We start from the raw sequence: 224,094 nt of genomic DNA on the forward strand, positions 1-224,094 counted from the left end.
TTAAAGTGTTGAGTTCAGTTTGGCCTAGTCTTGACTTCCCAACAAGGAAGCTTCATTTTATATTGGTATCAAATCATTGCTCTTTCATTGGCATTTCTAAGCCTTTCACTCTACAAGGGGCAAAGGCACAAGGGCAGAAATGAGCAGCCTGAGACTGGGGATTCTCAGAAACCTTCATCCCACACAATCCTGCCAGGACATGTATCTTCTCCTGCCCAGGACTCCAGGTAAAGCTTTCACCTTCCTGCCTTAATTTCTTCCACCTTTAAGTCTCTTCCTGAACATCCTCCATCCATCTTCCTTTCCCAGAGTCCTGTTTTGGGCAGTGTTGTGGTTTAACCCCAGCTGGCACCTTTGCCCTACACAGCTGCTCACTGACTCCCCCTCAGCTGGATGGGGAGGAGGATTGGGAGGGTAAAAGTGGGAAAACTCATGGGTTGAGATAAAGACAGTTTAATAGGTAAAGATAAAGCCATGTACACAAGCAATGCAAACAAGGAATTCATTAACATCCCATGGGCAGGCAGGTGTTCAGCCATCTCCAGGAGAACAGGGCCCCACCACGTGTAACAGTGACTTGGGAAAACAAACACCATCGCTCCGAACATCCCACTCCTCCTTCCTTCTTCCCCAGCTTTTATTGCTGAGGATGACCAATGGTTTGGGATATTACAGAATCACAGAGTAGTCTGAGTTGGAAGGGACCTTGCCATATTCAAGTCAAAAAAGCACAAATCCAAAACGTACCCCCAAAGCTACTGTAAAGAAAATTACCACAACCAAAACCAGCACAGGGGACCCCAGAGGGAGATGCCAGGTGCTCCCCCCAGCCTGGGTAGCATTTCTGGCCATTGCTGCAGCTGCTGTTTTATTCCCACACAGGGAATTTCCTTTTCCATTACAGTAGGAGGTCACAGCATGCCAAGGGGTGCTTTATAAACACATCAGCACCTGCAGTTGACCCCCTCATGGTTTAAGGAGCGTTGTTATCTCCTCAGACCAAGAAGCATGGAACCATTCAGCCTCTTTGGCCTCCCTGAACCACTCACACCAAGTCCTTAATACCAAAAGGCATTTTGCCACACAGCGTCATGTTACATGTATCTGTACCTAAATGTTCAATTTTGACATACTTTGCTTTTTAAGTCCTCTCATAACCCCAATGATAGTCCCTGTGATCTCAGTGCTGGGGCAGGAATTTAAATCAGCACTAATTTTGATTGATTGGTATAGTTATTCATTATTGTTTGTGACACATTTGGAGACAGCCACTGCACGTGCTAAGAGCAAGGGGACACAAATGGAGCATCTGCAACAGAAACAGGATGCCAGAGGTTTTGGCACTGTCAGCCCCATTAGAGAGAGGGTGAGTAGAAACAGTCCAGGTTGAGAAGCACAGCTCCAAATCTCTTCTCCAGCCCAGACTCGGCTATCACCATACTTTAACCACAACTCAGCAAACAGCAGGCAAAGAGTTCTTGTGATGGGGTGAGGTTTGACCCAGCATGGCCCAGGTGAAGAGTCCAGAGCCAGGAGTGCAAGCCAAGACCTATCCCTGCATCTGATGGCTGGCATGCTCTAAGGCTCCCTTATTAGGGATTTAAACAAAAGGAATTTTAATCTTTTTTTTTTTTTTCTTTTTTAATGCCAGCATTTGAATAGGGAGGGGGAATGGAAATTTTAACACAAAGCACAAACACTGAAGGTCATGGGAAGGCAAGGAAGACATTGTCTCCATTAATATTAAAAGGAAGACCAACCCTGCTGTATCAGAGTAAAAAGAATGAATACTTCTTTTGATTGGGAAGAAAGTTTCTCCATGCCTGGTTGCAGTGCAGCATTGCACATCGGAGACTGCTGAGGCTGAGAGCAAGGAGAATTAATTACTTTGCTTTTTGAAGCATGGATTGCTCTGCTCTGCTGTGCCAGCTTCAAGAACGATAAGCACTTATCCAAAGAGTGCAGTTTTGTCCTCCAGCGTGGGAGTTTTGCCCATCTAAATCACAGGAGGCTGCTGAAGCTTTGTTTTGTTTTCTTCATACTTGGCCTGCACTCGAACCTGGACATCACCACTCTCTTTTCAGACTCACATTGAGCAATTTTGTGCCATCCAAGGGAGGGACACGGGACTGAGCACTGTGCTGGCCACAAAGTGCCCTGGTGTCACTGTGCTCAGCACTGTCCTAGAGTGGGGCTGCTGCCACCATGCACAGCACAGCCCCAGAGCCCAGACAAGGCTTTGCCAAACATGAACTTATCTCCAAATCACCTCCTCTCAGAGGATTTGGCTTTCGTAGAATCATAGAATACACCAAGTTGGAAGGGACCCATCAGGATCATGAAGTCCAATTCCTAGCCCTGCATGGGATACCCAAGAATCATACCCTGTGGCTGAGTTTCAAGGGCATTTCAGCATCTAAACAAAAGTGAAGTACACTTCTCCCTGAGGGAGCAGGTGATGGCTCTGAACAATGTCTTCAGCACTTTATCCTCAACTAGGCAGCAGCAGAACAGGCTTATTGATAATGTGCTTGGCCTTTTGGCCTATTTTGTTGAGTCTCTTATACCTCCCATTCCTACTTATTCATTTAGAAGGTGATGTTTTTGGTTTTTTTTTTATACAAGTGACTTGGGAACTGAAGTCATACAGGTTGATGGAACTTCCCTGCTTTACTTACAAATAACTTCCAGGGGGCCCTTAGCAGGAGAGAAATGTTTTTGCTCAGTCAAAGCACAACCCACTAATTCAGGGCATCTGCAGATGCTGCTGCACTGACCTTCATCAGGCAAAATTACACTGTTTAAATTTTCACTGTAGTGTTGACACCCCTTCTGAAAAAGAGCAGTTCCCACCTCTCCCAAAGCCACTGTTTGTGGCCATCTGCAACTTCAGCTTGCCAGAGTCATAACTCTTAGTGCTCCTCCCCATCCCAGCTTTTTGGCAAAAGCTGTTGATTTACCTAAGCAGTTGCAGAAGAACCTAAGGACCCAGCCATGGGGCAGTTTTTAAATGAAGAGCTCCTGCTGGCCTGTTTTAAACAGACTCTTCCAGCAATACTCAGTAAACCTCATCCCAGTTCTCTGCAGAGCCGAAACTGGTATCTCCTCTGCATTCTGCACACTGAAGTTCTTAGCTCATCTTCACAGCCACGGCATTAATAATTTCTAAAAAGAATCCAACATGCCAAACATAAGACTACATAAAAAAGCTGCTTGGAGCTTATCAGGTTTTATCATCCATTTCTTGGTGCCAGCTAGAACTGCCTTATTTCCATGCCTTGCATAACTTGTATTAGTTTGATACCACTGAAACACAGTCACCAGCACCTAAGCAAGTCAAGGATCAAGCTGACAGACAAGAAAAATCAGCACTTCTTTTCAATCATGTTCTCCTGAATTATCTCATGCAGGTAACCATTTCTTAATTGACACTCGTGCTTGTTCAATACTAGATCAGTCCTTCAAATACGACCCCAGGCTAAGAGCTTCTTAAACCCATCACCATTCAGGTTGCAAGACAGATGTAAAAGGGTGGGGGAAAAAATAGTTGTGCCCAAATGGTCTCTGTTCCAACTGCTATTCAAAAAGAGGGACTGCAGGTCTAAGGCACCAATACAATTTTTCTTACAAGTCTCTTCCCACCCTTATTCCCCTGCTCTTTACCAGGGCTGCAGTGCCAGTCAGTGGCTGTTCTTCTGGCAAACACACAGCAAAGCTGAAGCCTGACACACAGTGGCATACTCAGAAAAAATGCAAGTCTACAAAATTGCCCTCGTTTATTGGCTTTACAATTGCTCCCTGCCCAGAAGCACCTAAGAGCAAGCTCACCTTTTGGCATATACTTAACAAAGCTTGCAATTTTAAGACACTACTCTGAAAGGGAAAATGATTAAATTTTCAGTCAAAGAGTGAATGATTAATTGGCCCATAGATTAATTTACACTTCAGGTCAAAAGAAAGCAAAGTGATACAGCAAGGCACGTATCCAGCATAAATGATCTTGGCAGTGACAACACTGCTGAGTTACAGAACACCAAATGTGAGGGAGATGCCGTGTGCTGTCCTGCCCCTCTCCTGGCTGATGGGGACATGCATCCCTGCCCCACTGTCCCACACCCTGCTGCCCAAATGGCACTTCCAGGGCAGGGTGTTCCACCAAAGTCCCCTGAGAGAGAGCAGGAACGAGCCCTTCCCTATGCATTAAAAACCAGATCAACCCATGGAGTGTGACTGAATTCCCTCTGGCTTTGCAGCCATGAGGGCATTAGGACTAAACTAGTCTTAGACAGCCCTCCCGAGGGTCAGAGTGCTGCCTTCATGGTCACAGAGGAACAATCAATCACTTTTCTGCTTCCTACTCTTTTCCCTGGATTCCTCCTGCTTTCCCTCCCCTTCAGTAACATGCCCATGCATCCTCTTCAGCAGGGCTTTTCCTCTCAACAATGCAGCCAGGGGTCACGACTAATGACAGTTTTCCATACTCCATTTCCCTGCTCATTGTCCCAGCACTTGTTAGCTGGTCTTATCATGACTCAATTACACACTAACAGAAACTCTCCTTACTCAGCAGGATTTCTTTGTGGCTTCACAGGGCAGCTCTGTGGAATGAGCCACCCCACTAGAGCCAGCCTTGGAAGTCATTGATCTCATTCAAGATGCACAAGGGGACACAGAAAGGTCTAGGAGAACTTTGAGGAACTGGAAGAGCAGATTTAGATAACAAAGACTTTCTATAGGGGGGCAGATGCATTAGCTTATGTTGTTTGTATTAAGTTAAACAGTAAATATTTGGGCCTGATGAGCTGTGCCCTAATAGCAGCTACAGAGCTGTCTGAGATCCTCCAGCACAGAAACTGCACCCAGCTAAAACATCCCCCTGCCCACTGAGCTACTTAACCAGATAATTCTGCCCCAGGGCCTGTTGTTATCTGTCTGCTTTCAAGAAATTAGACTGATGCAGTTCCTTGAGATTTACCAGACCTTCAAGGTGCAGTATCACCACACCTACACCTCCAATACAGGATTTTCTCCTTTAATTCTATCATCTTGCCCAGGAAAGTTAAATGACATCAACTTATATCAATGGCTCTTACTATTTCTTCTTTTCTTGAAAGATACATTACACAGAGGAATTTGCTATTTGAAAATGACAATAATGGGTGCAAGGGGGGGGAAATGCTTTGTTAGAGATAAGTAATGGTTGGATGTTGGATGTGTGTACCCCACAAATCCACCTACTGTGAAGGCAATGGTTCATCCAAGAACTTACAGCCTGGTGAGACCTCCCAGTGTCAGACAGTCCAGGTGAGAAGCAAGCAGAGCTCACCATTTGGGTAATCACAGCTTCCCTTCTGCTTGGGAAGAGTGACATGTCTGCAGTGACACTGCAATGACTGCACCTCCCCTCTGCTCCCAAAACAGTCCATGCACATCCCCATGGAGTGGCTCTGAAGTACAGAAACAAAGAGAAGGTTTGGAGAAAGCATTAGATGCTCAGTTACAACAGCTAGAAAAGGATTAGGTAAGACAGCACAAAAACTCTTCTTCTGAAGTAGCAACTCAAAAAGCTTGAGTGGCATTTAAGGACAAGAATTCTTGAGTTAAAACGGTTACATTCATCAGGTCATCTGAGAGAACAAGTAGCTGATATCTGGAAAACAGAGATGGATACAAGCAAGGGAAGAGGTATTAGACTGGTTATCACCTAAAGGAGTGGAAAAAAATAGAGATTGGTAATTTCCTGCCTTCATGACAGACAGCAGAAGAGGCAAGATTATAAACTGCTACAAAACCAGTATTGCTACTGGGCACATGATTTTAAGTAGCAAGGCTCAACTTCTGAAAATGGCTTGGAGTTCTTTAAATACGATGGCAGTCACAGCAGGTGATGGGTGAAGATCCCTGTTACAGCCTGCCCAGGCTCTCTAAACTAATGAGAATTTACATTCTGCAGGTGCATCTGATGCCCCTGTAAGGCCTGTCTGCCTCTGCAAAATGCAGGCAGTGGGTGTGGGTCCAGTGCAGTACAGCTGAGAATATCCCTCCTCTTCCTCCTGTACTATTGTGAACCATTAAAATTGGCCCTAGTGTTTGAGTGCAGTTTCAGATGAAAAAGAAGGAATATAGACTTAAATGAAATAATACTGCTCTAACTAAAACATACAGGAAAGCAAAGAATCAGGTTGTAACTACCCCAATGAGAGCAACAGACATGCTAGGAAGCTTTCACCATGAATACAGAAACTGCCCAGAAGCTCCAGGTTCTTAAACCCCTTCAGGTACTCCCTGCTCAGGGAGCAAAGGAGACAGAAACTCGCTGACCCAATGGTTCAAGTGAGGCCTTTTTTCCAACATACAAGTCTCATCTCAGACAAGAGCACTATTTTTTTAAATTTTATTGCAGTGAAAAGCCACCATCATCATAACAGTTCTGGAAACAAAGGCTGCAGAAATGTTTTGCCCCAATCAAAAAAGCTAGCTCTGATTTCAGCTTTTAAGGGTTGACTTGAACTTTAAAAGCAGAACAGAAAACCCATTGTACCTCCTAAGATAACTGAAATGTCATTTTAGAAATAAAAACCTGAAGCATTTAATCCTCATTTCATCCTCATCAGTATCACCCAAATAAAATACTCTCATGTTGCAACCCCACCTCCCCCCACACACAATTTCTTTGCAATCCTGTTCCAGTGAAGCCTGTACATATTGCAGACACACACAGGTCTGATCTCCAGCTAAGAACCTCCCTTCCACACACAGTGCTGCTTTGCCCCTTTATTTTCACATTAGGAGCCTTCCCTTCTACAGCCTTCAGGAACAGCAGTTTTTATCTCAAGAGGCTTTCCTGACATACTCTGGGAAAGGCTGTACCCAAGAGGTGCCAAACCAGGACCTCCTCAAAATGATATGGCCATTTCCTCATCCTTGTCTGTCCTATTCCCTCCGGGGTTGTACAGCCCCACCAGCTCAACCCAGCCAACTAAGGGAAGTCAAATAAATCAAGCTCACTGTCAGGTCACACCTCCCACTCTTCCCCTTCCTCTTAGCCCCCGTGGATATTTTTGGCATGCTGAGGTGTCCCGGTCTCCCAGGGGAGCCCCTGCCCGGGCTGTGCTCATCTTGTACTACCAAAGCCAAAGCAGATGTTGATAGAGCTAGATTGGAATGTCTGCCCCTGTGAACAAGCAAGGGCTGCACTTCAGTTTGAATACTGCTAAGACAGAGACGTAGAGTAGAAAAAAACCCAAATATTGCTGTGCTGGATGAACCAGAACACTTCTAATTACAGCAGAAGTTTGAACTTTTATAAAACTTTTGCACTCTTGCTTGTAGATCCCAGCCAGGTTCTTCTAAGAACATCAATCCCTAAAGATGTAGTCTGGTTTCTGAATTTACACAACACAAGAGCCAAAAGAACAATAAAAGCTCTTTATGTTGCATAAAGCTTTGGGGTCTTCAAGCTTCTTGAAGCTGCCTCAGAATCTTTGCTTTCCTTTTCCAACATTAATTGGATTTTGATCTTACATACCTTGGGGAAGAAAAGCGAGACAGAACAGAAAACATGACAAGATTAACTTTCCTAGACATTTATACATTCAAAACCCCAAACCCTCCAGCAGCTGAGCCTTGAATCAGAGTTTAAGAAAATTATTCTGTATGTAAAAGCTCCAGAGTGAAAATACCAAAACATTAACATTAGTTAAAGCTAACTCCTTAGCTTAAACACCTAAAACAAGTAAGGCCAATGCCCAAGGCACACACATGCCATTTTCTTTTTGCAGTTGCTTAAATTCTTAACAGCAGCAAGCACAGGCAGCTCAGAGTCAATGGACAACTGCTAAAGAGGACAAGTAAAGGGGTGTAACAGGCACACAATCAAGGCTTCCTTCCAGCCAAAGGCACATCCCTGGCACCAGCTGGGGACACTGAGCAGTGTGTGTCCCTTTGCCTCCCTCCTTCTTTAGGGTTAAGGATTCAGTAGAGGAGGACAGAGACAGGTGTTGCTTTTCTTTGAAGTCTGAATGGAGACTGCCACTTTCTGAGCCCATAATGCAGATAAAAAAGCACTTTGAAAAGCATTCTTTGATCAATGAGTTCAATCCCTAATTAATGTTTTTCTTTCCCATTTTCAAGTCCAGTTAAAACACAACTTCTCAGCAACTTTAGATCTCTTCCTGACTGATTAAAATATTTTTTCACCTAAAAAACGGTACCTTAGGCTTCTCTACCTCATTCATACACCAACACCACACTGCTTTCCCAAAAAATGAAAAGAAGCCACCACATAACCCAAACTGCATTTCTCCATCACAGTACCTGTTCCCCACAGCCTGGGGCTATGAGCACACCTGCACAAGCACCAGGAGCTGAAGCAGTTTGGATTGCATTGATCCAAGATCCTCTGATCTATAGGAACCGTGCAGGAGGAGCACTTTACAGACTGCAGGAGGAGGCAGCAGCCCCTGCAGCCTAACCCTTCATGTGCCCCCTGTGAACTGCACACCCCATGGCCCAGGGCAGGCACAGCACCAACCCTGAGCAGTGCCAGGCCAGCCAGTCTTAAGGAAGACAAGTGCTTAAAAAAGCCATTTCAGTTGGAGTAGGTGAGGGAGCTCTGATTTTAAAAGACACTGAGGGGTCTGTTAGGGTTACCTACAAACTAGCCTGGGTTCATTAGGGAGGGCTAACTGATACACTAACTTGAAAACAAAGAGAAACAAACTCCGAAGAAACTTCCTCCATTTAACTAAATGCTCAAGGTGACCTGAACTCTGCAGTGTGAAGAGGCCAAGCAGCTTGACAAGCCCAAGGGTTGGCACAGGCATCCTCACACCTCCAGGGGCAAAGACAAGTCAATGAAACCATTAATAGACAGATCCACCTACTGTCCTTTAATCCACGCCCAGTCCAAGGACTAAATACACACATCCTCTTAAGAAATACTTGTAAATATGCAGATGCAAGAGGACTACTTCCAGTGGTTTTGATGTTGAACACTACCTCCAGTGGCCATGATCCTCATTACAAAGGGTTAGGATTGGTCTGGCAGTCAGAGAAACTTGGCCTTAAAATCTGATTTGATTTTAATGGCATTTTGGAAGTGCTCTGTCCTGTGGAGAAGGAGCAAAATTTAAAAATATGAAGCACCAGAATTAAGGTTTCATCATCACTTTCCCCATCCCCCCCACCCAACATCAACAAGATTCTGCACAGGCCTTGCCAGCATCCCACAGCTACAGCTCTTTCATGCACTTGTGCTCCCAAGTAGTGTAATCACTCCTAGATCCTGTTCCAGATGATGAAAGGGTGAGCCACGGCTGCAAATGGAATTCCTTTCATCACCTGAACAGTGTGCTTGAAAAACACAAGCAGCTGAAGTGTTCTCATCTTTTCAATTCTAGAGAACAGCACATCATCACCTTTTAGATGTAAGTACTTCTGCTTAATATGCACATATTACAGCATTTAGCTTAATTAATCAAATCATGACAACAGACTCAATTCTGAACTTCACGCTGTTACTATCATCCACGGCAAAATAAGCATCTAGGGATGCTTAGAACAAGAAAATCCATTTACTAGTGCAGGCAATAGCAATGCTAAGAACATCTTCACCAAAATTAGTGCTCTGTCATGCTATGGCAAGTACAGATGGATCCATCATCCTAAGTCTAGCACAGAACAAGGGAGAGTATGAATCATCTTAATTTATGGATGCAGAACAGGATAACAAAGTCATTACAAAGTGACTTGTATCAGAAGCTTCTCACTGTAAACTGCAGTGTATCTCTCCAGCTCCCAACCTGAACCACCAAGGCAAGGCAATCTCCCTCCCTGGTAAGGTACACAGTGATACATAAACACAGAAAGAATCTTCTGTTGCAGTGCAAACAATATGCTCCCCTGAAAATGAAAGACTCCCAGCTTTCCTAGTGCAACCATTGGATGACAACAGATTATTTCTTATTAAGCCACTGGAACACCACATCACTGAGCTGTGCTGAGAGAGGAGCTGTTGCCAAGATGAAGTGACAGGAATGACAGATGAAGCATTTGATTTCACATTCTTGGCTCTTCGGCCGACTCTTTATGCAGCAGCAGCAAAATCAAAAGGCACACACTTGCCATGCTCTTCTACTTAGTATGGACCCAGCCTGTCCAGTACAAGGAGCACAACTCATTCATACAGTCCTTCATGTACCGAGTCCATGATTGTCTTTGGTGCCACTATGGTAACAAACAGGAAAAGCGCAGTTAGATGAACGCTGAGGGCTGGAAGAGTCAGAGGATGCCCAATGTGTCCATCACCAAATCAGCTACAGTAAGAGCCTCAAAAGGAATTCTGGCAGCTGTGCACATCAGTCTGGACAGAGAGAGTATTGCAGAATTCCAAGCTCACCTCTGGAAAAGTGAGTGATCTGTATCAATGCCACAAAGTTTGAGGGTAGGAAGAAGGATGCTTTCTTCCAGATGACAAAGAATTTATAATCAAGTATATGAAAAACAGCTGTAAAATGGTAATAACCCAGAAGGACACAGTCTGTCAAAACTCATGGTGTAAACAGAGACAAAGAAAATGCCTTTATGACTTTGCAAATGATCAGAGAAGACAAGACTCCCACCTAAAAGCAGGTTATTTCTGTGAGTAGTTTTATCAACAGCAGTAGATGGTGTCACAGTGCAGCTCTCAGACAATACCCACGGACCTGCAGATCACAAGGCTTGTCTTAAGCTGAAATATGATTTAGCAAAACAAAGACAGTAACAGAGATTAAAATTTTAATTTAAAACTTTGCCAACAAAAATTGATTTACAAAAAGGGAAATTATCTGTACAAAATAAGAAAGGAGGTACTCATTTTAACAAGAGACTGCCATTATTAATGTATGTGGGAGGACAAACAGCAGTTCAGGTCAAGTGACAAACTGAGAAACAAACAAACTGAGCTTGTAATACGGAATTCTGAAGTGAATTTTCCATAAACAAAGTAAATTGACCTGAAGCAGCTCAGAAGCTAATCAAGGTTTATCAGAAGTTACTTTCTTTGCAAACCTTTTCCTCTTAATTTAGAGAGGGAGGACATACTAGAAAGCAAGACCCCATGCAGTGCAGTGGGCCAGTACAATGCCTTTTGCTGTGCTTTCTCTCACTGAAGCCTTCCTTTGGGCCCTCCACACAGAGATATTCTGCAGTTTGAGTGTGCCATGGGTTTAAGTGAGTCACAAACTATTGCGTCTTCACTTAAAAGTTGGGTCCTGACTCAAAATGAAGACATGCTTTGGAGGCTGTGAAATTCCTATGACTAAGAAGACTCCTATCAAAATGATGATTCTCAGACTATTCAAGTCCACATCAAATAACAGCTGTTGGTCAAGAATAAATCTGTATTTACAACACTGCACTCCTCTTTTCTACCTACCATTTTTACACAAAGGAAAAGACAAGAGCATCTTTAAAACTCATCACCAAACAGACAAAAATGGCAGGTGATTTCTAAGCTCCAAGTTCCTGTAAAACTTAAGCACAAAGTATAATCATTACCAGTTTTCTACATTTCTCCACGAGCCAAATCAACATAACTGAGTTGCAGTGAAGACATGGAACAGGCTTTTTTTTTTTTAAATTGCCAGTCTAACTGCTTATTTTCCACTCAGCTTTTCATTACTTAGTATTTACAAGTTTTTACACCTTCAGAACCCAAATTTAGTGAAGAAACAAAGTAGTAATACAAATGTATCAGCCCAGATTCACTTCACCTACTTAAAGTTACCTGAGATACCTAAGTTAGGGCAGAACAGCTTTCTGTGCCCCACCTACCCAGTAAAAAAAAAGAGACAAATGCTAAAGGGCAATTCAATCAGACTTGAAATTTATCCTAGTGACAACGCTCTTCCTCCTCTGACTACAAAACAAAAAGTGAGCAACTACATTCTTAGTCTTTGTTAAGCTTAGAGTAAGCGTGTTCCTAGCTGAAGTGTTGGATTTATGTAAACCTAAGCCTTACTTGCTCACTAGCAGCTCCCACCTCGGGAGCTCAGGGACAGCTGTCTTGTAAGAATGCTGTGAGACATGCAGGAGTCTTCCTTACAGCTGGGAAAACTGAGATAAGTAAGAAGTTTGCTCAAGAGCATGCAGTGAGTCAGTAACAAGCTGGCATTACGGCTTCCTGCACCTTAGCCACATGCTCTGCCCATGGGAACCCAGTGCAAGGAAAACTACTCTACAGAATCATTCCCTTTTCCATGTCAAAAAATTTTACCAAAAATAGTACAGATGCTAATAAACAGTGTATGCAATTTCTTATTTGACAACGAAAGAGTCCTGCAGTAACCTGTTAAATTGTATCTTCACCCTGCAAAAGATTATTTCCAGCTTTGATTCTTAGACGTCTTAAAGCTTTTAAGATAAAGCTGAAGATTCAGTTAAACAATGCTGCAGTCAGTACCCTTACCCACAACGATGTTACATTTTCTAGTTTAAGCGCTATTTATGCTACCCAATTTGGCAATCAAAAGAGAAACCTTGAAGCCAAGAATTCACAGATCTGGGGCGGGGGGAAACATGCCAGGCTTCAGTTTCACCAGAACAAGCTTTGTAACATGCCATGAAGAGTTCAGAGATTTCAATTCTGTGAGTATCTGTTATTGCCATTTCAAACCAAAAGCCCTCTAATCCTTAGCCTTGCCCAGCCCAAGAGGTAGCAGGTAGGACAAATGCTGCATGGCAAGAAACAGCTCTGCTCAAAACACAGCTTAATAACAGAAATGAAACATTTGCAATTTGCTTTATGAATGCATCAGAGAGATATCACTTAAATAATGTTTCCAAAGACCCTGGGACTTAAGCACAGCTATGGAAAAAAGTCAGCTTCCTAAACCTGGGGGCTCGTTTGAGACATTTGCCTCACACTAGATTCTCACTTTACTGTGGTCAACAAAGCTTTTAACATACCAGGCAAGTAGAATACCACTAGCTTGTTCCATCACATCAGTGGAACAGGATAGCCAATGGATCCTGTTGTGACAGACAATACTGTATAAAGAAGGCTTATTTTTAATGGCAGAATCACACTGGACACTACTGGCTAACCTGGAGCAAGATCTACATTTTTTCCTTCTGGAGTTTTTAATTTGCTCTTGAACCAGAAACATTCTTTCTTTCTAATCAGTTAAATCCAAGAGTACTGCAGAGAGCTCAGTTCTTAAGCATGCTCTGCACCAGGAACGGTCGGTTCTACGTCTGAAGAGTTGCTGTTTTCCAAGGGCAGGAATTCTTCACTGGTCCCCTAGCCGGAAACCTTGGCCCCAGTTGTGTCTTCCACCACCCTGCTGATCTTCTGCAGCCCTTCTCATGCTGGCAGGAGGGACACCAAAGCCCGACACTCCTCCTCTCCTGTTTGGCAGCCAGCGGTAACTAGGACAAACCAGAGGAGGAGGAGTTAGAGAAACAGCTGGACCTTGCAGGTAAATGCCAAGGCTGTGCTTTCTACTTTTCCACGCTCTTCCTCTTAGCTGATACACTTTGCAATAAAACTGGCTTTTCCCAGTAGAATTTCAGAGAATTCTTTCCCAATCTAAGCCCTCAGCACACTGACAAATGGAAATACTGGGAAACTTCCATCTCTGGGATGTGTATGGTAACAAGAGAATTGCACAGAACCAACAATATTGAGGATAGTTTCAGAGCTGTTACCACCTTGAAAAACATTTTTAAAAACAAGCTTGTCTTCTAATCTTTAGGGAAAATTAAGTTTACCAGATGGGCTTGCAAGCACAGAATTAGAATATAAAGCTTCCCTATTCATTGACGTTTGTACAGAAAGTATAACCGTAATTCAAGACTTAATATCACAAAAAGGGTTAACTGAGTTGCTAACTGAAGTTTGACAGAGGAGGAATATTTGCAGCCAAAAACTATATGGACAAGGGCAACTGAACTCCAAACTTTGGCTTCTGATCATAGTATTTCAATGCCAAAACAATGAACATATCTCAAGAAAAAGCACTTAAAAAACCAAGACTTGCAGTCCCAGTGAGGACTGGTACAGATTGCGAAGCAGAATCATTTACAGCCCTGCACAGGTCTACAACTGACTATTATTGTTAAACACTGCTGAACTGGTAGCTACTATAACAATACATGGGGATACAGAAACAGATCATTACAGGATAAAACTTCTTTTATATACCATCTGATAACTGTTAGGGACTTCTCTTTACTGCAGCTCAATTCAACAGCAGAACTGTGACATTTACCCACTCCTAAGAGTGAGAGTAAAGGCGTAAGTCATCCCAAGGGGCAACAAAGAACTCTTACATGGGCCATTTACAAGTAACTCAACATTTTTTATGACTCACCAGCTCAGTCAGTATGAGAGTCTGTAGAAGGTTGGCTTGGCAAAGTATTTTACACTTTATGGTCCCACCATATACAAGTCTGATTAACCATACAAAAAATTGGGCTAAACAAATAGTGAGGTAAAGAATCAAGTCAGCTTACAGGAACTGAGGTGTGGACAGAAAATTCCTTCCTCCCAAATCCATTGGATATTTAAACATTAAGAAGAAATACAGGTGTCCAACCAGATTTCCTATCAGCTCATTGATGACTCTGTAAAGCAAAAGAAAGAATGGTTTCACATGCTGTCTTCTCTGAAAATAACTGAGTGACAATCTTCTGTTCACCTGCCACCAGGCTTTGCCAGGGTTGTGACACACAGAAAATTTCCCCTCCCTCAGCATTCTGCAGCCACTTCTTTAGAAGGGCAAACCTCCTGTGCCAACACATCAATAGTCTGTTCCACCCTCCCTTCCAAGCCTCCTCTACATTCTGTACAGAAAACACAATTAAATACTTGTTTGCATTGGGGAATGAAACCGTATAGTGATTAGTGCCCAAAATAATCATCTGCAGAGCTAGAGAAGTTACTGCTGTTTTCACTGGACACCCTGTCTCCTGCTGTACTGAACTGTTTTGTTCCCAGTTTTGTAAAAGCACTGCTGTCTGGAGGCCCTTGAATATCTTCTGTCATGCATAGAAACAGCAGGTATCTAAGAGCAGGCAGTTTTCTCAAGTGACAGATGAGTCAGTAGGAGGCACAGCCAGAAAAAGGGGATTTGGTTATGCTGTACTAACTCCTCCTTTTATAACTCAACCACAAACTTGCTGTAGTCACTAATTATGCTACAGCGGCACCAAGAGGCCCCAGTCAATGCAGGGCCCCAATGAGGGGGCCCACACTGTGCACAGAGGGGATTTCTGCACCAAGGGGTTTAGTCAAAAAAATTAAAAAAAAAAAAAAAGAAAAAAAAAAGCAAACCCCAAGAGAGACCAAAAAATTCAACAAGTGCTAATATGTCACACTGTGGGCTTGTTGCCATTTTACCCTGTTTAACAAACTGAAAAAAAAAAGGATCAGGTTGGACAAGTCTGTGTGGGAAAGAAGTAACAGCACTATCAGAGTCAAGCTAAACTTGTTTCTAAAACCAGTAATGACGGCTGGTTCCAGGGGATGACAACTTTCTTTAGTGTGTGTTACTTTCTTAGTATGGAGAAGGCCTAATGCATGGAGTTATTAGAAAGCACACCAAACTCTCATTGCTCTCCCTCACCTACATTCTATTCTCTCACATGCACATTTCCTCTTTGTTTTTATGTTAAATGACCACCATGTGATACTGAGCATTATCAGTCAGATTATACAGTTTTAAGCTTCTTATTTTAATATTACTCCTAAATTCAGCAGCAAGTTAAATAGCTGTAAAAGCTTTTATAACTTCAAATTGACCATATAAGTAAATACATACGATCCACCAATGATGTAATTGAATCCCAGAATAACCCATGGAAGGTAACAGGCCTGAAAAAGAAGGCAGTGGAGAGAGTAAGTACAAGTTAAGGATGTAAACCTGCTCTCAACTTCCCATTGCACTAATAAGCATGATCATAATCTCAATGCTTTAGGCATTACACAGGTCCTGATCTATTAACTTAAGCAGATTCAACCTAAAAACGTTACTCCAAACTGAGCAACCACTAACATTTTTAGACAAAACATACTCATTCAACCATTATAAGCAAATGTGCCTTTTGAACCCTATGTTCCATAACAAGTTTGCATCTGGAACAAAGTCCTAAAGTTTTTGATTTTGAAAAGGTCTAGAAATTATCAAAAGAATCTTCTCTACAAGATCTGACAGAAACAACCAGGGTCTTACAGAAAAAAAACAATTTAAAATACCAACATTTTGTCACTACATTCAGCTTTTATCCAGGCTAAAGTTTATCAGGATTTTTTTTTCTTTTTTTCAGAACAATGAATTGTCAGGACATCTTTTCAGTAGAGACACACTGAGTGATACTACGTGGAAGACTGTGAACTTTGTCTTTCCTGCATCTCAAGGAGTATTGTATTCTCTGTGAGAGTACAAGACACTTTCTATAAGAGAAAATATTTCTATTTTGCCCCTCACCCACTACACATGCACCTTATGGGCAGAAATCTTCCCAATAAACTGTCTGACATACCTTAAATCTTGTTCCAAACCAAAATGATACAATCATGTCTCTGTTCAGCTGGGCCCATACATAAAGTACTGACATGATGAGTGGAATCATCAGCAACTGCAATGTTTAAAAAAGACAAAGTTACCATTACTTTCACAGAAACACAACAAACTCAGGCAGGAGGAGCTTATGTTTCAGAAGTGGTTTGTAAGCATGGTGCATCACTAAAGTCCTTTCAGATTGCCCCGGAATCTTTTCCAATATGTGCCCTGGATCTGTTCAAGAACTATTGAGAAAGCGAAGGGGGAGAACCTACATGGGCATCCTCCTTTGCGTGAGCATGCCAAAGCAAAGGCTCCAACCTGTGCCAAGCGAAAGAGCAGCTGCAGGGAACTCTGCTGGTACCCACACCTCCAGCAGTGAGCCCTGTGCCACAATCATGTCAGGGCACTAAGCCAAACACCCTCACCTGGGGCCAGGCTAGGCTAATATGTTATCATGATGAAGTGTTATCCAACCAACTGCCACCTCTGTCCCCATCCTCCTAAGAGCACACAGGGGAGGGTGCTCCGCTCAATCCCCATTGCAGGGTGTCACAGCAGCCCTGGGAGAGCTGGCAGTGAACCTGTGCTCCACGCCAGGAGCTGAGGTTGCTCCAAACACTTTTTACATTGACTCTGCATTAGCTGATTGGACTATTTCTAGTGAAAGAAACACAAAGCACTGCTTTAGCCATCTGCTGATTTCTGAACTGAGGGCAGGCTGCACCAGCAACATTTCCATGAACGGGCTGAATGCTGTAACCAGCTCCTGTGTTTGGAAAAGAGGTTAAAACTCATCCCTTCAGGGGTGCTGCTACTGCACAGATTCCACATTAAAGTTGGCATCCTAACATCAATCCAGCCTTTCACAAGCCCCATGGTGCACTCTGACTCCCCAAACAAGAACTTTATTTAAAGGTTTTATTAAAACCCTTTTTATTTTACTTAAAAGAAAGCAATATCTAATATCTGAATGCATTGGACTTAGGAATAGAGGCCTAGCTATCCTACTCTATCTTCTGAATTTCAACAAAAGCCACTCAAAACAAGTAAAAACCCTCTTATTTTTAAGAAAAACCACACTTCTATATCAAAAACCTGATTCTTCTTTAATCAATAATTTGTATGCAGATAAAAAAATTAAGTACCTCTTTAAAAATAGACAAATCAACACAATCAGTCTAAAATTTGTATAATGTGTGGGTAACTCCAGCATGCTTTTCAAAAGTTTGTGGTTATTTTCCCCACAGAAAGGTGTAAGTATAAAGTTATGGACAGGCCTTGACATGATTCACTCCAGACCAGAGATGCATGATCACTGGTTCTGTCTACCAGGGAGCCAGAACAGTGATCTAATAAATGCTAATAATAATTCTGTATGGAATACTACAGATATTGGTACAGTCTTTGGGTGCTGGAGACAGATGCAGATGAGAACAGCAGAGGCAGACTGAAGACATGCAGTTATCTGACACTCTGTTGTGTCCAAAACATACTTTCCAATCTTCACCCTTAGTATTTGGGGAGATAAGAATTATTTCACTGAAGCCAGTTCTTAAGACCACTTAATCATTCCTATGAGGATTTTGTATTTCACAGTTCTGGTCTCAAACTGAAGCTGTATTTTTCACCAAAAAAAAATCTTCTGTTTGCAAGTAAAAGGCATACTGAACTAAATTTGAGAAGAATAATAAACCCAAGAATCATTTTTAAACAGAAAAATTAGAAAGCATATCCACATTCATTAAAAGAAATAGTGCATAGGTGACATCTTGTGTCCATTTTAGTAGAAGTCTAAGCACTTCCTGACTACACAAAGACACCATTTTTACTTCTTGGCTCCCTAACTAAGTTAGGTATGCAGTCAGATCCAAGCTTGTGCCTTCAGCTGAGGTTACCCAATCTGAAAAATTAACAACACACACACAGCAGTCCATTCTGATATAATCTGAACAGCCTGGCTTAACTATGTTCTGCAGTTAAGTCAATAATGCTCTCTATAAAGTCATCAAGCAGTCATAAAGTTCTGTAAAATTATTACCTAAGAAACTGCACCACACTTACCTGCATGTCCATTACCAAGCCAGTTATCTGTCATTGCACCATGAAGGAAAATGCAGAAAAACCTGACAGACTACAACAATAAAAAGCTGAGACACACAGAACACACAGGCAAAGATCTTTAATATTCAGAATTAATACTACACTGTTTTAGGTTAAAATTTCCAGTGATCTAGAGATGTACAAACTTTGTTTCAGTAACTACTTTTTGGCAGCCTTTCAGGTGCCCACCTCAAGTCATTACTCCAAGGGCTGATGGGTGCACTGGCTTTTCCTCCCCAGTGAAACTGGCTAGCTACAGACTCAATCAGTCCTTGCATAAAGGCACATTAAAGTTTAACAACTGGGTTTGTTCATTAGTTTAACACTGACATTTTGGTTTTCTTACTAAAGAAATACCAGATCATTAAAAATTACCAATATATTGCCAATGAGTCATAGAAAATAAGCAATTTCTTAAAGTGCATCAATGCAGGCTTTTAATACTCCTCTCCCACCTCGGAGCTCAAAGAAACTGTTGTAGTAACTGCTGAGCAGAAATAATCACTGAATGATCTTAATATGATCAGGATGCCTTTAACAGATCATAAATACAAATAAAATTACACCCAGCATTTTCCCACATCATGCATCCAGGCTGGTCCTTACATCACACAGGGAACAAGCAACCAGAAGCTTTTAAATGACCAGTTTGAAAGTCAGGTCACAATTACATTAATTGAACGCACACAGCCAAGAGCCTGCAATCATAAAGAAAACCTTCATCTTCCTAACAATGTAACGAAATGCACCTTGTTCCAGCTCTGGCTCCACAGGACTGGCAGGAACAGCAATTCCTCCACATAGTGGAATGCAACTAGAGATAGTGTATTGATAAAGCATTTCCACACACCAGCTCCCCTGGCATCTGGTTCACACTGATGTCACCCCTCCCTTTTTTCCACCTGCTATGCCACTGCAAATTGCTCCAAGGAGGCAGCAACAGCACAGACAGAAAGGGAGCATCTCCAAGGAGGGAGGTTCCACGCCCTCTCCTGCCAATCATGCCAGTGCTTCACTGCCCTTACAGTGTGTCTTTCTCATATTTAAATGGAATTTCCTGTGCTTCATTTTGTGGAGTTGGGTGTTCAGCTCCTGACCCCTCAGCACAGAAAATACCTGGACCTGTTGGAGTGGGACCAGAGGAAGCCCACACAAGTTACTGGAGGAATGGAACACCTCTCTTTTAGGGAAAGGCTGAGAGAGTTGGGGAACAAAAATGTTTAGAAGGGCCTTTTCCAATAGGACAAGTGATAATGGTTTAAACTAAAAAAAGGTTGATTCAGACTAGGTGTAACAAATTTTTTACTATGAGGGTGGTGAAACACTGGCCCAGGTTACCTGGAGAGATGTGGATGCTCCACCTCTAGAAACATTCAAGGTCAGGTGGAATGGGGCTCTGAGCAACCTGATTTAGTTGAAGGTGTCCCTGCTCATTGCAGGGGGCTTGATAACTTTTCAAGGTCACTTCCAATTCAAACTACTGTATGATTCTATGACAACCCCCCAAGCTGCACAATCCCAGCTCTCCCAGCTTCTCATGTGACAGATGCTTCGACCCTTTAATCAGCTCCGTGACCCTTCACTGGACTCTCCCCAGTATGTCCATGTCTCCCTTGTACTTGGGAAGCCAGAGCTGGGTGCAGCCCCCACACATCTCTCAAAGGCTGAGCAGAGAGGAGCAATCACCTGCCTCGATCTGCAGGCAAGCCTCTGCCCAGGGCAGCCCAGGGGCTGGTGGCCACTTTGGCCATAATGGCACACTGCTGGTTTGTGGTCAACTCCGTGTTCAGCAGGACACCCAGGGCCTTTTCTGGAAGATGCTTTGCTTTGTCAGTCCCTGGTCTGTCCTGGTGCCTGAGGCTGTTCCTTGCCAAGAGCAGGACTCTGCCCTACCCTTTACTGAGCTTCACTCCTGGTCAGCCCATTTATCCATCCTCTAAAGATCCCTCTGAATGGTGACACAACCACCTGGTCTATCAACAACTCCTCCCAGTTTTGTATTCCAGATCTAAAAGAAAATTCAGCTGGTACACCACAGCCCACAAAAATGTTTCCCAGCATTCCCACACCCACAAGTCCAGCTTCTTCAGGAAGTTGTCTCAGTGAAGATACCACAACACTGCTTTCACAGACTCAGATGACTTGTACCCAGCAGGTAAAGGATCTCTCCTTTTCAGGGAGAGAATTTCAGGGAATGGCAGTGATCAGTCCTTTTTGCACATGGAAGCTTGAACACCCTAAATTCAGACCTAGCCCACACAAGAGCAGCTCAGCAAAGCAACCCAGCCAGCACCAGGGACACTCGCCCAGCACGGGCTCAGCTCTGTGCAGGCAGAGCTCCAGCCCCACTGCACACAGGCGTGAGCACATCATTACGGGTTCTCCCTGCAAGCCACTCCCTATCTTTACAGGAAGGTTACACACTTACAAACTCTACAAACTCGCCGGGGAATATTTGCTACATTTTAAAACTGTTCTTTGATAAAACCTGGTGAACATACTTCAGGTAGAAACAGAAGAACGAAAATATTTCTCAAAGTTTGATGATGAGAAGGATACAACAATGCAGATCCAGTTAAACAGGAGCATGAACATGTAATCTGCTGGCCTTCCATCAAAAGCCCCTGAAAATAAAAAGAGTCATTTTGAATCATCAAAGGCACTAAAATTTTGATTAAAAATTAGGACAACTTTTATTTTTCAGACTCTAAGCTCAGTTAGTAACAGTTGTTTTGCATGCACTCTGTGGTCTATGAGTATTTTTTAAATTTTAAAAAACCTTAGAATAGAACAACCTACAGGTTGAAAAATAAGACATTCAGCCTACTGCATTAGAGCACAAGCAGTGTCTATACTTAAAAAAGAACACCCTGACTCTGGAGATAAGCAGTTTTAACTACATAAGACTTCAAAAATGGAGTTGGACCCCATTGCTCATATGAAACTGCAGGTTAGAAGCACAGAATTAGGAAATACATGTGCACAGCAAAAGCAGAAATACCAAGTTCAATGACTGAGTCATGTGAAAACCAGCCCTTAGGCAAATTGCATCCTCTTTGCATCATCTCATCAGACTCAAGAGATGCAATGGTTTTTATACTCCAGGAAAAATTAGCACACATGACAAGGAGGGTACGCATGTGCAGCACATTCTGTTCCTTCTAAGCTGTACTGCTTGTCTAATTCACCATTCCAAATATGTGTCAATTTTTTTCAGGACACTGGAAACAAAAACAATAGAGTAACATTCCCTGCAGGTCATATAAAATGAAATGATCTTTAGATGCTCAGTTGAGTTTGAGACCTGACGGAGACAAGTACTAAAAAATAACCCTGTAGCAATTCCTTGCAAACATGAAAAGCAGAGGCTCTCACTCTTGCTAACTGTGGCAAAAGGCAGACAGAGAGCTCAGCATCTATGCAAGAATTCCATCAACTTTCACATAAACCCAGGCAGGAAAGGAAAGTCTGAGAATTTTGCTGAAAAAGACCCAAACCAGTGCGGGTGCAACACAGTGACAGTGGGAATGACAATGACACACACACACACAGCACACCAGAGACAACCTGAATTACACGCTCCTAATTAAACATCAAAATGCCTAGAAAGAACGCCACTGCTTAATGTGAGCACTGCTCAGCTTCATAGAAGTATTCTTACAGGGAGAAAATCTACTTTTAAGCATTATAATAGCTTGTGTAAAATAAAATTACTAAAGTACCAATTTTATTGTTTAAGTTCAGCCATGCAAAATGCATGACAGGAAATAAACATATTTTGAAAAATATATCAGAAAGCTTTAATGTTGTAAAACTACAGAAACTGAAGGTTTTTTCCTTACTGTTTCCAGACAACAAACAAAAACAAATAAAGAGAAGAAGCTGACTAAGGCTGTAGAAAGGCCAGTTCAGGAATCCTTCCAAAACTGGAAGAAATCAATGCTGCTATTATTATTCTTTTAAGTTTTTTCACTTCTCATTAGCTACGAGATTGCTAATGAGAGTATTAGATAAACCATTTAAGTTGACTTTTCCATGAACATCTAAGGAAATTGGACTACAAACTGCCAGAGAGCTCAGCACAGGTATGGGGTGAGCTCTACCCCATGGGTCCTTCATGAGGCCCAGGGTACAATCCAGCAATCTGGGAAGAGCTGCAGACCCATAATCTTATCACTCACACAGATGGGGAGTGAACCCTGCATATTCTGCTTACTCTGTTGATGTTTGTTATGTTCTTCTCCAACCAAAGCAAAACAAAAACACATCAATCTCCCTTTCCTTTGGAAGCCACAGATCAGCCTGTTAGGAAAGCTCAAGCACAGCACAAAACCATACAGGTATTTCTGACAACTAAACTCGAAGCTGGCAGGGAGCAGCAGTGTAGGCTCAAAAACCATGCACAATGCTGAAAATAGAAGTTTCGCTTTCTCAGTTTCACAGACAAAAGGAGGCACAGACCAATGCAGACTTCCACCTGTAAACACCATCAGCAACTTATATACCTTCTAACTTACAGAAGGATTCAGGCCTTTTCCAGAGAAAGGGCCGACCTAACCAAGGATTTCATTTATACCCAGAAAAATGACTGTAATATAAAAGAAACACATTGGTTCAAACAGCATGGATGACTTCCCAGTTTCAAAATCCAGATCTGTTGTACAGCAGAAATTTATTCCCTTTCATGAGATTTGTGCCACAGCACAAACAACTAGAGCATTTTCTAAGTGTATCTGCAAGCAGTGAGGCCTCTTAATTTGCATAATTAACCAGGAACTCTTACTACACCTACCTTTGCCCAGTCAGAACTGAGAGCACTCTCACGTGCTAATGAACTACTGCAGAAAGGCTCAAAAGGAAGCAGGAACCATTTCTAGCTATTAAACCAGTATTTAACTTTCACTAAGAAAACAACCAAATACAATCTGGCACCACTCCTCCCTTTCCCTACCACTCTTCTTAAGACTTAAATGTGACTCCACAATATTCTCTGGAGGGCAGGTCTACCAGGGATCTCCTCTCTCGTGGGACTTCCCAACATCACCTTCCAACGCACTCCCCTTTACACCACCAGTTCTAAGACTCCATTAGAATGATACTGAAATTCTTGTTCACAAAAGCTTTCAGGAAGAGTCTGGCTTTGCAAATATTTTAATTATTTATGTAAATTGAACCAATTTTTATCTATGTTTAATGAACTCAGCATTGCAAAAGGAAACCAGTTTTGAAGCTACCTTGTACCAACAATCCCTTTTTTGAGAGAAATTATCTATTATCTGATCTCCTTTTTTTCACTTAATTTTCCCCTTGACTGAAAATCCTCCTGGTCTCTTAACTTTTCCACATATCTGTTAGGCAGAGGGGTAGACTTCCTTTAAAGCAGGTATCTCTCAATTCAACACAGACAACAGAATAACACAAATAAGCATCCCTATTAAAACAAGAAAAAACTGATGCTATTTTCTCCCAGTGGATAAGCTCATTATTACATTATGCTCTATCATCATTCTCTGGTAAAAAACATCAGATACAAAAACACAGAGCTAAACAACATCTTTTAATCTGTCTCACTTCCTTAAATCCAGCAACTAAAAGCACCAGGCCCTCCCACTGAAACAAGTATCAAGTTCAGATCCTAAATAGCCAAAGGGAAAGAGCCAGCCACAGAAAACCAGTTTTCAGAGCAGTTTCACACTGACCAACATAAGCTGGCACAGAGATGAGCCATCTTTTATCAGCTCCAGGCAGGGTTCACCAGGTGCATACAATTTAATGGTCAACATACCTGTTTCTAGTCGTGAAGAATATTGATACAAGAAATACAAATTCACCAAGTAGAGAAATCCCGTTCCAGGTCCCACTGGGAAGAAGAAAGTTGCTGTTATCGGCCGCCAGATCTGTCAGGATCAAAAGAGAAAGCTTTATTTATAAACTGCAGAATGAACTCATGTGCACAGGCTTTTTATTTATATTCATTACTTGATAATGAATGAAAACTTGGAACACAAGAAGAAGAAGATTAAAAATAGCCCAAGTATCGATTGTTCCTGCTTCAGCAGCTTTTCTAGTTGTGGTGTTTTCTTTCAATCTGGTAAGCAAAGCCATTAAGACTACACCAGAAATAACACACAACTTTGCAAACTGCTTTCCATCACGTCTTTGCAGCAGTGAGTCTTTAATGCAGTGCAAACGAGATTCACTGGGCAAGGATGCCACCCTGTTTAAAAAACAGCCATACAAAACCCATTCTTCTCTGTTGAACAGAGGCCAAAGAATCCACAGCCTTTAGTGTACCATTCCAGACAGCACGTGCTGCTCTGAGCATTTGGGATCTGCTCTGGGACACTCTCCCAGCTATGAATATTGGGCACAGCCAAATGCATGGCAGCAGGTAGCAAGGACAGAAAATGTCTGGTCATGCATGAACGAGCTCTTTAAGCAGCAACATTTCCAAACTGGGTATTAGGATCCTGAATATCACAGTTCAAGAAGGAATAACAGAACTAGAGGAAAAAGCAGTCATTTATGCTACTAAATTTTGGGAACAATACATGAATCAAAGTACAGAGAGAGTCATGCCTTTTATTTGCTTTTTCTTTCTTCAGTGAAGATATAATGAGATGATATAACTGAAATTTAAAAATTGAAATCTTTTCTCTTTGTTTTGAGCTCCTCCAATGAGTGCTTTCCCCCAACACTGAACCTGTAACATCACAGTGCAAGGAAAAGTATGTCCAGTTTGAGACCACTTTTGATATTGCTACTGTACCCAGAAACACTGCGTGTCTGACACCTCAAGGCATCAGCTGTCAGGTTACATGGAGCATACCTAGGCACAGAACTTGACAATCCCAAACAGAAGCTTTTTCAAATTCCAAACCAGAAGGTGCAAATGCGCTCCGTTACAGAATCACAGAATATGTCACGTCAAAGGGGACCACAGTGGGTGATCTGAGCCAACCTCCCTGCTCAAGCAGTCATTCTAGAGCCCATGACACAAGTCTGCACTCAGACAGCTCTTGAATAACTCCAGCAAAGGAGATTCCACAGCCTCCCCAGTCATTCTGTTCCAGGGCGTGGTCACCCAGGCCAGGTGGAACTTCCCATGCATCAGTTCCTGCCCGTTTGCATTTGTCCCTCTTCTGACACTTACAGAAACTGCTGAGGTCCCGTCTCAGTCCTCTCCCCTCGAGGCTGAGCAGGCCCAGCTCCCTCAGCCACTCCTCATCAGAGATGCTCCAGCTCCTTGATCACCTTTGTTGCCCCTGCTGTACCCACCCCAGCAGCTCCATGTCTCTCTTGTAGCTCTGCCTCAAAACCTCCTGGGCCAGCTGCGGTCTGGGATGTTTGCACACCCTGTAAGCCCAAAGTTACAGCTCCCAAAGTCACGGCCGCACGATGACACAGAGCTGGGCACGCCACCTGTAGCCACAGCCATAGAGCTCCTTGGCACAACAACCAGTGCCCACCAGCACAGCTCCCACAAAAAATTCCCACACCAGAATGAGGCACAAGACCAACTACAGGGCTGCCAGGGGCATCAGCCCTCCTTCTGTCACCCTGGCAGGGACGCGCAGCCCGTCACCGCGGAGGGAGCCCCTGGGCCTGCGGGCTGGGCCCTGATTTACCCGGTGCTCTGCCCGCAGGCCCTGTACAGGTTGAGCGGGAAGGCGGCTCCCCTCCCGCCGGAGGGGCTCTGGTCACCCCGGTCACCCCTGGGCGCTGTCTCGGTGCGCGGCCGCGGCGCGGGGAGAGCGGCCGGCCCCGGGCGTAGCCCCAGCGAGGCCCCGCAGCTCTGCCGCGCACTACAATTCCCAGAAGGCCGCGCGCGCAGCGAGTCACAGTCAGCTACTGCGCGGGCGCCGCGGGGCACGCCGGGAGTGGTAGTGCGGCCCGTACCTGGAAGCGGTGGATGAAGGCGTCAGGCCAGAGGAAAAGGTTGACGGGGCTGACGAGGCCCAGCTTGCCCACGAGCGGAACCGCGATGGAGCCGGCGAACCAGTAGCGCGTGATCAGAGGGATGCTTCGGAACCAGTCCCCCAGGTCCGACATGTTGCAGCCGCGCCTGGCCGCCGCCCAGGCCTCGCCACGAACCGGCCGCTGAAGAAGAGACGAGACGAGGGCTCAGCCACTCCCGCCGCCCGGGCACGGAGGGGGCCCCGAGCCAGACGTGGCGCCACGGAATTCGGCCGAGCCGCCGCCGCTGCTTCCGGCCCCGCCCCGGCAGCCGGGAGTCCCGCCCCGGGGGCGGAGCGGGGAGCGAGCCGCCGCTGGTGGGCGACGGGGGTGTCGGCTCTGCCCGCGTTCCCTTCCCCGAGAGGCGGCAGCAAGTCCTGTGCCTGCGACAGGCTGCAGAAGCCATGTTCTGAGTGACCTGTTGCACTGCGTTATAAACACACTTGCCTGTGAGGACGCAACGATTCACTCGTTTTTACTTCATTGTAAACGGAGTGCTGGCCGCGCTCCGCTCTCCGTCCCCTCCCAGGTCGCCGCGCGACGCCCGCGAGGGAAACTACAACTCCCAGCAGCCCGCGAGGAGCGGTTCCATTCTCCGACATCTGGGGGGGAGCGCTCGCCACCCTTCCTGCTCTTCCCCATTAGTGAAGCGGGAGCGGGCTGTACCACACGAGCGGCGCCCCCCGGCGCGGAGCGTGGGCGGAGCCCTGAGGGCGGCGCGGGAGCGGCGGCGCCGGGCGGGGATGGAGCGCTGCGATGTGGGCGAGCGGCGGCGCGGGCCCATCTGGACCCGCCGGGCGGGGGCGGCCGCACCGCGGGGGTAACGGGGCCGGGGCGGGGGGAGCGGCTGCCCGAGAGGAGCGGGCGGACGGGGCGGGGCCGGCCCGGGCCCACCTGAGCATGGTGGTTGAAGGGGCAGCCCGGGGATTCTCGGTTAGGTAACGAAAGGAGCACGCTCCCATCGAGTTCCCGAATCGCTGCGGTTGGAAGGGGCCTCTGGAGATCATCCAGTCCTAGGCCGCTGCCAAGGCAGGGTCATCTGGAGCAGGTTACAGAGGAGCGCGTCCAGGTGGGCATGGAATGTCTCCAGAGAGGGACACTCCACGGCCTCCCTGGACAGCCTGGGTGCTCGGCCATCCATCCTCTGCGTGAAGCTCTTCCTCCTGTTGAGGTGAAACTTTCGCGTTTTAGTTTAAGGCCATTGCTCCTCATCCTGTCGCCGGGCACCACCAAAAAGAGTCTGGCACCGATCCTCTTGGCACCCGCCTTTGAGACGCTGACACGGATTAACGAGATGCGCTCTTGAAGGCGGAGCAGGTGCCCAGGGAGGCTGTGAAACCCCCGCGCTCAGGATGCTCAGCTTGGCTGGGCACTCACCCTAGTTTAGGTGTATTGAATAAAATGCCATGGGGGAATTCCAGGAGATCAGTCGCAGTGTGGTATGCTGTGTAAATGCTGCCTGGTCTAAGCTGAAGAGCAGCAGCACAAATGCTGCTTTCTTTGGGGGCCTCTGTCCTGGGGGACTCCAGATGCAGCCCCGTGAACTCCTAACTCTGTTCTCCTGGCTGAGTTTGGTTGCAGGGAAACTTTTGAAAGGCAGAGAGTGATGTTGAAAAGGTCTTGGGAGGTGCTGTAGCTGCAGTGATAGATACTTGTGTTTCAGGGTGGTTTTAGAAAGAGAAGTCATACTTCATTTGTTAGGGTCTTTAATGTCATAATCCCACACAAACATCACTAGATTTCAATTACACTTTAAAATATTTTATCTTTCTAATTTCACTTTTATGGCCCTTATATTGAAAAAAAAGAATGCGCTTAACAGTGAGGTGCAATTAGTTTTATCTCTAGTCTGCACCATAGCTATATGACCACCTTCTGGTGTTTACTCAGACTTTGTAACAAACCCTACAGCTCCGAGAAGGTGCTGGGTAGCATATTCTGTGTCTCAGAGAGCTATCAGCATCTCATATAACCATGGTCAGAGCATTCTGCAACTGCTCTGCAGTCTTTAATCAGCCTGCCAATATCTGGCACAGTTTTTAACTGTGAATTCACATCTAAGTGATAATACAAAATGATTGGCTTGTTCAGTGTTAGGCAATAAATCCAGGAATAGCAGATCTTCCAAATCTCGATGTCCTGCTTCCTGGAAAACCCTTGCTCTTACAGCTTATTCTGCACATTTCTGCATCTAGCTCTGGTTTATGTGGACAGCACTGTACAAGGATAGAAGTGGCAAACTGGAAACTTTTGTTCTACAATAGCTCAGGTGAATAGTAATAAATAAGGCTTTCTTCATAGAATTGTAGAATGGTTTGGAGTGGAAAGGGGCCTCAAAGATCATGTAGTTCCAACCCCCCTGGCAGGGACCTGGACACCTTCCACTGGACCAGGCTGCTCAGGGCACCATCCAACCTGGCCATGAGCACTTCCAGGGATGGAGCATCCAGAACTTCTCTAGTGAGCCTGCTTGTCTCACCACCCTCACAGTAAAGAGTTTTTTTCCTAAAGTCTAGTGTAAAAATACTCCATTTCAGTTTGAAGCCATTCATCCTTGTCCTGTCATTCCAGGCCTTTGTAAAAAGTCTTTCTCCACCTTTCTTGTAGGCTCCTTTCAGGTACTGGAAGGCCACAATTAGGTCACCTCAGAGCCTTCTCTTTTCCAAGCTTTCCCAATACTTTTGAAGACTGTGAAAAGAAGTGATATTAAAACTGATTTCCCTTAGATTTTCCAGATCTAAGCAGACTGGTTTCTTACAGTAATGCACAGCTTCTCAGTTTTCCAGAAGGTTTCTTTGCAGTGGGAATGATGAGCCAGGTTCCTTGCTGAGTGTTTAACTGGGCTTTCAGATACATCAGTATATATTAGTGTTATTCATTAATAATGGAAATCAGGTAACCAGGAACCACACAAAAGGACTGTGAATGGTGAATTTCCCCCATCTGCTTTACATGTCTCCTACCCACCTTCCAACCCAGTGAATTACTTCCTTTGTAGCATACTTTTTATATTAGAAATACACGGGTTTCATGGGAGATTTTTCATGGAACACGGAAAATCAGAATTGTAAAATCATAAGAGAGAAACATTTAAATCCTATGTCTTGCAGTTCTAAATGGTAATAAAATGATTCTAAGCATGGTTGTTTTGCTGGCTTTCTTCACAGAGTTATAGTGAACATCATTCACAGTGTCCAAGGGTACCATTCAAAGACAGTACATTTTCTGAATGTGGCTTTTGACAGTTCTGGGGATTCTCTCCTGGCTGGAGACCGCCAAGGGAATATATATGTTTTTGACTTGAATGGGAACAGGTAAGAATATTTCTATCAAGACTTTTTAATTGTCTGAGACATTTGTAGCATTCAGGGGTGTGGAACTTACCTGGACAGGATCCCACAGGTCAGGTTTTAACTAGATAGTTTTAAATAGGTAATCATTTGCTCAGGGCTGAAACTTCAACCCAGTGTCTCCTGTAGGCTCCCTAAATGTTATTTCATTAGTTTAGCTGCTCAAAAAGATCAGAAGCTTGCAACTGGAAAAAGAACAGCAATGCCATAAAACTTAAGTGCTACCACCAGAAGTTATTCTAGGGCCAATACAGATCAATGAGTGAGCCACGAATTACAGTAGATTAGAACAAGTGTTTTCATTTGCACAAATACATCAACCAGTCTTTCAGCATTTTACAACTGAGTTTTTAAAGTACTAGCACTGATTTTTAGATCTATTATAATTGTATACTATTTCCTTACTCCCTTCTTCTGAGTTTTTTTTCTCTCTGTGAAATATATTAAAACCAATTAAATTATTGTTTCATTTGACATTAAATGAACCAAAGTTTCCTAACACAATGAGAATGTGTATTTTTAAATAGGTTCAACCTTGTTCAGAGAACAATGCAGGCGTGCACTGCTTTGGCATTTAATCTTCGCAGAAAGACAGAGTTCCTTGTGGCTTTGGCAGATTATTCCATTAAGTGCTTTGATACAGGTAAGGAGAAGTTTCAAGGCTTAAATGCTATCTGTATTGGCATGAAAACATATAGAATTTTAGTTTTGATCTTACATTTTTCTATAGTTTGTTTTATGGAAATTATACTATGTATTTCATGCAATTTGTCTAAAAAGAAAAGTTTGGGCCCATGTTGGTTGTAGTCCTTGGGTAAATGAACCTAAATGAACCCTTTGCTTTGCCAAAGCTCTTTATTCTCACTGAGTCACACAGGCATTTGTTTAACTGAACTCCACCACAGGATTGTAGTTAGGTATGTTACCTTTTTTTTTAAGCAGTTTTTTATATGTTTACTTAGAATGAGGTACTGTATTAAAATAAAGCCAAAACCAGTTGACAGTATGTTAGTTTGCAACTGAACAAATTCTTGACTATATTTACAGTAAAATATTTGAACAAAATGATAATTTACACTAAAAGAAATGTCAATACTTCTGAGTATTCAAGTAATTCTATATCCTTATTGAAAAGCAACATTTAAAATAGACATTACAGCTATGTATCTCTGTCTTGATTAGAAGTTAAATGGTGAAGGGCAGTGACAATTCATTCTTCATAAGTTATTCTTTATCTATCAGAAAATGCATTTGTAATGTCTCCATTACATCCAATTATTATCTGGATTTAAATATTTTTAAAACCTGTAGGAATCACTCATCTACAGTTTTAGGGCTTGAGATTATCTGTGAAGATTTTAATGTAGCACAATGTTCCTCAAAATAGAGGAGGAGTCAGAGTTAAGGTCTGAAATCCTCTGCACTTTTTCTCTTCCTTTCAACAACAGCAAGACCAAATTTAGATGTTTGGATGCACTTAGAGAAATCTTTATTACTCCAGAGAGCAGTGCATGTTCATGTGGTGCTGTTTCCAGATATCAAGTCATACTAAAGAATGTTCTAAAATATGAGTGGTACTCACCTAAATTGGTACAGTTCCTTGGGGTATGAGACAGTTCTTACCTGATGGGCTCCATCCCTTCTTTAGAAGACGCTCTCTAATCCCATGTCACCTCTCAGGTGATGATAGCTTTAAGCACTCCATTGTCTGTAAGCACAGCAGAAAGTTTGACTGTTAGTCTTTATGAGCTGCTTTATAGCCATTTCCTATCTTTGATGCCACAGCAGTAGCTGGAACCACTCCATGGGCTGCCAGGCAAACCGCCCAATGTAAACAGTGTAATGGCCACGATGCAGTTTGGCTGCTGAGGGAAGATTAGTGGTCATGCAGTCACAAGTGGGAGACATTGTAGTCAGAGGAGCCATTTCCTTAGAATGCAGTGCACAGCATAAAAATGTTTAAGGTTCTAAAAGAATTAATGAGCTGTTGCTTTCTGACTCTGCCTGTCTGTAGTCATAGCCCGTTGTCATTAAACCTTTTTTCTTTGCACCTGTAAATAGTTGTGTAATCACTCACACATTCTGTCCACAAGTAAAAACAAGTGCAGAATTCTAACTAGAACATTCAGTCTCAGCTTCTGTGGGTGTTCACATCAGATATTCTATGAGGCATGCTGAACTTAACTGATCACATTGTTCATGGCTTTTAAAGATTGATTTTTAGGCTGAATGAATCAAGTCTGTGCAAGTTGGTTTTCTGTGCAGAACTGAGCATAACTTGTAAACTGTTATTTGGAGACGAGGAGAAGGTTGTGACTCTCAGGTATAATACCTATGTGAAGACTGATACCTTTGTTTCTTGTGTTTTGGGCTGTGATGGCAAATGGTTATATACTAGTTATGCTTAAAAGTCTCTCACAGCATAGTGTTGACAATAAAGACTAAAGTAGTAGTTGTTCCACTTTGAATGACTCTCATATCTTTTTCATCAACTTCTGCAGGAACCCAGGAGCTAGTTAGTTGGATGAGAGGCCATGAATCTTCCGTGTCTTCCATCTCTGTCCATGGCTCAGGCAAGTATGCCATCACTACTTCCACTGATACAGCTCAACTGTGGGACTTGGACACCTTTCAAAGAATAAGAAAGCTGAATGTTCGTCAGTCTGTGGGTATACAAAAGGTGAGTAAAGAGCAACTGCTAAAGGGTGAACAAGCACACCACAGTAGGTACAACATCACATACTAAAATCACATTACTTGTAAATACTCTCTAAAATACAGGTGAATCTTTTTTATCATCTTTGGGCATCTCATCTTAACTTTTATCCCATCACATCACCCAGACCACTGAAATAATGGCTCAGTAGTTGCAAAGATCTTCTGGGAACTTTTAAGGAACTTCCATCTTTAGAGATACTCAAAGTTTGCTTGGACATGACCTTGACTAACCCAATTTAACTTGGAAGTTGGAACCATCTTCTAGGTTGACCTTGCATTAGCCTAGAGTGGGCTCAGAGGACCTGTGTAGATTGATTCCAACCTGAGTGGTGGTGGGATTTAAGGGTGTCGTTAAAAAACAGTTTTGGTGTCATAATGGTAAATTCAAACAGTCACCACCACCTGCCTCATTCAGCTTCTTATTCTAAAGCTCTTCTGTCTGTGCATGCAAAGCACTGAATGTGGGAACAAACAAGGCTGAAAAGGAGCACAGCAAAAAAATCACTGCTTCTCAGCCTAGTGGTTTCTTTGGTTCTGTTTGCTGCACAGACACACTGGAACAGCACAGGATGAGAAGGATGACATGTTTGTGTCAGGGAATGGTTTAAGTAGGTCTCCCTTAGCATCACACTATTTTAAACAGGTCTGCCTGCGCCACCAAATGTCACACTTTGGTTTAAGTACTACAGAAAGTCCTGACCCAGTGCCTGAGCATGGTTTGCACACATGCTGCCCTGAAGTGAATAGTCTGACAAACACCACTTCAAACCAAGCTTCTCGTCAGGCTGGCCACTAAAAAGCCGTGCTGCTTTTGCAGAGAACAAGGCTATTCATTTGAGTGTCCTCACCCAGTTCTGGGTCAGGCAGAAATTCTGTCAGCTTAAAATAGTCACCTAGCAATTACTGGGAAAGATCATCCATAAATTTTTGTTTGTTTGTTTTATTAAAACTGTTGTGTAGCACACGTTGCTAAAATAATTATAAGATCTTTCCTCCAAATATGGAGGCATTTCTCTAGTGGAGATTTTTCTAGTGCTCATTAGCTTTCTTTCTTTGTGTAGGTTATGTGTAGGGACTTCTTATTGGTAAGTGGCTCTTGGAATTTGGTAGGATGAGGGTGTTGCAGTATGAAAACAACTTTTAAAGCCAAACAGTAGAGATTATGAGTGAATTAATTGATCACATTTGGGAATCAGGAGCCTGCTCTCTTTGGTGCTACCATTTCCTATAGGACATTATGCAAATAATCTAGATTTCATTTTCCTGTCTTTAGAATAATGGTATTATGGTTCTCATTCCACAGTCTAAGACATACAGGGAAATGCATGCTTTACTGAAGTTCAGATTTATTATTAGACTACGGGTCTGACACTCAGTGTGCAAAGCTGGATTCTTGCTTGCTCTCTGAGCCACTGTAGCAGTGTCACACCCATCTTGTGTGCTTTTTGATGCCTCTTTATCCCAGTTGCACTCCAACATACACCTTCTGTTAGGTTGGTATGGGGCAAAGCTAATTTAAAAAGATAGAGACTGAGGTGCAGAGTGAACAGACAGCAGGTGAGACAGATGAGAATACACCACATCTACAACGATCATTTCCAAAGCATCACTGTTTATTCAACAGCTGCTTGTGACCATCCTGTGGTATTTTTCTATGGCCAAGCAGAAAATTAGCAACTGTTCAGTACTCCAGTTTACCAAAATTCATCTGCTCTCAGTTCTTTGTCTAGTCTTCCTCAGGGATCCTGAAGCAGCACAGACAGCTCAGTCGGTCTGAAGATAAATGATTCTGGTAGCTGAGATGACTCTTTTCCCCACAGGTTACTTTTGCTCACTTTCAAGTGACTCTTTGGCCTGAATGTCCAATTTTCAGTTACTAAGATGAAACCCAGCCCACATATCCATATTTCCAGATTTTCAAGGCCCCAAGAGATCATTCAGACCAAAACTACGAACTTTGTAGTGCTGACTTAATCTCAGCCAGTGATGTCCCCAGCGTTTATATTGCGCCCTCACTGCGCTCATCTGAAACAATAAAGTTTAACAGTCATAAAAACAAGACAGATAAAATTTAACAGTTACTTCAGTGAGTTAACATGGCTTAGCAAAGGGTGCAACACATTTTAACCAGTGCAAGAAGAGCACACCTACTCTTCTCTAGGCTGCCACAGTAATAGCCACACCTGCCATGTTTTATTTTGCCATGCACTTTGGTAATTTAAAATGTACTTCCTTGACAACATCCCATTTTTTTTTTCTTTTCCATATTCTTCCAGGTTTTTTTTCTTCCATTGAGTAACACCATTCTCAGCTGTTTCAAAGATAATTCTGTTTTTGCATGGGAATTCGATACTCTTCACTGTAAATACCAGTTATCAGCTCCTGTAGAAGGTTCTGTATTATTTTATAAGGTGTTTGCTGTTACCAGGTAAATTGCTATTTTAAACATTCTAAAGGCAGACTATAAAAATTATGGTTTTAAACAGGTTCTCTTTCTTTATTTGTAATACTTTGTGGAAGTACTGAGTTATCTACTATGATAAGCTTTTGAACTCTGCAAGGATCAGTAGCAGTTTTTATTATAGTCCCATAACAGTTGAAGTAAGTTAATTTTTAGTGGCCACTAAAATAAAGTTTAAACTTTATTTTCTAATATCCTTTAAGGATAATATCCTACCTTTTACTAAAGCAAATTTTATTATTTAGGAGTTATTTTGTTTTTTCAGGAGAGTATCACAGGAATAATGGCTGATTCAAAAGCGATTTGCGGGCATAGAACAAAATGAACAATCTCTCTTTTTAGCTAACACTAATTTAAATTATAGTATGCTGATGGAAGCTTTCCCTGTGATCCAGGGATGGTCAGACTTTGGCAGCTGGTGGGAAATCAAATCATCTTCACTTATGGTGTTTGGAATTAAAGCGGTTGATAAAAATAATCCAGATGCCAGAGAAAGTGCGAGCTGTCCGTCACCTGGAATTCCTCCCTGACAGTTTTGATGGGGGCTCCAATCAGGTCAGATTTTTCATAAAGCTTAAGACAGGAGTATTTGGGTAGTGGATTCAGCACCTATACTTGGAGGGCTTTTGGGGGGCCCTGGGGGTATAGGGGTATACGATACGAAAGGCAAGTTACTGTGCTGAATCTTTGCTCCTTTAGCTTCATGTAATATCATTGCTGAATTGGGTATTCCAGGTATTCCACTTTGTTTTACATTGGTAGTATTAATGGATGAATCCTTTTAACTTTTAGGTCCTTGGAGTGTTAAGTCAAGATAATATTATGAGATTTATCAATATAGAAACGTGCAAACTTCTTTTTGACATTGGGAGTCCTGAAGAGGGAATTAGTACAGCTGTGATTAGCCCAAATGGACGGTATATTGCCTCAGTAATGGAAAATGGAAGCCTTAACTTATACAGTGTCCAAGCTTTGACTCAAGAGGGAAATAAGGTAGAGTATTTTACATTTCTTAAAACAGCAGTAAGTCCTCTTAAAGATGATATTTGTCTGCATATGTTTTGCATCAGCAGTAGTTTGCAGAGGTGCCATATTTAACAATACAAATGAAGAAAAAGTGATTTGTACAGTTTCCTTCATAGTTCCTCCAGCTTGTCAGGTAACTTGGTGGTTTTAAGGTATATATATCACCATGTTACCAGTGTTGGAAGGGGGAGATGGTATTTCTTTATATAGTAATTTGTGTGCATCCATTTCTTTTTGTAATGGTGTTTTGGAGGAGATGGAAACAGAATAATTGCGCCTCTTCTGTTCCATTTCCTACAGGAAATATTTTGCAACTGATGCTCTCTTAAACTGTGGGCACGAATGGTGTTTTTGTTACTGTGATTTTGTTCTTCTTACTGTGTTATTGGATACCAGCACCCATCATTTATGGCACAATCATACACTCCTAATCCTTCCTAAATAACAAACATTCTAAATACCAGTTCTTATTTTATTACATTAATTTATTAATGGGAGTCAGGTTTCTAAATACAGAATTCCATATATCTTTAATCACCATGTCTTTGAAGTAAACAGTAACCAGCTCTGGATAATGATGGAGCTGGAGCTGAGGAAGGATGTGTAAAGATGTCACACACATTCCATTTGCACTTTTGCTGACGGTTTGACAAGAACTGGGATATCCACTTTGTCACTTGCTTTCACAATCTCCAGCATTGAATTAATTAATACCTGCCTGACACTGAAGACTAATTAAAGTTTGTAAAGGTCTTCTGTATTCTTTTAACTGGTGCTATAGAAATGCAAAATATTTTAATGACATTGAGAAACACACTAAAGTAAATAACCTGAACAGTACATGATACACATCTATAGTATCTCAATTATATTTTTACTGTTTGCTAAGCAAGGAAATAACATGATGTTTGAGTTAGCTTGGAAGCTACATAAACCTTCCCATAGTTAGAGCAGTTTTATTTGTGGACATCCTTTTCCAGGAGTATACAATCTATATCTGTTTATTTATAGTATAAATGTGTTTCTCGTCTTCTTTTTATGGCCATCAAACTCAAAAAATGTGGCATATAAAATAAACAACAGATTATATTTCTGTGTAATCTGTCTTACAAGATTTTAACCAAGGTATTTGCACTTAATACTAGCCTCCACCATTCACGTTCAAAGTTGTCGAAGATGGGCCCAAGTACACATCAGAGGCAAATAAACTGATCACAAAAGTGACTTCAGAAAGGTCAAAGGGACCATGGAAATCCAAACAAAGCAAAATTCAAAGCAGATTGCTAAAACTGCAAGCAAATACATCACTTGAAAATAAAGAGGTAGGAAGAAATTGCAAATATTTTGTCCTTCAGTCTGCAGTGTTTATATTTCATTGCCATTTGCTTTAAAAAAATAAATTCAGGCACTGAAGCACTTGGATACTTGAGCAGAGCAGGGATTAAGGAAATTTTAGTACCATTTTTTCTTCTATTTAGCCTATACTCCTACAGTATATGACACAGCCAGAGCTGCCGCCAGTCGGGGGTACCTCTGCAGTTGTTCAAGCAACTTGTGACACATTTGGTATTTGCTAGATCTGATCTGCTTCCCTGCAGAAAGCCAACTGGCACATCTAAAATGTCTGCCTAGAATCCATTTCCTTTTTTTCTTCATTATTTAGAAGATTAATTACTGTTACATTTATTCCCCTCTGTCATCACAGTGCCATTTTCTCTCTCTGTCTTTATCTTGTGCCTTTTATGTGTGTAAATATATCGATATATATATATATATTCCTGTTTATGTGTCACCATATGATCTATTTGTTATGTATTCTTTATGGTTTGCAATATCCATCATTTAATTGTACATAGTTCAGTCACTTTGGGTCTGAACTGCTTCTGACTGAAATCAATGGCAGCTGTTCTTTGAGTTCAGGAGAGAATAAATGATGATTGAGTTACCTTTTTGTTGTTGTTGAAGTTCCTAGGACTATGTAGCAGACAGCAATATATGTTTGACTTTTTTCTTTGACACTACGTGATAAACTTCAATATTTAGCCACTGTCATTGATTAGAGTGCAAAGAAAGAGAAAATGGTTACATTTATTGTTGATCTCCTGTTTTGTAGAATGAATTGCCAGGTGGATTAAACAAGAAACGTCTGCAGGCCTTATTGAAAGGATTTGGAGAATATCCAGCTAAGTACAGGTGGTTTTTGTGTGCATGTTCATGCTTGCACAAAATAAAATTGCTTGTGTTTACTGGCCTATGAAAAAGAATTTCCTTGACTAAGGCTGCATTTTAATTGCAGGATGTTTGTTTGGCGTTCCTTATTACAACTTCCTGAAAACCACTTGGCATTCAGTAGCCTGATAGATAGGGGAATCCACAGTGCATATTTAAATATTCAGAAAGAGTATCCTATCAAAAGTGGGAAACTACTGAGAGTTCTACAGAGGTAAAATATGTATTTATTTAAAATATTACAGATTTTAATTTTCATATAGTCATCTGAAATGTATCCAATAACTGGAAGCAGCTGTAAGAAAAATTCTAAATGACATAGTAGGGCCCTCATGCAGTTTTGTTTTGGTAACTCTACAATCCTGCATCTGTCTTGAAGTTCACAATACTGAAGTTCATGAAGTTTCTATGTTGTGGTTGTAAAATACATGCTATATTTTTGTTTGGTTTTGGATCAATGTTTCCCACACAACTTTTTTTTTGTTTGCCTCTGTGTACAGGACCTTGTCAGCTCTGGCTCACTGGTCTGCTATCTTTGCTGAGACACCTTACATACCTTTGCTAGCATTCCCATTTGTAAAATTATTCCAGAACAACCAGCTGATCTGCTTTGAAGTTGTTGCTACAGTAGTAGGTAAGCAATGATTTTAAAAACTCAGATATGCTTCGACATGTTTAAGCTTTCCAAAGCAAAAGAGCTTTTCCTGCTGAAATGAATAAGGTATTTCCTTATTTACAGGTCACCATGGTGTTACCAGTAATTAATATAGAGCTTAAAACAAAAACCTCAAAATATGAGACTTCCTTTTGCAGTGTTTCTAGCAAAAAGTTAGCAGTTTTAACAGTGTTTGTAAAGTCTAATTGAAATGTTTCTAGCATTTGCAAACCCAAATGTATCTAGTGTAATTACATCATAATAATTAAGTCTCTGAGACATGGGAAAAGTAGTCGCAGCCACCCACCCCACCTGTCACTGCTCCCAGCCAACAGGGAATGATCTCTTTCAAGGTTTGAATGATCTCTCTCAACTAAACTCTGTTCAGTTGTCTTGAGCATGTGGTAACTCAAAACTAGACATTTGTCTGAACACTGGCTGTGGCAGTCTTCTGAAGAAAGATTCTAAATTAAAGTGCTTTACACTTAAATTAGTTGTTGCAGCTGCTGCTAAGTCTACAGAAGATACGTGCTGCCAAGCATACATACCCACTTTGCAACAACATGCTGTTGGTGAATAAGTATCCAAGTTTACAGAAATTATTCTTAGTACGTTAAAAATTACTTGATCCAGGCTGTAGTTTTGTGAGACAGAAACACTGATTTAAGTATTCCCATCTGTCTCCCATGCCTTAGTCCCACAGCTCACAGATTTTTTTTTTTTTCACTTTGTATTTGAGCCAGATCAGTTCTTCAGTCTGGTTCACAGCGTACTGACACAAAAACTCATGCCAGTGCAGCTGGAGGAGCAGTGTACTGTGGGAATGGTTTGGGAATACTTGGAAAGAGAAGAGATGGGAGTATCTTAAATAGGTTTTGCAGCCCGAAACAACATCTTAAATGCATCAGTTTGATAACCCAACTTCAAGGTTATTAAGAGTCTTTTGCTCTGGATTACAGTGGATTATGTTCAGCTTCTTGTTCTCTTTCAGTTAATTTTTGTCAACACTGGTTTGAGTACTTTCCCAATCCTCCAATTAATGTCCTTGGTATAATGGAAAATGTTTTGGCACATCATGACAAAGAACTACTTCAGCATTTAATAAAATACAATGTGACTTCACAGGTAATAGTCTAGACAGCTTTTGTATACAAAAATATGCTGCAGTGAATGATAATGTGCTGGTCTTTTATTTTGATTTATTTCTGGTTTGGAGGAGTTTTCATTAAATAACAGTGAATTATGTGGGAGTGTAAAGAATATATCATTGATTTCCTGTTTTTCCTTGTCCATGATGATATGTATGCTGCTTTAGTTCTTTAGAAGTTCTTTGCTTTCAAGTCCACATTGCTTAAAAATCTACTCATCAAATTATAAATGTACCTTTTTTTAACATGGACATAAGTGTGATTAATTAATTTTCTAATCCCTGTTTATCATTAGGGATGATTTTAGCTTCACAAATCTAAACAAAACATTTAGACATCCAGTGAAATAAGAAATGTATTTGTAATCACCCCAGATTAACTTTGAATGTTTAGAGTAGGTGGTGAAACTTATCTTGAAATGTTCTGTTTATTTCCTTTTTCATAATAGTAGATCTTGGTTTAAGGCAAGAAAAATCACATTGTTTCTTTAAAGGGAATGGTAAAATTGTACTAATGGATTATTTTGTCAATTTTCCCACATAATTTAGGTTTATGCTTGGCCTCTCCTAGAAACACTGTTATCTGAGGTTCTAACAAGAGAAGAATGGCTGAAAGCCTTCGACAATATTTTCTCCAACCATCCTTCATACTTTCTAATGATCGTCGTTGCCTATGTTATATGTTCCAGAGCTGCCTTGCTCCACTGTAATCAAGCAGCAGATTTTGAGGTAAAAATTTTCATATCTAAGTCAGTCATGTGGAAAAGATGTATAAAACATTGTATCTGTTGTTAGACAGGTTACAAGGAGATCCATTTCCAAATTAATATCTAGTACTTGACAAATACACAATAAATGAGTAAAACATTGAGCAGTTTTATGCAAGGAGAATTTTAAAAGCTTTCATAAGCTTTCTAATGTGCCTAAAGGCCATTTTTAAAATTTCAGTAGTTCATCAAGCACAAAATAATTCTGTCTCTTTTTTGAGGATGTGGTATGGACTTCTGCCTCTGGAGACAATACACAGTAATTCTGTGATGTTGTTTTATTATCCTCTTGTCAGATTTTCAAAATTAGGCAGTATTATTGGATGTTCTCTAAAGCTAAATTAAAACATTTCCTTATGTTTAATGCTCCATGGTGTGCCAAATGTGCTTATGAGCAGTCAGTTTGACTGACATCAAGCAGATAACATTATTGCTATGTTTAATAATGACCATTTAGAGATTTTCTTGGTAGATAAGATCTTTGACAGGAAGAATAGTCCTGCAAGAGGAGAAACTTCTGAGCTTCATGGCTGAACACTGAAAGTCAAGGCAGGTTTATCCAGTGGTAGGAATCACTGTTGGACATTCTAAATTGACACCCAGCTTCCCAAATCCCTTACACAGCTGCCATTTGAAGAGATGGAAAAGAACCACAGTATCCTTTCTCACACTTGAACTTGGAAAAGTTTGGCTCAAGTCACTTGAGCTGGTGATGTTTTATGAATTGGTAGGGAAAACCTTAAAAACTGTTTAAAATTAACTGCTAAAATGTATATCTTGCTATTTTTCATGATAATTCCCAAATATGTGTATTAAAATAAATATATATTTGTGTAAAAATACATAAAAGTGCATAATCTTGTGCAGAATGTAAATGGCAGCGTGTCTCTTACAGTATTTCTTTCATCATCGTAACAACGTGGACATTAATGTTGTGATTAAGGAAGCCTATCATCTTATGGAGGCTACACCTCTGGATATCCATCCACAGCATATGCTTGATGACTTCACACCACTTCCAAAAGGACAGTACCCTGTGTTTAATAAATATCCCGTGTTCATTGTGAATTATCAAGCTCAGAAATGGGAGAAGATCAGAGAGGATGAAATTGAATACTTGCGAGAGAGGTATTAATGAGAAATTGAAGACAGTCTCAGACTGGGAAGGACAGGTGGACATAATTGCCTTTGTATGTTATAATGTATAGTCTTGAGAAGAGAGATAAGAAAATTCAGGGAAAGGACTTGAAATAGCTGCTAAAAGTTGAGAGTTACTTGGTTTGACATGTTTTTACATTAAATCATTAGTCTTATCTTAAATAAAAAATATTTTCTAATTAGCAGAATATATTGGGCTACAAGTCACTGAACTTGGAAGCTCATAGCCAGAGCCTAAACCTCTGTTGACCTTGTGGGGGCCAAGTTTTGAAGGGCCAGTTCTTAGCTTGCTGTTGAAATCAGTGGGTACCATGATGCCAAGACACCCTTAGAAACCAGTTTTTGTTAAGAATGTGAGGAAGAAAATACCTGCACTCATCTGTAATGGCCTGTTGTCTCTAACAGTCAGTATGGTAGCTCTTCCTCATGTACTTTGTCACTGTGAAGGGGATGCCATATTCTTTCACGTCATTTCAGCAGTTCTTTGCTAGCACTGCCATCAATTTCAAAGTAAACAAGTAATTTCTTGATATTTGATTTGAATGATTAACATGTGTCCTCCCTCCATGTAGACAATTAGCACATGAATCAGAAGCCAAAGCACAGGAACGGAAAGCAGAAGATGAAGCCTGGTATCGAAAGCAGAAATTACTTCAAGAAGCTGAAGAACAGAGACAAAAAATCCTACTGGAAGAAGAGAAGTTGGCAGAACAAAGGCAGAGGTATTAGAATATAGGGAGCATTAGGGGTCTGACTACTGTAACCTGCTATTACATTTTTAACCATGAGTAAAGGAGAAATAACCACTAATTTGTATAAATTGTAATGTGGGATAACTGTGGTCTGGTGGGTCATATTTTGGTGTGGGAATTAAGTGATCTGGGTTGTATTACTACCTCAGCTATTACTCCCTGGAGGGAATACAGCAGATTAGAGGTCAAGTCACTTCATATTCTTGTCTCAGCTCCCAGCCATTTTTCTGTTTCCTTCGAATTGGAAAGTCTCTTAAACAGTCAACTGCTGTGTGTCTGCACACTGAGACTTCAGACTTGCCTTGTGGGCAGACCCACACTGCAGATATAAGAGTCGCTTATAGGATCAGTGACTGTGCACAGTCTTGGATTTCCAGTGGACCTAGAAAAACAACTGCTTTGTGTATCATTTTATAAGCAAAGAGTTCTGATCATAATGAAGCTGAACTGTAAGTTTGTATATTTTGCAGTTGTGAAGGTTTAAGAGAATTTCAACATCTCCATAATTTCTTAGATGAGCTAGAGGTAATCATGGAATCATTTAAGTTGGAAATTACCTTTAAGATCATCAAGTCTAACGGTTAACCCAGCACTGCCAAGTTCACCACTAAACCGTGTCCCTAACCACCACATTTTTGAGCACATCTCCTAAACCTCTGTAACCTACAGAGTTGTTGTTTGTTTTCTGTAAGGAGGACAGCAAGCCTTTATTTACAAACTAATCCTTGAGTTTGTGGTTTTGTTCCTTGAAAGTGTTTGATATTTACCAAATAAAGTTGGGACTAATTTTGTGCAGCAAGAGGTCCCAGGACACTGGAAGTTATTCTAAGGAGTAGGTTCCAGTTTTGGATCCTTGCAACATTAAACTAGTACTTATTAAAGTGGCGCAGAAACAGGACACAGGACTTCAAAGCTTAACTGGAGCTATTGCTATTAGAAGATGTGTGTCTGTGAATTTAATTTTGTCTCATAAATGAAAACTGGACATTTTACAGGAAAGAAAGCAGCCATCCTAAGCTTTGTTAAGCTAGAGATGAGCTCATAGTAATTAATGGCTAACTGCATTGTGTTTGTGCTCTTTGGTACTGACCTTTCACATATACAGTATTATTTCTGTTATTTGTTTATTTCTGTTTATTTTGGCCTTGAAGGCTTGCTGTGGTGAAAAGAGAACTGAAAGTAAAGGAACTGCAACTTTTAGATGCTTCAAGAAGGCGTTTTCTGAACTACCAGCAAGATCAGCTTCAAATGGAACTGAAATGTCTCGATGATGAAACTGCAAGAAAGGTTGAGTATTGCTCAAGCAATTCTTTTCTGCAAGGTTTAATAGGGAAAATAAACAAGGGAAAAAGGCATAACTAAAATTTGAGTTAATATACTGTGATTTCTGAGCCCAGAGGTGTATTTAGCATGAGGTGGACTGCTTCAAGTGGTAAATGCATTAACAGTGGCAGTGTTCAAAAATGTAATGAGCTCCTTAAAGGACTAGTGAATTCTCAGCTGTCTGTGGGCTGTATGTCCAGATTGCAAATTAACTCTGCCATTGACTGAGAGGCTCCACAGTGGCCTCTGGCCAGGCCTGGCTCTGCTTCCGAATCACTAACCCAGGCACCATGGCATGCATTGTGCCATGAGACTGGTGCTGCGAATGGAAGGTTTTGCAGCTCATGGGCACATACTGAGCCTTTCAGGGCTATTCCTTGTGTCTCAGCAGCACTCTTTGCAGAGCACAGTGCGGCTGGGTTGCTGTTTCTGCAGTCAGGGCACTGTAACACTCCTTAGCTCCAGCTCAGCACAGGTTCTGCCAGGTGTGAAGCAGCTGCTTTCCCTTCTGCCTCCTGTCCTCCACAGCATTCTGGCTTCAGAGACTCCTTTCTCGATCCAGAGCTGCATGTGCCAGGTTTTTAACATTAGTTCAAGACTGGTATTTCCCTAACATAGTTTGGCTGGATGCAAAACTCTTCTATGCTTCTTCTCCACCTTGCCCTGTGCTTTTGTTATGCAGTATTTTCCATTCTTCATGTGACAGAAAACTAACCCGTACTTAGGGGCATGGGAGTTTGGACATTCTTTTTCATAATGTTTTTTTAAAGCAGAAAAATTTCTTTACTGCATTTTCATGTGTTTCTCTTCTCCATAAGGCATCTATGAGACAGCAGGAAACAAATGCTGTCCAAGATATAGAACCTGAATCACAGAAAAAGCTTCTTGAACAGGTAATTACCAGGGAACTATACTAAATACAAATATTTAATGGTTGTTCATTTGAAGTTCTTGGATTTGATTGTGTTCATGCAACCACACCTTGTGAGGAGAAACGGGGGCCTGGTATTTTTCTATTTTTTCTCTTTAACAATTTTTTTAGAGTAAATCCTGTGTTGATAAAAGTGAATTGTGAACAGTGAATTGTGTTGATAAAAGCATTAACACAATTCACTGTTATCTTGGGGAGTTTGGGGTGAAAATAGTCATATCCTCCCCATTGTATTCTTCTCCTCTGCTGAGGTATCATTTGGTTGCTACAGGGTTTAGTTATGGGCTCAGCTGCTTGATGGAAGTGAGGAACATGTAAATAAGAAATAAGTGTGTGACAATGTGTTCCTCATCCAGAAACTCCTACCTTTTCATCTGTGATATCCAGACATATCTGCATTTTTTGGAGAGAACAGTATAGCAGATTGATGTAGGTGATGAAAAAATGTCTAGTTGCCAGCAACATCATTAAGCAAAAAGGAGTGGATGGTTCATCAGGAATGTGCAGTTCCTTTCTGAAATGACTGATTTATTCAGAAATATGGCTATTCAGTAATAAATGGCTTTAATCAGTAATTCTGTTTGAAGTTAAATTTTGGTTAACTATTATAAATAATTATTATAAATTACTGCAAAGCACGGATGCCAGTGGAAGGCTTTAGAAATGTTAATTTTGATTGAAAATTCTTAGTTAAGTGTTTAGAAATCAAAGCTACATGTACCCATCTTGAGTATGTGTAGATCCAGTAGAATAAAGGAGAAGTAGACATCCAGCTTTCTGACCCTCATTTTGAAACGTATCAGTTTAATTTTTGGGTTTTTTAAAGCTTTTGGTCATAAGCTTGTTATAATCCATACTGAGCATGACTGGGCTAAATTTCTGTTTGCATTTATTAATTCCATACACGGCCAACTGTATTGTGGCCACATTACACAAACCAGGCTAAGCTCATTTGTATTCTAGTACATGTAAAGTCAGCTCTCTAAGGAACTAATTCTACAGTGATCATCCTCTCTAGGCTAGAAAGGTAGCAATTATTTAACTAGCTGAGGATCTCTGTTTGCCCACAAGAGTCTCTGCAGACAGGCTTTCCTTGCACTGTTTCGCTGCTGTCAGCGAGGGTCCCTACTCCAGCTTCAAAGGATGTTGACTTTGCCTCAGTTGCTCAGTAGATTTCTACAGGCCGGGGAAGGGGTTTTAACTTTTGCAGAAGATTGTGTAGATGTGCCCTGGTGAATGTGAAGAAAAGGTGGAAAGCTAAAATCCTGTTTCTAGGTCTGCTGCTGGGTTGTACTACTTCAGCAGATCATCTCTGCGTTCAAGCTGTAGATGTGTTTATTACAAATCCCAGTGCCATGAAACACACTTTATAGTTACTAAACATTTTGGGGTTTTGGCTAAAATTTGCCATAAATTGCAGAATATTTTCATGATGACTCTAGTTCATTTAGGTTGGAATTCCGCTTTTATTCTCCACAGTAATCTGGAGAATGGAATTACACCCCTTGTCATGACTCAGGCCACTGTTATGACTCATGCTTCATCTAATTCCAAGTGAATAAAACAGCAGGGTCTATGACTTTTTTGGACAGTTATGATATGTAGTGGGATGAGATGTGTGGATATATTCAAATACTAGTTAAATGAAATTTTAATAAATGTTAAAGAGATGGAATTACCAATGTGAGCTAGTAGCTTAGCAACAATAGTTTTTGTGTGCTTGGCAGCATCTAATCAAAGACCAAGAGGCAGTTACAAAGGAAATGAAAGAAGAGGTAGAAGCCCATCAAAGAAAGGTGGATCTGGAAGATCAGCGTGTTCGGAGATTGATAGAAATAGATAAAGAAGAAATACAGAAAGCTCATACAGTAAGATTGGATCTTAAATATATGTTCTGGGGAGTCAATATGCTAACCTATACAAGTACTACTGGTTAATAGTATTTTGACTGTAATTAACTAGTTCAAGTTCATATGGAAATATTTTCTAAAGAAATCTAATTTCTAGATACCTATATTAATAGATTAAGATTCTATGTTTAAAGTTTTGAGATTTCCAAAAATCTGACTGAAGTGTCCAAACAGCTGTATAATATTGAAATTCTCTGGACCTGCCAGAAATATTAGCTTTTATTTTTTTACTTCTCAAAACTTAGAAAGCATGTAAGACTCAAAAGTGCTTTTTCAAAACAAGTCATCCTCCTGATAAGGAACATGTTTTGTTTGTAACCATAACAAAATAAAAGATAGCCTCAAAGAAGATTTCAGTTGGTAGTACTTGGCAGGAAATTCAGCTGTAGAAGCTGTCTTCTAGATCGCAGTAATGAATGTGTCTCACTTGACATTAGGAACTGCTCAGATTTTCAAGCTCAGAACTTGTAACTGCACAGTTGGAAAAATAGTTGCAGCTATCCCACTGCCCATATGCTTGGCATCTGCATTTGTGTATTGTCTAGAAATAAACATATGGGTCTGAATTTTTGTAAACAGCATTTGATTTTTGGAAGCAGATGGATGTGGGTGAAAGTATTGGCATTCAGGTATCAATCTTATGTCAGTTGCACCTGTTAGTGCAGCTAGTGGCTCTAGCAGGGACATCTGACAGGGATCCTGGAGAACACCTCAGTTTGTCTGCCTGGTCTGTAGGTAAGGCTGTGCAGTTGGAATAGACTGAATTTCTGGTAAGAAAGGTGTTTCGTTAGGTGGCTGAAGAAAATCTAGCCAGAGCTGAGCAGAAGCACACTGACACCAGCGGGAGGCTGCAGCCGCAGCGGAGACTCAGGCGCAATGACCAGGACCGGGAGAAGCGCTACAGAGAGATTGTCAAGCTCCTGCATGACAACAGGGTGAAAGAAGCTGAACTGCTGAAGGCCATGAGGGAGACAGAAGAAAAAAAGGTATTTGCATAATTTCTTTTTCTAAGTGGACCTGGCAAAAATGTAACCGCCTATAATAGGGGGTGCAGAAAGCTGAAATGTATTAGAGAAATGTTCTGTTAGAATTCTCCTTTTCTGTTTCGACTGGGAGTTTCTGGAAGCACAAGAGTGAATTGGTAAGAATGTTTTAGCCTTAGGAAAGCATATTCCTATTTCTGTAAGTTCCTCTCATTTTTATTTTCTGACCCAAGACTTTTACCTTCCTCCAGATGTTTGAATGAGACATTTTTTAAAATGAAACCTTCACACAGCTGACTACCATATTTTGATTTTAGGGTGAAGTGTAATCTGTAATAATCCAGATGGTTCTGTTTGTTGCTTTTTCCTTGCAACACATCTGTTGAAGACATTTAATATCTCTCTTGCACAGCAGGAAGATGCTGTACAGAATAAAGCCCAACTGGAGGAAGAGCAGAAGGCGGCTGCTGCTGCAGATGGGCACAGGAAGCAGTTCTTTGATGACAAAATGAATGATGAGTTAGAATTGGCTGAGAAGCTGCAGCGGGAAGATGGCTGTTTTGGTGAGCATGTAGATAACACAGTTCTGTGTGGATGTTGGCATGAAGCATTCAACGACCGAATACAAACGAACTGTCCAATACTGGGGATAAACTCCTTTACTAAGCACTCCATAAGTGCTTTTTGGCAATATTCTTTTATGAAACATATGTATCTGTTTTCCAAGGCCAGACTTAGAAAGAAATCTCAGTTTGATACCTATCAAATGCAGCAATATAAATGGCATTTTTGGTCTGAGCACAAGTCCAGATCATCTTAAAACAATTGTAAAATTGCATCCATCAGAAAGTTTCTGTCAAATAATGTTGTCCTGTGACATACAGTATTATACCAATACGTGCTTTTTCCAAGTGTTTCTTAAAAGATAAACAAACAAACAAACCTCAAAACATTTATGTGCTTCCAGAATTGGTCAGTACGTCCTTCTCAAGTGTTGCATTTGTGTGTTTTTGCAGGTATTTCTCCTACCCCCCCCATGCTTCCAAGGCTTACATAAAATAAATTATTAATATTAGGGTTAGGTGATTAGTATTGCTTTGGGCAAACTTTTTCAGCCTTTGTCCTTATTTACCTAATGTCTTAGTATGGAGTATTTTGCAACTGTGCATAATTAAAATGGGTGGCTCCTAAAACTACAAGCATGAGTAGCCATATTCCATATGATCTTAGTGGCCTATTTGTCAGAAGATTAATTATATAGGAAGAAACAGCACGTGTAATTTCTTAAAGAGCTGTAATTTCTTGAAGGGAATTTTAAGAAATTAATGAAATTACAGATCTTTAATTCCTTAAGATGAAATGCTGTGATGCATAGCTTTGACCTGAAGAGTAGAAACATTGACCTCTAATTCTTAGCAAATTGTACTTGCCATTAACTGGAGTGGGTGATTGTTCTAGCTTTGCTTCCTAGAGAAAAACTGTTTTACCTCCAGCTAGAAAAATTCACTCGAAATTTCAATTTTTTTTTAATTTACAAAGAACCCTTCTTTCCATTTCCCACAGAGAGACTGCGCGATTTAAGGGCCAGGTGTACAGAGAGAGGGGTAGAAGTCCAGCAGGTGCCAGGGTCTGGAAACATCTGTCTCAGTGATTTGTCTACATTAGCATCATCACCACACAGTAAGTTTTTAAGTTAGGAGTCTCTTTCACATTTAGTTTCAGAGCATTGCTGTAACACCCAGCTGTGTGATTGAGCCATTAGTTGTGTAGGTGTTTAGTGGGTAGTAAACCAGTTTATTGTTGTGTTCTCTTTCACACCTGCAGAAAATGTCTTTGCTCCCAGGGACGGCGCAGGTAAGAAGTGCCTGAAGTGTGTCACGTTATGAGAGTGGTCCTCGTAAACCTCAGCCTAGTTTAGTTGCATTCTGACCTGGTCATCTTGCCCATGCTTTTCCTGTCTTCATAGCTGTTTATGATTTGGGAATGTTGAGAGGCTGTAGAGCTGTCTTTCATCAAAATCTGACTGGGAGTTACAGTCAAGAATAAGTCAAATTTCCTCTGGCCTGTCCTAGCTACTCTGGCAGTGAAAGCAGTTTAAATTCCAATGCACCTTATGTACAAAAGTCCGCAGGCAATGGGGACCTCTGGACCTGCTGTAGCCCCCATTAGCATCTGACCTGGTAGCCAGCAGAGGCACTGCTTTCCGAGAACTTGCTCTTCAGTCTGAGGGCTGCCTCACATCCAGTGGTACTAAAAACCAGCATTTCTCTGCCAGAGATGTCTGTTTTCCAACAGGTATCTGTAGAGTTTATGGAAAACCACTAGTTGCAGTGTTGAGTTTCTTGCTCTTCGTTGTCTTTAGACAGGAGGCGAGCAGAACTGGCACGCCAGGAGCGCGAGCTGATGGCAGAAGTCCGGCGGCTCCGACGAAGGCTCACCTCACGGGCCCGAGCCAGGCACCCTCCAGCTCATTCCCCAGCCACAACGTGGTCACCTTGAGGTGATTTGCTCTGGACCTTAGCTGCACTTTCAAATTATTAATCAGTGAAAAGCTAAATATGTATAGTGTGATTCAGGATGGATCATAGACTAATTAAAGGCTTTTGGAGATATTTTTATATAAGAATAAAATCCTAGCTAGAAAATATGTCTTATGTTTGTAATCTTCGAGTTATTTTTTACTTCTAAAATAAACTCATTTTTTACCATTAAGTTACTGAATGTGCAGTATTTGTATACTTCATTTTTTTCTGGTGGCTGCCCTGACTTGAAGAAGCAAACCACTGTTAAAATGTTGGTTTTGTCAGCAATGTGGAAGTGGATTTTACAAGTTGCAGCAGGGAAATTTGTAATCAGAGAAAATCCTTTCCACCGAGAGCCAAACATTGAAACCAAGGCCCAGAGAGGGTGTGGAGCACCTGCTGCTGGAGATGCATGTAGTTGTTACACATATTAGCAAGTTCATTTCATGAGAAAGAATGGGAGAGAGGATCTAAACAAATACCTTGCTCTTCATAGTGCTTGTGGTGCTGATGGCTGATGCTTTTGACCCAAGTCAAGAACATTATGTGGTGTTACAGTAAAAAGGAATGGGGCAAAGTAAATTAAAGTAAAGCATCCATAATTGCTACACACAGTGCTGATACCAGGGTAGACTTGGCCCTGTGAAAATACGAGGACTGGGATCTTAATTTGTTCTGCTTCCCCTGGGGTTTTGCTGATGCTCTTTGGGGCAGCAGTATGGGAGCAGAACTGCTCGTGCTGGCCCTGGGGGCTGAGGCACCGGGCAGACACAGGATGATACCTCCAACCAGCAGCTTTTTGTCACCTGGGGCAGGGAACAGCCTCTCTGCTTCTTGTTAAATTACATGAAAACCTAAAAGCACAAAGGCACTTGGTTTATCCTTGCCTTAACATCTCTGCATCTGGAAGTAGAAAGAGTCACATTAGCAGCAACCAGGATCCATAGAAATCTCACTGCAGCCCTCAGCAGAGTGTGGAGAAGAGGCATCATTCCTTTTCAAAGGGAGAAAAATGCAACAAGCCAGGATCATCTCGGAGGCAGAGGGAGTTGATGAGAAAATTTGTCTTTTTCTGATGATTCTCTTGGTGTTTACATAAAATTATTTCTATATTTAAAGGGAAATAATAAACCCACTGAGGTTTTGGCCTGCACCATGGGCTACGTGTGTATGCACTCATGGTTTGTAAAAGCAGTAAAGCTGGAAATGTGCACAAACGCGGGCCCAGTACCGGCAGGCAGAGACAGACCCTTGAGCGGGAACCGCCGCTTCGGACATCACGAGCACGGCTGGGGAGCCAGCGGGCGGCTCGGAGCGCGGCGCCGGGCGGGTTTGTCGCTGCTAAAAGCGTAGGGAAGGCGGCCGAGAGCAAAAGTGCTGCCCGCCTTTGCCCCGTGTGAGGATCGAACTCACGACCTTCAGATTATGAGACTGACGCGCTACCTACTGCGCTAACGAGGCGGCTGGTTAATACTGCTCCGTGACAGGCCTGACTCCTAGCGGCGGCCTCGCTCCCCGCCGGGGCCACGGGAGGACACGGCCCGGCCCGGCCCGGCCCCTCCTCCGCGCACACCGCTCCCACCGGGCGGGTCCGGTGCTGGCCGTGCGGGGCTCCCAGTGATCTTGTGGGACCGCACCGTGACAGCGGGGCTTCGCTCGGGTGACAGTGTGAGGCTCCACAGTATAAGCTGTGAGGAGCCCCGCCGTGCCCATGTGGGGACCAGGGTGACCCTGAGGGACACCGGGGTGACCATGAGAGATCCTGGCCGAGGAGGGGAGGGCCGTCCCTGGCCCCGATCGGCGTTGGCAGGGCACAGTCCTGCATGTCAGGGTAATTAGATGGCATCATTTTCGGCCTAATTGCGCAGAACAGGTCAGGAGATAATTAGTGACTTTAGGCCGCGTCTGGCAGCTGCGGGCGGATGTTGGGGGCGGAGGGAGGGTCGGGGTAGTTTTTAAAATCACCCCAGAAGCTCAGCACGGCCCCGCCACCGCCCCTCCTCGGCCCCACGTGGTCGTTCCAGCATTAATATCCGAGCCATTTCATACATCTTTGTCTCAACTTTAGGTGTGATTTTTTTTCCCCCCCCCCACCCCATAGGACACCTGACGTAGCCCCAGAATCTGTGAAGCTGCCCTGAAGAACTGTCCCTGAAGACACCCGTGTCCCCGAGCCCAGGGCGGGACCCTCTCCTTGCCCACCCACGGCCTCAGCAGCCTCACAGGAGCCCAGGCGGGGACATCCCCTCGATCCCGCGTCCCTCTGGAGCCGCGGCACACCGTGGCACGGACACGGGGCTGCGGGGCTGGGGCAGCCAGCCGCGGAGGGAAGTGTGTCACACGTGGCGCTGCAGCCAGGCACGCACACAGCTACGGGCACCCCGGGCAGCTCCCGCCCCGCCTCTCCTCGGCCAGACCGGCCCGGCTGCCCCCGGGCTCTGGCCCGTCACCCCGCTGCAACCCGCGCCTCCTTCCACCTAATGACACAGCAGAGAGCTGCCACGGGGGCAACGTGACTCCAGAAGCTGCAACCTGGGGAGGAGAAAAAAAAAAAAAAAAAAAAAAAAAAAGAAGAAAAAAAACCCAAAACAAACCACCCCCACAAAAAAAAAAAAAAAAAAAAAAGCCTTAAATGTGCACAATCAAGTGATGAGTGTTTGTATTTCTGATGCTTTGAGGCCAGCTCACAACCCTCCCTCCACGTAATATTCAGGATGTTTGGGAAGGGGTATTTTTCTTTTAATAGGATGGCGTAGTCACAAAGCTTTAAAGAAATAAGTGAGTGAATCGTCTATGGTAATAGCAACATACTCCGGACGGGGCACAGTGACGAAGTTCACATCTATTTTTAAGCCTGCCTGGCAGCATGTAGGTGCAGAACAGAGCCCATGACCCTTTTTGCTGTTCCGAAGCCATGGACATGGCTGCTCTCTCTGTTCCTGTTCACCATCAGAGCTGTTTTTTCTCCCTAACGAATACTATGGGAAGACAGAGAAGCCTCAAGCTGTTTTGAAGATTGTGCAATGATGCTTGGGAGCCTACCTGCTTTTGCTTGAGTGCTTTCCTCACTCATATTTCACAGGATGCGACAGGAAGGGAAATACAATCGAATCCGACGGCCGTGGTAAATTTGACTCGAATTCTTCGTACGCCCTGGGGCTGAGGTGGGGGCCTCTCAGATAAGCAATCTAATCAGCTTTGCATTTGTGTCCCATCTGGAAACAGATTGTTGCCGGAGTACACCAGCACCTGAGAAGCAAGCTTCAGGTTCGTTTTGAAGATAATTGTACAGACAAATTCAGGGAGTGTGAATTTGCCTGTGGTAATAAGATCTCTTTATTTTTATTCATAGTTAATTCGTTCAGCCGAGGCGATTTCATGCCAGAATGCAGTCCTCAAACAAGAAGGACGATTGCACTGCCTGTGGCACGCATATGCATGGTGCCTGCCCGGCAGATCGGCTGCTGCGACAAAGAGCCATGAACCACCCCAGACATATGGGCAAGATAAGGAAGAGGCTGGAGGATATCAAGAACCAGTCCCCGATGTTGACAAAAGTGGACTTCAGCCACAACGAAAGCATAAGATTGGCCACCGACGCCTTCTTGGATGGTGGGACAGACTCCTACCTCGAAACTCTAAGCAGAGAGGGTGAGGTGGATTTCCTCTCCTCGGTGGAAGCTCAGTACATCAAGGATAACGCCCGGGAGTCTTATTATGCACAGGAGTCCCCAGGTGCCGACGGGGCAGCCGCGCCAAAGCAGAACGACGCCGGCTCACTGCCTTCGGGGACCTACTTCCCCACCATTTCTGACAGCAGTGAGCCCGCTCTGCTCCACACATGGATTACTGCAGACAAGCCCTATTTAAAGGAAAAATCCACGGCCACTGTGTATTTCCAAACAGAGAAGAACAGCAACATTAGAGACATCATACGCCGGTACATCCACAAGACCACTCAGGTATGAGGAGAGAATTGTCGTTCCCTCTGCATTCGGTTGTTTCTTGCTCTTACAAACTCAGGTGAACATGGTGTTCAGTCCAAGGCAGCCCTGTGCATTGCAGTGTAGCTTTGCTCTAGAAAGTCCCTTATGAAGAGCTTGTTGTACAACACAAGCAGTGCTTTACTTTTTTTTTCTAACTCACACCAAGATTTTTTTATGTTGGTGGCTTAAAAAAAAGCATTCCCTCTTCTCTCTTGTAACCTCCCATTCACCCAGTGGATTAAATGTGCTGCCGAAGGGGCAGCTTGGCTCTGTCTCTTCTCGTGTACCCCCATCCCAGCAGGATGGTTTTATCTGTTCACACCACTGCACCATTAATGAGAATTGAGCCTAAGTGAGCTCTCAGCCATTAGGAATTGTTCAAGAGGATTTGTGAAAGATGTGGTGAAGGGGAGGCCAAAGAAAGCCAAATATGTCTGGTATGTCAGCAGCCATCCCCAGAGGAAGGAAATTATCCAGAAAATAGACCTTTCATCCCTAATATGTTGCCTGTATCAGTTAAAATGTCATGTGGGCTCCTTACAGAGATTCTGTGGCGTAACTTGGCGTGTGGGAAAGGTGCAGATGCCTCTGACTACATACAGGTGGTGGAGGCCACAAAGGTGCTAGCCACAAGCCAAAGCCAGGCTGCCCACACTCTGGGAAACCAGGAAATGAGCAGCTGGAGATGGGACAGAAAATTGATGTCATGTGTGTTCTAGCAGCTCTCTTTTTTTCCTGAAAAAAAAAAAAAAGATACTTCAGGGGTTTGTTTACCATCATCCAGGAGTTTTGCCCTTATACAAATTCAAAAGAGCAGCAGCAGTTTCATCCAGGAATGGTCAGGAGCCAAGCCAGGTTGCAGTAGTGCTGCCCAGCACAGACTTCAGAGCCCTCTGGATTCCCTCCACTTTGTTATTCCCCTGCAAGGGCAGGTGCTGGCCCTGATAACACAGAGTGTAATGGCAGGGCAGAAGGATCCCCGTTGGCAACTGCTCTCTCAAAGCCTACAAGTGCTTACCACACCAGAGGAATTATAGATCAGTCCTTTGAAGTTGGAGGCATCAGAAAGATGCAGAAACAGAAGAAATATCTCTGGAATAATACGATAGGCATCAGGTAAAATATCAACCCAGACCAACTTTCTGTCCCAAGAAGAGAAAACTTGTAGGAGAAAAATTGGGAAATGTCATATAAACCCATGGTTCACATGACTTTCTTAATAATCTAATTTACATTACGAGAGCGTGCTGAAGCGACACTAACAGTATACATTTGTGAACTGCTTTTTGAGCACAGTTTTCAAATGGCACCAGTTATTAGTTATCATCTGATAAGGGTCCATCCTGGATAATCTAGTATTTGATATATGCATTACAAAATTAAATAACAGAATAAAGACTGTGTTTATGGATTATCTCAAACTGCAAAGGATTAGGAAGGGATGCTACAATTTTAACACATTTGTGAATTGGTGCAAATCACAAAATGAAACTTGGGCAAAAGAAATGAGGAGTACTGCAAGTAAGAGAGTAAAGTCAGATGCAGAAATATAAATTTGGAACAGGTGGTAAAGACCAGTACCAGAGAGAATAGTCTGGAGCCGGGACATTAATAGGAAGTGTGGATGTGACATATTTGACATAATTGTGCTTACCTAGCCATGGCAAAGCTCCTTCTGAAGCACCAGGCTTTGGCAGCAGGAGGAAGGTGTGGGATCCTCACTGCACCACAAATAGTTTGGCAGCCTGAAGAGGACAATGGCTGCACAGGATGTGCATGGTCTTGAAGGATATCCTCATGGTGGCAAGGGGAATAAGCTTGCTTTTGGGTGTGGGCACAGGCTTTGGAGGAAAATTCAGAGCAAGCTGGAAGCAATCAGTAAGAGAGATCCACAGAGTTGCTATGAAGTTTGTTTTGATTAACAGTGATATCCCATGAGCACAGTTATCAAAGGTCCCCTCTCCAGTCAGTGGAGAAACAAGCACCTCCTGAAGACAAGGCAGGTAATAGCTGGGCTGAATTGACCCTTTCCATGGGCAACAGCAGACATCAGGCAAGGCCAGCACTTTCTAGTATGGAACTGGTTTTATGTCACATTTACAGTTCTCTTGATCCACGCTGGCTGCAGGCTGTGCATAGTATTCTGCCAGTTGTGAATTGGGGAGCATGGATGTGTGATGCAATCCTAACTGTTAGTTTATAAATCAGTGTTTTAAAAAATATGGAGCTGTTGGAGTCTATCATCCCACCAACAACAACAGGGTGAGGCTTTTTAAAGCCAGGGCTGTCCAGGTGTAAATCATAAAAGAGAAAGCATCATCCAGGGATTCTTGCTGAATGTGTGTGGCTTATGACACCTAGTGAGCCTTGTGGAAAGGGCTATGGCCTTTTATTTAGCCACATCCTTATCATTCTCTGATAAGCATTTCAATATATTTCCTAGGCTGAAATCTCACCTAGAAATTCATGTGTCATCTTGTCATATGTTGTGTGCTATACTGGCTTTATATGAGCAATAAAACAATGAGGCAATATGTTTGATCAGTTTAATGATTCAGGCACTTGTAGAGAGAAAACCAGAAAAAACATCCACATATAACTAAATATTTGTGTTTACTGGAATATTTTTTAAACAAATAAACTACATCAGTGTCCTCATAGCAACCTTTAGTTATGTAAATTGACTCTGCTAATGCCTCTGCTCTTTTTCTGAAGGTCTTAGCCATTGTGATGGATGTGTTCACAGACACCGAGATTCTCTGTGACCTCCTGGAGGCAGCCAACAAGCGCATGGTCTTTGTCTACCTGCTGCTCGATCACAGCAGTGTAGATCTTTTCTCGGAGATGTGCGACAAGTTGCAGATTTCTGAGGATCTCTTCAAGGTACTGTGGCTCTGTGAAGCTCTTAGGCTGAGAGCTGTCTGCCTAACTGCAGGCACTCTGGGCTAGAAGCATGGTTATGCTAGGGTCAATCCACCTTCTAATTAAAAGGGTGCAAGAGATTTCCTGGGGTAGTGTTAGCACACCCAATTCCTCTTTGAAGGTGCCTGTGTTTTCCCATGGATAATATAGAAAGGTAAGGCATTTCCATTAGGTCCCCAGATGAAAGTAATCTTGGCCCTGAAGTCTTAAAACAGGACTTAGAGTTCCCTGGTAGAGTTATCTAACATAGGCATTAGAGTTGCTTCTGTTTAATAGCTTTGCAGCTGCTGTGGTCTGGCAGCCACAGGGAGAAGGTGCACAAAACTCTTTGGCATAGCCATAGCTTGGTTGCACTGGGTGGCTTCTGATAAAATGTGTTAAAGCTCTTTTAAAATTTTAACACATTTCTGATAAAATACGTTAAAAGCTCTCAAATTTAGGTGGCAGTTGGTTTAATCTGCCTTCATCTCTGTCAGAAGGAGCTGGCTTTAAAAGAACCCCTCCTAGGGATTATTTTCATTGTTGCTTGAGATGCTGTAGAGCTCCTGTGGCATCTCCCTGGGGATGGGTGATACTGCAGAGGCCACAGACCTCTGGAATGGCAGCTGTGGGCACACAGGAGACCTGAGGGCATCTTACACATACACCAGACACCTGGTTTTCAACAGTTGAATTCCATCCCAAATGTATAAAGAAGCTGAAATTAATAATGCATGTTCATAAGTGTTTGCATGCCTGTAAACCCTCGCTCCTAAGGAGAGTGTGTCCTTGCACGTGTGTCCTTGCAGGCCCAGATGGACTGGAGGAGCAGAGGTTTTGCCCTGCTGGGTCATGGCACAGGCAATGTAAATCAAAGGAGTATACAGCTACAGCAGATTGTGCCTGGGGTGTCAGTGGAAGGCAACAGGCTGCTCCCAGCTATGGACACATCCGTGCTCCTTTTGGCTGGGGTAGGGTCAGTTACTGTCACACAGCTCAGCTCTACCTGCATGAGCTTCCTCGCAGGTTTATATCCCCAGTGAAACAAGTAATCCCTGGCAAGTGAGAGACCTTGGCTAGGTTTCTACTGGACAGAAACCTTCAAATATCGCATCAGGGAGTCCATAAAGAAATTTGACTTTGGGGCATTGAAGAGCTAAAGGCAGTGGAGGAAAAGGGCCCTCACTGTCTGATTTTTAATTAAAAAGACATGTAATTCACTAAATTTTATTTTTATTTACAGAATATTTCAGTCCGCAGTGTTACTGGAGAAGTTTACTGTGCCAAATCAGGCAGGAAATTTTCAGGAAAAATTCAAGAAAAATTTCTTATCTCTGACTGGAGATATGTGCTCTCTGGATCTTACAGGTGAGATAAGCCATTGCACTTCATCTCTTTTATGATTTTTAATACTTCTTCCCAAGAAAAGTACCATGGAAATTTTTGTAAGGTAAGAAGCTTTTGTTTAACAAAAAACACCTCATGTCTTCAAATATGTGCCATTTTTCAAAAATCTACTTACCTTGCTTTAAAGCCGCTCTTAGTTCTTTATGGAGTATGGGTTTTAATTTAAATGTTCAGAAACTAATGTAAACAACTTTGCCAGTACAGCCTTGGGGCAAAGCTAGAAATGTGTACAGCTTAATATTATGCTTTCCTCATTGTTAGGGTTCTCAAGTGTTGTGATCATGAGACATGATACATTTCTGTCTCCCTCGGGATCCTTTAATGTAGCATATGTCACTCAGCTTATCTGAGGATTTGTTCTTCATATGACAAATTTAGGTGATTAAAGGTAAAACAGAAATACTTCAGAGACTTACTGTTTCTCCATGTGTTTCATTAACAGGTAGGCAGTATATATCTACATAACTGCTGTACCTTTGTTTTTTCCCTTTTTAAAAATCTTCTCTCTTTGTTTGTTTGTTTTGTTTGTGCTGCTGTAAATGTTTCAGGTAGTGGATATAGCATCTCAACTACTGGATTTTTAAGTAAGATCCTCTGGTCAGGGAATTTCAGGAGACTGAGCTTGCATCAAATAAGTGAAGTTTCTGAGCATCATGGCTACATAGATATGTTTCACAAATGACCAAGTGTATCCTAGAAACCCAGGTACAAAAATACAAGAGGTGATTATTTAATTTAAAGGATGCTATTATTTTTCTTAGTCCCAGTTTATGATTTGGAAGCGTAAATGCCTCTGGTCTGATAAAACTGTGCCATCAGGAAGTTTACAGAACTACAGGAACGAAGGAAAAAGTGAATTTGTGGGGATGGGCTGCAGGAGCTCAGATGTACACTAACACAGGCACCCACTTGTCATTCCATTTCCAAATGAACCACCAGACAAAACTCAGTGGACGCTCAGGGTTGGGGTTTATTGACTGTTCTTTTGTTTTCTTGTTATTTTGAATGTTTTTTAATCCCTGGTCAAAGATGTATTAAAATCCAACAAGAGTTGTATAGAGAAAAAGTGAAGGATGTGTGGGAGAAGGACAAAACAAGATCTATTTTCTTTGACCAAGAAGCTTCCTTTTGGCTTCTCTTTCAATACCAAAAACATTAAAAACACCTGAAGCCCTGTGCAGTCACTTCTGTCTTTCTGTACTGCTCTTGAACATCTTCTAATCTCAAGTCTGTCTGACCTTGTCAAACTATGTAATTCCATATCTAGCACGCAGAGAGGGTGGCGAGGAACAAATGTATTTAAAACTATAAGAAATTATATAACTTCAACACGTTCAACACCAGTTTGCAATTCACATGCGTTATAACTGGCTACCAGTATGTGGCATTTCTTGCTAGCTCTCACTTTATTAACCTGAAAGATTTTTGTTATGCCTAAATCTTATCCACCAACCTCTTCAGGTATAAACAAGAATGCTCTTGAGTGAAACAGACTCAAACTTTTCTGCAGTGCATATGGTGGAAATCACATTGGAGTAGATCTTAAAACTGATTCAAAGGTTTTAAAATACAACACCAGATTTCCCTGAATGCTGAGCTCTGCATGATAGTTGTAATAGTGGTGGGGGGAACAGGCTGAGGAAATAAAATAGCCCTTCAGGACATGCTCTCAGTTTCTATTGCCAGTGTCTGTGGTGACGGGTGAGAATGCAGTATTTCTTTTTGCTGTCTCTGTGTCACTCTACCTCATCCTATGGTAACTGTTATTCCATTTTTTTAATGACTTTGAAATTAGATAGTGCATGAGCTCAGCATTCCTAAAGAAGTCAAAATGGGAACAGCAGAAAGCACAGACCTTGACCCCCAGGGGCAGCTGAGTATCTCCCTGGCTGCCACTCTGAAAGCCACTGGCCTCTTCAGAGTCAGCATCTAACAGCTCACATGGACATGCTTTGCCAGGAGCATCACTTCAGGTGGGGCAGGTTCCTCCCACACAGGTTATCCACCAGCAGCCAACACTAACATCTAGAGTAACCCAAACCTGAGCCCAGCTGAAAACCCCAGCCCGTCCTTCCTTCCGTTTCAGATTCCGTGGGCGTTGTGCTGCACGCTCTGCAGCACTGCGAACACAGGGATGAGAACATCCCCACTGAACTGCAGCTCCAGAGTGCAGAGCACACCCATTCTAAAACAAGTCCCATGCTGAACAGGAGAGGTGGGATTTGATTGAGAACATCATAAATGAGAGGGTATGTAAGAGGACATAGGACAAAGCCCTGGAAAGATGGCTGAGCAGTATCTGTCTGTGACTGAATGTATGATACAGTGTTGGCCCCAAGCCAGGCATCATTTCTTTGTGCTTTCTCCTCACCCAAAAAAAACTGGGAGAAAAGTGATCCCTCTGGGTAGGTGGTGACAATAACAGACTTCTCTGAGCCTGTCTCAAAAGAGCACTCAGAATTGTAAACTAAGGAGCAAAACAAGGCCTAAACCCTAAACAATGCATTTTCTCTCAGAATTAAGCCAATGAAAACCTGTTAAGTCTTTTATGCCAAGTTCTGTTTTGTTCTCCAGCAAAGTACACAGACTGTAAATTGCTGTGACTCACTACACAACAAGTCCACAAGCGTTTGTCTATAATCACAGAGATCTTACCTTGTAACTTTGAGCTGACCCATTTGCCACTGGTTCTTGAAGAATCTCTGGGCTATTCATTTCATCTTTCTCTGTTTACAAGGGTTACAGGTAAAATCAATGACCCACAAACTAGTATCTGTCTGTCAGGTACTCCAGGAAGATACATATGGGAGTAAATTATCAAAATTGGGCAGAATAGTTTTTTTCCTCTGATTCTGTTAGGCTTTTAACAGCCATTTACAAGTGTAATTGATTTTTATTTCTGTCTAAATTTTCTTTTATAGACTAGGTCTATCTCTAGCATATAAACTACAAACATGATACTTTAGACCTCAGCCCTTTCATGAGCTTGCAACCTTCAATATAGATATCCTAGAAAAATTGTATGCATTTTTTAATTTATTCCTGACCTATTGTGTGTTTAACAGTTAGATGAAGGACATGCAAAGGTTTAGAGGGCACTGCTCAATGAATAAAGGCAATGTTGAGCTGGCACAGCAGATGTTACACACCCAGTAGTGAGTTAGCTTGCTCTTTACCTTGGCTCCCAAGGTTTCATCCATATTTAGAATGATCTGAACACAGTGGATGAGAACTACCTGAATTTTGTAACTTACTTTGTGTTTTCATGTCCAATCATAAAATGTACAGTATGAATTGTATGGGTGCCCAGTGGCATTGAACTACTGATTTCTTCACTCCTCCCCCTGCTCCTGAAGCAACAGTATAAAATCACTGTATACCTCAAACCCAACCCTCTTTAGGAATGCTCTGGACAAGCAGATGTAAATTGTCTGTCTTACTGCCTCAGTATCAGCTCAGGCTGTCAGTCCCACTGAGCTTCACAGGAGTTTTATCAAAACATGACAAGATTTTAAGCGCACACACCTACAGCCAAATCTGGCTCTCAGCAGCCCTTGTGCAAATCCAGCGTAGCTAATAAAGTCACGCTGGAATAACCATGACAGAGTTTTGCCAACACAAAATAATCTCAGGCTCAAATCCACCGCTGCTCTGTATCCTCTGCTGCACAGCTCAAGCCCTGGTCAGTTCAGGGAGTAATTACATTTCATTCTCTCAACTATGCTCATTTTATTGGTGCTGCTGCTGCTCAGACACGGCAGCCTGCACAACACAATCAAGCTGGCTTGTGGTTTTATAAAAGCACAAATTTATGTTTGCTGAGTGGATTAGGGAAGCACATAAAAGAAAAATAATTCAAAAGCTGTGGGTTATCCTAAGGTGTGTCTCTGAACTACCAGAATTAAAACTATTGTGGTGTTTCTCCCTTACTTTATAGCAAAGTATTACATTTATTTTTGGAAATGCTGTAGGAAATATTTGTAATTTCATTTTCACTGTAGTGAAGAAACCAAGCATTTGTCAGGTGTGGCGGATTGCTTTGTGGTATGGGACGTGACAGGAAGGTTGGGGTTTTTAAGTGTTTCTCTTGACCAATGCAGAAAGATTATGGAAAAATGGAAACAAAGGATGGTTCTTTTTTCCTAGTCTTTTTGATGTCAGTTGGAGTGGCTGAGAGTTACCAAGTGGAATGGCATGCTGCAAGGTACAAGGTACAATTTATGTGTGTGCAGATAAGATGTGGCAAGATCTTAATTTAAGCATAGTGAATGGAAGAGAGATCCCCAAAAGAGGGGTCTAAACTCCTTTCCCTGGAGCAGACACCCATACCTTGGGTGTCTTGTATCTGACATTTGTATCTGACATTTATCCGTGCAGTGGATCTGGATCACCACTCCCTTCAGCAGGTTGCATAACGTGGCAAGGTTTCTTGAAGGTTTTAGAGGCAGCTGCAATAACAAAGATTGATCCAAGTTAAAGAGCACTGATGTGAACTGACCTGAAATTCAACTCCGACACCATCTTCATCCTGTGTTTAGACAAGAAGCTTCAGCAGTAAAACACATTTGCCTATCGCATCACCCCTGCGGGGGATCTGCAGTTCCCGATGGCCGGCATTAACTCTAACCCTTACCTTGTCTCTTCTTCCAGCTTCACGTGGCTGTGTGGCCAGGTTCACCGCAACCTCCTCTCCAAGTTCACGGGCCAGGTTGTGGAGCTCTTTGACGAGGAGTTCCGGCACCTGTACGCGCTGTCCAAGCCCGTGCGGGGCCCCAAGACCCCGCCGCGCAGCCTCCCCTTCCTGTTCAGCCGGAGCTGGGCCCCGCGCAGCCTCCCCTACAGCGACGAGGGAAGCGCCAACACCCTGTCCGACTTCAGCAGCCTCTCAGCTGGGAGCCCCCACCAGGGCAAGCAGACCCCAGGAGCTCTCATGTTCAACAGCAACTTCAGCCCCCAGTCGCCTCTCCACCGAGTCAATTCCTTCCACAGCTATGTCTCATTCACTCCCCCGCCTCCACAGAAGGCCATCCAGCCTAACTACTATCAGCCACACTACATGGCCGAAAACTCCCCAGTTCCCTATAACAACCTGAACATTTACAGACCTATAAGGCTCAGGCAAGAGGAACCGAACAGGACAGGGTTAAGCTCATCCTGGAGATGCCTCCACAAAGCTAACCTGTTTGCATAATAACCACCTTGTTTGGAAATCCAAGTAAATGTAGCGAGGACCTGTTTAGCAATCACTTGTGTACTGATGAATATTGAAATTCTGTATAATACAAATGAGGATGATTTCAAGCCTCTTGTTTTGTTGCTTATGGATGCTTCATTTCCCTGATTGAAAAGCTGAGGCTGCTAATGTGTGAACCTCAGGTGCATCAGGATCCCAGGAAGAACACATCTGAATAGTGCTGCTCACAGTGCAACACTGCTGCTGCCTGTCACCTGCCCCTGGCGGCATATTTGTGTACCAGAAGGACAGTAACTGTTTCTTATGTCCAGGCAACTGAAAGGGGGTAATGCACAGTTTTACTACTATGCATTTTGTGCACTTGAATAAGGAGACTGAAGGCTGCTATTTCTGTGGCATACAAAGCTGGCAGCAGCAGGATATCTTTGTGTTCTCATCAGACTTTAATCTTGATTTATGGGGGACTGTCTTTGGGCTGGCAGGGAAGCACAGGTCCTGCCATAGCACATAGCGCTCTCTCTGCTTGAGCTGCACGGCAAGGATGGCTGTTCCCAAGGATTCTTAGGAAGGGGCCTGGTACCCTTGACATGGACTGAGACTGACAGTTCCATTTGTGGAAGACACATTCACCCCACGTTCAGTTCCATTCATCAGCAACACGGGTGTGTCCCAGCACACCTGGTTACAAACCTCCAATCCTACCAGCTCAGGGCAACTTTCCTTATGCAGAGCAGCTCTGAAGGTTCAGACTGGAAGATGAAGCTGAGTTAAAGAAGCAAAGTCCTATTAGTAACACACCAGGACTGAGTTCCAATTCTTTTAATTGCACATGGATCTGTGAAATCCTTTCTGTGGTCATCTGATGGAAGGTGAAGTTAGAGATACCGCTGAGTTCTTTGTGGCTTCTAATTTTTAAATTAGAAAACTGGGTGTCTGTAGTCTCCATGGACTGGAGTTACAAAGGGAGTTACAGAGGTTCAGCAGCTTGAACCAAACCAGAAAAACTTTCTGCCAAATAATTAATGAAAACTAAGGAAGCTTCTGTAAGCAAAAGTAAGAAAATTCATGAAACAAAGGATTTCCATCCAAAGTTACCAAGATGCCTTACAGCTGTTGATTTATCAGTAGCTTTTTTTTGTTCCATGCCTGCTTTGTATCATTTTTCATATTCCTCCAACAGAAAACAGAACCCTAAACACATTTGCACTTCTGGCCTGTTTACCCTGACTTCTCACCTGCTCAAAAAGGAATACAATTCAGTTATGTAGACTGTGGATGATGATAACTGTATGCAGGTGAAGAAGGTTTTTCATCCTTGGAAGAGCAATCATTCTGGAAGCATACCTATAAAGTTTAAAGAACATTATGAAAGGAACATTATGAAAGATCCAAAGGATGGACACATCCTGCTTTGTGGATGGTATGGGTGTTTTAACCAGTAATACCAAATTTTGGAGTCCATAATAATAATCACCTATTGCATATAATTGTAAATTCTGTACATAGCAACATTTTTTGGATTCCTCAGGGAGAAGGGAAATTTGATTTTCATGCCTATGATAATTCTACTTAATTATCTGAATATAGCAACCAGTCAAATAAAAGAGAATAGTTTTTTCTTCATATTCTATTGCCCTGTACACCTTATTTTATTCTCTTTCAAAAGCTGAATAAGTCCCATGCAGCCAAAGCCCAGATGAAGAAGAAACAGAAAGAAGAAGAAATCAACAGGAACAGAATTAAGGTGTCCAAAGAGACTAATTAAGATTTTCTTTCTAAATGTGGTTCATTTCACTGATCCTGTTGTGGCCCAGCTGGGGCGGTACAGAGGGGGATGTGGGTAGAAGTTTGTAGACCTTGATTTCCTCAGGTTATGACCTGTGCAGTCCATGAAGGAGCTCTTTTCACCTCTGTGGGGCAAGACAGTTTGCCCACAAAAAAAAGTTTTGGAGAGCATAGCTAATGAAAAGTAGGTGAGGGTCAAGCTAATAATCCAGAAGGATCACTGTGGATTAATTTCAGCTGTGTCAGGAAAACAGCTTGTGTTGGTTCAGACAACATCTGAACTTGAACATCGAGGGAATGATATTTCAGTTTTGGTGGAAAACAGTCCATTTACAATGTCAGCAGTGAGTTATGCTAAAAATCTTAACAGGCCCCCTCAACTTAGTGATAAATAGGCAGCTGCAGAAACTGTCAGGAAGGCCATGGCAGGTGCTGACCTGCCCTGTCCATCTGCAGCGAGGGAAGGGCTCTGATAACTCAGCTACCACACTGTGCACCCTCCTCAAGCCTGAGGATGACAGCAAGCTGAGTGCTGCAGGTGAGTCACTTGAGGGAAGGGATGTTGTCCAGAGGGAGCTGGACAGGCTCCCCATGAAGTTCAACAAGGCCAAGTGCAAGGTCCTGCACCTGGGCTTGGGCAATCCACAGTACCTGTGCAAAGAAGGGGATGAACGGATTGAGAGCAGCCCAGAGAAGAAGCTGGGAATACTGGATGGTTTATTGGACATGAGCTGTCACTGTGTACACACAGCCCAGAAGGCCAAACGTGGCCTGGACAGCATCCAAAGCCCCATGGGCAGCAGGGCCAGGGAGGGGATTCTGCCCCTCTGCTTTGGTCACTCTCCTGCGGGGAGTGACTCAGGATCTCCTCTGGGCTTTGCTGAGGCCCATTGGATTCCCCTGCTGCCCTCCTGTTTTGTCCTGTTTGTCCTGTTTTGAAGGAAGGTGATCTAGTTGGGGCTAAAAAGCTTCAATAAATGTAGCCTATACCAACCTCCAGATTATCTACAGAAGTGAATTTCTAATTAAAAGTGATTTTTTGGGGATGTTTAGACTTTTTTAGAGTGGGAAGACCTGTGGAGAGCAGCAGGGGCCTCCAATGGGTCCCAGCAAAGCCCCGGTGAGGCCTCAGAGCACTCTGGAGGTCAGTTAAGTCCCCAGGTGGGCCCGTGCAGAGCCTAGGAAAAGCCCCAGGGCTTTCTGGAGGGCAGCTCTGCCATGTCAGAGCACCGCTGGTGGTGACAGCCATGAGGACGCTCCTGTCAGGGCTGGCTCTGTGCGTGTCCTCACCACGGGGAGCAGAGAGCAGGCAAGTGCCACTGCCCAAGGGACTGTCATGCACCAGGACAGGAGGTTTTGCAGGGCACCAGGAACCCAAAGCTGCTCCAGCATTCACACCCTGGCACTAAGCTGGATGAATAGGCTGGGCTTGACTAGGGTTTTCCAAAGTGTCCCTGTGTCCCTTCCCCAGCCAGAACTAGCCCTGCAGGTCTTTCAGCTGGTGTCCTGTGAGCAAGTGCTGCCCATTTAGGTGGTTTGGAATGTGCATCCTGGTGTCCGGACACACAACTCCCACCGGATCCCACCGACAATTGCTGCTCACACTGGAGGCACCCAGAGGAGCCTGTGCTCCAGGACATTCCCTGTGCTTGCTGCCTGTGAACCTGGAGCATTTCACTGATTGTTTCTTCCACAGGCTGCTTCCAGTCACCTGGGACTTCACCTGACTTCCATGACTTCAAGTATCATGGAGAATGGCTTGGCAACTACACCAGCCAGTTCCCTCAGGTCTCTAGGACACATCTCTCCAGGTCCCAGACTCAGGTATGTTCAGGTTCCTCAGGGCTCTCGACCCTGATCTTCTCTTACAGTAGGAGGGACTTTGCTTCCCCAATCCCTGCCCAATCCCTGCCTTGAGAGCCATCGACTCAAGAGGCATAAGAGGAGAGGTTGCCAGGGAAAACTGAGGCAGAAAATTCATTGAATACCTCAGCCTTCTCCATGACCATTGTTATCAGTTCGCCAGTTCTTCCATAGACTGCCTTTTTTTTTTTCTTTTTCCTTTGTGACACAAACAGTTTCCTGCTCTTACCCTGTTACTCCTCTTAGAAAACAAAGACCATCCAGGTGGAACTCCTCCCTCAACCATTGCACACCATGCTCCTTCTCCTTTCCAGGACCCTCACTAGGCCTGCCAACTGCACCTCCATTCCTGGGGAGGCAATAGACAACAGATCTTGGAAATTATTTCCAGTTTGTCCTGTGATGGACAAGAAGGTGATGGGGAATAGTGAGCAGGTATGAATAGTGAGCAGGTATGCATCGCATAGGAGGCAGGAAGGTCAGCTGACTCATACCAGAGGAACCTCCCCAGGGCCAGTGCTCCAAGGGTCTCCCCTCCAGCATTCCAGCCACTCATCCTGACACAGAATTACATCCAGCTTGATGGGAGTCCTGAAGTATTGTCCATTTTCTTCCAGTTTTCCAGGATTTCTGTCACTAGGGAACCCCATTTTACCTTACCCACTGAACCCCCATGACTGATTCCATCCCCAGTTTCAGTATCTCCCTGGGGAGTGTGGATCCTGCAAGGACAGGACAATCAGGGGAACTCACCCAGTACTGGCTGGGTCATTTGCCATCGCCTCATTCATCAGGTGGGGAACCCACAGGGTCCCACCTTGGTTCCCAGATTACTGTCAAAATGGGTTTGCTTGCATTTTTCATCCAGCTTGTGTATGTGTACCAGAAAGTAGGCAGGAAAAGTAGGCACTACCTAAAACCCCTCTGTTACTGCCAGCAATAAAACTGCCTCTAAGCTGGGAGCACAAGCAGGACTCCATGTCACAACCCTATTTTTTCTCTATTAAGGTGCCTTTATTGCAACCACAGGCCTTTTTCCTATCCATCTTATTTTCTCCTTCCCTGTGGTGCTGAAGGGGCAGGGGGTGATAGAACATTGGGGCGGGCATCTGGTAGCAGGCCAAGGTCAACCCAGTGACAGGATGACAGGTTTTAATTTGGAAGAGAGTAGATTTAGACTGGATACAAGGAAGAATTTTTTTTTATGATTAGCGTGGTGAGGCACTGGAACAGGTTGCCCAGAGAAGTTATGGATGCCCCATCACTGGCAGTGTTCAAGGTCAGGTTGGATGGGGCTCTGAGCAGCCTGGTTGAGTGGAAAGTTCCCTGCCAACCCCCCAGGCAGGAAGGTTGGAACTGGACAACCTTTGAAGTTCCCTTCCAACCCAAATCATTCAGTGATTCTGTGATGAAAACTGTGTTAACATCACTAATTACAGCGCCAACACGGTCCCTCGCCTCAAAGCCAGCAGCAAACACTCAACAGCAAGACACACAATGGTGTTTGCAGACAGCAATCATTCCAGGAGCACCAGAACCAGCAGCAGAGGGTCCTTCCCAAAGCACCTGTACCACAGGCAAATGTTAAAATTACAAAATCAAACCTCAGTAACTGTTAGTGGATTCTCACTTGCAGTTTGCAAAACTAAAATTTGCTGTTTAAGTCAGAATGGAGTAGCAATGCATGTACTAATACCAACAATAATATAAAAGCCAAACCATGAAGAAATCTATTACAGGCAGATGTAAAATTATGCAGAAGGTAGAGGCAACAATGAAGCATTCAATGCAAAATGGAAATGCAAAGCCCCTCTAGAGACATGATCAGAAACAGAAAACTGGAGTTAGAAGAGGCACAGAAAAGGGAGAGGCAGTCCAAAAAAGGAAGAACTGAAGTAGCTGAGAGATAGCCAGGCAAAAATGGGACAAAGGAACATTTTATAGCCCCAGTGCAATAAACACTGGTTATTTGGAACAGTAACTATGTGACACATTCAGAACAGCATTCATCTTCTTTTCTTTGCAGTAGTTAAAATCAACATTTTTGCTTTATTATTATGTTTTAGAAAATATGGCCTGCTCTTAAGTGCTACCACTTGTCTTAAATTCCTGGAACCAGTGGGGCGTTAACCTTTGTGTTCCCAGCTTAAGTGACAATGTCAAGCCAAACAATCTGGACAGACAACAAAAAGTTTCCAAATCACCTTGGCTATCTGCTGTGTGTTTTGGACATCTCAGTCGCAAAATGACAACGTCTGGCAAGTATTTAATTTGCTGCTAAAACAGTTCCAATGCTATTTGTGAAGCCAAATAATTTGGTGAGTTTCCATTAAATGTCTATACAGACCTGGTCCCATAAAAGCTGTGTTCTGATGTCCTAACAGCTGAGACAAAACAAATTACAGCCTTTTAATGTGGCTACTCATGACCTTCAGTTCAAGAAGAAAGTGGGAGATGTCCATGTTTCATTTTTTTGCTGACATATTTAGCATTAAGCTTTCCACATTTGCTGTCTTTGCTGTAAGATTCTCCTGTTGATGCCAACATTGTAATTAATTTACAACACATTGTGGACAGTGTCTTCTGAAGAATTACAACACCTCTTAGTCTTAAAAGCATCCCCAGCCCTTCAAACGGGCTTCCTGGCCACCTGACTGCAGCGCTGCACAAATGCACACCAAAGTTTCCGCCCAGCAGAGCTCACGCATGACTAAACCCAATCTCTGTGGTACGTGGTGAGAGCAGCAGTGCTCACCCAAGGGTACCTGCCAAGTCATCGTCTTTCGTAACCAGCTGCCCAGGATGTGGTTCGATCGCACTAACTCACCAAACTATCAAAAGTAATTTGACATGGCTGAAGGCAAGATTCCACTTTTCTGGAGAAGTTTCAGTCAACTTAGCAGAGGGCTAAACCACACCAAGGGTTGAATCTCTTCATCAGTCACGCAGATGAAGGGATGGGGTGCACCCTCAGCAAGTTTGCAGATGACACCGAGCTGAGTGGCGCAGCTGACACACCTGGAGGATGGGATGCCACCCAGAGGGCCCTGGACAAGCTCAAGAATCTCATGAGGTTTAACCAGCCCAAGTGCAAGATGCTGCACCTGGGTTGGGGAAACCCCTGGTACCAATCCAGGCTGGGCAGGGAACAGACCGAGAGCAGCCGTGCTGAGACCTGGGGGTGCTGTGGATGAGAGCTGGGCGTGACCCAGCCATGGGCACTGCAGTCCAGAAAGCCAAACCCGTCCTTGGCTGCATCTAAAGCCCCGTGGGCAGCAGGGTGAGGGAGGAGATTCTGCCTCTCTGCTCTGCTCTGCTCTGCTCTGGTGAGACCCCACCTGCAGTGCTGCACCCAGCTCTGGGGTCCCCGGCACAGGAAGGACAGGGCCCTGCTGAAGCGAGTCCAGAGGAGGCCACAAAGATGTTCAGAGGGATGGAGCACCTCTCCTATGAGCCAAGGCTGAGACAAGTGGTGCTCTGCAGCCTGGAGAAGGCTCTGGGGAGATCTCATTGGGGCTCTCTTGTATATACAGGAAGATACAAGAGAGCTGGAGAGGGACTTTCTACAAGGGCCTGTAGTCACAGGGCAAGGGGGAACGGATTCAAACTTAAGGAGGGCAGATGTAGTTTAGATAGGAGAAAGAAATTATTTGCTGTGAGAATAGTGAGACACTAGAACAGGATGACCAGAGAGGTCTAGTGGAAGGTGTTCCTGCCTGTGGCAGTGGGGTTGGAACTAGGTGATCTTTAATGTCCCTTCCAATCCAAACCATTCTATGACTCATGATAGGTTCCCTAATCAGTGTCTTAAAGCTTTAAAATTCATCCAAAAATAGCAGATACAATTCACACATGGTGAATCACCATTCAGTTGTGAATTATTTAAGGTTTTGGCACTCTTTAGTACTCCAGAAAGAAAACACAGGAAGTCATGAAGAAAAGGGACAGCAAAGCATGTCTAAGAGACTCCTAGTTTTAAACTACATTCATTATAAAACACTTCTACAGAAAGCTACAGAAAAATTAAGTTTAAGAGAAGTTTAAAAGAAGATAGAGGAAGAGCACACCATGTATGTCTGAAATGTAAACTATTTCAAGTGAAAGAAACTACAGGGGGATCTTTGCCCTCTTCTAGATGCCCAAAGCACACAGCACCAGTGCTTGAGAAAGCAAAGCAAAGTGTTGTCACTGACAACTGAAAGCACAACAGACGGAGCTGGATGAGGCAGAAACAACACTGCCAGTTTTCACAGCAAAGATCTTCCTTGCAGGCTTTTACAAAGGATACGATCTGACTAAATACTCTTCAGTACATACAAACAACCTTGTCAGTTTTTCTCCTTCTCGTCTAAGCTCACTGAACACTATGGCTTGTTCAATGCCTGCAACAAACACTTGGCTTCAAAAGGAGAAAATCTCCTAGTTTTAAGTTAAATATTTATGACTTAGATTTCTTTCCTAAAATATATGGAATTATTGTTATCGACAATTTCTCATCATAAATGTATTTGAGATTTCTAGCTATCTCTGAACAGGAAATCACTATAACATTAATCAAGAAATATTAAAATAATTACTTAAGAAAATGTCTAACTCCATGGCTCTAAATGCAACAACATCAAATTTGATACCAAGAAACTTTCAAATGGGACATCAGAAAGGAAGCTTCCATCCCACCAGCATTGCAGGCCTCCAAACAATCACACACACTTCAAGCACAAATTGGTGAGGATTATGAAAGCTACCTCTGAAAGCTGAAACTTGATTTTACAATGTGTTCCTTTTAATTTTAAATACAAACAAATCAGTGAACAAAGAAAAGGATGCAAGGTTAAGAGCTTAAATATGGAGATTTATATCTACTCTTAAAAGAAATACAATAAGAACTCTTAAAAATGTAAAATGAACTTTATTGCATGTATCATGCTGTAATCATTTGGAGATACAAGAATAAATACAACAAAATGTCTATGTTACTGAAGGTGGGAGATAAATGTCTGAATAAAATTGTCCATCAAAGTGACACAAATCATCTTGGAGATTACCAAACCATTTGATTTCAAATTCCATGACTGAAGCAGTTACCAGTGATGACAGTGCTGAAGGGCCTATGCATTTTACCTCACCCTGAAACTCCTCTTTTAGTTTTTCTGGTAGAAGATCCTGCCCCATAGCCTGCAAAAAGAGTAAGAAAGAAGGGAATCAAGAAAATAACTTGCAGAGAAAAACCCATCAAACATGGCATTAATAACAGATCTTTACAGGCAAAGCCCTTGTCACATGAACCACACCCCATCCTGGAGAAGTTTCCAAGCCATGATGAAGTTGCCTGCCTCGGCAATCTGCGTCCAGGGAGAGCTGAGACCAAAGCTCAGCGTTGCACAACCCCTCCAGCTTCAGGCTGCACTTGTACCGGGGGGTTTCACTCTCAATAGCAGCAGAAATCTCAATGCCAGCTCTGCATTCAGTGCTCACCTTACATCAGCATCAACACTGAGCTGCTCCTGGGGCATGTCCGAGCAAGGGAAGCAAGGAGAGAAGTTTCTTTTTCCAGCCTTTCCCAGCCCTGAGGTAGCCTGTGTGCTACTGCCCTCTCATGGATGCCATCCCTCTGACTGCCTGCAGCCCAGCGGTGGCTTGGCTGTCACTAGTTTAAAGCTGTAATGCTGACAGCAAAGTTAGAATCTAGCTGGCTTTATTTTGATCCTTACGATAAAAGTCAGAAGCTCTTTAAATAGCACTAAAAATGTTAAATCTCTGCGAAGAGATTAAATGCAATATTGCTCTCCTCTGTTATTTTTTTAAAACTCGTACATTAAACAAAACAAAGAAATGCAAAAGAAAGTCTCTGGCTTTTTCTGGAAATACTTAGTACTTTTTATGCAAGTGTTTAATACTGCTGTGGCCATCAAAGTAATTTGCACTTCCAAACTAGTGATTCACTTCGGGGCATCTAAAACTCCTGAGATAAAATGTAAATGCCAGGAAATGCACAGTGCTGATGCACCTGCAAATACAAGTCCAGTGAGAAACTTAGCCACACTGCACATTCCTGAAAGGAGAATCTCAGCAGATCAGAGATCCACCTGTGTGACGCAGGCCAGGGCTCGACGGGCACCTCTGTCAGTTCCAGGTAACACCCTGCCAGCAGCTGCCCCAGCTAATTCCCTGTGCTTCCTGGCACACTTAATGAGCTCAGGGGAGTGTCATGCTTTGAGCACAACCAGTCCACACAGAGAACTCAGACCCTGCACACAATGAAACATCCTCTTACTTTGGTCATCAACAGCAAGGAGTTTTCATCGAAACCAAGTAGAGCCACTTTGTCATCAATTTCTTTCTGGCATTTTCTGTTATTCTCTAGCACAAAGGACAACTGTTGTGACTGGGTAAGCTGAAGTAAAAGCCTGGAATGAGAAAGACAGTTAAAAATTGGCACAGCTGGAAAAAGAGTAAGTCAGCAGACCTAAAAACAATCAAAATGGTTACTGCTTTAATTAACACTTTAAAACAGCTCTTCCTGACTTTTGCCTACTGCAAAGAAGTCAATAGATGTGTATCAATGTACCATGGATATTGTATATCTGTGCTATAGAACTACTGAGAAGCATTTTTGAAAAACAAGATGCCAATAGCTCTGGCTGCTCTGTGCAGACATTTCTGTCCCCATATATTCATCACACCATTCAAAAGTGAGGCTGGGACCTGTGAGTCATCATGTCCTTACTATGGCCTAGCAAGACAGCAGCACTTTTGTGCCTGTGGAACCCGAAAAGCTACAAATGTGAGGGTTTGGGCAAATACCAAACATCCTCCCACCCAGGCCAATCCTGGATTATTTTCTAAAGGCATTCACCAGTTTTATGTTCCAGGCAGTGCCCCAGAAGCCCATGCCCACCACGACCTGCTGAAGGTTACACACTCTGCTCACAACAGGGGTTTGTGTCATGCAGGGCCCCATCACCAACTGCTCCACCAGCAAGAACAGCGGCAGTGCCAGAGTCCTGCTCATACTGGGACTGCAAAACAGGTCAGCAGAGGAAATATCCAGGTATCAATGCATTTGTCTCAAATCCACTGTCAGACAGATTAAAGGTATTATGCTTATTTTACACTTCTAGGAACTTAGTGCAATATGTCTCTATCTCCTGTGAACGCACTGAAATTCACAACAGGCATTATTGTAGAGTTATTCCAGTTTTAGAGAATTTATGATGGTCTAGAGAAGGGCCACAAAGGTGATCAAAGGCCTGGGAAGCTTGCCATTTGGGAACAGGCTGAGAGAACTGGGTTTGTCCAGTTTGTTCTCTTTTCTTTGAGAAAAGAAGGCTTAGGGAAGACCTCCTCACCATGTTTCAGTATTTAAAGGGCAGCTACAAAAAAAAGATGGAGACTCCCTTTATACAGGAAACCACATGGAAAAGATGAAGGAGAGTAGGTAAAATGTTAATTCTGGGGAGATTCCAACTGGACACAAGAGGAAAGTATTTTACAATGAGATCAGTCATTGGAATAATCTCCTCACGAAAGTTGTGGATTTCCCAGTGTTGGACATTTTTAAGATTCAGCAAGACTGGGTGCTTGGCCATCCTGCCTAGATCATGCTTTTGCCAAGAAAGGATGACTCTTGAGGTCCCTTCCAACCTGGAATTCTATCATTCTACAATATTTAACCAAGGGACCATTAGAACTTACCAGTGTTGTTGCTGAACATGTGTTTAATTCAAGCTTTATGCAAAAAATAAAAACAACAAACTTTTTATCCCATTTACTGAAGTTAAGTGAAGCTGATGTTATAATAATGGTGTGCATTTTTAAGGAAAAGACTCAAGAGCTGAGATGAAAACTTTCATTTGAAGACTATAAACATCAAAACTTACAAATGTGATTTTCTCAGTTAAAACTTCACTGAATTCACAGATGCTGTGTTGGTTCCAAACAAAAAATGACATTATTTTTAATTTATAAAGTATTTTTGTTTCAAAATTTGCATCAACATAGTGGGAAAAAATAGCTTCAATGAAAATTAAACAAAAAAAATACTCCAATTTTTATTCAAAATTATGAGAGTCAATTATTCATGATGCATCAACAGAGAACCTTATTTCCTACAAAAAGCAGTGCTAACATCCCTTTTCCAGGTGCAATTTATCCTGGACATACATTTAAACAACATATAGATCCCTCTTAAAATCCAACAGACCTGAAAATATTAGACAACGTGCATAAGCCTAGGGCAGGGGAGAAGCTTACCCTGCACAAGTGTATCTGCAGATATAAACCACAGTATCACTCTGTGAAACTGTGCAGCCAAGCAAGGAAAAGACACCATTTATGACTGTCTCAGTTCTGAACCACACACACTGAAACAAGCAACACAAATTACTAATATAACTGTACCTTCAATATTCAATATCAATACTAAATGGACTATATCAATATCAATGTCCAATATCAATGGACTTCTTCTGAGTAGCAATTAAAGCCTTCATCTCTCAGTCTGGAGTACAGTTAAAAGCTACTATTTGGGCTGTTTTCATTTCTTAAATCTTGCCCCAGCAGGGCAGTTATAAAGTGTTCTCTGTAAACATTTCTGGGCATTCATAAGATGCCTTTAAAAACATTCAATGACTGATTCATTACTGTGAGGCAAGAGGGGGAAAAAACATCCAAGATTATTTTAACAAAACCAGTTCCTAATTATCTCTTTGAAAGATTATGTTTTGGGGATTTTTGCTGTACGCAAGAGTTTTAGGAAGAGGGAAAAGAAAAGGAAAGAACATTTTAATGCAGCCCTGTCAATCAGTTGTCACGGAGTTCATTTTCCAGCCTCATCCATTATGCAGATTGGGGTATCATTATAAAATACATTTTCACTCAAGCATGAGGCTTCAAGCAAATAAGACAGGTGGCACTCGCAGAAGGAAGACTGGCTATGCCTTCCCTTTGGGCACTTCTGCTACTGCATCTTTAATACCAGACCAGGGAACAGCAATGGTCTAGCAGGAGCATTTGTTGAAGCACAGACCCTTTTGTATATAATTACTTGAAAAGATTTATAAGCTCATTAAAAAACTCTTCTCAGCTGTGTGTGACACTGGTTTACTCTTTCCACTCAGATTCAGACTCTTCACAGCCACCACACTAAAGCTTTTTCGATCTGAAGCAACAGTAGGGTGCTTCTAAGTTAGTGTTGCCAGCTCTGAAACACTTAAATTGAAAATGCAAACTGAAAACAAAAACTGGGAAAAATATGCTTTACATTGTTCTTGACTGAGAAAACTTAACATTACTCAAAGAATACATCGAGTTACCTTGCTCTAATAAACGAGGCACATGCTTTTATCCCAACTTTCTTTAACATTTTCTGCTTCCAGGCCTTGGAGTCTGCACATTTCTCTTTGTCTGTCCATTCCAGTTCTCCTGAAGTGCAGAGGAATTCTTTCACTACCTGGCTGCTGGGACAGGTCATTGCATTCTCCCCCTTTGTTTCTGCAGCGAGGCTGAACCAAGGGCCTTCCTTCTGGTCCTCTGATCTGTGAGGCTGCAGATTAATCTCTCTGCCAGTCGATGTTTTGAAACTGCTATCATTTACACAAACCTCTTCAGACTGATTTAGATTTGCTTCTGGAATGACCACTGGAGACAAATTCTGTAGAAGGCTCATATAAGCTTCAGCAAGTAACTTCCAGAACCAGGGATTGAAAGGATGTAAGCAGATCAGTTGCTGCAGACACATCATCTTTTTTTCTACATTTTCCAGCCCCTGGTAAATGGAAAACTGCAGGTTGAGAACCGTCGTTAAGTGATCTGTGTTAGTGGCGCTGTTTCTCTAGAAACAAAAGATAATAGATTAAAAACAGGAGTAGAACAGAATTATGCTTCAGAGCCTAAGAAAATGTCTCCCTAAATAATGACATAAAAATATCACAAGGTAATTTTTAAACTGAACAAAATGGTGCTTTTAATTTAAAATGATACAATGGGATACAGATCTTGCACAATCAAGCTGACAGCATTCCCTCCAGGTGCCTTGTCCCAGTCTGAGAGGCAAGAAGGTCCTAAATGCTGTCATTTGTTTATGTGCCTTCAGAGTGCTCTACAGCTGCCTTTCTTTGCAGCATAAATACCTTTTATATAAAATAAAAATCATCAATAATATTCTAGCAGACTTCAGAGCCTCTGGACTTTTTCCTTTATGGGAAAAACTCAATTTGTGGTAGATACTCTTTTCGGTGGCAGTTTGGCAGCAAGGATATGGAAATAAAAGGGAGTTTTGAACTGTCACTTGTATAGTGGAAAGATTTAAGCAGTCATTTATTCCCTTTTTTATAATTCCTATTACATTGCATTAATTCTGCCTGGCAGAGCATGATATTTAGTCCCTTCCAGGACTACCAGTTTCCCTGCACAGGGAGCTCATTGTGGTACAGGGTGTTCCAGTTTCTAAAGAGTGATTATATCTGCAGTGACAGTTACCCTCTGTTTACCAAATACTCTGAGCACTGAACATCCTGAAGGATTATACACATGAAAATTATTTTTCCAGAAAATGGTCCGTATAAAAGAACTACTGGCAATGTTTTCATGTTCAAAGCCTAAAAGAAAGACTGCATTATTTACCATTTTTTCTGCAATATCCAGAGCCTCCTTGTGCCTTCCCAGGCGAGATAAACACCGAGCCTGGCCCTCCTGGACATCACGCCTCATTGCAATGTTGCTGGCAGGTAAGAGTAGCAGGCAGTCTGAGTATTCACACAGGGCTTTCTAGGAGTGTGACAGGAAGAAAAGCCAACAAAACAGGGAGTGATTTGCATTTAAAAGCAAGCCTGACAGCACATTTTCGTTAGGACTACAGTCACAAAGGGAATTCGGAACCTGGAGTCCACATTTGCATTTCTCCAGACTCAGCTACCACCTGTGTGAGCAAGGACAAGGCCCCAGTACCAGGCAGCCAAGGCTGGATGGTGATGAGCAGCCTCCATCCTAACTGCTTAGCCCCAAGCAGGATTCACCACACAGCTGTCCACCTCTGTCCCACACACCTGATCCAGAAGGGATCATCTACTGACCGGGGCAATAAGTGACACAAGGCATCTTTTCCCCCAGCTCAGTGATCTGAGTGCTCATCCTAAATCTGTGGGACCTTCTTTCAAAACCATGACATTCTCCATGGGAAGGTTTGAACCTGCAAGTACCTCACCTCAAATAATCAGTAAATCAGAGAATACCACAAGGAAGGTGAATCTCCATTGTTCCTGTAGGCTGGTTTTAATGTACTTGAAATAAATATTAATTGGGCTAAGGAAAAAGGCAAGAATGAGCAATACTTCTGCAGCTTAATGCTCAGGGCACTCACCAGGACTCCAATTAACATTTAAATACATTAAATTAAGTATTCAGTGAAGCTAAGTCTGGAATCTTGATTTCTCTCCCTTTGTGTAAGTGCTTAGAGAGAAGACTAAAGAGCAGTGCTCATTCTCCCATCTCTCAAAATGAGTATTTAATTATTCCTTGCAAACTTTAATGGTTCTAACAGAAAGAGCTTCTAAATACCCTAAATACTTCCTAGCAAAACGGTTGAAATACTTTTCTTTTCTGATGCTGAGCTCACATTCATTCTTAAGCAAAAGAGGGAGCTCCCCTCTGCCCAGTGCACTCAGCAGCCACTGGTGAAAATGGATCGCAGGGCTGAGGAGAACCCTGTTTGCCTTGTTATGTGACAAAGGGACATCACCTGGTAAGGTTCAGGCATTAGGAATCCCAAGCAGATTCTGCAGTGATCTATACCCTAAAAATGGGCACAGCTTAGATCACTGCTGTCCTTGACATTTCCTATCAAGTGGCCTATCCTGAAGTAAAAAATTGATGATGAGAGAAGAGATTACTATCCCTATTCACATATTTCCAGTTCCCTTTCTAAGATCAATGCTTCCAAATCAGTAATTTTATGTGCAATCAAGTTCTGGTTCTTGTTCCAGCAGTGATCTAGGTTAGCAATAAAACTGAAAACATTTCTAACATGAATCACTGCAACAGAAAAGAATCAGGAAGCAATGGTCTGTTCTGTTTAGCAGCTAGTCTGACCACAGCCTGAGGCAGCTCTGCTATCAGCACCCTTTTATGAATCCCTTCAGGGCATCTCAGCTGAGACTAGAAAATATCTGTCAGGTATACACAGGGCTGCAGTAGTGCTGAAATAACATTAGGATCTGCGCCAGCTGAGGTACAAAGAGATCTACCAATCCAATGGGCGAGGCGAAAGGAGTAGAGTCAGAAGTCAGCTGGAGGGCTTTGAAATCAGGGAGCCTGCAATGCAAACCACAGGCTGGAAGAAGCAGCAACACGTGAAACAAGGCCGGGAGACGCAGATTTCAACCAAGAAACAAGGTAACAAAAGACAAGATCCTGCAACTAGGGCTGCAGGAGGCAGGAGAGCATCGCTGGTGAGGAAAGCGGCTCAGGACGTACTGAGAGGTCTGGGACCACTGCGGGCAGGGACAGCCAGGGCAAAGCTACAGCCGGCCCTCCGGGGCGAGCGGAGGCGGCAGGGAGCTGGCACAAGGCACGCAGAGGCAGCTCCGCGGCCGCAGGAGCCCGAGGGCCGCCGCAGCTTTCCCCCGACAGCGGGGGGAGCTCTGAGGAAGGCGAGCCACGCGGTGCCAGCGCTGACAGCCTCCGTGGGACACGGCATTATCGCCGGGCGCTCAGACACCCTCACGCCTGAGACACCCTCACGCCATAGACACCCTCACGCCTGAGACACCCTCACGCCTGAGACACCCTCACGCCTGACTCCGGCTTCCCCGGCCTCAGACACCGCTCTGCTGGCGGCGGAGCTGCTGCGAAGCGCCCGCCTGCCTGGGATCAGTTCCGGGGCAGCGCCGCGTTCGTGCCCGGTTCGCCGCAGGCTGACTCCCGGATGGGTCGTGGCAGAACGCAGATCCGCTCCGCGGCCCGGCCCTGCCCGTTCGGCACGAACCTGGAGCGGGTTAAGCGCGGCACGGCCGCCAGACCCGCAGGCCGCGGTACCTGGTGCGCGTTCACCCCGGCGCTGCACATCGGGGACTGCAGGACCGCCCCACTCTGTGTCCCCACAACTTCCCCGGCCCCTGCGAGCGCCCTGGAAATACCTCGAAATCCCGCTGCCGGAACGCCCAGTCCGCCCGGAACTTGCTGCTCGTGATCCCGCCGGAGCCTTCCCCGGCATCAGCCGCGCTGTGGAACCACTGCGGGCACACAGAGCACACACAGACCCATCAGGGGCCACGGGACCGCTGCGGGCACACAGAGCACACACACACAACACACACACAACACACACACGCACACACAGAGCACACACAGAGCACACACACACAGCACACACACACACACGCACACACAGAGCACACACACACAACACACACACAGCACACACACACACACACACACAGAGCACACACACACAGCACACACACACACACACACACAGAGCACACACACAGCACACACACACAGCACACACGGAGCCGTCACGGGCCGCCCCCCCCCGCCGTCCCGGCTCCTCACGCGGGGCTCGCAGTGCCGGGCGCCGCACGGAGCCCCGTCCCCGCCGCCCTCCCGCCGCTCCCGGCTCGGCGCGAACAGGGAATCCTCGAACTCCGGGCCCAGCGCCGGCTCCATCGGCGCTGCCGCCGGCCCCGCTCCGCGCAGGGGGAGGAGCCCGGTTACCGCTCACCGAAAGGGAAGTGCTTCCAGTACCGAGTTCAACTGCAGTCCCGCGCCTTGGTAAATTAACTGCGTAGTTGTGGAGGTGCTCTGTTAGCATCTCGTCCTGGTGGCTTGCATAGAGTGAGTGGGAATGTGTTTTGGTAACTTTCCCATTTGGTTTCACTTCCGTCTCAAAGCAGAAGAGGTGAACCTGCTCTAGGTGACCCTGCCTTGGCAGGGGGTTGGACTAGGTGATCTCCAGAGGTCCCTTCCAACCCTAAAAATTCTGTGATTCCGTGAAATTTCATGCTTTCCCTGAAGACCCTACACTGTGCATGGGAAACGGGGGACACAGCAAAGCGAACACTGATCCCAGACCTCCTTCAGGGTGTCAAAACTCAGGCACCGGCTGAGCGCTCTCCGTGCCCCCGCTGCCTGCCCTGCCTCGTGGTGCTGCTGCGCAGTGTGCTGTGTTTTAGGGCTGCTGCTGTGCTGGGCTGTTTCCTCTCAGCAGTCCGTCCATCCAGGAAGGTCTGTTTTGTCCCATCTAATCACCACTCAGCTTTGGAGAAGGTGAGCTGAAAAGTACTTCCTTAGCCTGCAAAATGGACTAATGAACTTGTCTATACCAAAACACCTCTTGAGGCCAAAGCAGTGCTTGTATAGTTGATTTTAAAGGTTTCCTTCTAGAAGACATGTACAACATGTGGTTTGCTTTTGTTAGGGTTTTTTTCTTTTTATGTTCTTAAAATACTCTTCCATACCAGCAGAGTTGTGACTGGATGTAGAATGACCTGGCATAAATGTCAGGGTAGAAACTCAACTTTGGTAATCAGATTAGATCAGAAAAATGAAAGCAGATTCATGTAAACTTGCTGTTTTGCAAACAAGCCAAACAGTACAGAAGAAACTGTTCAGCAATTAAGTCTTGAGAGAATCAGGAGTTTACTTGACATGCTTCAGTCTTTCTGTTAGAAGTGTCGAGGTAGGTGAGGACAGTCACTTGTATATGCACATCAAAACCATCTGGCTTCCTCCTGCCTGCAGAGAGGCAGGCAAAGCACATGGGGGTCAGGCTGTGGAGGCTGGCACAAGTGTCTGAACAGTTTCAGCACCTGTAGTGTTCCTCACATACACTGGAGACACATGTTCCCTTTCCCCTGGCTCCAGGACTGCAGGTCATGCTGCAACACACCGGTCTGATGAACAAGGCACAAAAATCCAGAAAGACAAATAAGCACAAATCAAAAAGAAGAAAATCCAAAAAAAGGAACATGAGTAATCAAAGTGAAGTGTGGCCACAACTCAAAGGAAAACACAAAAAGCAAGGCATTCCCAGGGGCAAATCCCACAGCAGCTGGTTGGCTGCCAGCTTGGATTGCAGAGTCCTCCAGGGCTGGGGGCTTTGACCATCGTTTCTTCTGAGGATACCAACGTGGTCTACAAAAGGCTCTGTGTTGCAATGCAGAGAATGCCTTTGTCTGGTAAATCAGTGATAGGAGAACCACATTCCCAAATGCCACATAGGGGGCCTAGCAGCTGACTTGTGGTTTCAGTAAGTCATGGGCAAAGTACTGCCTCTCCATTTCTTCTTTCCCTGACTCTTCCCTGCCCCTGCCTCCCCTCAAGACATTTAAAAAGCTCCTCATATATTAGTTACAGAAATGAAAAAATGCAACTTCAAGAAATCCCTCTGCCTTGTCAGCACCAGAGGTTTGCTCAATTTCTCCCCCAAGATCCAAGCCATCCGTGTAGCTGCCAGAATACAAATTCTCACTGTACTTAAGTAAAGCTGTTTGCCCGAGTTTGCATGGCATGATTTGCCTTGATGCTGTTAGCCCTGGCTTCATGGAGGAGAAAACATCATCCCTGGAAGAGGCAGCTTTGAGGAGGGAGCTCATATATATGAGCCCTACAAGAGCCTGTGCTGCTGCAGCTGCTCTGTGTAGGCAGCGTCAGGGATAAAAAGCTATAGATGAATCTCTCTCTAAAGGCAGCCAAGGTCTTACTCCACTGCCAGCCACCAGCTCAGCACATGAACACTGGACCAATGAAAGTGGGCTCCAGTAAGTTGTGGCCTCCGGGCGAGTTCTGTGCATCAGCAGAGCCATTGTGGCTGCTCACACGAGCGTGCCAGCGGTGAGGGGCTGTGACCCAGCTTCACCCTGGGTGAGCAGGGGCACACTGGGTAGGCCAGTGTGCTTTATCTTGCAGTCAGGGTGCCCAGACACAGCCCAGGTTGTGAACACAGCTCCAACAACAGGCAGGGTTTTTCCACACTGTCTTATTGCCTGGGTCTCCTAGCCAGGAAAAGAAAATGCAGCATGGAAGACAGAGTTTGTCTAATGCCCTTCTTCTCCTTATTTCCCTGTCTATTCTGAGGCAAAATTAATTCAGAAGAATCCTCCTCCAGTGTTTTTTTAATTACTGATGTTGTTATTTGTATTGTGATAGCCTCCATGGGTCCTAGCCACACGGGTCTTATGCCAGCACAGACACACCACAAAGGCTTCAGAGACCATCGAGCACACACAGCAGAAACAAGAAACCTCAGTCAGCAACTAGGGCCCTGTCTTGTAGGCACTACCCACACACATTGGCCAGGAATAATGCAGCTCACATGGCTTTATTAAAGTATACTGGCAAGCAGCTGCCTTTGGAAAAAAGCAGAAGAGAGAGTAGTTCTCTCCTCAGAGCAAAAGAGCTGCCTGTAATGAAGAGGCCAAGTAAGACCCACAGGCAACTCAAAGGTTGGGGTGGCTCCTGAATTAAGTGGATTCTTCCAGACATTGTGAAATATTCATACCTTGAGGGAAGATCAGTTATCTTGTTGGATAGTCATAACATATGCTCTTCCCTAAACACACTCATGAAAGGAGAAGAGTAGCTCTTTATTTGCTGACATTGTCTCACTGTGTCCTTGTCTCTTACCTTTTATTTAGATTAAAAGGTCTTTACAGCAGAAACCATCTTTCATCTTCTTTGCATGATGTCACACATAAGGGGATATTGTCCATGACTACTGGGAGGGTAGTACAAATAGAATTTCATGGTTTGGGGCAACAGAGGTTATCACTACTATGAACTGCAAACAAAAAAAGCTCTGAAGAGCTCAGATGAACTCTAGCATAACTTACAATAATGACAGTAAGTTCTAGTTCTAGTTCAACATAACAAAAATTGAGTGGTGAGGGGTGCATTGTGGAAATCAAAGAGAGTGAGCTGTTCATTGTTAATAGAAGTCTAAAGCTTCTTTGGGGTTCTCAGGACAGACAGAAGATGCATCCCCCAAAAGAGGGTTCATTTGCCTGCTCTACCTTAAGACAGTGCAACCTTTCAAGCCCCTGGCAAGACATATTAACTAGGCCATAATCCCTCTCCCTCAGGCCTCACAAAACCCAATAAAGTTGTTATTGCCAAAAGGGTGCACTGCACACAGATGTGTTCAGCTATTAATGGGTTTTGCAATTCTTTTCTGTCTAGTAGGATAAATGATGAGCAGAATGAGTACACCCTTGGGTTTGACCAGAAAGCTGTTGAAAAGAAAAGAGCAAAAAAACTTTCTGGAAAGATAGAAGGAAGAAAGTGATCAAGTGCTAGAAAGAATCCTAAAGCAGTGAACTTCCCAGGTTTACACATTTCCAGTGGTGGCGTGATCATGTGTCTGGACTGCTTCACTCAGCCATGTAGTACAAGCACTGAGGTTGTACCTTGCTGGTCTGTGAATACAAAAGCCATGGCAAAGGGTGGTATTGCCAGTCTACTGCTCTAACTGCAAAAACAGCCAGCAGAGTCCCAGGTTGGGCATGGTGAGGTTCCTATGCCTCCTTCTACACCCTTTTTTCATTTTATCAGTATTTCTGAGAACTCATTAACTTGCCCTGGCCACTGTTATGCTTGTTGCTTAATTGCTGCTTATGATGAAACCAGGCCACAGAGACCACAGTGGATTTGTTACTTCTCTAGGTTAAAACTTTCCTACTGCAGTTTTCAGGGCTGGACAGGACCAAGCAACACTGGTGGCAACTCCTCTAGGACAACATTGAAGACCTTTTTTGTAACAACACTGAATAAGCTGAGCCCACTTGCTTGCAATATTGCTGTCTAGAAAGAATAAAGAGAAACAAATCAAAATAATTAGAAAAAAAAAAAAAAAGCTTTACTGAAGAAATACACCCAGGGCTTCAGGCCTGCCCTTCAGTGGCCCTCACAACTCACAGGTTTTTTCTGGCCTTGCTCTGTTTTTCCATATGGACGCTGCCTCCACATGGGAAACAACCAAACTGTTGATTCTGCAGAGCCTCGTTTCCCATACAGCTTTTGCACTGCTGGAGAGGACTGGTGGAAACTGCTATTAAATTTAGCTTCTGTCTTCTTACTGCCTTATCCAAGTAGCAGTGCCTGAAGAGAGTGAGTCACAGCGCAGGGAAAGCACTGCTCAATGAACACATGCAAACAAAATGCAGAAATCCAGGATGGACTTTACCCACAACTGCTCCCCTCCCCCAGTAATTGCACGTGAAATGCATTTAGAGCAAAGAAAACTGTAAAATGTACGTCCATGATGCAGTTTTTAACTTTGTGGTATCTCCAGGAAAAATGATGAACCCCTTCCATAACAGGGCATCTGTGGGGCTCCAGTTCTGCATGTTGTGGGTGCCCAGAAATTGCACAGAAATTCTTGCAGCTGGACTTCATCTGGAAGCTCTGGCCAGCTGCTGGAAACTCCAGAACTGAGAGCAGTTACAATTGCAATACTATTTGTACCATCTCTGGTTCAGAACACGTCATTATTTCAGGCTATTTTGTGGGCTCTCTTTCTGGTTAGTCCCTTAGGACAGGCTTTGCTGAAGTTATGGCTTTTCCTCTTTGGCTCTCATTTAGGAAAACTGAAGATCACTAAGAGGAGAATTACTGCCAACACTGACCTTTATTTTCACCCAAAGACACAAATCAACTAGGTGTGAACACACACTTTCATTCCCTCTTTCCATCTTTTCTTTCTTCTACCAAATATTTTAAGGTAATGAAGATCAGCTCAGCACTGAACCTGTAAAGAAACACACATGGGGGAGAAATTAGTCACAATGCTAGTAGTTCCAATAATAGCAGTAGAAACATATATTAAAATATTTCATTTTAGAGTATTTGAAGTGCAATAAGTAATTTAACCACCAAAATGTTAGAAACCACCATCTATCTGAGCCTAGGGGCCTCCACCAGCAGTATTTCAAAGCAACACCAAGCCCACAGGGAACAATTTATAGAGGGGTCTTTCTGGCATATGAAGGAAAAAAGGCAGTACCCTAAGCAGCCTGGTATTTTAAATTTGCAAAAGTAGTAGTTGATAGTACTGTAGTGAAAACAAATGTAAGCTGAAAGATGCTGGGAAGAAGGGGCTTGGAAAGGGGAAACAACTCACAAGGCCAGCTGATCTCTTGTGAAAGTATCTACTGAGTTGCAGCATTTTAGATTGCTGGTAACACTGTAAACAAAAAAGATACCTTTAGAAAAAGGCGACTGCATGCGTTATCCAGTGCTTCTTCTAACTCCCTCATCAGCTGATGGATTCTTGAAAAAGCGTTCTTTTTTACCCAACTGAGTAAAACTATTTGGCCAAACAGCAGGCTGTGGTGACAACTTGTGCTCATCTCTGGTCCTGTGCTTAGGTCACTACTTCAGCTGGAGATGTCATTTTTCACACTAACATTATTACAGCACAGGAACGACTCTCTTGCTTTATGCATCTTTTTCTTTGCTGGGGATACATGTGTAAGCACAGTGCCAGGTCCTGCAGGAAAATCTCAGGCTCCAGTTCCTCCAGTTGGAGCTCAACAGCTGGAATAGACGTGTGGTGAATCACACCACAGCGAGACAGTGGCACTGCCTCCGGCAGGGAGGGCTGTGAGTGACCCTTGGGCTCCCGGGAGGCGCACAGAGCTCAACAGCAGCTCTTTCCTCAGACCCTTCTCATCTCAGGAAAAGACACGCGTTACAGCAGCCTGTCCAACTGACAGGGATTTCAGTAAGGAGGTGGTTCCTACTCACCCCTACTCTTCCCACCCTGAATATTTTAGATGCCCATGAAAAGCATCTGCCCCAATGAGAAATCACGTGAAGGTCGCTGGGCGGCTGACACGGCAGAACAGCTCAGCAGCGAGCAGCTGCACTGACTCACGCGTGAAGCTGACCTCACACTGGCTGCTCAGCCCAGCCAGTTCTCCAGATTCAGTGCATCTGAGGAACTGGTGAAATTCCATTTTGTGTAACAGGGAAAATGATATTTGAGAAGATCTGGTTTGTGACATTTTCATACAGACATGATTCCTGGTTTCCACACCACCTCTTAAAACCACACACACTCAGTAAGGAGACATTTATTCCATTATTTCTGTTTTCAAATTTTTGGTACAAAGTTTATTTTCAGAAGTTCTCACATGATCCTTTCTTCTACCAGCGTCTTTAGGATTTTTCTATCTCTGATTTATTTTCTTTATCTGTTGAAGCAAAAGCAATAATTGCTACAGAAAGAAATAATGGCAATATTACAAATATTTTACAGCAGCATCCATTCGTTTCTTTGCCTCAAAAAAATAACAAAAATAAATCCAAAGACAAGATTCATATAGCCACAAAGGCTCAGGTTTGTAATATCCAGAAGTATGCTGCGTTCCCATATGCGAGTTGTACAAGTCCAGCACAACTTTCCAAGTTTGTGCAGAGCCTGATAAATAAGACACAGAGATATCAGTTACATTATACAGTTTCTAAGAACTTTTACTCTGTAAAATGTTTGGTCACTCAAAGCTATAAGCTTAATCACGTATCAAAGAACACAGGCAATAGAGCCCATCTTACTAAAACATATAGTATTAGGCCAAACAAAATATAAGAGGACAAAATCTAGTGGTCACTGAAGCCTCTTCAAAAAAGGTTTAAAACAGAATGTTTCCATCATGTATCAGAATAAAAATGTACTGTATTAAAATTTGATTTTTGTTTACAAGCTGTCTTTTAATCAGTCTTCTATTTACAGTGCAGAACTGCCAACTGCAGTAGTTTAACTTTGGCACAACACTAAGTTCCAATCCTTTTGAGTATTCAAGTCCTGTGTGTGTCCAAAAATTTTCTTGGTTTCACGAAAGATTAGGCCCATTCACAGTTAACCAGTTATCTTGAAATTTTTCAAGAATTGCTTCCCCTTCACCACACTGGGCAGCTACAAAGGAAAGACATTGTAAGCTATTGCATCATTCGAAAGAAACTCTTCATTCTAAACAGTGACAGTATTGTTGCTTCCTTTAATATCACGTACACCAGACAGATCACACAGACAGCTACATACTGGACACCTTTCTAAAAACCTTGCTGGTCGTTAGTGAATCATCTTCCTCATACTTCAAATACATAACAATGCATTAACTTAATTTCATTTCACATGTCGAACAGGACATTTAAATATATTGCAATATATTATAGAAAATTGCAAAGCGCCATCATTTCTGTAAACGAGACTGACACCTGTTAACTCTCCTGTGCACATGAAGAGCAGTACCTAGTGCCACATTTTCTATACAATATAAAGCCTTCCCAGGTAGGGCAACTCATTTTAGTGCATTTCTGTACAGACTGTAAGCATACATGCAGATAGCCAACTATGCAGGGCTGGAAATACTTTTGTAAGCTGAAACTGGAAGATGGGGGAACATTCTGAAATCACAGCAGAGCTCTTGTGGTTGATCATTTCGTAGCACAGATGAGGACTTGACTCTTCTGTCATTCTAGCAGATTCTTTAGGGACAGTTTCATGATAGGTATCTAGTATTGAATAAGCATAAGGAAATACTTTCATCATCTGGGACACAAATACCATGTGTATGCACAGTCCAATGTTCACACAGTAACCTTATCTCTAAAACACTTGAGAAAACCCAAAGCATTTTTATGCCACAGTATTATAACCAAGGATCAGTTACTTTTTCCACCACTGTAGTGCTACCTGCTCTAAATAAAAGAACAAGAAAAAAAAAGGCCTCATTTCCCAACAAGCATCAAGTTGGAAGCAGAGGTCAGTACCACTGCTAAGCACAACACAAAGATCAGTGCTGCAATCCAGCCAGAAGATCTCTCTGTAATGTCAGATGTCTGCAGTGTCAGCGGCTGCCTGCACGTCAGGGTAAGTCAGCGGAGCTGGGGTGCAGTTCCTCCGAGCGACTCCAGGCATGCAGGATGAGCAGGCTTGCATTCCTTGCTGTGCTGACTACCTACAGTGTCTTGCCCCAGTGCAGACATCAACATGCATCAGACAAATCCCACCTTAATTCATGAAAAGTGCTACAGAATCCTCAGTTATCCCTCTACATTTTATAATGTTGTGTGAGTTGGTTTTGCAACAACTGTTCACTGAAAAGGTGCAGATGCTCTTCACCACAGAAAGAGAAAAATCCCCAATAAGTCCAACAATTAAACTTGGAAATACTGGCTATAACTCACCTGTGCTTCAAAATATCCCTTTTTAGAAGTGGGGAAAAATGCAGAAATTCGAGTTATTGTGTGTTAGTAGCCATTAAGGGGATTTTTCACTTTCTGTTGAAATTCTTACTTCAAAATATTTTCCTACAGAATTTTAATACATCAACAAACCTCAAGTAACTTGACATGATAAGTTTGTGTCATGCTTCTTGGTAAATCTACTTATCCTAGGATATCACAAACCGGATGGAGGATACAGACATAACCCCGCACTCTTCAGTGTAGGGAACTGAATCCTCTACTAGCCCTTTCCATCTTTAATTTACACCATCATTCCAGATATTATAAACAATTTTTAAAGTTCTACTTTCTCTGGGTATTGATACTATCTCTCTATTACTACTAAATGCAAGCAAAATTGTTTTCAAAGCAAAAAATAAATTAAAGAAAATAGCTATATTTAATTGCACTCTACTTTTATGCCTTCAGGTTAGGGCAGGGATATTTAACACTACAGAAGCTTAAAGATTATCTTCTCTCCTTGGGAGATATGAATACAGACAGGTATTGGACTCAGGTGGAGGACGCAAATTGGTACTACCATATTTACAGAAGCAAATACTGACATCCAGCCTGAATACACAGTACTCTGCTAAGTGCAAAAGGGAAAACACTCCCCACCTTAAACCACAGTCTGGTTACTCAGCAGCCAGAGATCAGTTGTCAGAGTTACTGCTGTGCTCTCATTTCAGAGGAAAACGGAGGAGGAGGAGGAGAATGTCTGCATCTTTGGGCTTTCTGGCCTACGGGGACCACGTACAGCCATGAATCACTTTGTACTGGATCCAGAAATCCTTCCTTTGCTCTGTAGAGGGGAAGGGAGTGCATTTGCCTGCCTCAAGCATTTCTTGGAGAGAAAAAGAAAATCTGCTTTTGTTCAAGGTGAGGAAATCATCCATTAGAAAATTATTTCATGTCATGTGTGGACACTGCATGAGTTTTCCAATAATAAAAGTTACAGTCAGTAACTCTGAATTATGAATTATAGTTCATAATGTAATGAAAAAGCAGTTTTCAACATGGTACCAGACAAGGTTAAAAAAGGCATGGCCTCACTTACTACAGTGTATTGAAGATAACACACTAAATTCTAACAATCAGGTACTAGGTATCTTTCCTCTTCTTTGCTTTCAGACAAAGAGATTTCTATGTGCTAAAAAGTAGTGACTGTAATAATTTACTCCTTCTGTCAGAACAGAAGGAGTTAAACTTGTTTTGCTTATCAACTTCTAGAAAAGTAAATTCTGCAGGGCAAGCAAAAGCAAAAGTCAGAGCCTTCAAGCTTCTGCATTTTCCCTTCTGTTCACTTCTTACAAGCCAGCACTGTTAGTTCATTCAAACCTCCAGGGAAATATAGGCCTGACTTTCTTTTTTCCAACACTAACTTTGGGGTCATTGAGAGGTGATACTGGGAAGACAGCACTGTTTAAGATGGAACTGTGCTCTTTCAGTGCACTCAGAAGTGTGCACTGAAGCCATGAAGCCATGAAGCAGGACAATTCTGTAATGGTGGATGTTGTCCCTGGTTGTAACACTGCTTTCTGTCTTTTAGCTCTTTTCCCTCTCCATTCTGGCACAGGATTATCTGTATTCTCTCTTTAGCTGAGTTCCAGAGACAGCACAACTGGCATCATGAGAGCAGGCAGTCCTGGCAGAAACAGCAGATGAAGAGAAATACACTAGCTTAGCTCTAAAGGAACTGATGTTCACAACTGAATTCTGATGTAGTGGTCCCAATGAAGACTGAGAAACCAGCCATCCAGAAGTAAGATCTAAGCAAGGTCAGAGTTTCTTTGTCTCAGTGTCAGTGACAATCACTGAAGCCTGGCTCATAATGAGCTCAAACCTAAGAGGTGAAGCTCCACAGAAATACAGAAAACATACCACAGCTTCATCTAGACACAGTCCTTACCACGCAGGAAAATCAAGAAAGTCACATGGACAGTCCAAGCGGCTTCCAAAACCCCTTGGAAGTGTGCATAAACTATAAGAGGGAGCCAGGCTTGCAGGGGCGCACTGCTGATGAGCACAGAGGTGCTCAGAATCATAATAAATTAAGACACTTGCTGGTGTGCTTAAGTTCAGGGAGTTTCCAGGGGATGGCAGAATGAGAAGGTGCCATATCCTTTGCACCCCCTAGGCCATCTCTGTTTCTCTCGGTGACTGTACAGTGCCCACAGCAGCCTAAGGGTGGCTGAGATGAATCTGGGCTAAACCACTGTTACCAGCAGCTTTGACTTCCCACCAGCCATGACTACAAATCTGGGGTACAACTGACCACAGCACTTCCCAATGCTTCCCCTCTCAGTCCTGACACAGGAGGCCTCTGGAGGGAGTTTGTCTCTCTCCCAGTGCAAATATACACATGCTGTGAACATGAAACACACTGGTAATTAATGGACTCTTCGAACAGAAATAACTGTCAGACTATGGGCAATAATGAATGCATACAACTTCTGTCTCCAGGCTGAACCCACCCAGATTTTCCTCATCCTTGGCACAACTGAAGGGCTTAAAATGTGCATGTAGCCCAATATGCTATGTGTAGACTCTGCATCTCTCATTAGCTGATCCACAGCACAAGGTTTAATTTAAATTTTATGTTCTACAAAAAGATAATTTTCTCATTGGGCTGTAAATACTGGTATAACCAGTGGAATACATGGAACTCTAATATTTACAACAACCAAATCTGGCCCAGTATGCATCAGCCACTGTCTCTGACCATTCTACTGAAAGAAGACCTCCAATCCAACTATTTAGTCTGATAAACAATGTATTTCCTCTTCGTGTGTTTTTCAGACCAGGTGTGCTAAGGCCTACCTTTGTAGCTGAGTGTTATTTAATAGAACACTGCCAAAGTGGAAAATATCCCAGTTCAATCATGTAATTAACTTGGATCTTTGTATTTTCCTCCATTTTTTAAAGACAGAATTCCTAGCTAACCTAAATAAGTCTCTGCTAACAAAAATGGAGATATTTATTTGGACAAGCTGCTTGGTTGTTTTGGGTTTTTGGGGTTTTTTTAAAGAAAATTAATTCTGGGTCAACTTCAAGGATTAAGGCAACTCCAGATTTTGCTTGCTAGAGGCATATTCCCAAGGATTTGGTTTAATATTTTTGGAAACTTAAAAATAACATCTTTTCCTTCTAGCTTTGTTCTTTCCTACTCAGCAAGCACAGATTTTTGACCCTGTATTCCCAACAGAGCTTGAAGCTAGCGTGAGTCTTTCTTGTATCTGCTGGCATCTACAACAGCACACTATTACCATCATCCACATTATTACCACCCAAATGAGAATCCCTCCCAAGCCCATGCTGAAAAGGCCAGATCTTGATGTCTCTTGTACCACCCCACATGCAGAGTCATAAACACTCCTGTGAAATATGCTGACAACATGGGGCTGCTTCTGCCCCACTCCAGAGTTAAAAAGAGGGGTTCTTGGCTATTCCTCTCCAGCAATGCTGGCCCCTTTGTGTCTCACCAACTTCCCTTGGAAACCAGGGAATAGTTTCACCATCAAATTCATGACATATACCATGAGCTATTGCCTTTTTCTCCCCAATAATCTTAAAACAGTCAGAAGAGGTAACCCAGTAAATGGCTTTCCTGTGAAACATCCTCCTGGATCTCAGGGAGCTTATTCAATCTGTGAGCAGAAGGGCAGTTACAAGAGTCCAGAGAGGAAGGTCTGGGAGTTTAACAACATTTTTTGTCAGACATTACTCCATTTCTTATTTTAGCCCGGGCTTCACCCACAATCAGATATGAAAACCAGATCCAACATGGACTCCTCTGCTTTACAAAATCATGACTAAAAGGGCTTTCTTGGTTTTTTTTTGAGTTATCACAGTCCAGAAGAAAGATCAATTCTGAAATTCTAGCAGAGGTTCTTGGAGATGGGGAGACATTAGGTCCCATTTTCTCTGCACTAATCTGTCCTCGTTAGTCATCAAATGCAGAAGCCTACAGAGAAGATGCTGTCAGATGTGCAAAGAGATTGCTAGTATCCATTAGTGCCAATGTAAAAGCAGACAATGCTGGTGACAGCAGCACCAATTCATCACCATCTTTTCACATCTAAATATAAAGTAACTTATCCCTAAAAATGCAGTTTGGCAGTACCAAAATACCAACTACTCTTCCTCAGAGTAACACTTCTCTAGAATGCCAAACATCTGCCTAAACTAAATTTGTGTGAATTTGGCCCATTGTTTTAAGTTGCTAATTCAAACTGCGCTGTAACTTCACAGTATTGATACCAAATAGCTTTTTTTTTTTTCCTTGATTTTATACACACTTATTTAAGATGGGAATGTTTTCTATCAGATTAAACTACTTCTGGAGTTCAGTTCAGGTAGATCCAACCACCTCCAGAAATAGGTGTGTTCACCCAGCAGTCCTGTGAGCAATCAGCACAGTGGTGAGTTTAATTAGGATGTTTTACAGTTAAACCTGCACACACATCACTCAACTGAGCTATCACTGAAGAACAATTCAACACTAACGTGTTTGTAATTACTAGGCATCTAAAAGCCATATAACTTCATTATGTTTGTGAATTAAACACAATGTAATTGCCACAACTTACTTGAAAACCTTTCTTACTAGTACCAAAAGATGTTTTTCATCTCTGTATCTGTGTACTCTTACAAACTCCTAGGCAACTCTGAACAACTTTTAGGCAGTTTTTGTCTTTTGTTAACCTTAAAACTCAGTGTCAGATTTCAAGAAATTACACTTTTTTTTTTTTTAAATATAGATACTTCTTTTACCACTTCCAACAAAGGAAAGAATGCACAAGGTAGAAGTGAGTGTTACTATTAACTGCATCAAGTCTGTCAGGCATTTAAATTAGATTGATGCGGGATACACTGATTACACTGACTGTAACAAAAAGCATCTTCTAGCATCAGACTCATTCAGTTAGCTCATAATTATCAACAAGGAACACTTCAGTCCAAGTTCTGTAAACCCAAAACACTCCAAAGATATGCAAAAGGTGCAGATATCACCTTGATGTTTTGAAACCAATCAATCCTCACCCCTAGGTTCATTGGTTCCTTTTGTCACACTTTTCCCCTTCTCTTTTGTTTTCACACTTTCCTTAAGAAATAAACCCAGGCCTTGAAACCTTTCAGATGAAGCGATGTTTGCAAAAAGACATCTAATGTTTTTGTTTTGCCTTCACAAGCAGGCAATGTTCTCTTACAGCAACAACAACAAAAATAAAAGTGTCTGTGTTTTTTTTTTGGAATTAAACAACATAAGGCAATTAAATATTGAGAAGCAGTCACGTGTATGATGAACATGAACCTTCCCATTGGTAGTGTGGAAAAGGAGGAGCTGAACTTGATCTGGTTTGTAACCTCGGCTCCCAGGCCAGGCCTGAGGATGTTCATCTCTTGTAGCAACAAAGCAAACAGTTCTTGCCTGCACAGGTAGCATCTTGCCCATGTACTCTTAGGTGGAAGGAAGATGCTGAGCAGCTGCTTGCTAAACTGAAGGCCATGAAAAATCATTTGGCTCTTCACCAGAACATCAAACCTAATTCATAGGTTTTTGGCCCCCAAATTCCAAATTGTACATCAGTCTGTTTTTGAAAGTTTACGTTTAACATGTCTGGGGGGTTCCCAAGTATCACTATCATCTGTTTCTTCCTCATCCTCCTGATCATCCAGCATTTCATCTTCCTCCTCATTCTCATCAAACAGCTCTATTCCAAGTTCTAATCTTCTCTGCCTTTCTGCAAACCATTCTCTGACCTGCTCATATCCCATGTGAGATTTGGCTACCAGTTCATCAAGGTCTTGCTCATTAAGGAATTTGTGCTTCATATAATAGTCCTTCAGGATTGCTGTTCCAGTTTTAAATTTTATGACAGATACACCTCTGTCCCAGCAATTTAACCTCTTGCTTCCCCGAGGCCTCCCCCGAGGCCTCCCTCTCCCCCTCCCTTTTGGTCTTCCTCTCCCTCTCTTCCTTGCAAAGCCTTGGCCATTCAGACTGTTTGCACTGGCACTCTGGTAATAGTAATACCATTTCAATCCACCGTTTTTCCAGGCATAGCGAGTATCTCCAAACCAGCTCACAATTTCTGATCTTGGAAGCCCAGTTTCTTCTGCCAGCTTGTTGTATTCTTGTGGAGATGGCCACTGAGTACGGACAAAGGAACTTTTGAGCATGTGCAACTGCTCTGGTGATTTTTTGCCTATTTTGCTTGAAGTAGAACACCCTGATTTTGTTCCTGTTGCTCCATCTCCCACAGATGTTTCTCCAGACTCCTCTTTTGAACTGCCAGCATTGCTTTCATTTATGTCAGCTCCCTCTTCCTTCAAGACATTTGATTTCCTTTTTTCTGTAAACCAGGCATCAATCTCTCTCCTGGTCAGTTTTGTTTGGGCTCTTAATCTATTCATCTCTTCTTCAGTAAGGACAGGGTTATTAAGAAAACTTGCTTGGAGGACTTGCAGCTGTTCAGAAGTCTTCTCTTTGAATTTCTGTGGGGTGAAATCAGGAAAAGTACCCCAAGATGGTTTGCTCTGCGGAGTGACTCCTGTTGGAGATTCATTCATTTCATCACTTGAATCAATAACAATGGTGGCACATGAATCACTGTTAAGATGAATCCCATGATTATTCTTTGAGTTTCTCTGATTGTAGCGTGTATCACTGAACCACTTTTTGATCTCTCCTTTAGTGAGGCCTGTTATTTTCATAAGTCTAACAATTTCTGAGTCTTGAGGAAACTGGTTTTTAAGGTAGCTGACTTTCAATTCTGCCAGTTGTTCCTTAGTTTTTTTTGCTCGGATGCCAAAAGAGTCAGGATTTATCAGCGTGGATTCATTTTTGATAGGCTGAGGGGTTGGAATGGCAGCTACTTGTTTGGTTTCTGCAATAGGCTGAGCACTGTGAATCTGACTCTTCTGTAACTGTGTTTGGTTTGGGACTCCTGCTACAGTCAAAGCTATTGGGGCTGTTACTGGTAACGTATTTGTACCTGCAACTTGAGTGAGAACAAGTCCTGGCTGACCAACTATTTGGCATGTCTGTAAAATTGAAGGTAAACCATTGCTAGCGGCCGAAATGTGTGCTGGAATAACGGTAATGGTCTGTGGCACTGTATGCACTGTGCCATTAAATTGTTTCCTCCTTGCTTCCTCCACCTCCTCTGGCGTCCAACTCACTCCGTGTTTCAGACGCTGAGCAGAAAACCATATTTTAATCTGCTCTTCCGTGTACTTCGCTTGAGAGGAAAGAACAGTGATTTCTGACATGGTTGGATACGGGAATTTGTTGTAGGTGTTAAGCAAAAGAGGGTTGTTATCCAAAGCACTGTTATAGGCTGGAATGCTATTTACAGGTATTAGGACTTTTGGAATCAGGTTTGAGTTCTGTGGAGCTGTAACAGCTGTTATAACCTGTGCCACCCCAGGCTGAAGCACTGGTGCCGGGGTCACTACTGCCACATCTGCTGCACTGCACACAACTGAATGGCTTGGTTTTGATTCAGAAACTGACGGTGGGGGGTTTTCTACTACTTCTTCAGAGTTTGGCTCATTTTCAGTTCCCTTTTCTTCACCAGGAATGTCATCAACTACATTGTGGAAAACAGCAATACGTTTAGCCTCGGGTTTGCTTTTCATCATTTTCATGATAGGAGTTTTGCTAATGGAGATCCCTGACGAGGGGACCTCAGAAGAGTCAGCCTGTCCAGCATTTTCTTCTCTAACAAAACTCCCATCAAAAGTGAGATCATTTACTGTCTGTTCAAAGATTGTCTGGTTATTACGTTTCACCATAGTCAATTTAAAATTCTCCTCTCCAGGGTGGTGCTTCAAATTATGTTCTGAGAGGGCATCATATCTTTTGGTAAGGAAATTACATTCTAAACAAACGTAGGATGAATTTAATACTACGTTGGGGTGTTCTGAATCCACATGAAAGGTAAACATATTGAGATCTGGAGTCTGAAAAGTACAGTATTTACACTCATAACCACCTTCTACTTTATTTGTGTTTTTCTTATTGTCTGAATCCACATACTCATGAACATCCTCATCACTTGTTACACCCTCTGCTGTAGGGTTATCTGCTGGTGTGAGCACAGGTGGTCCTTCCTCCAAGTCTGACACCATTTCTAGATCTGGATCCTGCTCATTGGCTAAGACCATGCAGGGTGTTGTTGACTTTCGTTTACTTGCCATGACTGTTACTGTCAAAATGGTAACGACTGGTCAGATATAGACTTAGCTTCAAGCTCTTCTTGATTATTAATAGTAATAATAAAATAATAATAATAATGATAATGGCTTTCGGTACTTCAAGTCAGTTCTTGGAAAGTCTCAACATTTATCCCATTAGCAGCTTTTCTTTCGTAGTGCAATCAGATTAAAAATAGTTGAGGATGAGATGTTGAGACACACTGTTTTAAAGTCCACATCCACCACCTGTAGTAAAGAAGAGACAGTGGAATTAGTTTAATTTAAATAGTAATTTCTACTTTGCTACATATTACAGTTTAAGGTAATTCAGTCCTTTGGGGTTCAGTGTGCCACTGCTCATCCCCTGAAACCAGCAGACCCATTCCAAGAAGAGATAACTGAAGCTATGATAAGAAAGGCAAAATCCAATCCACTTATTACAGGCTGAAATTTGTTTCAGTTCATGTTAATACAGTGACAGATCTAAACAACAGAATGGTGTAAAACAGCTAACTTTCCGACTGTTTCCCTTGCTTCAGAAGCTTTTTTCTTGGTGCAGTGCTGAGGTCAGTCTTGCCCTTGGACTGCTTTGCCTAAGCTATGACAACGACTCTCGACTGTTCTGTGAGCTCAAGTCCTTCCTATCACTTAACTTGAGCCCAGTACGACATCTCCACTACTGGCTCTGTCATGTCTTTCATGTCACAGGCTGTGAAGCATCCCAGGAAAGGCAGGTTTAAAGTATTTTTATATTGCATTATACATGCCAACACAATCATGTGCAAGACCTTTCTTCCATGTCTGAAAACAGGCAAAACAATATATTTTTAAGGCACTCTGACAGACAAAAGACAACTATCCTTTCTTCCTAGTTCCCCAAATGTCATTCTCCAATTGAAGACCAATCCCAAACCAATAAAAGTTGATTGCTAGCGCTTGGCAATTAACTAAAATCTGTTTTCATGCCTCATGCATTAATAGAGACACAGCTGATTATGTAAACTGTAACAGAGAGAGAAAAAACATTAAAGACTGATATCCCAAGCAGAAGCCTTAGCTTCACATTTTTTCTTTAGACAAAAGACAAAAGTGTTCATCCCAGTTCACCCAGTGCTGCTCAGGAAGCTCTGTTCTTGAAACTGTGTGTCACCTTACTGCTTCATAAATATCCTCCTTGAATGTTTTTAACAGCCACCCTCTGCACTACATCTGTGACTACATCCAAAGTGCAGAGCCTAACATAATATGCTTTTTATGCCAAGGATATGGTTACATGGCATTAAGGACACTGAAAATGCTCAATTAATCTTGGGTAATCATCATTCCAGGATGACAATTATTTAATGGTACTGGAGTAGAAAGATATCCTTCTTCCACAAGTTAATGGTGGCAGTCTGTAAAACTGAGCACAGAAGTGCAAAAGATATTTATTTTCATGTATGTACAAAGTACCTATTGCAGGCCACCTCATTTCTCTTTGCAGCGAGGGAACCATGAAGCAAAGCTAAACAGATCCATTTGTCTCAGTGTCTCAAGGGACAAGAGGTAGAGCATTATTAACTGTGCTGCTTCTCTGTGGGGCTGGAGGGCTCTTGACAAAAGAGAAGACAACTGCCAAGACAACATTGAGCAATGCTCTGGGGGAAGAGCTGGGTGGTATTACCTAATGTTTCTGTGATTTTGAGTAAAATTTCAGAAATGCCAGAAATGCCTATTTTAAAAAGCAACAGCTAGTTTTGCTGGCTGAAGTTATGTTTTGAGAAGTGATTGTGGTACTCTGCAGAACCTCATCACTAGCACAGCACATAGGATCTATACACAGGGCAGTCTGAGTGAGCTTAGGTGCCTGCCAAGGGTCCCATTCTGGGATGGCCTGGAGTGCAAGTGAAAGCAACATTTGATCTGACATGCAATATTGAAGCATGCTGAAGGAAAGGCTGGAGACAAGGAATAAAATGGAATACCTGTTCAAATCAATAAATGTTCTTCTCCAGTCTCCTGATGTACCCAACAGTGCCTGTAAGCCAACAGGTCTATGTGCAATTGCAGCACCTGCAGGCTTTTAGCTAAATCTGTATCACATCTCTGCTGTGCTTCAGTTTGCTTATGGCGCACAAGCAGATTATCGTGTCCCTCCTCTGACTACCAAGATAGCAATGCTTTTCTTTGATGCAAACAGGTCTCAGAAAAAGAAAGCTGCATCTCTGTTCTTCTGACTACACTGTGTAATTTTTTTTAAGGATGTTGTGATGTCAAAACCCTGTTTAGTTCACAACTATGAAGAGCTATAACAGCATTCAGTAAAATCTCAAGAAAGTGAGATGCCTGCAACCCTTCCCAGCCTTCTTTCCTCTACAGACTTTACAGAAACCTCCATTCCCTCCTCCCTGGAGCTAATGTGATTATTCCACCTGTAGCACTCTGCTTGACACGTTCTCTCAATTTAACAGGGGATTATGAAAACTCACATTTGAGAGTTTATTCAACCAATTATGCATCATCCTTGGAGTCTTCATTTCCTCTAAAACACCTCTCCTGTTCTGCTTACAGAAATGTGTGGGACCCTGCCACATAGCTCAACTTCAGTAAGGTCTGCAACATTCTGCACCATGACTCCAACAAAAATGAAGTAACAGTGTGGTTTTGCCAAATCCACCTTTCTAGGGACCTTGTTACAATTCTCAAGCTTCTTACAGAATGTTTTTTTGTAAGTTCTTCCTGTATTGAGCTGGGATCGAAGATCCCTCTGACTGACCTGAGACTCGTTATGTGTTCTCCTCTGCTCAAGCATTTCCCTTGGTTAAGACTGGGCAGTCTTGTGCTTGCCTGTCTCTAGGCCACTGAGACCTCCCTCATGTTCCATGAATCCCTGAAGGTCATCACTTCAGCGAATGCTTCTGTTTGTCCCTTACATACCTTAAAGTCAAATATATGACAAAATATTGTGGAAGATTTTCTCTTTTTATCCCTCCCTGTGAATATTGACATTGTATTGTGTAATTTGGTTTGCAATTAAATAATCCAGGTGTTTATTTTATGTCAAAAGCAGCATTTTTAAATAAAGGAATCTGAAGAAAAACTTTATTTATACTGCATCCCCTTCTATCATTTCACCTCTGATTATCAAATAATTGAAATTCCTAGCAAATCAGCCTACAAAACAGATGTTTTTCTAGGAACATAAACCAGCAAGTGCAGGCATACTTTTTGAAAGTCCAGAATCTGATATTTTATCTTTCAGCAGGTAATTTCTCAGGACACTGTTCTTCAGAAACATGAACAGTTAGCAATCCCAATAAATTAATAATTATATTAAGACAGATTCATTCCAGAGTGGAATTCAACATTTAAAGTTGCCTTTATAGCAGATTTGTATGAAGACTTACATAAATATTTTCTAAATGGAGGCAGAAACCTTCTGGCCATTTGATTACAGTTTGAGAAGGAAAAGACATAAGAGTTGACCACAGAAGACAGACATGAAAGAACCTGCTTCCAGAAAAATTTTTTTACTCACTTCCTCCTTCCCTCCCCAACACAGGCGTACCTGATGCAGCAAGAAAAATAAATGAGTTTACATAAACCATTCACAGTGTGTTCAGGGTGTATGTTTTCTGAAAAGGCATTGCTCCCTGTCTGCTGTATGACACTTCCATCCAGTGTGCAGGAAAAGCATGCCAAATAAAATCCAGCCCCATATAATGTGATTTTAGGGATATGCAGAGAGCGGCTCAGGAGAAGATAAAGCAATAGAACCTGCTTCTAACCTTTAAATCCACCTAGATTCCAAATTGCCTACAGCTTCACACAGAAAATGCTGCCTTCTTAGAACCCATGACAATATGGAGTTGTTGATCCTTTGTTTAGCCTCCTTCTACTACCCTTTATTCAGAGTGGATGTATCTATGTCAGAAACTATTCTGCGGAGCTCAGTGTAGGCTAATACACTCTGATCTGTGCTGCCTCTCAGAGAGAAGGGTGAAAGACTTTGTTGCAGTGCCATTTTCTTCACTTGTTTCTTATCTGCAAAGTTCAGAGAGCCTTATCTGCTTATGACTCCAAAATAAAACCGCATCTCTGTTAATCCTGCAATATTTACATTTGATTCCTCCTTTAAAATAAGGTCTGGTACTAATCCTACATAGGAGTGAAACTTATCAAACTGATTGCAGCAGAAGTCCTCATGTATTACAAAGATAAGGCCCACTGAGGGTCCTTGCTGCATTAGACTAATGAGGGAGGCAAGTACCAAAAGCTACTGTAGTGCCCACGCAGAGCTCCAGGCTGTGCCAAAGCCAGACCCGTGATGGAGCACTGGAAAGCTGACACAAAGCCCAGGAGAGGCTGAAGGGAGCCTGCCACAGGACATGTGACTGGGCTTTCCCAGTTACTTCCTCTCAGTGCTGGTTTTAATGGGTAACAAACAGCTCCATCAAAGCAAATGTCAGAATTCCATGCCAGAAGCGACATTATCTTTCTCTGTTGCAGCACATTCGCCAGGTACCTCTGCAGAGAGCAGAGGAACTCGTGCCCCTGCTTTTGATATAGAAAGCCATAACCAGGTTCTGTGTGTGACCATATAAAGCTAACGACCAAGAGGTACCTTTAGCAGAACGGCACATGTCTCTCTCCTCAGTCACACAGGCAGGTATTTTCTGTGTGATAGACACCTTGGCAGCTACACCCATACAGGCAGACCTTTATTTTATTGACTCTGGAGTGCCCAATTCAAACTGTGAGCACTCAGTATTTCTAACGTCAGACATCTCTGCATGACTGTTTTTGAAAGTAAGTATCAGACTTGTGTAAATGCTTATCATACCCAATAAAATGGCAGCAGAGTCAGGCAATTTTTTTTCTTTGCATAGTTACAGCTCTATTTTATTTTAATTGCTGTGCTGTTACACACAAAACAGAAAAGATGGAGAAATAAATTACTGACACGAAGACAAATTTTAATGTGTTCTGCATTGAATAAACATTTAATTCAACCCTCCAAATGTTTCATGTTGGCTTTAAAAAAAGTAGAACAGTAAGAAATTATTAATTTAAAAAACTGTTTATCAAAAAAGTTTCTCCTTAAAACACCGAAACAAAAGGTTTTATTATCATGGGATTTCCTTCTTGAAAATGAAACAATCTGGCACACATACAACTTCACAAAATGCTCCTTTCGACTTCATTCTGCCTTTTTTTTTTTTTCTTCCAGATGAAAAATTTCTAGAGCCATTCCTTTTCCCAGGCCCTAGTCCAGTGCTGCAAGTACAAGACCTCCCTTCGACTTACTGGAGTTCATGTCCCCGGACAGCCCTCAGCTCCTCCAGAGACCCAAGCTGCAGCCCTACAGATGGTCTCCTCACCAGACAGCCCAACTCACTCCCGAGTCATTGCTGGTGCTGAGCAGGAACCCTCGCCATTTCGAGGTGATTTCACAGCCCAGCACAGATTGTCTCGCTCTCCTCTCCTCCTCCTCCACCGATTGCGACGAACAGAACGAGCCCTCGTCACACTGGAAACCAGATTTCACATTGGCTGCTTTCTGCTTTCATTAATACTTGGCTGTCACCACTCAAAACAGTACTTCTCAACAGCAAATAAGAGTATTAGTACACTCTACCCCTAAAAAGCAGGACTGGGTCTCAGGGCTTACAGCTCCCAGTGCTTCTGTACCTTCTGTTAGGCCAGTGCATTCGCAGAAGCCCAAGGAGCAGCAGCAGGTTAAGGACTACCCTGGTGCATGATAATACAAGAACCTAGACAGACAGAGAAGGAGGATCCATTAAATATAGGTGGTCTAAAGCAGTCTGCAGATGTGCACGACAGGGATAAAAGCATGATCAAGAGCAGGTGATAAAACATCCTGCAAGGTCCACCTTGGATACAAAAGGATAGTGATCCATTAGGACTCATCATTCTGCCTTTTTTTTTAACAGCGGAATGCATTTCTCAGACCTCAAGGCCAGATCCTTGCCAAATTTCAACTTCCTGTGTCAAATCCCTGAGGCACAGAGCTGCTCAGAAAAAGATAACATGGCTTTTACTCTTCCTCTCCTTGCTTCCCTCCTCACTCTGTAATTTTACTCTTGAACCAGCTAATGTTCCCCCAAAACTCAATGAACAGGGAATAAAAGCAGCCTCAAGACAGAAACAATGTGAAAATTTCTCATTTCAACTATGGTAAGAAACTGAAAACAGGGGCTTCGAGTGAACTGGCCAGGTGACACTAATACACACTGCTACATGCTCCACACATGCATACACCAGAACACAGACCCAGAATTTAAACATCTTGTAAAGGATCCCAAAATACTTGAAACAAATGTGTAAACACAATGCTTTTATGAACCAGTGTTTTATGAATGAGGAAAAAGCAAGGACTTGGAGTGTCAACTGAAAAGCAAAAAAAATCAATTCTACTGCATGGACCTACGTAATCCCATGTCAAGGTGAAGCCTGCAAGGCACATTTTCAAGGTTTCAATTGCTCTTTAGAATCCTCTCTACCACTTGGTCCACTATGAGCTTTTGCTTAAATGTGCTTGCTCAGAACCCTTCCTGTGTGCCTTGGATCCACCTGCTTGCTTCCTACCCCCATGTCCGCCTTAAAGCCTCCCCCAGCCTTGCAGGTCTGCTTCCACTCTGTGAGAAGGCCAAGGACTGCAAGAGTGCATAAAAAGTCCTTTATGTTTAACGGCATGTGATTTCATCTCCACTTTGGATGCAAAAAATTTTACTTCAGATCTGGTACTTTATAAGGTTCTTATTAAGGTGGTCCAGAATGTTTCCAGTATCATATAACAGCTTTACAATTGTAAACTGAATCACATAAGAACAGACACAACACAGAATTGACCTAATCCCTACTGGCAGATTCCTCCATAGTGGAAAAATGCAGAAGAATTTTATGCTCATGCTTGCAAGTACAGCTGATCTTATAGAAATTCTCCAGGATGCTATCCTCTGACCTGATCCAAACAATGCTGGCCATGGAACAGCACATTGACAAGTCAAAATACAACATGTAAATTCCTGTCTCTGTATTCAGAGTACTTGGTCTAAGTGCAACTATTCTCAGTGCAGCACTAAATTACTGCCTGGACCAGGGTGAGATTATCAAGCTCGCTCAGGCTTGTCTTTCTTTGCAACACCAACATATTCTGTGACTGCTGCAGATCACTTTAGAGGCATAGTGATGGTGGAGCAACAGCACTGGTGAGGAATTGGTGAGGAATTGTAACCAGTTGTCTGGAGTGTTTGTAAAAATCTGCTTGGGATTTTTAAGGAATTTCCATCCTCGCAAGTTTTAAAACTTGGCAAGACCCTGAACAACCCTACCTACCACAACAGATAACTTTACTTTGAGCAGGATGCTTAACTAGACAATCTTCAAAAGTCCCTTCTACTCTAATGTTTCTCCTCAGGATTTTGAGGTGTTCAATCATATAACAAAGAAAAAACAGGATAGTCCAATCCAAGCTGCCTGCATGAACACTCTCTGCGGGTCTCAATTATCTAGTAAAATACCACTGTGTACCAAGTTAACCTTTGTGAAAAGTAAAGCATTTTTATTTGCAACAGTGACGTGACTCCACGCCCCTGCTGAGAACTGTACTGTACTCCTTAGATACTCCTGCTGATTTCTGTGGGAGATAATGTCTTACTCTATGTGTGACAAGACCAATTCCCTCACCCCCACCCCATGCCCCCATCATTCATCCAGAGAGTGCATAAACATTGTTCACTGCCTATCAGCCCAGTGACAAAAAAGGTAAAAGACAGGGGACTACAGAGGCTTTCAAGTACAACGTGTGGAGTGGAAAGATGAATCTGAAGCACAGCCACTGCAGAAGTCTGAGAGGTGACTGTGTACTCGGGTTACCATGGGGTAATGAAGAGTCAGCAGATCAGAACAAGCATCTCGGCCCGTGGCACAGGGAACAGCAGGTTTGCAGTTACAGCATTTCACAGGCTCCACTTCTCAGCACTGCTGGACCTGGCGCCCAGCAGTCCCACGCTGCTCCCAGCTCACCTGGACAAAGGCCTTCAACGCAGCAGCAAAAATCAACAGGTCTTTCACCAGGCTGGCTCCCTGTTCCACTGTTTCCCAGGCTAATTTCTCAAACTTCGACTGTGAACCTGACCTCTGTGACTTACCCTGTGCCAGACACGTGACCCCTCTCGTCACTGCTCAGCGCCCTGGAGAGGACAATCCCCAGTTTGGGAGCCAGTGGCTGAGGAAAGCTGGAGGCTGCACCTTTTGCCCTGCTCTGCTGGAGCTGCCTGTCATGTGAGTCACCCCTGCAGGAGAAACACAAACCTCCCACGTTCAGTCCTGGCAGGGAAGTAAGAGAGAGGGTCACCAAAACCAGACTGCCCTCTTTCACTTTGTGTCTCTCAAGTATAACGGTGGAAAATTAGCACAACATGATTTGAGTGGAAAATATGGAATTATCTAAAACACTATACTTTGGTAGCTGTGGAGCTTTTTTTTTTCTTTTTTGCATTAGATTTAAACACCATAAGAAAAACAGATTAGTTCTCTTTAAAAAAATATAGGTAGCTTAAAGCTGCATAAATATCCTAGGGTCAAAATCATACGCTCACTGATTTAAATGAGAACGAGCAGTAAAATTTTTAAAGGAACACTGTATGTGTTGATAACACATGTAAGAGGTAACAGAAAAGCCTAAAAAACATTACACAGCACAAAACAGCCTGACAGCTGGGGGAGGGAAGGAAGAGAAGAATCAGTATTATGTTTAAAACACCTATTATTTATACTGTAAGTTTTAAACGGAGATTTTGTTAATTTACATTAATGTTTCACAAACACACTGAACACATTTCCTCATAGGAGAAAGACCTATCTTATTTACTGACATTAAACCAGATACAATCATTCAAAGCACAAATTACTGCCGGAAGTTCTGTTCTAATTGCAAACAGCTAAGTTTTTACTAATGGAATAAAAAAAAATCACTATTAAAACGGAGAGTTTTAGTTCATGTCATTACTTTTTAACTTAACTAAGGTGAAAATTCTCAATGAAAACAATGAATTACTGGCAGTTAACAACTAGCCTTATGCAAAGAAATTCACTTTGTAGACATCTGCACTGAGTGAAGGTAGAAATCACTTCCTGAATGACAGAAGTTCCTGCCTCAAACTTTAAAAAGCAGGACAGCTTTTTTTTTCCTCAGATGATCTGCAATTCACGCTTAAGGATAAACTCTGCCAGGGCTAAAATCTTAACAGACATGGATACGTCATCACAGAAACAATAAATTTACTCTAGGGAGTACTAAAAAATTATCATAATTTGCCTCACAAATCAGTAGGTTTAAAAAAAAAGTCATGTTTAAATAAATGTACTCTTAGATACACTACATATTTGCAGTAGTTTAATAATACAGACGTTATGCCATTTATGTGCATATTAAGTTAAATTTTAGTTTCCAAATCACATGTATTTTAGATATAAATTTAGAAAAACAGGAACTAATCATTAACTGAAAAACAAGATATGCATAATTCACTGTTTTCTAGGAAAAGGACAGAAGTAAAAATTAATAATCTGAGTGTATGTTGAGATAAAGTAACTATCCCTGATATAATTTATCCCTTTACAAAAAAACCTTTGCAAACTACCACAATATCAAACAAGGAGAATCACTTCCCATTTACTAAAGTTATCGAAAGCATAAATTCAACTCAAAATTAGGAGAAGATGTTTGTATCAGGGTTCCCTACATTAAGATTCAAGCTATGATCAAATCACCTACTCCCATTATTCTGCTTTCCATATATTAGGACTGGTTTTGAATTAATGCATTAGTTAAATGATATCTGGGCAAGACAGGGAAATACAAAGACAGGTCAGGAGAGGTAAGATGAACATGTCTGGTATCATTATTAGATCAACCAAATCAGAAGAGCCCAGGATACAACTGGGGTGTGGTACTCAAAGAGAATGTTTATAAGAGTGTCCAAGTTTAGCATAGAAAATAGGCAGGCCTGGAAACCCCATGGGAATAAGATGCATCTGTTGTTGTAAGCAGCCCCAGAAAAATGTTACTGGTTCACTAGCCTGGGGCAAGCTTTTTCTTTTTTTCCCTCTTTTCCTTTTTTGACAGCCAAGTACAATATTAGCTTGCTATTTTTTTTTTTTTGTCATCGTCAAGCTGAGGCTGGGTGAGAATATTTTGTGTCTAGACTAATAAATGTTTGTAAGGATTTTGCAAGACTGGTTTATGGGAATAGAACCCTCTTTTTGTTTTTCTGCTGGAAAAAGCAGCATTAAAAACAAATGAGCACCATCATGCATTTGTTTTAAATTGCATATTAGAGCACTGCTATTTTGTGTGCAATCAATACATAATTTGGAAGAAAGATGCTTTTAAAATTCAAAGCTATCCCTGAGCAGCTAAGGTTCTCTTGGAAACTGAAGGAGGAGTCTGAAATTATTGTTCTTTTGTTTGCATCCCCCAGTGGGAAAGGCAGCACACAACTAGAAACCACTGTGCTTTGAGGCTGCACGAATCATTAAGAATAAAGATCAATCCCCCCTCCATTTAAACATTAGATATTAAAACTGAATCTAGGACAAAGGTAAGCTAATCAGACTCCTTTTCAAGCTGTTATTGGGTTAAATATAATATCAAAGGGATTACATAAATCTTGTAACTCTCTCTACAGAAATTTTAAAAAGATACTTATATTTTGCAAAACACAGCCCGTCTAGACCCCAATTACAAGCATCAACTCAATCAGTGGAAATTAGTGGATATGCATGGATCAAACCCTACATTTTCTTTTTAATATTTGTTTCGGAGGGCGGGGTATCTCAAGATGAAATGGCTGACTGAGCTTTTTATTTCATTGCTTTGGATGGAAATGACTGAATCTTTCCACGCAGAGTAGTGCTGAAGAAGCTGCTCTGGTGCAAAGCAATCTTCAGTCCTAACCCTCCAGTGAGCTCTCACCCTCAGCCTCTCTCTCTTTTGCCAGTTCTCTGCAGCAACAGGGCTTAAACGTTGCCTGGTGAAGAAGGGGGCTCCTGTTCAGTAATTCACAGATAGTAATTACTATCTGTAATTGAGCATTACATCTGGAAATAGGATAGTCACTCATATAAAACAGCATATAGCTGCAAATTCTAAACTTAGAACTACCTTGTGCCCATATGCATCTGGTTTAAACTGCAGACAAAGTACTTCCCACTCTTTGTCAGTGAGTGTGGCATCAGGGTATGGTGCTCACACTGTCACCATCCATGCAAATATCAATACTGGAAAGCTTCCAAAACAAAGGAATCTGAATGTCAGTGTACAAAGTGATGTAAAACTTTTCCCTCTCCGGACTTTATGTACAATGATTAATATATTTGCTTTTCTTCAATACCATTATTTTCTTCCATCTCTTCCCTCCTCTCCCCCTAAAGAAACAAACAGCAAGGCCTTGTACTTCCCCTGGAGGAACCAAGGAAATAGAAATACTTGTCAAGAATCAGAATTAAAATGAATGGTTTTGGACTGATAAACAACCAAAGTTGCAGGCATCTCACAAAAAATCTGACCAAAAGTAGTCTCTTCCATGCTAAATTACTGCTTTTAATGCAATAAAAAATAAATTCTCTATTCACCAACTAATTCCTCCAAAAAATTTGAGTAAAATGTATTAATAAGTCAAATTTGAAAAACACTCATAAGCTACAAGTAGTGAAGCTGTGTGTGTTTGCATCATATTTAAGCACATACCTACAATGCCAGCAGGGACCTTGTATAGGCATAAATTCCTCAAACTGATCCATGAACAAAAATCCCAAACTCACGTGACACCCTGAGTGTGGTGAACCTCTTGTCAGACCAGATCCCCCTGAGAAGTCTGGAGGACAGAGAACCATTAACTATTCAACACAGCAAACAAGGCTGAACATTGTGCAGTGCTGAACCATCCAAAAATTCCACTGCATCTACAAATGCATTTTACCTTGCTGAAAATCCTGCTGAGAAACACAAACTCCTAAGGTTTCATGCCTGCTCCATCTAACTCACTTGGCAACTGCTGCCAAGTGCCCAGCTCCTCCTGATACAACCTGGATTTGCAGAGCACTCTCAGCTTCCACTGATTTGCTGAGGGCATCTGATCCATGTGTAAAAAGGCATTATCTTTCTACTTTGAAGGTATTCTAAAGATTGACTAGAAATCTGGAGTTTTTGAGGAAGCATACAGCTGTAACTAACATTTTACTTCCAGTCTTCTACACTCAGGTAGTTAATAACTGTTCTTTCCTGACTCTTTCCCCACTGTTTCCCCTTTACTCTTTTTCAGATATACAACATTCCTAGATCTCAACTAACCTAATTACCAAGACAGAGCCTTACACCCATGCACAGAGCCAGAAAGAGAGTTTTAAAATCAACAGTTTTTTGACATACAAACCAAGTTTTTCCATTGTAACACAGAGAGGAAAGCAATCACATTAGTACCATAATTTGTGCACCTTAATCTATTTCACAGCCTTAAGAAAGGCAAGCTTAGAGACTTCTACCAAGATTGCCTTGGACTATACAAACATACACTTCCATCTATGAAGTTCTTAGCATCTTTCTAAGCTAAGACAATGTTAAAATAATCCCAGTCCTAACCTATAAACAATGATTCAAGCCCTAAAATCTCTGTGATTATTCATCCACAGAATTCATTGTGAGCTAACAGCTTTTTTTCCATCTAATAAAGGTGGTTTGAAGATGCTTTGAAGATTAAGAGTACTGAACATGTGGAGCTTTTACCATAACCATTAGAAAGCTCATTTCTGTCCTTCTGTCTGGTGAGGTGCATTTGGTGCTCACAGAACGACGCTGGCTTTGCCAAGCAGCGAGGGCTGGTGCTACACGCGCCTCCTTAGCTCTGTCTGCCCACTCTTTGAACACAACTGTCAGCCTTCAAGCCTTGCCTGAGCAATGCTTTCACACTGTGGGTCCCCTCAAGGCATGTGAAGTCCCTCCAAATCCTAGTGAGACCATTAGACAAGGAAGGTGAGCAGCAGCACACTGCAAAACGCCACCAGAGAAGGCCAAGTTGCATGCAGTGAGCCTAGAATACCAAAGTCACTTTCCTGACCGGCTCCAAAAAGCTGTTCTCTTGAAGTAGAATACATAAAGTTCCTTTAGACCTGTCAGGCACAAGCAGAGATTGTGCTAAAGAATGTTTGCAACATTAAGTTCTTTGCTACCTTTTAGATCTTTTAAGAAGTGCAAACAGCAGCAATACTGAAAGTTCTTTACAATTTTTCCGGAAGGTTCTCCAATCACGCTGCATCTGCTCCTCCTTTAGTTGTCAGCAATTTTCCTGTCTTCTGTGCTTTAGCATGACAATGTGTCTTCTAATCTTAATGGCACAATAAATGTAGGCTACATTCTGCCCCTTTAGATTATACTCTTTTACAGTGAATTATACTGAACTGTAACATTTCCTATGATCTCAAAGCTCTTAAGGATAAAAGAGTGGTACACACCTTTAACAAGTGACAATAGCCAACTTTTGCTCAGTTTGAGCTGATCTCTGAAGCTGCTTAGAAAGAATCCAGTGATAGTACAGGCACTGTTCTAAGAAATACATTACAGTTCACTGAACTCTGAAGATGATAAAGACCTGAGGTGACCCCCTGAAGTGCCATCCACTTCCTGGACAGAAAGACCAAAGAACTGAAAATGAACCACCAGTGAAAGTGGTGCAAGGCACAGAATTATGAAATGCCATCTGGTTGGTACAGGATAAGGAAATGCATCGTTTAGGTGGCTTCCACCTCCACAGACAAAGAAAAAATTGTTTAGGCAGCAAAATGGTTTGACTATTTTGGAAAGTCCTCAACTAGCCATGAAAATTAAAAAAAAACAAGAGAAAAAAAGAGAAAAAAAGAGAAAAAAAGAGAAAAAAAGAGAAAAAAGAGAAAAAAAGAGAAAAAAAGAGAAAAAAAGAGAAAAAAAGAGAAAAAAGAGGAAAAAAGAGGAAAAAAGAGGAAAAAAGAGGAAAAAAGAGGAAAAAAGAGAAAAAAGAGAAAAAAGAGAAAAAAGAGAAAAAAGAGAAAAAAGAGAAAAAAGAGAAAAAAGAGAAAAAAGAGAAAAAAGAGAAAAGATGAATCGGAATAAAAGAATAAAAGACAGTAAATTAGACTTAATAGAACTAAAAATGCTGAAAACGTAAGTAGTCATATCCCTTTGATGCCTAATTTGACAATATTAGAACCTTAAATAATAACAGAAAATTTTATTCTTAGAGGTATACATTCAGCAAAGGTGACACGACTGACAGGTAGTGGGGGTGCTACACAAGTAGAACCCTACACTCACTACTGCTGCCTATTTTGGAAATAGGAAGCAAGCAAAAGGGAAAGTGGGACTAAACTGAAAATTGCATCACTTGTTTACAAGACCCTGACAACTCAGAAGCAAACCATCTTGGACATTTATGGATCAATGACCCTGCATCTAAAGCACAAGGAGAGGGAATATTGACTATTTACATACAGGAGAGAACAGCACGTCCATGCACTCAGCTAAAAATGTTCAGAACACTCCCTCACGCCATGACTCCAAGACTGCTGTCACACAGGATTTTAACCGATCATTCTGAAAATTTTACAGCAAGTTCAGGATTTATAAAAATTAGAAAACATAAAAATTCCGAATTTGATACCGTGAAATCTTTACTACCGTGAATTTCTTACATAAAAATTCTGAATTTGATACCGTGAAATCTATGGTAAAGAGAAACTGATCATCAAAATAAAGGCTAGCCATAGCTTAGCTGCAAGTGATAGTGCCTGGGTTGTATTTATTATTCACAACCAAAAAACCCCACAGGTAGTGTGTACTGGGTTCTTTAAAAATTACAGCTTCATAAAGCTGCCAAAAATCCTGAACTCAGACTTAAGAATCTGACTTCAAAGATGAAGGACTGTTTTCCAAATAAGACTCTTCTAAAGTTACATACAAACAAACGGGTTACCAATTACAACTGGATGAGAAAGCTAACCCAAAATTTAAACCTTTCTCTCAGACTACTTATAAACAAATCGTGGGAAACCCAGGGGAAAATCTCAGCCACAGCAATAAGCTTAACTGAAATGCTACAGACGTCCCAGTGAAGCAAAAGGCACAAGAAACAGCCTTCTGGGTACATGAGGAACAAAAGGAATCCTAGCAATACCACAAAGTCCATTATTTGACAGAAATTCTTCAGAAAATTTGACAGAAAGGGAGAACTGTTCAACACATAGCTCTAAGTCTCCAAAGGTAAGTATCATGACAAACTTTGTGATACACATTGTCTATTCCTGTAATAAACAACAGTTATAAACAACAGCAGTTAAGGCTACATATCAGGACACTGGATACAGCTACAGCACTCACATCAAGAAAGGTTTTGCAAGAGACGAAATAATCCAGAACAGAGCCATAATAAACATTAGGAAAGTAGAAAAGTAAGCCTCACAAAGGAAACCTCTACCTCAAAGTACTGTGCTTCCCCAAGGCAAGTTTGGGGACAATCATAGTAAACATTATCCAAATGTCATAGCAGCGGGCTGTTCTGCCTAGCCAAGATACAAGAACCACTAGCCTAAATTTAAAAGCAAATAATTTCAGTTATTCAAAATGGCATCTACTTCTAATCCGCTCAGGGGAATTCATTTAACACCACCAGCGGAACTGACTGCCTTGCTGGCAATGTTTAAAGAAAGTAACAAAAGGGTTTCTAAATTATGCATTTTTGCTCCAAGAGCTCTTAATTTAGGGCAGTCCTCTAGTCTACATCACACAGGTTGTTTTAAACGGGGTTTCTGTAAGTACTCACAAGCTTTCTTTTTTTTGGCATGAAATCCTTCTGAATAAAAACAAAAAACAGACCGCTGGTAAAAACCAACAGCACAGCTTTTAAAATTCCCCTCTCATTCCTATGTTTGAGGGAATATTTGTTTTCATGTACCAAGTTTCATAACAAAATCCACTTTTTATTTACACAATGCTTATATGCACTTTGAAATGCTCAATATCCTCTCTGTGTATGTCTTATTTTAGGAGTAAGTGGCACCTATGTCAGCCTGCAGACCAAGACATAGCCTTTGCTCTTTTACATGACACTTTCTACACAGTAAACTTCTCCATCTTTCCATTAACTATTTACCCTACCAAGCAGCTCAGAAATAAAGTGCAAGTACCTACCAGATAACATTCACTACTGTAGATACTCTGAGCCCTTTCAGAGATCCAGAACTGCCTCCATTACGTGGTTTATTGAAGTTGCTGTTGGTTTCCAGTGCTGCACATCCTGGTATAAGGGAGAGCTGAGCATCAGAACGCACCCCAAAACCCAGGCACCCCCAGAGGAGTAAACCAGACATCTTCCCCAACTTTGCCTGCACATACACTGTACTGCTCCTTCATGCTCGCCCCCGCACCGCAACGCCACGGGATGCAAGACAACTCTGGAGCCAGAACTTCATGGCTCGCTGCCTGCCGTCAGTCTGTCAGTCCGTCCGTCCTCCTGAACGCCAGCGGTGACAGCGGGCAGGAACTCGCCGGCTCCTCCGGGCGCACCGGGATTGAACTTCTTGATTCTCCTTTCTGACTGACGAGTCAGACGGATTTTCCTCCGCCCTGAGGCGAGCAAAGCCCCGTGCAGGCTCCCGGCGCGGGGTGGAGGAAGGAAGAAAGGGGAGAGGAGCTCGTCCTCGAAGGGGTTTGACCCCGCTGCGGGGCGGGTCGGGGGCACGCACAGTCCGCTTCCAAGGGATGCCACGGCTCTGCCTCCGGCAGCCCGACGCCCCCGACGGGCGATGACCCCCGGCCGCGAGGGCAGCGCCTCCGCCAGACAATGGGGAGGCGGGAGGGCGCGGCCGCCCCACCGCGCCCACCCCGCGGGCGCCGTCCCCGTCGGGCCCGGCCCGCCCGCCCCCGCCGGCCGGGAGCCGCCCCCGCCCCGGGGCGGTAGCGCTGTCCCGTCCCTACCGGAGGAGCGCCCGGCCCGTTCCCGGGGGAAGCGGGGGCGGGCGCAGGGCGCGGCTCCCCGGGCAGCGGGGTCACCCTCCCGCCTCCCGGCGCCGAGAGCCCCCCTCAGCGAGTCCCTACCTGCCGGCGCCGCTCCGCCTCGCCCCCTCAGCCCGCGCCGCCGCCCGCCCGCCGCCTGCGCTCACGGCCGCGCCGCCATCTTGCGCTTCACAAACTACTGCACTTCTTTCGGGGCGGGGGGGCGGCGGATGGGCCGGGAGCTCCCAACGCCGCGGCCGCCCGCGCCCTCGCCTCGCCCCGCGGCGCCCACTCGCATCCTCCCGGCGCGGCGCTGCCCCGGGGCGGGAGCGCGGCGAGCGCGGACGGCGCGGCCGCTGCCTCAGCCGCCCTGGCAGCGAGCGGGGGCGGAGCCGCTCCCGCCGCCCCGCCCGTCAGGCGGCGGACACCGGGCGCGGGGGCTGCCCCGGCACCGCAGCGCCGCAGCCCGGGGACACCGGCGGCTCCTGGGCGGCCCGGAGAGGAGCGGGAGCGGCGGGGTGGGAGCTCCCGGGCGGCAGCCGCGCCCCCGCTGGCAAACTTCGGCTCCGCGCTCGGCCCTCCCGCCGCGCCCGGGACGGGCTTAGGGACAGCGTCGCCCCCAGCCCGGGAAGGGCTTTCCTGCCACTCCCGCCCGGAGCTGCCGCCGAGGGAGGACACGGCCGCAGGGTCCCGGGACCCAAACCAGGGCGAGTGGAGACAGAAGTAGCGGCTCTAACGAAAACGACATTTCCCGCACCTTGGGTTGTTAGGGGTTTTTTGTTAGTTACAGAACTTGGAGAAAGGAGACCTCTCTCCCTTTACTCTGTACAAAATATTTTAATCAACATTTGGGTTTAACTCTCACTGCCCAGTTCTCAAAAACGTTGTTTCCCTACACTATTTTTCTCATCACTGTGTGCTATTTTGGGTCAGACAGTAAAATGTGACACTTTCCTCGAAAAAGAAAAAAGAAATATGTGGGGAACCCTTAACTGTTCACAGGTGGACACAGAAGATGAAGATTCACACAGTCGGGAAGCTTTTTAAAAATCTACCTAGGTACAGGATCCTGTGAACCTAGTGACAGTCCTCAAACCAAGTTTTGATCCCAGGACTGTTTCTGGTTCCTCAATTCCACACTGTCAGTTTTCAAAATAGTGCTCTTAGGGGATGCACTCAACAAGCTGCAGGTGCGAGTCACATTGAAATTGGTGATGGTAGCCAAGAAGGAGATCAAGTTAAGGACATTAGCTCATTTATTACATTGCCAATGTCATAAACTGCATTAAAATGTGAATTTTCAGGTTTTTTCTCTTTCTCCTGAGCTTGTCTTAGCTATATAATCCATACACTGAGTGGAGAAGAAGCTCAGCACGTGCCGTTCTTATTTTAAAATCATAGTATTTGCCCTTGTGTCTTAAATGCAAGATTATCAAGGATCAAAACTGTTCTGTGATTAAAATAGAGCAGACAACCCACCACTAAAAAGAGATGCATTTTTTATTAATACCCACCAAACAATACAGAGAAAAAAAAAATCTACATAGCACACCAATGTTTGAGCAAACACAGTAGAAGGACTCAGAAAGAGAACACTACTGACAGAGGTAAGAAACCAAACACAAAGAAGGATTGCACAGTTTGGCGTTCAGTATCGCCACACGTTGGCTATGTGAGGTGACAGAAGAGCGGTCATGGCGCATATTTTATCATGATTTATATAAATTTTTATTTTTGTACAGTTAAACTTTGTCTTTTTTTAAATAAGTATTAAATCAACAGATAAATTTTCTCTGCTGGTTTGAAGAGAAATACTTCTTCAAAACAGGGCACTGCTTTGCTTTTACTTCAATATATTTATCACCAGCAATATATTCACTTTTATGTAATAAACAGATACGATTCTTCCCAGGTAACTAGAAATCTATTTACAACTGAATTCAACTACAAGCCATCTGATGAACTAACAATTTGTGTTAAAATGCTTTTCTCCAGTATTAAGACTGTCATTATTACAAGCATGATTAAACTTTACCTTAGAAAGTTACAGTAGTAAATCTTGCTTTGTTTCAAGTTAGGTTTTCTTTTAAAGAGAGGTACTGAAATTATCTATTCAGATCTGCTGAGTTCAAAAGGCAATCACAGCAGTATGTCACATTAAAATATACATATCTAGAAGGGAAATATCAAAGTCATTGAATGACTCTGAGCTTTCTTAATAAATTTTATGATATATTTGTATAAATATAGTATTTATTGAACAATGCAAGGAAAAAACAGCATGCAATAAAAAGAACATTACAGAGTGTGTCAAGTATGCTGAAATCAAGTATCATGGATAACTGAAGGCTGTGATTTCTTTCTTCATTGCCTAAGAAGAAAAAAAAAGACAAATTAGGAGTCAATGTGAATACAAACTTAAGAGCCCTGTTTACTACTTCATCAAAAGAAGAATCTGTGCACACAATTGTTAGTAATGATTTAGCCAATACACGTGCTACCACCATCACAGTTGTTCTATACTCACTGTCTCCAACACATCCTTATGCACCCAAAATAGAGAGTAGGCTAGGAAAACTGCAGGGACCTGTATCAGGGGACTATGGATCAATGGTGTTTTCAGCAATTAGAGAGGAGACAGCTCCCAAAGAGCTAAAAGCTGAACTGCTCTTTTCTGCACACTGAATAAATACTTGTTAAAGTCTCTGTCTTCATACAGCAGAACTTACTCCTGGACTGACTTGTGCAATCCCTCTGAATAGGAAATATTCTTTGGTCAAAGGTCAAAGAAGCAGAAAAAGAAATAAAGTTCTGTCACAAAAGCTCACAAGCACCAGGATAACAAACATGGTAAATCATGTCATTATGATAGATAGGAGAAGGGTGCATTTTTCAGGAATGGCATCCCTGCATTCAAGTAATCCTCACTGTTGCACAATCAGAGCAAGAGAATCTGACTCTCTATCAGATGTGGAAGAAGAGCTCAAGATGATCAGGACCCAAGAGAAGAGGCTTTCTGGCTTTTTCAGGGAAGACTGAGATGCATAAAAGAATTGTTTCCATTCTTATGCATGACCACCTGGAAGACAAATGGATTCAAGGACTTTGAAGCCGAAGACTGAATACCCAACCTATCTAAACCAACTCAACACTGGGAATGACAGACTGGGACCATGGGTTCCTGTGGAGTATTTCTGCCAGGTTCTGACAACTTGGAAGTCCTCTCTTAGAGGAAGAGATTACAGAATTTTACTTGTTAGCATTAAACTTTTCATAGGTAGGAAGCTCCCATGTATGAAATGAGAGACACTTGAGCCGTTCCAGCCAAAAAGGAAGTCTCGTGAGACTAAAGTCTCTTCTTGTTATGCCTCGTACTTATTTTCTTTTCAGGAATGGAATGACTGCTATACAAGTGTTACCATGTGTGACTGCCCGCAAGAGGAGAACGAGGAAGTGACAGACTGAGAAAAGCACCCTCCTTTCACAGCCCCCCCAGTACTGAAGAGGTACTGGAGCAGGAGTGGTGACAGACTGAGGTTAACTGCTTTGAGAGGGCTCTGGGGGGGACCTATCGTCTTCAAACCTTTTCCTGCTGAAACTGCCAACAGCTAAATCAAATGCAACAATAGTTTTGCAATATGGAGAAATGTCTTCCAGACTGTAATGAACAAATCTTGTAACACAGGCAACTAAGCAGCAATGAGTAATACTAAATAACCATGATATTCACAGGGCACACAGACATATGCATAACACACACACAAACACACCTGTAATAATGACAGAAAGTGCTACAGTACAAAAAAATTACCTTCACTAATTCGTTTTTGTCACCATCCTCCCGGTGTTGGTAAATGCACTGGCTAAGGACAGCATATAGTTTTTCCATGCGAAATATACTGACGTTCTCAGTTACCACGGCAATAGAATGCAGCACTTGCTGAAGAAAAAAAAATGGAAACCAGAGTTCAGAATAGCACAAGATAAGCTGCAAACAGAAAAGGTAGGACAGGTGTATGGCCAACTTCCCATGTGAAACTTTCTGATTGCTGCCACAGAAGTGACTGCAAGTTCTTGTACATGTTCATTGGGTTCCAGGCCTATTATGAAGCAAATAAACGAAAAAACCCAAAACCCCAAACAAAAAAAAACAGCCCAAACAAAACCAAGCAGCTACATTTTGAGGGTCACCCAGCTTATTGTCTGCAAGTAAATTCCAAAGAGGCTCTCTAACACAAGCAGCAAGTTCCAGTGGCACTCCTCTTAAGGAATCAAGTTTTCTAAAAGACGCATTTCATGACTGTAGCTCTGTCCTCACAGCTGAGACCTCTGTAAGGGCTCTATGGTACCATCTCTCCAGTGGGCAGTACCTTCAGAGCACATGCTGCGGGCACCCTGACTCTAGAGAAACCCATGTGGACTGCCTACACAGACATGAACAACACCTTCCTTACAAGGAGAAGTGGAGGGGCAGGCACTGATCCATCTCTGCTCTTTGGTGACCACTGACAGCACCCAAGGGAACAGCATGAAGCTGTGCCAGGGGGAATTTAGGCTGGATATAAGGAAGAAGTTCTTCACCCAGGGGGTGGTCAGGCAGTAGAACAGACTCCTCAGGAAAGTGGCTACAGCACCAAGCTTGACAGAGCTCAAAAAACATTTAGACAATGTTCTCAGGTTCACAGCAGGATTGTTGGAGGCGTCCTATGCAGGGCCAGGAGTTGGACTCTATCCTTCTAGGTCCCTTCCAACTCAAGATATTCTATCCTTCTATGAACACAACCCCATAAAATTCTCACTTAGGAAGCCTGTCTTGAAAAGTTAATTTCTCTCTTCTCACTTCATTTCTTATCATGGCAAGTAAACAGCAGTCTCCTCTGGTTTGACCCACCTCCAGGACCTCAGCCTGGCAATTTCCTGAATTTTCCTCACTGCCACATCTCCTGAAGAAGGCCAAGTCCATTTACCCTCTCCAATTCATGCAAAGGAACTTCTTTGACCCCCTGTGGGTAGGCACATTTTTGACCCTTTCACAAACTGTATTGTAGGATAACTTCTCTCCTACAGGGGACTGGAAAAACCTTGTAACACTGTACCTATATGAATGTAAAATTCTATCACTGGATTTTTAAAGTGAGAAGAGCAGGTATTAGTATTTTATCCAGGATGACATTTAAGTCAACCTGCTAACTTCAAAGTCTTTAAAGTCATCTCTGCTAAAAATCAAGGTACTCTTTCAGTTCCTACTAAAGGAAAACATGCAAACAGCAAGCCAAAACAACTCCCCAGTCCATCATAAAAACTGCCAAGACACTAATAACCAACAGCACTACCAGTTTGTCAGTGGGCTATTTTAAATTCTAACAAGACCTTTCACATTAACAATAGGAGATAATCCAGTCTCCTAAAATTTAGTTCACCAAAATCAAGAACAGCAGTCTACACTAGCTGTGGAAACAACAGTCATAGACCATTATGGGTTGAATCATTTCACCAGCCATACATCCCTGCTATACTTGGTCTGAATTGGCACCGGTTAACAACTGACTTGATTTACAACTCTGTATGTAGCAAGAAAATGTCCTACTTTGGTATTAACAAAATTAAAATTTAAACTTACTTTGAGCTCACAGTAATCCACAAACACTCTCTTTGTGCCAATTTTCATTGCCTTCCCAACGCATCCCAGCTGTTTCTCCTCCACCTGAGAAGATCTTGCACGAGTCATACGGTGTACCCACAAATCTGGAACGACACAAATTTCTTAAGTCAGGATTTCTCTTTCTCTGAAACACAGTATGAGTGAAGTACCCTGTACTTGGAGAAGACAACCTCCCTGCAACAGAGACAACTGTTACCATTTTTCACTGATAAATGCTCGACACTTTTACCTCCTTTCTGGCAAAAATTTCTGCTCCATGAAAACTAGAAACTTGAACACAAAAAAACCCCAAAACCAACACTAGACAAAAAGGCAGGGAAAACCAGGGAAAAAAAAATCCTGTTGCCATTACAGCACTGCACTGTAAAACTCCATAGTAATTTAGGTTAGAAAACACATCTTACACTGCAAACACTAGGACATAACTCTTCTGTTCCACACATGACCCTGGGTGCACACTGTTTGAAGTACTTTAACTTTTTGAAGTACTTTAACTGTTTGAAGCTTTTTAACTTATGCTTCTTATTGCTGGAATAATCCTCATGCAATAAAGGAAAACCAATAATTATTTTTCAGTTAGGTACAATTTGAAAAATAAACTGCAGAGTCAGAAATTCAGAAGCTGTAGAAATACACAATTTGGCTGGCATAATTCGAGGGGCAGCACCATTTTGCAAGAAACAGTGTGCACCTATTTGAGAGACAACTGAGAACAGAAATCAGGAAGGCTAAAACCTGGTAGGTAGTGTAACCCTCCTGAGGAAGAATAAGGGGATGAATGACCTGTTTGATCTCTCACTTACCATCTGAACGTCCGTCTTCAGAAGTTCCGGCTTTTTGACAATCTGGCATCTCACTCTGCTCTCTTAGGTCCGAATGTTCTCTCTTTTTTCCAGGAGGACATTTACCCCCAAGAAGAACTCTCTCTCTTTCATTTTCTGTCCCATTTTTCTGTCGTTCTTGAAGTACATTTTCATATTCTTCGACAGGAGTATCCTGAGAGGATGCAAATTCAGTGCAATCTGTGTTAGACTCTTCATTGCTCTCCACTTCATTTTGGTTTTCAGGAATTTTATTCTCTTTATTGAACTGAACATTCCTTTTCTTTGCTGCAATACTTGAAGATTCTCTATTCCTTTTGCGTTTTCTTTTTGACTTCTCTGCGAAGAGATACAAGGAAAAGTAATCCAAAACATTACCAAAACAAGAAGCATGCTCATCTTACTTGTCTGACAAGGAAAATTACCAAATGAGCTTAAGTACCACTGCCCATCTCCCCAGACATGAGTCTGCAGAAAAAGGAGGAATTTAATGGGGTCACTTAGCTACTAGTTTTTAAAAGATCCAGCTACAGAATTTAATGCACAAAACCAACAGCTTCAAGAGGTTATGAAAACAGAAGTCTTACTTTAGACAGGAAGTCTTACTGCAAAGCAAGATTATTAAGTGACTTAGTCATCTAATATATGTGAACAGAAACATATTTGGAGATGAACCCTCAGAATCTGTAAACTTCACAAAAGTTAGACACACTTTGGGAGGAGATGAAGAGGCACGTTTAAGGGAGTGTTTGCTGGAGAAAAAAAAATCCTCCATAGAGATTTACACCTCATAAGCTTTCTGATTCAGTTAACCTTGAATGCAATTACAAACTTGTCATTTTCCCTTCCAGAAAACCCCACCATCCTTCATACTCATGGAGTACCACACAAGGCCTATGGGTCAAGTCAGAGGCAAAATTCCCAAACATGCCAGCAAGACCAGGAAATGTCACATCATGTCATATGTTTTAAGCCCTTTTCCCCCCTGTCCTATTCATGGTAAAACTGAAGAAAATAATCATCTTTCCTTTACATGTCTATGATTATTGCTCCCTTTTTTTTTTTTCACCCTTTCCCCTTCAATTGGAAATCATAGGAATAGAGTTTGATGTCTTAGGGCAGGGAAGAGGAAAACACTGTTGCATATAACTAAAAACTAGGTAAGCATTCAGAAACTGCCATGTACAACTTTTTTAAGAGGTAGGCAGCATCTTACAATGTCAACCAGCCATTGTACTTGGGACTTTACAACCATATTGAATGAATGATCTCTGGATTTATCCCATGTTTGGCAGCGTATTAAAAAAATTTAATGCCTCTGGCATGAGGAACCAGGCATCACAGGAATGTGTTAGGTCACAAGAACAGAGGCTTCAGCACCTTCTCCAGGAAAGTCTGAGTAAAACAAAACTTGCCTTTAGAGCAGGGGGTACTGACATCCACAGGCACTGCTAGGATCTTCAGTTTTTCATTACACTTTGGGTCTGTTTTCTTACACCCAGGAGCTGAGTCCTCCTTTGGCATTACACAGAAGTAAGATGAAGCACAGTCTGAACCTTGCAATAAAGAAGAGAGAGCAAAGAATGGTGTCGTGCATGGCTGGTTAAAAATACTGAGATAAGTCTTTAAATCCTCAGTGCCAAGAAACGTACCTCTCTGCTTACGAGATTCTTTGATTTCTTGGCAGCGTTGTTCAAAATCTTCATCCATTTCCTCCCTCACTATGGAATAGGCAGTGTCTCTCAAAGCACAGGCTCTGTGCCTAAGGAGACGATCTGAAATTTTACAGTCAGAATTGAGTACTTTCTACCAGCCAATGAACCCCTTTATTTTCTTTACTTAGAAGGTTTTTTTCTCTTGTCATAGGTAGGTTCTGAAAGGTTATCTCAGTCAATATTTTCAGCATGCCAACTGGTAAGTTAATTTTTAAAGCAAAAGCAATAGCTTCCAATCAACATATCTATCACAATTTCATGCCCAAATAAGTTTATTTGATACTGCAACATTCACAACCTGGCCAGAAATGTTCTCTGGGGATCTTTTAAATTATCTAATACCACATCTACTGTACACAAATGACATTTATCAACTTGCGCATGTAAAATTCTTACAAATTAGTGATAAAACCACATCCTTACCTCCAGGATCTTTAGCTGGGTTGTACTCTAAAGCATTGCTACAGATTAGATCAATGTCTTTTAGAAAGTCTCTTGCAGTTGGGTACTGGTGCATGTCAATCTTGGACAGAACTGTGGAGAGGTCCATGGGTTGTTTAATAACAGCATTGTAATCAGGTACCTACAAAGGAAATATACATGCTCAGAGATTTAACATAGCAGCCACCAAAAATAATTCTTTCCATAAAGTCAAATAAAGGACTTCTTAAAAATCCCAATATGACTCATCCAAAGATGCAGAAATTACCCAATTAGCTTCTTGAAAACAGAAAGGCTATTTCAGCTGGCTTTGAAGAGACAGGCTAGGAGAGGGGAAAACAAAGAAGCAGGGAGGTGAGAAGAATGTGTGGGGCAGAAGGGAACCAGCATCCAGAGTGGAACTTGTTTCACTTCCTTTCAGAAAATAACAGCAAAAGTAAAGTCACCTGAGATTCTCTTTGGTTTTGGCAGCAAGAAAAAGGCTGTAGAAATTGCACCTGTGAAGCACCTGTCCTGGGCACCCAGAATGAGATAGCTAAACCCAGAGGTGCCAATTTCTTTATTCAGACAATAGAAGGAGCCTAATGACTAGTTCTATGTTTGTTTAGATTATTCAGATCTAGAAATTACAAGGAAAGGAAAGAAGTCAGCGGACATGTAGGGAAACAGGACCTTGTGGAAATGCAAAGCTATCTCAAATTTCCAGCTAACTTGGAAGTATGTGCCCCAGCCTACACTTATTTAATGAATTAAATGAGAAGCATATGGGAGGAAGAAAAAAAATCACACATCCTTTATGGTTGATCTTATAGCAAGGAAAGCCCCCTGTGTCAGATTTTCAGATTCTGTTCTAATTGCTGCTTCTGCTCCTGTTCTTGCAGAAACTATGGACAGACAAAGAGCTTTATGCTTTATTAAAGCAGCCCTGGAAGAACTGTTTATAATTACAGAGAAAAAGAGAGCTCTCTCCTTTTTACTGCTGTAATACACCTACATATCAAAGCCTTTTCACAAGCCAGCTGTGTTGGCATTTGATATAATTGGCACTTGGACTAGATGATCCTTGTTGGATGACCCTTCTAATGGAAATAATCTCAAGTTTTAAAGATGTTTTAGAAGGAACACAGGGACTTAGCAAACACTCATAACAGGCATTTGAGTGACCCAAAGAGTCAAAAAAAAGTAAAAGCAAAACAAAAATTCACTTCCTGTAACCTGGAGATTCACAATACTATGATCCTAAAGACAAGGATAAACCTTACTAGAAAGAACACACAAACCCTGAGGAACACACACACAGAGGAACTGTGAATACACTCCAGTATAATGGTATTGCAGATCAACACTAAATTTACCTCCTCTGGGTCAACCGGCTTTGTGAATGCCCTGAAACGTCTGTCAATGACAAGTCTGTGAGTCACGTCCCTTAAGTAAATCCTCAGTTCCCGCAGCGTGTCCTCTTCCTGCTCCTCCAGCTGTTTTATTTCTTCCTCTGACAGCTGTCGAGGCTTAGGTGGTGGTGCTACAGGCAGAACTTCCAGTGGCTGCCGAGCTTAAATTATTTGGAAAATTTTAGTCAATTAATGGTACTCAAATACAAGCACATGAAAAACAATTGATAGATAATTACCCCAAAGGAAACACTGTATTGTATTAGCTGTTAACTTACTGCTAGCAAAGTTTTATGTTTTGAATATCCTCACCTGAGTTGTTTTTTGATGCAGGAGGTTCAGCAGCTTGCTTCATAACTAAGTCCTCAAAAAAACTTCTTCTTTCAGCACAGGTAGGCCACTGGATTTTGAAAACTTCTTCAGAATCATTATTAAATAAAGCTTTTATCTAAAGCATGAGGAAAAAAGATATTTCAGATAGAAGGCCACACACATTTTTGTATTTTTTAATATTCTATACCAAAAAGCTGAGTATCTTTCTAAACTAAACTGAATACTCAACTGAGTAAGATAAGCTATGTAAAGTCATCTTCTTGGCTTTAAAATGCTAAATTTTCATAGCAGGGCAAATTGAAAGACCTGCTTTGAGGAATAATACCATCGAAAGTTTGGGCTCCATGAAAAAAAGATGTGATAAACCACTGAGTTGACAGTCACCACTTCCAAGGTTGGTTATTTTGTATTTACCTGCCTTTCTGTTCTTTAGCTTGAATCTTTGTGGCAGCTAGAGAAGGAATGGGCAAGGTTCAACATACAAGTGGCAGCTTTTTGTTAAGATGGCTTTTAAAATTTTGTTTTTAATTGATTTAAATGAAGTCTAAAGTTGCGTATTTCCAGGTTTTCCATCTCTATTACCAAAGGGTATGGAAATAACTTTATTCCATATTTTAGAAAGCATTTAACAACATCACAATAACTTTTGCTACCAAGACAAAATAGTCAGAGTATCATATTCACATTTTGAACACCCTCCTTTAACACTCTCTCCTGTTGTTTCTGAAAACCCAGTGCAGCTTGAGGGGACTGGGGAGGTAATTTTACCACCACAAATGTCTAGAAAGCTCAGCAGGTAGTCTTACTGAATTTTGTTAAGGAATACAACTAAAAATTGATTTCCAAGTTACTTAAATGGAAGTTAGACTTCATCTTTCCAGTACGTCAAGTTTTCACCTACTAGATCTAAAATGAAACTAAAATAATAATGAAATTATTTAAATTTGAAATGATATCCCATCAATAAGAGTGTGACCACTGTAGTTTTTCAGTAAAAATATCTTTCACTTTTCAGTAAAACAATCTTTTTCCTATCTCAAGCACTCTATCTTCTTCACTAAGCATACACCTCACCATCTCGCAGTCACCAAAATGATTGCCTGAAGCAAATTTGTACATCTGTCTAATAAGCATCAGTGTGTGAGAAGGATGAAAGAGTTGGGTTAAAGTCAATCTTTTTACTCAGAAAACACTTCAGACAAATGCTTTCATGCCATTGTTTTGTCTAAGCAAATTTTAAGAGACTTCTAAGAGTGTTTGGGTGCCTAAATATTAACAACATGAATTTGCTTTAGAGTGGCACAGCATTCCCATGCTTCAAGGAGTTATAAACTAACACACAAAAAAAGAAGAGTAAAAAAATATTGATAAATACCTCTTCTGGGAGATCTCCATGTTTTACATCAGTTGTTGCAAGGAGCAGAACCGGAGCAAACGTTGGAATGTTCTGCAGTAGTGTTGTAAAAACAGCTTTCACTGTAGGTCCAACAGTCTCCCACCACAAAGGGATTTGTGGGACATAAATGATACTTGGTGCCGTTCTTTGAGCTTCTCGCATCAACTGGCAAAATGAAAGCTCAGATAAGAAAATGACATCCTGCAGAACAGATACTAAATAACTACGCATCAGTCAAACTGTCTTATGAAATAGGAGTACATGAAGCTAAAATATCAAGACAAATCAATAAATTAACTAGTCCTTAACAATAAGGTAAAACTTTCACTTTGATTCAAACACAGACATGGCTACACAGACAGAAACAGACTTGAATCTCTGCCCAATTTCAGAACTTCTTATGTGTAAGAGAACTCCGAAAGAGCCTCAGCACTCAGCCAATCTGGTGGCGTGCCCAAAAAAACATGACCAGCCCTTCAGCAAGATGTATTAGCCTGGAGAAATTGCCACACAACTGCAACTACACCACTTTCAGTTCAGAGCACACAAACAGACTCAAAGACCTATGTGAGAAGCCTGCTTACAATGCATAATTTCAAGCACATTTTGTAAGAGGCGACCATTCTTTTGTCTGCCTGAAGAGCTAAATCACAACTTCTTACTACCAAAGGATCCATCAGCCCAGATGATACGCTTTGGAAGAGCACAAGCCACTGCTTTACAGATGGCACCTCAATCACAGGAGACAAAATGCATCTACTGCCAGAGGGAAGTGACAAATTTCTCCATGTGCCCTCTCAGATTAACAATATTCAGAGAGTTCCTGTCAAAAGGTGGGGAAGCACACATGGTATATCCAGGCAGTCACTACACAGGGTAGCTACTCATCCACAGATGCAACCATCACATAACAAAAGGAAAATTGCTCCTCCTATGTGACAAACGAGCCATGGAATGTCTGTCCTGATTCCTACAGCTCTCCAATGCTGCTACTAAATTCTGTGAGTTCTGTGAAGATAAAAATATTTTAATACAGAAATGCCAAAAAACATGTACTCCCTGCCTAAAACTAAAAAAGAAGGAAACCAGCATTAATCTGGTTGTATTTCATTTTCCTGGTGATGGAAAGCACCAGTTTAACAATCTAAATATTACACGAATTTTAATTCCTTTACTGCGTGTACTGCAGTGCTGCAAGCTGTACATGTAAAAGAAGAAACCCTTTTCCCCCAAACCTTGACTGTCCTAAAAATATAATAGGGCTTCAGAAAGTGCATGATGCCGTCAGGCTGATGCAGAGCCATCTAATTAGAGCACAGAGGCTTAAGAAGCAATGAAAACTTCCTGGATCCAACACAGACCAGCAGGATTTTTTTGCCACAGAGAGCTTTATTAGCAGCACCTCCTATCTTCCAGAGCTGCTAGCAACAATCTCGCTGCTTCCTTTCAAATGGAAAGCATGACTATGTATACCATCCTTATACAGCATCATTCCATCTAGAAAAAAAGTGGATTTTCAGACAGAAGTAAACTTAAGAGCCTAGTCCAACCAGGACTCCCCTATTAACAATGAATTTTGCTTATTCCACAAGTTTACATACAGTTTATATTCAGTTCATGAATCATACCAGCTTAATGAGAAAAAAGATACCTGTGCACACGTTTCTTCTGGGGATGTGATGCTAACAAACAAAGCAGGCAGGTCTAGTGTATAAACAGGAAACTTCTCCAGGGCATGGATTACTGCAGGTGCCAGATGAAAAGCCTGCCCACACCCTGGATCTTCAACTAATAAGAACCGTGGCCTGAAAGATGTTGGCTGGCAACGAGGATTTCTACAACAGTAAGAAGAAAACAAGTTTAAAAACAAGTGATTAATAGCCAGGCAGATGTTGAAGTTTTTTCCTGTATGGTTTTTTTTTTGGGTAAATATACTCCATGTTCCATGAAATAATAAGCTAGACTGATCAGGAAGACTATCAAAGCCTATTTTCTCAAAAACTGGTACCATGCCTTCACTAAGAAATCCTGCCAGTCCCCAGCATGTCTGCCATTCTTTTAGCTGGGTTAAGTAAGAGCTCTTAATCCTTCAGGGAAGCTGTCCAGCCAAATACACACAAAACTGGTCAGTGACCTGATATGGGACAGAACAACAGCTCTTTCTTTTCTAAGCACAAACCAATCTGGGTCTCTTCACTCCATATACACTACTATTTTCAATGGGTCTTGACTTTAGGCAACTGAGATCTCTACACCTGCCAAGTTTAGCTAAAATTTGGCTGTAGTGCCTGGAGACGATGGTAAGGAAGAAGCATACCAACATTCTAGGAAAAAAATTAATGTGGACACTGAAACACATTAGCTGTATCTGAAGAAGCACTCAATTGGATTGGTTAAATTACTTCTATGGTTTCCTCTTTGAATTGTCAATTAATTTCCTAATCATCTTGTTATATGAGCATGAAACACTTGTGAAGAGGTTTGTGGGTTTTTCTACCTCAAGACTGGTGTACCTTTACTAGCTGAAGTCAAATATGTTAGAAATGAAGCTCAGCAGGTTACATTTTCTGGACAGCAGAATTTACAGCACAGCAATAGAAAGAGAGAAGAATAACTGATCCAACAGTGACAACAATAATCTACTGCTTCAGCTGTTGATTTATAACTTCCACGATAACACATTAAAAAATTAACAAACTCTGTAGGTTAAAGGTACAAAATGTTGTTTCTCACACATTGTTTTAACAAGCTATTTCTCAATTTTATTTCTGATCTAACAGTCTTGGAAGGCAGAAGGGAAGAAGATGGCTACACAAATCCTTAGGGTTCTTTTAAGCTAAAAGGGCAGACAACACATTTTTTGGGTCTTGAACCTTTGGATTAAATCAACACGTTCTAATAATCTGTGGACCACTGACTTAGGCAAATAGGGCAGGGCCAGACAGCTTGATGGGCCAGGGCAGTTTATTCAGTTAAAACATTAGTACCCACTTGGATTTCACACTTATTTCCTGCAAATAGTGACCAACCCCTACACACCCATCACTCCTTCATCCAGCACCCCTCACAACAAAACATTTACAGACCCAGCCATCTTAAAAATGTAAACATAAAGGGGACAAACGAAACCTGTTTAAAGTGAGGAATTCTGCCTTTTCACGATCAGGTACTTTGTGAGTTGGATTCTCTTCAAAGATTGATGGTGATTCCTCTTCACTGTCAATCACATCATTTCCTAAAATAGGATTTAAAGATGAGAGCTTTGACGACTTACCTGAATAGTTCAAATCTCACTCTTGCATTAATACACCTTTGAAATCAGTGCAAGAAACCATTCTCTTGTATTTCATTTGAGGGCATACACTGAATGCTATTTTCTGAAGGGTTCATTCTACCACAGTTTCCATAAAGCTGTCCTATGTCTCACAATTGGCATCAGATTTCTGTTGACAAAAACTTGGGAGTTTTTCTTCCCTTGGAATAAATTTGATTAGGAACAATTTCTGTACTTCCTAGATACCTGAAAAACCCAATGAGGCCACTGCTTTTTGAAACAGGTTCTCCCACCAGATGTGAGGAAATTAAGTGAATGTAATTACCAGAGACTTCCATTTGTTAGAACTAGTCAGTCAGAGTATAAAGACCTACACAACTTCTAAATAAGGCTCCTCCAAGATCACTAAAAGGGGAGATAATGGGAGGTGTATAACAGAGAGGAAGTGCAATTATCCATCTTCCAGCCCCAGTGCTTTCATTGTGTTGGTGGGTCTCTGCCCCTGTTTCATCAGTGCAAACAATCCCAACTCTACCAGGAGTTATACTGGGAGAGCACTCTCCAGAGATGAGCACAGTAACTATTCACAGACCTCCATTAATCAAGAGAGAGTGTATCAATATTGATTTGTTCTCACCAACTGACAAACTAAACCTGATCAAGGCTGATGCAGTGAGAAGCATGAGCTCACCTATGCTATAGAAGCCAGGCCCTGAAGCACAACAAATAAAAGACTGTGTATTGAAAGTCACTCACAGCTGCCATCCAGCACTCTGCACATCCAGGTTATAAAAATGAACTGTCATTGTGACTGAGCGGCTTATGTGTGTTATTGCACATATCAGAGCTTTTGCTTTGGTAGAATTTTAAACACATGGATGTTGTTGTTATACCTTGCTGTTGGTCCTTCTTCAGTGCAAGCTCTGCGTGGGGAAATACTCTCTGTAAGGCTTGTAAAATTCTTTCCAATGTGTTTTCTAACAGTGGTTTTAAAATAGGTGATAGTGCTCGCCCAGGTGAAGCCACTGCCCTCTGTGAAGCTGGAACAGTCTTCTGCATGGCCATGACAAAATCCTTTGCTGTTATTTTAATTGAAGCGATGTCTAACTGCAGCTTCTCACTCCTTTCATAGATCTGAGGATAGCGGCGCCGCAAAGCGCAGAGAGCAGCTTCAGCACACAAGGCTTTAATATCAGCACCACAGTACCCTAATGAAAAAAACAAGAATCAAATGTTATGTCAGGATCAGGCAACACCAAAGTCCAGGCCAAGAATTCTAAAGTACAACAATGAAAGACTTTGCATGCAGCCAAAAATTAACAGGGTAAGAGATAATTTAAAGAATTACTGCACTGCAGAGAAGTTTTGACATGTGCCTCAAAGCCTGATATCTTGCACTACGGAAGCAGCCCCCTAGTCAAAACTTTACTCCTGGGAAAGAGGGCCTAAACCCATTCAGTATTCTAAGGAAAAAAAGAAAACTGAAAGCAGCATCTGTCTTGGTTTGCTCCCAAGACATGTCAGATGCATCACTGCCTTGCTCTACAGCAAGGCACAAGAGCTCAAATACTGCCTGGAACAAGCTCCAGGTCCCCACGACTCAGCTATGCAGCAACCTACAGTGTTTTCAAACTCACCAACACATTTCTCAGCCAGCTCTTCAAGAAACTTGTCCAATGGCTTCAGGGTCCAGTCTCGTGTGTGAATTTTGAAAATCTCTTTTCTCGCCTGAAAACAAAAAACACTTGCATTTTAATTTGCCCTAATTATTTTCTTAAAACAACCACAACACAAAACCCCCAAAACCCTCACACTAATACAAATACTTTTCTTATCTGCTAAACTCTGAAGTATTTTAAGGGTCAGTTAATATGCTCTGTTTTTTCAAGCACGAAATTTCCTAGCTCTAAATTTCTTACACTAAAATTTTGCTAGGGGCTCCAATGAAGTAAAAGGCATTTACATCTTCCACAAAAACATGAGTTTTCACAGGTGTGAGATCCAGAAGAAAACACTGTAGTAAAAAACCCCAAACTTGAATCCAAACAGATTTTTTACAGAAAATTCTCTCAAATTCAGCAAAATGTTTATGGTTGCAGTCTCATTAGTTCATCAAATTTGCTCTTCTGACAGCTCATGTAAGGAAAACAGTCCTAGCACTCCATTCCCAGTTGCTACTGTTACTATCAAGTAGAACAATAATTATGACTCAAATTACTGTCACTCATTCAGAAAATGTAGAATGTTGCCTATCCCCATCTCTGATCTTAGCAGGATTTTCATTGAATTATTTTGTGGCACACGGACTATGGCAGATTTCTAAAATTCTTCCACAGTGGGGAAGTGTGTATTTGATCTGTTTCATGGCACCTCCTCTCCTGTTCCTGACAGCAGATAAAAACTGGAGAAAAATGTTTGTGTTAAATGCACTGTTTAGTGCACTTTTACCAGCATTCAATTCAGCACTTTCCAGAAAGTGCTAAGAAAGAGAACTAACAGTGATGGCCAGAACGAAAACAAAAAAACTACATTCCAGTTTTGCTTGCTACCCCCACCCACAGTATTTTTCTCATTGCCTATTGTCATTAAACTAGAAGCTTCCCTAGCCCTGCACCTGTGCAGTGACTTTACATTTTTGTCCAAGTCCCTATTACTGAGTACCAGCAAGAACACCAGTTCCTAACATACTTAATTGGTTCCAGCACCAGCCTGGATCAAAGCTTTTGTTACTAAAAAAGAATTCTTGTCTGCACACCATTTCTTTCAATTTCACAATGCTACAGCAGTTCTTAACTAATTCATAAAGTCATTTTTAAACATTTCTGTGAGTAGCAGCACCCCATTTTCTTCACTGGTTGCAGAGAAACCAAAACTAATAATTAGAGGACTAACTACCTACTACAATCATCCTAATGATACTCAGTGCTAGGTCTGCCCTCCACAGTACAGCACAGTCTCTCCAGTGAGCCCTCTTTTGTCCAAGCAGTACAATACTGAGGAGACTTTCACTGCTCCACAATCCTGCTGTGTTGCAGGGGTTTGTTACAAAGATGAACTCTGCCACATTAAGAACAGAGGTTGAGTTGAAGTTGAAGTTCTGACCTCTTTGTTTGGCAAGCTGAAGAGAAACTCTCGATCAAAGCGTCCTGGTCTTCGTAAAGCAGGATCTATAGAATCCAGCCTGTTGGTGGCTCCAATTACCACAACCTCTCCTCTGCTGTCTAAGCCATCCATTAGTGCCAGAAGTGTTGATACAACAGAGCTAAGAGAAGAATACAGGTTTTACTCAGCAGTTTATTTTCTTCAGTTCCACATAATCACCAACGCTCGCTCAAAGGACAAGCTCTTATTGATAAAATGTTGACTAGAAAAAGACAAATCATTTTAAGACATAACAAAATAGATAAGGTAACACAGACCTTGTGGTGGTATCAAGTTTAGTGAACTGTTTTTAATTACTATTTAAAGATTATCTGAAATTAAGTAAGTAAGAAACTAAGTACTGAATTACTAGTTTTCAGGATAAATGAATGTGTCACATCAAGTTAAATAGGTCGTGGTCTTTTCACAAAGATCAAGCAGCTTCCATGTTGATAGAAAACATGCCCTACCTATGAACTTGGTCTTGTTTACTGGACCGTACAGGAGCAAGACCATCAATCTCATCAAAGAAAATAATTGAAGGTCGCATCTGGTAGGCCTACAGTGAAAACACAGGAATATTGACATCAGGAAAACAGCACTGTTTGGAGGAGAAATGCACAAACAACACCGTGGTTGCAAAGTCACTGGAAGTAGATTTTTCAGACCAGCATCAGGGATTTCTACTCATTGATCTAAAGTAGTGAAGAGTCGTGAGTAACAGAAGGCAGGAACATAGGTAAGCCCACTGAGATGGGTGACAGGAAACAAATCACACCACTGTTTTTTACAGCTATTTGGCAATCACCAAGAACAGAGCTGGGACTTAATTGTCTGAAAGGTTCTGGAAGCAACCTTTGTTACCCATTTCAAAATAACCATGCTTTCAACCTGCATTTGTTTCCCTCTGATCAAAAGTCAACCCTTCTTGAAATCCTTTTTGCAGCTGTCTGGATTTTTCTTTCCTGAGGCAAGGAGTTGGGGGTGTGTGTTTCTTTGCAAGGTTCTCTTGACTGTTTTACTAATTTTTCCTAATTAATCTCAAGACTTCCAGCCTCTAAAATTGTTACTGAAAAATTAAACACTGACAATCCCACTTCAATGGAAGGAGTTGACAAAAAAGAAAAATAATTGATCTTGACCACAGAAAGTGAGTTACAACTCAGACAGAACATAATGCACGTTTGAACTGTACCTGATCAAATAGCAAACGAAGCTGTCGCTCTGATTCCCCAACCCATTTACTCAGGCAGTCAGCACCTTTTCTCATAAAAAAGGCTACTCTCCTGTCACCTTGGCTACATTCATTAGCAAGTGCACGAGCAACCAATGTCTTTCCAGTCCCTGGTGGGCCATAGAATAGACAGCCTCTGAAATTAAAAGAAAAAAAAGAATCACATAAGAAAAATATCATAGAAAAGTACCTGTGACCACCCTCATCCCTAAAGCACACAACTGTTCTCTCTTAAACAAAGCTCTCTTCATTGTTTGTTATATTTTTAAAGTTACTGAAAACAAAGAATCTGAAGTCCTATTTCAGTACAACATGACTGAGTGTTGATGGCCTAGAATATATAAATCTAACAATTAAATCTCTAATAATTTCATTTCATAACACAGAACCCATTCAGCTGTGTAAAAAGTGGACAGATGTATTTTTAGCCCAAGCACAGCCAGTACTGCAAAGTTCTAGTTCAAGTCCACACAATTGTAAAGCTGATACTGGAACTCTTTCAAGAGTTGGTGGGACAGACAATTGGACTTCCTCAAAACAAAACTGCAGTTGACTACCACTTACAAGCTGATCAAGTCCACTTGCATGTAGAACTCAAAACCACTCCACCATCCTCTTTTTGAAAGCAAGACACTTTTTAAGACATAGTCTCATCACACTGTAAATCTTTGAAGCTACATGTATGCTAGATTCTATCCTTTTTAAAAAAGTTACTTTTTTTCTACTGTTAGAAGAACTCAAAAGCATCAACACTTAAAATTCTGAAGCATGGAAACCTAACAATACTTCAGTTTAATATTTTCCTGAAAATAAGTGAATTAGAATTTATAGTTTTAAATGGCAACCCTTACCTTGGAGGTTGAATTTTGAACCTCTCAAAGACTTCTGGATAAAGCAATGGAAAAACAACCATCTCTTTTAAAGCAGAAATGTGGTCAGCAAGACCACCAACACCATCAAATCGTACCTAAAGATGGAGACAACAGAACACATTTTAGATGTTAAAGCTGCAACCTCAGAAAAGTCCTATCAGAAATTAGATGTCAGCACAAAGGAAACAGTCATGCCAATTTTCAAACTGCTTGAAACAAAACTGTAAGCCAAGGAAGTTATAGACAGCACATTACTGTACAAAAGGTTTCATAATTACTGAAGATGTCTCAGTGACACAATGAAGTAAAAATACTTACTGAACAATCTATTTGCACTGGATCAACATCAGCCAGACTTGCTCCGATTTTCATGCGATCTTTGTGAACTCCCTTTAAGTCACTTTTCCGAAAGTTGACAGGAAGAGACCTGATTTGAATTAAGGAGAAAAAGAAAGGTGCTTTCTAACTTACAATATGGATTTTTGATTTTCTAATAATAGCAAGTGAATGCAGAAGGTCTTATAAATGAATGTAAACTTCCTCAACAGATCATATGTAGGAATACAAGCTTAAAACAAGATATTCCTTATTTGCAGACCTTGGACTGACAATGATTGATGTGAGGACAAAAACTGCCCCTTGACTCCCAGACACACTGACACTTATCAAATACTTTTAACACCTATATTCAAAAAGTTACAGCCCAAGCTGATACTTATTTCAGTTGGTTTTAACATTATAAAGGCTGCCTATCACTGCCAGTCCTTCCCAAGGTCCTGGAACCTGTGTGCCAATAGACTGCTCTGAAAGATATCTGAGACATCAGGCTGAAAACATATCTGTTAGACTGTTACTAAAATAGCTTTTCTAGAGCATTTGTTAAGAAACCAAATCCCCATCATTTCCTCTATTTATAACATCCTTTGTTATAGTGGCTTTCTCTCTGGATCAGCTACTGTAAAGCACAGGAGCAGCAGAATTTTACTTTAAGAAATTTCATCAGTGTTGCTACCCTCCCTTCCCACCTAGAAACGAAATTGCTTATAAAAATCCAATCTAAAAATCCAGTTGTAGAGTCCAGCTACAGTTGTATCAACAGACTGGACTGCCAGAATTTAGAAACTGAACAAAACGAAGATGGTAACACTTCACAGTCAGGAAGATGTACAGTCCTCCCAAGTAGTCTCCTTCCTCCCCTGTTCTCCAATTGCATTAACCTTCTTAAATTTCTGTTCTTCCTCTGCCTCTCAAAATCCTCTTCATCATCAGATGATGAAGAGGAATCACTGCTGGGGACTGTGTGTCTCCGTCTGCAAACATTCAAACGAACAATTAAAAAATTAAAATAAACAGTAAGTAATATCAAAATTGAAGTGAACACTGTCTCAGTTTACTGTGACATCTAGTAAATTTCCAGATTATTGTACTACTTATGAAACTGATTTTAAACTACATTATGATTTTCCTAGTGACAGCAAAATTTCATTTTTATTAGGAAGGCAAAATGCTTAACCAGTGCGCAGAGAAATTTCTTAACAAAGTTACTCTTTTTGTCCACACGCTCTCACCCACAAATCAAGTTTTACTTAGCATTATGCATCTACTCTGTGAAACACCAACCTCCTAATTTCAAAATTTGGTTTCATAACTCCCTCCTTCCACAACTGCCTGATTTCAAGGATGCTAAATAAAGCACTCCTATCTGGCACGGAATGGCGCTCAACACTTGTAGGATGCTAAACCTGTTTGTCATTACTATTTCAATTTGTAATTTAGAATTTCACTTATCATTTTTCTTGCTTTAAGTATAGTTTCATACAGAAACTGGAACTGATTCCAAAGAGAAACCAGAATCCATATCTGAGTGATTAAAAAAAAAAAAAAAGCATTAAAACGTCTGTATTCCCTCTAACTAAATTTGTTTTAGTTTTAAGAAAATAATTTGCATCCTTCAAGATAAAACAGTCTTGAGATTTTCAGAGGGAGATTTTGGCTTCAATTCCAGAACAAATGAATTCAGTTATACAATCTCAGCCATAACTCTCATCATCACCACAAAAACTGCATTTTCTAATAAAATCTAATGGCCAATGAAACAGATGGGCTTTCCTCCAATATTTGCTTTCTTTATACCCTCAGACTACCACAGCAATAACCATACTGTTAATATCTAATTACCAAGAGTCCAAAAACCCTTGAAAGCAGTGTTCAGTCATGTGACTGACAGCACTGCTGAGAAAGAATTATCACTAACCAAACTCATACCTGTTAGTTCCCTTGCATGAATCTCTCTGTCTGACAGGTGAAGACCTGTCTGAAAAATACATCTTACGTTGTCTTGGTTCTGTTCAAAGAAAAGAAATTGGAACAATGTTACAGACAAGTTTAACAGAAGGCAGGATACTAAAAGAGGCAGAGAATGGGATGTGTATCACCCATCTCTAAGTTCTAGGAAAGTTTCAAGGGTGGGGAGGAAGAGGTTGTTTTTTTAAAATCAGTGCAGAATAAAAGCAAAAACATACACACCTGAGTTTTAAGAACTGAAAACCACAAGAGTAAGGTCATCAAGTCTGTTTACTTAATAGTCTTTCAAGGATACATAGGTAGTATTTTTATTGAAAAATAGAATGTGCAGAGGATATACGCATTTAACAAAATTGCAGGTAAGATATTTGAATAGAAGTTGAGTGTGTGAATGTATTTGCATTCTTAAAAAACCCCATAACATTCTCACTTCCATGCAAGAAATTAGTTCTTAAGAGAAGCTGTGCCTATAACCTACTTTGCAATGGAGCTTGATAGCGCTCAACAGTTTTCCTCTGCCGAAAGGAGTAACGCTTTCGAGTGTCTTCACCATCGTCTTCTTTGGCTTCACTTTCTTCTGAGGAGCCCCCTGCACATCAACATTACATTGCACTGTTTAAGTACTGCTGCAAATTATATTAAATTCAAAATGCACGATGTCACGTGTATTTCCACCAGTCCACAACCTTTCCGGCTGTAAGAGCTTTGGACAAACAACTTCTCTTTTCCTCTAAAAACCTGTTTTGAGCCCTAGAGTCTGTGACTGTGGCTTGTAATGTCAGTAGCAGCATAAATTCTTTTCAATAGATGAAAAATACCCAGTAGTTCATCCCATCTCAATTATTTAATACAAAGCTTTTGGTTAGAGCATAGTCAAGAAAACTTAAAACAGACTTATCCAACAATAATACCTTGATTATCAGCTATTTCTTCATCAGTCCTTTCCATATCAAGGCTTTCCTTAAAAAAACAAACAAACATGAAAGACCAATCACAAATAAGCAGAAAACCTGTGGGCATATTTGGTGGCTATACAGTATCATTATCAAGGCACTCCATATACACAAAAGATTTAATTATTGTACAGCAAGAGAGAACAGGAACATCATTCTGGAACCCAGGATTACTAAGATTAATAACAAGGGTTTCCACTCTAAAATAGGAATGCAGATCCAAACAAAAAAAAAAATCTATGAAAGCAGGCTATGACAATGTTTAGAAACCAAAGTGACTGCCATTCAAAAGGACAGTGGACTAACTTAATTTAATAAAGCAAAACTAAGAGAAGAAATGTGATTGCTGTTTATCATTTAACCATGAGTTCCTCTTGGGGAAGGGAAATCATCTCCCTATGTTAAATACCCTCCTTATACAAAACAAGCAAAATAAATTAGTATCTACTTCTTCTGTGTCATGGAACTCCTCCAGGTCTCCCATCCTTCGCCGCCTACGCATCTTCTCCATGTCATCCATTTTTTGCAAGACTGCTTCTGCAGTACTAAAATACAAAGTTGACATATGAAGGCAAAAATAGGCCAGTACAGAAAAAGCCCATTTAGAACAGCACACATAACCATCATATTTTAATACCGTGTGCACAACACAAGGCATTGACACTTAGCCAAATTTTTCAATGCTACTTAAAAATTAGGTCAAATGTTTACTTTTTTATAGAGAAGAACAAATGAATGAGTATATGCAAATATACATTGTTTTCAGGTTTATTTTCCCCCTCTTGATGAACACAGTAAAAAACCCCAACTATCTTAGTAGGAAAAAAGAATTCTGAAGATCACAGTAAAGTAGTAAAGAAATTATGTTAGTTTTTCATAGCTCTTAGGTTGCTCTGCATGATAGCACAGAGTCACTTGGTTCACAGCCTTCTTCAGACAACAGATTGCTTCTCTACACTGCTATTTAAATTTCACATTGATTTTCACTGACTACTTATGCTAGACACAACATCTTACTGCTGTTACACTTTGCAAACCTTTCAGAAAACAAATCTGAGTTTGGGCTTCACAAAGGGAATTAAGCCACAGACTGGCAGAAACACTTGGATTGCTTCACTTTGCCAGTATCCAACTTTCCTTAGTATTTTAAGTTAAATCTTAAAATCGTAACATAAACTGATTGTTTCGGTTCACAATATACAAACCTACCCAGCCCTTACATACCAGACCAGGTGGCTCAAAGCCCCAACCTGACCTTGAACACCTCCAGGGAGGGGGCATCCACAGCTACTCCAGGCAACCCTTTAAAGTGCCTCAGCACCCGCACAGTAAATTTCTTCCTAACATCTGATCACTCAGATATAGCACATACATAGCAGCTCATAGGAAGTCTCAGCCTGACCAGTGAATGCAAATAGCTCTAGCTGCCAGGAAAACAATACCTTTTCCTGTTGTCAAAAGAAGGAGAAAGTCCCTAGCCAATATTTTGGCAGAGTACAAAGAATTGCTGATAAGGCTCACGGTAGTAGCTCTGCAAGATGGTGAGAAAAACCTCCTTACTTTGTTATAAGTTTGTCAAACAAAACAGATTCATTTGTAGTGGTGTAACGGGTCTGTCGAAGTCTGCAGCTGCGGCGAACCTCCAAATCCCCGTTTTCCTCATGGACCTGCTCAGCAGCTTTTGCATCAGCTCTGGTCTTCAGTGTTCTGGACACTAAAATGCAATAATATGTAAAACTTTCTGTGATGGAAAATGTGTCAGTCCCTTTATTTCACTCTTGCTCTAGGAAACCATAAAACCCCCTACCTTTTATTTTTAAAATTTAAATACTGAATTGAAAGTTATTTTTGTGATCACAGCATTCAACCTAAAGTACTTCTACTTAAACTACATATTTAAAAGTCTGATTTGTAGAGCAGCTTTTTAGTAGACTGGAAAGCCAAGCTGATGAAAACAAACACCCAGCTTTTGTTCCATGTAGGAGGCAAATTTATTCCAGTTAGCTCTCTCTGGGAGAGTGAAAACAACAAATGCCTACCTCTAAGGTGTTTTCCCTCTATTCATGTAAAATTGTGTATAATAGTTTTTTCTAAAACTGGCTTATGTGGGAGGTCTGTTCTAAAGATACCTGGTTTTGGTATACTGTCTAAGCATGCATCATTTTCATTTTCTGCACCGTGACACAAAAACCCAAGAAGACAAGAAATGCCTCAAGATAAACTCCCGAATCCTTCTCAGAAATCTGGCTAAAAAGGAATCATCACTACTTACCATCTTTATAGTCTTCCTTTTTTGGGCCTGATTTTGGCTTTGCCAACTGCCTACATTAAGAGAGGAGAAGAAAGGAGAACAGAATTGTATTAGAAGTATTATACAAAAGTATTGAATCACATTGCATTGCACATTTCCCCCTCAGCAGTGGGGAACTTTAATCTGGTGCTCCATGTCATGCAGAGAAAAGCCTCTAGACTCCAGGGAAGATATGGATCCCGAGTCTGCTGTGTACCATATGCACGTAGCTCTCTAAGGACAGATATTTCCCAGCATGCTCATCTTGATTGTCTCAACAGGGCAGGTAATATCTCAGTAACCAAAGTGAAGGAGATCTCTCAAAGGACCTGGGAGGAGATACATGCCTTTTATGGAAGCAGAACACTTACTAAGAGTGTTTCTAGTTCTAAGACACTGGCACATTAACATATTCACATTCCCTTGTGGGTTTTTAGCTGTAGGTTTATCATGATGTGACTCACTGTGCATGCTTTCACTTTTGCTTTTCATTCTATGACTTAAGTAGAGATTGAACACCTAGAAATACAATACCTCGAAAAGTGTCGATTGACATTTTCACTTAATATTTCCATGCTTTTGTCAAAGCTAGAGTCTGAACAGTGCGGCATGTTTTTTCTCATCGATCTTAAACAGTGTCCATTGAAACATTCAATGTTGCCAGAGGAAAATTTCTAGGAAAAGAAGGAACAATTTATTTATCTGAACCACCTCTTGCCTCATTTAATCAAGTTTAGTCTGTTACAGTCCTGATTCACAAGAGTTGCAACCAATGGCAGGGAAGCCTCAAACCACTTCTGCACCAAGAAGTAGCTCAGATGAAAAAACCACAGCAGATTTCAAAGAAAAAACCCAAAATCTTTTATTTCAAAATTGGTTCAGTAACCCCAGTAACCAAAATCTCACCTATAGTGTGCAATTGTTCCACCTCTTTGGGAAGAGCCAAAAATTACACTACAAAAGGAGGGGTTTGGGGCAAAAAAACCCCCAAAACAACAACAACCAAACAAAGAAGCAAGCAAAACAACAGAGAGAGAGAGGAAAGCCCCTCGGCTTGCTTTGGATCAGCCGATGGACTGTGTCACTCCTTCAGGTGTCCCTGAAGGGACACCTTTAGGTGAGGTTTGTGCCTCCCAACTGTCTTGGAACAGACCTGGGAATATTTACTTACATCTATTGCTAACAGATCTCTGTCACTATTCCTCTGGTAACAGCACATATTAACACTCTGTAGCTGGTGCATTTACCACCAGCAGTTCAGAATCTGCTTTCCCCGTCGCTTCAATTACCCACACTATTTGTGAATCTGGATCCTGTAAGTTCCTGCTGAACTCAGCCAGGCAGAGTGTCCAATGGGCTATAACCAGAACTTAGGCCCAGCTGCACCCAGCTCTTCTGATCTCCGAGGAGCAGCTGGAACCTAAGGGGGTTCATTTTCTGCTAGATTGCTATATCTTTAATGCAACAGAAAAAGTCCTGGTACTGGGGTTAAAATTTTTTGGAAGAGTTTTCATCCTGTCTCTGTTCCATTTGTAATGGCATTCAGATGGATATAAAAAGACTTCCTTTCAGAGGTTAGCATTTATCCACAGAAAACCAAAGGGAACTCAGGATACAGTTCTTCATGGACGTTCATCTTGTTCACATTGGTGTTTCTGCAAGGAGGATGCTGTTGCCTTTTACTGCGTGAGGAAAGCTGCAATGACCACGGGAAGCAGCTTGTTCCATTTACAACCCAAGGTCTCCCTGCGAGTATGCCAAACTAAATCTCATACTAAGAAGGGCAGAAACCGGATCGGATTATTCTACTTCTTTATACTAATGCTACCCAGAGGTAATTCCACCAACTGATGGAGATGATGAGTGAAGAAGGACCACAAGGATGTTGAGAGGCTATACAGGGAGAAAATTACAAGAGCTACAGCCCAAACAGTATTTAATCTGACTACTGCCATAAAAGATGACACAGGTTAAACACCCCCAGCTATCTCACCTGCTCCTCGTATTCCTTACTTTCTAGACCTTTCCCAGCTCTGTTGTCTTTCTCAGGACACATTCTAACACCTCAGTGTCTTGCTTGTCACCAGAGGCCAGAACTAGACACAGGATTCAAGGTGTGGCCTCACCATTGCTGAGCACAGCAGCCACTGCCCGGTTCTGATACAGGTCAAAATGCCCAGACAAAAAGGGAACTCTGGAGCACACTGCCCTCAAATACAGGGCAAACTTGTTCAGCTTTGGGAATAATAACCCTATAACTAGGGTTATAGACCTGTAGATACATGGCTTCCAAAGGCATAGCAGCCACTCTGGATCTTACTAGGAGACTCACTCATTAAACTTGCTGGGACTGGAAACCTGGAAGAGAATAAATCCAGCAGATGTTCATTTACCTTAGATCTCCTGTTGTATGGTTCTTACTGTCTATGGATGAAATGAGCTGTATAACTAAAGATAAACCATACGATGATCTCAGAAATAAAAGCAAAAGCTGCCACCACCACGTCCTTGCACATCAACAAGACAGGAAAGAGGCATCAGGACTTGAACATGAAGCTAGCACCAGTTCCATGATCTCTGTCAGATGGAGCACTTCTACATATCTCTACAGTTAAAACCCCCAGCAGAGCCCAGCATCCTACAAATGACATGGTGACTTCATGCTCAAAGCACAAGAAAGGTCTACAAAAAGGAAGGAAAAAAAAACCAAACCTGAACCAAAGAACAACCTTGCAACCAGTTTCATAACAATGATTCTGCTTTAGTTTCAGGAATGACTTTACATTTAGCTTCCTCATTCCTGTTTTCCACACTGAGAACACAAGCCAACAGGGTTACCTGCCTAATGCTGCACAGCCTTCCCTCCTGTGCAAAGGCTGAACGAGCTCCCAACAACTATTTCTAGTGGAGACTGCAAAAACAAAGCAGTGATCTTTAAGAAGATTCCATGACTCTTTGTAAGGGGGGTAAAAAAACCCACCACTGCAAGCAACGACTTTTCTCTTTTTAGTTCAGTAGTCTTGAATATAATGGCACAAAATATAAAAAATATAAAATGAATTCATACAACTGAGACTCCTAAAAGACTTCTGCTGGAAGGAAACCGAGTCTTTGAGAAGCATCACTCCAAGGCAGGGCTCCCCTGAAGAGCAGACCACTTCCGAGTCAGATCTGGTCTGCCTTTATTTGTCACAGAAATGCAGGACAGCCTGCAGAGTAGAGCCTGACTTGGAAATAGCAGAGGAGTGTTTTAGTTTTTTGAAAGCTATGTTAAAAACAATGGAAAGTGAAATTATTCACTTATTACAGCTGCAATGCTGAGATGCAGAGAGCACAGGCCACTTGATATCTATCCTTTACCATCGTGCAAGTTGTCTGTCTTCTAGCAGGGCAGATCAAGATTACAGAAAGCTCAAGTAACATTTTCACCGGTTTAGGTTGTGCACTTCAATTAAGTACAAATGAGCCCTAATTTCTAAACATTTTCTTTTTAGAGCATCCAAAGTACCATTTGGATACAATTGACTAAGGAGTATTTAGCAGGCCCTCCGGGCCAACCAGAACGCCCTCAGAGGTCCCATATGTTTCGTGTTGCGCCGGCTTTGATGCATTTCTATCATCTAAACAGAGAGCGCTCCATAAGCATTACTGCAACTAAAGCAAAGGGCTTTCTAAGATCTTCTCAAGGTAACTTTTTCAGACAAGGAACTGAACCAAAATAAACGGGGATGGGGAATGACATACAACACACCAAACCATGAGGCGATGCAGGTTTGTATTCCCAAAGGCCGACTCCCAGCACGCTGCCATGGCTCCCGGACCATGGCTTGCGCTGAGCCCCCCTTCAGCCGCGGGGCGGCCGGGAACGGAGGGCGGGCCGGCCGCTTCTTCACACACCCCCAGCCGCAGCCGCTCGCCTCAAACACTCGCTTCTCCCCTCTGTTTCTCCCCCACGGAACACCACTCCACAGCTTTCTGCGCTCCTCCCAGCAGCTCCCGGCCAGCACCGGCTCCCCCCGCCGCCTCTCCGGGCCCGCAGCCCGGCGCTGCCCGCCAGGCCGTGCTCACCCCACCCCCACCCGGCACTCACGGCCTCCTCGGCTCTCCTGGCGCCCCTGGATACCGCGGCCCTGGCGGACCCGGAGCGCGTCCATACGCGGTGGCTTCGGAGCGCGGGGGACTCCAGGGAAATGAACTCGGAGCTGGAGTCCAGCAGGTCGAAGGGGGGCCGCCGGCAGCGGCTGTCGCGGGCGGCCATGCGGGGCGGGCGGGCAGCGCTGCTCCGCAGGACCACCATGGCGAGGGGGACGCGGCCCCGCGCCTGCCGCCCGCGCGCGCCGCCCGGATCCCTCCGCCGCGCCGCCTCCCGCTCCGCCCGTCCCTGCGGCCGCTCCTCCCGGCCCGCGCGGCGGAAGGGCACGCGGCGCACTGCGGCTCCCCGCGCCGCCGACGTTTGGCGCCGAAAACTCGGAGCGCTGCGCCGGCGGCGGGGGCGGGGCTGGCCCGGGGGCCCCGCCTCGGCCTCGGCCCCGCCGCAGGGCTCCCTGCACCGGCCGCCGCCGCTCCGGCCGTACCCGCGAGGTGCCCGCGCCGGGATGGCCACAGTTTCCTCGGAGACGGCATAGCGGCTGCTCCCGCCAGACCCTGCGCCGCCCTCAGCCCGGCCATGGCGCGGCCCGAGGCTGGTTATGAGGCGGCGGTGCCGCCCCGCCCTGCCTGCACCTACACCAGCTGCTACTGGTAAGGGATCCGGGGACGGGCGAGCCGGTGCCCCCTCGCACCGCCGCACGGCGCCGGGACGGCCGGAGCCGCCGCGGGAACGGCGCGGCCGCGGGCTGCTCGCACTGCTGGGCTCGCAGTTTCTCGTCACGGAGAATGAAGTTGGAGGAAAACAAAATGAATAACCGATTTTGTGTTTTGCAGCGAAGAAAATGTTTGGAAGCTTTGTGACTACATCAGGAGTCGGGATCGGTACCCTTTAGAAGAATTTTATGCGGTTTTCATATCCAATGATAAGAGGATGGTGAGTTAATGGGATGGATCAGAGACAGCTGTGGAAAGGCTCGGGCCTTCAGACCGCAGCCCGGTGTAGGTGAGAATGGCCCCAGCTGTTTCCAGTGTTGGGGAGTGAGCCTTTAGCCCAGCCTGTAGGTGAGATACAGTCCAAACCCGTCTTGTAGCTCGCTGTGGCTCAGAGGTGTGCCAACCACACCACGTGAGGTCTTTTAATTATGCACTGCTTTCAGGACAGTGGAATGAGGCATGGTGTCCCTGTGAGCTGTGGGAGTGATTCTGTCTGTAATCTGTCAATTTAGGAGAATAGTTACCTTTATAACATCATAGAACCATTAATAACTATAAGGTTGGAGAAGACCTCTAAGACCATCAAGTCCAACTGTTAACCTGACACCACTATGTTCACCACTAAACCAGTCTTTTGGATGTTTCCAGGGATGGTGATTCCATCACACTTGTTTTTAATGTGGCCCAGAATAGTATCTCTAATTTCGTGCTTCTGAGAGAGAAACTAGAAAAGATTTTCTTACTGCAGCACAGGTGTAAGCTGAGGAAACTGATAGGTTAGCAAAGAACTAACCAATTTACCTGAAATTAATGTGTATTAATCTGAAAGATTTTATTCACTTCAGGTTCATTTATAACTTTCAGATTCCACTCTGGAAGCAGAAATCTGGACATGGAGATGAGCCTGTTGTCTGGGTAAGGCATTCATTACTTGCAGTAATTTTGAGTGTGTGCCTCTGTAGTTGATAGCTGCAGGATCACACATGGACATGTAACAGGCTGTTCCATCTGAACATAAAGGAACACTTTCTACTCTGAGGGTGATGGAGCACTGGAGCAGGTTGTTGAGAGGTTGTGCAGTCTCCATCCTTGGAGATTTTTAGAAGCTATCCAGACACAGTGCTGGGCAGTTGGCTTTAGGAGAGTCTCATTGAGCAACAGGTTGGACCAGATGACCTTTTAAAGTCCCTACCAACTTCACACATTGCACAGTTTTGCATTAATATTTATAATTCTTTTATAACACATTTATAAATAGCCTAAATCTGGTGCTCCTTTGCACCATCCCTCATAAATTAATGGCAGGACAGTCAGTAAAACCTATAGGTGACAAGTCTTAATTATAGTAAGAATGCATAATAGATTTGAGAAAGTTATTATCTGGGTATTGAGGCTGCCAGCTCTGTAGTATTGTAGGTAGATGGCTGTACTTGGAAGAAGTAGGTGATGAACATATTTATGTAGGCCTGCCAGATGATAGAAAAGTGTAAGTTATATGTGTATTCAGGTGTCAGCAGTTAAACTGACCCATGAACAGTGGCTTTGAAGTGTCATTTGATCAGTTAGTGTAGTTCAGTAATTGCTGATGCAGAATTCCTTGGTATCATTATAGAGTCCTTTCAGTTATCTGGCACAGGAGAATCTATTTCTTGTGGCAGTTTCTGTTTCTGAAATTCTGCAGAGTAATCTGCAAACTTGTGAAGTTTTCTGAGTTCTGAATCATTCACTTTCTTCCAAAATACTGATAGATTTACACTGCCAAAAAAAAAAAACCACCAAAAAAAGCTTGATTTAAAAAGAGATCCAAGTGCTACAGAGATCTAAAAAGGAACTGCAGAGTCAGGAAAGGCCATGGCAGAATGTAGATTTATTGTAAAAATTCATGGATTTAAAAGTTTTTTAACTTTGACATTTCAAATGGACCATAGGTTGTATAAAGCTAGTAAACTAATTTTTCTTATACTCCCTAATAGATTTTTCTAAATACTGTTAAATACAGTTGGGTATGTATATTGGTCTGGTGAAGTAGATTGCCCAGATCTTTTTCATTCAAATTTCTTTGTGGTTTTAATATTGAAAGTGTGAAAAGACAGTGCTAAGCCCTTTTTGTGAGAGGATTTAATGTAAATTTAAGTAAGTTGTTAAGGGCTGCCTTCAATTTAATTTTGAAAAGCAGCAGTGCACATACCTGATATGTAACTGCAGCGTCCTCAAATCTCCTCCTGTGTTTCTTACAAGGTAAGGAGTAAAACTGCACTGCATAACCCAAAAGTCTTGATAAAATAGTTGCCTTGAAAAAGTGTGATGTAGATATTTTTTCCAGCTTCAAGAGCTGCTACAGGAAATTGTTTCACTCCTGTGGTCCTCCTGATCTGAGCTGTTTGCTGGTTTTTCAGTGATGTGCTGGTTTTTCAGGTGCTTCTGGCAGCTGAACACTCGACACTCAAATTCACAGACCGTGTTACTGCAACAGGTACAAAATCTCTTATTAGAAGAGATCACTAGGTAAATTTAATGTTAACCTATGATTTTATCTTGTGAGTTTATTTATGACTGAGTCTAATTAAAAATGCTTAACCAAACAACTTCTGTGGTTTGGTGTGGAACATGAGAGAAATTTTCTGTTTTCTTAGGAGTAGTGTACACTTCAGTTTGCTGTTTTGGCTTAAAGGAGGAGGCTGCAAAGAAATGGGGAGAATAGCAAGGTTTCTGGAAGAGCAAAAGGACAAGATAGACATTAGGAAATCTCTCTCCTGTTGCCAGAAATGTTACAGGCTTAATATTCAAGGACAGCAAGCAGACTTTAAAAACTTGATCTGAACTTATGCTTTTAGGAAGATCTTTTTTTTTCCACTCTCTTTGCCAGTTTCTTATTAACTGCTGTTGAGCTAATGGCAATTCCCCTTCTTCCCAGGACTACCATGTTATTCTACTTCATCTCTCCAGCGGGGAGCAGAACTTCATTTATGATCTTGACACAGTGTTGCCGTTTCCCTGTCCTTTTGATGTGTACAGCGTGGAGGCCTTTAGGTTGGATGACAGCCTTCGTCCAGAGTTTCACAGGTGATGACATGAAATATAAAGACTATGGATGTTATTTCATGAAATCAAAGTTGAAGTTCTCTTTGTGTGTGCATAGTGACAGAGGTTTCTTTGCTATACTCCAGTAAAATAAATGCATTGTGTTACTTGTCTAAAGCTCTTTGCCTTAGTCACCAAAAGCCCGTTTCTTTCCTACTGTAGCTTCATGTTAACAACTTGGCCCAACGTTGCTGGCTTGTGTATTTAATAACATTAGCGCTCCTTGATGAGAGAAAACTGCTCTTATTCTGAATGATTATTGTAGTATTGCATACATCCATCTTTTAATACAATTTTGCATTTTGTTTTTAGAAAAATCAGAATGATTCGAGCAGATTTGTACTTGAAGACATTTGCTTCAGACAGATCTCATATGAAGGATGCAAATGGGAAATGGCAGAAGCCTCCTCCTCCATACCCTTGCATTGAAACTGCAGGTGAGCTCCCAGAACTCCTTCCTGCTTACAGTGCTGAAGTAGTCCAGGATGCTCATGGGAAATTAACTTCTATAACATTTGTTCAGCCAGCTTATTACTTCATATGGGAAAAAAAAAACAGGCTGTGAAGCACTTGGCACTCTTTTTTGGATACGTAGTCTAACGTGTCTTGTGGCACTTACTGGTATCAAACATTAGTCACTGGTATTCATAAACTGAGCAGAGAGTCAGAGGTAAGTAATACTGCTCTCTTGTTACAGCAGGGAACTGAAGCAGACAGGCCAAATAACTTCCTTAGGGATCACAAAATTTTTTACACAGTAATTATACCACACTCTAGCACACAGATCCCATTCTGGCAAAGTAGTGTTGGCAGGAGGAAGTTTTCAGACTCTGCTCAGTGTGGGAGGTTTGCCTGCATGAAATGTCTGAGGTTTTTGAACCAGGTGAATGGACCCCAGGATGTTTTAAGTCATTGGCAAGTTGGCAAGTTTTTCCCTTAGCTTTAAGCCTTGTGTAAGTGATAGCGCTGGGCCAGGCAGAGAGAGGTACACTAGCCATCTATTCTGTTGAGCTGCTCAAAGCATTCTTATCACACAGCATTTCAGCTTATTCTAATCATCTGTTTTGCAAGCTGAGTAACATTTGCCATGTGTGTGTTTGTTTGTTCTCTCATTTTCTTCCAAGGAAAGCATGGTGACGTTTTGCTTTGAAAGAGTTTGAAAGGGTTTTCATGTTACTGCTCTGCATGTTTGGTTTTGTTGATTTTAATAATGCAGTACTGCTATGTGTTTATGTTAGAGAAGGGAGGATCAATGAAACATGGTTCTGTCTTTAGGTCCAAGTGGTTTTAGGTTGCTGGGAAATTAATTCTCAGTCTTTGCTTTGGCTTCTAAGGAAGCTTGGCATTTCACATGAGAGTAGAAGTGAATTATGAGAGTGAGCAGGAACACAGATGTAGTCTTTGTTATGAGGCTTTAGGTGTTTTCTAGACAATCCAGGTTATGAAGCACCTTGAATTCTAACTCTTGGTTTTTATTTTCAGCAGAGTTTTATGCAAAGGTATTGTAGGGAGTGTAGGATTCCTGGCCTACAGTGAATGGTTCTGTTAGCTGGAGCCTCATAGGTGCTGAGAACTTTTTTGTCTGTGGAAACCTTGTTGTTTTGACAGCTGAGAGCTAATGAAAGTGTGAGGAATATAGATGAGGTCAGACCAGGAAAGCAAGCAATTCTATTCAAATCAAAAGAGTAAAAACCGTTGCTTGTGGGTAGTAAGTTACATAATGACTCAGTTGCTGATGTGTACATGTGTCTCTAGCTGGAGTACATGATTCCATAGCTGCAAACCCTGTAACTCTCCCCTTGCCTGTTGTGTCTGGCTGAGCTTTACCTCACTGGTGAGCAGCAGCCACAGGCCTCAGCCAGTCTCCAGATGATCAGTGATGCTGGTAGATAGTGAAGGATATGTATCTCTTACTTCCTCCTATGCTTTCATTCTTTGCTCTATACCTTGCCATGCTGAATGAAATGTCCATAGGTCATCCAGTGCAGCATCTGCCCAAAACAGGTATTCCTCAGGGCTCTTGTCCAGTCTGGTCTTGAACACCTCCAGAGATGGTGATTCCAGCACTTTCTGGACAGTGTTCCAATGTTTGACCACTGTCATGGTAAACAAACAATAAAAAAATCCTAGTATTTAATCTGAATCTGATGTTCCAACTTGCATTTTTTATGTCTAGTCCTATTGCCAGGCTCCTCCAAGAAGACTCTGGCTCCATTGCCCTACCTCTGATCAGGTAGATGTAGGAGATGTAGGCAGTAGTAATGTCTCCCCTTCACCTTCTCTTTTTAAGACTGAAGAGACCCAGTTCTCTGAGCCTCTCCTTGAATAAATGTTGTCCTGCACCAAACAACTTGATTTTCCTCTTCTGGGCCTACTCCAGTATGTCCATATTTTGGGGATTTTTTTTTTTTTTTGTGCTGAGGAGCTCCAAGTGGACACAGTATTGCAGCACTGTGCTGATGTGCTCTGGTGTCCTGCTCAGCTGGCCGAAAGAAACTTGTTACCCTGCACCCAGTGAAGGTGAAAAGTCATTCACTAGGGAGCTTCAAGGTCTGAGTCAGAACTGGACTAGATTGTCTCCGATCTGGGACATCCAGTTCAAGTTTCGGTTCCTTTAGTACCAGTTCCTCCAGCTTCACTCTTTGTCTTCCCTTTGTATTCACTTGAGATGCTTTGTAATGATGCGTGCTTCAATGTGCACGGTGCTGTGAGTCTGCAAGGAGTCTGGGTCCAACTGTAATGTCTCAGCACAGTTTATCAGGCATAAAGCTGCCTTATTTTTAACTTGATGTAACACTGGGTGGCAGACTTTTTGTTATCATAAAAGAGCCTGGGGTATTAATGCTCATGTCCATGCCAAATTCCATTGCAGATAACTGTTTTCTCCCTGCCGTTTCACTTAGATAGAACATTCTGCTTTCCATGTTGATTTGTGTTTGCGTAAGATTAAATTACTTCTATATTTCATATTAGAGGTGACTGCAATATAATGGCTGACAGAACTGGCCCCATATTGGTTTAATATCAATTTATTTGTGAGGCACATTTCTGTCAGAGTAAGTTTGTTTTGGTTTTTGGGGTTTTTTTCCCCTTTCATTTAGAGTAGCCAAATTCCTAAGCTTTTGAGAAGATGCAAGGTTTTATATTCTTTCTGTTTCTTATATGCATTCTTTGATGTTTGTGGCAGTTTGACCCTGCCTGGATGCCAGGTGCCCACCAAAGTTGCTCAGTCACTCTCACCTGCAGCTGTACAGAGGAGAGAAAATGCAATGAAAACTTGTGAGTTGAGATGAGGATGGGGAGAGATCACTCCCTGATTACTGTCATGGGCAAAACAGACTTGACTTAGGGAAATTAGTTGAATTTATTACCAATCAAAATCAGAGCAGGATAATTAGGAGCAAAACAAATCCTAAAAACACCTTTGCTCCACTCCTCCCTCTTTACCATCTTTATTCCTGGTTCTCTACCTCCTCTCCCCGCCTTCTCAGTGGGGAGTGGGGGTTGCAGTCATCACAGGTTGTTTCTGCTGCTGCTCAGGGAGTGGAGTCCTTCCCTTGCTCCAGTGTGGGGTTCCTCTCATGCAGTTCTTCATGAACTTCTCCAATGTGAGTCCATCCCATGGGCTGCAGATCTTCATGAGCTGCTCAAGGTGGCTCCCTTTCCACAGGATGCAGTCCATCAGGAACAGGCTGCTCCCGCATGGATCCCCCACAGGGTCACAAGTCCTGCCACCAAACCTGCTCCAGTTCCTCTCTCCATAGGTCTGCAGGTCCCTGCCAGCAGCCTGTTCCAGCATGGACTTCCCATAGGGGTCACAGCCTCCTTTCAGGCATCCACCTGCTCCAGCCTGAGGCTCCTCCATGGGCTGCAGGGGCACAGCTGCCTCACCATGATCTTCCCCACGGGCTGCAGGGGAATACCTGCTCTGGTGCCCGGAGCACCTCCTGCCCCTTATTCTTCATTGACCTTGGTGTCTGCAGAGTTGTTTCTCCCACATATTCTCACTCCTCTCTGGCCACAATTACTTCTGTGCCATAGCTTTTTAGAAATTTCTTAAAGGAACAGGTACTACAACAATCAGTGATGCGTTCAGCATTTGCCAGAGTTGGGTCCCTCCTGGAGCTGGCTGGCACTGGCTCTGTTGGACATGGGGGAAGCTTCTAGAGGAGCCAACCCTACAATCCTCCCCTGCTACCAAAACCTTTTAGAATTGAATTGAGCAATCTTGATCATTAACAAATTAAGCATTTTTCTCCTACTAGTAACTCAAAGGGAGTAAGTCTTAAACTGTATTTGTCCTGCTCGTGGGGTTGCAAACTAAATCATCAAAAATAAGCTTACATGGAGTCATAAATTCCAGTCTATGCCTAAAAAAACTGGAGCTGGCACAAGGTGATTTTTGAAAGCATTTTTCTAAAAGACAAACAACTCCAGTCCAACCAATAAAACAACAATAAAAAAACCAGCAACCCTCTCAGACTCCTCAGAACTCACATGCTAAACATTAGCCTCTTGCATCTGGCTCTGCTCTAGCTATTTCCCAGAGTTTGGCCTCTGTGTCTTTTACTGGCATTGCTCTGGCCTCTGTTCTGCTCTGCTGCCATGGATGCCAGGAGAGGCTGGCCAGCCTAACTGGCTGCACAGTGCTTTCTCACCCTGCCCTGTCCTCAAAGTTTCTCTGCTGGAATAAACATACCTGAGCTGCAGAGCATTCCCCTGGGCCCACCTGTTTGCCAGTGACCACCTGTTGAAAGAAAACAGGGTATTTTGTTCAAATAATAAAAAATGAGATTTGGTGAACAGATTCATTATTCTGGTGAGCTGGTGAGCCCAACCTTGGGTTTTCTTTTAAATCTTCTTTCCACAAATTAATGAGGTCTGATTCTGTTTAGTTTATGACTTAGGATGAGATCAGCCCTCCTTACTGCAAGCCTGTGTAAAATACAGCTTGCACAGCGCATTTCAAAATTACTCCAAACAGATGGTCGTGTGGCTTATGTGCAAGTGTTAGCAGCAGCTCTAACACTGAAAAGCACTGGTTTGAATTTCAGTTCTCCCAAGGTGTTCAGTAGCACACTTGCTGGATTGATTTGTAAAAGCTTTTCGTTCTTTTTATCATTAATAAAATCCCTGGTAGTCAATAATGACGGGGTTTTACTTGTTTGGTTTTTTTTTTTATTTTGAAGAGCATGAATAGGACAGCTGAGAAGTTCTGGAGACACTGTGTATCAAACATACATGTAACAGGAAGTCTCTTAGACAGAGACCCAGCAGATGTCTGCAGTTGCTTTCTGGATCTCCTCTCTGAAGTGGCAGCAGGACCCTAGTGAAAATAAAAAGGCACTGATAGGGATACAAGTAGCCCCTATGCCTTTCATGGGAACCTTCTGCTGCTCTCATTTGAGAATAAAACTCCAGTCTGTAAAATTAGGTCCTTACTTCATAAGCTTTTGTGGAAGCAATGAATCAAGTCAGATAGATACAATAAAGACATGACTAAGAAGTATTTAAATTGCCAGAGTGGCTTGTTGAAATTACACCACTTTCTGTAAAATGTAAAGTGGTGAGCTGTGTTTTAAACTGAGATCAACCAGGATGGTTTGCACAGTCAGTTATATCATAGGGGTGGAGACAGCAGCCCCCAGCTGAGAGTGGGAAGAGTCCTTCTGACTTATCTCCCTGCTCAGACAAGGGAGGAGGATCTGAAGAGAGCTGTAAACACCTACACAAGTCTGTGAGGAGTCCAACTTTCTTTTAGTTGCCTCCAAGGTTTTAGGCATCAGCAGAACTGATCTTGGAGGCTTTGTTCCAGCCTTCCTTGCTTCCAGCAGCCCTTGGGCAGCTGTTGTTACAGTCCAAGGTCTGTGAGCCAAGCTGAGGCTTGGCTTAAATGCTGCTTTCTAACTACTGTTGGCAGAAGCCACAGGTATCATGGCTAGCAATGCCTGAGATAGTGAGTGGCCTTTTATTTCATCTCTGCTTGGGGTAAAAGTGGCAGACTTGATTTAAACAAAAATGAAGTTATGCAGGAATCCCAGAATGGGCCAGATAGGTCTCATTTGTGGGGGGTGTGTGTAACAAAGTTTGGTCAAAGAGGAAGATGAGCTCTAGGCATTGCAAATACAAGCTAGTATAACAGTCACCGCACCTGAGGGGGACTGCAAGGGTAGTGTAAATCTTAAAAGAAAATAATTCTGCTGCTACTGGTCTTGTAAAAATGTTGTAGGATATATGCTCTGTGCTTTTGTGGAGAGATCATCTTGGTTTGCCAGCTGTAGCATCCAGGTGTATCATTTGTAAATTCTGATGTTTGTCACTCCTGTCTGCTTCGGGAAGAAGACTTTGTGGTATTCTCATGCATTTTTGCCGAGCTGTTTGCTAACGCTGTAAGGTCTAACACATCATGCACAGCCTTCAGATAGAGCCCGCGAGGAAAGAGCAGCATAGAGGGGCTGTTACTACACGAATAAAACGGGAGGGATCTCACTAAGTTTTTCCCTACGGATACCTCCCGTGATGCTCCAGTGCCATCTACCGACAGGCTCTCAGGCCGTCGCTCTTCGGAATGGACTTGTTTGCTTTGGTGAAACAATCTGCCACAATCCTTCCGAAGTTAGAGAATATTTCATTTCCTGCAGGCATTGTGGCAGCAACTTCCAAGTTGCAAACAGCAGGTGTGTTTGTAACTACTGGAACAATCTCCTTTGGACTGCTTTCCCATTCACAGAACAGTTTTATGAATTATTTTAGTATGCTCAATGCACATAAAGCAGAGAATTATTTATTTATTTAATATTGACATATATGAAGAATCACATTAATTTTGAAAAAGCGTCTGGGAGGAAAAGAGCAGTTTGAAACAGGAAAACAGATTTAACAGTCCACCAGCAAGCAAGAGCTGTTACCCACTACTAATTTGTTCTTGAGCTATGACAGTGAATTGCTGAGCTTGTGCTGTTTTAAATTCCCACAGAGGCAGAAATGATCCCTGTTCTGCCAGACTCATTTCAGCAGTAGGACCATGCTTGAACTTAAGGACATAAGGATTTTCTGCATACAGAGTTCAAACAGGTTAACAAGGAAGGATTTAGGGGCCAGACCTCAGAAAGAGTGAGAGTTGGGATTAGGCAATCACAAAGCTGTGCTGTAGTGTAGACCTGGTGCAAACAGAGGCCTTCAGGGGCTGGATTACGCCTGGTACTCCTGGCTCTGGGGTTCCTGAATATCATCTTCCTTTCCTTGCTTACACTGTCCGTAATGGTAGCGTACACAAGCATTTTGCAGCTGAAGCAAATTCCATCCTTTGGATTTTATAATCTATTCATTAGAGCCTCCTCTTGTTTGGTTCTTAAATGCACACATGAATCATGCCTGTAAAGTAAATAGTTAATACAGCGACAGCTGTTAACAGTAAATCTGTAAAGTAAAACTGTAACAGTGGCTTTACCACTCTGTTCCTTAAACTCATTCTCAGCCAGTTTTCTTTTAATGGTCATTTAGAAAGATAATTTGTGCACGTCATTGGTAAGAAGTTAAAACAACAAGCTCATCAGAACTGAACCTCTGATCAGCATGGTTCTGAGTCAGCAAACCTTGTACCAGGCCAGCTCCAGAAAAAGGATGTATAAGGCACCTAAACCCAAACCTGCACACCAGCCCTTTTCCAGTGAGCTCTCTGGGATCCATGAATGGGACAGAATGTTTTCTACCCCTCCTGCAGGGAACAGAGCAGATTAAATCCTGGCAAAGAGCAGTCATGGTTACTTTTCTCTTGAAACCATGCCAGTTAAACTTTTCCCCCTGACTTAATTCTGTCATTCAAGATTCACAAAAAATAAGTATTTGCCCCCAGCCTAGTTTGTGCTCCTCTTCACTTGAGCTTCCCTCTAGGCTGGAGACTGTGTTAAGTCACACATCTCCTCCCCTCTGCATATTCTGGCCCTGCAGTGGGCCCATGTTCAGCAAGGAAAAAGTTCAGGCTGGAGGGAAAACAAATACTGTAATGTGGAGAGTAACAAATTGCAGGTTTGCCAAGGGGCTAATCACTTCTGAGAGAGACAATGAGCAACTTGCAGTTCTGTCTGCTGCTGTGAGCCCATTCCTGTGTGGTCAGTGCAAAAGTTGACTCCGTTGACTTTGGATCAGAACTTAAAAGGGTGAATAATATCTCCCCTGCTTTTGAGTCAACCCATTTGTGTGAATGCAGGAAGACTGCATTGCTCTTCCCTGTGTTGGTTGTTATTTGCACTCCAGTTCTCTGGCACTACTCAACCCTTCTAGGCTGCTATTGTAGGGAAGAATCTTACCCACACATGCTAGTTTCTAGACTTACTGCTTACTGATCCTGTAATGTGATTATTGCCTTGGGCAGAGAGGGGAATGGGGGCAAAAGCAGTGCTTCAGAGACTGGAAATAGATGTTGGTGAACCACCATACAATTTGCAGAATCTTGCTGGAGTGAATGGAACTGTTGCAGAGGGGTTTGGAAAGTTTTCTTGAAAGATGCATAGCTGTGCTACAGAACCTGCATCAGGAACTTAAATATTTCCCTTTTCTGGTCCCTTTTTAGATTCCAAGATGAACTTGGATGATTTCATCAGTATGAATCCTGAAGTGGGATGGGGCTCAGTGTTCTCCCTTTCAGACTTTGTGCATCGATTTGGCAGTCAGACTGATTACAGCTATTCCTTGGAAGGACAGTAAAGTGAACAAAGTTCCTCTGGTTCTGAGTGGAGATGTGTTGTTTTGCTGCTCTTACATTGTATTTATGGTTTACATTTCTGTACATGCAATAGGAATTTGGAAAAATAGAACATCCAGACAGAAATATGATGAACTGAATAAAAACATTTATTTTAATTATGTAAGAATGCACTTGGTTTTTAATGTCAAATCAAAGGCAGACATGCCACCATAAGCATATTGCTTTTGCAGCTACTGTGCCGAAACTGAAAAGAGCTGCAAAAAAAAGCTTTTGGAAAAACATGTGCATAAAATACTGAATATTGCAGCCTAAATTGCTACACGTTGTCACATATTAAAAGTGAGATATGGTTTTCTTCACGTTGTGGTTGCTGCCAATTATATGTAAACAGACAGTGCATCTCAGTTTCCTCCCTGGGATTACTGATTAGTCCTTATTTAGGAGAAGTGTAAAGGAAAATTGATTTAGTAGCTCAGTTGTCAACTCCCATGCACTATGTAAAATCAGGTAAGTATCCAGGTTTCTGTGCTGTACCAGGGGAGAATTAAATCTTGCCATTTCAGTGAAATGTTCTAGTGCTGGCAGTTCCTGGAAGATGCAGTTGCTATTTTTGCTTCTCATGCTGGCTGTGCATTCTCACCTGCTCCCATCTTCTTGCACTTGGTGTTTGTTTGGCCTTGTGGTAATTCAGGGTAATTCTGACAGAAAGAACTAAGTTGAGGGTTTTTTTCTGCTTCTTGGTTCCTTGAGGTGGCCTGCCTTGAGGTCAGACAGCTGCTCCTGCTGGTGTAAGGAAATCAGCAGGGCCATATGGCTGGGGGGAAGGGAGTGAGAAAGCCTCCCCGTTCAGGGTTGTCTGCTGCTGAATATCCTCAGAGGTGATACCAAGCTGCATCCGTGCAGGGCATCCCAGGAAAGCCATCATGCTGACTGGGGGTTTGGAGCAGTCTCACACTTAGAAGAGTGCCCTAAACATGGAATTGCAGAAACAGGCTAAAATGAGATCTTTAATTCTCAGCTTTGGACCTGTTCTGCTTTATACCCTAGCACATCATAGACTCACAGACTGGTAGAAGACCACGGGTTAGAAGGATCAGGCAGTTGCTGGTCCAATCTCCTGTTCAAATCAGATCAGACCAGGCTGCTCAGGGCTTTAGCCAGTCAGGCCTTGGAAATCTACTGGGATTGAGACTTCAGTAAACATATGTGATACACTTCATTCCTGTGAAGAAAAGCACAGTAAAGATTTTAAGTATTAAGGGATCATTTTATTTGTAAGTAAAGATAAATATCAAAACTTGTAAGAATCTTGCATGTGTTACCTAGGTTTATTGTTATATACATAGTATATTACTGTATCTCTCATCAGATCTAGAGAATTTACTCAGCATATTAACAGCAGGGAGCCAGTTGAACAACTGTGGGATTGATTCTCTTCATCCAGACATTTCTATCTGTATCATAAGGGCTGCTGAATATAGGAACTTAAACTTTCTATTGCCAGATGCAGCACAGTTGGTTGCCTGTGCAGATAGGCTGCTACTACGCATTTTCCTTGAGTTTCTACATGGACTAGTTAGGAGGCCAGTTGTTGGGACACTCCCCTCTGGAGTGGGACAGCTGATCTGCAGTTTCTGTCACTCTGAATCAGCGTCACCAGAAGAAACTGAGATGGAACTCGGGAGTCCTGATAAACTGGTGCACGAACCCTCCTGAGAGGGGACAGCTGGATTTAACCAGATCCTCCTGTAAAAGGTCTGATGTATCCGTGTTTAGATGAAATAGCAGCTCTTTCTGCTTGATGCTGATGTAGCAGGCACAGTCTGAGGGAATGAAGATGTTGGTGCTTACTGGCTGTGAGTGATGTTAAGGCTGGTTGTGACAGTGCAGAGCAGCAGCAGTTTGCCTGCTCCTGTAGCTGCCAGTGCGCTGGGTTAGACACAGCAGAAGTGAGAATGCAAAGATCCACGTTTCAGATGAACGGGTTGTGTTAAGCACTTTTTACCCTTCAAGTGGTTGAGTCTCATAGACACAGAGTTCCTGTGCATTGCTCAACAGGCCCTTTAAGTTGTTACAGAACATGAGGTTCTCATCCCTCCCTACTTGAGTATGTCATTTGATTTAACCTCAGCTGGTTTCCGGTGCATGAAATCTGTGACACACTCCCTTGAGTGGGGGTCAAGACACAAGAGTCTGCCTGGTTTAATCTGGTTTCAGTATCAAGGCTGTAAAGAACAGTCATAACCATTATTCAGAATATGCAAGTTAAAAAAAAACAAAACCATGTGAAGAGTTCGTCCTTTTTCTCTGTAGTGATTCTGAACAGGTGCTTAATTTTACATGTAGCAGGCTGGGTGTGTGTGATTATAGCTTTTCTATAATTAACCACCTTTGTGTGGCTCTTGTAAAAAGTTGTCATTCCAGAGGGATCAGTAGAAGCCAGAGAATTATTTAATTCAGTGCTGAAGATGGTGATAGTGTGGTGCTGTCTCTCTAGTCCATCAAGTCTGGGGGCATTTCATCACCTTTCAGGTGGGCATGGTATCAGAAGGAAAGAATTCAGGAATCCATCAAGTGCTCATTTAGGCCCCAAAATACAAAGAAAAGCTACTCACTTCACTGTAATTATCGGAAACCTGTTCTTTTCTGGTGCTGATTAGTCCTAGTGTCCCATCAGAGGGACTAAGTGACTTCCTTCCCCTCTTTGGTCCTTTCTCCAGGTAACCCAGACTGGAGTTAGTCAAATAGTTCTGACTATTTTGTGGAACTTGCTGTATTTAACCTCTGCTGTCAACCCATATTTGATGCATGAGGTGGCCCCACCAGTGTGGTTTCCCTACTAAGCTGCAGACAGAAGAGCAGTTTGCTGAGAGCCACTTTGCCATGTACCTGCAGAAATACAAACAAAGAACTTCCACTGTAAATTTGATGGCAAGGAGGCAACTTCATTGCCAGACATCACTAATTGTCAGCTCTGTGACCAGTGGTGTATTTAAACACCTAAGATTCAATCAAGTTCATACCACAGTACATGTGTGGGGTACATTGTATGGCAGAGCACAACTGCTGCTCCTCAGGTGCAGCCACCCCGCTGAAGTGGTGCTGAGGGAGAGCCTCACTCCTTGATGCAGGGGCACAGGGCTCATGCCACTGAGAGACAGGGAAAAACAGGAAAGCATTGATGGCTGATTGTCTGGGGTGCACTGGCACAACAGTATCAGCCTGTGCTCACTTATACTCCATGCTGTCCATAGCCCTTGAAACTTTTAATCTCTCCTGTGTCCAGGTGCTTTCCCACTGTGTCCAGGACAGATGTGCTGCTTATGCACTTTCAGTACAATGATATCCTAGTGCATCTTAGCTTCCCATTCTCTTTCAGCCTTCTTTACCTTGTCCTTTTCCATAGTGATGTCTTTATTTTGCCCAGGTATTACAGGTTTTATGAGCTTAGAGCCCCTAAGTGGTGGCTTTTTGGACTAGGTGATCCTTGAGTAAGGTATTGAAGAAAGCAAGGAGAAACCCTCCTGCTCTCAGGTCAGTTACAATCCCATGGTCTCCCAACTTCTGTATTCTGTTGATCACTGGAAATTCTCCAAGACTTTTATTTCTAGACATCAAAGGGTGAGACTCTGATAGCCTTATAATGGGGGCATATCCCATCTCTCAGGTGGTTCCTCCCATCTCTAGCAGGCTATTGCAGCAGTGAGCTGCAGCACAAGATGGAACACCCACATCTCTCCTGCCTTTTTCTCTTCTTTGCTGCTGCTTTTTACCTAAGAATATAGCTTATTTGATAAATAAACTATATTCTCTCTTTTATTCAGCTGTTTGTGGCTTTAGAAAAATAGACATATTTTTCCTGGCACACATTTGTTTGGTCAGTGCATTTTTGCAAACTTGTATGTGACCAGGTCTGTCTTGAGAAAATCCCATTTCTTGGTTGGCCAGCAGAGAGAGCAGTCAGCATTCAGTGGAAGTGCAGGCTGGGACACGGACAGAGGTGGTCCCCTGCACACAGCCCTGCCAGTAGCTGTTCCAGTTAGAAATGAGTCATTCTGGCAGCATTGCAGAGGTGATTTGTATCTCGCAAGGTTGTGGCTGAAGGCTGAGGTCTTGCCCTCGACTGCCTGAGCCTGTAATGTCAGTGCACACCAGGGGCTGTATGGCAGCATCATCACACCATGTGCCAGTTTGGGGCACCTGGTCAGCAGCCGCAGTTCCTACCAAAACAGGGTGTCAGACCAATCGGTTTGCTCTCAGTTTACATTTAGATACCTGGGGATGCTGCAATCTGATCTGGGCTATTCAGGAAACAAAGGGGCAATAGGGTGCATTTGTATGAATCAAATTCCAGGATGAGAGCCTTAGTCAGGGCATTCTGACATGTGTGGCCTCCTCTTCTCATACCCTCATTGTCCAGCCAGAGCCTCATGCATGCTCTGAAGCACCATTGCTCTCCAAGCTTCTGCTGTAAAGTGGCCATCTCTGGTTGGTCAGGTTTTCCTTGTTAGAACGAGTTTGATCCAAATTTTCTAATTTTTCACATTTCTTTCCCCTACCTTTTTAGGAAACAAGGGTTGTAGACTAAGTAACTTGAGAAAACTGTACCAGGGAGTAAGAATGAGGTGTGAAAATACCACCATGTCCCTTCAGAGTCCCAGTTACCTTGCACTGGGTGTCTTGCAGAACCATTACTGAGACACTGTCCCTGACCCAGGTGGTGGCTGTCCCCCACACCTGGCATGAGCCACACTGCTGGAGGGGAGGACCTGCAGAGCATCACTTACAGAGCGGAGCAGATGGCTCCAGTTTTGGTGGGCTTGCCCTCCTATGACACTTTGGATTCTCAGGCTTAGAGAATCTCATCTCCTCTCGAGGTGAAACCTGCCCGGACATCTGTCTCTCTTCAGGTAATTACCTTCTCAGAAATTTGAGGGAGAGAATGCCGGTGATTTTCTTCTGCCTTCTGGCTTCCTCCTTATGCAGGACTTGGCCCAGTTGAGGCCAAGGTTAATGAAGCACACGCGAGGAAGGAGTGTCTGGAGACATCTGCCCAGGTTTGTGCGCACTTCCCGGCGGAGCTCACCTCTTTTCGTTTATGATCATGGAGTCAGAAGAGTGAAGCACTTGATAGAAATGCAGCCTTTCAGCAAGTTAAATGCAGCTGCAGTAGTGGTTCTGGAAAATCTCTTCAGTTTGACCTAAGATAAACAAATATGGTTGTTTAAGTATCCTCAATGTTTCCTTATACTTACAGTAGGAAATACCTTGGATACTGAGGGCAGTTAAAACAAATCTTACTTAGTTATCTAAGGCCTCTGGCAAGTCCCTGAGTTTCTGAGCGAGCTAAGCCACTTCCTGGGCATGAGGTGTACCAAGCTCCATTTTATAGTCATAAAAATAAGCATTAAGGACCTGGGCTGTGAACTGCCACTCACAATGTCCAACTCAAGTGACATTATTAACCTGATGCTTGTGACGAATGTCTGCTTCCTGCTCTGGAAGATGAGCAGGATGTTTCCAGTGAGCTGGATTCCTGACATTATATTACTTCAAAGCAGGAAATGCTCATTTTGCTTGGTTCAGCATCATACCAGCCTTCCCATGCAAGGCTATATCTGGAACCCAAACACTGCAATAAGGCAGGAATCATTATATGTTATTTTTTTTCAAACAGCCTACACAGTAAGAAGATGGTAGTTATCTCAGCCTTCCCTTCTTTTTAGTATGCAATTGTGGTGGCGTGCTTCCCCGTCTCAGCTTGGCTGCTGAAATGGCAGCACACCAGCTCCACGCTTGGAGCCATCCCGAGAAAATGTTCTGCTGTGGCATTTAACCATTTAGCTGTAAAGCTCCCACTGCTTCCACCGTTCTAACTGCTGGGGTGAAGCAAGGCTTGCCAGTCCTTGTTTATAGCAAGTGTAATCAGTTCCACTATTTATACTGTACTCATCCCAGAGCACTTTGCTGTATGAAATGGTCGCAGTTATATTTATACCAGTACAAAAACAAAGTCATCACAAATCGAGGCGGCGACATTCAGAGTAATTTTTCCTTGCTATGTGACGCTGTTTCTTCGGCAATTCAAACTTCTTTCAGGCAGAAAATAGGAAGAAAATACAGCCCACTGTAAGTCAGGAATCCCACCAGTATTTATCTTTGTGTTTTTGTCTTGCATGAAGGAAATGCAACAATTTAGTCAAGTAACCCCTACCAGTTGCTACCTCGGTACGAATATGCAGGGCTGCCAGCAAACGCCATGGAGTTGTCTTAGTGCAGCTAAAAGCAGAGTTCAGTCTGCTTTGCCAGAAGTACTAAAAATACCTTTTAATATGCTACGATGTGTGTCCGGCCAGGAGTTGTTTTCAAATGCATTGTCCATGGAGTTCCCATGAAGTAAACAGAGATCAGATCGATACGCTCGGTCCTGAGATGCAAAATAAGCAGTGCTGTGGGGTCCAGCTGTTCTCCTTGCTGGTGTCACCAGCAGGGTGCTCCCCCTGCCTTGCTCCCAGCAGTGGCCTGAGAATTGCAGTGCCCTGCCTGCCATATTTGTCAGAGATCCTTTGCAGGGTAGATTGTTTACATAACTGTCAGTCTCATTTAACTTGATAATTATTAAATAAAACACCCCAGGTTAGGTGCTTTTGAGATCTGAAAGACTAAGTGAGGGATTTTGTTGCCAGCAAAGAAGACACACTCACATTCCCAGCATCTCCTGCTTGCCAGCCTTTCCATGCTCTCATGGTGCATGGAGCTCAGATCCGTGCACAGAGGCAAAGCTCCAGCCTCCTCGGAGCTGGTGCTGTGTGAGCAGGGGCACCCTTTCCAAGGCACAGAGCCTGATGGAACCTTTCTGCCAATGTTCTCTGTGTCCCTACTGCCTTGAACTGCTGTGGACATCCAGGGCTGTGGAACGGCTCAGCCTGGTCCTGGCCATGGGTGCAGGTCCCCAGCCCTTGCCAGGGACCATGGGGTCCCCTCTGCTCCCTGCCTGCAGGGGCAATGCAGACAGTGGAGGTTGCAGGACATTACCACCCCCCCTCATGATCACAGAATCATAGAATGGTTTGGGTTGGAAGGGGCCTTAAATCATCCAACCCCCCTGCTGCGGGAGGGATACCTTCCAACCTTCCACTAGACCAGGTTGCTCAGACCCCCATCCAACCTGGCAAGGATGCTTGCTGGGCTTACAGACATCTTCAGAAACGGGGATTATTTGTGGTCATTCAAAAAGTAAATGCCCTGGCTTAGCACGTGGAGTCCAAAAAATCACCCGTGGAGACTGCCCGGTGCTGAGGAAGTCTGAAGCCTGACACGTGACAGAAGCACACGTGTGGGGTCCAAAAGAGGTGTCACCATCTTCACTGACACTTGGTCTCATCTGAGCTGGCATTGTTGTGTCTCACAGGAAGGTCATCTGCCTGGCCTGCACAGTGGAAAAGAGCCTGCTCCCAAATACTGTTAGAACTGCTCCTTGCTGCTGCTTAATGCCACTGGGAGAGTGATCCATGGAGCTCCGGTGCTACGGCCACTGGCATGGCTGGATTAGCAAATGGAAGCTTTGTTTTGAGTTTTCTGTAATAAAATACCATGCTGCTGGGGCACACAGGCTAGCTAGGGTTTCACTGCCCACTTAAGAAAATGAGGGCAAAGGGTGATTAAATATTAAGTGGGATGCAAGATCTCAGTGCATGCAGTTCATGTGGTAACCTGAGGAGAGGCTGAGGTAAATGTGGCTTCCTAGATGCCTGAGAGGGTACTACAGCAACCCATCCTGGCCAGCAAGAGGAGCTTTGGGGTTTCTCCATCAGTTTCCAGTGCCAGGAGACCTCAGGGATGACAGGTGTGGTCATGAAGAGACACCAAAATGAGGATCCTTGGAATACCTGTATCCTCTTCTATTTAGCTTTCCACCCCTTCTGTAAATCAACACCATTTCTGGCAGCAGTAGACTGTCAAGCAGGTTACACTGACATCAAGCAGAAGATACTAATGAGAAAAACAGAAAAGAGATTAGTGATTAATGCAGAAACTCCCTCCCACCCCCCACCCCAGGATGACCTATGTCCTAAAGCCTCTCCTATAAGCAAAGCTGCTGCTGACAAGAAAGTTACTGACCTTCCTTACACTGCAGAGCAAGACTTCTGAAAGGCAGCTTCACTCTGTGTGTGTGTCCGTGTGCATGCACGTGCCCCTGGGCCTGCCCAGGCATCCGGGTGCAGAGGTACAGACAGCTCCTTCCACAGCAGCTCATTTGGCAGTGGGTGCTGGCTCCTGAGCTTACTTTGGCATTAGCAAGGGGCAATACTGAATTATTTCCTCACCACTCCCCTTAGCAGCTGGCTCTTCTTGAGGAGGATCCACACCTTGGCCGCTGCTGCCTGGTCAGGTGCAAATGCTGCAAGGCCTCCTGCTCCACTCCCTCCCTCCCTGGCACGAGGTGGGCAAGTAAATCTGGAGAAATTGAGGCTCTTTCCTTTCTGAGACCCTTAGGCCAACGTTCTACAGCTCTTCTAGGGAGTTAAACTTCCATAATCCCCCTTACCCCACACCCCCTTGGGAACACTTAAAGATGTTTTTTTCTGATATAAGCTGTGCCAAAGCTTGGTTTCCTCTATGAAGACAAACTGGCAGTGGAAACATTGACAGCTATACAGGGAAATATTGTATTGCTTAAAGAACTTTTTTTAGATCGCTCCATTGCGGGGACAGTTGTTTGTTGGTTGGGTTGGTATTTTTTTTTCCACTTTGGACGGTGCAAAAGACGCCATAAAATTAACTACAGTATTATTCCAGTGATTTGTACACAGCACGTTCATGTGCCTTCAAAATTAAAAGGAATCATGATAAAACTAAGCAAATAAATAGTCTTGAGAGGACTAATCCCTCTCCTCCATGCTCTCAGCAGCCACCAAAGGCGGCGGGGATCCCAGGAGGGCAGGAATGGCAGAGCCCGGGCGGAGCGGCGCGGAGGATCCTTGGGAAGGCTTTGTTGCTCTGCTGTAGGGATATTCGTGTTTCTGGCCAGCTGACAGCATGTCAGGGAACGTAAACATTTGGCTCCAGCAAAGCGATGGACGAGGGAGGCAGAGCTGTGCCCACGATGAGAAGGGTCCCTGCGGCAGGTCCGGCTGGTGATGGCCTCAGGGAGAAGCGGGCAGGGCAGGGGCGCAGGGACATGCCATCCGGGGAGGGACGGCGCTTCTGCAGCGGAGCAGGCACTTGCTTGATGCTTCTGCAGCCTGCCGGGGTCTAGGGAGGGTTAAGAAACCACAAGGGGGGCACATGAGGGGGCCAGGGAAAGCACTCAGAGCACTCTGGAAGATGCTGGCAGCGCCGCTCTTGACTGTGGTGTGCTTTGCATCCATACAGCAGCCAGTTTGCAGGGAATGGGGGCAATAAGTGGGTAAAGAGCACCCTGGCCTGGCCTCTGCTTTCCAGCTCTTTCCAAGCAGGCCATTCGTCCACACTGGTTCAGCCTTAATTCATGCTCTGGGTTCATCACAGCGATTTTTTTAAGCCTTTCCCTGTCCATGCTCAGCCACAGCAATATCCCTGTGCTGCTGCTTGGGGCCAATGAGCCTTTGGGCTCTTACTTTCCTCAAGGGCCAAGCAAGGGAATGTTGCATTTTTTCAGCGTCTAATCCAAAAAACCAAAAAATAACTTTGTAAATCTTTGAAAAATGCCGTGAAGGCTTAGGCAGCCCGAGGACAAGGGGTGCAAGGTGCTGTTGTGCCCAGGGGTGTTACAAAGCTTTCGGCCTGGCTCAGGGTGCTGCAGGATGTTGTGTAGTGGCTGCTCTCTTGCAGTGCCACTCGTGCTCGTGCATGTGTGTGAAATGGGCTAACTTGGCTTTTCCTTCTTCTGATTGTTCAACATAAGTGGGGAATAATAAAATACAATTTTTCCACAGGGACCAGAGGAAACAAATTACTGCCCTGGTGTAGCTGAGGGCAGAGTCTGGCACATTATAGATTATTTTCTGTGTAATAATTCCCACGAGGCCCTGTGGAAACCCAGCTTTTTTTTTTTTTTTTTTTTTCTCATTTTTCTACTTCCTTAAACTTTCCAAAATACTCTGCTGTAACATATTTTCCTCAGTCACATGTGTTACTGAGGAGAGAAAAGGTTAAATTCTCCTTTCGTACTATAATGTAATTCATTTCCTGTTTTTCACAACTGTCTAGACACAGATCTAACGAGCATTAACCCTGAATCCCACCATTGGGTTAAAAATAGAGGCTTTAAATATAAAAAGTGTGTGGTAAAAGTAAGATTGTAGGTTTCTACCTACCACCAGGAGACAGTGCTTTTGAATGAGAACCATTTAATTAGCTATAAGTAACAAAAAAAAAAAAATTTCAGTTTCAGAGGTTTAAAAAGGCTCCTGGTTGCTTTATATATACCAGCAGTAACACGGGCCCTGCTGCGTTGTGGCATGGACAGGTTGATTCCCCCTCAGGAGTTATATTTGTCTGGATTGACACCTCCAGCTATATTAAAAAAAGAAAGAATAAATTCCGCTTCAGTCGAAGAGCTATAAAAAGATTGGGAGAAAGTAATTTAAGAGAGGACCAATGTTGAAAACCATGGTCAGCTTCTGGTGGGAGACCTGTAGACAAAATGTGCCCCAAACTCCAGGGGAAAAAAGTGATGGCCATGGTACCAAGAGGCAGCTCGTGCTGGGGAGGCAAGGCCACAGAGTGCTGGTCCCAGCCTAGCACAGCTCTGGAGTGCTTGCAGCCATGACCAGACCCAGAGGGGCTCCATAAGCTTAGGCTGGATCATTTTTGGGCTGGAGGCTGGCCCCAGGCTGAGCCAGGCAATTGCCCCCCGTGGGTGTGCAGCCTCCTGTGACACTTCCCACCAGCTGGGCTGCCACGCTGGAGTGGGAGGAAGGAGAGAAAGAGGTTTCTGGCTTGGAACATGAGCTAAATCCCTCACAAAAGTGAGTTTTGCTTGTGGAGGGAAAGCAAGAAAAAGCAAAACTGTAACCCACCCCAGCTTGGCATAGGGTGCAGACAGGGAGTGAGGCAGCTTCTTGGCTTACAGTTGATTACACACACCTTTCACATCAAAGATTACCCACAGAGACATCATAGTTTATGAACTTCAAGAATAAAAATAAATGCTGGTAAGAATTAGCTTAACTCAATGCTTAAAAGCCCTGCTAAAATAAGTCAAAATTCCTGGTGCGTTGTGACAAGGAGGAACTCGCATTTCCTGCACTGACTGCGTTTCTCTGTCTACAAACACAAATCCCATGGGGTGGTTTGTTTATTTATTCTGTGAGGCTGGGAGTGGGTGTCTTTCCTGTCCCACCACCCACCTCCAGCCACTGCATGAAAGCAGCAGCACCAGCAGGAGCTCTGGAATGGACCTGGCACCTCAGCTGCAAACCTGTGTGTGCTGCTGTCTGTGTTCAAGGTCTGTTCTGAACAGAACTGAAATTATCCAAGGAAAACATATTAAAAAGACATTTGCTTGTTTTCAACTAAAAAGTGCAGTATACTGTGCATCAAGAATGGTGAGGAGTGAACTGGTGTCCTTCCAGCTTAGGGAAGGCCTTTGAACCCACATGAGTTATTTATAGAGCCTTTTGGAAAACAGCTCTTTCCAATTTCTGCAGTTTTGATCACAGGAACAGCTCAGGTTTTGTCAAAAATAAAGCAATCCCCTACTTGGCTCACTGGGGTTCACCCCTGTAAAGCAGAGAAGCAGAAATGAGGATTAGGGAAAGGTGGGGCAAAGCAGAGTCACAATTTTAATATTCATTGTGTGAGAGGTTTTCAAAATGTTTTTTGGCCGAACCGTGCTTCTTTTATTAGGCTCTAAGACAGACAGTGAGGGCACTCCAAGGAAGTGTACAGGGTGACTCGTTACCATTGATCAAGGCAGACCCTCATCCATGTTCCAGGATGCCTCTCCCTCTATCCCTGATTGCACTTAAAAGGGTGGAGGTGGTAGCAGCAGTAACGTGAAAATGGGGCCCAACATACTCCTGTAAGGTCCAGTATTCCCCTTAAAGGATTTAGTCTTTGCACATTTAGTTTATTAAAATAAGTAGAGCTTGCTATTTAAATTCTTTTTTGAATAAGAAATATGTCTTAACAAGAGCTTTCTCTTGTTTAAAAGGCTTTGTGATCTTGTCCCATACTGTGTTTCCAGAGACTTGTGTCTGGGGGTGCAACCCTCTAACTGCAGATCCGAGTCACAGCGTAACTACAGAGAGGTAGGAAACCACTCAAGCATACCTTATATGACAGTGCAAATGAGACTGAAAACAAAGCATCTGCATTTTGTGCTTATTTCCATAGCTGGCATAGCTTTCATGAGGCAAGTAATCCTGTTTTATGATAATAACTTCTGTTCCAACCAGAGGCACGTTTCATTTGCCTTCTCAACTGCTTTCCCCCAATTTATTAGGAGTCACTTCAGTGGGCTCCTACTCACATTCCCTCTGAGCAAGAGCCTGGGTCAGACTGCTTGCAGTCCTGACACTAACAAGATGCAATCGTTCCCCATCCCCAAAAAAGATTAAAAAAATAATCACTCAGGCAATATGAGTAGAAAAAACCCCAATATTTTATAAGCCATGAGTTGGATCAGTGTGAGCACTGGTGATCTCTTTTGGGGCAGCAATCACTCCTGTGCTGTGGGCAAGTACAGATTCATGAGCACAAGGCTCCCTGTGAGCACGGGTTCTGTTGGAAGCCAGGGCTCATTTCCCTGCGAGATATGATGAAGCAATAGCTCTCTCTGGGATGTTCTGCTGTGACAACGAGCCAAGTTCTGGATGTTCCTGCAGAAGAGTCTTTGCTTACAGTCATCAGGAGCTCAAGGCTGATAAGGTCACCACCTTGGAAGCAATGAGACAACCAACTCTGTGGTTCACATTGTTTGAACATTTATTGCAATTCAGTGTCAAAAATGTTTTACAAAAATACTGTCTGCACAGAACAGCTATAAAAATCAGTTGAACATGCAAGGAAAGAGGAAAAAAGTGTGCAAATTTATAATGGAAGGATTTTAACCACACAATAATATTAAACAGAAGTCTTATATAAGGGATGCCTTTCACTTCATATCATCTCTAGTTAAAACTTCAAGGAAAAATAAAACAGAACACACGCTCTCTTCCATATATAAGTATTTATCATTACTGTAGATTAGTTCCTAAAGATGAGCATATTTTCTATTTCAAATTAAAATGTTCTCTTGGTAGCTGACATGTTAGCATTCTGTGCAGCACAGGATGGCTAAAGAAAGGCAAATTCCACCCTCAGTTGCCCTCCCAGGAGGAGAAGCAGCAACGCTTGGTCAAGAGAGAGGGAATTTCTCTGCTGCCAAGAGTATCTATATACTTGAGACTGCATGTGTCAAGGACAAGATGGATTTGTTCTCTTAGGGCCAGATCCCGCAAAGCTGACTTGCTACCAACAAAATCAGTGGAGGAAGACACTGGGTAGAATTTAGGTGCTGGTAAAAGACTCAGAGCCCAGCAGCCACAGACTGACAGCTGTGTGGAATGACTGGCCACAGCTTCAGAGCCTGGAACCAGGCATCACTACAAGCAAAGAGCTGAGAAAGCAGCACAAGCAGAACGCCTGAGTCCCAAACCTTGAAGGAGGGCATTAGTCTGTACCAGCCTGATCAGCCATCAGCTCCACAGGGCCTGTGCTTGAGCAAACAGGCCAGCTACAAAGAGGGGCATTTTAATTTAAAGCTAAGTCTTTTTGGCAAGGTGCTGATCTACAGGGACAATGTGCAACACGTTTGTAAGGACAACCGCAGAGGACAACGCTGGTTTGCTGTACCAAGCAGAAGATCAGTGTGAGAAGCACATCTGATCTGTTTGCTACACAATAGGATCTGAAATGTTCCTGCTCTAAATAAAATTCTAGCAACTAAGGGCCAAGGAATTTTCTGGGCAATAAAAGCTGGTTTAGTACCTGTGTATGTTCTAGAAGGTGACAGCTTCCCAAAAGTAATTGAAGTCAAACAGAAATGGGAATACAAACAGTTTAAAACCTGGGGCAAAGAAAAACAATATAAAATATATTCCCATATACAGAAAGTGGCAGGGTGGCAATTAAAGTTTTACATACAAAGCAATGTCTTCAGAGCAATACACATTTTCCTAATCACTTTACATAATTAGCAACTCCCACAGTTAAAAAAAAAACCCAAAAATGTAAGAAGAGGTACACACACTTTATGATCAAACTTCAGCATACCATAGTTAGTATAAATGGCTTAAGGTATGTACAGCTGAAATCGTGCCTCTTGAAACGGCCACCACGTCAACAACTGGCCTCTTCTAGAAAGCTGAAACAGATTTCCAGGATTTCTCTCTTCCTAAGCCTCCTCCCTTGCATGAATCTATTTTTCCTCTTCACAGCACCATGTTCTATGCTGTTGCACTAGTTAATACATCCTCTAAAGACAATGAGATTTCCCTGGATATGTTGGCAAGAGAAAACCCCAAAGAAAAGAAAAACTCTCCTTTCCTAGTATAAGAACTGATGCATATCTAATGGAAATGCATCAACTAACTGGAAAGTGAAATGTCACTTCAAAAGAATATTCCATTTCCAAAATACAAGTCTGTTTTTCCCTTCACAACAGCTTTGCCACAACTGTCTTAAAATAAAGAAGTCCTTTTTGCCTGAGAGCAGCCTTAAACCATCCTGCCTGGAAGCCCCTGATAGCACTGTCAGTTTTGTTACTCTGCCACCCTCAGCCAAGCAGATGCCTTTGCACCCCTAAAATACCAACTGCTTTGTTTGTAAATGAGTAAGGTGTTTGGAGGCAACAGCATTTTGTTTTAAATACAAACCAAGAGTATTGAATTCATTCAAACATCTCCCTGTGCCAGCCACTCAAGAAACAATGGGTCCCCAAAGAGACCAAGGCCATCTTTGACAATTGCTGCAGCAGGAGGGTAATGACTGAGGCAGTAACTGAATAAGGCTTATTCTGTTTCTTTTTGTTTAGTCTGTTTTGTTCTGTACAGTAGTTGCTTGGTTTGCTGCTGGTTTGGACACTGACAGCAATATCCCAAGACCTCACACAAGCAACAGACAAGTGTCTATGTATAACAAGTAATCTTCAGCACTTTGACCCTTACAGTGCTAAGAAATAAAATACACAGTAATTGAAGTAAGTTTTACAAATAGGAGCCTCAGTTGCACATTCAATCTGTTGTCAGTATGACCCCTGGTCTCTGGGTAGAGGAGGCCAGTGAAGGGTTGACAGAGGCAATGGCTGGAGCCAAGACCTACCTTCCCAAATCACAGCTCAACGTTGAGAATTTCCATCTTCTTATGCAAGGAATGCAGCAGGCCAGATTCAAATCTGAGCTTAAAATTCACTCAGTGTCACAGTCTCACAGAGGGTAAGTGCTAAGCACAGATGCAGAGTAGGCAGAATGCTGCAGCATTTCATACCAAAATACTGTTGCCTCCCCATCACAACAGGTTGGCTCACCATGGGTGGCAGAGGGAAAACTACAAAACAAACCAACCCCAAGTCAGAGCTGGAAACAAAAGATGCCAAGGGGACAGGTGTTCTCACTGCTGGAAAAAGGAGCTACAGGACTATCCAATTCAGTGGCAATGCTTCACTCACTTCACTTGCAAGTTTCATTCCTTAATGTCCTCACTCATGAAGCCAGATTCCAGCCTTGTCTACCCACTGCCATCAACGCAGGAAGGAAAACAGAAACTGGTCTCCTTTACTCACAAACACCCCCCAAAGAAGCACAAGTGTGTTTTTCCAAGGTAGCAGTTTTTAAATCACTTTCAGTTGACATGAGTATGATCAGGAGGCTTATGCTTTCCACCAGCAGTCAAACTGATGAATGGGGCATCAACACCAAGATAAATCTTGTTATCCTGCATGTGTTTTCCCCTCATCTCTGGAGACTGACAAGCTCTCGGCCATGGCTAAGGGTGGTGCAGGCTCACAGAACTCTCTGGAACAGCAAAAACTCAGGATTTGCTGTTGGGCGGCTGGAGAAGGGCAGTTCTTGACAGCATTTTCCACGTTTTCTTCCCCTCTTCCCACTGCTCCATCTAGAGGCAGCTTTTTTCCCTTTTCACATCTCTTCCAAGAATATGCAAAGTGATTTAGTTTGCAAAAATGCAAATACTGTCATTTTAAAATACAAACAGCTGCAGAAAAGTGTTCAAAGTCAGTTATAAAAATGTAAAAAAAGGAACAGCATATTTAACAATAATTAACTCAAGTAGTTCTTCCTGAATTGTCCTGAGTACTCCTTTTCCTCAAAATTTTTGTACACAGTCACACACAACCCACTAAATATTTACCCTTGCGAGGTATCCTGCTTACATCATACACAGAGAAAGTGCTATACAGGAAATCTACTAGCAAACAGCAAAAACTTTCCACTGCAGGTTTTCAGGCTGCTATGTATGAGCTGGATTCTTCAAGCTCCACTGTAGAAAAAAGTGAAGCATTGTATGCAACAGAGGAGACAGTGAACCAGATCACAGCCATGGTGAAGTGGCCACTTACTCTGTAGGACTGAAAATTTAGCTCTGGGTTAGGGTCAGAAGATGCCATAAAGCAGCTCAGCACTGGAAGCAGAAGGGATTAGGGTACTTGGGTTCTTGCCCCTGGCATGGAGAAAGAACCAAAGATATCAGTATGTTGGAAATCCCTTGCTCACCCAAGCCCTGACTGCTAAGTACTAATCACTCCCTAAGCTCCAGGGCTCTGAAACAAAACATTTGCTGCCAGTCTTCCAGTGAATAAAAACCGCATCATTTAGTGAGATTCAGTGGCCCAGTTCCCCCTATATTTTACCAGCTCCAAGATGACTGAATTCACTTGACAGCAGTGGGAATACAGAGCAGTGTATATGATGGAAAACATGGGCTTGAAAAACAGATTCTAACCTCACTTAGGATTTCAATGAGTGCAATTAACCTAATGAAGCAGATAAGAATTTACCTTGTGAGATTAAATCCAGTCCTTCGTTTCCCTATCATAGAACTTCCTCCCTTATAGAGAATGCTCATCCTTTTGTCTTCTCTTTTCACATTTGCATGGTCTTTCATAAAACCAACAAATTAAAAGAGGATGGAGTAAATTCTTAGGTATTCATATGGTGCCTATCATCTAGGCATTCAAGCACTGAGTAGAGCAAGAAAACTAATGTAAAGAGGTAAGCATTAATACAAGAAAAGATGCTTACTATCACAAACATTTCCCTTTAAATCATTGTACAAAATACAAAAGTTCACATTGTAGACTGGATTTTTGTTTGAAAGGTACTCAATCTATTGGAGGTAGAAAGTGGTATGTTGCGATTCTGTCTCGCAAGTAGGCTAGATTTCTATCCTAAGTATTTCAGAATGTGTCCTTTTAAAAACACAAAAGTATTATTAAACTTGTCACAGGGATATTTTTCATAAATATTTCTAAAATGTCATACTTATAAATATGTATGCTAAATAAAACCAGATGGAAGAACAGTTCAACAGTCCTAGCCTCGTATTGCTTTCTCTCTATTAGAAACAAAGCAAAAGAGTTCTCAAATGGATGCGGGGCAAATTCATTTTTAACTTCTAAAAACAAAAAATGAAGGTTTTTGCCCTGTATCTTGTACTCTGATGATAAAAAAGGGACTCTGTACAACATGCTGTATTTATACACCATTCCTATGGAAGTCTGTATTCCTTAAGTGCTGCTTGTCAGTGAGCAACTTCACCTTTCTTCTCCAAGATCCTCTTGTTCCTTGACTCAGGAGCTTCAAGCAAACATGAATATTTACACTATTTACAAATGGAGTGTCCAAGCTCTGTGACAGTGTCCTGTAGGAATTGCATAAGCTGCGCTGACCCAAGTTCAGAACCTGAACAAGTTGATAAACTCTTGTGGTGAAAGAGAGGTGGAGCAAGTCTCTGGGTTGTTGGCTGTGCAGGGGTGATCAGTACCCTGGGAAAGGAGAAAACAATTCCATTTAGAGAGGCTGCAGAAAGGCTGCCAAAGCACCAGCCAACTTGGCACTGCCCCTCTTCCAGACATCCCACGTGCAAATAGGTAGAGCAGAGCCCAGAGTAATAGTCAGCTCAGAACTGGAATTAATATCTTAGGGGCAAGTCATCAAAAAAACAAGCAGCAAGAATCCAATTAATTCTGTTCCCCTTTTCTGAGGGAAGAGAGGCTAGAGCCTACCATCAGCTACTGGAGTTTCACTCTAGAGACATGCCTTGCATATCACCACAGTGCTCAGCAGATCTTGGTCCTGAGCTGTTTTGCAGCCATCAGCTTTCATTCCAGCTAATCCTGTTGCCAAGACCTTCACTTGCATATAATGGGTAGAGGAAGGTGCTGGCAGTGCTAAAATGATTTCTTGCAGGCAGCCCTAAAACATGCCCATCTTCCAACCCTCTGGCCCCAATGGACACTACTCATGTTCAAGATAAAGCTGGGAACTCTGAAGCACAGAGAAAAAAGCATCTCAATAGCCGAGGGAGAATTGAGATGTAAGAATTCACTTGGCTATGCAGGCAAATGAACTGCCACACCCTAAGCCAGCTGTAATCCGAGGAAGCACTGGATGCCCCACGGCTCCTGCCCCAATCAAGTCTGTCCCACCAGCACCTCATACCTTCCAGGAAAGAATGTGGCAGTGCCTGCACAGCTGCAGTGTGTCACCATACTGCTCCTTCCGTGGGTAACACCTTATGAGCTTGAAGTACATCTTTTTCCAATCCAGCTGTCCTTTGTCAGATAAGATCAGACGTTTGCGAATCTGAAAGAAAAGATACAATTATAGCAGGTCAAAAAACTGATTTGTTCTCTTCAGCTCAGGACGTTCTCTCCCTCGCATGTCAAAGTTGCCAGTGCCATAACAGTTCCCTTGCAACACTGAGAAAGCTCTTAGCTCAAAGAAGCTGAGAAGTCTTCAAAGTAAGAAGCTCTTACTGTCTACTTATAGCTGAAAAAGCTAGAAACGTTTTCCTGATGGGAACAGCCTCACTCAATACCATTATGAGGGTTTGTTCCACCTTCATCAACTTCACTGTAGGAAGCCTGAGACCCTGAGAGCTATCTCATACTACTTTGACCACTGTTTCTGGCAGGCAGCACAGCAAGTAGAGTTGCATTTAACAGCTGTAAAAGTTGAGGTATTTTTCTCTAAGAGACAGTGATTTATCATATCAGCTTGGGAGACACCCATTTCTCTTGTAGGGTTCATTAGTTGCAGACACGGATTTGAATTTACTTAATAAAAGAAATAATTCCTCCAGAGTCACTTCCAAAGTCAGATTCAGAGTGAGTAAATAAAGCCAGGTCAGCAGAGAAATCTGGCACATGATTTCTGAAGTGCACAGGTCTAGTATAAACAGCCCAGACATTCACCCATAAACAGAGAGTGATTTCTGTTTGTTTGCTTTTAAGTTTAGATGATCCCAGATGATTCCCAGCCTGCCAGAGATGTTTACACAGGTACAAAGTGGGCAACAGCAGGGCTGTTTTCCACATATCATCCCATCACTCACAGAACAGCTCAGCGGGGATTTCTTGCTCTAGAGGGCAAGGGAGTACAGCCCATGGACCACATCCACAAAGATTCTCTGCAAGGGTGTCAGTCCCTGGGACATCAGGGTGATTGCTGGAGCTTGCCTGCACGTTTTCCCTGCACACGTGGGGCAAGGAGCAACTGCAAGTCATGCAGTTGTTCCCACCTGGATTAGGATTGAAATTCAGTGGATGATTAATTCCACAAGCTCCTATTTCAGGAATCATTGCTGTGGCATGTAAAACCCTCTATATAAATCATCTTCACAGCCATTTCCATGCCAGCTCATATTATCAGCTTGCTGCACAGTCCTCATATCCCAGAGACAGCCAAGTAAGAGAACATGCAGGGCAGACACTCATTCTGGGGGGGTACACCAGAAACTGATGGCAGTTTGCACCTCTCCTCGTACCTGTCTGTCCGTGAAGTGGTACTGGCACAGTTTCTTCCACAGCAGCCTGTCTTCACTGAGCACTTGGAGGTCAGGAGCCACCTGACCCAGGCTAACCAGGTCCCTCCCATCGCTCAGTCGCTGCATGATGTTCAGTTGTAAACACAGCGGCAGATCAGTGAGAGTGGTTCCTTTAAAGGCAGGCTGGAAGAGACAGACAGAACTGAGCTCCCAGGAACCTGCAAACCTAAGAAATCCTAGCTTGCAGCATAGCTACTTGTTTTTTAAAACTTCTTCACACAGAGAACAAAGCAGCAGTTCCCTATTCTAAATGAAGGGGACATTTTACATGGAAATATTGGACCTTCCACCCCATAACTGTTTGAGATAACCTCAAGGAAGAGGACATGTATTTGTAGTATAATAATTATGAGAGTTGCAGTCCAAGCCTCCTTCTCTCCTTTTTGTCCACCCCACATCCATACTTGTGAGACTCTGCTCCCTGAAGTATCACCATCAGGTTTCACTACAGCAGGATATTGGTTGTATCATGGTATCAGCTATTGTCCATCCAGGTCTCCCCACCACAAGGCAGATGGGCATTACTTCTCAAGTTCAGCTCTGGTTACATACACTGCTGGGAATCTCATGCTCTTCTGACATGTGTTTTAGCTTATATCATCACAAGATCTTGCTGCAACCACAGCAGTGGCTGGTGAGTTCCCATGGGTTCCCAGGTCACTGCTGGCAGGGCTAGCTTTTCCTCTGGGAACACTTGAAGGACCTGCCCCTTTCCCACAGGCCACAGCCCTGGTTTTCCAGGCTGTTCAGCCACACAAAAGCAGATCCTAGCCTCAAGAGACAAAAGGCACCTCCATCCACCTTTGCTTAGCCTCCACAGGGTCCAGGATTATTTTGTAAGTCCACCTGGGGTACAGCTCCAGGACAAATTGACCACAGGAGATCTGCATGTCCTGCACTCAGGGGAAATCCAAGCTATACAAAGGAGCAAGGCATCAGCAAGGACCACAACCTGGGCACCAGCTGCAGCTTCAAAACTGGCCCCAGCCTTATTAAGGCAAACAGCAGCTTCTAGGATTGGGCTCCAACAAAGAAACAATGTTAGACAGATGTGCCAAGTTCATCCTTTACCCTGCACAGAGATGCTGCTATTTTAAGTCGCAGAGTCACAGCACCCGCCTCATCATTGGCAGAGCTATTAACTGTTTCAAACAAGCAGCACACAGCCCACCAGCAGCAGGGAAACACTGTGCGAGGCTGCTTTTAATCATGTGGTCCAATCCCCAGCCATCCCACAGCATGGGAGACTCCAAGGAACAATAAGTACGTCTGCACAGCAGCAGCTCCTGCCTTCCCAGAGCAGTGATGCTGCCTGGTACCTGCAAGGACCTGAGCTTCTCAACCAAAACATCCATTTCTGCATCCCCACGTGCCAGGCAGACCTGACACAATCACTCCAGGAGTCGTCAACTGTCTTTACAGTGTCTGGAGGACATTCCTTTCCATGACAGCCTGGCACATTTTTTGGGGGAGGACAAATGCACTGGATCCCTGGATCATGTCCCACTGCTCTTCCTTGCCAGGCTGTATTTTGCATTCTTCTGAACTATATCTACATATAAGCTTTGCTAGGGCACAACTGGCAAGAGTAAGCTCAGAGACTCTTGGATCAAAAAAAAAAAAATCCCAAACAAAGCTCACACTTGTATATCTTTTTTCTGAAAAAAAAAAACTTGTGTGACTCAAGCAAATCCTCACAGGTTTTCTGGATCAGGCCAAAAGCTTATCTGCTACTAGTTTTCCCTCAGTACTCTTTTCCAGAACTTTTTAAGCATTACTTTTTTTTCAGAAAGAACACAGATTAGACCAGAACATATCAGTAAGCTGTCATTTTCTGGGCAGAAGTTTGTCTTTTTTAAAAGTAGCTATAGCACATACAACACTTTTCAAAGTTGGCTTTAGGTTTTCTGGGGTTTTTTTTTTTGTTTGTTTGTTTTTCTGGTTTTTTTTTTTTTTTTTAATGATTTAGGTCTTGGGTGTTGCAAGACATTTCCCCCCCTTCAGAAACACCACAAGTTCACTGCACCATAAGTAACTGGCTGCATAGAGCTGAGCTTCTTCCTTTCTCTGAATTCATTTGGTTTTCTTCCAGCTTGAACTGAAGTTATCTTCAGTGGTATGAATTTTTTTTGCATGCTCTACATGTATTTTATTTACTTTAGAAAAAGTGTCTGCAAACCTACACAAGCAGATATAAAAGGCAGTTGCTTTCATAAGCAATATTTTGATGTACTTTTGTCTGAATAAGCAGAGCTCTTCAAGATTACAAGGAGAACACCACATGTCAGCATGGGGGGAAAGCTTTAGCATTTCAGTGGAGTAAGTATCCATTTGAGACAGAAAAAGTATATATAGTCCTGGGCAACTTATTGTTTGTATCCCTGCTTGAGCAGAGGGGTTTGACCAGATGCCCTCCAGAGGTCTAGTCCAACATCAAACCTGCTGTGGTTGTGTGAAATGGAACAAGTTCAGATTTGATTCCCATGTAATGCCAGTCTAGAAATTTATCATCCAAAACATCCTTCCCATCCCCAGATGCTGTTGAAGAAACAGATATTGTAAAAGCAGGACTCATCCAGCTGGAGCAGGTAACTCCAGAATACTGGAAGAATCATTGGTATTTTCAGCAAGGAAGCATGAAGTTATGCAGCTATTTGAAAATTGGCATTTAATTTACAGATTAAACAAATCTAAAAACCTCAGCTGTCTGATAAACAAGTTTTGAAGGCAATTGCTCAATTTGAGAAAGCCTGAGTTGACTTTTCCCACTGAGGCCTGGCCTCTGAGGAATGAAGAAGGGGAGGTGATTTTTTGTCCAGCTCTGTTCACACAGCTCTTCACAGCCATCATGGAGTCAAGCCACAGTCTGTGACCAGCAACTCCAAGCATGATCCTGGGTTATGTACATTGAGTTTGAGTTAAAGGAGTCAAGTAATGCTAGGAAACCACCCAGTTATTTTGGCAACTCCAGGTCCTTCCAATCTGTGCTTCCACTGGGAGTAGAGTGGGAAGCAGTCACCCAAATGAGAGCCGTTGACAAAAAAAGGTTTCATGATGGAGACAATATTTTTAGCTTTCAGGATTTGTGCTTACCCTGGTGATCTGAATGTTGTTCAGTTGCTGCTGCCAGTGAAGAATGCTCTCCATCCTGTGCACCCACATGTTGATGTTTCCGACCAGGACAGATTTGCCAACCCGTTGAACTAACGTGCAGAGGGATGTGTAGAGGGTCTGCAGCAATTCCCTTATTAGCCTGATGTTCTGCTGATCTTCAAGGACTTTGGAAGAACAAGAAAGGTTAAAAATGGGAATTGTCAAAATCCTCTGAATCTACATGTTTCTCAGGCAAGTTATTTGCTGTAATTTCCCAGGCCAAGAGAACCAGCCTGTGCTTTTCTTTTTAGAGGAAAGCACTTAAACGTTAGCCAGTCACAGCAGGTTAGACAGCAGATAGAAAGAGAGCCTCCCAGGATAAGCAGATGAGATCTGCTGCACTTCCCCATTTCCAGTCACTGGCAACCAGCCAGTTTTCCCCTCTGATACTGTGCAAGAAGTTATTTATGTGCACCTCTTCCCCATCTACCCCAGCTAATGCACATTCCTCATTATGCATAATAGCAGGCTGCTGTCAATGTCCAGGCTTCAGGGACAGCTAAACATCCACAAGGGAAGTGCCACATCTCAACCACAATTCATTCCCCTGAACAGGTGAAGACACCCCTCCAGAGCAGTGGGAACAGTAGGTACAGCACAATGCCAACAAGGCAGCACAGGGACTGCAGATATGCCTGGCCAAGGGCATGAGCAGCCAGATCTTCTGCAGTCAGAAATAGGACTCAGTAGGATGCAGAAGGGGTGGTAGTGAGAAAAGCTGGGAAAGGAGGAGTCACCTCTCAGATACCTGCCAGACTACAGAAATTCCTTCCCCTCCCCCCAAGTCTTTCAATGAGGGAAAAGAAGGCAGAACTACAATACAGAAATAAACAGCAGAGCCCCTCTTTACCCATTTTGCATTGCCCAACGATTGTTAAGGATGTGGTTCACCAAAGTACATCAGATTAAATCAAACTCCCCCTCACCATTTCCATTTCTTACCTTTCTGAACCACTTTTTCCAAAATGTTCATGTAGTTTTTCTGGGCAATGCCACTCAGTGACGTCAGCTGAGACTTTGCTATCAGCTCCAACAGCTGTGGATAAAAATAGAAGTTGCAAGCCTTAAAGCACAGAGATACCTTTCTAATCTTGACTCCTAGTCACATGACACAGCAAAACAGTCCAGAGACTTGTTTGCTGCTTGAAAATAAAAAGGAGACAGAACGACAGAGCAAAGTAACGCAAAAGGGAAGGAGAGCAGAGGCCAAATAATTCAACTCACATCAAAAGAGGTGGGGGCAAAAAGGCATTTTAATTATTTTCACTATGAGGGGAGAGGGAACTTGATTCATGGTTCAGAGATGCAGAGAAACCACAGTGGAGCTTGGACTGACAGCCGCTATTCACACCAAAGGAACAGCGACCGGCCAGCGTCACCATCCCACACCGGGGCACAAACAAGCAGTGTCATAAGGGAACACGAGCAAATGCCTGTGTGGATGGGGATATTATTGATGGGCCATTAATGAGAATCAGACTCCACAATTTACGTCAGCTCCTGGGTTGCATGGGTTTTGTCAGAGCCCTGTCACCATGACAGAAAGGTTAAGTACTGTAGGAAGAACAAAAATCCTCCCCACAACAAACCCCTTCCCTCCCAAAGTTTCCTTCCCTGTTTAGCTCTAACAACTACAATAACAAACCACCTTTCCATGTCTGCCCTGTTTACTTGTTAACCTCCCCAGTGAAAAATCTTGCTTTTACTTTCAATTAGAATTTATTTCCCATCATTGACCTCCTGACTCTTGAGCAAGCTAAGCAGTGAATTTCGGCTGCAGTTGTTAACGGAAGCATTTTCCACAGGGAAGGACGCTCTCTCTTCCCCATCTCTGTGCCACAAGAACAGCTGGGGAAATTGCCTATGGAACATGCTCTGCAGAACATGTGGCCTGTGATCTTACAAGCCTTTCTCCCTTCCCCCAACATTATATAAATGTACAGACTGCCCACGTGTCAGTCCATTTGTTTTGGATGTACAAAGACTTCTGTTTTAATTTAGAAGGGAAAGGAAAAACCTTTTATGCTACAAATCAATCAACACGTTGCCGCATGACCAGCTTATTAATCCTTTATCATCTGCAGCTCCAGTATCCCATTGCTGGCACCACAGAGAGTCCAGAGAAAGTGCAACTACTTGTGTCAAGTAACTAAGATGGCTTTTGACTAGACTTGATAAGTCATGAGCTGAACTGTTTGCCCTGCTATAAGAATGACAGGAATGTATCCAAAAAGTCACCGGCAGCTTGCCATGAAGCGGGAGCTGAGGGAGAGGTATTACTGCAGCCCACTCTGCTCATCTGGGGCCCTGGCACGTGACTGCCACTTAGGAGCGGTGAAGTCGCCTCAAGTGACCAATCTCTTCTTCTGTTTAATATCCAGGCCAACACCACCATGAGATGGCTTTGAGCTTACATTCTATTAATATCTTGCACCTCACATGACCAAAAAAAACCACCCCAAGATGAAAACAGACCTGCACTAACTCCTGTGAAGGGCAGGCTGCTTGTTTTCTTGGCTTGTTTGGAGGAAACAGGAGATGCAGGAGAGTTGGGTAATATTTGGTGCACAAGCATCAGTGGATTTTCTGGCTATATCAGCTAAATGAGACCACAATAACTAAATACAAGGCAGCTTGGAAGATGTTTGAAAAGCTTATAAAAGGTCCTTATTTTTTGAAATACTGGACAAATAAGTAGGAATAACCCTCAACCAATGTCCCACAGTAGTCTGTAATACTCTGTTACCCTAAACTGTTTAGCCTTCAGACCTTTGATTACAGTGATCAATTTGCCAGACTCCATCTGTACACTGGCCACACATGCACCCAGATCAGCTTGTCTGTGCACAAACAACTGCTGTTTCCAGATTGCACTGTTCTGGAGCTGGCACAGAGACAGTTTCCTCCAGGCTGGGTGTTAGCAATATTGTGCCCATTACTAAAAACACCAAAATGCATGCAGCAATAAGCATAATGTAATATAATAGCAGAGGAATTGGACACCAGGGCTGTTCTTTTAGAAGAACGAGGATAAAAATCTCGGTTCCTTGAACATTAAATCTGTACAAAACTAATTTAGCCAAAGGAACAGATTCAAAATTGCCCTGTCTGTGTTTACCAAGGTTCAATTTATGTTCAGTGAACCAGCTCAGATATCATGTGTCACCTCCCTTCTCCTACAGCAATAAACACAGGATGAAATTCCATATGAAAACTATGTTGTGAATACTTCTAGGGCTACTCCACTCCCCAGGGACCACTGACTGAAGCAACTAGTTAGTACACCAAATCAAAAGATACTTTATTCTTCTGTGCTCATTTAACACACAAAAACCAGGTAAGCAGTACAGTTCATCTGTGCCCCACATGCTCCAGTGCATTGGGGGTCTTTTAGTGTTGGCACAGGCCCCAAGTAGGGTCTCAGTTAATGGATTGCCAAATTGGGGTCTACAGCAGTATTAAAAAAAAATATTAGTGTTGCCACTTGCATAATACAGACTAAAGCAGACAGATGAATTCAGATTAATGCTGAGTAGGGTAAAAAGACCAGAGAGCTGCAAGCCTGTGTTATGATGTGGCTGCATTAAGTCCAGCCCACGCGCAACTGAGAGGGACAGATGGTAGGAGAGAGTGCACAGGGAAAGGTTAAGAGCAATTTTAAAAGGTCTGCTTTTCAAATACACTAAGTAATTGCATTCCAGCCAGTTTTAACTGGAGCTGGGAAATCTGCAACACCTCTGGAAAACAGGGCATTACATCCAAATTCACTCTTCCAGCTCCTCAGAATTTGAGAAAGTTGACCTGGTAGCTCCACTAAAAAAATCCTTCCCTATTTTATTTGCTATCAGAGGTTTGCCAGAACTACAGAGAAAAGGCAAGAGATGCAGTAGGCTATCCCAGAGCCTACCCAGCATGGCAGTAACCTGCTCACTTCCGCTGAGTGCAGTGGGGCTCCTGCTCAAACCCACCAGCCATCTGACTGAAGCAGCAGAACAGCAAAGACTCTCAGCTTCAGCAGCAGAGCAGATCCTTCTCCTCCCATAAGAACAAGATAAAAAAGCAAACAGAACAGTGCCATGTGGCAGGGAACTAGGGCTCCTGCTTCAGGGCCATGAAAACACTGCTGTGCACCCGTGACTACTGTGCGCAGCATTGCTTAGACCTGCTACAGCCAGATGGCACTTTGGCCACAGTCTTGGTTCAACCCAGGGGTGTGCAGGCAAGCCACACCCCAAATAAGCACTGCTGAGGCTTACAGCACAAGGAGCCAAAAAATCCTCAGCAGTCCTGCTGTGCTGAGCAGGAGAGTACAACCTTGACTCAAAGGGAAAGGCTCTGTAGTGATTAAAATCACAAGTCTCAAACTACTGAAGTGTAAATTCCCTACTGAGTACCTCAAGCCAGGTATATTGGTAGCTGGACTGCATCGTGTGGGGATGGCTGGGGATGTGACTCCTCACATCTGGACTGCTTAGAAAAAATGAGAAATTCCTCCTCTAGCTCCACCTTGCTCTCACAGCCCTTCACTTTTGGTGGCTGAAATGTCACATTGGCTGTCAGCTGACAGGTGGAGCCAGGGCAAGGCGAGTTATAATGATTTACAGTGCAGGTGCTGACAGATCTCCATGAGACAGCATCCAGCTGATATTCTTTCAGGACAGCATAAATCCAGGACTCCCAGAGCAAACCTCTATTAAAAGTTAAGAAGCAAATTTAAGACACCACTTTAGAAGGCTGCACACAACCTAGATGACGTTATTTTACAAGAGTTGTGCCCAGGCTGCTTAACATGACCTAAGCTTTTACGACCAGAAACAGCACCTTCCCTTGAAACTACACAACCATAATATGATAAATCCCTTTCTGAAGAAGCAGCCTGAAAAACCTGTCATTTGAACACAATGTTCCTGAAGGAAAACCAACTCCTGGGCTGCAGGGACCTTGTCTCTGCTCCCATTAATTATGCCTCCAGAATGCTTCCAATCTTTTCATTAAATCTCTAAGATCAGAGAAACCAGGGCTGCTTCAGACCAATAACAGTTTGGGTCCTCTGGGTTAATCACACACTTCCTTCTTAGCCCTAAAAAGGGAGCACTGACACGTAAGCAGATGCACTAATTTGAAGGATCAGCAAGGACCAAGTCATGACACCAATACCTATAACTCAGCACTTCCAGAGCTGTACCAGCAGACCAAGATAAGATTGATGTCAGAAGAAAATTTCTTCTGCTTCACTTACATGGACTTACTGGTTCCAGCTGATGGTATTAGCCCATGAAAAATACCCGCCAAGCTTCTTGAAGCTCATACCTCCACCCCGCTTGAAGAAGGTGCCCATTTCATCTGTGCACCATTAGAAACACCAAGAACTTAGTTTGGGTGTATCCAAAACAAACTTCTGTGACAAGAAAGCAAGCACTGAAGACACTTAAAAGCTGTTCACTTTAAGTTTGAAATTCAGAAAGATAAGTTCATGTTAAGCCTGAGAGCCCATTTTGCTACCAGCAAGTGATGCAGCTTATGTCTCTATAGGGCAAGCTTGGGTGGAGCCAGCAGAACCTCAAACCTGCAGCTGTTTCTCTCCTTTCTTCCCCTACAGACATCATCCAATCCCAAACTCCCCTCCTTGAAAAGCATTTGCTTGATGAATTAAGTAGCATGACATTAGTATCAGGTACCCTGAGCAAGGAGTGGAACTAAAGAGAACAAGGAGAGGGAAGGAAGGGAAAAATGTTTTGCCTGCCAATATTCAAGGCATTTTCCATGTGACAGATTGCCCATCCATGTGCTTTAGGAGGCCTGCGTCTTGCAAAGGACCATAAACATGATCCACATCTAGGCAGAGCTTTTCATGAGTAAATCTGGCATATAAGGCATTTTATGAGCTACTATCCACTGGAGACTTGGCTGATACAAGCCTTTCATTTTAAGAAGTCAATTTTACAGTTTGATATCTTCTTTAAACTGTCAAGCCACAAGTCAACCTCAATAAGAAACCTTCATACTTCTCAGTAGTACTATATCTGTAAAACTACTGGGGGAAAGCTACTCTTAAAAGCTCAGAAGAGAGGTAATTTGTAGAAACAAGGACACATGTCAGCTTCCATAGCTTTCAAAACTGTTGTTTTTGATGAAAGCATCCCAAATGTGCTGTGTATGAAGTCCTCATGAGAAAAAGAGAGAAGGTCAGCCTGAGCTCCCCCACCAGACCCCACTGACTTCACTGAAATTTAAATTTGCTCCTCAAAAAATTTAGTGGGACTTCTGCTACACCTTTGCAGTCCCATAGGAGAAATCTATCACATTGGGCCGAGCAGCAGAAGCCCATCATGTGGCACAGCATGACCTAAGGCCGTGCTTAGCAGAGGTCTTTGGAGTTCTTCACTGTCATAAGAAAGCCTGCCAAAGGGATATCTGCAGCACTAAACAAGTTTTATTTTACATTCCTTCTTTATATTTGACTAAAGGGCTATGGCCTTGGCATGAACTGCTCCTTCTCCAGTAATCCCCCAGAAGATGACACGGCTGTGTGTGTATATATATCTCTCCAATATCAGAAAACGCCAACTACCTCAGCACGGGTGATCACTTCTGCACAGGCAGGAAAACAAGTTGTCCCAAGATCAGATGAGCTAGGACAGCCTGAGTTTACATGACTTGGATCCTGCTTTGCCTCCCCCAGAGTACCCACTCCCTGCCACCACTCCTGTTGTGGGACATCCAAGGGATTGCTCTTCCTATACAGCCAGTGGGTCATCACCCCCCATGCCTGTACCCTTCTCAGGGTAACACAAGTTTCCACAGGTGACTTGTCACCTAGACAACCTAGGTGAACAAATCAAGGTGAGCCTGCTCAGGTAATTTCTTTCTTAGACACTTTTCATGACACTTGACTCAAAGGGAAAGCAATACTGCTGCTGCTTGCTCCAGAACCTAAAACCTGAACAGCTGTTGCCTCACCAGCAACCAGCTGCTCACAAAGCATGAAAAGGAGCTGTTTATAAACAGCCTCAAGTTAATAACTTTTTTAAAAACCTTATTGAACTCCAAATCTTGCTAAGCATTCTGAAATGCAAGATCAATTTGCAGGCCACATGCAGATAAACACAGAAGTATCCACAGCCCTCAGGACAGTAGGTCCCCCAACCACTAGCACCTCCTTGGCCATGCCAAGCCCTGACCTATTATGCAAAGCCAGAGCATGGGAAAATTGAAGCTGATGACTCCTTTATTAACTAATGTTGTCAGGACTAAACAAATATTTCACCCACTGAAACCACTGCCAGTCACAAAGGATTCAGAGCAACTGTGATCCTTAACAGAGAAGTTAAGATCAGTGCCACCAAGAGGTTCAGCCCATCCCCTCATTCCCAAAATGCTCAGCTCTCCCAAGTCTCTCCTGTATGACATCAATGGAGACAAAGCTCCACAGACCTTGGACTGGAGTTTCTGGAGCAAAGAGGTCACAGTGCCCTGTGGCATCTGCAGACAGCCCATGTTCTTTTTCAGAAGCTGAACTGAAAACTCAGGAATTAGAAGCCAAGCTTTCTGGATTTCAAAAGCGAATGACACAATTGAAAAGTAGGAGGAATTCTAGGCTAAGGACAGCTCATCTTCCACATTATCACCACTTTCCTCTCTTTCCATTTTAATAAACTAAAGACAAGATTTGGGCATCTATCCACACACAAAACTTCCATTAATTACTTCACACAGAAAAGCCTAACACGCCCTCTTGCATGCTCAGACATCTCTTCTTTGCCAGTGCTTCCCATTACCCAACTGGTGCTCAGTTCAGAGCCTCCACCACCATCACATCAGAACAGACCCTGGACTTGGACTCACCCTCACGACGTAGTTGAATCGCCTGGAATCCAGGATAGCACTGGAGAAGTCAAGCCGATTGAAGGCTTCTCCCAAGGTGCAGTAACCATGGCGCTGAGAAGAAAAAAACACTCTGGGTCATGTTTTGGCAGACCTGAGTCCAGACAGCACCAGGTAGACCTGACCCAGAGCAACTCAATTTAGCCAGCTGATGGGTACAAACCATGGGAGTAGCTCACAGCCAGAGGAGGCAGGCCTGGCTCCTGTTGAGCTGCACTTACTGACATCAAGAATGGGCATGGCCCAATGTAGATTATGGTAGTTTCCCAAGAGAGACCCACGCTCTGCTCATGACCCATGAATTTACTTGTGAGAATGAGCCACACATTCCTGGGGTTCAATATACAGTGTGAGTTCAGAGCAGTCTCCTACAGCCGCTTCTCTCCATGAGTGCAAGCAAGCCCTTGTGATAAATTCCAATGATTTTCCATGTTAGGACTGTACTGGGCAAAAGCCAAGAACAGTATTATGGCTTGGCCTGCAAATGGCTGGCTTTTTTTTAAATGAGGGAAGCAAACAAGTCATATTTTAAACACATGTACAAAGCCTTGTACATCAAGCCCTGGATCCCTGATAGGGGCTTAAAATCATTACTGAAATTCCAGCCACAAGCCAGGTCTTCCACTTATCTCTTAAGAGCTTCTGCTGATTTATATCAGCACAGGATCTTCCACTGCTTGTAAAAATCACTAGAAAAGAGAACAAAGAACCTGCAGAGGCACTCACCTCTTTTGTGCTTCCCTTGTGAACATAGATCCACTTCTCTTGGTGGAAATCTGTTTGGACAAAGACATTTCACTCAGTTAATCTTCCACCTCAGAGAGCTGTATCTCTGTTCGGCTCAAAACATTCACTGTCTTTTACTATAAATTAAATTATTTTGTTTACACCACCACACTTGAAACCAAATCTAGCAACTTGCTGAGCTGCTTTGTTTCTATACAGCTTCATTTGAGACTGTAGCCCTAAGCCTCAGAAAAGGCTTCTGTTTCATTGACACAGCTCAAGACTGTAAATGTTTAATCTGCCAGCCACAGATATACCATAGCACCTCCTCTTTCATCCCAGACAGTAAGTGTGGCTGACAGCCAGGTTTTGTTGTTATTGATTTTATTAACTATTTATTACCTTGGTTACAGGCTTGGGATTGTATGTCAAATTTGAAGTTGAGCAAAAATGTCATGAGACACCAGGCATGTAAGAGAGCTTTTAGCAGTGAGGTCAGCCTCAGAGGAGCATGCTTATGCTTGCAGCTAACTTGCTAAAAAAGAAAAAACGATGTGGGACCAAAATTTTCCTATTTCGAATTGCCCCTCCCTTCCCTCAGAATGGGAGTTGTCCCATCCATTCCCCAAAATAACTTCCCAATACCCAGCACACACTGCTAACTCTGTTTGCAGAAGAGCCTGTACTATAAGCAGTTATACTGCTCAGTCCTTCTCCCACTCCATTTTCACATGGGCTTTTGACCCTACTTCCACCACACACTGGCAATTTAACTGCTAGTATAAAAAAAAAAATTCTCCTCCCAACCCTGCTGGACTCCTTTCCATAAAGAAAATATTGCACTCCTAAAGCAACCTGTAAATTAATGAACTGAAGCTATGGAAAGTACTCCTGCCTGGTACTGTAAGTCCAAGGACAGACCCAGTCTCAGTTACAGGCACGCTGACCCTGCATCAAGCCCTTTTCAACGGTAAGTCACAGCAGAATCCAGCCAAAAACTGTCATGGTAACATTTGTTTGTTCTGAGAACTGAATACACTGAGGGGCCAACTTTTGGCAACAGTTTCCAAAATCCTGGGGGATGCACAATGAGTTAATAGCAGTGTGGGAATTGAAACTCATTTCCTCTGGGTATGTTTACATTTGTAGCCTTCACATGTAACTCCAGTACCTATCTTGCAGTCAGCCCAACACAGGCCGTGCTGTTCCTGCAGGCTCCCCCGGGTGCTCCGCCAGGGCCCCATCTGAGACCCTGGCTGCTCGCTGTGCACACAGAAAGATTTCAAGCCTTCCATTGTTTTGAGTGAGCTGAAATCTTATTTCATTTTTCATGCACTCCGCACACAGAGATAGGATCAAAGCTTACATTCAGGCTTGTAGCCTCCAGTAATGTAGATCAGTGCTCAACATGCATATGGAAGGAAGAATAAATTTAGTCTGTTGTGCACAAGGAAGTCTACAGGGGGAAAATACTGGAACTGGTTCATTTGAATGTACCATAGGAAAAAATTACCCTTCTGACAAACAAATGACAAAAATCTGAACACAACAAGCACAACTCCTCAGAACAGGGATTACTAACAGGGCATAAATCTTCACGTTAAACTGTATCCAAGTTCTCTACTTAGGTCAAACACAGGCACAAAGCTCTTCAAGACTCTAGAAGGCTCCTCATGCATTGTACAAAAAACACAGATATGAAGCATTTTCCAGTCGTATGCAGCAACTTTTGTTTAAAAAGAAGTCCAAAAAGATGTCTTACATTGAGTCTTGGCTTTGTTATTCAGCAGATCTTTTTTTCTCTTCTTGGCAGCAACATCATAGTTTATGCTGTTGAAGAGATTCTCTTTGTTGTGATCATCTTTTTTACAAAAGCTGTGAATGACACAAAGCAAGGATTCTGTTTATTTCTGCATTCTGTTGAACACTATGTTTCCTGCAAGGAGAAAAAACAGATAGGTTTCTATTGTGGCCTCCAAAGCTGCCTTCTTGCAGGCTGCCTCTGAGAAGTAGTCTGCAGACAGTTTCAGCATCCAGTATTGGTATTTTTAAAGGAACCTCTGGTGCTTCAATTCTGGGCTAGCCAAGATACCCATGACAGCAGCAGGTAACAGAGATTACACAGTTCGTGCTGGGACACTGCTGAGCAATGTTCTTTTCCTCTCTTTAACCTATTTCTATCCTTAAATAACACCATATCCTCCTAGTGTAGGTAGCAGATTGCTCTGAGCCAGTCAGACTGCTAAGGAAGGACATATTTAGACATCCCTGAAAACATATATATGTACTCAATATTTATTAACAAAAGAGTTCCCACAAAATACTACTTCAAGCTTACAGCAAAAGCTTAGCTGAGGTTCAGACTTAGCTGATGGTTTTCCAGACCCCACATAGCAGTGACTACACAAGTTAACAGCTAGGATCTCTTGCCCAAGACTGCCCATTGCCTGCTTCTGCTGGAGCTCTGCTGTAACTGCATTATTAGCAAAGGGAGCTATAACCCCTTATTTCCTTCAAGGGCAATGAAAGGCTAGCTATAAAGAAGCTGTGCATCAACATCCCCACATACTGCAGACCTGCCTATCAGGAGATTCAAACCACAACTCAAAACTGAAAAGCCCCTGGGCAGCCACGGCACTGCTGCAGAGATTGGGGGTGGCAGGGGAGGGCAGCACCACCACGGGCTCTCAGCAGAGGCCCAGCACACAGCCTGCTGCCCAGAGCTGCAGGGTGCCTCACAGGTGCCAAGGAGAAGACAGGCCATGCATCCAGGATAACAAAACAGAGTCATCCCCACTGCTCTAGCAGCTTGCAAGGGCTCCCCGCAGGCCTAAACTCGAAGAAGCGTCCCAGGCACCTCGCTGCACCTCTCAGCTCCTGTGGCTCAGACAGCTCTGGAGCTCTGACAGGTGCCAAAACATGCTGCTGCTGCATGCAGCCTGTGGCAAGCTTCCTCTGAGACAGCCACGAGGACCCTTACACAGCCAGGAAGCTTCCCATACAGGCCATGTATTTACACTGCTTAGTCTCAACCAAAACCCAAACACATGCACCATACCAAACACACCTCTGACAGCTACTCAGCACAGTCTCCTGCAAAGGAATGAAACCTGTGGGACAAGACTTCTTGTTTCCCCTGTTCACTGGCTGTCTGCATGGCCACACCACCAGCATATGCAAAAGTCAAGTGACCAAGTCAGAGTTTCAGCCCCAGAAGGGACCCAGATCCCCTGCGGCATGATCCAGATGGGCGTTCTGGTTTGGCACCTGCACCTGGCCCCAGAGGCAGAAGAAACCTCTCCCAGTTTCGGAACACCCTGACCCTCAGCTCCCCCTTCTTACTCTGCATCCCCCTTGCAGGGCATCCAAGCTGTGGAGAAGGCACCACTGCTGTGGGCTCCACCACAGCACTGCAGAAGGGGAAGGGCAGCAGCATTGAAGGTGAACAATATTCACAGAAACAATAATTTGGGGAACCAGACACTTCTGCCAGCTGCAGCTTGCTCAAAACCACCTAAACCTGAGAGCAGAACATCTCAGCTGCTCATGTACCCGATCCATGCTGCTTCCTGCTGTGGGGACCAAAACCTGAGAACAGAATATGGCAGCAAGGAAGAAGCTGTTCTGGAATATCCAAGCTCATGTTTTATCATGGTTGCACAAAATCAATAGGGGGTCAGGTTAACACGCCCCATGCAGTGGCAGAATCTGAGCCCAAGAGCACAAGATGGATCTGCTTTAAATCTTACATGTCAACAGCACACGCTTGCCTGTTGACTTCCTACTGAATGACTCTGTAATCTGAAACCACCATAACAGCAGCAGTGGACGAACTCCAGCATGGGAGGCAGATTATTACACTGTTTATGTACTGCCAGGTTTCCACACAATTCTCCAGAGCATCTTGACAGGTTGAGCAGTTGGGCACCTGGACCTGGCACTGCAAGGACCTCAGCCTGGGGTCAACAGGTCACCTCCTCGCTTTTAAATGGGAAAGGGGATCTATAAACCCATGCTAAACTCAGTATTCCCAACACACTACTATCAGCTAGACATTTTTCTACCTATTTACAAATTACAAACCTAAACTTGATTTTTACTTAAAGCTTACATGAGAGAGAGCAGGAGATACCTGCTACATAAGCCTCCTTGCACTATAACAATTCAGGAGTGGCTCACAGCTAATCCCTTCTTACTTCAAGTCCTTTTGTCACGGGTATTCCTGACCCATCCCTAAGCCTGGTGGCAGCAACCCCAACCCTGGCAGCACACAGCTGAGGAGACGATGGAGCTCTGTGAGAAAAGTTTGGTTTTGACAGGAGGGATCTTGACGGAGCCCACGACACCCACGCGCTGCAAAGCTTCCTGCCCGCACCATCTTGGGGGTTTGTTGACGTTTTGCAGCCAGATTAGTCAAGCAGCACGTAAGGGACATTACTCATGGCCTGGGGAGGATTTATGGCTTCAGACACATCATCCTTCCGAGCCCGAGCCCGGGAAGCCCCAAGCAAGGATGTTTGTTTTTGGGGGGGAGGGTGGGCAGCCACCCCCAGGGCCCGCAGAGGACGCCCGGCGATGCTCCCCGGGGGCACAGCCCTCTGGCCGCGGGGCAGGTGAACGTTTCATCTTCTCGATCTTATGCCACACTCCACAGCCACAAGGACGGCCCGGCCGCCTGGGGCGGAACAGCCTCCATAGGGACGTGGGGACCCCTCCGGGGGCTGAGTGACCCCCGTTTGGAGCTTCCTATGGGCCCGGAGGGGCCGCCGAGCCCTTTCGCCAGCAGGGCCGGGGTCACCCAGACGACGACCCGGCTCCACCGACATCGGGCGTCCCCTGAGCCGGCCCGGGGCGAGCGGCCCCGTCCGCCCCTCACAGCCCCCCCCCGCCCCGGCACCGCGCCCCCTGGCGGCACCGCCCGGCAGCGGGGCCGGAGCGCGCCGCCGCCGCTACCTGCTGATGTCGCCCACGAAGCCGCCGCTCTTCTCGTCCAGGAAGCGCGTCCAGCCGTCGGCCGTCTTCACCCAGCTCTGCCCGGGCGAGCGCCAGTCCTGCCCCAGGAACGGCATGGCGACGGCACGGAGCGGGACCAACACCGGGACTGGGAGCGGCGGCGGCGACTGGAGCGGTGCGTGGCAGACCTGGGCAGAACCCGGTGGGGGGCAGAGCGGGGCAGTACCCGGAGCGGTGCGGGGCAGAGCGGGGCAGTACCCGGAGCGGCGGCTGGAGCGGTGCGGTGGCTGCGGGCGCGCTCCGCGCTATTTATGTGGCGGCGGCGGGCGCGTGTTGCCGGAAGCGCGGGCAGGCCCCGCCCCCCCGCACGTGGCCGTGTTTATCGGGGCAGGCCCCGCCCATGGGGTGGGGGCGGGGCGGGTGGGGGCGGGGCCAGCGGCGCTGCGCGTGCCCGGCTGAGCGCGCCCCCGAGCCCCGCGCGCGTGCGCGGCGCTTGGCGCGGTCAGCGCTGGGCGTAGGAAGCGTTGAGTGCGGAACACAAACAAACGCAAAAACAGTGTTTTATGACTATCTGAATGCCATACATGGCTCCCATATTCGAGCTATTGGTACAAAAGATAGAAATGTTTATGCAGGTATGTTTTCATAGGCTTATAAATATGCTTTAGGTATTTAGGTGTCGCAATATTCCACCATATAATAGTATATATTAGTGTAATATGTAATATATGTATTGCAAAGTTATCTTTATAGAAGCACGCGTAATCGAAATCCTGCTCTGCAAAGGGGGTCAAGCCGGGCAGATCCATGTCACTGAATACCGTCATCCTTTTAATGAGGATCACTCGGCCGCTCTGCAGCACAGTTAGGTTCGATCTGCAGAAGCAGATAAAGAGAGAAAGAAGTGCTAGGGCAGGCAGACACATAATTTCTCCTGTCTCCTTTAAAAGACATCAATTTAGAACCTTGTGAAAACAAACAATAAATATAATGTTACATAGTGGTTCTATATAGAGAACACTATATGGAAAAAATTATATTAGGGAGTGTTTTCTAAATGTATATTTAAAAGCATATAATGTATGCTTTATATGTATTTATATTATACTTGTAATGGTTCATGCATATATAACATTTTATGTATCTGTTTTATATATTCATGTGGGCTCCTATGTACTATGGTTTTACATCCAGTGCTATTTATTTTCACATTTTATAGATAAATATATATGAAAGTAATTAAATATGAAATATACATGCTGTTTACACATACTTTATTTGGTGCATGTTCCAGCACTTTTTAGTAAAACTGTTATTTATTGAATGTTAAAAACACAGGGTTTTTTACATCCAAGCCCAGGCTGAGGGAGTGCCTTCCCAGCTAAGAATGTACTATGGCACAGTCCGTAAGTAGAAGACATTTTGAATTAGGATTATGACCTATTTGCCCTGTGCTATGGTTTATGTATCTCAATACACACATTTTGGTTGTGCCAAGTCAGCGTTACTCGGGGACGCTGTGCGTGGGGTGTTCGGGGTGCGTGGAGCAGCTCCAGCCCCCCGGGAAGGGCTGGCTGGCTGTCGGGACAGCAGCCCCGGCCTGGCCTGGCCTGGCTGAGGCTGAGGGAGCGGGGCCGGGGGATAAGCTCTGCTAATCCCCTCCTGCTGCAGCCGCTCCGTCTGTGCCGCCGTGGGGCCTTCGGCAACATCTGCTGCTCGCGAGGGACAGCGTTACGTATTTACCCTCAAAAAACCAGAAAAACACTAACAAAAACAGGCCCTGGAGGTGTGGGGAAGGCTGCATCTACTGATGCTGGGAGCTTCACCCCAGGGTGTTGGCTGCCCCGGCCACCCCATGTCCCCATCCTGCTGTGGCTCACCTGTGTGGGTGTTAAAGAGGTCAGTGGGAGGACGAGTGGAAACCCAGCAGCTAAAAGCAGCCATATCTGAAGGGTTCTTGCAGCCCCATGGTACAGAGGATGTCTGAGAGCAGTGGTGAGCCGCAGTGTGTGTTGAAGTTAAAATCCAGATATGAGAGCCCTGGGGCTGAGGTCCCTTCCTTCTGCCCAGCTAATCCATTCCTACAGAGAAGTGGTCTCACCTTCTCTTTCAGGCAGTGCCAGCTATTTCTTGAGTGTCAGGAGATACTTGAGCTGCAAGAGCACTTTGAGCTGCAAAATCATCTCTGGCTTTTTTCTTCTGCAATTTAAATGTCCTAAGCATCTTTCAACAGCATCACTGCAGGTCACACCACCCTCCACACATCAGGAGACTCCGGAGGAGACCTGATCTGCAACAGTGGAGATGCTTGGGGTGAGACCACCTCTTGTGTCCCTGTATGTCCATGGTCACCTGTCACCACGTCCTGCCCTGCGGAGTGGGTGTGCTGGTTTTGGCTGGGCTAGAGTTAATTTGCTTCACAGTAGCTGGTTTGGGGCTGTCTTCTGGATTTGTGCTGAACACAGGGTTGATAATGTAGTGATGTTTTTGTTATAGCTGAGCAGGACTTACACAGAGCTGAGGCTGTTCCTGCCTTCCTTACGGCCATGCTGGTGAGGAAGCTGGGTATACAGGGGACGCTGGGAGGAGACACAGCCAGGACAGGTGACCCAAACTGACCAAAGGGATATTCCAAACCATATGCTCATGCTGAATAAATAAAGTGGAGGGAAGAAGGAGGAAGGGGGAAATGTTTAGAGTGATGGTGTTTGTTTTCCCAAGTAACTGTTTTGTGGGATGGAACCATGTTCCTGCTCTCCGGGAGATGGCTGAACACCTGGCAGACTACTGGAAACTGACTGACTATTGGTTTTACTTTGCTTGTGTAATTGGCTTTTGCTTTCCTTTTTAAATTGTCTCTGTCTCGATCCACAAGTTTTCTGGCTTTGACCCTTCTAATCCTCTCTCTGATGCTGCTGGTGGGGGAGTAATGAGCAGCTGCCTGGGGCTTGGTTGCTGTCTGGGGTGAAACCATGACAGTGGGTTCAGCCAGGCAGATCCATGTCACTGAAAATATTGTCACATGTCACTGTCACTGAAAATACACATCATAAAAAATGTGGATCACTTGGCAACTCTGAAGTCCAGTTGGGTCTGGTCTGCAGAAGGGAATGAAGAGAGAAATGAGTGCTGGGGAAGGCAGATGCAAGGTTTAATTTCTCCTGTCTTTTCAAAAAGCCATTGTGATCTGTCACCATAACCCACAAACACCATCAGCCCTTGTGAGCAGCCAGGGAGATGCCGGTGGGCTGCAACAGGCAGTCAGCTGCTGACTGAGAGCATTGTGTCACACCAGGACCCAGTGAGAGCTGCAGGTTCAACACAGCAGGTGGTGTGTTAAAACCTTTAGAGATTTCAACATGCTGTGGCAGGAGAGCTTCCACCACTGGCACTGTAGTGCAGCCTGACTCAATGGTGAAAAATTTTATGGCTGAAAAAACCCAACAAAAAAGCCCAGAGTGAAGCTCACTGTGCAGACATACAGGTGCAGAGCCAGGGTTGGCCAGGCTGGACCCACTGCAGGTACTGATGTTGTAGAAATGGTGTCACAGAAAGAAATTGGAGATACTGCTCCAGAGCACAGACCCTTTTCCTGCAGGCCAAAATAGATCCTGTCATGCATGAGCTGCTCTGCTCCTCCTCCTCCTGCTAGGCACAGCAGCAATGGTCTGCAAGGAGCAGGTCATAAAGGGGTGGCTTTCTTGAGGGCATCTCCGACAGCGTGCTTCCACATTAGTGTGTTGCAGGGCAGCAGCTTCATTTATTTACTTCAGCCTTTACTTAGCAGCTACCACAGGTGCTTGAACACTGCCCTCAGTCCTCCACAGACCATTGGTATGCAAGCAGAGCCAAACCCATGTGCTTGGCTGGGAAGATGCAGGGATTTGTACAGAACTGGTGGACGCATCACCCTCAGTTTTTGCCCAAAGCTGGTACAGCTGTATCTGATCATGGCTCCGTGTTTACAGACCTGGAATCAGCAGCAGAGGGATTAAAAGCAGCATGTTTAGCTGTGAAAGAACACCCCCACCCTACACCAGTGTGGTGGCTCATGTGGGTCCCTTGCTGCAGCATGTCCATCACAGCCAGCAACTGTGGAAGCCAGCTGCATGAGCTGCCCGCTGTGCATGTGTGTGTGCAGGGATCAAGTGTTGCACAGACATCAAAGCAGCCCCTTACATGCCCTCCTGGAGTCCAGACACAAATCACCTCTCCTACCTTGAACCCCTTCAAGGGTGGGCTCCTCTTGCCAAGGAATGAGTTTTATCTCAGGGCACATGGAACGCCTCGGGGTGGCTCTGCCATTGCCCAGTGCTGGCTGGAGCCAGGGGGAATTCACCACACCACAGTTGCCAAAAAAACCCCAAACCCCTGTTTTTCGTGTCAAGCTGGTGCAGGGTGGCATTGCAAAGTGGCCACAGGTTGCAGCTGTGGTGGTGCACATAGTCCTGGTGCTGCCACTCTGCATGGGAGGGTGGTGAAGGCTTTATTCCAGCAGTATCTCAACAACCTTTATAGACTCATGGTCAGCACATACAGACACCACAGGTGACAGCCAACAGTGCAAATCAGCTCTGGTTGCAAAACTGGGCACTGAGGCCGGGGGTGAAGGGTGCTGCACTGGCAGTGCAGAACAAAACCTGGCAGCATTGGTTTGCAGAAGGGCCATGGGTGATGTTGTGACCCATGTGGGTTCCCACAGGACATCGGGAAAATTATTGATGTGGTCATCACATTATCAATGTATGCATTAAAGGATGCATTTCCCATATGAGAATAAAGACAGAAACATTCATTCAGAGCAAACTCTGGGCAGCAAACCCTCATTTGCCACACCTTACAGGATCCTGCCCACACAGGACTCTGGCCATCCCAGGTTTGCTCATCTCACCATCTGATGCAGAGAGGTAGGGAACCCATGTTTGGCTGTGGCAGCCTGTGCTCTCAAACCTCAGAAACATACACATTCCTCTTACCTAAAAAGTGATGCAGCTGACAGATACTTCCTTGAAGAGGCAGATCTGGTGGCCTCCATGCCCCTGTCATTCCCAGCTAGGCATGCTGGCAGCTGAGTTAGTGTGCTGTGGCTCATGCTGCTGCAGGAGGTTTTGCCATCTGGGAAAGCCATGCAGTGATGATAAATGCCACCTTACCTCGAGGTCAGTGACTCATGGTATGGCCCAAGCTTTATTTTACTACATCTCTTGTCCCTGAAAGTAGCAACTCACTGACTGAGAGCAAATGTCAGAAATAAGCTTGGCTCACTGGCCTGTGTGTTCCAGGGATGATTTAGGGGAGCTGGTTTTACCCTGGGACTCTCTGGATGCTCAGAGGTGTCCTCAGGAGCCTTACCTTTCAAAAAATTCAGTAGCTCTACCCTGGATCTTCCTTTGTCCTTAGGCATATGAGGGGACCCTCATGCCCCTGCCCAGTAGCCTCCTGGAGACTTCCTGGTAGATCTGTGTCCTTTGAGGCACCCAACAGTGAATTCCTTTGGGATCCTTTCGGGAGAGGGGTGTCACACAGACACCAATGGCATAAATGCCTCTCACCGTGGAATCCTGATCTGAGCATTACCCAGGCCCGGGCTGAGCACAGGCCTAACAGCAACAGCGGCACCCGGCGATGTCTGCTCTTCTTCTCATCTTCAAAGCATTAGCTGCTGGGAATTAATCCTCATACCAGGCAGGCAAGTCTCATGACTCTCGCTGCACAGAGAGGCAGAGTAAATGATGTGCTGAAGGGTGAATCAGGTCACAGCTGCGATGAAATCACAGCAGTTCCTGCCTGCCCATCCCGTGACCATTAGACCTTATGTACTCATCCAGGAGGTAGCTGGCATGCAAGGATGTGCAGAAGCCAGCCTCTCCTCTCCAGGCAAGTTGCACAGCCTGCAGGGAGGTGCTGGGCCATGACTCACCTTTGAAAGCAGGTTCCAGTGTTAGATGAGGTCGAGGAGTCGCTGGGTGCATCCTCCAGTGACTCACTCCAAGGGTCTGGCAGTACAAGGGCACCCAGTAAAGGATGCTGAAAGGCTGAGGGAGGCAGCTCTGGGCAAGGTCAGAATGCCAAACTTCTTCTTTGTTGCCTTTGAAAGTCTGAGCTTAAAATTTTAACTCTCTGGGTGGGATCTAGGCCGCTGATATTGGGGTGAGAGGGCCATTTGTGTTAGTCACTAGTGGGAGCTTAAGCCAGGACACTGGCCCCAAGGGCAGCTAGCTGCTGCTGTACCTTGAGTGAGTTACCTGATCTCAGGGGGAGAAGCCTGCTCCACACTGAAATGGGAGCAGTGCTGAGCAGCAGCTCCTTGGGAACCAGAGGGAGAAGAATACAGTTTCCAGGGCAAATACCTGCAAGAGGGTTTGGTGTGAAAATAAAAAAAAAAACATTTAGCAGAAGTAAAATGAAGTAAATGCTTCTCTGAACCTCGATTCACAGAAATGTACTCCTAAACACAAGGTGATGTGCTTAGGACAGACAGGAGAGGAGAGAGGAGAAAGCCACAATAGTACTGGCAGTTCCCCATGCACAAAAGACAAACAGTGGGGTGTTGTCTGAGAGCCAGCTTCTCTGTTTGTTGTATGCAACGGGCCAGCCCATCCTCCCTCTTCCCCGTGCTGTAGGTAGATCTGAAGGAGGCAGGAGGCTGGCAGCAAATTATTGTCAGCAAACCAACTGAGAAGAGGAGCAGCCCGAGGGACTTGTATCTTGTCAAATTGGAAGTATATCTGGGAATTAGTCCTTGCTTATAGTAAACTGTGCAGATGTAGCTGACAACAGGCTTTGGGATTTGATTTTATATAAAATATATATTTTTCCATGTGAAAGAGTGTCTCCACCCCCTGCTCACTGCATTAAGCCCAGAATTTTGCAGTCAGGAGCTGTTAATACTGGATATTCAGTTCCACAATGCAGAGGATATGGAGTACAGAGCTCCAGTGGGCAAGAGGCCAGCGGCATCTGAACCGGCTGTGGCAACAGTCCTGCAGGATGCAGGTTTCTCTGTGGGACAGCAACAAACCAAGCCAAGAGCTGGATCAGCATCAGGGCCTCCCCAAGGCCCACAGCAGTGTGTGTGCTGCACTGCCAGTGCAGGGGAAAGCAGAAGGCACTGAAAGGCACTAAGCTTGAGGGTATCACACTTGCAGAGATCAAATCAGCAGTGGGGTTGGCTTGGCCTGGCTTTGTAGTGCAGGTGAGGGTTGATCTCCTAGAATAAACAATGTAAATATCCTGGGGACATCAAACAGTGCCCATGCTTTTCATCTCTTCTGTCCTCTCTGTGGCAGATCAGGGCTGTGGCTCTTACAGTAAGTCTGAAGTTTGTTCTTGGTGCTGAAGTGTTTTCTGTGGCTTTTGTGGCCCCTGTGTAACAAGCATTGCTGCCTGATTGCCCACAGCCCCTGTGCACCCAATCTGGTGCACCCAAATCCTCAATTTTTTACCCCAGCTGCTTCTTTTCTCTGGATACCTGTTGCAGGGAGGTGGTTAATGTCAAGCACTCCCTTTTGCAGCCTTGTTGCATCTTCATTTTCCCATCTCTTAAGATTGATTTGGAGCTTTCTGAGATGGAAAGATGGTGCAAACCAAGGGCAAGCCTGCTACAGAGGACAGATGTCCCTGGAAGAGAAGGTAGGAACACAGATGGAGGGAATGGAGTGTGAAATTTCCACCTTTCTGTCCCTCCAGCAGCCTGCAGAAAGCAGCTGTTTCCATCGTGTGAAGAGGCGTCCGTGGGCAGGGCAGTTTCTGAAGGTGAGAGGTGGCCCCAGGCGAGGCCTGGGAAAGTGCCAGGGCATTACAGCCCTGCCCATCAGGCATGCTGCCTGCTCCAGGCCTCCATTCAGCATGATGAGGGAGCAAATCCAAAGGTAACCCCTTGCTATTAGACCACACAGCACAATTACCCTCCCTCACAGGCTCTGAAAAGAGCTGTTTCTGTCACTGTGCAAGTGCACATTTTATGGTCATGCTACAGAAAACGGTGTGGGGTAAGCAGCCTAAGAAGCTGTTCCTGGCTGGCTTTGAAGGTGCCCCTTAGCTGACCCTCTTGTCCATAGATGTTTCTCACCCAGAACTACCTGTTTTACAGAACAGCTTATTTTCCATGTGTGAGAAAGCCCTCCCCTGCACCAGCAGGTGCTTTCCACGAAAGCCAGAGCTTAACTGCTCAGTCTCAATGAAGACCCCACAGGAGTTTGTCTGGATGCTCACCTCTATTTCTGCAGAAAGTTCCAGCCTGGGTTGCTCTACATTTTGCTTGCCTCAACACCACCTGAGCAGTGTCAGTGGGGCACAGTGAGCATGCCTGCCTGAGAGGGGAAGCTCTGTGTAAAGGTGCTCTGGGGTAGCTGCATCTCATGGGTGGCCAGTGCCCAGTGCAGCCTCAGGAGCTGGCTGCAAGGGGCAGCAGGGTGATTTGCTGTGTAAAAACCCCTGTGGAGAGAGGAGCGTGGTTATTAGAGAGTTCCGATCCTCCACGCTGTTGGTAGGATACACAACTTTTCCTAAACACAGCCTGTCCAGCCGCATTCCTGAAGCACACATTCCTTGCCAGCGAAGCTCACCCAGAGTGTGTCCAGGAATAGCACTGCAGCTTCATGTGGGACCTCTCCCAAATACATCTTTAATTGAATGGGGCCACTTGGCCCATGTGCTTGAACTCAGACCAGGATCAGTATTGTAATTACTGGTCTTCTTGCCATTTCCTACGCAAGGCCATCTATTCTTTATCTCTATGACTTATAAGCACCACTATTTCAGCTTTGTTTTCTGTATCACTGCCCTCTTTTGGGCTGCCCCTTGGGCAGCATGGGTGCCAGTGGCCAGGGACACTGGTGGAGTCACCTTCTTGAGTTCATATAGTTAAGGCTTGTTGTTGTGCAGCCAGAGGTACTAATTTCTGTCTCTGAAGCCACATAGCTGAGATTCAGCTGGCTGTTTGTAGCCACAAAGAATGCTTTGCTGGAAGGAGAGTTGCTGGCTTTCTGATTTTTATCGTAAGCCTTGTGATAGCTGGCTTTCTCTTGACAGCACCAATATCTGGAGCATAGTTTTGGGGTGGGAAGCTCAGCTTTCAGTTAAATCCAGAATGCATATTTGGAGCCCTGACAGTTGCTGAGAAGATACAAAGTAACTTCTAAGCATGCTCCCATGACTCAGAAAACGCAAGTTACCACATATTTGGGTTAAGAAGACCATGAAGAAGGAATATTATGTTTTTTTAAGGCTGCACAGTGATCCTAGAGTATTTGGCACTGGCAATCTCAGGGAAAGATGCCAGTGTATCAGGCCTTTTTGTTATGGAGAAGTTTAGGCATAATTTTGAGAACCAGGACTGCAGGGATTTCGGTGTTCTGGAACAGGTGACAAATTCTTCTTTTCACTGCTAGGCCATGCTTAGAAGGGCACAGCTGCTCAGTGGGCCACCTCTCATGCCCAGGACCTTTCAGAGGAGCAGGTAGGAGGCATCATGCTAGGCCGGGTCCTTTCCCTTGCTCTGCTTATCACTGCCCACAGGCAACCTTAATGCCAGCACTCTTAATCTGAATACATACAAGTAAGATATTTTTGTAATACTTTTTAAATGAACAATTGCATGAAAACTGAGCTTTTCCTTACCAGACCTCCTGCTGAAGGCCCACTGCACATCTGAGTTTCCCCCTTCCAGTAGCTACTGAAGACATAACTTATGGGCTTTGGCTTCATCTCTCTCAGACTTGGTATTGCTCCAGTAGAGGCAAAGACTTTAGGGCTCAGCAGCAACAGTTTTAAATACTTATTTTGTACTTCTCTGCGCTGTGCAGACATAACCACAGTGGTCAACCCCGGCTTTCAACTTCCCCTTTGGTGCCTTGTGATGTTTGCATGGTGTGCAGTGTTCTGCAAGCATCAGACAAACAGAAATAAAAATCAGCGTTGGTTTGGTTTTTAGGAGTAACCCCTGGAGCCAACAGCCATTCACTCCTTGTGATCTTTAACTCTCACAACATGAAGGGGCTTTACAGAAGAAATAAATAGAGTATCAACTTAGGGTTCCCATGTGTTTGCCTCTGAAAGCATTAAAAATCTAAACGCAGCATGAGAATAAAGCAAGAAAGCATCTGGACTTTCTTGGCCAGGCATGGAGTTAAGCATGCCTGATTTTTCCACGAAGCAAGTGGATTTGCAGAGAAAAGTGCCAAGTAGTCACAGCAGTGTCACTGTTATTACAAGGATGGATTTTTCAGCACGCACTGTGCTGAAATAATGATGGGTGGCTACTGCATTTTTGAGAGCTCTTTGATTTTCTGCACCCAGTGGGAACTCAGCTCCTAGAAGACACTGGAAAGGAGAAGGCAGTCCAGAGATAACCCAAGAGACATACTCTGCAAGATGTTTTTCATCAGTCCAGAGCTGGTAGCTGCAAAGAAAGGGCATCATACTGATACCTGCAAGAGGAGGAATGAATTCAGAGTAAGTATTTCTTTGTCTGCAAAATCTTTTCCAAGACTTAGCTGAGAAAGAGAAAGTTTTCTACTTGTGAAATAGAAGGAAGATCTTAGTACCAGATCTATCTTTATAAATACATATCTAGTGGCTTTTTTTTTTTTTAAATTTGAAAATATCACTAAAACTGCAGGAAATAAAAAAATCCTGCTGCTTTGAGGGTCTTCCCATTCAGAAGACAAATTCTGTTTCTTACTGGAATTATACTGCCTTCTGCAGAGTTGCTCATCTCAACACTTGAGTGATGGGCAGAAGCTTTTTTTAGAGAGCATCACAGGTTCCTTTCACAAAGGTTGAGGAACAAGCCATGATAATACCTCAAGGTCACAAAAAGGCCCCTTTATATTCTGCAGGGGCTCAGATGGTTGAGGTTGATGGAAAAAATTATTAATCTGGGCCATAATAAAATTGTGATACAGGACTGCAGGACTCTGAATAACTCGGCAAACTCAGTGGGTTCGTAACTCACTGAGGCCCCCTGCATAGCTGGAACATCGATTTTGGCTTTTTTGTTGGCAAGAGCTGCTGCACACTAAGAGCCTCTGAGCTCTGCAGAAGCTGTTAGGTGCTTTACCCAGCCATTGCAAACCAATCTTAAAGGGGAAAAAAAGTTACCTGTCATTCTTTGTTGGCTCACAGTAAGATATGTGAGCTGCCACGTTACAATTAAAGGCCAGTTGAGGAGAAAATTTTGTTCCTCTGATCCAAAATGCATCACCTGGCCCAGGAGAGGACTTTTCTTCTGTTTTATGATAGCCAAGGTGCAAAATGGCCTGGGTTTAACTAGTCCCTCGGCACAAGGAGAGCTGGAGGAATGCTGTGGCTCCATGCTTCTTGTGTGCACCAGCTGTAGAGTGATGGAATCAGCCTCCCACTCAGTCAGAGTACCTTGGTTCCACTGGAGTCAGAAGTCTGCTGTTAGGACATTTATCCTGAATCACTCATAGGATGGGAATTCTTACATTTCAGTAATTAACTTCAAGAACAAAATTATCAGCTGAGTCTGTCCCAGCCTGCTCTGTAGGTTACAGGTTCCTGGGAGCAGGAGCTGCTTTTTTTTTCAGAGCTATATTCTCTGACTGGATTTCCCACTCATATTGCATCAAAAAAAGGTGAGTTCTCATAAGTTTGCATTTAATTTTATGGTTCTCCTGCTCTAACCCATGAGGTATTTGCCCAGGCTAGGTGGGACACAATATCTGTATCCATCTGAGAGTTCAAAACACTCTCCTCTTCAGCTGCCAGAACAGCTAATGTGGCATCTGCAGCTGCTGTTGGCAACCTTCCCACTGATATCAGTGCAGCAGGTTTTGATCTTAAATTTGCTATGTGTGTCCCTAAAGAATACTCTAGCTTGAAACTCTGTGGTGGTTTAAATGAGGTTTTTTGCTGATGGCTGCAGTCCCCTTCCTCCAACCCTGCTGCCTGGAGGCAGAGCTGGTGGTCAAGAAAAAAGATTTCCCCGAAGATATTGTGCTGTGTATTGGAGCGTGCTGAGCACGGTGCAGCGTGTGCTGACTTTAAAGCGTGACCACTGTAAGTTCACCAGCTGGAGCACAGGGAAGGGAAACGCTTCTGGATCCAGGTTTAGGGATCAGCTATTCCACTGAACATGAAACTCCTGTGAGTGCTTATAGCATTTATCTTTTGGTTGAATATCTGGCAAGAATTGCAGCAAAATAATTTCAGATAATACAACTGAGGCTAACTTAATGGAGAAAAAGCCTGGAAAACTTTTCTGGAAGGGGATGTGTTGCATGTATCTATAGATCTATACCCATTATGGGAAGGACATTAGCTCTGGTGTGGGAGGGTAATGACAGACACATGGGCCCTGACAGAGCTCCTGTCATGTGTCTGTGGAAAATACGTATCATCCAAGGCAGAGTGGAGCGTAGGAGAATTAGGAAACCTTGAAGAGGTGACAGCTGATTAAACAGCTGAAGTTTTAGATCTCTCTGAGCTATTTGATATGCAAAGATACATCATAAGACAGCTACCTTAAGCTGCCTGATACCAGTTTTACCCCCCTGTTCCCAGGCACTGCCTTTTACCTTGTACAAAGCTGTTACTGTTTAGTCTGTGCAGAAGCAGCCTCTGTCATCATATCCCCCAGCTAAATTAGATCATTGTAGCAGTGCAGACAATATACAACCCTGCAAGCCAGAACGTAAATATATTAATTTTCCCATAAAACTAATTTCACAATGTCTTTGGAGCAAGCATCCTTGCTGTCTTTGATACTAAGCATTTAAGCTGAAGAAAGAAAGGGAAGGTAAATTCAACTTAAAATCTTCAGACCCAAGATTAGCCCCAAAGCATTCATGTCATCAGAGTAGGAAGCTACCTTATCTTCTGGTGTGCTTTCACTGTAGTTGAAAGTTTAAAGAATGACTGATACCATGAGAACATTTGATCCCTTTTCAGCCTTCCCCAGTGCTGGGATTTGTGCAAGATCATAGTCAAATGTATTTCTCAAATGTAGGAAAAGTCAACTGGGGATACCACTCAACTCCCTTATCTTGATGGACCTTCAAAGCCATTCTCCATCCCAATGCTCAGCCTTATCTGGATATAAACAGATATGCTCAGTGCATCTCTGGGCCATCTTCCCCACATGGTCACACTGTACCATCATCAGCTGTTTCAGCAGAAGGCAGTGTAAAACCAAAATGGCTGAAAGATTTGTAGGCTGTAAAGAAGATACAAAATACAAAGCACAGATGTATGCAATTCCCAGAGAGGAGGGGAGTGCGTGGGGGGGCAATCTGTGCTCCTTGTTGCTCCTTCCTTACTGAGGTGTGTGTGGTCTGGAGGGACCTTCCAGAGGGAGCCTTGGGTAAAGACTTGAGGATTTAGATGATGTCAATTGTGCTGTGAATTTGTGAGCCACTGCACACTGTTAGGAAAACCACAGTCCCTCTAGGAAGGGAAACCCATTTTCTGTCCTGGTGGGGGCCGAGGTATGGGGAACAGAGGATCCTGCACTGATCTGACTAAGCCCACATAATAGGCTTCACATCAGTAAGTCTGAGGCAGATAGTAATTGCAGTAATGTGGGCTTAGTGGTGAAAGCACGGATTGCCACAGGTACACCCCAGCTCTGGAGAAGGGCATTGTCTCTTTTTTTTGCTCCTCACCATATAGGACTGCATTTTATAATACAAACTTGTAGCAATTGTGATTGCCACCACAGATCAGAACCAACAGATGAAATGAAACCTGATAGCCCCTCCCTGCTTTTTAAAATAATATTCCAAAAATATCCCCCTGTTTCCCAGGCACGGGTATCACAAAGGGCAGAAGAGGACATCGTCTCCCAGATTTTCTCTTTCCTCTATCTGTAGTCTATGTGTTGTCCATACAATGTGCCTAAATATTTCTATCATTAACAACAGAAAGGAAAAAGAAAAAGGGGCATTCTCTCAGCAGGCAAAATGTCTGGCTGCAATATTTCCATCAGGAAAAAAGGTTAAATTCAACTGTATGACATTTTTCATGAAGTTCCTGCATTCCAGGGAAACTCTGGGTTGAGAAACATTAGGAGGTTGCTACAATTGTGATGTTACCTCAGTGGGCCCCAGGAGGCAGGTTTTTTTGTTTCTCTGTCTTTCTATCCTTTTCTATGGGCTGTCCTTGTGAGCCACTTAAAATCTTCTGTGGTGCACCAGCATCAATGATTCTCATACCATACCATTTTTCTTCTCTGGGAGGACAACTCCAGTGCTTCCTGGGGATTGTGTTCCTAACCAGTGAAATGGCTCTTACAACTGGCAGCATAAAATGCATTAACAACAGGTTCCATAATGTTTAACGGGGATACTAAAAGGTAGCCCCAGAATTATGCCTCTTCACGTGTAAATCTAATTTTCTGACGAACCACCTTCATGGTTTTAATTTACTTCATCCTGTACATGCTATCAGCACCAGACTGACTGGTAGCAAGCTGTAGGGTTTTTTCCCTAAAAAAAGCCACACAGAAATTGCATACAGGACTGGGACAAACTAACCTGATGCAAAGGACATTCAGAACAACAAAAAAATGATCCTGCACATGAAAGTTCTAAAGGATGCAACTGATTCCTGCAAATAAACTGTATCAGTCAGACCATTGTTCTGGTTTGCTGGACTAACAAAGCGAGATAAAAATTCAAGTGGCAGATACCACATTTTTGGCCTAGAATGTGCTTCTTGGACTAAATTCCAAGACTAAAGTGTCAAAGGCAGGAGCTTATCCAGTGACAGGTTGATTTGTTCTTCTGGAAAGACATTGCTTTTATCAGTGAACCAGAAGGACATCTTTTCTCAGAAAACACTGCTATGAACTTCAGAGACATTGTGTTATATCCAGTGCTCATCTCTCTGACATGTTGGACAAAAATACTCTATCCAAAATAATAAGGTAATTGTCTGCAATTTAGCATATTAAGCAATCTGGTCTTAAAAGCCATCAGACAGTTCATGGGAGGACTTAGCCCCTGTTACAGGAAAACATATTTGTGTTTTAGTGGTGCAGGTAGCACTAGAACTGTCCCCTTTCAAAGAAGAGATAGCATTATGCCCAATACAAAATTGGCATCAATCTACTGAGACCAGTATTTGGAGAAGAATCCTGCTGCTCCTCCATTACATGTTCCAGACATTTTTCATTCCCTCCCAGATAAAATGCCCTGCTGATCTAATGGTAGAATTTGGCTCTCAAAGCTAGAAAGCTCTAACTGTAGCCAAAATAATATCCTAAAATAGAAAGAAAAATGAGAAAGCAGAAATGTTATTTTCCTCTTTCAAAAGTTTCAGCAGGAAGCTAGCAGTGAGAAACCACTAAAATGGCTCTCTCCCAGCTACCTCTCCCTGTCTGGTCATTGCCTGAAACACTCAAAAGATTCCTCATCCTAAGGCCCAAAGGCACCTTGGTTTCATGCCTGTGTCTCCGGTATCACTGGAAACCACCTTAAGTTAATTGAGCTCAGGATTTGGTCTTTCTGTGTGAATCAGTTCTAGGGAAGCTGACAGCTACAAATCCCTGTGTTTTTGTTCTGATGAAAACAGCCTGAAGATCTAAATTTAACATTTGGTTTCACAATGCTCATTTTTGACTGTAAGTAAAATCACCCTGGAAAAATAGCTTAGAATAGGAAGAGATATGTTTTCCGGATGCTGGAAAAGTGAATTTAAAAAAAGCAAGCACGACAAATTTATCCTCATTCACAATTTAGATTGCTTTTTACTCTCTGCTTGGTATCTTTGGATAAATACTGTGAATAAAAATTGCACTAGTTACAAAAGAGATTCATAATTTCTGACCCCATTTCAGAGGAAGATGTGCTACATATCTGTGGTGTTTGGGTCACGGGAAACAATGCCTGCAGATCAAATCTGTGTTGTGGATGGGTTTTTTCACATGAGGAAACCAGGCAGAATATTTTCCAAGATGAAAAATATTCTTCTTCATGCACACTTTTATTCTGATTAATTTCTTCTAGTAGACAAGTTATCCCTTTCACTTACCCTATGGTCACATTACTACACTTCAGCAACATAAAGACATCATGGAGTGGATGTAAATATAATTTATAGTTGAAGATTGGCATAAATCACCTGCACATTAGAGGCAATCTAGTGTAAATAAGACTGGACCCTCTACAATGAAAATCTGCTCCCAAGAGTGACAAATGGCATTTTCTACTCAGCTTTTTGTATTTGAAACAATGTCTGCTTCCAAATAAGCCCGGATGGATTCCAGAGGATGGCCCGATCCTGCTCTTCCTAGTGCATTGTCAGCAGTTCACCAGGCTCTAGCCATGCAAATTCATGGAAGATGTTTATATGCCCTTGGAAACACGATTTTTATTTGGGAACATCCTGAACCTCGGATGCCAGCAGCATTGTCTCAGTCTAGCAATTGGGGAAAAAGGCATTGCACCTACAAACTGAGAGCAGCTGAGACCTTGAGCTACTTGAGAAATTACACACAGGCTTTCATAGTACAGTGCCGCAGCCCCCCCAAAACAGGAGATGTGGAGAATGGACCCTCTGTGGCTCAGGGCCTGCCTTTGGCCATGTCCTAGTGATCTAGGGGGTGACAAGTGTCCCCTCTGCCTGTGCAGGTGCACATCTGCATGGACACCTTTGAGGACCTGGTTGGGAAGTGGGTGCCAGGGGCACAGGTATGGTCCAGGCTGCTGTCCTGGGCTGAGTCCTGGGCCACCCCTGTCCTGGGTTTTTCGGGGTGTCTCCCGAGCTGGTAGATGCTCGAGCATGAGTCATCCTCACCTTGCAATTCCTCGGAAGCAGTTGTCCCAAAACCATCTGCCCACAGATGGGGAGCGACACCACCTGTCCACCACCTCTGTGAGCACCTTCCCTCCTGGAAGAGCTCGTCCTGCATCCCCACGAGAGCTGCTGGGGGGAGGGCTGGCACTGGGACGCGAGGTGCCTTGGCAGGCAGCTGGGTGCGGCCGGACGAGCCGCGCTCACGGCAAAGGAATGCGAGGCGCCTCCCTGGGCTGCGAGGCTGCCGCGGGCAGGCTCGGCACTGCTGCTGCATTGCTCTGCCTGCATGTGACAGGTGAGCAGGCAGTGTGGCATGAGGCTGCTCTCTGCCATTGGTGTGGCCCATCGGAGCAGCCGTGGGCGGTGCCAAGCAGGATGTCTGCACGGACAGCCCAGTGGTCAGGTCTTTGTAGCGGTCCCACCAGCTGTCTCACCCCCTGTTGCTCTGCTCTGACCTGCCCTCTTACATCACATGTTGCTATATTTCTCCTCATGGAGAAAAGCAGGGCACAATAATTTCTGGGACTCACATTCTCTGAACATCAGAGAAAGAAAACACAATTCTTATCACTTACTGTGCCTATGTTGTACCAGAGTAGAATAGAATGTGAAAATTGTTTACCCAAAATGAAGATATTTTCTTCCCTTGGCCAATCAAGGCCAAGAGTGTATCTGTATCCAGACTGTCTGCAAGCAGTCAGCGAGAGTCATGAAAGAATGAGAATGAGTGCAGTTGTGAACATGTGAGTACATGGCAGATTCAATTGTAAATTTATGAAATAAAGTACTTCATCAGCCTTCTGAAGATGGAGTCAGATGCCTTGTCATTTTTTTCTCCCCTTGTCCGGGGTTGCTGTGATTTTTACAATAATCACATTTCTGCTTTAGTTAAGTGTTTAGTCCTCAAGACAAATACAAGAATAAAAATCACTCTTTTTGCATTGCTTCTTTACCACAATTGTGCCAATCCCTATAGTTCAAATCAGACTGCACCTTGTCGGGTCAGTCTCGTGGCTGCCTTGAGTGTCAACCTCCTAATCCTGCCAGGCTCAATCCTGGCCCTGCTCTTTGGGCTTCACTCTGCTTTAGAAAGACCTAAAAAGAAAAGGTCTTTCTATGTTGGGCCTTGGCTCTTTCCTTGGAGGACAAATTCTTCCCACTCTGAGGACTTGGTATCTGCCTTGGAGAACCCACAGGCTCAGGCTGGAGCTCCAGCCACTGGCAGCCCTAGTCTGCCAAGGACTGCAGATTTATAGGGCCAGGAAGTCTGGAGACACTCAGCAGTGGACCTGCTGTCTTGGATATTTCTCAGCCCATGTTGCCTACTCCTTGTGCTAGAGCTACAGTTTGATTCCTCTGAACAATCTAAAGTGAGGCTGTTAATGAAAATTTTAAAATAGAATATGCCATGAGGGACTCCTTACAGTACAAGAACTGCTTTCGATGACAAAGGCCAGCTCATCAGCAGAATTAATCAGTGCAGCATCAGTTTAGCATCAGTAAGGCTTTGTTGATTTGCAGATGCAGAGGATTTGGCCTCAGTGCCTGGTCTATATTATTTTACAGCAGATAATGAATGCAGCATGCCATGCTTGCTTTTCTTACCCTTCTCGGAAATTGCAGTTTTACTGACCTGAAAGTATTTTCCCACTATTAAACTTTCAGTCAGGACATAAGTCCTTTTTAAGATGCTGAACACCACAGGATGCCCTCTCCTTGTGTGGGAACAGCTCTGCTGTACCAAGAGGAGGTGTGATCTTGACTTACGGGATAGAGATTCCTTGTGGCACTGACTCATGCACTGTAAATTTGTGCTCATTTTCACATCTTCCTCCTGATCCTGTTTTAGGCTGCGTTTCCATTACTCCTCCACCCTGGGGGAGGAATCCTCAGCCAACACAGCTCTAACCCGGAAACCACAGGGGATGAAAAGACCTTTCATAGCAATAATGATGCCATGTTCCTCTCCTCTGCAGCTGCATTTTGAAAACAAAGGATCAGGAGGCAAAGTCACCACCCACAAGCAGAATTTGCAGCTCTGCAGCCATCGGGGACTGGTGCAAACGGGCCTGATGCAGATGCCAGAGAACATACTTCCTATTGACACCAGGGAACAGCAAGAACTGAAAGTATAACCTAATCTAGGGCGAGAACAATATCTACTTTTGCATATTTAGCAGGCATAGCCCTGGGCCATGAGCTGAGGCTTAACTTTGCCCACACCATAATTTATCTTTCATATTTTTGTAATCAGCTGTTAGGGTCAATCTATTGTAAAGACCATGTAAAGTCTGCACAATAAGGTGGTGGATGCACTTCCAGTTTGATGGCCCTTAGTAGATACCCATGCCTGCAGTAGATACCCACACCCATGCACATTCCAGCTCCAGGGAAGACACTTGGAAGTACCTCCAGTAGTTTGGTGAGTCTGTAGTTCAATAGAAAGGGTAGGAGAACAGGTTGAAGGCTGTGGATTGTGACTTCTTTCTACTATAGCATATTGCTAGGCCAGGTTTATCTGTGTGCTCTGGGCTGAAGCACTCCTTGGGACTTGACTTTCCAGCACGGATAGCACTTTTGAACTGGTAAAGGGTAGGTGATTGACATCAGACAGAAGGCCTGATTTCATCAAGGCTTTGGCATGCCACTTGCTGGAAAATGTATTCCAATAAGTACCTCCCAGAGTTATTAAATGTGGCACCAAAAGGTGAACAAAGTTCCTGCCAAGGAACTGCCACTCTTGGTCTCTGCTCCTAGGAGCAGGCCTGATGTTAGTCATCAATGGGAAAAGGTCAGTGGGACTAGGGAGGGTCTGGCTGCACTTTTTGAAAGCCCTGGGCACATGGCAGCAGTGTAATCTTGTAAGCTTAGTATGTTAAAATACAGCTCTTCCTTCTCTTGGGCAGCCTTCAGAGCATGAATTGCAGCTAAATGATGACTGTAGTGTTTTGTGGTTACTTTACGTGCCAGTGCTCACATGAGGGGTGGAATGGTGGAAAACCCAGCTCAGTGTCCATATGAGACACTGAAATGCCTATGGGAAGTCTTTTTGAGCTTCCCCAGAGACTGTTTCAAACCTTGTGCTAATTGTTTTCTTCTCGACTGCTCTTAGTTCACTCCCATAGCTGCCAGGGCTTGATAATCTCTGGATCACAGTTCTCTGCTTGGATTTCTGTCACAGTCTCTGTGTGACCTGTCCTCTGCTGGGCAGAAACTTGCAGGGTCACATGAGGTGCCTCTGCTGGGCTGGAAATGGGAACGGGTTATTTCTTCGGAGTTGAGTGGGGCCCTAAAATACAAACCTCATTTCAAATAGCATTTGATACAGCTGAGTGCATTTGTCTTCTCCAACATGCAAACTAGAGATCAGCTATTTTCTGCTCAGCATGGAAAGGAAATAGGAGAACTGAGACAGCAACACCCACGTCTGTGAAGGTATTTAAGCACTTGCTGGGATCCATGCATCGTGGCCAAGCTGTTTGTTGATAGTAAGACATAGTCTGGGCAGCAGGTGCCTAAATCACGCTTTTCCAAAGTCCTAAAGAACAGTCTTTATCACTGGGTCGGGTTTCTCCAAAGTTCCTTGCAGGACCAATTATAGGAAAGGGCTGATGCTACATGTGCAGGTTCCTCTGTTTATTTTCCATGGTGCCCCATCCCTGCAGACACTTTTCCACCCCGTGTTGTGCAGGCATCTCGGCAGAGGTTGCTCTCAGCACCCTGCACCACTCGTTCCTTGTGGATGCCACAGAGGAACCACCTGTTATTCTAAATCTGGCAGTGTTTCCTCATCTTCCCTGCATCCCCATTTCAACTTCTGTAACTACATCTGTGTGACCTGTTTTCTCCTGCTATGTAGAAACTTGGGCAGTCACATGGGGATACGTGGGGTCACTCGTACTCCCCTGACCCTGTAAATGTAGAAGGGTTAGTTTATTTCCAGAAAGTATGGTTTACATATGGTTTTCCTTTCATTATTTTAGATGTCAGCTAGAAGGGTTCTGCTTGTTCCCTTCAGTAACAGCAAGTAAATAGCCGACCTGTTTAGAAAAACTTAACACTAGAGACCTGGAGAAATCCTTGGATGCAAGATGCATGCTGAACTCTGTGTGACCCTCCGTGGAGAAACATTAGCTTAATATATTAGTAATTGTTTTTTAGTGAAGATAAAAGAATATTAGAGAAAATATACAAAGCTTGAGGTCCAAGCTCCCTGTGCAGTCCATTTCCCATTGAAATCAAATGGCCAAAATGAAGAGGTCAGCAAAAGTTTGCTTGAATTCTGACAGGGGAAAACAAGGAAAACTCTTTGCTCACTCCAGGCAGTGTTGTTACCAAGAGGATCTGCTCACAAAGACCAAGGCCAGAGTTTTCAAAGGCAATTGCATGATTTGCTAGCCCTGCTTGAAGCACACTGACTGGAGCTGCTTTTGGGAAGTTGTGAAAAATGGGGAAATCCAGGGACCCTCATGCTAGTTCTAGGAGACTTAGCCACGGCCACAAGGCTGCTTTGAAGCCTTTGACCTATCTACTGTCAGATCAAGCTGCAGGGCATAAAGTGGGGATTCTGACTTGCACAGGTGCTGACAAAGTTTATGCTCTTGAGCCTCCTGGGCTGCCAGCTTGGGCATCTTCACACTGTGTCCCCTTTTGTACTGAGACACACATGCAGAGGCCAAAGAATGAAGATGTCTCAAGTTAGCTGTAAGATTTCAGGCTGAGTTGAGCTTACCAAGACAGGTGGTGAGCGCAGGCACCCAAGGAATCATACTTGGAAGACAAGATTGAAGGACTCCTGCAGTTCACAAATGCTACTTGGGAACCGGATAGTCAAGTACTGCCAGTTCCTAGGATCAGCTTAAAGTTAATAGAGTGATGGCAGGTGCCCAAACATCTTTGCAATCCTACATTTGCAGAGATGTTTTCATCACAGAGCAGACAAAATAAAATGTTTTTTAAAACAACACACCCTGCAGGTCTCTGTCTTTGCCACTGAATATATGAAATCTAAACTTAAAAAAATCCTAACAAAAAAAAGGGAATGAATTTATATAAATAATGTTATTAGAGAAGCTTGAAAGCAGCAAGAATGTGTGAGACTTCAATGCATTTTTATCCTTTTAAAATAAAACAGATGCTGAGAGGATGTTACAAGAAGGCATCTCAGAAAGGCTGATGTAAAAAGATTGAAAGAACAGAGAAACTTGTTTTTTTCCAGGAAGACAAGCAGGGACCTGGTTCTGCAGACCTGGGATGTAGAAATGGATGTTATGGAAATGCTATGTTTTGGCATGATCTGAAATTGCAGACTTGGGAATTAATTGAGTGTGTGGAGTGCTCCATACATCATTATGCTGAATTTGGAAAAAAGTTTCAGATGACCTCAAAGGGATGGTTTTCAAATCTTCAAGCTTACTTGGAGCTTACCTCTAAGCAAGAGAGCCTTTGCTTAAGTCAAAGCATCACTAGCCCGTGGGCCCAATCCACCTGCAAATCCTGCAGGTGTTTGTGTCCTTTTGATAAGGTCTTGTTTTCCACATGGGTCTGTAAGTCCATAGTCAATACATCCTCGATTTCTATGGAAAGCAGTGTTAAAACCCCCACATCTTAGGAAAAGGAGATGGGGGCTAACTTCAGCACTCCAGCCTTGCTAGCTTTCCTTTTTTTTTTTCCCCTGGGTCGGGGGACGGGGGTGGGTAGCATCCGTCAAAATCAGTCCCATATTCTTTTCATAAGTCTTTGTGCTTACCCAGATGAATTCATTTAAGATCATAATTATATTAATTAAGAGAGCTGTTTCTACAAGTGTGGTTAGTTCCTAAAGAGCAAGTAGCTGCAGTAGGATTGTACTAAAGCAATCTTTGTCAATTCACAAAAGGCAGAGTTTTTTTAGGCTTTAGCAGATTCATTTGAAATGCCCTTATGGGCTTGGTATCATTGTTATTTTAATGATGTGGCATTGGAGACATGACAGAAACAATGTTTTACCCACAATCACTCAGCAAGTCACATCCTTTCTCACTAACTGGTGATGCCACATAACTGCACTCCTGATACCCACTAGCAAACTAACTCTCATTTCACCATTAGTGATAACCAAGAGGGTTTCCTCAAGCTAGATTTTAGGCAAAATTTGAAGTGGGCTTTGAGCTGATTCTGCTGTGAGACATCATCCACAGGCAAATAACATGACGAGAATGAGAAGGGGTGTGATCTGCCACAGGACTGTAAGGCTAATAGTTCACAATTTGTCTGTTCAAGAATGTTTACTTAATTTCATGTCACTAAAAGAGCAAAATGCTGTCCCCTTTCAATAATAAACATTATATTTCACTAAAGAAGAAGTAAGACAAGAAGTGATAACAGAAATAATGCCTCTGAAAATAAGCTATTTGTTTCCTGGCAGATGCAAATCTATTCTGTCTCTCCCTGTTTCCCTCTTTAAATGCACTTGTGTGGGTCCCACCTATGCACCAGGCAGGGAGATCAAGATCTGGCTCCACAGGGATGCTTTGTACTGTCCTGAAAGCAAAACTTAATCCAGGGAGAGGATAATGCGCTCTTGAGTTACTGGCTCCTTCATCCTTGTCTTGGACAAACTTCCTCTCATCTCCAAAGAATTATCTGAGAACAGATCTCAGTATTCTCCTCCCTAGAGTTTATTATGAATTTATTGGAAAAAAAAATACAATCCCTTCAGCTATGAAAATTACCCTCATTTGTCTATAAATAGGCTTAACCTCTTAAACTGTGTCAAATGCTGCAGATTCACCAATTTGATCTAGATCTTCAGATCTTTTCTGCTTCTACAGCTCCAGGGCAAATGACTCATGCTGTTTGCAAGTGCCTATTCCACTGAGCCTGGCAGTATCAGTGTGGCTGAAGGTTTCTACTAAAACCTGCGCAGGGATTTTCTCCTCATCAAGCTGAGCTCACCAACATACTGCAGCCACAAATCACTATGTTGTACTTACATGAAAATCCATGCATTTGCAGTAGTCCAGCCACAAATCAGTAGAGGAAAATGTGTTCTAGAGTCAAACAACTACGATAAAGGCAAAATCCTATTGATCCATGTAATCATTTTCTCAGCTGCATTTCCCTTCACCAGTGGCAGTCCTAGGAAGATTGGTCTGCACTACCTATTACCATACCTTTGAAATTGCTTTGGAAATATGAAAGGGAAATGTCAAAGTATTTTCAGATAATCTAAATGGCTTTTATAGCTTGTTCCCTGAGCTGTCTGAATGTTCGGTCCTTACACTATAAATCACTTGTTTTTAAAAGCAGAAGGGATCCAGTTTCCCAGGTGAGTGCCCATTCCTAGAGCTGTCCCACCCCTTCTGCTACTTTTCCTGGGAAAGGGAAAAATCTTGATGGAGAAAATCAGGGGGAAAAACTCTTCTTCTAGGTGAAGGGTAATGGGTTCTTTTCTGGCTATGAGGCACCTGGGGATAGAAAGGTTGGTACAGCCAGTTTTGCCCAAGTTTCCAGAAAGTCCTGGGCCTTGGCACTTATTTGATCATATTTGTGTGCTGATCTGTGGACCAGGGAGACACACGGAAGAGCTGAATTTTATTTATTTTATTTTATTTTATTTTATTTTATTTTATTTTATTTTATTTTATTTTATTTTATTTTATTTTATTTTATTTTATTTTATTTTATTTTATTTTATTTTATTTCACTTCCACTTCAGTTATCCAGGTTATGGCATAAGGTGTTGCTCTTGCCTAATGAATGAGCTGGATGCTTTGGAAGTCCAGCTGATGGTGCTCTGAGGGCCATCTGTGTCCTCGGCTCCCCAGTTTCTCATAAGCTCTTTGGAGTGAGGGCCTGTGTATTTTACGCTGCCATCACAAATAACAGACTCTCAGCTTGATATCCGTGATCGACTGTGCATGTCACATTTCATGCCATAAAAAACATATGCGCAAGGCTGGAAGGGCAAACATGCTTTTGGCTTCCCTGCCATTTGTAGTTCAGTTTGCCTGCAACCCTTCTTTCATTGCATGTTGCTACTTTCCCCCTGAAAAAATTTCCAGAGCCCCCTGGAAGAAGAAACAGGCTCTATTTACTGACAGTTGTTCCAAGTTATTATGAGCAGACAACTCTTGTAGGCTCTAAACAGGATCTCTCAGCCAGAAGGCTTCAGTAGGTTCTTACTGAAGCCCAAAGACTTCCTTCATTTAAAAAGGTCTGAATTAGCCATTAAATATCACAGCATCTTGAAGAAAATCCATAGGACCTCCCTGCTTTCCTCCTTGGTCAAGGTTTGAGCTGGCACTCAGTTAAGTTGCTAAGAGTCTTCTCCGTTGGATGCCATGGTCCTATGTGCACACACATGGGTTAGTCCACACCGTGAATTAATTCATTAGTTAATGAATTAATTCAGCTTCAAGTTCCACTGCAAGGGAGTGCCAGGGCTGAAATGTGGCCTGAAGCACGCTGAGGCATTGTTGACACAGCCTGGGTGATGAGAAGCCTTTCCGTGTTTCTGCACAGGATGAACCCAGGGTCAGTGCGATGGGGAAGAATCGTTCTGTGCCATCTGCTCCCTCTCTGGCAAACCTCAGTGCATGGCAGGGAGTGTCCTCCCGTGGCTCACCCCTCTGTGTGTCTCCAAGGGACACAGCCCTGACAGGCTGTGGGACATAGTCATGTATGCCCTGACGCGCTGGCTTCCCATTTCACATTTGCTGATGGTCCTCGTGCCAGAGGCCAAGTTTACTTCACAGAGGCTAAATTCTGCAGTGCTCAGGCTGTCTCTAAGATCCTACCCAGGGAATAGATAAACAGAACAATGTTTGAGCCTCTGGTACATTTTAATGTCATTTTCAGGGAAATATATGTGTCATAACAACACAAAGCAGGCATAGTTCCCTTGCTTTCGATCTGCCTGGTGCCAGGGTCCACGTCATTTCAGCATTGAAACAGATCCAGCAAGATCATGGTAACTTTGCTTTCTGAAGAAGTGCCTCTTTTGCCCCATAGTCTGCACTTGTCTCTTGTCTTCCAGCAGTGTTCCTTATTCCTGTCAGGGAATGTCACGTACTGTTATTCTAACATCTGATTTTCACTGGAAACCCTAGGGAATTGGGCCCTTATCTCCACATACCATGCACATCAAAATAGTTTTATCAAGCCTATTAATTCCAGGGCTTGCTGCTGATCTGGATAAAACACTGCCCTTTCCCAGCACTGAAGCTTTGTAGCCAAGTTTCACATTGCAGCACTCTCCATTAAGTTTGTTCTCTGCTCCTTGGGGCTGAACACATTCCCCTGGAGTCTCCCAGGTCTTACAGAGAGGTGCCAGGGTTCAGCTCTAAGGCTCAGATTGATTTGGGCTGATTTTCCAGATCAGAAGCATCCCATCTGTTTGAAAAAATGGGCCTGAGAGTCCTCGGTGTCAGCTTCCTGGTGCTCTGGGCAGTCATTGCCACATCTGAACTTTGGTTCACGGCAACTGCTGAGCCTAGGAAGGTATCCCAGAGCAGAGAGAAAACTCAACAATGTGCCAAGACTGGGGCAAAACTCAGGGCATGTCATTACAGATGTGGCACTGGGGGATCTGAGGAAGCAGACATGCCTTTGTCCTTGTCCCAACATGCCTGCTTTAGCGAGGCGTGGTGGGACATGGCTTATTCATCAGAAGGCACAGCCTGGTCACAAAACAAACTTCAGAGAACTAGACATGGGAAGATTAGATATAGAAGGGTGGTTACAAGCATCTTCCTGACCAGATGTGGAAGTGGACCAGATTCTTCTGCTTTTTCCCACCTCCAGCAGGGTTTTACCTCATGGCTCACCCCTGACTCTTAAGGCAAAAGTCTCCATCAGCTGTGGGGATGCCTTGTGTTTAAAGCAGCCACAAGACATGTGCTTGTTGGCCCAGGGCTGCTCGAGATGTGCTGCTGCTTGCTTTTCTGGGAAAGGGTTCTTGCAACATGAAAGAAGTGCAGGCAAAGAAAGAGCTCTGGGGAGAGAAGTGACAGGCAGCAGCTGGAGCCAGTGGGTGACTTGCCGAGTGACAGAGCAGTTGGGCTCCTCGCTACCCTGCTACTATTTTGGAAACATCAACAAACAGAAGAGGCCAGATCAATCTCTCAGGGCTTCAACACAAACCCTGAGGAGCACTGTGGACATTGGTGGCACCAGCAGCCTGAGACATCAGTTTGTCCATAAGAACTCTTCTTCATTTGGACTGTGGGCAAACTCATCGAATTTACCCACTGAAAACATCATTAGCAGCCCACTAATTAGCAGATCTCAGCGCCTTTGCAGGTGCAACCTTGCACTGAGGAATTCATGCTCATTGTGCCATGGAGAATATGACTTCAACTTCTGCTGGGGGAGCTTTCAAGCAGCTGGAAGAAAGTATGGATGTTTATGTTTTTAAAAAGGGATTGTTTTTGCTGCTGTCAATTATTAATGGCTCTCAGGTCAGGCTAAGGAACAGTGCCAGGGATAAATTACCCTGTATGCTATTCATATATGCTCTACCCAATTGTTTCCTTCTCAACTAGAGGATTCACCTCACAATGAACTCCTTGGCATTTGGAAAAAGAGGACTGACAAAGCAATGAACTTGGTGTGCCCGTTTATTTATGCATTGACATCTTTCCTACTTTGTCAGGTGTGTTTAATCAGAAAGAAGCAGGAAATGCATTATAATTATAAACATATTACTGCAGAAGAAAAAGGCTGCCCTTGGAAAGGACTGCATTGTTTGATAAATGGTTACAGTGAAAAAACACAGGCTTAACCTACGACTCTTTGCTGAGATCAAAGCAAAGTTGCTGCCACAGGCTCCCTGTGCAGCAGGACTCAGCTCTGGGTTTGCAGCAAGGCAAGGGGAAGAAAGTTGAAAAGAAAATGCAATCTCCTCCCTTCCTTTTCTTTTTTTGCCTGAAACTTTTCCCCTAGTACTAAAAAAAAATAATAAAAAAAATGACTCAACCATTAAATATTTGCTGTTAAAATTAATAGAATTAGTCAAGAACCCAGCTGTGAACACAATAACTAGGATCATGTCCAAAGCCCCTTGTTGAAGCCATGGAGAGACATTGTTTTCAACAGGTTCTTACTTGGGATCCTGATGAGCCAAAGCAAAGATGGAGTTAGGGAATAACCCTGGGAGATTCTGGATGTCCTGCAGTCTTTCCAGGTGACCTTGCCCAAACCTGCAAACATTCCTTAACTGCGACGACACCTGAACCGCAGTCAATATTCTGCTGCTGCTGTGAAAAGCAAAATCCTTCTGGGCTCTGAGACCAGGAATGCTGTAGGTAAGATGCAGAAAGAGTTTATTGCCCTTCTCAGCACTGCAAGGCTGAGCCATGGCCCTGCATTTAAATAAATATAAAAACCACCAACAGACAAACTGAAAATTGTCCAGAAGAGAGCAACAAAAATGATCAGAGGTCTAGAAAACATGACTTATGAGGAAAGATTGAAAGGGCTGGGTTTGTTTAGTCTACAGACTTTGAAACATCCTTATAAACTTTAAAGATGTAAAAAAATATATGGCATCTAAAAGGGGTAATCGATTACCCTTTATCTCTGTGGTAGAATGTACAGCACAAAGAAGATAGTATTAAAAGCTCTGAGGCCAAAACACCTCAAATATGGTGTTATTGGGAAGGGATGAGAGCAGCTCATGGCAGATTTTCAGTGTTTTGGACAAGTACCATGAGGGACTGGGTAACTCACTGTCCCATGGAACAGACTGGTTTCAGTCATGTGGTCCTGAGGTTTCCTTGATCTAGTGACTGTATCAGGGCACCTGAGGACAAGGCCTTGGAGGTGATGAACTTTTAGAGCACTCCCTGATTCAAAAAAATGTGGCAGGTGCTTAACCTTTCTAGAAGTTGCAAGAAGAAATCTTTTTTTAAAGTCTCTTTTCCATTACTTCCATGGTTATTAAATGAAGAGCAACAAATTCCCACCTTTTCATGGGGCCATCACTGCATTGTGAAGAACCTTGCTGCTCTCCCATGGGGGATTCCTGTCTAGGTGAGTACTCAAATGCTTGAATATTTAGATGATCAGACCTCTGAGAAAGCATGTAAAAGTGTATCAGGCAGTGACAACCTTGCAGATCCTGCTCCAAAAAGTCCCCTCCTGACAATGGAGAAAGAGGCACCTTGGCCAACCCTTGCTAGGAGTGCTTTTACAACTGTAGAGCAGTGAGGATGGTATTAGCTACAGGTCTAGGAGGGACATGTGGTGCTCAGCACTTGATTAGAAAGGCAACATCCCTTCTCCCCATCGTGCTCACCCAGAGGTGAGCATCCCATCCTGGAGCTCCGTGTTCTGCTCCCTACCTGTGACTGAGCAACTTTGCTATCCCTCATCTGTCTTGGAAAGGCACAGCACTGTTTTTTGAGTTCAACCCCTCTTCTTCAAAGGGCCCCAAAAGTTTTGTCAGAGTTTGCATCAAAACTCACCACAAGACAAAAGCCTATTAGAAACCAGGTTTTGAATTTAATGCCCAGCAGTCCCAAATTCCTTGAATTATGGGCATGAGGTGAGAGGTTTTTGAAGGGTAGGAGCACAAGGTTGCAGCCAGAGCAGAGCTGGCCATAGCCCTTGGCATCTCCAAGGACCTGGGGGTCAAGTGAGGGCTCCCCAGGAGATGGGGGAAAGATGCTGTGCTCAATCCTGCCACAGCCCTGCCTCTTTTTGCACTCCCCATTTCCTGCCCAGCTATGCAAGGTACTGCTTGGTGCCACATGAACACAGAGAAAATCACTAGTTATATGATACAGGAATTAAAAAAATATCTGTTTGCTTCTAAGCGTAAACCTCTGACTGAGGCAATGGTTTGCAAACATGGGATTATGGCCCCAAGTCAACTTTTTTTTTTCCCTCAGTTTTGGGTACAGTCACGAGCCTGGCAGGAATCTGTGTCAGCTAAAATGCATGGCAGCAACTGACGTCTCCTGGAGTTTGGAGCTGAGTGGGGTCACAACAGGATGGAGTTTGGGAAGGCAGCACTGCAGGGTTAGGAATAAACATCTCCCTGGGGCAGACTTTC

General features: G+C 43.4%; 8 protein-coding genes, 1 long non-coding RNA gene and 1 other non-coding gene across 27 annotated transcripts; 4 read left to right on the top strand and 6 right to left on the bottom strand.

The window, feature by feature from the left end:
• Positions 1–10,558: 10,558 nt before the first annotated feature.
• Positions 10,559–26,857, bottom strand: DERL1 (derlin 1). Of its 2 annotated transcripts, none has more exons than XM_038129740.1 (8): positions 26,550–26,857; positions 24,436–24,547; positions 21,210–21,274; positions 18,612–18,638; positions 16,528–16,623; positions 15,807–15,859; positions 14,500–14,610; positions 10,559–13,413 (listed from the first exon to the last, which is right to left on the bottom strand). In XM_038129740.1, exons 1-8 carry the CDS (start codon positions 26,700–26,702, stop codon positions 13,275–13,277), a joined length of 756 nt encoding a protein of 251 aa, XP_037985668.1. In that variant the 5' UTR covers positions 26,703–26,857; the 3' UTR covers positions 10,559–13,274. The 2 variants fall into 2 exon arrangements, with proteins under 2 accessions (XP_037985668.1, XP_037985669.1); XM_038129741.1 differs by lacking the exon at positions 26,550–26,857 and adding an exon at positions 26,279–26,452 and having other exon boundaries at positions 13,089–13,413.
• Positions 26,858–27,023: 166 nt separating this feature from the next.
• Positions 27,024–50,732, top strand: TBC1D31 (TBC1 domain family member 31). 7 transcript variants are annotated; one of them, XM_038129730.1, is made up of 22 exons: positions 27,024–27,426; positions 29,774–29,920; positions 30,484–30,599; positions 32,458–32,636; positions 34,951–35,102; positions 35,531–35,690; positions 35,928–36,128; positions 37,307–37,483; positions 38,275–38,354; positions 38,458–38,604; positions 38,891–39,024; positions 40,037–40,170; positions 40,742–40,921; positions 41,855–42,087; positions 42,690–42,839; positions 44,021–44,156; positions 45,011–45,085; positions 46,851–46,991; positions 47,825–48,019; positions 48,429–48,579; positions 49,580–49,696; positions 50,379–50,732. In XM_038129730.1, exons 1-22 carry the CDS (start codon positions 27,350–27,352, stop codon positions 50,513–50,515), a joined length of 3,219 nt encoding a protein of 1,072 aa, XP_037985658.1. In that variant the 5' UTR covers positions 27,024–27,349; the 3' UTR covers positions 50,516–50,732. The 7 variants fall into 7 exon arrangements, with proteins under 7 accessions (XP_037985658.1, XP_037985659.1, XP_037985661.1 ...); XM_038129731.1 differs by having other exon boundaries at positions 48,432–48,579; XM_038129734.1 differs by lacking the exon at positions 27,024–27,426 and adding an exon at positions 27,463–28,875.
• Positions 50,733–51,926: 1,194 nt separating this feature from the next.
• On the bottom strand, positions 51,927–51,999 carry TRNAM-CAU. Its single transcript has one exon. It is a non-coding gene; the product is annotated as a tRNA-Met (tRNA).
• Positions 52,000–53,229: 1,230 nt separating this feature from the next.
• FAM83A (family with sequence similarity 83 member A) lies at positions 53,230–64,426 on the top strand. 2 transcript variants are annotated; one of them, XM_038129993.1, is made up of 6 exons: positions 53,230–53,662; positions 53,764–53,805; positions 53,891–54,500; positions 57,240–57,407; positions 58,669–58,793; positions 63,483–64,426. In XM_038129993.1, exons 3-6 carry the CDS (start codon positions 53,925–53,927, stop codon positions 64,021–64,023), a joined length of 1,410 nt encoding a protein of 469 aa, XP_037985921.1. In that variant the 5' UTR covers positions 53,230–53,662; positions 53,764–53,805; positions 53,891–53,924; the 3' UTR covers positions 64,024–64,426. The 2 variants fall into 2 exon arrangements, with proteins under 2 accessions (XP_037985921.1, XP_037985920.1); XM_038129992.1 differs by having other exon boundaries at positions 53,230–53,805.
• An 8,161-nt stretch (positions 64,427–72,587) lies between these two features.
• On the bottom strand, positions 72,588–81,400 carry C2H8orf76 (chromosome 2 C8orf76 homolog). Its single transcript, XM_038127091.1, has 6 exons — positions 81,226–81,400; positions 80,808–80,903; positions 78,298–78,441; positions 76,989–77,506; positions 73,949–74,081; positions 72,588–72,849 (listed from the first exon to the last, which is right to left on the bottom strand). Exons 1-6 carry the CDS (start codon positions 81,337–81,339, stop codon positions 72,643–72,645), a joined length of 1,212 nt encoding a protein of 403 aa, XP_037983019.1. The 5' UTR covers positions 81,340–81,400; the 3' UTR covers positions 72,588–72,642.
• A 6,354-nt stretch (positions 81,401–87,754) lies between these two features.
• On the bottom strand, positions 87,755–115,617 carry ZHX1 (zinc fingers and homeoboxes 1). Of its 7 annotated transcripts, none has more exons than XR_005255710.1 (4): positions 115,232–115,614; positions 114,326–114,431; positions 94,945–98,349; positions 87,755–88,585 (listed from the first exon to the last, which is right to left on the bottom strand). XR_005255710.1 is itself a non-coding variant. In XM_038127090.1 (4 exons), the coding sequence occupies exons 3-4, from the start codon at positions 98,104–98,106 to the stop codon at positions 88,570–88,572; spliced, it is 2,184 nt and encodes a 727-aa protein (XP_037983018.1). In that variant the 5' UTR covers positions 98,107–98,349; positions 114,326–114,431; positions 115,232–115,617; the 3' UTR covers positions 87,755–88,569. The 7 variants fall into 7 exon arrangements, 6 of the variants coding, with proteins under 6 accessions (XP_037983018.1, XP_037983016.1, XP_037983011.1 ...); XM_038127090.1 differs by having other exon boundaries at positions 95,939–98,349; positions 115,232–115,617; XM_038127088.1 differs by lacking the exon at positions 87,755–88,585 and adding an exon at positions 106,257–106,400 and having other exon boundaries at positions 94,183–98,349.
• A 994-nt stretch (positions 115,618–116,611) lies between these two features.
• ATAD2 (ATPase family AAA domain containing 2) lies at positions 116,612–145,395 on the bottom strand. The gene is made up of 28 exons (XM_038163695.1): positions 145,047–145,395; positions 141,491–141,630; positions 140,939–140,988; positions 140,227–140,380; positions 139,115–139,211; positions 138,625–138,673; positions 138,192–138,302; positions 137,675–137,753; positions 136,627–136,719; positions 135,728–135,836; positions 135,389–135,504; positions 134,499–134,673; positions 133,774–133,862; positions 133,265–133,424; positions 131,800–131,890; positions 131,056–131,370; positions 130,018–130,123; positions 128,540–128,723; positions 126,868–127,053; positions 125,472–125,607; positions 125,124–125,320; positions 123,751–123,910; positions 123,265–123,387; positions 123,028–123,168; positions 121,595–121,951; positions 120,750–120,874; positions 118,941–119,069; positions 116,612–117,500 (listed from the first exon to the last, which is right to left on the bottom strand). The coding sequence occupies exons 1-28, from the start codon at positions 145,251–145,253 to the stop codon at positions 117,462–117,464; spliced, it is 3,918 nt and encodes a 1,305-aa protein (XP_038019623.1). The 5' UTR covers positions 145,254–145,395; the 3' UTR covers positions 116,612–117,461.
• Positions 145,396–145,402: 7 nt separating this feature from the next.
• NTAQ1 (N-terminal glutamine amidase 1) lies at positions 145,403–171,735 on the top strand. Of its 3 annotated transcripts, XM_038163753.1 has the most exons (7): positions 145,657–145,696; positions 145,880–145,979; positions 146,624–146,674; positions 148,175–148,232; positions 148,674–148,822; positions 149,153–149,277; positions 157,413–157,713. In XM_038163753.1, exons 3-7 carry the CDS (start codon positions 146,652–146,654, stop codon positions 157,544–157,546), a joined length of 489 nt encoding a protein of 162 aa, XP_038019681.1. In that variant the 5' UTR covers positions 145,657–145,696; positions 145,880–145,979; positions 146,624–146,651; the 3' UTR covers positions 157,547–157,713. The 3 variants fall into 3 exon arrangements, with proteins under 3 accessions (XP_038019672.1, XP_038019662.1, XP_038019681.1); XM_038163744.1 differs by lacking the exons at positions 148,175–148,232; positions 157,413–157,713 and adding an exon at positions 162,234–171,735 and having other exon boundaries at positions 145,403–145,696; XM_038163734.1 differs by lacking the exon at positions 148,175–148,232 and having other exon boundaries at positions 145,408–145,696.
• FBXO32 (F-box protein 32) lies at positions 170,442–194,584 on the bottom strand. Of its 2 annotated transcripts, XM_038163719.1 has the most exons (10): positions 194,295–194,431; positions 191,104–191,277; positions 189,744–189,876; positions 189,342–189,391; positions 188,577–188,669; positions 181,674–181,767; positions 180,672–180,856; positions 177,519–177,701; positions 176,192–176,335; positions 170,442–175,515 (listed from the first exon to the last, which is right to left on the bottom strand). In XM_038163719.1, the coding sequence occupies exons 3-10, from the start codon at positions 189,796–189,798 to the stop codon at positions 175,426–175,428; spliced, it is 894 nt and encodes a 297-aa protein (XP_038019647.1). In that variant the 5' UTR covers positions 189,799–189,876; positions 191,104–191,277; positions 194,295–194,431; the 3' UTR covers positions 170,442–175,425. The 2 variants fall into 2 exon arrangements, with proteins under 2 accessions (XP_038019647.1, XP_038019639.1); XM_038163711.1 differs by lacking the exon at positions 189,744–189,876 and having other exon boundaries at positions 191,104–191,216; positions 194,295–194,584.
• Positions 194,585–194,767: 183 nt separating this feature from the next.
• Positions 194,768–205,458, top strand: LOC119712479. Its single transcript, XR_005259829.1, has 3 exons — positions 194,768–194,929; positions 196,408–196,607; positions 204,594–205,458. It is a non-coding gene; the product is annotated as an uncharacterized LOC119712479 (long non-coding RNA).
• Positions 205,459–224,094: the final 18,636 nt, after the last annotated feature.

This window comes from Motacilla alba, chromosome 2 (assembly GCF_015832195.1).
Source record: "Motacilla alba alba isolate MOTALB_02 chromosome 2, Motacilla_alba_V1.0_pri, whole genome shotgun sequence".
Taxonomy (NCBI): Eukaryota; Metazoa; Chordata; class Aves; order Passeriformes; family Motacillidae; genus Motacilla; species Motacilla alba.

Excerpts from the sequence above, each read along its gene's own strand:
- DERL1 (XM_038129740.1), bottom strand. The coding sequence starts at position 26,702 with ATGTCGGACCTGGGGGACTGGTTCCGAAGCATCCCTCTGATCACGCGC. Across the intron at positions 21,275-24,435 it reads TTCTTCACGACTAGAAACAG|GGGCTTTTGATGGAAGGCCA; the intron begins GTATGTTGACCA and ends TTTTATTTTCAG. Across the intron at positions 14,611-15,806 it reads AATTACATCATTGGTGGATC|AGTCATCAATGAGCTGATAG; the intron begins GTATGTATTTAC and ends TTTGCTTTACAG.
- TBC1D31 (XM_038129730.1), top strand. The coding sequence starts at position 27,350 with ATGGAGCGCTGCGATGTGGGCGAGCGGCGGCGCGGGCCCATCTGGACC. Across the intron at positions 30,600-32,457 it reads CATTAAGTGCTTTGATACAG|GAACCCAGGAGCTAGTTAGT; the intron begins GTAAGGAGAAGT and ends CAACTTCTGCAG. Across the intron at positions 48,580-49,579 it reads GCGGGAAGATGGCTGTTTTG|AGAGACTGCGCGATTTAAGG; the intron begins GTGAGCATGTAG and ends CATTTCCCACAG.
- FAM83A (XM_038129992.1), top strand. The coding sequence starts at position 53,925 with ATGCAGTCCTCAAACAAGAAGGACGATTGCACTGCCTGTGGCACGCAT. Across the intron at positions 57,408-58,668 it reads TTTCTGAGGATCTCTTCAAG|AATATTTCAGTCCGCAGTGT; the intron begins GTACTGTGGCTC and ends TTTTATTTACAG. Across the intron at positions 58,794-63,482 it reads GTGCTCTCTGGATCTTACAG|CTTCACGTGGCTGTGTGGCC; the intron begins GTGAGATAAGCC and ends CTCTTCTTCCAG.
- C2H8orf76 (XM_038127091.1), bottom strand. The coding sequence starts at position 81,339 with ATGGAGCCGGCGCTGGGCCCGGAGTTCGAGGATTCCCTGTTCGCGCCG. Across the intron at positions 77,507-78,297 it reads TGGATATTGCAGAAAAAATG|AGAAACAGCGCCACTAACAC; the intron begins GTAAATAATGCA and ends TTTTGTTTCTAG. Across the intron at positions 74,082-76,988 it reads GCCTCGTTTATTAGAGCAAG|GCTTTTACTTCAGCTTACCC; the intron begins GTAACTCGATGT and ends TTCTCATTCCAG.
- ZHX1 (XM_038127089.1), bottom strand. The coding sequence starts at position 98,106 with ATGGCAAGTAAACGAAAGTCAACAACACCCTGCATGGTCTTAGCCAAT.
- ATAD2 (XM_038163695.1), bottom strand. The coding sequence starts at position 145,253 with ATGGTGGTCCTGCGGAGCAGCGCTGCCCGCCCGCCCCGCATGGCCGCC. Across the intron at positions 134,674-135,388 it reads TTCAAAATTCAACCTCCAAG|AGGCTGTCTATTCTATGGCC; the intron begins GTAAGGGTTGCC and ends TTTTAATTTCAG. Across the intron at positions 125,608-126,867 it reads ATGGAGATCTCCCAGAAGAG|ATAAAAGCTTTATTTAATAA; the intron begins GTATTTATCAAT and ends CTCATGCTTTAG.
- NTAQ1 (XM_038163734.1), top strand. The coding sequence starts at position 145,623 with ATGGCGCGGCCCGAGGCTGGTTATGAGGCGGCGGTGCCGCCCCGCCCT. Across the intron at positions 146,675-148,673 it reads GAGATGAGCCTGTTGTCTGG|GACTACCATGTTATTCTACT; the intron begins GTAAGGCATTCA and ends CCTTCTTCCCAG. Across the intron at positions 149,278-157,412 it reads CCCTTGCATTGAAACTGCAG|ATTCCAAGATGAACTTGGAT; the intron begins GTGAGCTCCCAG and ends GTCCCTTTTTAG.
- FBXO32 (XM_038163711.1), bottom strand. The coding sequence starts at position 194,410 with ATGCCGTTCCTGGGGCAGGACTGGCGCTCGCCCGGGCAGAGCTGGGTG. Across the intron at positions 180,857-181,673 it reads GGAAAAAGTGGTTCAGAAAG|TCCTTGAAGATCAGCAGAAC; the intron begins GTAAGAAATGGA and ends GTTCTTCCAAAG. Across the intron at positions 175,516-176,191 it reads GCCACATTCTTTCCTGGAAG|GGTACTGATCACCCCTGCAC; the intron begins GTATGAGGTGCT and ends CTCCTTTCCCAG.